At 44.6% G+C, this 228,296-nt stretch overlaps 10 protein-coding genes across 13 annotated transcripts; 6 read left to right on the top strand and 4 right to left on the bottom strand.

Annotated features, from left to right (window-relative positions):
- The first annotated feature begins 27,846 nt into the window (after positions 1-27,846).
- CCND2 (cyclin D2) lies at positions 27,847-61,256 on the top strand. Of its 2 annotated transcripts, none has more exons than XM_077310849.1 (5): positions 27,847-28,294; positions 30,625-30,840; positions 40,495-40,654; positions 50,389-50,537; positions 55,543-61,256. In XM_077310849.1, the coding sequence occupies exons 1-5, from the start codon at positions 27,854-27,856 to the stop codon at positions 55,690-55,692; spliced, it is 1,116 nt and encodes a 371-aa protein (XP_077166964.1). In that variant the 5' UTR covers positions 27,847-27,853; the 3' UTR covers positions 55,693-61,256. The 2 variants fall into 2 exon arrangements, with proteins under 2 accessions (XP_077166964.1, XP_077166965.1); XM_077310850.1 differs by lacking the exon at positions 27,847-28,294 and adding an exon at positions 28,532-28,672.
- Positions 61,257-64,973: 3,717 nt separating this feature from the next.
- On the top strand, positions 64,974-77,190 carry TIGAR (TP53 induced glycolysis regulatory phosphatase). The gene is made up of 6 exons (XM_077309964.1): positions 64,974-65,254; positions 68,303-68,340; positions 71,172-71,293; positions 73,367-73,444; positions 73,877-73,987; positions 74,589-77,190. Exons 1-6 carry the CDS (start codon positions 65,223-65,225, stop codon positions 75,027-75,029), a joined length of 822 nt encoding a protein of 273 aa, XP_077166079.1. The 5' UTR covers positions 64,974-65,222; the 3' UTR covers positions 75,030-77,190.
- A 1,480-nt stretch (positions 77,191-78,670) lies between these two features.
- FGF23 (fibroblast growth factor 23) lies at positions 78,671-86,647 on the bottom strand. Its single transcript, XM_077309965.1, has 3 exons — positions 86,334-86,647; positions 82,823-82,926; positions 78,671-81,159 (listed from the first exon to the last, which is right to left on the bottom strand). Exons 1-3 carry the CDS (start codon positions 86,554-86,556, stop codon positions 80,767-80,769), a joined length of 720 nt encoding a protein of 239 aa, XP_077166080.1. The 5' UTR covers positions 86,557-86,647; the 3' UTR covers positions 78,671-80,766.
- Positions 86,648-100,467: 13,820 nt separating this feature from the next.
- On the bottom strand, positions 100,468-120,779 carry FGF6 (fibroblast growth factor 6). Of its 2 annotated transcripts, XR_013226571.1 has the most exons (4): positions 120,218-120,779; positions 118,270-118,373; positions 107,240-107,477; positions 100,468-100,823 (listed from the first exon to the last, which is right to left on the bottom strand). XR_013226571.1 is itself a non-coding variant. In XM_077310329.1 (3 exons), exons 1-3 carry the CDS (start codon positions 120,555-120,557, stop codon positions 107,301-107,303), a joined length of 621 nt encoding a protein of 206 aa, XP_077166444.1. In that variant the 5' UTR covers positions 120,558-120,779; the 3' UTR covers positions 101,636-107,300. The 2 variants fall into 2 exon arrangements, 1 of the variants encoding a protein (XP_077166444.1); XM_077310329.1 differs by lacking the exon at positions 100,468-100,823 and having other exon boundaries at positions 101,636-107,477.
- Positions 120,780-136,913: 16,134 nt separating this feature from the next.
- On the bottom strand, positions 136,914-153,782 carry FERRY3 (FERRY endosomal RAB5 effector complex subunit 3). Its single transcript, XM_077309680.1, has 14 exons — positions 153,459-153,782; positions 153,141-153,337; positions 152,373-152,518; positions 150,221-150,402; positions 149,404-149,503; positions 149,209-149,327; positions 147,810-147,916; positions 147,066-147,263; positions 146,789-146,917; positions 146,022-146,096; positions 144,494-144,696; positions 140,768-140,825; positions 140,353-140,420; positions 136,914-138,545 (listed from the first exon to the last, which is right to left on the bottom strand). The coding sequence occupies exons 2-14, from the start codon at positions 153,316-153,318 to the stop codon at positions 138,453-138,455; spliced, it is 1,656 nt and encodes a 551-aa protein (XP_077165795.1). The 5' UTR covers positions 153,319-153,337; positions 153,459-153,782; the 3' UTR covers positions 136,914-138,452.
- Positions 153,783-153,919: 137 nt separating this feature from the next.
- RAD51AP1 (RAD51 associated protein 1) lies at positions 153,920-161,770 on the top strand. Of its 2 annotated transcripts, none has more exons than XM_077309683.1 (8): positions 153,920-154,094; positions 155,211-155,263; positions 156,229-156,370; positions 156,845-156,954; positions 157,734-157,871; positions 159,006-159,161; positions 159,639-159,755; positions 160,758-161,770. In XM_077309683.1, exons 1-8 carry the CDS (start codon positions 154,084-154,086, stop codon positions 160,880-160,882), a joined length of 852 nt encoding a protein of 283 aa, XP_077165798.1. In that variant the 5' UTR covers positions 153,920-154,083; the 3' UTR covers positions 160,883-161,770. The 2 variants fall into 2 exon arrangements, with proteins under 2 accessions (XP_077165798.1, XP_077165797.1); XM_077309682.1 differs by having other exon boundaries at positions 157,731-157,871.
- Positions 161,771-163,640: 1,870 nt separating this feature from the next.
- On the top strand, positions 163,641-183,933 carry LOC143823485 (uncharacterized). The gene is made up of 10 exons (XM_077309859.1): positions 163,641-164,107; positions 166,035-166,137; positions 167,268-167,352; positions 168,412-168,503; positions 168,665-168,802; positions 177,160-177,231; positions 178,284-178,427; positions 180,490-180,613; positions 181,455-181,639; positions 183,742-183,933. The coding sequence occupies exons 1-10, from the start codon at positions 163,797-163,799 to the stop codon at positions 183,931-183,933; spliced, it is 1,446 nt and encodes a 481-aa protein (XP_077165974.1). The 5' UTR covers positions 163,641-163,796.
- On the top strand, positions 180,494-195,436 carry DYRK4 (dual specificity tyrosine phosphorylation regulated kinase 4). Its single transcript, XM_077310542.1, has 11 exons — positions 180,494-180,613; positions 181,476-181,639; positions 183,742-183,878; positions 184,810-184,950; positions 187,130-187,268; positions 187,429-187,516; positions 188,479-188,651; positions 190,532-190,592; positions 191,269-191,398; positions 192,528-192,709; positions 194,767-195,436. The coding sequence occupies exons 4-11, from the start codon at positions 184,895-184,897 to the stop codon at positions 195,021-195,023; spliced, it is 1,086 nt and encodes a 361-aa protein (XP_077166657.1). The 5' UTR covers positions 180,494-180,613; positions 181,476-181,639; positions 183,742-183,878; positions 184,810-184,894; the 3' UTR covers positions 195,024-195,436.
- Positions 195,437-198,162: 2,726 nt separating this feature from the next.
- On the bottom strand, positions 198,163-208,861 carry AKAP3 (A-kinase anchoring protein 3). Its single transcript, XM_077310500.1, has 5 exons — positions 208,727-208,861; positions 207,098-207,206; positions 204,399-204,491; positions 200,989-203,094; positions 198,163-198,477 (listed from the first exon to the last, which is right to left on the bottom strand). Exons 2-5 carry the CDS (start codon positions 207,098-207,100, stop codon positions 198,322-198,324), a joined length of 2,358 nt encoding a protein of 785 aa, XP_077166615.1. The 5' UTR covers positions 207,101-207,206; positions 208,727-208,861; the 3' UTR covers positions 198,163-198,321.
- Positions 208,862-210,512: 1,651 nt separating this feature from the next.
- NDUFA9 (NADH:ubiquinone oxidoreductase subunit A9) lies at positions 210,513-222,533 on the top strand. The gene is made up of 11 exons (XM_077309668.1): positions 210,513-210,686; positions 213,121-213,285; positions 213,724-213,821; positions 214,260-214,351; positions 215,123-215,264; positions 218,026-218,128; positions 218,569-218,636; positions 218,747-218,823; positions 219,905-220,000; positions 221,044-221,110; positions 222,263-222,533. The coding sequence occupies exons 1-11, from the start codon at positions 210,626-210,628 to the stop codon at positions 222,434-222,436; spliced, it is 1,143 nt and encodes a 380-aa protein (XP_077165783.1). The 5' UTR covers positions 210,513-210,625; the 3' UTR covers positions 222,437-222,533.
- Positions 222,534-228,296: the final 5,763 nt, after the last annotated feature.

The raw sequence follows: 228,296 nt of genomic DNA, 5'->3' as shown, positions 1-228,296 counted from the left end.
TAATGAGTTTAGGCTGCTGGAGTGTTACTGTTAGAACATCGGTCAGCAAAATACCTCTGGCACAAGGGGCGTAACGGAAATGATAGGATGCAAACTGGAGCTTATGATTTTGCCCTTTGTCTCTGAACTCCAACATATTATGAGAATTGCATAACCAAGAACATTTTAAAATACGACAGCATAAACGGGTTGCATTTTACGACAGTTTTTATTACTAAATGCAGAATCCCCCTGGTGTCCCCACTTTCCTCCAGCTTGATGCCCTATGACTTTGTTTCTCTACATTCACAAAAGTCAGTGATTCTTAGGGGCAAGCAGATTTGTCCCATGTCAGCTATGTGCCATTCTTTAGTTACTCTTTGTTCAACATTAAATGTTCATTACTTAGGCAAACGTCACTAAAACTGGAAGATTTAGCCCGAATTTTTGACACAATTTAAAGTTATGTTTCACTTGCACAGATAGCAAATGTTACCAACTAGCAAACAGGACATAATAGTAATAATAGTTAGGGATATTAGCCTATAGGTGGGATCTGGGGATCCCCTGGAATTACAGCTCATCTCCAGTCTACAGAGAGAACTGTTGTTCTCTACAGAAAATAGATGCTTTGGAAGGTGGACTTTATGGCCTAGTGCCCCACTGAGAACCTTGTCCTCCCCAGTCTTTATCTCCAAATTTCCAGGAGTTCCTCAACATGGAATTGGTAACCCTCCTGGTAATCTCCCCTGTACCATGACTCCTGCACAACTCCTGCAGAAATTCAGCTCCCCCTTGAAATCTGTCAAGATTATGGTCCTCATTATGGTCCTCTTGGAAATATCAGAGAAAACTGTCTAGATTTTTGTCAATTGCAGTTCAACTACGCTTTGCAAATGGGTTTGTCGGAACAGGTAAACGAATTCTGCTAGCAGCCGGTCACTAAAATGGGTCTGCAAAGACAAGAAAGAAACATTAGCCACCAGTTACTAAAACGGAATACAAAGGCAGTTTTAAAACCCCCACTGAGTCAGATGGTTGGTCTCATTAGGGTCTCAGGCAGAGATTTTTCACACCACTGTCAGCTTTTACGACGGTGGGGAAAGGTGACGCTTCCCAGATCCTGGCAATCCACTGCTCTGCACTGCTTCTCTGAGGGAAAGTGGATCTGTTCTTGAAACCGTTTATGTTAATGATGGCTATTCTTTCCAGCGCCTGTCCCTTTCCCCCTGCATCATGGAGACCCTGGCCAGTTCTAGGCACTCCATACCTGCTCTGCAGGGACCCAAGAACAGCGGTGTGGGACCAAATGCAGTGCCCCCTGCAGCTCCAGCCTTACTCCACGGCTGTGATAGCATCCACATCCGCTCCTTGGGTGTGTAAAGGAAATCCTAACAGTCTAGTTAAATATGACGAGGAGGAATTAGGCGAGGAGGAAAATATTGTTGTCAGTGGAAGAGGTAGAGGTAGAGCATTTTTAGCTGTGTCACTCACTAGGTAATGGCTAATCTGGCATATGGGCTACACAGAAGAAGAAGAAGAAGAAGAAGAAGAAGAAGAAGAAGAAGAAGAAGAAGAAGAAGAAGAAGAAGAAGAAGAAGAAGAAGAAGAAGAAGAAGAAGAATTGGTTCTTATATGCTGCTTTTCTCTACCAGAAAGAGACTCAAAGCGGCTTACATTTGCCTTCCCTTTCCTCTCCCCACAACAGCCACCCTGTGAGGGAGGTGAAGCTGAGAGAGCCCTGATATAATTGCTTGGTCAGAACAGCTTTCTCAGTGCCATGGCGAGCCCAAGGTTACCCAGCTGGTTGCATGTGGAGGAGTGCAGAATGGAACCCGGCATGCCAGATTAGAAGTCCACACTCCTAGCCACCACACCAAAACTGGCTCTCGGCAATGATGAACCCTTCTGGAGTCTAGCAGCAGCTGGATCCTTGCAAATGCCAGGGGGATGTTTTATACAGGCTGCTGGGGGGGGGGGGGGGATTATCTTTGTTCTGAAATGTTGTGTCCAGCAGGGGGCACCATAGGGACAGAAGTGACCTCCTTGGAATGCTATCCGAAATATGCGCCACTGATTGCTAAAAGCTGTCCAGCATTAATTTTAAGATGCCTTGGTTTGAATGCCCAGCTCTGGCCTACTAGTTTTTACATATGCCCAGCTCTGCCTACTAGTTATTTCCTGATGCTTCTTCCAGTGACTATACAGAAGTCGACAGAGAAAGAACCTCTGGGAATGCTACAAAATCCGTAGATTCAGAGGGGTAGCTGTGTTCGTCTCAAGCCATAGAAAAAGGTTTGAGTCCAGTGGCACCTTTAAGACTAACAAAGCTTAATTCTGAGTAGAAGCTTTTGTGGGCATGTCGTGGAAACGTTTACGAATGAGATGATAGAAACAATGTGAATGGAGTCAAGTAAAAGATGTTTGAGAGTTGTCGATTATAAGAGTACAGTGGTCAGAGCATACAGAGTATGTTCATCCTTTTCAGTTGGTATTCTTCCGTCAATAAAAAGGTCAGATTACCTGTTTGGATGATCTCTTCCAATATGTAGAAGGCCATTTATGTTTGTGCATTTGGATACTTCTCCGTCAGTGGTATTGTCAGGAAGATTTTATGGTATTCCATACTCGAATAGACTCTGTGGATGTAGAATCATAGAATCATAGAGTTGGAAGGGACCTCATGGGTCATCTAGTACAGCACTATGCAGGACATTCACAACCCTATCGCTCATCCACTGTCACCTGCCACCCCCTTGAGCCTTCACAGAATCAGCGTCTCCGTCAGATGGCTATCCAGCCTCTGTTTAAAAATTTCCAAAAATATGGTATTTACTAAATTAACTCAATTGTTTTATTTTGATTGCCCTGAATTTTCAGATTTGGGAGCCAAACTCATTTTCACATTGCTTAAGGAGGGCTCTGTTCTTCTGGAAGCAAAGTCTTTCTGATTACTAAGAGATGAACATAAACAAGTAACTTTTCATGCGGCTAAGAGAGCCAGCTTGGTGTAGTGGTTACTGGAAGCCTCTAATCTTGAGAACTGGGTTTATTTCCCCTTTCCCCCTCATGCAGCCAACTGGGTGACCTTGGGCTAGTCACAGTTCTCTCAGAACTTGTTCAGCCCATCTACCTCACAAGGTGTGCTGCCCTAGCCGGGCACATGCAGGGTTAGTGCAAGGGCAAGCATGGTTATCTGTTGTGGGGAGAAGATAGGTAGGCAATTGTAAGTGCCTTTGAGACACATGAGGCTTGTTGAGTGACCTTGGGCTAGTCACAGTTCTCTCAGAGCTCTCTCAACCCCACCTGCCTCACAGGGTGTCTGTTGTGGGGAGAAGAAGGGCAGGTGATTATAAGCCGTTTTGAGACTCCTTTGCGTAGTAAAAAGCAGAATATGAACAACTCAGTTCTAAATTTTTGACAGCTGTAGTAAAATCACACTGGAATTCTGGTAGCCACTTAAGTTTCTCTTTTAGTGTGCAATGACTTTTTATCATGTAAGTAGTAATATTTTAAACCTTTATAATGTAAATAGTAATTAAGAAGAATGGGGGGGCTGCTTCAAGATGGAACTTACTTGGGTAGAGGAAGAAATGTATATCCTGGTTTGGCCCTTTCTTCCTCTTTTTGCAAATGTTTAAAGCCTTTTAAAGGCGGGTTTTAATGGAGTTCTCTGAATATTGTTCAGCATTGCTTTAAGACCACTGTAATATTGTTCTTGCTTGGATCATTGCGGAAAGCATCAAAGAGGACCACCAAATAAATTTAGGTCCCCGTGCCGGAGGTCCGCTGAAGTTGACGTCATTCCTTCAAGTGATCATCATGCACCATGCATTAAAAAGACAGAAAGAAGGAAGCTGGCTGAGTATCTTCCTTGTCATCTCCCAGGAATTAGAGCTAGCTTTCATGTGAACTTCAGCTGGTTGCTAATGCTATCCGAATGGAATGTCAGTGATGCTACATATTTAGCTATTTATGACACTTAGAACCAACCCGTGACTCCGGACTAAAGCAAATAATGTGAGTTAGAACGGGCCATTTCTAGGAAGAACAAGAAACCTTTGAAAGAAAGCTGTCACATTTAAAGCCCCGGTGGTACATTTTTAAAAACCTTTGATCAAAATGTGGATCATATAGAACAGCCAAACTGTGGCTCTCCAGATGTCCATGGACTACAATTCCCATGAGCCCCTGCCCCTGGAGAGCCACAGTTTGGCCACCCCTGAAGATCTGCCACTAGGCATTCGCTTGTGAGACAATAACCCAGCCTTGTTAAGCCCCCTCTTCGTTAATTTATTTTACTTTGTTTATTTATGATTCAATTTATTGCCTGCGACTCCCACATAGTGGCTTGTGGCGGGTCACAATAGTCTGTCACAGTAAACCCCAATAAAATCCCATATAAAAAAGAGAAAATGATAGTATTTGGTAGGGGTGGATTGGCCGTTTTGGCAACTGGGAATGACCCAGTGGCTGCGTCTCATCAGCCCCATCGCAGAACCAAATGACATTTGCTATGCCTGGGTCTGTCTTGTAAGGCGGCCCTGTGGTGTCTCATGTGTGGCCTCTACCACTTGCCAGGTCTGGAAGGGAGTGAAGGAGGACTGGTCTAGTTTGGCTTCCCAGTCTGCCGCTTATATTAGGAGAATATAGAGATGCCAGTCCCCAGGTGGGACCTGGGGTTCTACAGCTTATCTCCAGGCAACAGAAAACTCCATAAATGATCGATCGATTGATTGGCTGGTTCCCGCATCTTACTTCCATGGAAGGGGCATGTCACCACTTCTGGGGCTCCTTGTAGCCTGAAAAATGTTCCAGGTGTTCCTCCACGGTCAAAAGGTTAAAAGACTGGTCTAAAGCATGTAAAAATAAAATAAATTTCTTCTTTTCCTTCTGACCATATCGCTTCGCAATGGCTAAAGAATTTCTTGCTGCATTTTCTGGTAGGTAATTGCAGTGCCTTTTCTTTTTCACGCTGCAAATAAATGGCCAAAATGCATGGGGATTTCCCCCCAACTCCTTTTCACGGCTGGAAAATGAATGGCTGGGAGCTTTAATGAAAGGATAATCTTTAGCATTCCTTTTGGAAGCTACTGCCGCCTCTTGGATTTGCATAAGCATTTTCTGCACATAATAATGGCATGCAAGCTCTCTGATCTCGTTATTCATTAGAAAATTAATGATACCTCTCTCCACTGTGAAAAGTAGACCGTCGCCTCAAAGAGGGGGTGGAAACCGGCTAGCTTTACCACGTGGTGGCCGTTTTCAATTTAGGAGCCTAGAGGGGGAAAGTATTCTTTTAAGCAGATGAAAGAGTGAGTGGCATCAAACAGATATTTCTCTTGATGCCAGGAAACGAGGTTCTTTCTAACACGAGAAGGTGGGATATGAGCAGAGTGAATAGGAAGACAATGGGCCAGTTAGAATTGAGGAGTCCTGCCCCATGGTGGAAGGAGTGTTAGAACTTTTTTCTGCAGTGCCAGAAGGCCGATAGTTTCTTTTTGCCGAAATTGTAAAGCCTCTTCTTAATTCCTGTCTAATAATAAATAATAGCCTGAGGTCTTTGTTGTTTTTTTTAAGGCGAATTATTGGGGGAAGGGGGATGGAGTGATTAAATTGCACTAACTCTTGCTGAAAGAGCTCTATCTGGCTAGTTAGTGGTTAATATCTTGACTCTGCCATAAAATTCACTGGGGCCAGTTACTAACCTACCTCATGGGGTGGTTGTTAGGACAAAATGTAGACTGCCCCAAATTCTTGATAAGATAGCAGACGGATGGACTGGGCAAGAAGAATTGATAAGTAGCCTCCAACTTTTCTTGCAGAGATCAGGGCTGATTCTGCACTGGGCTTTTGAACCTCAGTCATCTAGGCTTAATAAAACCAATCTGCACCTGACCATGTGGCCACTATGATGTTGTTCACGTTTGTTTCCCCACGCTGTACTGTTCAGGAGCCACCATGGAGTCAGTTCATTTATCCCTCAGCATATCTGAGAGTGGATTTCTCCGCTTAATTAGAGAAATGCACACCCAAAGCTCACTCTTCTGTGAACATATGGGTGCCTCTTTTAAATTTTATCTCCCATCCCGACCATACCTCCAGCACTGACGTTGTATCGTGGTCTCTCCTAATTGATCAGTGGGCTTTCATTTTGGAAGTGTAAGAAAAACTGTTTCCACTTCCAGGTTCTCCAATTTACTGTGAGGTTTTCCAGCCTTCCTTTTTTCCAGGAATTGCAGAATAGACATTTCTTTTGCGTTATCAGCCCACTATAACTCTGCTGAGGGTCAGGGCAGAGTGTTACTATCATAAGTGAAGCATGTCATCCTTTCTGTAGCTGCTTCTTCTACCCTTTTCCTACACGTCATGGGTTTCACGTGAGACTTGAGAAATGCTCCCAAAGGAATGTGAAATCCCCCCTCCCCTTTCCCTTCCATCGTGGCAATTTCCACCCCTCAAAAAAAATAATTAAGGGAACTCTGCACAATTGGATCCCTTTTTGGAAAAAAGGAATCTATGGAGGCATTAGTTCTTTGCAATTACAAACTATACCCCCGTATTCACTGGCCAACGAGCGTCATTGACCACGCAACAATGTCAGCTGCCCTGAAAACTGGTTTTTCTGGCTTCTCGGCAATGCCCACTTTTTTCAAATTCGAGTGCAAAAGATAGAGCTTCAGTGATCACATTTTCAAACTGGAAATAATGAAATTTGCAGATCTGGAACAAGATCTGAGTTAGGATCAATCAGCACTTCTAGTGTTATCAAGTACCCATCAGTATTCTACATGCTGGCAGGAGAAAGAATTTTAAAAAATAGTTGTTGGGTGGGTGATGCCATGATGGCATTTCTGAGAATAACCCAGAAGTTATATCAGTGCTCTCTGGGAATCCCAGAAAAGTCTGCAGTTTACCATACAGTTTTTGGAGATTCCTAGAGAGGCATGTCATCACTTCCAGGTTTTCCTGGAAGTGATATCATGCCACTAGGGACAGGCAATCACCCATGACCCCACCCCCTTAGTCTTCTGCTAGTTGCCAGGCTGGGCCTGAACTGACAACCTTCCATGTACCTGAGATGGCCATAGACAAAATGTTTTGATTAAAAAATATGCTTACTGCAAAGTTAGTGTGCCTACTTTTATTCAAAAGATTCTTGTTTTGTGATTTTGACACAATGACCTGCACTGGATTTTAGTAGATTTAATAGTGAAGACTCACCTTATTCCACTAGATGCTTTTTCTCCTTAAACCTATAACACAGAACTGCATAATTATAAGATTTTTACATATTTTTGAGAAACATTAACATTATTAAAAAACAGGAGTAGTGATTGAAGAGATTAAACATCAAGATTTAATCTTCCTTCCTTCCTTCCTTCCTTCCTTCCTTCCTTCCTTCCTTCCTTCCTTCCTTCCTTCCTTTCTAGCTGTATTCGTGAAGCTTTATTGACATGACATTCTATGATACAACCAAATAGTAAACAACATAGTTGAGCAGAACAAAGTTTGAATCCAGTGGCACTTTAAGACCAATAGAGTTTTATTGAAGTATAAACTTTCATGGGCATGTACATGGGCATGATGTATGTAAAGGGGTAAAATAAGTTGAAGGATGATTTTAAGTAATGTGTATATATGTCAGTTTACTTGCAAAATTCTTTTATTTTCTGGGAGATGAGAGAAATCAGGGCTCTGGCACAGCTCGTAGAGAGTGGACTCCATAGCATTATGCTTCACTGAGGACCCTCCCCAAATCCCCACCCCCTCCCAAATTCAGCCCAAACAGGAATGATTCTTGTTGAGGGTTACTGTCCCCTGCCTTTCATTTCATTTCATTTCACCAGTGACACCTTTGATCTGCCCATAGCCTTTATCTAAAGACAGACCTTTGCAAAGGGAAGAAAATATTGCAAAAAGAAAAATCTTATGTGCATAATTTTAAAAAATCAGTGAAAGCCAGCATTTTAAAGACTTGTCCCATCGTGGCTATTAAGCAAATGTGCCATAATAGCTGAACTGGCAAGGATTATTTTTTTTTTCATTTAAAGAAAAGGAAAGGCCTTTTGTGGGAATTTATAAAGTAGTAAAGCCCTGCAGTTTTATGATTCAGGACAACAGGCAACAGCTGGAGAGGGCCGGTCAGCTCCAGAGCAGCTCAAAAGAGGCTTCCTGTGCCAGCTGCAATTGCAAAGGATGAACAACAAATGCAATAATTGATTAAAAACTGGCAGCTCAAAAGGAAGAAGGAATTAGCCAGACAGATTAGGAGCTCTGCAGTAAAACAATGGCATGGGGGAAGGCCAGGAAGATCGACTTAGAACCCGAGATGTACATGGACGATGTATGCTGTTTGTAAATTGCAAGACTCATGGAAACCATAGGGGGTCCATAATAAAAGGAGCACCCTCTCCCAATCCTTTAGCTTTTTCAGACCCAGGAATGTGGTTTTAACTCAACCTGAAACACAGGACTCATTTCTCCTTCTCACACTGGAATGACCAGATGCAAACGTGGACAGAAGTCTTGTGGCTTCCGGATTCTATAGAAGAGAGTGATTCAAATGTGGAATTCATGGTCAGAGGATATAGTGATGGCCACAGGAACAATTAGCTTTAAAAAGGGATTTAATAGATTCATGGAGGATAGGTGTATGAGTGGCTACTAGCCGTGGTGACTAGAGGGAATCTTCACCTTCAGAGACGTTAAACCTCTGAATCCCAGACCCAGGAGGCAACATTTGGGGAAGGCTTCTGCCTCCACACCCTTCCATTGGCCCTCCAGAAGAACTGGTTGGCCACTGTGTGAGACAGAATGCTGGACTAGAAAGACCAGTGGCCTGATCCAGCAGGTCTTATGTTATGTTCCTAAGGGGAAAATCTGAGAAGTCAGGGTGATGAGAGCTTGAGAGATGAGGTTTCCAGGTGGTGGTGGCGGAGGAAACATTCCAAGGGTAGCTCTTTACTATGACATATCAGCCCTTTCTCATCCAACTGTTTCCACTTGAGAGCCAGTTTGGTGGGGATGCCAATCCCCAGGTGGGACTTGGGGTTCTCTTGGTTTTACAGCTCATCCCCAGGTGACAGAGATCAGTTCCCTTGGAGAAAATGGCTGCTTTGGAAGGTGGACTCCATAGCATTATGCTCCACTGAGGTCCCTCACTCCAAATCCCGCCTACTCCCAGCTCCACCCACCAAGTCTCCAGGCATCCCTACAACATGGTGTCAGAGTAGGGTGGTGGAGACCCTAATGCCATGGGAGTTAGCTGGATGACCTCGGGTCAGTCACAAAATCTTGGCCTAACCTACGTCACAAGGTTGTTATGAGGATAAAAATGGAGGCAAGAAGAACGATGTAAACTGCTTTGGATTCCAACTGGAGAGAAGGGCGGGATATCAATAAACGAAAGACGCTACGCTCAAGCAAGAAAAATCTGCTAAGGGCCCCTGGCCCCAAGATCAAACTGACCTCAACTAGAGCCAGGGCCTTTTCAGCTGTGGCCCCAGCATGGTAGGGTGCTCTGCCAGAGGACATCGGAGCCCCGCCTGACCCCCACCAAGCTGAGACATTTTAGTTCTGAATGATCCCCTCCCTCCCAGCCCTGTAGAAAGACAATGCAACAGTTTATTTTAATATTCCGTATTTATTATTATGAAGATGAAACTCAAATACTTTGACCACCTCATGGAGAAGAGCCTAATGCTGGGAGCGATTGAGGGCAAATGAAGAAGGGGACGACAGAGAATGAGGTGGCTGGATGGAGTCACTGAAGCAGTAGGTGCAAACTTAAATGGACTCCGGGGAATGGTAGAGGACAGGAAGGCCTGGAGGATCATTGTCCATGGGGTCGCGATGGGTCGGACACGACTTCGCACATAACAGCAACAATTTATTATTAATTTATGATTTTAAGATTGTAATGTCATTGTATCAATTTGAATCAATCTTCAGTTGTATACAGGGATTATATCTGGATTACAAAATGTAATCCACCCTGAGTTCCCAAAGACAGGGCAGACTATAAATCCCATAAACAAACAAATAAATAAAAAACCACCATGGATCTGCTTCTGCATGAGCATTCACCACGGACGTGCACCCAAGGGACCCTGCTTGCTCTCAACCGTAAGTAGACTAGGGTGCGACCGGCATTTCCTTCTGGGTTGGCTTGGCTTGGACCCGGCTGGCAGCAGCATATGGGACCAGGTGGGGATGGGTGTACCTTGCTTGGGGCAACACAATTCCTTGAACTGGCCCTGCCTGACATACAGATTGTATCAGGTGTTCTCAGAACACGTGCCAGGAAAAAACAGCTGGCGTGTACATTTCTTAACTGCTCGATATCTCTGGTCTGAATCTGAAGTCTTCAGAAATCCTGGTGAGATGGAAACAGAATAAAAAGGATATTCAGCAGAATGGGAGGGACCCATAAGGGGTGTTGGGGCTAGGGTGGTTACATGGCTGAACTGGGAAGGAACTTGGATGCAGCAGTCAATGTTAGATATGTGTAAATTAATGTGAGTACAATTATCTTTTTTCTTCCGCAAAGGAAATCAGCAGTCCTCTTTTGGTGTCCTTGAGGACTACGAAGAAAATGCAAAATAAGCAAGCATTTATGTATTTATTCCGTTTGTACCCTGCCTTTCTCTCCAGGGCATTTTACGTCATGCCCCTCCAAACCACGCAATGAGGTGGGTTAGGCTGAGAGTGCAGGACTGGCTTGAAACCACCCTGTATATTTGCATGGCAGAAGAAGGATTTGAACTTGTGTCCCAGATCCTAGTCTGTCACTCTAACCCAGCATGGGGTAGTGGTTAGGACTGCGGACTTCTAATCTGATGAGCCAGGTTTTATTTCCCGCTCCCCCATATTCAACCAGCTGGGTGACCTTGGGCTCTCCACAGCACTGATAAAGCTGACCAAGCAGTAGTATTAGGGCTCTCTCAGCTTCACCTCCCTCACAGGGTCTCTGTTGTGGGGAGAGGAAAGGGAAGGCGACTGTAAGCCGCTTGGAGACTCCTTCGGGTAGGGAAAAGTGGCATATAAGAACCAACTCTTCTTCCTCTTCTTCAGTAATATCAGGGCTCTCTCAGCCTCACCCACCTCACAGGGTGTCTGTTGTGGGGAGAGGAAAAGGAAGGTGACTGTAAGCCGCTTTGAGACTCCCTCGGGTAGAAAAAAGCGGCATATAAGAACTACGTCCTCCTCCTCCTCCTCCTCCTTCTTCCTCAACCAGGGTTTCATGAAACTCTGGGATTTCTTGATGGCCGGGAATGGTTTCTTAAATAGGTGGGAGTTAACTAATTATTTTTAAAATTTGTTATGCATTTATCTGGTGATATAACTATATAGGGTCATGTCAACCTGTGTCGCCCTTCCCAAAATGGCCAATGATGGGCCTGGAGGAGGTGGGAAGGGGAAGGGCCCCAGGTGGGCATGTACACTGCTATGCTTCCCAGTCATATTCTGCACAAATCATGCCACTTTCAGGCAGAGAGTTTTACACATTAAATCTCAATTAATAGGACAGGACATCTTCCCCCTCCAGGCCGTTGTTGACAATCCATGCAAAGTTAAACCCGTGTAACAAGGGATTTTTTGACAAAGTGTCCAGGATCCTTCCAAAGGTTTATGACTACCAAGACCTTATATATGAGGAAACCATTCACTCAGCATTGCCTGCCATCAAGCAAAGGGTCACATATGGATGTCTCTGATTACCAAACACGTGAGTGGGGTCTACACATGCAGCAAAGAGTGGTTGGAATGAGGTGAAAGATGCAGAAAAATGCATGCATTTGCTACCCCCAAGAGAATACCTTTCGGCAATAGAAAACCAGCTCTTCAAGAAGAACATTTCAAAAGATTCCTTGCTCTTTCAGTTTTCTATTTGCAAGGCATTTTAATATGAGAGTGTTACAACTGTCCTTTCCCTTCCTACTGTGTTCTAAAGTATAACAGTCCATGACCTTGTTTTGCTACATCAGAGGCCACTAATCTTTTTAGGCCTGTGGGCATCTTTGGTATAATGACTCAGCATGGTGCGTGCAGACACAAAATGGCTGCCTCAGGAGGCACAGCCAGTCACAAAATGGCCACCAAAGCTTACATGCAGACGCACAGTTCCTTGTGAAGCAACGTCAGCTGCAGTCAAAACAACATTTAAAAAAAAATGCATGGCCGATCAGAAATCTTGCTGGGTAAAAGGCTGAATTGACCCAGCCCACGTTCTAAAAACACTTGTTGGGCACCCACGAGCACCCATGTGTTGGGGACCTCTGTGCTATGTGCACAGACTCGTCCTCAGCAACTGAATGCAAGGCCTCCCGTCAAATGCAGGGCGTTTGGAGAGAGTGCGCAGATATAATCTGGGCTGACTCATTCAGACACGTGAGGCATTGCTTGACCTTTTCAATTAATAAGAGGCATGCGTGGATGAACCCCAAGCATGCAGCATTCATGTGCAGAGGCATGCACATCTATGCAAGGGCCAGATCTGAGCATCTGGATACGCTCACATTCCACTCCCAAGTGCCTTTTCAATGAAGGGTATTCACACATTCGTTTTGTGATGCCCAAGTGTCTGCCTAGCAGCCTTCGAGAGTCGCCTCCTCAAAGCTTTTGGCACAACAGTCTTCCTCCTTCCGGTCCCATTCGTTTCCTCCTTATTGTTTTCGTCTGTTCAGATGATGACACACCAGACAGAGATGTGCTCTGTTGATATACAATATAAAGACGATTGCAGCTGTTCCTGGAAAAGAATGTGAGGAGGCATCTGCCCCCTGCTGCTGCCCTCCCCCCCCCCCAGCTTGGCATCACAGAGATCTGGCAGGTGATCCCTTGCCTTCTTTCTTTCTTGCATCATTCTGCCCTTGCAAGGGATACTCAGGGGTAATGGATGCTTTCCCTCTGTGGGTATGCATCTGCAGTCTGCAGCTTGGTGCAAAAATTCTCTGTGTGTGTGTGCATGTGTGTCTGTGCACACAAGAGATAGAACAAGAGAGAATATGGAAGACAGAGAGAGGGAGGATGTGAGCTCATTCATGAAGCATCCAAACTCTGGGGCGCCCTGTTCATTTAATCCGGGCGTCCTCCTGCATACCCGCCCCCTTCTTCCGAGAGGGCGGAAAGAAAGAAAAATGCCTTCCAATTGGCTTTTAAGTCATGAGATAATATACTTCAAGGCGGTCTCAGACAGGAAAGGAAATGAACTTGGCTAGACGGCAACTTGCAGAGAGGAGGGGAAAAGAGGGGAACCAAAGGTGGGTTTCGCTTTGCAAAGTCCATTCCCTCATCTGATCTCATCTCATCTCATCTCAATATATTTGGCACCAATTAATACAACAAAGAGCTATTCCTTTCTCACTTAGGCGCATCACGGGGAGGTGATGCGACTCAGCTAAATTAACAGCTGGGGAGGGGGTTGTTATAAACAGGGTGGTGTGAACTTCTTGGAGGAGGAGGAGGGAAACACAGGCTTTTTGTAATCAATAAAATGTACCCAGGCAATCCAAAGGGTTGTGCTGAGAAAATCTGGATTCTCTGGCCGGTAACAATTCGGCAAATGTGTTCTGGTTTTCTTTGGCAGGAGGACCTGACTGGGGCACTTTTGCCTGCACAACTGGAGATTGTGCTGAGCTGCCCCTTAGGGTTTGGAGATTTCAGCCAGCGATTCCCACACATTTTTCCAGTGTATATCTGCAGCCTCTAAGCGCCTAGACGAGATTCTCAGGAAAGGAGGTTTTGCCTGCAAGATCACATTCCACATTCCGGCGAAATCAAAGGTTGCTCACAAATGGGCAGTCATAAAATCACTTCTGCTTGTAAATCAAAAGTGCATTCAAAACATAGCACTCTCCAAGTGATGAAATGCTCCAATCACAAAAAGGCACATTTTACATGCAAATAAAGCTGCTGCTATCATCACAAAGAAGCAAGGCAGCCAAAGTTGGGTCCTACGAATCCATTTGGCTGCTGAGAGAACTGGCCTTTGGTGAGAGGGGCCTTGGGGTGTTCGTCTGGATCACGGTTAGTCAAACTGTGGCCCTCCAGATGTCCATGGACTACAATTCCCATGAGCCCCTGCCAGCAAACGCTGGCAGGGGCTCATGGGAACTGCAGTCCATGGACATCTGGAGGGCCGCAGTTTGACTACCCCTGCTCTGGATGCATCTGCAGATGTCCCTTGGTCCTCTGGTATAGCCCCAGCAATTTCTTCCCTTTTGTGCAAGTCTCTCAATTCTCTTACTCTCTGAATGATTTCAGTGCGCTTATTGATCATCATTATTACTACTTCTCCTTTTTCACCGAGGGGCAAGGTGGATTCTGTAGTGTAAATGCAATCAACAGGACAACACATCCAATAAATAAGGCAGTCAGAGCAGGATACTCCCTCAGCTACACGTAATACGTACTATTTGTGGCAATATAGCCCACAGTCCTGTTCCTATTATTAAAACTCCTTCCTGAACCATTCTGGAATACTTTAATCCTATTACCTTTACAGGAATGGTATCCTGGACAATCTATAGGTGGTTTTACACATTTATTTGTTTGTTTGTTCGATTTATACACTGCCGTTCCCAGGCCATCTGGCTCGGGGTGGTTTAAATTATTTTTAAAAAATAATTTTTAAAAATGCCATAAAACCCACAAAACTGAGTCTCCCAGCTGCCCCCTCAACATAACCTGACCCTAAAAACTTAATGGGCCCCCTTTGGCCTGGTGCCTCAGGGCAGATGCTCGGGAAAGAGGCCTTGTAGATCTTCCTTGCCCTGGCCTCAACCAAATGCCGGGTGGAAGAGCTCCATCTTGCAGGCCTGTGGAAATAGACCGCTCCATCAGGGCCCTTAGCTCTTGTAGGGGGTCATTCTATCAGGGAGGGGCCAGGACCAAAAAGGCCCTGGTTGAGGCCAGGCAAACTTCATGTGGGCCAGAGATAATCAATTTATTCAGACTTGTTGGCAACCCCAGTGAATAACATATATTATGCTGTGGTGACACCTTCCTGATACTTTCTGTTTCACTTCTACAAGTCAGTGTGGGTATGTGCATGCATGTTTGTATGTGTGGAGTCAACCTAAATGATAGCTCTGATAGGTTTATAGCAGCCTTTCTCAACTTTTTTTTTACTGTTGAGAAATCCCTGAAACATTCTTCAGGCTTCAAACAAACAGACAACAAACAAACAAACCCAGAAGTGGCACAACATAATTTGAAGAAGACAATCATGTCTTATACAATGTGTAGGACAGAGAATAATTTCCATTTCACCCCTGTCATTATAACTTTAAAGGTATTATCTATCAAGCACAATGATTCCTTTTTCTGTTGGGATATAATTGTATTCATCATTTAAGTTTTAAATTTTAAGTTTCAAACTTCATAACTAATCTATTTTGATTACACTGGTTTCATCATTACTACATATTCAACATTACATTTTTGTCACTTCTACATATTTATTAGAACCTTTAATAGATAAGTAGTATATCACAGTGTAAAAGAAAGTCTATTATATATCTCATATAGCGAACTCACTTATGTCTGGGATATTCCATTTGGAACAGATTCTCATTGTACTTCTGTTTAATTGCCATATATCTGTATATATTTTCTCATTTTGTGTTCTGCTAGCATAGTGCACATACTACACAATTCATCTTTATTCAGATTCTATAGATCTGTCTCTCAAATAGGATATTATTTATTTATTTGGATTTTTATACTGCCCATTCTTTACAGCTCTTTAATTATTCTTTAATTATTAATGCATGTCCAGCATGTTTATTTCCCCATGCCCATATTTCCATTTTGCTGAGTAAATATTTCTGTCCACCCTGGCCATATCTTTGAATAACTCTTCTAAAAGTTTTGGTCATTTGTTAGAGAGGACACCTAATAACATGGGTGATTTTCTTTTCAAGCCAGTTGCAAGTTGACTTTGATTCCATGTGGGAAATACTCGAATCATTATTTTGTTGCAGCAGTGATCTATGTCTCTTTTCAACATCCTTCTGTGTATCCACACTACCTTCTATTTTTTCCCCAACCCCCTTTCCCCCTCCTTTCATGGCACTCTCTCTCTCTCTTATAATGGAGATTAACAATCGTGCATTATTTTAAAATGCTTGTACTGTGATAGTGTGCTAATGTGTTATTTTAAAGACAACCATTCAACTTTTGACGATTTTTACTATTCTTTGCAGTTTTGATTATTTCCCTGTAAACTCTGAGCAGCGCCCACCATCCCTTCACTTGCAGTATGCCAATGACATCAATGCTTGCTAATATTCCCTACTATGTGTCCAAAAAGTTCCTATTTTATTGCCAGTTTGCTCATTTCTTCATCAGCACGCACAATTTAATATACCGCCTCCCTTCCCTGCCTTTGGTTTTAGTAATCCTATTCACCCAGGGCTACCTTTGCTTTCCTCTTTTACATTTCCTGATCCACAGCTCCACTGCTGGACTATTATCTGATTTCCAATATCTTGCAAAGTTAATTCTAGCTGCTGTCATCACATGAAAAATATTTCTGAATCCTTTCGGAAACATGCCTTCCAATGTCACTGTCGTTGTACACGATACCAAGAGACAGACGGTATGGGTGATAATATGGAATCAATAAAGCAGTCTGCTAAAATGTCTGAAAGCAGGAAGGTCTCCATCAAAGCTACCAGCAAAAAAAAAAAAAAGCACCTCGATATCTTCTCAAAGAGAACACACACACACACAAGGAATTTTATTGTCTGCAATGCTGGCAACATTTGGACCGTCCCAAAGACCTTGTCCATTTATCAGCTTCGCTTAAAAACCTTTTGTTCACAAGCTTGCTTCTGTGTGAACGGGGGAAAATAATTCAGCTGTATCTGGTATCAGCTTGCAGCTGTTCAGTGACAGAAAACCTCAAAGGCTGTGGGATGGGAACATGGGAAAATCCAGCCCAACTCAGGAGGAGGACACAGCAAGCAACAGCTGGGCGGCAGAAAAGTGTCTGTTTCTGAAATGGGGAGGGGGGAAGATCGGGACACAAATATCTATAGTTACTGTGAGTTTCAGAAAAATTGTCCCCCAGGCCCCTCCTAATTGTGATTTGGCTGAAAAACAAGATTGCTTCCTCTGTGTCCTTGGGTAGAGTGGAGGGATCAGAGGCTTGGGAGAGGGGGAATGCATGGCCAAACTGTAGCAAACGCTGAAATGTTAAGATGTTTTTGGGGATCCTTGTTCAAGATGTATTTGGGGATCCTTGTTCCCGTTCTTTGGAGATGAACCTACCTGGGTTATTCAGACAGTGTCCCAGATGTTCCAGACTAGAACCCTGAGGCTCCTCAGAGGACATGAGAAGATCATTAATGGAAGAAAAGGTTCCGAGAAAGACTACAAGCTGTTCACCATTTTCCTCTTCCAACTCATAAAAGAGGACAGCAAACCTTCATAGACCAACTATGGTTGGATCCAGGGTTACATTTAGACTTTGCCCTTTTGCCCTTCTTTACCACAGCCCTCATTCCACACGGCTTTTGTCCCCGCAGGCCCCACATCATGCAACACCGTTTCGCTCTGTTTTGTTGGAACTCAAAGGTGAGCCTTTGTCACCAATTGAAAAACTGACTAGATTACACCTGTTGTTATCTCTTATAAACTGAGTGAATATAGGAGCCAGCTGGATCAGGCCACTGGTTCATCTGGTCCGTACTGTTGCACACGGCAGCTCGAACAATTGCCCTGGAAGGCCAACAAACAGGCCACATAGGCTGAGGCCCTCTCATGATGTTGATCTGCTGCCTCTGTAGATGGAAGCCCCCTTCAGTCACCATAGCAAGTAGCCATAGATAGACCTCTCCTCCATCACTCTGTCTAACCCCATTTTAAAGGTATTTTTGTGGCCATTGCCGCCTCCAATGGTAATGAATTTCCGAAGACATTCGCAAAATCCTCTGCAACACCTGACAGCTTCCTGAGAGGAATTCCTCACTATACAAAGGGTTTCCTACAGGGAAAAATTTGAAAATCACTGCTCCCATGGGCCCATTATGCACGGAGTGGAAGGTCTGCATTCGGGGTGGAATGGCGGCTAAAATCACCAATTATGCACGCTGCAGGCGGCAACCGGGTGCAGAGTCAACGTATGCCTATGAAAAAGCCGTGTTAGCGAGATGCGGAAGGAAGTGGAGCTTCCCAGGACCAGGATGTAACCAGAAGCGGCTCCGGAGTAGCCATGTGCATAATCGGATACTCTGGGTTTTGCCGCCGTTGTGTTCCGTCCCGTGCGTAAGCCGTTTGCTTCGCTTCGCTTCTTCCTCCTCCGTGTTCTCCATGCCACCATTTCAGCGGCCGTGCATAACAGGCCATGGTGTCTATCTGCAGAAACCATCCCATTTTCTGGTACCGGTACTCAGCATATCATCTTCTCCACATTACAGTTTAAACTCTTGTTTTTAAGACTTCAGACTTCTGCCCTCTACTCCTGGCTGACTAGAAATTAAATCTCCGAGTGGAGGAAGTAGAAGTTGGACTCATTTTGCTACTGTGTCTGTGACCTCAGGGAAAGGATCCTTAGGAGAGACATTTTAGGTTCATAGCAGTAGTACAGGTTTCATGTTGAAGCCTCATAGGCCATAGCCATAACTGTGAACATCCAGCTGCATGTCTCATCGACAAGGTATTAAAATATGAAATTAAAGCACTTAAAATAAAAGTAGGATTTAAAATTAGGTTAAAATTAAATACAGACAGTTAATGGAAGTCATCGGTAACACTGGAGACAACCCTTTTCCTGATAATTACCGAAGAGAACATTACATTATTTTAGACTTGCAGCAGCTCAGAACTGGATCTCAGGGAGGTGTTCACACCTTTGGAAATCCAAGGTTACAGTCTGGAGAAGGCTAGCAGGGCAGATAAGTAGGGAGACAAGATTTTCTGGAATGTACCAACCCTATGACCATAGGGAGAATGAGGGTCAAGGGTAGGAGGGTGTTAGGCTGAGGAGGGGAAAATGTTTTATTAGGAAAACCCATTCTTCAGATGGAGAACCAATATCCTTAAGTATGTTGAACAGGTATCTGGGAGACCCAGGTTTGAATCTCCACTTGAACCATGGAAGCTTATTGGGCAACCTTGGACCAGTCATACTAGAGGAAAATGATGTAAACTTAATGAGAAAAGGTGGGATATAAGTGAATTCAATAAATCCAGAAATGATAAATAAATTCCACTGGGTCTGGGGCAGCAAAAGTGGTTTGTGTTATTAGCGTGGAGCTAACACTGTAGAGAGACACATCTGCGATGAACATTTTTGGCTACCAGCGCTGAAGGCTGAAGAATTCAACAATGTCTGGAAGGGGGGGAAGCCTTGCAATTCCTTTATGCTGGGGATAAGCAAATGCTGGAAAAGAAATACCTAAAAAATATTGAGGATAAAATTCTCAAATGCAAGAGAAAGATGCATTTCTGTCTCTAGGGGGCACTGCAGATGTAACAAGAGAAGGAACAACGTTTCAGTTTCCTTTTTGTTTCTGGGCCTCAGGGGACCTTGTAGCTCCGTTTGTAACACAAAATAAAAAAATTAAAGTCAATTTGAGTTATTATTTTCTGAACAAGCTGTACTACTAATATATCAGAAATGATGCTTTTAATGCCAAACCAAGTTATACACCCTTCGTTTCATGTTCCCAAGCTAACATTCAATCTGTGAAGAGTACTAAAGTTGCATGTTTCCAATTTTTCTGAAAATATTAAGAATAAACATTTTAAGAAGGGCCCTCTCCCATGGCTTCAAAATTTCTGGAAATTTCATCTCTAGGCAGGACCACCTCTGAAAGGCACCATTGCAAAATCCAAAGTGTGTTCCTGACACACCAGGATCAAAGCCAGGTGCAGCTACCTGTTTCCTCCTTACCATCTCGAAGAAGACCCAACCTGTGTCTTTTTTGAAACTTTCAGTTGGTCTCAGCTAAGGTGAGCTAACATCCCTGGATTATTTGCTACTGCTAGACTGGTAGGCTAGTGTGCTTAATAAACCAGTTTGATTGATGAATTGGAGAGGAGGGACACCAGTGCCCGAACGGGATACCAGGCAGCGCAGGAGAAGAGTCAGGAGTGGAGGATACCAACAGGGTAGAGTAGTACAGTCTTGCAGTTTTGGGGGGAAATGTAGGTTATTTATTCATTATTATTTATTTGCTTATTAGATCGGGGTTGCGGGGTTACTGCTTTTAACCGACCTCTCTTTTGGAATTCCGCTCTTCCATTTCTTTTGGATGTGCAATTCAATGCAGCGAATGAAGGGGGTTCTGACTTGCAAAACCGTGTGATGCAACGACCTTCTGTTGTGAGCCTTCTGCCAAAGAGCATTTCACTTCCTCAGGACGTAGCGACAATTAAAGTTTTGCTGGCCATCCACCAGGTCCATTCACTAGCCAAAAGTCCAACTGGAACTCTTTGAGCAGCAGGGCTTGGGGGGCAACCACAGTGCCCCCTCCCCAGCCCTTCCAAGGGCAGCTGTTTAGCCCATGAGCGAAACAGGATGTGGGACAGGCACGCTTTGACAGAATTCTGTTTCATTTCCTTCTGAGTAATCACATTTAAGACGATGGGGTAGGAACGAAATGTACTTTTTGAGCAATGCACCTCCACCCTTTCTGTTCAATGAGCACGCTCTCTCTCTCTCTCTCTCTCAGCAGTTCAGTGACTAAAATAGTAACTTGGAGTAGAAAGGGGGTTTTGCCTCTCGTTTTACTGAAGTGTGAGTATGAGGGGTTTTTTCCCTCCGTTCCCCTGCCATCTCGCCATAGTTTCTTTATGACCCGCCTGTCACCGTTTCATTTCCAGTGGTTAATGATGCAACCCACTTCCCTTCTGGGCCACTTTCTGGAAATACCACTGAAAGCACGGGGGCTGGGAATAAACAAAACCCAGGACTGGACTGGTTGTTTGGAATTTTTCTAACACCACGTTGTTGTTTTTTAAGCTAGAAAAACACCCACCAGGCAGACGGGATGGTTCAGTTGGCAACGGTTGGGTCCTCCAGAGAGGGTTGCCAGCTCTGGTTTGGGAATGGAGATGCCAGTCCCAAGGTGGGACCCAGGGATGCTCTGGTTTTATAGCTCATAAATACAGGGGCCAATTCTCCTGGAGAACATGGCTGCTTGGGAGGGTGAATAGAGTGGAGGAGAATAATATCCTCCATAGCATTCTACTCCACTGAAGTCCCTCCCTGCCCCAGGTCCTGCCCACTCCTGGCTCCACCCCCAGGAATTTCCCAACTCTGAGCTGGCAACACTAGCTGAGAAATACCTGGAAATTCTGGGGGTGGAGCCTGGGGGTGGAGCGAGGAGGGACCTTGAAAGCTTTTAATGCCCTACAGTCTACCCTTCACAGCTACCATTTACTCCAGGGGAACTCCTCTCTGTCGTCTGGAGACTAGATTCCAATGGGTAGCCGTGTTGGTCTGAAGTAGCACAATAGCACCTTTAAAGGTAAAGGTATCCCCTGTGCAAGCACGGGGTCATGTGTGACCCTTGGGGTGACGCCCTCTATCGTTTTCATGGCAGACTCAATACGGGGTGGTTTGCCAGTCCCTTCCCCAGTCATTACCGTTTACCACCCAGCAAGCTGGGTACTCATTTTACCGACCTTGGAAGGATGGAAGGCTGAGTCAACCTTGAGCTGGCTGCTGGGATCGAACTCCCAGCCTCATGGGCAGAGCTTCAGACTGCATATCTGCTGCCTTACCACTCTGCCCACAAGAGGCTCTTAGCACCTTTAAGACCAACAAAGATTTATTCAAGGCATGAGCTTTCGAGTGCAAGCACTCTTCCTGAGACTATGAACTTCCATCATGGAGATTAATTATAATACTGAAAGATCTCCAGGTACCAGTGGAAGGTGACAGCCTGACACCCACACAAGTTAAGTTCCACACTCTTTGCAAGTGGTGCAAATGTCTTGAGTCATGGCTGAGGAAACATTTTGCTCAGTGCTACAGGGCTGTTTCATCGTGCGCACCCCAAAACGTACCCGTTTGTCTTTTATTTGCTTTCTTGGCATGGTTTTTAAAGTTGATTTTTTAAACGTCTTTTTAGCTGCTTGATGCCTTCAGGGCTCTCTCACCAGCCGGAAAGGCAGGATGAACAAAATATTATAGAGAGGTAAAACAAATGCATCCTTATTTATCTCTTTTTGCAGTGTAGATTATGCCCCACATTCAAGGACACATTCCAGTGGTACTCCCTTTCACTAGTTTGGTGTATTTCTAAAGTTCTAAGATTTCAGAGTCTTGATTTTAAGGGGAGAGATCATAGACCGGCAATACTGTGCGACATGTTCAAATTTGAGCTTAGGAATGGGTATCACGCAGACTCCACCCTCCAAAGCTGCCATTTTCTCCTGAGGAGCTGCACGGTGTGGTCTCCAGAGACAAGTTGAAATCCACAGACAACACCTGGAGGTTGGCAATGGCCAGAGGAAGCAGCTTTTCCAATGGCAGCAGAGGAAGGGAAGGGGATGAGGAGAATGCACTGCCAGCAACCTAACTTGGTTGCCAGATTCATGAGAACACTAATTCTGCTGGGCTTATGATTCTTTTGGAAGCCCAGGGCTCGCCTGTGGAAACTGTGTGCATGCGTGTATGCGTGTAGAGGCGTGCTCCTCCCTAAGGATTTAGTAAAATCCCCCAAATTGCAACAAGACGCGCCGAACTGCCCAGCAACTCAGGAGGGTACATGCTGGCATCACACCTCAAGTAACCCATTGTTTAACTCAAGGGGAAAGGAGAGGGGGGTTATTAGCATGCAGCCGGGTGGCCACTGCCCCCTAGTGCCGGGAGCTGGAATACCACCCCAGCAGGCACAGAAAAGGAATACGAAATGCGGGGGGGGGGGGGGGGAGAAAGGGAAAGTGGTTTTGCTGCTTTTATGGAGCAGAAGTTAAGACGGGGAGGGTGGTTGGAATTTCTACTTGTTTTGCTGTCAGGGCAAATGCCTTTATTCTCTTCTATTTAAGCGACTCTACAGGAAACATCTGATAAGATCAAAAGCGAAGCTCCTCTTGCTGGGGAGGCGGGGGGTGGCAATGCAAGCGCAGGACGGCGCGGCCCCGCTTCTCCCTTGCCCGACGATCTGCCCGGTAACAAGGAACGCGCAGCAGCAAACCTCCTCGATCTATTGGCTATGCAAATCGACCAAGGGACACCCACCACCGCCCCCCCCGCCGCCTTTTCAAGTGCTCTTGCGCCCCCCCCCCCGTTCCCCGCCTTGCAAATTTCGCAGAGGGAGGGAGGACTCCGGAAAGGCAAAGGGCCCCCCCGCCCCCGTGCAGGCCTCCGCCCTTCTCTGCAGGAAGCCAAGCGCGCTTGTATGGAAACGTGGTCTTGCAATTCCGGGGGCTTTACTTCCGAGGAGTTATGCAGAGTGAGCCCCCCCCCTCCCCCCCTCCCCGTGAGCCACTGGCACGACTGCTCTGCAAGACGCTGCCAAGGGGAGCGCCTAGGGGCGAGCCGGGGAAAAGAAGCTGCCCCCTCCTCCCATGCATGCTCAGGGAGGCTTACTCGCCAGTAAACCGTCCCAGGTCTCCGTCGGGGCGAGCAAATCGTCCGCTTCCTCCCAAATCGGGGGGACGGGGGCCATTAATTGCACTACTCAGTAAGTAAGCCCCGCTATATTCAACGGGATTTACTCCCGGGTAAGGTCGTACCTTAGGCTACGCTCATTTACGCCAAGCCATTAAGTGGCGGCTGACTCTTGAATCTCAGCGCACGGGCCTGAGCGCGGCCTCGGGGCCATTCTGAGGATGACCATTACCGGCAGGGTTATGATTATTATATTTCTCTGTCGCTCTTTATAGGAGGCGAAAAGCCGCCTCGAGCGCGTCCGGCTCCGCTCTGCAGCGGGGAGGCTTTCAAATGGGGCGCGCGCGCCAAGCGCCCGGGCAAGGCGACGAGTGCAGCGGCGCGTCCCGCGTGCAAAGTGGCGGGGGTCGCGCGGGGTGGGGAGAGAGAGAGAGAGAGAGCGGAAATGGCGCTTCCCCTGCTCAATAATAATTCCTAGAAAGTGCGACCCAGAAGCCCGGCGTGCACCGCCGCCTGTCAATCACGCGCAACCTCGAGGGAAAGGCGGGGCGACGCATTCTCCTCGAGGCCAGCCTGAGGGGGGAGGAGGGGGGGCGCTCTCTGGCTCGGGCCTCTCTTTTTTTCTTGGGCTCCCCTCCAATGGTGCTGCCCCCCAGGGGTTCGCCTCGAAGCAGCCTAACCAGGCCCCAGGCCCAGAGGGGGAAGGAGTTCACAGGGAGCCCTCTCAACCGAAAGTCCCCAAAGGCGGTGCGGGACACCAGAAAGTGCAGCAAGGCCTATAAAAGGGGCCATCAAGGTGTAATAAAGTAGAAATCGAAAGTCCACTGAAATCTATTCAAGGCGATGGTGCCGTCCTGCTGCCTCATCATTTCCTGCTGGTTTAGTTCAAAGTCCCTCTAGAAAGGCTGCATCCGAAAGGTCTTTAGGGATTCAGATGTTCTCAGCTCCTGCAGAAGAGAGTTCCAAAGAAGTTTTTTTTGGGGGGGCAACATCTGAAAAAGCCCAGGAGACAATTGTCTGTCATTTCCGGAGTTGCTAATGCTGGTAACCGGCTGAGCTTTGGTGGCACATCACCTCCGCCTGGCACACACACCCTCCCCCCCTCCAAGCAGTCATTGGGCGGGCTTGTCCAGATAACCCATCTTGGACATGTTCTTCCAAGTCAAATACAGCAGGGGTGGTCAACCTGTGGTCCTCCAGATGTCCACGGACTACAATACCCATGAGCCCCTGCCAGCAATGCTGGCATGGGCTCATGGGTATTGTAGTCCGCGGACATCTGGAGGACCACAGTTTGACTACTCCTGAAATACAGTTTTCCTGTGGGAAATGAGGACATCAAAATACACATTTATGAAAGTGGCTTATTCTGGGACAGAATCGTGTCCAATGTGGTCTACTCTGGTTGGTTCTCTTAAGAGCTGTTCTCTCTGAGCTCTCCCTTCCTCCCAGCCAGTGATTCTCTGAAAAGGGGTGTCAGGAACTGAAGATGCTCCTTCCTAAATGCATGCTTGTTCTCTGGATCCCAATCTTTATTGTTTCTCTATTTATTTGTGTAAGTCACGTGGCAGGAAAGGAGCCAGAGTTAAAAGTCCATGTTCTACTCCACTACGATCGCCTTTGTATCAGAAGCCCAATGGTAGCAAAAACAAATAAATGAAATCAGTAAACACATGAAGCCACATACAGGCAGTTTTGCTTTCACTTTAATTGAGGTGACATGACATTTCCAGTGGATTTTGCTGGTGGTTCAGAAGCCCCTTGTCAGGGCTGCAAAAAGATGCGGTGGCGGAAAGAACAAAGGGAAAAACCAGGGAAGAAACCCAACACACCTCCATAAAAGATACTCAAATGTTTTGCACTTCTCTAGTGATTTAGTGGGAGAAATTATGCAACCACAAGACTAGCTATATAATTAAGCTTAGTCTGTTTCCTAGTGGTGTTGTAGCCAAGGTTTTTATTTATCTCTTTAAAGCCAAGCAATCCAGGTAGGGTTGCCATCCCCCAGGAGGGGGCTGGAAATCTGGAATTACAATTAATCTCCAGGTGGCAGATCAAGTCCCCTCAAGAAAATGGCTGCTCTGGAAGGTGGGGTCTATGGCATTATACCCCACTAAGCTCTCACCGTCCCGGAAGTAAACTCCCTAGGTTCCACCCTCAAAATCTCCATAAATTTTCCTACCTGGAGTTGGCAACCTTACCTCTAGGCAACACAAGGAGACAGTTGCTCATTGAACATGGGGTCTTCTATGGGTGGTTTCCATGTTATCAAACATGCAAGAAGCCAGTGGGAATGCTCCCCAGATGAGCATGCCCAGAATTGCAGGCAGAATCTCTTGACTGGATTGTGGACCTGGTTAAAAATCAAACAATACATGAACAGTCCAGTGGCACACGGCAGCAATTGGGTGCCCTTCTCCATGCTCTGGTTTCAGAGTAAATCTCACTGACCTTGGTTTTACTTCTAAGAAAATGTGCCCCTATCAGATCTGGCTGTGTACAATATGTTTACCCCAAAGTGAGTCTCGTTGAGATCAGTTTCATCCTCTTGGAACTTCTGCACAGTCCTGTGGGAACTGGGGTTGACTCACTGAATGTTCTTGCCCACCCAAATACCCCAACTGGGCAAATCTTATTTCCAGAGATGATGCTCCCTTGAACAAAAAAGTCTGTGTAGGATGTAGAGTGGAGAGTCCAGAGTTCATCTCGCAGGGATGGAAGGCCCTGCAGAGTGATGTTTTGAGGGACGCAAAGAGAAGGAAAAAGGGTAATTTGGGCCATCTGGCGATTTGGGAAGCAAAACAAGAGGGCCACTTTCAGGAGGTGAGATTTGGCCCAGGGGCCGCCAGGTACTGACTCCCAACTGTGGCCCACTCCAATCAAAAGTGTGTTTTTTTCATAATTTCGGACTGCTGATGATTTCCCATTTGCTGTGGTATGAAAAAATGCCTGCAGTCTCGTTCACTGGGCTCAGAAGCCATGTACCGCTGAATGCCCTGCGTGCTTGACGCACACTTCCATGCATGGGCACTCAAAAGTAAAAACCACCGGTTCAGCAGAGCTCAACAGGTGAAGAACTGCAGCCTCAGTTGGAAAGCTTGGCAAAACAAGTTGCCAAGAAAGCATGCACCGGATCAAGGGGAAAGTATGTTGACTTGGAAGCAAAGCGCATTGGTCTCATTACTTCTGGAAAATTATGAAGAAGACTCCAGCCTTGCTGGGCAATGTCCCATTGATCACAGATGGGGCTTGTGTGTGTTAAGAGGTGGTGTAGTGACTGTGAGCCACTCTCATTGGGAGAACTGGGTTTGATTCTCTCACTGTTACCCATGCAGCCAGCTGGGGTAACCTTGAGCCAGTCATAGTTCTAAGAGCTGTTCTCTCAGAGCTCTCTCTTCCCCATCTGCCTCACAGGATGTTTGTTGTAGGAAGAGGAAGGGAAAGGGCTTTGCAAGCTGCTTTGGGACTCCTTTGGTGGTGAAAAGCGGGGTATAAAAAACCAGCGCTGCTGCTTCTTCTGTGCCACTGAGGGCTGTAGCATCCTTGTTTGCACCAATCCATTCCATGTTGGCTCTTTTTTCCTGTTGCTGACAACTTTTCCTAGCATTATTGTCCTTTCCAGTGACTCTTCTCATAATGTGACCAAAGTATGGGAGCCTCAGTTTAGTCATTTTAGCTTCTAGGGAGAGACCAGGCTTGATTTGATCTGGAACCCACTTATTTGTCTTTTTGGAGTTTCACAGTATCCATTATACTCTCCTCCAACATTTCAAATTAACCAACTTGGTTCCTGTCAGTGTTCATTGGCCAATTTCCACACCCATACATAGGCATGGGGGATACTTTGGTATGAATTATCTTGATCTTGGTTGCGGGCGAAACATTAATTCTGAATAAAAGTGGACTGCCCCCATTTGAGAGGGGTTATTCCTGTACTGCAAAGTTATTCTAAGTGCCAAGTGGCAGCCAATTCAGGGCGTCTCCCAGGTGAGTTTTCAAGTCCTAGGTGTGGCTGCCCTTGGTCTTCTCATCCACAGCCGACTCTGTTTAGCTTCTGAGATCTGGCCTGGGCTATCTTGTCCCATCCAGGTCAGAGCAGCGTCTTCTCAATGGGGAATAGCCGGGAGGTAGAGGTGAATGTACTATACCGTGCAGGGGGTTGGACTAGATGACCCTTGGGAACCCTTCCGGTTCGGTGTTTGCTTCTAAGGCCGTGGGTTCCAAAGAGCGGGGGATTGCGCAGTTCGTATTGGCTCTCTGATGTGGTGCCGGGTCAGAGCAAGACGGCCCAGTGCGTGCATGGCTTGGGCGGCCTTTATGGCAAGCTGCGGAATCGAAAAGAGCCAGAAAGGGAAGAAGGGCTTGAAGAGGAGGAGGAGGAGGAAGCGGGTGGCAGGCGCTTGGGCGACGCTTTCTCCTCCTCTTCCCTCCCTCCGCGCTTTTCCCCTCCCACTTTCCTCCTCCCCAACTTTTCCACCATCCCGGAAAAAAAAGGAGGCGCCGGAGGTCGTGGCATCGCTCTCCCTCCTCGGCGGAGCCATGGAGCTGCTCTGCTACGAGGGGGCCGCGGCCGCCACGAGGCGCGCCGCGCCGGACCCCAAGCTGGTGCGCGACGAGCGGGTTTTGCGCAACTTGCTGGCCGTCGAGGAGCGCTACCTGCCCAGCTGCGCCTACTTCAAGTGCGTGCAGAAGGACATCCAGCCCTTCATGCGGAGGATGGTGGCCACTTGGATGCTGGAGGTGGGTGGCCGGATTGGGGGAGGGGGCAGGCGGCCTCGAGGACCGGCCTGGCGCCGGGCAAAGGGTCTCCGGGATTCCGGGCGTGCACGCAACAGGCGGGCGGCCGGGCTTCCCGGGGAAGGCAGGCAGGAAGAGTCCGCCGGGGTGGCCGCGTGCCTGCCTGCCTGCTTACTCGGAAGCAAGCCTCGCTGAACACAGCGGGTTTGCTCGCAGGTAAAGGTGCAGCGTCCCTGCGCGGACCGGGGCGGGGGAGGGGGGAGGCAAGCGTCCGGGGCAATTGCCTCGTGCTCGGCGCCTCTCCTCGGAAGTAAGCGCGGCTGAGTGCACCGCGGGTCGGGCTCCGGCTGACTTGGAAGTCACCTCTTTTGCACTTCGGAGGTAAGGGGAGGGGGAGGTGGTGGTGGTGGGGGGGGTCATTGCAGACACCCGTGCCCTTGGGACGCATTCAGGCGCGTGGATCTCTCCCCGGGGCCAGCCGAAACCTTCCGGGGAAAGAGAGTAAATTTCCCTTTTTCAGACCGGGGGGGGAGGAGGGGGGGCAGGCAGGGGCGGCTGGAGGGACGTCCACGCCATCGCTTCCGACCGACCCCCCCCCTCCCTCCCCGGGCCCTCTCTGCCTCTCTCTCTGCTTCAGTCTGTGGAATGCCCTTCCGGGGCTGCGTGTTGGGGTGCCGAAGGGGGTGGCTGCAGGAGAAGCTTCCGAGGCGGAGGGGGCTTTCCGATCGCGGGACTGGGAAGCCCCCCCCCTTCCGATAAATGCATGCATGCCCCAAGTTTGCATACCCCTTCCCCTCCCGCCAAGTTTGCTCAAGCAGTTTAGTGCCCACGTATGCAAAGTCCCGAACGGGACGTATTTCTTCCTCCCCCCCCCCTCCCCATGCTGCGTGAGGCTCTTGGCTCGGGAAGACGTCACTACCCCTGGCCCCGCCGGGCTTGACTCCCTCCCTGGATTCCACCCCCCCCCCCCCAATTCTCTGAAAATCGGGCTGCAATTCCAGGGAACTTTCTTCTTGTATGGCAAAGCTTCCCGGTAGGGAATAAGGCCGAGCCCCAGGTTCTCCACTTTGGTGGCCTCTTGTTTTCTGGGGGTGCGGGTGGGGGGGGGCACTGCAACCTCTTTTTACTGTCATCGAGAAGCCCACCCTCTCTTCTTAATATTCACGTGGAATAGGGGCCTCTCCTCTATTAGCCTGATTTTTAATTAATTTTTAAAACCACAGTCCCCCTTCTCCCTGGCCCAGGGAGTTTGGCTGTGGTGCGGAAGGATAACTCCATTCCTCCAGAGTGCTGTTTCTCCCAAACTGGAACCCCAAGGAGCTGTTAACATGTTGGGATCTTTGGCATTTGGGATGAAATAAAAATTCAGAAATGGACGAGGATGCCTCGTCTTGCAAATCTTGAGTGCCTAGGTTAAAGGAAACCTCTCTTTCTCTACCCCCCCCCCCCCCCGCTGGGGTTTCACCTCCCTTATTCATTTTGCAGCATGCAACCGAAGAAATGAGAGATCACTGACAGTTTCCCGGGCTCTGTCCTTCCCCCAAATCTACCTTTCATGTCCCCCACCCTTATTTAACTACCAAGACCTCTTTCCTAAACTGCTCCTAGAGGTCACACACCTTCTTTCCCCTCTCCCTGTGGGAGCATTGAAAGCGCACCTTGTTATTCTTGGAGAGTCATTTTAATTTCAAAGGAGAATTGACTTAAAGATCTGGCCTTGCTGCCTCTTTAAATGAAGGTGAGCCCATGCAGACTCATGCAGAGGTGCTGCGGGGAGAATGATATAGGGGAGAATGATATAGCTATAGGGGAGAATGATATAGTGGTGTTTCCACACTGGGAGTGATTGAATGGAGCCATCAAAGTATGGGGGTGGAACTACTTGCCTTCAGCTGAGGCAGAGTTAGAATAAGGCCGAGCCAGAACAGGGACTCATACAGGGGTCCATTGGTTATCTTCCTCTGTGGATGGTGCCTGGGAGGATTGAGGTATTTCTCAGAGCGCACATGGTGCCATCTTTAAAGAGAATTGCATGCTTCTGTCCATTGAAGCAGACATGTTGAAAAAGGTTTAACTTGGCTATGTAGCTCTTCAGAAGATCCTTTTGAGTCACTTTCACATCTTAGCAGTGTTGTTCTGTGCAGGTGCTGGCAGTGGCTCATGGGAATTGTAGTCCACGGACATCTGGAGAGCCACAGTTTGGCCATCCCTGCTCTAGTTTAAGTCCATTGAAATCAGTGGATTTAGACCAGAGAAACTCTGGGCAGGATAATTTTTGTCTTGCTTCCCAGTGGGTCTGTTCCCCCTTTCCTCACCGACTCATTCTCCTGCAGGTCTGTGAAGAACAGAAGTGCGAGGAAGAGGTGTTCCCCTTGGCCATGAATTATCTGGACAGGTTTCTAGCTGTGGTTCCCACCCGCAAGTGCCACCTGCAACTTTTGGGTGCTGTGTGCATGTTCCTAGCCTCCAAGCTGAAAGAGACCATTCCCCTCACGGCGGAGAAACTTTGCATATATACAGACAATTCCATCAGACCTCAAGAGCTCTTGGTAAGACACCCTACACACAGACACACACCCCTTCCATCTTCTTACTTTTGCTGGACATCTTTCTACACTCCCCTGTGTGAATGCATTTTATTTATTTTATATCCTCTGTGTTTTGTGAGGAAGGCTGCCAGCACGGTTGAAATGCATATCTATTCCCAGCTTTATAAGAAGTCTTAACGTCACATTTCTTGTTGATGGGCTGATTGCCCAAGTTTTGGAGCGTTCGGATGGGAAACATTTTCAGACGCAAATAGACCGGTTGGAATTTTGCGTTGAAGAGGGCCCATGTGCTTTCAAACCTAACTTTCTAAGCCCTGCTCTTTCTCTAAAAGGTGCTTTCTTGTCGGTGTTTGACTGCCATCTAGCGTTAGAAATGCACAACTTCTGGTGACTTCACCTTTGAACCTTCGCCAGCTTTCTCTCTCCCCCCCTCTTGTTTGCAGATAACTTTTTTTTTCTTTAAAGGAACTGCCTCCAAGACAGAACAGCTAAAATGCCAACTTTTTATTGGTCATATTAAAGCTATGTGTGGAGTAAAACAACTTATTCATGTGCAGACTCAAACAGCTTATTCATGTGCTAACTCCTGTGTGTGTGAAGTCCTGCCAAGTCACTCCTGACTTATGATGACCCTGGCAGGGATGGCCAAACTGTGGCTCTCCAGATGTCCATGGACTACAATTCCCATGAGCCCTTGTCAGCAGAATGCTTATGGGAATTGTAGTCCATGGACATCTGGAGAGCCACAGTTTGGGCATCCCTGGATTTTCAGGGCAAGAGATGTTCAGAAGTGGTTTGCCGTTGCCTTCCTTTGCCGCTGCCTGGACTTCCTCGGTGATCTCTTGAGAACCAACCCCACACTTCCTTGGTGGTCTCCCATCCATGTACTAATTGGGGCTGACCTTGCTTAGGTTTCTGAAATCTGTTGAGATCAGGCCAGCCCGGGCCATTCCTGTGACTGCATAATCATATCACCCAATATATAAGCAGTGTGTGAAGTATGCCCCTTAAACCTGAGACATTGTGGCATCTAAATTTGCAGATGTTTCACTTTGGCTCTATATTTTGTTTGGAGGCCATGGCTTTTGATCGCCCAAGACTGGAGGAAAGCCTTCCTGGTTTCAAGAGCTATTGACAGTATTACAGTAACGATGGCTTAGGCCTGCAAAGCACAAGGGCCAGTTTATACTTGCAATACATGTGCAATAAAGCTTATCCTGGACTTGCATCACTTTCAAGTTATGGGTGGGGATTGCATGATAAAAAAAAGCTTCCTGAACGTTGAAAAACCACCCTATCTTCCTTCAGCCTAGCCTTGCCCCTTCTGTGTTTGAGGAGACCCTTCCCCATGGACTCAGAAGCTTAGGAAAGCATTAAGGTTTGCTGAGGAGGGTATCGACTGACCCCAGTGTGGTCCCTGTCCTGACCTAGGTGGGCTAGGCTAGTCCGATCTCATCAAACACTGGAAGCTAAGCAGGGGCAGCCCTGGTTAATGCACCAATGGGAGGGCATCAAGCAAGTCCAGGGTTGCTGTCCAGAGTCCGGCAACAGCAAACCACTTCTAGACGTCTGCTCTGAGAACCTTGCGGGGTTGTCATAAGTCAGTTGCGATTTGACAGCCCTTTCCTTACGCAGGACGTTTCCTGGCACTGTCCACACCCACGTTGCTGTGAAAACGAGACACTGTTATCTCATCGGGCAGTTGGTTATGATGAAAACCCTGATGCTTCGTTATTCAGAAAGTTAAGAGGTTTGAGTTTTATGCTTTGGCCATTGACTGGACTAAGAACTACCAGAACTTCAGCTTTCTGGAAAGAAGTCGTGTTGTATTTCCGACAAGCTGAATAAATTCTGTCTGAGGTGCAGTTTCCTGTTTTGGAATGTTAATGATATACACGAGTTTAGAAAGTGTGAATGGATTGTGCTTCCTATTTTTGTGTGCGCGGCTTGTATCTGAAGTAGGGTCGCTTCCCTCCTCCAACGGAGAGATGGCTGTGGTTCTTGTGGTGGTGAGGCATCTTCCTGGAGAAGAGGTACACAGACTTCTGCTTGATTGATTAATTATTTGGATTTATCCCCACCACTCCCAAAGCCCAAAGCTCATGGTGGTTTGCAATAAAAGAATAAAACAGTACAGTACAATCTGATGATATAATACAACCCCGTAAACAAAACAACAGTGATCCTTGACGGTGGGAAAACAAATCTAAAAACCTACCTTGATGGGTCCCCAATAGCCACCATCATTCTCGGGAGAAGGATCTGCCCAGTTAACCCAGTTATGTAACAAATATATAATTTTTAAAACACTTATCAGATGATCAGGTGATATGACCATAAATGGTCACGTTGATGCCCTCCCACACCAAATGGCCAATGATGGGCCTGGAAGGGGAGAGACCTGGGGGGGGGGGCATGTATACAGCTCTGCTTCCCAACCACATTCTGCACCCTCATGCACTTCTGGGTTTTCTTGAAGCCTGAAGAATGTTTCAGAGGCTTCTCAATAGTAAAAAAGTTGAGAAAGGCTGGTTTAACTTGTCAGGTTATATTCAAGTGGGTAGCCATGTTGGTCTGAAGCAGCAGAACCAAGTTTGAGTCCAGGGGCGCCGTAAAGGCCAGTGAAGTTTGATTCAAGATATTATTGGTTTTAAAGGTGCTTAGCTTCAGTTCTGCTTTCAGATTTCTGGTTCGCTTCAGATTTCTATAATCCAAATCCTAATGCATTGTTTATTGGATGTCCTGTCCTCTTGATTTGTAGATTATTCTTTCTAATTCCTTTGTACCCCAGCTTACTTCATTCTCCTCTCCCCATTTTCTCTTCACAACCACCTTGTCAAGTAGGTTGGGCCAAGAGAGAGAGGGTGGTACCCCACTCATGGTCCCCCACTCAACTTCAGTGGGACGAGTGGGGATTCTGACCTGGCTCTCCCAGATTCTAGTCCAACTACTTAACTGCATTTAACTACTACACCCACACTACCCCAGCTCTCTCTGGATTCACTGAGTTTCAGTGAGAGAGACAAAATCTAAGTAACATAGGTAGGAAAGTAAATAAAAGAAATACTAGTAATAGTTCACACTCCTGTAGTCAATTGTGTTTGCTGTCATGGATCTTCATTTCTGGCCTTTCTCTGTACCGAGAAAAAGTAAGATTCACTTCTCAGCAGGGACACTTTCCAAAAATCCTTTCCCCCTTCAGACTGAAATGATGGATAGGCCTGCATAGGTAAGCTAATAAGGATGGCTGTGAGCCAGTGACTCGGGGCAATTTGTATGCAGAGTTGCTTTTACAGGTGTGCTTTACTGGAACTCTTTTCTGTCATTCTGCCGATGCTCTCCTCAGCGGTATTCTGGTCCTGAGGTAAGACCCTTCTAGAAAAAGGAGCGTTGCCTAATGGAGCACACATGAAACTGCCTTATACTGAATCAGACCATCAATCCATCAGAGTCAGTATTGCCTACTCAGACTGGTAGCTGCTCTCCAGAGTCTCCTGCGGAGGTCATTCCCTTCACCTACTGCCTGATCCTTGAATTGATGATGCTGGGGATTGAGCCTGGGACCTTCTCCATTCTAAGCAGATGCTCTGCCCCCGAGCCATGGCCCCTCTGCTCAACAAAACACATATTGAAAGGGGGAAGAATTGCACACACCTGCGGTCTGAGTCCTGCTTATCTGAGAGATCGCCATTCTATACCCCCCGAAGCAAGCTTTGCTCTACGAATACCAACCAGTTGGTGGTCCCTGGCTCCAAAGAGATATGCCTGGCCTCAACCAGGGCCAGGATGTTCTCTGTCCTGGTTCCTAACTGGTGGAATGAGATCCCGGAGCACATCTGGGTCTTGCCATATCTGGCACAGTTCCATAGGGCCTGCCAGGCCTTTGGTTGGGGCCAAAGTTAACATCTTTACCTAATGGCCCCACCTATTTATCCACTTATTTATCTATGCAAGAAGCCCTGGACCATCGCCTGGCCTTTAAGAGAATGTCAGTAGAATACTCTGAATATGAGTTGCTGCTGCTGAGATTGAAGCCTGTATTTGTTAATCAAATTAATTTTAAACCTAAATCCTATGCCATTTAAAATATTTTATTTTTATATAATAATAATTATTATTATTGTGCACCACCCTGAACCGGTCTACTGGGAGGATGGTATAAAAATCAAATAAATAATTAAAAAAAACCAACCTTGTGTACACTGGTATATAGAACATGGAAGGATGCCATCTTTTAACACAATGGGGCTTGCTTTTTGATACCGCTTTGAAGAGTGGTGCAACAGCCCAAGGTTTTCACGTTCAAACAGTCTAATAGAGATGTTTTCAGATTTTGTAGTGAAACACAAGAAAGAGGATTCCCAAGTACTGCATACCCATGTGAATGAAAAACGGCACCATGTTTTTGCCCTGCCAAAGGGAACTGCTGAACATCTTGTATTTACTAGTGTCTTATTTTTATAAATATGCCATTAGATGCCAGTGACTGTGTTCAGTCTGTGGAGCCCTCTTTAACTCAGGACTGAAATTCTTGGGACATTGTGAAGGAGAATGCCATGTTACTTCATCCACAAGTGTTTATCTGTTGACTGGAGACTTTTTTTTAAGCCCCTCAAATGCTGCAGGTTCAGCAAGAAGAAAGCAAATCTAGGAAGCAGCAGAGATTTGGAATGGAATTTGTCATCAAAAAGTTGAGTTGGGCATCAACTGATAACAAAATCATGTGTTTTGTAAATGACCACTACTGAAAGCAATACACCAGGGGTGCAGTGTTGGTGGTTCAAGGAAGACCACCTTGGAAATGTCTACCAACAGGCAATGCCAGCTTTGGAATGGAGCTGTGGCAAAGAACTCACTCAAAGAACATGCAACCAAGAGCATCCTCTGCTAAATCCCTTTGGGCCCTGATTTGGATAGCCCAGGCAAATCCAACGCTGTCAGATCTCAGAAGCTAAGTAGGGTATACCTTGGCTAATATTTGGATGGGAAACCTCCAAATATATGGGTGGTAGTTCATCCAAGGAACATGAGGGGGGTCATGACATGGAGGCAGGCAATGGCAGATCGCCTCCCAAGGTCCCTTGCCTGGCTGCCAGCAAATCCTTGGATCTCCTGGCTCTACTACACATGCTGTACAATAAATAATATGTGTAATGGGTGGCTGTCGAAGCCATAACAGAATTCCTGGCGTATCTTCATCTCCAAAACTGAAAGCACTTCTGAATTTTCAGGAGTTCCTTCTTTTGTCCAAAGCAGAAGGTATTTCTCAAGTTGTTAACATGGAATCAAAATCATCATTAGATATTTGGCACAGATGTACTTTATAGGAACTATGCCTAAATATTAAGTGGCCTATTGCATCTCTTTGCCACACCACAACAAAAAACACCCCAGGCCCAATTCTGCTTTTAAGACAGGCCCCACAGTTTCATTTGCTGCGTTGAAAGGTAGTAATGGTCATGCTGCCTGAAGAGCACCTCCTAAAGCAGGGGTAGTCAACCTGTGGTCCTCCAGATGTTCATGGACTACAATTCCCATGAGCCCCTGCCAGCAAACGCTGGCAGGGGATCATGGGAATTGTAGTCCATGAACATCTGGAGGACCACAGGTTGACTATCCCTGTCCTAAAGGATGTGGCCAACAGAAGGACAAGAAGTGAGAATATATATATATATAAAGTCCCATGGAGGTAAAGGCTTGTTTTTACAACTAAAGTGATTTCCAAAATCAGAGGGAATTGTTAATTAAATTTGAAAGCAGACATTATTAAAACAATGCAGTGGAAAGTACAGTCAAGTCACACCTGTCTAAGGTTTTCAAGGCAAAAAACATTCAGTGGTGTTTTTCTGTTTTCTATCAACAAATGTTATCGACAAGTATATCATGACCCTGGTATTGGTCTTCCACAGAAATACTAGGGGCTCATGGGAATTGTAGTCCATGGACATCTGGAGGACCTCAGGTTGACTACCCCTGCTCTAGAGAACAAAACATGAAGATGATCTGTTTGAATCAGTAGAAGTACAATGTGTAGAAAGCTGCAGAGCATTTAGTGTTCTGATTAGACATCTATACAGGCTAACAGGCACTGACCAATATGCTAGGAGTTGATATGGGGGATGATGGGCAGTCATATCCTAGATGAAGCTATGCACATGTGGCGCTGATAGAGGAGAGGGAGAGCATTATGCAAGGGTATTGTTTCTTTTCAGAATAAAAGAGAAACGAGTAGAATGGTGGAACAGAATACATCCCTCGGCCAGGAAAACTTCCTGCCTTGGGAAAGCTAGGCTGTTAGTTTGAAGGGATTTTATCACTTAGCTTCCTCCTTGACATGTTATATCCTTCCATGTACAGTCTTACATGGGGGAGGGGGGGAGAGCTCTCTGGCTATACATAAAAGTCATAATTGTTGTAGGAGATTGTACAAGTTCAGTAGCCACAGCACTCCTGCTTCCCCAAATGTCTGCAGAAAGCCTGAAGCACATATGTCTTTGTTAGGCTATGTCTAGAGATATAACATTTCTGGGAAGCTGTGGGTAACATCCCCCTCCCCAAATCTTGTTATTTCTTGGGAGGGGATGGAAATTTTGCTTAAACTTGCAATGTTTGCAATAGTTATCGCTTCTAAACTTATTTTTATAATTGCATAAGGTGCATCATTTATAACTTAGCGTGTAAAATTGAACCATTTGGCGCATTTAAAGAATTCTAAAAATGCTGTCTTAGCATATGCATTGTGATTTTTGCCGTCTGAGAACTATAGGAAATAATAAAATTGGAAAATGGAAAACAGATTTTGTAGTGAAGGAAATCCATTGTGTTTGGCCAGAAACTGCTTAAACAGGACTAGCAGTATACTGAGTATTGTGTTAAACATTACAGTACCGTATGTGGATCTTATCTGTTGTATAGCATACTGTGAACAATGTTAGTTGTATTTAACGTACACAACTTTGAAAATATTTGTGGGTCTAACCTTCTTCAACTTCTTTACCATTGAGAAACCCCTGAATCATTCTTCAGGCTTCTAGAAACGCTAGAAGTGGCGTGATCATGCAAAATATGGTTGGGAAGCATGGCTGTTTACACACACACACCTGGAGCCCCTCCCTAGTTTATGCTTAAGGCAAATCTGAACAAAATGGAAGGATGATTACCCCCCTTCACCTCCTTCCTTAATTGGAGGCATCTGTGTCTAAAATTCATCTTTTAAAGGGGAAGGGGTTGTGTCTCTATGGTAGAGCATCTGCTTGGCCTGCAGAAGGTCCCGGGTCTCTAGCATCTTCAGGTTAAAAAAAAAAAAAGATCAGGTAAGAGGTGATATGAAAAACCTCTACCTGAGATCCTGGGGAGCAGCTGCCAGTTTGGTACAAGGCAGTTTTGTGTTTTCAAAAACACCGAAGGGGCTGCAATCTGCCTATTTGCTAGCTCCTCCTTCTATTAGGTGAGATGGTGCCAGGTATGAAACAGGTTCTTGGGGGCAGTGAAGCTGTGACCTCTCCTCCCTTTGATAATATAAAAACCAGCAGTTTAATTGAGCACTGAAAAGCTTGCTCAAGTCATTTGTGATGTCTTTAGTAACATCCTAAAAGAATTTACTACGTTTGGATTTGTCTCTTGTCTTTGCCTACTTTTCCCCCTGGTGGAACAATATGGCAACTTGCAATTTTTTGTTTCGTTTTGGAAGTAAGCTGAATGTGCTTATCTAGTAGATGAGTGCTAGAGCTGGACCAAGAAGATATTTGGACAGCTGTTGAAAGGACTTTGCTGGGGGGGGGGGTGTAACCACTAGGTAATATTGCCAAGTACCTAATGGACTGCCTAAAAACATGTGGCTTTGCTATTGATGGACCACCACATTTTCCTTCGGTTTCTTGTCTTTTCCTTACAAGGAATCTTTTTGTTTCAGTCAGGGGTAGGAACAGATAGGAATAACATTTTGTGCATTCAGATGTAGGGTGGCTCTCACACATCAGTCATATTAATTATTTTTATATCATGTCCTTTTCTAGTCAGTTCAGAGCTGGTAACAACAGGCTTAAAACAATAACTACCAAACTAAATTACATTCTAATGCCTTGAAACTGATGCTGTGGATTGAATGTTGTACACTTCCCTAATAATTGAAGAAATAATTATATATATACAACAGCATTAATACATTTAAGTTAAGCTTTAAAATTAATTTAAAAGATGCCACCTCTCCCAATTTACAAATTTTACTTAGGGAGCTAGTCGGTGTTGAATTGATTTCTTTGGCTGGATGAGTTCTCAAACTGTTTAAAGAGGAGGGCTGTTTTCAGAGCTGCATGCCTTGCAGTGTTTTGTGTCCTCCCAGGAAACACAGCAGTGGTGGGCGTGTTTTTTAAAAAAAATACATGGAACGTAATCTCACCTTCCTGCAAAATAATTTTTAAAGTGCCCTGATCTACCCTGCGGCGTCATGAAACACTGTGAAGCCGACTGGAGTGTTTTTTGCCCACTCTGGGCCATCACAGGGCTGGGAGGAGCAGGGCCTAGAAGGCCTGCAGTGTGACAGGCCCTGTAGGCCCCCACAGTGGCTAAGGGAATGCAGATTCTCCCACATTCCTTTAGCCTGAGGCAACTGAGGGCCAGATCTGGGGAAGGCCCAGTAGGGGGGCTGCCCAGCAGTTGCTTCATGTGGAAGTGGGGACTAATGCCCTCTTGGCTTTTTCCGTCCGTGTGGAATCGGCCAACGTCATTTTCAAAAATATTTCTCTGACACATACACGCACAAACACACAAATGAAGCAGTAAAGCAGCACCACACATTAAAAAAACAGTAAAAGCAGCAATCATCAGAAGCCAATAAAAGCAACACAATCATCAAAAATGACCAAAGCAGAATAGGAGATGAAAACCATCCATTAGCAGAACAAATTCAACAACTGCTAGAGCCCTCTGGGTTTATTGTTGGTGAGATATTTATACAAGCTTAACAGTGAAGAGTAAAAAGGAATTCCCTGCTGCAGGAAATCCAAGGCCTAATGGTCACCACTCCAAAAGCCTTGTCTGGCATGCCCAGCAACTTCACTTTGGTCTGCACGTGGCACAGGGCAGTAGGAGTCAAACTTGGGTCTTTGGCAGGCTCTGGAAGATGAAGGTAGTCCTGTTGCTGCTATTATCACAAGCCACATGGGGCTTTAAAGGGTAACTCTGGCACTTTGGCTTGCAGACAAACGGGCAGCTGGTGTAATTGATGGACTAATGGGGAGATATGATCTCTCTGGCGGGTTTCATTTAATGTCTTTGCGACATATTGCTCTGGTTGGATCATTTTCAAAGGTAGCCCTGCTTAAAGCGTGTCACGATAATAGGCCTCTAAGTGTACGTTTTTAGAGAAAGACCACAATGACCTTGGCACGATCACAGTGCAGGCCAACCCTTCTGGGTGGGCATTCTGTGCCACTTACAAAGAAATGAATTTTTGGCAGGCGCTTCTAGTCCTCATTATTTTCAGCAGAGGCTGACATTTTTTCAATTAACAGGAATAAAATCAGCAACTTCAAAGCGTCGGAGCATATTGAAAAGAGACCATTCAAGACAAATTGAAGTAGCAAAGATAGGCTTGTCTTCTTGAAAGACACTTTTTAAATATATATATATATATTCCTTTTGCCTCTCTTTCAGGATTGGGAGCTGGTGGTCTTGGGGAAATTGAAGTGGAATCTTGCTGCAATCACCCCCCATGACTTTATCGAACACATCCTGCGGAAGCTGCCTTTCCCTCGAGACAAGCTGCTTTTGATCCAGAAGCATGCACAAACTTTTATTGCTCTGTGTGCTACAGGTATGTCAACAAAAACATCCCCTCGATTGGTTTATGTCCAGAGAATCTTTAGTTAGGAATTTAACTGATTGTTGTAGTCAATCGATATTTATTTACGGTCATTCAGACCAAAATTCAAATACATGCAATTAAAAACCAAGTCAATTTAAAAAGAGAAAAAAACAGTAATGGTATTATAAGCCATTTCATAAGCCATTTAATCCGTGGTTTTCATAAGCCATTTCAACAGTTGACAGAGGTGCAAGAATGTCTGGAAAATTCTTTGAGTCAAGGGAATTGTAACCCAGGAATTGTGCAAGGCCCTGATTCAGGCCAGAGCCAGAAAACGGGTTTAGTGCAGAGGGTCCCCAACCTTTTTGATTCTGTGAACATCCTTGGAATTCTGACACAGAAGAGTGGGCATAACCACAAAGTGGCCGCCATAGGCAGTAGAGCCACAAACACAACACTAGTGGCAATGGCCACTATAATGTTATTTTAATCTGCATTTGCCAATCTTCACTGGCAGATCAGAAGCTCTGGTGCGAGAGCTCCAGTTGGCCTCAACTGCTTTCTAAAAACACTTGGAGGCTGACATGGACTTCTCATGATGTAGTTTTGCTGGTTGAGACCCAACATACACCCAGGCACTGTACCACTGTTTGCAGAGGAAGGGCAGGGGGAAAGTCTTTTGCTGTTGTGTCTCTTTCTAGAGCTAATTACATGTGGGTTTCAGTTGGTGGAAATCGTATCAGCGATGGGAGGATGGATTGAACTACAACCACAGTGTGAATTAGGAATCATATGCAGGGCTGCTGTTTCTAGTTTTAAAAATGTTGAAAAGAGGAGTTTGTGGACCTTCCAGCCGTCTCAGCTGGCTTGCCTTTTAGGCATTTGCAGAGATTCCGCACAGAATCCTATTTTGTAGACAACATGGCTCTTCTGTTTTCACTACTTCATGTTTTACGCAGGGAAGTGTTTCACAAAATGAGTTAAGTTTTGATTTTTCAGTGATTTTTCTTTTTGAGACAATTCTTTAAATTGGAGCTTATTGGACAGTGAATAATCTGCTTCTGGGACCAGTCTGTCCTGTTTGTGGTTGAGCACAATATAGATGTGGAGGGAGTTATGGATGGATTTGTATGATTTTATGATAAAGAAAGGCTTACCCTGTTCCAAGTGTGCAGTGAAGCATCAAGCAATGTTTCCTGTAAAGGATGTTGCCTTTTCCCCTACCCACGGGGAAGATGAAGGAGTAAGGTCAGCCTTTCAATGCACCTGAACATCTCATTTAGCATCCTGTCTTATATACTATAGATCTATTTTGTGCATCTATAGCTCTTTACTCATCTATCTCTGTCTTCAGTATGCATGATAAAATCAGAGTCCAGTAGCACCTTAAAGGTAGGTAAAGGTAAAGGTATCCCCTGTGCAAGCACCGAGTCATGTCTGACCCTTGGGGTGACGCCCTGTAGCGTTTTCATGGCAGACTCAATACGGGGTGGTTTGCCAGTGCCTTCCCCAGTCATTACCGTTTACCCCCCAGCTAGCTGGGTACTCATTTTATCGACCTCGGAAGGATGGAAGGCTGAGTCAACCTTGAGCTGGCTGCTGGGATTGAACTCCCAGCCTTATGGGCAAAGCTTTCAGACGGCTGCCTTACCACTCTGCGCCACAAGAGGCCCCTGAGTTGTAGCACCTTAAAGACCAACAAAGATTTATTCAAGGCGTGAGCTTTCGAGTGGATGCACTCTTCGTCAGATTAGTGCTTGCACTCGAAAGCTCACACCTTGAATAAATCTTTGTCGGTCTTAAAGGTGCTACTTCAGACCAATACGGCTACCCATTTGAACCTTCCAGTATGCACGTTTAGTCAATATCATCACCAGTCAATCAACAGCATCAATTCAATAAAGATTATAAAATCTGAGGTGTGATTTGGAAGAGAACTCTTGGAGAACGTTCACCCACCTGCTGGATGCTCTGGTTACAACTCCATCTTAAAAGTGCTGAAAGGGAAGGGGTTTCTTTTACGTATCTGTGCATGTGAGATTTATGTCTTGCTAGAGGGATGTACAAACTGACTAGGATTACTGAACAGTCCCATTGGCAGAAGTCAATCCAGAAATGTGAATGTTGATAAATCTGTAACTAGTAAAGGGTCTCCTAGTGGTGGCAGTGAATAAGTCTGCCCAGGTTCACTTGTTAGGTCGAACCCCTAACATTTGGGGGGACAGCCCAGGATTCTCAAGATGGAGGATGTAGTGGCTGGTGTTGAGAGGAGGGTGATCTGTAAGAAGATCATAGATTATTGAAGACAGCAGTTGGCACTCATGTATCCCAAAAAGCTTCCCCCTGAATGGATAAGACAAGTTTAGCAAGACAAGGAAGCAGAATTTGGTGGAAGGACAAGAGGAGGTGGTGAGATCAATTTTCAGAAACTAAAAATACCATCCTAAAATCTGGAGTCCAGTTGTGAGCCTCTCACATGCTACGTACCTGTATGTGTTGTTTGAGGACACACATGTATAATGGATCTCTGTCTGTATGGGGGAGGCCCCTTCTTGCCCTTTACACTGGGCAAGCTGTCTCACTCCTGTCTTAACAGGGCTGTAGATGTTACCACTTGCCAAGGAAGAAGAAATCAGGGGAAGAAGTATGCTTCTTTCGGGAGCTTGAAAACAGAACCGCAAAGCTGTCGAGTAAATGCAGAAATGGCTGGAATGTGGCAGAATAATAAGAGATGGGTTTATATGAGGAGAGATAGGAGTATGTTGCAGTACAAAATACCGAGAAGTGCACAAATATGTGTAGCTATTCCCAGTGTCCACAAAGGGTTTCTGTATTATGAACTGTAATTCAAGGGGAGTGACAAATCAACTGTTGGTTCATATTGTTCAAACTGGTTCAAAAGCCAGCTTGGCGTTGTAGATGTGTGGACTTCTAATCTGGGAAGCTGGGTTTGATTCCCCACTCCTCCACAAGCAGCCAGCTGGGTGAACCTTGGGCTCGCCACAGCGCTGATAAAGCTGTTCTAACCGAGCAGTAGTATCAGGGCTCTCTGAGCCTCACCTCCCTCACAGGGTGTCTGTTGCGGGGAGAGGAAAGGGAAGGCAAATGTAAGCCGCTTTGAGCCTCCTTCGGGTAGAGAAAAGCGTCATATAAGAATCAACTCCTGCTGCTGCTTCTCCTTCTTTGAGCATCTAACAGTGCTTTAACCTTAAATGGTTCTGATTACTTACCCCAGCTATGATGAGCGCCATACAGTTTGTGCATCTTGATTTGTATAGTTCCCAGTTCCCTAAATCTTCCTGCTGGAGGGGGATGTGTGAATTTGATCGGCATTTGCACATATTTTCTCCCAAAGTACCTGCAGGAGTCTCCACACCCATGTTACTTATAGCGGTGGGTGGGAGGTATGGGGTTGTATATGGGGTAATGATGATTACCAGTGCTGTATTTTATTTAGTTATTGATTCATACCTCACTTCTTTCCAGCAGAGACCTAGAGAAGCTTACAGCCATGTTAGGTAGTGGTTAGAGCAGGGGTAGTCAAATTGTAGCCCCCAGACGTCCATGGACTACAATTCCCATGAGCCTCTAGCAGCAAATCCTGGCAGGGGCTCATGGGAATTGTAGTCCATGGACATCTGGAGGGTTTGACTAACCCTAGGTTAGAGTGTCATACTAAGATCTGGGTGACACAGTCAAATGTGCTCCGCCTAATCTAGCTCACAGGGTTGTTGTGGGGGTGAACTGGAGGTGAGGAGAATATTATAGGTCGATATGGATCCCCATCAGGCACAAGGCGATGTGTAAATGAAATTAAATAAATAAAATAGTGACTGTTATTGTACATAGGAAGGATGATAAACAAGCAATATATCTCTTTTTAACTGGCAGAGTAGCTAAAATTTATGCAAAATCATTTAAAACGTAGACTGGAAGATGGGCTCAAGAAACCCATATTTTTGCAGATGTACAAGCTGGCTTTTCATCCACAGATGAGGTTCTTGTTGGATGCACTAATCTGAGGAAAGGAATTAAGGCTGTACGCAGGGTCTATCACAGGAGGGCTATTTGGCTTGGAATTCATTTTCCCCCAGTGTTTGTGGGAAGATGTAGTAGATTTAGCCTGTGGAGCTTTTGTATTTGTGAATAGTTTTTTGATTGATGCTTCTTTTTGGATAAATAACAGAAAACTGATTTTCTGCTTTCCAGTAACTCTCTCTGTAACTGAAAAATACTTTTGCACTATAGTACACCCCCAAAAGTTCCTTTTTTTGGTTACTATAGTAGTATATGTTATTACATGCATATAGTGACATGATAACTTTGCAGATTAGGATATTCTGCAATTTGATTATTCTTGGTTTATAAATGTGCTATCTTTTTGTAAAGAAAAATCAAGTTCAACTCATTACTTTTTGATTTTTATTACTATGATATGCATTACGTGGTGGTGGTGATACACTATTAAGTAGTTGATTGTTCTTTTCCTATTATTTCAGCTGTACAAACAAAAATAGATGACTCTGGGGCTGCTTGTAAGATTTGTAATTATTATTATTTGAATAAAACCAATATATACTTTGTTTGAAAGTACTGCCGTTGTCTGTTTCTTTCCCTTTGCCATTCCCTTCTCCCACCTGCTACTGTTATTGAATACTGTGGAGAAAAACAATAAAACTGTTTTTGATCTGGTTTCATAACTAGTCCCAAAAGCTGAGTAGAATTTGAAAAACCCGGCTATTTTCTGGCTTTCCCCTTCCCCCGCCCCCCCCTTCCAAGTGCCTCTTGTTCACAGATCTGCTGGTTGCCAACTTCGAAACACTGCCTGAATTCATCCTTACCTCTACGCTTTGCCTCTCTTTAGATCTGTATTCATTGCTTAATTGCTTCCTGTCCCCTTAATAGTTTCCCTTCGGCAATGGCCTTCTGAATTTTAAAAAAGCCAGGAGGCTGCATCCAAGCGATCCTGTCACTTGAAATGGCCACGCTTCCTTCCTTTGGAGCGTCTGTCTGTTTCCAAATTGAAAAGGCCGCTCTGGTAGCTCCAGTAATTCTGATTTAATTACCTTCTGTCTTGGCGTCCTATCTTTTCCAGGGCTCCAGTTTATCAATGCAGTTGAAATTTCTTGTTTTTCTTGCTATTGTGTCCAGAGCTCATTTTTTTGCTGCATTTGTTTCAACCTTTCCACCTGGACCTCAGTGGATCGTGTGTCCTTTGCAGCATGGGAGGCAAGGCCGTCTTCCTAGTGAAGACTCCATCCACTGGAGCCGGGGCTGCCAAACTGTGACTCTCCATGGACTGCGATTCCAAGCTGAGTATAGATTAGGATCTGATTTGGCTACGGATTCAGCTTTTATTTAGCGATATTCTGCTATATCAGTCAGCTGTCCATTTTGCTCCCACTCCTTCCAAATTGAGGGTAACTAAACAGAGGAGTTTAAATGGCTAGCATCCATTCCACCCTTAGTGTACAGGTGCACTTATCTTGCTGTAAGGCTGGAAGGACTGCAAGCCATTTCAGGAGTCTCTTTTGTTTCCTTCCGTTTTGATGGGGGGGGGATAGCAAAAGGAAATGCTGAAATGGCTGCCAGCCATTTCAACCTCATAGCTTGATGGTTCTGCCTGTCGGCTGTGAGGTTTAAATGGATGGCAGTCATTCAGGCATATGCACAGACAGACTTTAAATGGCTGCAGGAGGGAGTGAAACTGAATCAGCTTGGAGTCAGCCCCCACAATGGAAACTAACAACTCTGCCCCACCTGGGCTGGGGATACCTCCCTTCGTACCTCAGTTTAAACTGAACTGGAAGAGGAACCAGCCCTGGCTCAGCCCAGGTAGCACATGTTGACAGCTGTACCCTACCTGGGCTGGGGCTGCATCTCTTGGCAGCTCAGTTTAAACTGAGATGTAATAGGAGAAAATACAACCCCCCCCCCCCCTTGGATCTATTGGTGTTTGGGCCCAAGGGGTTTTCGGGAATACTGAAAATTTTTTGGTTCAATAGACCCAAATAGAGAGAGAAAAAACATTTGGGTATGTGTGTACACCCCTAATCCTGGCTAAGAGATCTGAACATTGTGGCCAGTGGTCCTTCTCATAGCATTCCCAATCTGAATCTGTCCTTTTGCAAGAATTTCAAATATTTCGGTAAACTCTTTGAGGCGTTGTGTTTTTGTTCATTTTCCTGGCTCATGCAAAAGAGCTTGACTTCTTTTTTGGAGAAATGGATGGATTTGGGCCTGGTACATAGAAGAGGTAAAGGACAGAGGGTTTGTAATTAACAGCTAGCTTTGTGGGGAAGTCCTGGCTTTGAACTGCAGGGGAGAATGGAATGTCCTTGGTGGTGGCTCCCGTATCCTTCTGCAAGATGGTGCTTAATGTTTGTTTGTTGGGATCTTTTTAAAAAATCTTGACAGATTGTTCACACTAGTATGCTCGAACATGGAATATGATAATCGCAGCTTTTCTCCCCTTGGATGCTGCCCCCCCCCCCGTCTTTTCTGTTCCGTCTCCTAGGTGGCCCCAATTGTGCTGTGGTCTTCTGTCATTTCAATGAACCCTTTCCACGTGAATAAGGTCCAGAACGATGGCTGGGGTTGGGGGGGTTCCATGCACACGCTATGGCTGCGCCGCCCCTTGCTCCTTTTGTGGGCACGTCAAGTGAAATTTATATTGGCAGGAAGGTCACTGCTACAGTTCTCAATAGCTCGCGATGAGGTGATAGCGTGACACAATAGACCCACACTCGCCACATGCCTCAACAGTTGTGGTACTTAATTAATGTGCTAAACAGAGGGAGGGCAGTGATAAAAAAAAACAAAATCCCTGCCTGTTGCACAACAAAAAACTGAGGGCATGTGTAGTTGTTGTTGTTGTTTTTTAATTGGCGGGTTTATGAAGCCCGTTTATAGAGCGAGGTGAGGCAAGAGCTTAGGGGTGAGGAAGGGCTTTCTTGCACATTCTGCTTTAGCCACTCCGGGCCTTTTGCCATGTTGAAAAATCTGTCTCATTTACATTATGAATGACATTAAAGGGAGCTAACGAGGTTATTGGGCACAGGAGCCTCCTCATGTGATCCCCCGTGGAAAGAGGACCTACAGCGACGCTCTTGGCAGGGCCACTGTGGGTCTTTATTTTCATGGTTTTCGGGAGGGCAGCCTCTGGGAGGACAGAACTTGCCCAGTGTTAAATCAACCGCCAGAACAAAAAAAAAGAAAAAGAACGTTCTTCCAGGCAATACGGACAAAACCCCGGGACGGAGGGACGCTCGGATTAGAGGTTTGAATTCGGCACATCGAGGCTAGCTGATGCCAGGCACACAGGAGAGTTTGTGGCAGATTGCTGGGTGTGTGGTGACCTTGGCAATGGCTGTGATTGGCACAGCAAGGGAGAAGAAGGTAGCGTTCTGTGCCAAGGGACTGAGGCAAAAGGTGTTGTGCTGAAGTCTCTGCTTTCCCGCTTCTGAAAAGTGAATTGATTTAAGGAAACTGGGATCTGGGACCTGTTAGCGGGATGTATTTCTGTAGGCCTCGGAGGCTGGAACCTACCCTTTGTACTTGGCTTGAAAGGTTGCGTTTGTGTGATCAGTCAAGAGTTGAAAGTCGAGTTGAATACCTTGGGACGCTTTCCAGTTACTCAGATGTTTCATTATTGAAGTTCAGATAAAATATACACTCCAGACTAGGAGAGGTACCATCCCTTGGCAGCCTGGCTAATGAACAGGCGAGAAACCTCTAAAAAGGAGGAGGTAGGCATTCCTTAAGGACCGTCAGGCTTGGCCAAGGGAAGGGGGCCTGCAGGGTATGGTGCAATAAATGTAAATGGCTGAAACAAACCAAGGGCAAATTTGAAAATCCTATTGCTACAGATGTTGAGATGAGCAATGAGAATTCCTTGAAAGACATTAGAAGCAGGAAGCCAGCCAGAAAGAGAACAAAGAAAGTGAAAGGATTGCTAATGGAAAATAAAGACATGGCAGAGCATCTGAGTGAATTTCATGTGGAAGAGCTAACAGTGTCCGAATAGCTATTTGAGGGCAAGAATGTCTTAAAGAGTCCAGTCGAGATGACATTCTAAGGAAAATTAGCAACTTAAAATAAATCACAAGTTACAAGATTTGGGTGGCCTACCCCTGAAGGCACTTAAGAAAGAATAGAAATTTTTGAGCTCCTAATTAAAATATGCATTGTGCCACTAAAGTGTGCCTCCTTATCAGAAGATTTAAAAGTAATCAATGTAATTCTGACTTTTGTAAGGGGTGATCCAGGAAATCAGGCACTGGTTAAACTGATAGAAACCACAATTAAAGGTAGAAACACATGCTAAAAAAAATTATTCTAAAGTAACAGCCTCTGCAAAGGGAGATTCTGTCTCAAAAACCTTCCATTGTTTAAAACAAATGTAACTCCTGTATCCAGGAATCCCAGGAAAAGCACACCGTTCTAATGTAGATTTGATCCCAAATCTGTCTACAGGGCCCAACAATGCAGGGTTTTGCAAAGGCTCTAGAATGGTTTCCTGAATAGGTGTCAGTTAATAATTTATATTTAAAAAAATGAAAATCAGATTGTTGCACATTATGTGGAAACACACTCCATCTTCCTGCTGTCCTGGGTGTGTCTCAAGCTGCACCATAGTACCAGGGCCATTGGGGGTTGCCGCGTTGTGTCACATCTGCAGCAGCATCTCCCAGACAGGCCCCAGCCTCCGGACCACTTCTGGGAAACCTGCAAGGGGACTGTGGCCAAAACAGAAGTGCCTGCTGTAAACACGACCAGATTTTCCCAGTGGTGCCCAGTCTGCCGCCCTCACCAGAGTCCAGGAGGGCAGCGCGTACGGTGGGTCCGGGACAGAGTAGGTGCCAGGGCTCCCTCCTCTGAAGATGCTAACCTTCAATCCTCAACTGATATACTAGGTGGTTAGGCCCATCTATTGCAAAGGAATTTTCTTCTAAGTAAGCAGGCGTAGGTGTGTTCAAGCTACAGCCTCAAAACATGTTTTGATAAACATTTTATTTGCTCCTTGATCAGAGAGCAGGGTTTGAACAGCTGGCCCCTCATGAATATATGTGTTTTTGAATTTTTGTTTTAGGAGGGAGTCAGTTACATGATTCCTTGGCAATGTTTGCAGGGTTGTGTGTTTTTTGTTTTTTGTTTCTTTAAATCACGGCTGCTTGCCTTGGTACCCACCTGCTCCGGTGTGTGTTGGCCGGTGCTGTATGTCTTCACCACATTCTGTTTCAATTTGAGCCGCTGAAAAGCAGTAATAATGTTAACGCCATTTGCGAGTGGAGCTTTAGTGTGGAATAGGGAATAGAAGCCTGTCAGTTCTGCAGTTAAGTAATGTTGTTTGTTTCTCTGCCCTGCATATTCATCCTCAAACAGTGGTATTCACTCCGTCGCTCATGGAGAGGCATATTTTGCAGTTGACCACCAGTGGAAAAGGCCTCTCTCGCATAAGGCCTGCACTTTGTGGAGTCTTGAAGCTTACCCATTGTTCTGAATGCAACTTTTTCAAGGTGAAACATGGGGGAGCCACATTGGGGAGTGGTGCTCTGAAGAGCCAGAGGTAGCTACCAGGTGTCACTGTTAAACATGAGGCAGGTGCCACCTTGGGGAAAGAGCCACAGGTGTCACTTTTACAAGTCAAAGGGTGACATAGAATTGCCATAACCCAGCTGTGACTTGATGTTTTTTTTAAATTTTACTTAGGTTTGTAATAACCGTTGGGTCTCTTCCTACAGATTTTAACTTTGCCATGTATCCGCCATCCATGATAGCGACAGGGAGCGTGGGAGCAGCTGTCTGTGGCCTGCAGTTGGACGAGGGAGAAAGCTCGCTCTCTGGTGACGTCTTAACAGAACTCTTGGCCAGAATCACGAATACAGAAGTGGTGAGTGTCTCTAGAATCTTTGATGTACATTTATTGAGGTTCCTCTCCCAAGCAGTTTTTGGCATGATGGACATCATAAAGGGATGTCCAGTTAACATCTGCTGGGGAAATGCTATGAGTACAAGCGTCGTAAAGCCAGCTTGGTGTGGCAGGTTAAGAGTGGTGACTTCTAATCTGGAGACCCAGGTTTGATTCCCCACTCCGCCACTTGTAGTTAGCTAGGTGACCTTGGGCCAAACACAGTCCTGTTAGAGCTGTTCTCTTAGAGGAGTTCTGTCAGAGCTCTCTCAGCCCCACCTACCTCACAAAGTACAGAAGCTCTGGGATAGGGAAGATTTAAGGGAGTTTTCCTCTTTTAATCAGACATTTGAGGAAGCCTCCTTCTGTATTCTGAAGCCAAGCTGGAGTTAAAACTTTTGTGAGCAGAAGGTATTAATTCACCTCACCACCGAGGTTGCTCAGCTCTCTATTTTCCTCATTCCCCTTGCTTAATATGCATAGGCAATTTGCTCCAGTGTGTGCTCTCCCCACTCAAATGACCCAGAAATTGCAGACCCAAAGTCTGGCCAAGAGTGTGGCTTGGCGGGAAAATTGTTGGCTAGATCTTCACTTGCTTGTCTAGGTGGAATGACAGAGTAAATGTTTGTAGGGGATTTGCAAAGGAGCTATCTCCCCCCCCCCCCCCCCCCGATTCAGAGTTCCTGGTTTCCTAGGTATCCTACAAAATCATTAATTTCTCCTTGATTTCGACAGACAAGGACTTGAGGGGGGGAAAGGAGAAAGCTTTTTTCTTTATTGAGCAAAGAGCACATGGAAATGGGCCATTGTCACAGTTCTGTTTTTTCCTGAGTTCATAGAAGGGAAGTGGAGATAAAATTTGTGACAGAATCCCTCCGGTAAATTGGCCGTCAGTATTTGGCCAAGTGTTCCTCAGCACCTGTAACTAGATAATATTAGGAATCAGAGCTAGGAAAGACTAGGGGCCTGAGATTTTAGACTATGCCCCATTAGTCATGAATTGCCCTCCAGGTCTATTTTGGGATGGGAAAATAGTGCGGGGCGGGAGGGGGAGATCCCTGTCTCGAAGCACTGATCCAAATGGAACCCCCGTGCACTTGCTAAAGTACAGAACATCAGAATGGACCCGGGGATGTCCCTGGAGAACACAGTGTTAATCAGGGGTTTAGTCATTGAGTGAGGAACAGAATCAAATCCATTCCTGCTGTCATCTCCCTTATCCAAAATAGATTATTCAAAGCAGAATACTTCCCAATGACAGTGGTTTAGACAGGATCAAAGCAGGCCTTTGCGTTTTTCTCTGAAAGGAAGTAAACGTTGGAAATCCCCTAACCAGAGGTTTCTCACAGTGCAGTCCTGACCAGAGTTGCTCCTATCTCGGTGCTCTAAACTCCAATGGCCTTACACTGGCATAACTCTAGATAATTTTGCCTTGTGAGAGTCCTCTAGTTTCAGTACTTAGGAGTTCCTTTCCTCAAAGGTAATTTGGATTTCTTCCCCTGCCTGCAGCATCCAGACCAGTTCATCCTTCTTCTCTAGAACATTCTGAAAAGGGAATGGGTCAGTACATAGAATGCCTCCATCTGACTGTGCTTCGGTCTGAGACCCAATTTGGTGGCCTCTAATCTGGAAAACTGGGTTTAATTCCCCGCTTCTCCACATGCAGTGGGCTGGGTGACCTTGGGCCAGTCACAGTTCTCTCAGAGCTCTCTCAGCCTCTCCTACCTCACAGGGTTGCTGTTGTGAGGAGAGGAAGGGGAGGCATTTATAAGCCATTTTGAGACTCCTTTGGGTTGTGACGAACATGGCACAAAAAACAAGCTCTTCTTCAATCTCCCCCAAATATAGAGAATTGCTTCTTTGGAGGGGTAAATTGAAATTAAGAAGCCGCTTGTGAAGTAACGGCCAAACACACCCTCTTGTTCCCTGATCTCCAACGCAGTTGCCCGAGAGTGCCACTGACTAGCTTTTAAATAAAAAATACAACGATGATCCGAATCACGAATCCTTCTCCTCGCGCCAAGTTTAGTGTGCCAGCACACCAGTATAGAGGAGTGCCAAGAGACGTAAGCAGACTCCTTTGTCCTCCATTTTGTTTCTGAATTTTCTATAAGATGAAAGGGGGTCTTCACACAAATTCAAAGAGAGCTAAAAACGCTGCCACATTCTAGATTATATATTACCATCAAGCCTCGCTATAAAATTACAGAACGGCTGTGAGGAATGGCAGACGAACATTGGGCCAGTGTTCTGTCTATGAGGCATTCATTTGACCTTCAGTGTTTGCAGACGGGTTTTGGAACTTCGGGACAGGGCCTGCCGTATCCTCTCCTGCCACGTTTGCTGCAAGCTGCATTTTGTGTATGCGAGGAAGCAACACGACAGAATAGGATCCTGGAGAGAGGAAGAATGAGATAGCTTCCTCTGTTGTCTCTGGTCTGAGTTGGCAGCTGCTGGCTCTCATTCAGCTTTTCATTTGCCACTGAGTGGTGTGGGTGTGTGGCGGACAATGAAGAGATGCAGTTAACACTGCAGGGCAATTGTGGGGTTCCGACGGAATCATTTATAAGTTAAGAAAGGGAAAGGGGGGTATATGTTGCTGGGAGAGCAAGCTGGCATTTGGAGGAAGTGCACATCCCTCCCACCCTATTAAGGGAAGAACCCCCCCCAATCTTGGTACTAAATTGTCATTAATTAGTATATTGCCCCCACCTGAGCTACAATGGGTGCGTGAGCAGTTCACGCTGAGGAGCAACTGATAACTTGTCTCAGATATTCTCAACATAACTGTGTGTAACAGTTGAGCACCTTGAAATGAACTCAAAATGGAGTGCAGACGTCACATAGAATATTCATGCCTGGTGTATAATTCAACATTCTTTTAATGAGTTCTGTGAGCCAGGCCTGTTCAATATATTGACCATTTTCAAACCACCTTTGTACTCCATTTTAGGAATGGGTTGCTAATGGAGTTTTTCCTGTCATTTCAGTTAGATCTATGTTAGCAACCAGCTACTAGTGATTTATTTACCTACTATTCATGCAGATTTGCTTCTGCTAGGCTCGCAAATGTGGTTGTGCCACTTTTGAGGGAAAACTGCTTTCCTCCATTTTCCATCCTTTCGTTGTGCTTCTCAATCGCTTTGGTGTGCTGTTTAAAATGTCCATAGCCCTTTCTACAGTGTTACCTTCTCCCCTGTCCTTTTTTGCCATGCAATCTATCACAGATTTTTTTAACATTCTAAGCTCAGCGCTATAGCACTTCAGTGCTCTAGTGGCACCAATGGAGTCAAGGTATTTCAGTGGTGGCGCTATAGCACTAATGTGCTATTTTGGTTTAGTGCTATAAGGCTAAAAAAAAACCCTTCAAACCCTCCAAAAAAGCAACCCCACAAGAGCTTGACTTGAACTTGGCCAGCGGCTGCCTTAATTTGATAAAATGTATTTTGTTTAGGGGATTTTTATACAGCTGCTCCAGGGAACCTACCTGAACCCAGTATTTTCAGAAAGCATCCAAAGAATACAAAACAAGCCATTGAAGAGCTTAAAACAGTATGATCTTTAGTCTAAAAAGCTCACTCTGAAATGATTTTGAAAGATCAATCAATCTCTTAGTTAAAAGCCTGGGTGAAGAAAAACATTTTGGTCTGGCACCTACAACAAAGCAACCTAACTGCCAGGTGAGAGCGTTCCAAAGGCATGTTGCTTTCATGGAAAACACCCTTTCTGTAGTCACCACCCTCCTTACCACTGAAAGTGGGGGAAACAATGAGCAGGGCTTCTGAGGCAGGTCTCGGCATGGGTGGAGGAGGAAATGCCAGTCTTCTCCCATGCTGATAATGGCTGGGAGCGAGTCAAGACCCTACAGCATCTCAGCACCCTCCTTGTGCTGGCCTGAACTGACTCACCGGTAGAGAGTTGCCAGCTCTAGGAAATATCTGGACAATTTGGGGATGAAGCCTGAGGAGGGCAGGGTTTGGGGAGGGGAGGGGAGGGATTTCAGTAGATATAGAGCGCAGCTTACAAAGTGGCCATTTTCTCCAGGTGAAGAGATACCTTTCACCTGGAGATGAGTTATAGTAATAAGAAATCTACAGCCATCACCTAGAGGTTGGTAACCCTACTTGAGTGACGTGGCCAGAGAACTGTGCCAGTTTTTCAGTTTGGAATAATAATTGGTCATAACTTTATAATAAGTAGGTAAAAACCCAGCTGTCAGTTTGCTGGGAGGCTGAGTAAGCCCACCTGGGTAGGCAAAAATGGCATCTAATGTGGCTGACCCACTGGATGCTGCTAGGAGAGGAGAGAATGGGGCACACACAACCCTCCCCAGGTTGTTTGCACAATGGACTCTGCTTTCATTCATTATACAGCAGCAGGTAGAGCCTACTTGAGCACTGAGTTGGGACATGAGAAACTGAGCCCTTGAGAGCCAACTTGGTGTAGTGGTTAGGAGTGCGGACTTCTAATCCGAGGAGCTGGGTTTGATTCCCCGCTCCTCCCCCTCATGCAGCCAGCTCCGTGACGATGGGCTGATAAAGCTGTTCTGACTGAGCAGTAATATCAGGGCTCTCTCAGCCTCATCTCCCTCATAGGGTGTCTGTTCTGGGGAGAGGAAAGGGAAGGCGATTGGAAGCCCCTTTGAGACTCCTTCGGGTAGAGAAAAGAGGCATATAAGAACCAACTCTTCTTCTAATTCTTAACTCCCCAAAGATGCTAATAATCACTCTTGCTCTAGACTGGCTCTTCAGAGGAGCTGGTCTAGAACAGTGGTGGCCAAACTGTGGCTTTCCAGGTATCCATGAACTACAATTACCATGAACCCCTGCCAGCATTGAGTTCATGGATACCTGGAGAGCCACAGTTTCGCCACCCCTGCATTAATTAATTACACAATAAATGTACAATGTGTACAATAAATGTCATTTTGTCTGTGGAAATGTTGCACGCTGTTGCGATACAACGCAGTTTGTTTTCTCTTTCCTAGGACTGTCTGAAAGCATGTCAAGAACAGATTGAGTCAGTTCTAGTAAGCAATCTTCAGGAAGGCTCACAGCACCCGGGTGATGCTTCAAAGACCATGGATGACCTAGATCAATCCAGCACTCCCACGGATGTGAGGGACATCAACCTGTGAAGACATCGCCATGGAAAGTTGCATTCCACCAGTCCAATTTTTTTTGCGGGGGTGTTAAATCTTCTCTCTCTCACACAGGCATATTTGTATTAAAGAAATGTTCCCACAGAATGTATTTGAAACTTTTTAGAACTTAAAAAAAAAAAAAGCACCAAAGGCAAAATCCATTGGGAAATTCCCCTGCACAAGCCCCACTGAAATCAGGCTTGTGTTTTTAGTGGGCTTCTGCAAGGAAACATCTCGCCGACTGTGGTCCACCGTGATGGATTTTATGTGTGTGTTGTGTGTGTATGCGTGTATAATATATATATAGCATTCAATGCCTATGATGTACAACAGAAGGGAATTCCACGACAATATTATAGTTGCTGTTTTGATTATGTACTGGTGGCAAGAGAAGCTTCTAAAAGCATTCCAGTAGCTAGCTAGAGTTAAGCCTGCACTTTGCAGGAACAAAATAGAGAATACTTAAAAAAAAAAAAATTATGAGCGCTTTATGACCTAGTGCATACCCTCCTTCCTTTTTCACTTTCAAGCAAGGAATAACGTGAATTATTTTTAATGGCTTGCTTGGATTGCAAAATCAGTAGATCTAAAATGGGGAAGCAGGATGTATGTGTGAGTGGGAAAAGAAAATCGGGGGGAAAGACTCCTGAAGCAGTTTATGTTTTGGGGGTACAAAAGGTATTTAGGGTGTGGGGCATGCGTGCTCCTTGTGGAAGCACGTACTCATTTTGACGCGGTACAGACAGAATTTGGCCTTGATTTATCTGTCGCCTTGATTGATGTTTTGTTGGCTTTTGTTCTTGGTTGGTAGGTTGTACCTAAGGAAGTTGTGTCGTTTTTTGCAGGCAGATTGGCAGGGCTTTCCCTCTTTGTCTCTCCCCCCCCCCAATACACATAGCCTTATATGGAAACGAATATATCTGATACTTTTAAACACAGCAGTCTCTTTGGCAGAAGTGTGAGATTCCTTATTCAGCTGTGGACCAAGCTAAAATAATTAACTTTCAAGTTGCAACTGAGAAGGAAACGGTTTTGCATAAGTCTTCTTTTACCATTCTCACTTGCTGCAACAGGGTGTGGGCAGGAGACCTTCCCATGGGATGTTGCCTTTGTTGTGAGCCCATCTAGTTAGCTATTCTGCCATGCTTTAGTGTACAGTGCTTTGAGTGGTCCGTGTAATGCGCTTTATGAGTAGTAATACTGCTTATAATAGGGGTCCTTGCTGCTTGGCAAAGCACAGTACGTATTTTGCCGCACACATAAACTGTTGGTTGATTGATGGCCAAATAGGTAGAGCGGGGTCGGGCTCTGTAAGATGGTGCTGAAAGCTACCCTGGGTTAGGCTGGTAGTTCCTGTGGGCTCACAGTATGAGGCAGAAAAAGGCGTCGCTTTAAAATGACTAAGCAAATGAGTAGAGATATGAAGTTTTGAAGCCACGGGGGAACATATCCCTCCCCCTCCTCCACGGAAAAAGGAAATTTGGGGGGAAATTGGAATAAATGCAAGCCCTGCTTTCCAAGCAACCCCAAACTAGCATAACAATATAAAGTGCATTGCTTACAACTTCAGGATGTGCCGTTTTTTTGTAAGCAAAATTGCGACTATAGCTCAAACTAAAAACAAAAAAACAAATTGTTGTACCCACGCTACTGAAGTACATGTACATTAGTTTTCACCATCTAGGACAGAAATGTTGGAAGCAACGCAGTGGGATACTAAGTTAGCTTTGCATTGGGGAAAGCATTAGACTCTTCAGTGATATATATCCTGTCACACACATTGGCTTGAAGCCAGCTTCAGAAAGGTCATGCTGTGGATCATGGGACCTGCATGGACAAAAGCCATGTGGGACTCGAGCTGTAATAATAAGAGCAACTGGCTGAGATTGAGCAGAGTAGTGGATTGGATCCTATCCATAGCCTATTAATTGTGGACAAGGTTAAACAAATATATCCTTGAATAATACTGTACATGTCTACAACTTGCAAAAGAATGATCTTCTGCTGCTGGTGTCTTGAGTGAGTAAAAACTGGTCTCAGAAAGCATCTCACTAGTTCCAAAAGAGTGTTCCAGAGGGGATTTGTTAAGTGCTCTCCAAAATTTCCAATACTTCCATTGAAAAATTGAAAAAAAGTCAGGAGAGAGGGAAAATGTGCCCCCATGCATCTCTCCCCGCACCCCTTGGCCAAGGCCTTCACATCTCTACTAAACAGACTAACAACTTGCGCTCCAGGACCCTGATCCAGCTGTAGTTGTGGGTCACCAATTTCACAACACTGCTGATAGCTCCAATGGAAGAGGTGGATCTTCATATAAGCATCAAAAGATGTATTCTTGGATGAACGTGTGGAAGCTCATACCGTGCTTGCTCAAAAGACATCTTCCGAATTAATAGATCCCTTGCAGCGTTAGACATAAGGGTGTAGCTATTTTGGTTTTATCCAATACATATACATGTATACATTTGCATGCAAATTGTTTTGTACAAGAACTTACTTTGTTTTACATCCTGCCAGTTTTCTCTTTAAAAAATCCTTTGGTTTATTTTGAACTTTGAGAAAGTCAAAAAAAGAGGTTGCAGGCTTTTATGGCCTTTCCTCATTTTTTGATACAACGTTCTGCCATGTTAAAAGGGGATGCTGTTTGATCTCTTTCCCCCTATTCTACTTCTCCCCAGTCTCCCTGTAAAAAGGTATTTCTGTATGTTTTTAAAGCTTTTGCAGTCCACAGTTAGCATTATTATAAACCATTTCATTCGAAAAGCACTTTGAAAACCTATTCCTAAGGGAGAAAAAAAAAATGAAATGGCTTATGACATGCGCTGAGCAAAACAAGCCACAAACCTCTAAAATTATGTGTGTATATATCTCTCCTCCTTTGGTATCTTGTGTTCCCAGTGAGTTGTGAAGTTGCTTGAATTTCCAGACACTTGCTTTGGGTGACGTTCCCATCCCAACATTCCAAATGGAAGTCATGACACGGCAAACCCGAAGTCACAGTAAGAGCTTAATATTGGCTGTGAGCTGACCTATGAACAGTGAAAGACAATTGCTCCTGCAAAACACACACAGGCAGCAAACATCAAGTGGCGCGATTTTTATCCTTTGTGTTTTATTATTATTATAATATTATTATTATTATACTACTACAAGAGTGTATTCAATGTACTTGAATTTTTAGTTTCCTGCTCCATCTGTTTTTTTTTTTTTTTAAAAAGCTTTTAGTTTGGCAAAAGAGATGAGACGAGTGAAATATTTTATGTCTCCTTGCACAATTATATTAACAGTTTTTTGAATATACAGTGTGAAGCTGTTGGATGAATTGTGAACCGTTGCATTTTTAAAGGTAAAATGCTCTGCAAGAGAATGCACGATAACTCTGAAGAGTCTTTAGCGAATGGACTCTTGCCACGTTCTTGGCTAAAGGGTAAGAAAAATGGTGTAAGAATCTAAGGGGGGATTGTTTTGCGCTGCTAAAAAGCTACGATTTGTTTAATTCTTCACATTAACAGTACTTAGCTGTATTGTTTCACTGAGTGTGCTGCTATTTTATAAACATTTTTATAATATATTACTGCTTAAATTTTCAAATCCTGAAGTAAGTGGTTAAGTGGAGATATGCTGAGTTTCTTTGATTTTACTGGAAAATGCCTGCACAGTTTCTCCCTCCTCATACAGTGTGTTGTTGTTTATTTTAATTTCTTATCACTTCCTGCTCTATTTTACCTCAGGTTTACTGGACAACAAACTGGTTCCCGTTTTCACATTACCTCACAACGTTACAGTTTTCCACAGAGAGCCACACAGAACAGTTAATGGAAAAGGCATCTGTGGCGGATGTTTTCCCAAAGGAAAGCGCTCTGGCTTCAGCTGCGAATGGGGAACATTTCTTTTTGTCATTTGGCTCCCTCGTGGACTTTGGTATCCTGACCATAGTGGAAAAAAATGCAGTGATATCGAGAATCTGGAAGAGGAATTAGTCTGGAGAGGTTTTATGGTGAATTGCAGTTTCAGGATAATAAAGAGCCAGTATAAGAAGGTCCAGTTGTGTAACTCTAAATACACAGAAGAAAGTTAAGAGTCCAGCGGCACCTTTAAGACCAACAAAGTTTTATTCAAGGTGTAAGCTTTTGTGTGCACACACACTTCCTCAGATACAACTTTGATCGTCTTAAAGGTGCCATTGGACTCTTAATTTCCAAATAGCCATCCAGTTTGACATAACTAACATATCAATTCAGAATCCATTTCTGTATCTTAACTACTGCTTCTTGGGTGCCTTGTAACCTTTCCTTATTGCAGTCCTTTGACCAAAGGTCTTGAGCAAAGTCAAAACAGATTTAACATAAACATTAAAATGCAGCATGGCAAATTAAGACCCATCCTTGTTATGTCATGGAGAAACCCCAAGTGCTAGAAACTGTTATTTCTTAAGTGGTGTCTGTTAACAAAAACGAGATCATGTGGGTTTCGACAGTCAATTGATATTTACTCAGGATAGGTGTAATCCAGAGGTCCTGAGTAGTGCCCATTGATTGCAACATAAAGGCAAAGTGGAATTGCGTTTCAGGAACTGGAACATACTTGGTCTCACAAGAAGCAATATACACAGGGGCACTTTGTTGCAGTTGTGCTAGTGCCCTGGCATAAATATCACTAAGATTTCTGATAACTATTTAGCATTTCCCGTTCTGTAAAGCATCTTTCAGAAGCTTTTTAGTCCTACGAAAATATTTGCCTTTCATTCGTGCTCCTCATTCTAGCATCCCATCTACCCTTCCAATATACCTTACGTTGGAAGATTTCATGTTCTTTTTCTAAAGAGCCACATTTGGCTCCGGAGTTACGAATTGCAGATGCCTGACTTAGGGGGTCATGTTTTAAATTACCCTCTTTTTGCATACCTGTAGTCATTTCTATTGAAGAGGGCCAATCACCCCTGCCTAAGCCCCATCAAAATGAATGAGAACTGACTAAAAACTCTTTTAATTAAGATACCGTCCTACCCCATTGAAATTAATTGCACCTGAGCAGTAGTAGACAGAGGATCGTACCCTTGATGGAAAACAAAACTCTTCCTTAAAGTAACTGAGCAAAGCCAGATTTCCAACTACCACCTTGAATACTGTATTTTTTTCCACTGTAGTTACCATTTACCTCAGAAATCACTGTCAGTTGCACAATCTCTGTTCTCAACTTTTTTTCCAATTTTGCTTTAACAAAATGTGATGCCATATCAGTTCAATGTTATTCTCACAAACGTGCTATGTTTAATGGGTATGAACTTTTTTTTTTATATGGTCAGGGTATGCTAGCAGATGTATATAAACATGACCGGGTGTATAAAAATGTATTTAGCAAGTATGTGAGACTCTTGTTTGGTTTTTGATGGGTAAGAACACTGTAGTCTCTTCTGATTACCTTCCAAAAGGTCTTATCTGTTAAGTCTTCTATGTTAATAATCAGGTGTTTTGACTAGTTACGAGAAGGTTGATACGCAATGTGTTTTTTGGCAGGATTAGATATATCGTATGGACATTAAACTCACCTTGGCCCAATCAGTCTGGTTTTTCTTTTTTTAAAATTCATGTTTGTGTGCTTTTTTGTCAGGAAGCATCTAAAAAAAAAGCATCTAAAAAAAAAAATCACCTAAAAATCACAGTCACTATATAAAAATATAATAAATAGAAAAGAAGAAAATGGAGGCAGGGCATTAGACCTGCAATCAAAACTGAGCATTCATCTGCTATTTTATTTACTTGTTCCATTGATTAATTTCTAGGCTACTTTTGTCACAGGAACTCAAGGTGTATTATTACATAGTGTAAGCCAATGCATTCAACAGGATGTGATAGGAGTTGGATTATAAAAATCTGAAACAAAGCATGCAGTATTAGGAAAGATGTATTACACAATGCAGGAAATGGTATCACATGTTGAAAACAATGCAGTGAGATCCAGATCATACATATCACAAACACATAAAATACCCTATATGTAGTGGTACTTGGGGCCAAGCCCGTTGCATTCAGGAACACAACAGGTGCTAGATTGGGGTGGCGGGGGGGGGGGCTAGGGTGGAAGAACTCTTTAGACGGCCTCCCCCTCCCCCCAGGACCTGGAAAGGCTGCAGGCAGATGGCAGGGGGACCTCTTTGTGCAGCAGGGATCTGTAGCCTCCAAGCCTCGGAGGGAAGTGGAAGGAGGAGGGGTGGTCAGGGGTGGGGAATGGAGGGTGATTGGTTGATTGCTGGACAGACAGGCAAGCCGTTTGGAGGAGGAAGCACTTGGGTGGGACAGCTGCCCTGAGTGGATGTTAAGGGCAGCCATGAGACACGTTCCTCCTTACCAGAAATATATTATGTGGAACAGATAGTTCACAGTCCTGCCTCTTTATAAAAACCTTCCCGAACCATGTTGTAGGATTGCCTCATTGTCTTAGTAAAAAACTCAACAATACATAATAGCCATTTCAGCCAATTGGATGACATATTTTCAATAGCTGTTCTGGAACAATATCAAAGAATTAGTTTGAAACTTATCAGGGTAAACACAAGATATGAATTAGAAAATTTCTGGGTTGAATCTTCCCCTTGGTCATTTGCTCAAGCTTCTGGATACACTATAGGGAGACCCTACCTTACAAGATTAAAGTTGAGTGGAGGAAGTTTTACACAGACTTTTTACCTTAGACTGTTGTACTGTTTCACCGATTACGCACTGGGAACTTCACTGCTCCAGCTCCCGTGCAGGAGCACAGATAGCGGGTGGATGAAGTGCACCAGGCCAAATGTTCCCCCCTGTGGGTGCAGGAAGAGGTGGGACAACCTGCCACGACTAAAACTCCAGCCTTCAGCCTGGCATGAAACCTCCAGTACGTAAACGGTCTTTGAGAACTTTATGGAAAAGCTACTTACAATGTAGATCATTTATTTGATTTCATTTGTACCCCGCGTTTCTCCCCATTGGGGACCTAAAGTGACTTGCATCTTTCTCCTCCATTTTATCCTCTCAGCAATTCGGTGAGGTAGGTTAGGCTGAGTGACTCGCCTAAGGACACCAAACAAGTTTCCACAGCATGGATGGGGATTCAAACCTGGATCTCTCAGATGCTAGGATGACACTCTTAACCTCAACACCACCGTGGCTCTTGTGGTCATGATCACATTTTTTGCAACCCCAGAAGAGGCCTCTAAGAAAGGGGAGTCAGGGTCCTGAGGCTTTCAGTGTGAGTAAAGCAGACCATGTAGGGCAATGCATATATCCCTCAACTCCCTTCAGTTTACACATGTGCTTTGCAAACTTTCCTTGCGAGTGCTCAAACAAAATGTTCTTGTGTTACGTAAGTTCTTGCAGAAAAAGAGGCCTTGCTCTCCTTTTAGCAAGGGGGAAAGGGAAGGCAGGATGGGTGTGCTGATGATAACGGGACAGACTAACCATTTTCAGACCAAAGGTTATCCTGTAATGGGACTAGACTGGTCCTATGGGTGACATTTCACAGCTGCTGCCTTCATGGAACTTGGCACCAATCCCCTCCAGGCTATGAAGGGTTTCAGAGGTAAGAACCAGCACTTTGAATTGAGCCTGGGATACTGAAATTTACTTGCACACCATGTTGCCCTAACCTCAGGCACAGAACTATCAGGAAGGTCGCGTTAGATACAAAGTGAGATAAATTTTACTCGGGCAAAAATCTGGGAGACCTCGATTCATCTTGCCTTGGAAGTTCACAGGGTGGCCGTGGGTCACTTGCTTGTGAGGATAAAATCGAGGAAGTAAACGTAAACCACTCCCATGGGGGAGAAAAGATACAGATAGCTAAATGTGTGTGTGTGTGTGAAGTGCCACCAAGTTACAGCTGACTTCAGGTGATCCCAGCAAGGGGCTTTCAAGGCAAGTGAGACAGGTGGACTGCCATTGCCTGCCTTTACAGAGCTTTCACCATTGGCCTTTCTGGGCCCCAATCCTGCTTTGCTTCTGAGTCGCAATGAAATTGGGCTATGCCCTGTTGTCTTGCCTATGTACATAAGAAACAAAGATAACCTTGGAGGTTGGTATGTTTGAAGTGAAAAATCAGGTGGTGTAGAACAGACTGGAAGAAAGAAATGGTGTTCCCCTTAGAAATCTGCCAAATAAATGTGCCAACCTATATCTATGTTCTGAAATCTGCTGTTACGTACAAATGTTCACTAACTAGACAACCAGTTTTAATACAGTAAGGCTTTTCCTAGCCTGTATTCTTCAGACTGTATGGGAGCTGCATATTTTAATGTTCCTTAATGGAAGTGAAAAAATTTGCACCCTAGATAGCAGCATCCAACTTTGAGAAAGTACAGGGTTTCAGGCCAAGTTGCAGTTCATGTTTCTCTTCCGCTCCATCCCAGAAGGTGGCAGCAAAGTAGTTATTTCACAGCTGCAATTTTCATTTTCTTTTGTAGATTTAAGAACATAGGAAAAGCCCTGCTGGATCAGACCAATCTGCGTAATTTTATGAACTTCTGTCATGTCCCCCTCTTTTAAGTACTTATCTAAACTTAAAAGTTCCAGATTCTTCAGCCTTTTTCCACAAGGTGTTAGCCACCTTGGTTGCCCTCTGTACTTTTAACAGCTCTTTTATTATTATTAGCATTATTATTTGTTACATTTATATACTGCCCTCTCCTAAGGCTCAGGGGGTTCAGAGCTGGAAACCCTATATATGGAAATTTTCTTGGTGGCTCAATCTAGTGGTACATAGAGCCGCTGTAATGCTCAGTTCATTAGAAAAAACACACAATCTAGAGACCTTTAGCTATTGTGGGGATATTTTGACCCTAGATTGTAATTCACATGGCTCCTATTAGTAATCTTAGTCACTTTTATTATGGTTTGAATTTCTGTCTTCAGTTATTAAATTCAAACTGACTGATGTATTTTATCTATGCTTATTTTGCTAATCTGCTTTATGCCAATAAAAGTATTGTGTTTGTTTAAATTAGTAATCTGTTGCCAAAGTCCCTCGTTCTCCAGCAGTCCTGGGAAGGAGAGAGGGTAACTGGCCTGAGGTCACCATAGGCAACCCGTAGATGTCAACCTCCTGGTGGCGCCGGGAGATCTCCCGGAATTAAATGATCGTCAGACTACAAATCAGTTCCCCTGAAGGAAAAGGGTGTTTTGGAGCCTGGGCTTCATGGTTTCACTTCTCCGCTAAACGTCCTCCACTCCCTAAAAACCCGACCACCCCGAGAGTCCAGTGATTCCAGTTTTGAAGCAGCAACCCTACGACCGCCCCATTTTCTTCTCCCCACAAAAGAACACGGAGAACGCAGCATCAAAAATAACCGGAAGTCTCATCTCCGGACATGGGAACTGTGCCTCTAGATACCGAACGCTCCCTACGCGGAGTGAGGGAGAGAAGGGACGCTGCGATTGGTAGACGCGTGAGTGACGCACGCTCGAGGGCGCGGAAAGCCGGCGGCGAGGCGTCGTGCGGGCAAAGGGGCGGAGCTTATATCACAGGGCCGGGGCTGAGAGACAAGGGTGACCATGGTCACATTCGGGTTGACCGTTGTCCGGCAGTAAGTACCGCGGCCCGCCCCTGCTCTGTCCAGCCCTCCCTCCCGCGTTTCCTCTGCCCGGCCTTCGCAGCCGGCCCCACTGCACGGGGGAGGGTCGCCCCCGAGTTCTCTCAGATCCGCACGGTGGGCGGGGCCAGCTCCTAGAGAGCTGCCGGTCGTTGACGGCCCGCGCGTGACGTCATACGCAGCCCGCGCGAGGCGAATTGAGGCGTGGGGTGGCGCACGTGGGTGTGCTTCAGTCGTTTCCGGCTTGTATGAATGAATGAATGCCTACTAAGGCTTCCTTTCTTTAGCAGCCTTGCTCGGGTATTGCAGGCTTCCTTCCTTGAGTTACTCCAACTTCTGTCGGGTTTTCCTCTTTTCTTGCTGCCTTCCACTTTTCCTAGCGTCATTGTCAGTGACTTTTCTTATACTGTGGCCAAAGTAGGATAAATAGCCTTCGTTTGGTCATTTCCGCTGCTTCTAGGCCGAGTTCAGTTTGAGAGTTTGATTCGATCTTGAACTTTTTGGCTCGCCGTGGTATCTGTAAAGGTATCCCCTGTGTAAGCAACAAGTCATGCCTGACCCTTGGGGTGATGCCCTCTAGCGTTTTCATGGCAGACTCAATACGGGTGGTTTGCCAGTGCCTTCCCCAGTCATTACCATTTACCCCCCAGGAAGCTGGGTACTCATTTTACTGACCTCGGAAGGATGGAAGGCTAAGTCAACCTTGAGCTGGCTCCCAGCTTCATGGGCAGAGCTTCAGACTGCATGTCTGCTGCCTTACGACTTTGCGCCACAAGAGGCTCTGTAGTATCTGCAGAGCTCCTCTAAGCACCACATTTCAAAAGAATCAGCTTTCTTTAGCTGCCCAGGGTTCATACCCATACATAATAACAGGGCAATGCCTTGAATTAATTTGATGTAGGTCACCACATCAGAGAATAAAGTGTACCGAAGTTTTTGGGAATCACTGGAAAAGCCTCTCAGCATAAATATTCAATCTAAGTAATTGAAATGCTTAAGAAATTCTCATTAGCTTGAAACATAAAATCTAAAGTCCGTGCATATACTGAATTTACTATATTGAGTTTTCAATTTTTACTACTGATTTCACCTGACCTTTCCCCTGTATGTTGAATAAAATACTTCATTAATTTGGAATATAATTTTTTTTCAGGTGCTATTAAACTAAATCCTGCCTCAGTTTTCTGGGATGATCAAATGGCCAAAATATTATACTGTGACAGGGTGGAACAGCCTGGGTTCTTTGGCAAAGAGGAAAACACATTACTAGGGTGGCTCAGTCAGTAAAGGGAAAAATAAATTTAGGGAACATCTTACCTCTGAGTGGGAAATAGACAGGACTGTCATATCTGGATGTCACCATATATCTGTCACCATATATCTGAGTATCTTCCAAAAGTTTCTTTTTGCAAATTGTTAGGCAGTATAAATAATATATTCTTGACTTCTAGAGGGAATTTAAACTTTCATATATTCTGCATTTCTACATGTATTTCCTTTTTGCTTTTTTTTTTACATGTCCATCACATCTGAGATAAAGTTCTGTTTGTCTCAGCATAATCAAAATTTTCCTTTGTAGTTCTTGTTCACATTCTCTATAGAATCATAGAATCATAGAACCATAGAGTTGGAAGGGGCCATGCAGGCCATCTAGTCCAACCCCCTGCTCAACGCAGGATCAGCCCAAAGCATCCTAAAGCATCCAAGAAAAGTGTGTATCCAAGCTTTGCTTGAAGACTCCTTAGGCAGCCTATTCCACTGCTGAACTACTCTGACTGTGAAATTTTTTTTCCTGATATCTAGCCTATATCGTTGTACTTGTAGTTTAAACCCATTACTGCATGTCCTCTCCTCTGCAGCCAATTAAAGCCTTCGGTCTTATGTATCATTTGAAGAACATTTTGTACCAGTTTTCTCTTAGTACTTGACTGGCTGCAAATTTGATATCTTTTCCCCATAGTAATCCCCATGATGCATATATATCTGTTGTTTAAGGCAGTGGTCCCCAACCTGCGGGCCGTGGCCTGGCGCCGGGCCGCGGCTCCCTCTCCCCGCCCCCCCCGCAGTAAAAAACGTCCCAGGCCGCAAGCGTGCGGCCCGGGAAGCTACTTACTGCGGGAGGGCGGGGAGAGGGAATCAGGGCCGGGCCGCGCCCGTGCAGGCCGCGCCCGTGGCCCGCGCGGGCGCGGCCCCTGCGGGCGCAGCCCAATGCCCTGCCGGTCCCCAGCCTAATAAAGGTTGGGGACCACTGGTTTAAGGTTCTGCACCCATTTAATGATACATGTTTTCATTTATTCTGTTTCTAGGTAGTGTAGTAACTTATGTCCATCATAATAAATGCTCTTTTTGTTTTGTAATCAGCTGTTTGATAATATAACAACCATTGAATATTCCTCCATCCCTAATGTCTTGCCATGACTTGATTGTTTCCTGATAATTTATCGTGGTATTGTATATCAGAAAATCATTTTTGTTTCTGGTATTCTTATTGTGCTAGGCCTCTTTTGAGAAATAAGTGGAGAATTAGGATTCTAGCATATAAACCGTATTCTCAACAGTTCATCTCTGATTATATGGCTTTTCTCTTGTGCAATAATTGTTTTAATTGATATCTTAATTCATAAATAATAATGTCAGTCCTTGTCTAGATCTGCTGATTCAAGTTTTACTACTCTTTGTCTTGGGTCTTTAATCCAGTCAGCAATTGAAACTTAACCTGCTGCTTGATAGTATAATCTTTAACTGTTAACCCTCCTCAGTTTTTTCTCATCATGTAATATTTTAAAACTGACTCTTGGTTTATTACCATTCCAAATAATGTCTCTGTGATTTTTTTTAGTGTTCTTTCTTCTATATGTTTGGGTGACATTTAAAACAAAACATTTCATTTTGACAGTACATTAATTCTTCCCAGCCAGGAGATTTTTAATTTTTTCCATCTGGATAAATCTGTTTTCACCCTCCCCAACCCTCCACTATGTGCATGTTGTGTCTGTCTTTTATAAAGGATTTTTCTTCTCTGAAGTATTTTGTCTCTTTCAGTGGAGAAACAAGATACAATAAAGAGAAGATACTGCAAGGTTTGTGCCTTTTCCGCCGCAACTCTTTATTCATTGCTAATAAATCACAGTGGCTTTTAGCCTTATATCTTAACTCACGTTATTAAATATTGAATTTGCTCCTAGCCTGGTCTTGTCAAAACATTATTTAGTAAAAATTGGCATAGAGTTCTAGCAACCCTGGTTTTAATCCAGCAGAGTACATGTATAAGAAGAAGAGTTGGTTCTCATATGCCACTTTTCTCTACCCGAAGGAGTCTCAAAGCGTCTTACAGTTGCCTTCCCTTTCCTCTCCCACAACAGACACCCTGTGAGGAAGGTGAGGCTGAGAGAGCATTGATATTACTGCTTAGTCAGAACAGCTTTTTCAGTGCTGTGGCGAGCCCAAGATCACCCAGCTGGCTGCACGTGGGGAGCATGGAATCGAACCCAGCTCACCAGATTAGAAGTCCGCACTCCTAACCACTACACCAGGCTTTTTTCTCACAGCAGTAGCCTACTGCAAAGTCATTTTCTTGAGCTGCCGATAAGTTTGTGAAGTTATTAAATCTGTGGGTTCAGAGAGACCAGGATGCTAGAAGTTCATTTCAGCTCTTTATTGTTACCCCAGCATTACACGAACCAAAAGTGAACCAAGGAAACCCACAAACAACCCCAAATAATATACAAAAGCCATACAATAGATCTTCCCACCAATTTGTGCCATTGGTCAGTTTCACTTTAAACTGACTGGATCCAGTAGATGGGACTTAGCCGCACATTGGTCAGTTCCATTGGAGGCTCATGGTCCTGCCTCGGACCTCAAGCTTGGTCCTCGCAGAACTACAGACACAACAGAGGGGACTTAGTAATAACTTGGTTTAATCAACTCTATACTTTGGGGGCTAGATTTTTAAAATGGAGCAAACTCATGCACAATAAGTATTCATATAGGATTGTCAACTGTGGGTTGAGAAATTCCTGGAGATCTGGGGGTGGAACCTGGAGAAGATGGGGACTGAGGAGATGAGGAACCTCAGTAGGGTATAATGCCATTAAGTCCACTCCCCCCCCCCCCAAAAAAAAACAATAAGCTGGCATTTCCTCCAGAGCTATTGTTCCTGTAGTTTGGAGATCAGCTGTAATCGCAGGAAACATTCAGGTCCCACCTGAAGGCTGGCAACCCTGTATTTGTAAACGATAGCCTGCCAAGTTAACATATGCACATGGAACTGCATATCTGTATGAATTTAAACCTAGGACACTGGACTTTTTTTTCTTTTGTGACTACAAATGAAGAAGTTCCACACATTCTGAGGAAAGTGTGTGTGTGTGTGTCACACACAATAATTTTTTTTTAAATTGAGCTCTATGTGGTACATAATTAGACATCAGGTCTAAATTTATTTTAAGAACGTCATATGTGTTATGTCTAACGCACAAGTGTAGCATATGGTATGTTTTTGGATTTTTATAGTAATGACTCAAACAGTCATTGCAAATATACACAGTGCTGGAAGCAGAGCAACAAACTGTTGCTTAGAGTACCACACGTTTTGAGCCAGTTGAAAAAATACAAATAAGAATTTGAAAAGAGAAGACATCATATAGGAAAGTTTTGGTTACCAATAGCCTCTAGTCCTCTGTAAACAAGATGAAAACATGCAGTGCCTGTTTTAACATATATGGCTGTGGGTGTTAGTTTGGAAGTGGAAAGTGCTGCCAAGTTGCAGCTGTCTTAAGTTGACCCCATGTGGCTTTCTTATCAAGAAATGGTTTGCCATTACCTGCCTTTTCACAGCAACCCTGCCACTTTGTCAGTGATCTCCCATCCAGTTAATAACCAGGGCCAACCTTGCTTAGCTTCTGCAATCCGACAAGATCAAGCTCGCTTGGGCCATCTTGGTCTGGTTTGCACATGGGAAAAACTATCCCTCTTTCTAAATGCTTCTCAGTTCTGGTCTAACCATACAGCAGAATGAGGTGGTGGAATGGAATGGACCACTTCAGAATTTGGGGTGGATTATATTTCCCCTCCCCCTGCTTTGTGAATATGGTAAACAAGCATACCATGCAGAAGGCATGGCTTTCTTTTTGCTGTTTTACTTTTAAAGGAGGGAGGGAACTCCCAGCCTGTGAGTGCCCCTCCCCTGCAGTCTGAATGGTGGGAAGTATAGTGCTCAAGAGGCTTATTAGAACAACAGAAACAAACCCAAGGCTGGTCCATGCCTCCAAGGAGTTTGCAGTCTGAGTCCAGACTGAGAGAAACCAGCCAAATTCATTACCGTATGTTTGCATGGTGTTTCACATGGATATATATACAAACCCAAAGACTCTAAGAAAGGATTTTTGCTTGCTAAGAGAGCCACAATAATTCCCGTGAAGGAGCCCAATCCATGCACTCATTCACCTAGTGCTCTTGTGGAAACTGAATCTTAGCAGCTATTGACCAGAGAGGTTGGGGTGGGGCTGTGACTCATGGCAGAGCATCTTCCTGACATGCAGAAAGTCCCATGTTCAATCCCCAGCATCTCAAGTTAAAACGATCAGGTAGAAGGTGATATAAAAGACCTGTGCCTGAGACCCGGACAAGCCATTACCAATCAAAATAATATGATTTTGGCACAGAGAGATTCCTATCTTGCCGTGTCCTGCTTCTGAAGATGCCAGCCACAGTTACCGGTGAAAAGTCAGGGACTAAAGCTACAAGATCATGGCCACACAGCCTGGAAAACTCACAACAACCGGTTGACTCTGGCTGTGAAAGCCTTTGACAATTCAATGCTGACTTTGATGGACCATGAACCTGATTCAGTATAAGGCAGTTTCATGTGTGTCTGCATTCAATTTCCCCTATATTCTGGTTCTTGCAGGACAGGGCATAGATGAACCTCTCTCTGAGACAGGCTTCCGACAAGCCAGTGCTGCTGGTGTGTTTCTGAGCAGTGTCAAGTTTACTCATGTGTTCTCGAGTGACCTGCTTCGGGCAAAGCAGGTGAGCGATTTCATGGTGTAAATAAAATTAAAAAGAGAGATCTGATGTTCTAAGCATTTGTTTTTATCGGAATTGTGCACCAGTGGTGGTAACTGTGGAGGACGAAGATACTGAGGGTTTCTTTTCTGAGAGCAAATAATAGACGAATGGATGTTGTTCGTGTAAGGGATGAAAATTTACCTCCCTTGCAAAGCAGTCCTTGGCAGAGTTACTCCAGTCTGAATCCATTGGAAACCATAGATTTTGACTAGAGTACCTCTGCATAGGATAGCTAGATTTGAGTCCAGGAGCACCTTAGAGTTCAACAAGATGCTTGAGGTATAAGCTTTCAAGAGTCAGTGCACCCCTTGCAAAGCAACACTGTAAAGCAAGGGTGGCCAAACTGCATCTCTCCAGTTGCATGTGCTGGCAGGAGTTCATGGGAACATCCAGAGAACCACAGTTTGGTCACCCCTGCTGTAAAGCTTTATACCCTGAAAATCATGTCAGTCTTTGAGGTGCTACTGGCCTTGAATCTAGCTCTTCCGCTGCAGACCAACACGGCTACCCTCCTGAAACTGTCTGCATTGGATTGTGGTGTAACCTTGAAAAGGTAGGTTAGTACATGAGCAGAAGCCATTATGAGGGATATTTGGCTGACCACTTTTAAGAAGGGCAGAGGGGCTTGGCTGTGTCATTAGCCATATTTAGGGAAGGATAATAACTGGTGTATATGAATCTGAAGGACCTTCATGAATGTAAATGTGTATTTCTGTGCAGGAATCAAAAGAGTAAAGCCAAGGCTAGAGTTACCAGTATCCGGGCAGGGCCTGCAGTTCTGGAATTACATCTGATTTCCTGAGATCAGTTTCCCCGGAGGAAATGACTGCTTTGGAAGGCTGCTATGGTATGCCGTAGAATCTAGGAGAAACGGAAGTCCTAGAAGGACATCACATCTTTTCTGAGATCCCTCCCTGCCCCAATCTCTGCCCTCCCTGGGAGTCACTCTCAAATATCTAGGGCACATCCCAAGCTGGAGATGTCAGTGCTGCTCAAGACAGTTTGATTTCTGATGTGGTGCTGTTTAACACGTTCTTGTCATGTCAGTGAGCTTATCCAGGAGAAGTGTGTGGCAGATTGGACTATAGAATCATAGAATCACAGAGTTGGAAGGGGCCATACAGGCCATCTAGTCCAACCCCCTGCTCAACGCAGGATCAGCCCTAAGCATCCTAAAGCATCCAAGAAAAGTGTGTATCCAACCTTTGCTTGAAGACTGCCACTATATGGCAACATGATGAAAATCTCTCACAGTGGAACCCTAAACAGAATTGTACAGAATTGTAACTCTGCCTAGGATTGCATTGCTGCTCTTCCACTTTTAATGGTGGCAAAATCAGTGCTTGAAACAGCCTCCTGGCTGTGACTCAGGGTAAGATTTCTTCTGCTACACCAGTGAAACTCATTAGCACCATTACCCTGTGTAGCACCCAGCCTATGTTTCAAGAAAGTAGACAAGGCCCTTGCCCAGTGGGAACTGTCATGGACCGTTGGTTCCCACCCTGAAACAGGTGCTCTTGGAAGAATGGAAAAGCTGTGAGCCTCCCCAAGGCTCAGGCCTCAAGCTTTGGTTGACAGTAACTGCAAACTCTGTGGCCATGATGGGAGTATCATTGTGCTGAGCACTAAATATTATTTCTATGAGTTTCCCAGCTCAAGATGGGATGGTTTTTCTCCTCTCCTGGCCATGGATCCCGTTCATGGTCGTTCCTAAGAAACATCTATGGAAAAAAAGGTTTGCATAGGCCGCAGCATTCTGTGCATGGAATGAGGGCGAGTGCCATCTATTAACACGCTTACGATTGTTCTTTGGTGACTGGGGTCTCCTACAAAGTGGCCTAGGGGGAAACTCCGAGTGCCATCCAGAGCAGGCCATTCTAGTCACTGGGATTAGAAAACTGTAACTCCGATTAGGGTAGCACTGTTATTGTCTTTCCCAGTGTAAAAAAAGTTAGTAAAGATGTTTCGCAAGCTCTGCCCATTTAATACATTAAAACAATTGATGCCACATGGCTTGTTTGCTTAATGTTTCAGACAGCAGCCTCAATTCTGAGAAAGAGTCAGTTTAGCAAAGAGACTGCTGTAAAATATGATGCAAGACTTCGAGAGCGGGTAAGTTCAGAAAATGTTTCTGATGCGTCACCATTTTTCTGCGGAATCACAAATTCCAATTTACAGATTGCAGATTTCCTGAGGTTTTTCAATTCTTCAGTGCGCATGTGGAAGTTCCAGTAAGATTTCCGTTGCCCCTGTCAGGGAAATACAGGAAATGTTTTTGGCGCATCACCATTTTTCTGCAGAATTACAAATCTCAATTTACGGCTTGCAAAACCCCTGTGGTTTGTCAATTCTTCAGTGTGTGTGTGGAGATTCCAGTAAGATTTCCCCTGCCCCTGTTCACTACCATGTCAGGGGAAGTATTCATTTATTTAGTTAAAACATTTCTATGCCACTTTTCCACCCAACTCAGGATCCAAAAGGTGTGTCTTTGCAGGCACTGTGTCTCCTTCAGAGCTCCCAATGTACCATTATTTTTTTAAACAGAAGTATGGAGTGGCAGAAGGGAAGCCGCTGAGTGACCTCAGGACCATGGCAAAAGCTGCTGGGGAGCAATGCCCGTCCTTTACACCTCCTGGAGGGGAAACCCTAGAAGAAGTACGGTATTACTTTGCTTCATAAGTTGTCCATAAGTTGTTGTTGTTGTTATTACCACCACCATCATTAATGAAAGATACAGGCCATGGCACCTGGTGAAGACATATAGGCAAAAAGACTTGTCTTTCCCCCAAGGAGTCTACAATTTTCTTCATAATGGGGACAAACAAAGGAAGAGTGAGAAGGAAACAACAAACGTTACAAGGGATGAATATGAGATGAATATGAGGAAATGAAATGGGGGATGAGGTCTGTCTGTTTAAACTGAATGCACCTCAGCATATGTGGGCTTGGCAGAAGGATTTGGAGGGGCCACCAGATAACAGATATAAGAGGCCACAAAGGAGGAACGGATGGAACCATGCGGGGGACCAGGAGACTTTGAGGATGTTGAGCATAGTATTATTGGCGGAGTGAAAATTACAGGTGGGGATGGAGCAGGACGCTAGGACCAGGAGAGTCAGTGAGTCAAGCCCATGGAGAGCTTCAAAGGAGTTTGTGCTGTATAGAGAAGCCAGGGAAGCATTGAGGACAATCTAATGTGAGTCTATTGGGCAATGGTTTCACAGCCTCATAATGTTGTCGTTCCATTTCATTTTAGGTAAAGGCACGCAGCGAGGATTTTTTTGCAGATCTTTGTAATCTTATTGTGAGGGAAGCATGTCAGGACAAAGCTACTGAAAGGAGAGCCGGAAATGACACCGAAAGAACAGGAAGCTCTAGTACCTTTCTTCCAAACCATCATGGGAGCCCGGGATTTCATTTCAGTTCCATGGGAGCTACTGAAGAGTTGGTTGCCAATGTACTGGTTGTGAGTCATGGGGCATACATGAGGAACTGGCTGAGTTATTTTGTTTCAGACCTACAATGTATTTTACCAGCCTCTTTGACAAAGACTGAGCTCTCTTCTGTGAGTCCCAATACTGGAATTAGTCAGTTCATTGTAAAACTTGAGAACAGAGAGAACGTTAAGCCTAAACTCCAGTGCATTTGTCTGAACAGAGATGATCATTTAGGTGATATGGCAGCTGAAAAAAATTAGCTCTGAAACACTTTAAAAAAGGCAAACGTATTAATGCAATGAGTATAAGCATATTTTACATTATTTGAGTTGCATGGGCTGTAAGAAAAGGGGAAAAACAGAATGAATTCATATTCTGTTGCAACAGTTAGCTTTTTAGGCGGCCCATACAATATTTGCAGAAGTATTTGCTCATCGTATACTCCCATGCATGACTGAAAATGCGTGTGCTTTTTAATAAGCACTGCAGTATTAAGCACAGATCATATATGTGGTGCCCGTGTGTGTTATAAGTCTCTGTGTCTTAGCACTTTATTAAATAAATGTAAAAGTCAGCCTTTCAAAGAGGAAAGGCGAGTCAGCCATCTCAGGCAGTGGGTTTGGAGCATCTTCTCAAGTCAGCTGTAGAAGGCAGATCTGACCCACTGAGCACTTTCCATTGGGATGCTCATATGGATAGGGTTTGCACAGGAGAATTTAGGGACAGGACGTGGGATTTGGGATGCCAAACTATCTTAGTCCCATGCAGCTTTTTCATTTCTGCGGAGTAGCTGTATGGATATATGCCTCCCCCTCCCAATTCTCTGCGGTTGCCTCCTCCTAATCTGGCTTCTGGCATTTATATGCAGAAGAGAGAGCATGACAAAGCAGGGAGCTAAGCCACCTTTCCCATTCAGCTCTCCTCCCTTCTTACCTCATGAAAATAATAATTTAAAACAGCTGAATGAGAATATCTTCAAATCTTAGCAGCTTTTCTCTCTGTTGTGACTCTGTTTCTCACCCTTGAGATACTCCTGAGTGCATACAGTGTCCTTGCTGGAACCGGGCCGCTCAGTGGTATAGTTTAGTTTGGTACCTGTAAGAATCAAGGTGGCATGTCAGTTGTTGGGGCTAGCATCTGATCAAGTGTGTAGAAGATAACTTTTTATGGATTCTGCAAGGTATATGGAAGTTCTGAAATCAAATGAGCCCTCTCCATCTGTCTGCTAATCTAACTGCAGCCCATTTGCAAAAGAAGGTGTTTGGGGGGATTGGGGATAGTGTCATGGGTCAGCCAGGGCTTACTGAGAGTGAGGATTCCTCAAAGGAGGACGGGCACTGGGTATCCAGTCGAGACTCAACAGAAGCCATAATAATATAGGAACAGTACTTTGTAGTCCATACTGGTACTCAATTATGTATAAGTTCCATATTCATAATGTCTTCTTAGAGGCAGAGTGGGAGGATAAAGTGACTCCAGAGCAAGCCAAGCTAAACAGTTTAGTGTCTCCATATACACAGGGGCCATGGCATTGACAACAGGACTCAACTCACCCATTGCTTCCTCCTGCAGACAGGGAGGGAACGAAGTGGCTGATGTTTAATGTCGCAGAAACCTGCACAGGAATTTTAAAACTTGCTCTTGAAGGAGAGCTGTCAAGAGCTGAGGAGCTAACACTTTCTGGTTAAGGGTCAGAGCGAAGTGACCACTGAAGCACTGGTGATATTGATGAAGCTTGACTTGTTTTGGCCGCTGGTGACCCTCTAGGGCAGCAGCTTCCCCCAGAAATTTCCCTATAAGTTAAATGGCCATTCAGCTCCTGTTCATTCTCCTTTTTGAGGTCAGGGAAATGGGGCAAACTGGGGCTCTGTGTGTGATCATCCATCAGCATGGGCCACCCTTCTGACACGTTGCACCGTCTGCAGGGCAGAGCCAAGTAGCGCATCAAATAAGAGCCTAGGAGGGTTGTGAGTAAGGCTTGTAGCTGGGTAACTAAAACTTTTGCTCCATACCTCAGTTTTTCCAGACAACGATGAAGGTATTGATTTATCTATTTAACTACCTCTTGGCAGTGCAGAGAGGATGAAACTTTACGAAGCACTTTGATGCTCTGACGAGCACGGTTATCTGTCCTCCAAATGTATAATGTAAAATTTGCATGTAACCAAAAATATGATTGTCCTTCAAAAAATTCCCTCCTATGTCTGCAGCGGCCTCAGGACTCCCTATGTATATTCATGCAAAATCTGTGAGCTTTTGTTTCTTGAGTGCATGTTGTGATTTCCCTCCTCCCCCTCACCATTATGTTCCTCTGAGAGATTGATGCTCTCTGCAGTTATGTAGATGCAGAGCTGCTAGTGTCTGCCGATAGTTTTTATTTGTTGAGATGTTTTTTTCAGAAAATAAAGGCATTCAACTCTGCTTACTGACCCAGCATTACCTTTGATTTTCTTTCATGCGATTGCTTTCAGAACACTTAAAAAGAACCTGAACGGAAAGGGAACCAGAGTGTTAATGCTTAATGTTGCAGAAAGCTGTACAGAATTTTTTTAACTGGCTCTTGAAGGAGAGCTGTCAAGAGCTGGGGGGGGGGGCACATGGTTGGGATTGACACTAGATGATGTGGTAAACAGTCTACATCACCCAAATGCAGCAGGCTAGAACTCTACAAGGCATGTTGATGTAAGAGTCCTGTAAAGAGACCAATGGGAAATATTGTTCACCGAGAATACTAGGAGAAATAAGGTAAATAGGTTTATACACAAGTGATAGAAGCCTGCAAGCAAAGATTAGGAAGCTCGATTGCTTGGTGCTAAAGGTTCAATATTTCAGAAACCTGGTGGAATGTGAAAATCCATGGAAGGTATAAACTCCATAGAAGAGACTGGGAAGAGCATGGTGGTCAAAAATCTGACAGAACACTTCCATATCTTTAAGCAGAAACAACAGAATTACTCTTTAGTGTCTTCTTGCAAGCCATACTATACACCCCTATATTCCCCCCCCCATGTGTGCAAGGTTAAATACGAGGCATTTCTTTTGATGCAATTTCAAAAGCCAGTTTAATAATGCAAGCTTGTCTGCTGCACCTTTCCCTATTCCTTCTATAATTGCACTAGAAATTATATAGCAAACATTCTCCGTTGCTGCAGCGGTTGGTCTATTCCTTGTCCATGCCGAGCTGTGCTGAGTACGTTTTCCTTTTTGTCATGCAATGCTAGTTCCAAGCCAGGAAGTCAGATAAGCTAGAAAACGTAAGAGGATTAAACTCCTTCACCGAATCACTGGAGGTGGAGATCCCCAGATCTAAAAAGTAGTACTGGGGATGTCCTATTAAACTCCACCAGAACTCTAAGAGCAATCTTAAGATTGAAAAAGAAAACCGGGAGACGGAATGATGGGTGGTGTCAGCTACTCATATGTTGGTTTGTTAGATGCACATCACTATCATAACGAGGAGACAGGATTCTTACAAATCTTGTGAGAGCGTCTTCAGAAAGCTACATTGCAATCCTTCTGGCTCTTGATTTCCTCACAGCAGACAGCTTAGACCAGAGGTCAACCTGTGGTCCTCCAGATGTCCATGGACTACAATTCCCATGAGCCCCTCCCAGCAAATGCTGGCAGGGGCTCATGGGAATTGTAGTCCATGGACATCTGGAGGACCACAGGTTGACTACCCCTGGCTTAGACGATACTTGGGCACAGGAAGTCAAAAACCACAGTAAAAGGCTTTTTTTCTTTTTTACTGAGAAAAATGAAATGTTTATTTAGATATTCAATTAAAAAAGGAAATTCAAGGGATGCATCATCATAAATACTCATAAATACGTCTGCAATAAGTGTAAATCATTCAAATAAATAAATAAATACGGCAATATAAAAATGCATTAACCCTGTTTCTTATTAGCAAGTGATGCCCCCCTTTTGAACACTTCATTCTAAAACACCCACATTTTTAGTTGCTTCATCTTTTTAAAAAATGACATTTCCCCAGAGAAAACAATTTTACATTTTCCAGTAGTGCAGTCCTGTACATATAGTAGGCAATTTACCAGCCACCATGGGCTAAGTAGGAAAGGTAGGCTTAAAAAAAAAATACAGCAAAAATAAAATTGTCCTAAGCAGAAATCAATCATGGAACTCTAAATCACTGAAATCCAATTGTCTACCCCCAAAGACGGCCCATGTTGACTGGCATGGATCCCAGGAGCAGTCTGGCCAAACTGGACCAGTTGGCTACCCATGAGAGCTAGCCCTCTGAAGAGTTTAGTGCAGCTGAAAGCAAACTGGAAGACAGAAATGTTTACAGTATGCCACAGAAAAATCTGAAGCTTTGAGGATCTTATTTGAGTGGAAAGGTGACATAGAAATGTGTTAAATAAATAAAATTTTAAAATAATGTGTAGTGTTATTTCATTGCAGTGGAGCTTGAACATGAAAATGCTGGTGCTCACCAAAGTAAAAGTCGAACCCCAGCATGATTTTTCCAGCATCATTTTCACTGCCTGCAGAAGATGAGTTTGTACTCCCAAGTCAGCATGTACTCCCATCTCAAGGCAAGGGATGGGTGAAACCCTTCTTCCTGCCAAGTTAGCTTTCCATCTGTGGGACCCTTATTAAAAATAAGGCTATGAATAGTCTGCTCTCTGAAGTGGTCCAAGTCCTTCAGAGATATTTCACAGGATTCTGCCAATCTCGGAGGTCGGCTCTTCTGATCGATGCCAGCAGAATGATGCCCATTTGTGGTGAGGCTTTTTGCTATATTGTATATAAGGATATGAATTTATTTGATTTTTATACCACCCTCCCGTACCGCTCAGTGCAAACTAATAACCTCTAGTACTGACTTACAGCTCGTAAGGATAGAGGGGTTTAATATTCTGGACACGCAGGGCCATAGGAGGAGACCCATGAGCCTGAGTGTATTTTGTATTCAAGCACTGTAGCTCTTACCCTTCTCCCACCCTCAAGTATTGCTAAAATCCCTTTTGCCAAGCTCCATGTGTGTGTATTATCTACTTTGATCTTTGGTGGGGGGAGGAGCCCAGAGTTGGGACACACCCCAAAGTTGGTTGCACCTGTAGCACCATTACTTTTTTGTGTGTGTTGTCAGCTAAGGTTTTTGTCTAAGAAGCAGAGAAAGAGGAGGGGAAAGTCTAGTTAAAGAAAGACAGGATTTGAACAACATCAACAGGCACAGAGCCTGACTGGACACTGCAGCTTGGTGTAGCGGTTAGGAGTGCGGACTTCCAATCTGGCGAGCCGGGTTTGAATCTGCGCTTCCCTACATGCAGCCAGCTGGGTGACTTTGGGCTCACCACAGCACTGAGAAAACTGCTCTGACTGAGCAGGAATATCAGAGCTCTCTCAGCCTCACCTCCCTCACAGGGTTTCTGTTTTGGGGAGAGGAAAGGGAAGGCGAATTTAAGCCACTTTGAGACTCCCTCGGGTAAAGAAAAGTGGCATATAAGAATCAACTCTTCTTCAGTAGACTCAGGGCTCTCTCAGCCTCACCTCCCTCACAAGGTGTCTGTTGTGGAGAGAGGAATGGGAAGGAGATTGTAAGCTGTTTTGATACTCCTTCGGGTAGAGAAATGTGGCATATAATAACCAACTCTTCTTCTTGGGGAAGACACGCTAATGTAATCTCAGAAGCTATTCTTCCTGCCCAGGGTTCACTACCAAAATGATGTGGCTGACCACCTTAGAACATCAGGCCTCCTTTCATCCAGTGTAAGGAAGACCAAATTTAAAAAGAAAATAAAAGCGCCCAATAGCAATTCAGGGTAGGGCTTGCAAGTGAGTGCATGGACGCATCATTAAATTTTTTTTTTTTTTTAAGTTGAAGTCCTATCCTGAATAGGTTGCTTGAAAAAAACACACATTTTCGGGCTCTATAGCAGTTCAACAGGGACTTTCAAAATAGTTGTTCAGGTTATGTTCTGGGTCAAAGCAGCAATGAAGGTGCTGCCCAGACGTGGCTCCCGTTCTGATTTAACCATGGAGGTTATTTCTGTGGATGATCGCACGAAGCGGGTCTATGTTGTTGTCCCCAGCAGAATGGCGTGGCAGGGGTGGTTGCACGCTGGGCTTTTGCAGCTTCTGTGAATCTCTCAGGCTGTTCGGTGCTTGGATGATGCTGCCAAAGGGATCTGTGTTGGCATCTCTTGTAAACCTGCGTGGTCCCGGCGTGTTGAACTGGAGTAAAGGAATCTCATTCCGTCGGGACAGGAATTGGGAGAAGGGTGGTGGGTTCATACCAGGGAACAGAGGTTGCTTTGCTTTGCCCAGGCTGACTAGGAAGTGGTGTTTTGGAGACTGGTAGACGTCGTAACCATTTTCCAGGGCCCAATGTTTAAAAGTGCAGTCTTCGTAACTGAAGTAGGGCTGAAGAAAACAATCAGGACAATATTAAAACGAGAGCTGCAATGTGTGTATTTAGAAAAGACATGCATTCTCAGTGGGTTTGAGCTCAAATCAAGCCTGGAGCTAAAATGACCAAAATGAGGCGATCAGACTTTGGTCACATTCTGAGAAGATAAGACTCACTGGAAAAAGCAATAATGCTAGGAAAAGTTGAAAATAGCAGAAAAAGAGGAGGACCTGACAGGAGATGGAATGACTCAATCAAGGAGGCCATGGCCTTCAGTCTGCAAAACCTGAGCATGGCTGTACATGATAGGGATAGGGATTCTGTGATAATGGATTTCAAAATGTTGCATTTCAGGATAACATAAACACATCAAGCCGCTCTGTACTGAGTCCTTCAGTGTAGCTATTCAGACTGGCAGCGTCTCTCTCGTCAGGGTCTTAGGCAAAGGTCTTTCGTATCGCCTAATACTCTATGCTTTTAACTCTTAATGCCTGGGATGGAAGTTGGAATCTTACGTGTGACGCATAAGCTCTACGGCTGAGCTTCTGCTGATAACAACTAAGAACTGTTAGGCAATGATATCTCAGCATTGTTCAACCATCGACATGAAATGGCAACAGCATTTGACATGCAACAGAAGACATGCCATCCTAAGCAGAGTTACATCCATGACTTTATCTTTGCTTAGGGCGCCAGTCAGCCTTTCCCAATACCCCTATCTCTCTTCTTTCAACTACACAAGAGTCAGTGCTTCTTTCTCAATAACACACACAAACCAATCCTTGGGGGTGGGGGAACTGCCAAATGCTATCGGTAAATTTATTGGAGGACAATGAGAAATCAGCAAAAAATAATGCAATTTTCCTTCCTGTTGTGAAAGAGGAGGAGGAGGACCAGGCAGTAGGGATGGGCATGACCAGCTCACGAACTAAAGTTTGTGGTGAATTTTGGCCATTTTGTAGATTGTGAAGTGAAGTTCGTGGCAGGTCAACTGGCAAGAACTTTCAAGCTTTTTATGGAGTTTGTGAATGGATACCTTTCCAGACAGATTGTGTACGCTCAATCTAAAGGTTTACTGAACTTCAAAGCAACAGGGGGGTCAAACTAGTCTTGTTGATTTCAAGAGGGTTTGCCCATGTTCCTTTGTATTCCCTTCTCATTTTCTTGCACAGACCTTGCAAAATCCCACCCCTTCTTTGGATTTATTGTGACTCTGTGCTTTGAGACTGGTCCTTTTAAGCTTGCAATGCCAATGGCATTGGGTTTTACTGGACATTCTGCATATTGTAATTGATTCTACTGGTCTTGCAAAATCCCCCTCTGCCACTTGAATTTATTATGACTCTGACACCAACTGGCACTAGGTTCTGCTGGGTATTCTTTACACTGAACTGGTTGTGCTGAACTTTCAGATCCTCTTGCTTGGATCAAACCTAAATCCCTAGTACTATGGCAGAGTGGGGGAGTTGCAGCCTTCTTCACCTCCTCTATGGCACAGCTCTGTGGGTCATGGTGAAGCATTGGCAGAAGAAAGATGGAGGCTTGCATAAGATACTCTAAGCCTTGATCAAAACTATTCCAGTCAGTGTCACTTCCTTGGCAAAGAACCATAACTTAGGTCACTGGGATAAGGATAATTTTGCATACCCAATTAAAGTATGCACGAGGAAGACTTACCGATCCAAAGATATCCCCATTGAGGTCCATGCAGAGATAGCGCCCACTTTTCACTCCACTTATCACAACAAAGCCTGCCCCTTCAGATTTGATGGCTAGGGCACCTGGATAAGGGAAACCAAGTAGACAAATATTAGGGTATCTTTCCACACTTTAAATGAGACATGGCCAACAGCATCCCATAGGTCACTCCTAGCATTTTTGCTAGCCCTCCCTAAAGTTCATTCAAACATGAGGTTGGATCCCAACCAAATATTCCAGTGGTGAAAATCAAATTTTCCTGCCTTCCCCACTGTAGTTTACAAATCTCCATGAAATGCTGCTCCAAGGTGATAGGGGACCAGCCTGGATCCAACCCACAAAGCTGAGTTAGATGCTTCATCCATCAAGATGCGTACTGACTATCTATCTCAGAGGTGGTCAAACTGCGGCCCTCCAGATGTCCATGGACTACAATTCCCATGTGCCCCTGCCAGCGAATGCTGGCAGGGGCTCATGGGAATTGTAGTCCATGGACATCTGGAGGGCCGCAGTTTGACAACCCCTGAATCTGGCTGTGGCTTTCTTGCACATCTGCTTTCAGGCCCAGATCAGAATGTTGGTTATGACCTTTAAAATCCTAAATGACATGGGGCAGGATATTCAAAAGGCAATTGCTTCCATAGATCCCTATCGCCCCGATAGATCTGCCCTCTAAAACGAGGTAGATGGCTTTGAGGGGTAGGGCCTTTTCAACAGTGGCACCTCGGCTTTGATTTTATTTCAATAGTTTGACCAGCAAAGATAGGGCTGCTAGCTTAAAGCACTCCCTTTGTCTCTTGGTTTGATTCTTGTCTTCTTGAAGTATAAGTGATTTTATATGCTGGATGCTCTTAATGATAGTTTAAAAATCTATTTGTGCTTTGAGGTTGCTTTGATTGTAAGCCGCTTTGAGGCTATATCCGTTGATGTTGAATGTTTCATTATTCCTTATTATATTTTAGATATATCACTGGACCGTTGTCATTCGCGTGATTTTTAAAAATGTTAAGTGTGGGGAAACAAAGAAAAAGAAGGCTGCATCCAAACCACTGACTGAATGGCTCATTAAACAGAAATGTGTGTGATCCTGGGGATTACACGTCCTTCTCCTTCCCCTTCCCTTAACCAAGGTTAAACCCTCCTGGTGGGTGAAAGGAAAAGGGATTCCGATTTAAATTGTAGGGCTGCATTTGTGCCTAGTCGGGAACTGGAGTGAGATTTAGGCTACTATTCTTTCACTTGCTCCGATTGAGAAAGGTAGTTTGAACACCTTTTTATTTAACTGTCCGAAGAAGAAGAAGAATAGTTGGTTCTTATATGTTGTTATTCTCTACCTGAAGGAGTCTCAAAGCGGCTTATAATCCCCTTCCCTTTCCTCTCCCCACAACAGACACCCTGTGAGGGAGGTGAGGCTGAGAGAGCCCTGATATTACTGAAGAAGAAGAGTTGGTTCTTATATGCCGCTTTTCTCTACTCAAAGGAGTCTCAAAGCAGCTTACAGTCGCCTTCCCTTTCCTCTCTCCACAACAGACACCCTGTGAAGTGGGTGAGGCTGAGAGAGCCCTGATATTACTGCTTGGTCAGAACAGCTTTATCAGTGCCATGGCAAGCCCAAGGTCACCCAGCTGGCGGCATGTGGGAGAGTGGGGAATCCAACCCCACTGGGTTTGGATGGGTGGAAGTGGGGAGGCTCATAGAGTGTTTTTTTGCCACCAGTATTACAGTTTTGTATGTTTTCTATATGAGTTTTAAATTCTATTGTAAACCGCCACGAGCCAGCAGGGTCCGGGAGTGGCAGTTAATAAACAAACAAACAACCCAATAAATAATAACCCTAACTTTGTTGAATGAATTAGGACTTACTTCCAAGTAGACCTGCTTCGGGTTGCTCCCTAAATACCACAACCCCCCAAACAGCCCCAATTAAATCCTAACTATGAGCAAACAGTTTCTAAAAAGCTAGTTGTGGGGGAGAGAAAACTAAGTTTTCCCCCACGAGTTCTAAATCTGTTTAGTCTGGACCAGGATCCATTATTTTGGGTGGGACTTCTTTCCAGGTAATCCAATTTGTGCAATGATTCTTAAATGATCAAATGAGCTTTGCTTGTTCTTCTTCATTTATTGCCTTTTGGGCACAGCACAGAAAGAACATTTAGCACCCTAGCAAATCAGACCAAGGGTCATGTAGACAGTATTTGCCTTCAAGCAACTAGATTTGTCCTGGAAGTCCAGATACAGAGTGTCCTACCTCCGTTATTCACAGGTATATTTTTTCTGAAAGAGACTTTCAGTTCATTCCTCATTGCCAGTAACTATCGTCTGCCCATATCGTATGCCCATATTTAAATATATTACTTTTGTTCCATAAAAGCATTTGATTCAAGAAAAATAACAAATTAACAGGTCCAATCCTCTTTAAAAGCTATCTAAAGTGCTCCTCAGATAATAAGGATGCACTGGGGTGGGAATCTTTGCTACACTGTGCACACATATGTGCTCTGTGCAGAATTCCTGACAGAGCCACATGTGCAAAGAGCTGTAAGCAAGAGGCTGTCTGCAAACCTTTGAATGTATGAATGAGTGAGTGAATGAGTGAATGAGAAACCAGTGGCCACCCACTATGTTCATTAGAAGAAGAGTTGGTTCTTATATGCTGCTTTTCTCTACTAGAAGGAGTCTCAAAGCGGCTTACAGTCGCCTTCCCTTTCCTCTCCCCACAACAGACACCCTGTGAGGCAGGTGAGGCAAAGAGCCCTGATATTGCGGAAGAAGAAGAGTTGGTTCTTATATGCTGCTTTTCTCTACCCAAAGGAGTCTCAAAGTGGCCTTTCCCTTCTTCTCCCCACAACAGACACCCTGTGAGGTGGGTGAAGCTGAGAGAGCCCTGATATCACTGCTCAGTCAGAACAGCTTTATCAGCACTGTGGCGAGCCCAAGTTCACCCAGTTGGCTGCATGTGGGGGAGCGTGGAATCAAGCCCCGCTCGCCGGATTAGAAGTCGGCACTGCTAACCACTACATCAGTCCTCTGGAAAGGGCTTGAGCCAAAGAGCACCACGCAAAACGGTGATGGTGAATTCCATAACTCTGTTATGCATTTTGATAATTGTAGAAGCATTTTCTTTTCCCTGGGCTGACTCTACTGTCAGCTGTATGGGTAGATCCAAAGTTCTAGCGTTATGAGAGCAGAGGGACTAAAAATGTGCTCTAACGTTCCTCCTTTGCTACTGACCTGGACAGCCCAGCCCAGCCTGATATCCTCATATCTCGGAAGCTAAGCAGGGTCTCCCTGCTCAGTAACTGGATGGAAGGCCACCAAGGAAAGCCATGGTTTCCTATGCAGAAGTAGGCCATGGCAAACCCCTCTGAATGCCTCCTGCCGTGAAAACCCTACTGGATCGCCATAAGTCAGTTGTGATGGCGGCAAAAGAACAAAATTTTAAAAGTCCCCCCATGCTGTAAAGTTCTCCACCTGCTCCCCAGTTACTTACTATAAACAGTTTGGTGAGGACTCCCATCCACGTGGCCGTTGGAGTGAATCTGCAGGTGGAAACTGTTCCTGGCTGAGGACGTGTACAGGTGCAGCAGGCTGTCTGTGTTTCCCCAGTTGGGGCTGAGCAGCGGGGAGGCGTTGGGAAAAGCAGTGATTCCCTCCCAGCTGCACGCTGCCAGCAGCACGAACTCCAGGAAGCCGCACAGAGAGGCCCGGGCCATGGTTCCCTTTCCTTAGTGGCTGAGGCAGGACCTTGAAACTTGACACTGTCTCTTTCCCCCCTCCCTCTGTAGCTCCCTTGTCTTTGGAGTCCGAATCCTCAGATGGGTTCCCTACAATTTTTGCTGCGGCTTTTTAAAGGGCAGCTGTGTGACATCACGTAAGGGGGGGGGGAGAGACACATCCTTTTGTTTCATGATGGCAATATTTTAGGAATGTCCTGAGACCTCAACAGCCCAGGGGATGCACGTAGGTTTCTCAGGGAGGTGTGTGCGGTTTCCAAAGTCAGCTTTGGGACACTAATAACATGTTCAAATGTTATCTGAAAGGAAAAAAAGAAAGCTCTGACATCAGAATGCTTCCCACTGGCTGGATCAGGATTAGACCGGTCTCTTGCAGTGGCGTGCCATCCGAGGTCTCCCTCCCAAAAATACATCACTGTTTCCGACAGAAGGCCTGATCCTCAGGGGTCCCAGCCCAGCAAGGTCCAGGTTGGTCTGGGCTATAAAGAACAGGCACCAGCTCACCCAGTAGGTGCCCCTAAATGGCTTCTTCTACTGGTCCCCCAGTCCTTCTCGGTACTGAGCCAGGTCCCTCAAGGTCTGGAGATCAAGTGGTCCACTTAGCAGCTTGAGAGGCAAGGTCTGTCTCTTTATGGAAACTAACCAGTCCTGGACCAGTGCCATAATTAAGCCCCACTTTCAGCCATACTCTGTCCAAGCCTGGACTCTTGATGGTTCTTAAATCTTCATTTGAAGAGCCTCTTGTGGCGCAGAGTGGTAAGGCAGCCGCCTGAAAGCTTTGCCCATGAGGCTGGGAGTTCAATCCCAGCAGCCGGCTCAAGGTTGACTCAGCCTTCCATCCTTCCGAGGTCGGTAAAATGAGTACCCAGCTTGCTGGGGGGTAAACGGTAATGACTGGGGAAGGCACTGGCAAACCACCCCGTATTGAGCCTGCCATGAAAACGCTGGAGGGCGTCACCCCAAGGGTCAGACATGACTCAATGCTTGCACAGGGGATACCTTTACCTTTACCTTTAAATCTTCATTTGAGGCCTCCCTTCTGCTGGTATGGCCAGGCTTTTAAGACAAGCTGTCAGACTTCATGCAATGGCTCTGGGTAGGGCTGCCAACTTCAGGTTGGAAAATTCCTGGAGATTTTGGGAATGGGGAGGAGAGGGGTTGGAGAGGGAAGGGAGCTCAGTGAGGCATAATGCTTCCCTCCTCTTCCCTCCTGTGTGTGGATCAGCTGTAATTCCAAATTTCAAGGCTTTGCCTGGAGGTTGGTAACTTGCGCCCTTCTGTAGTCCCTCCTGCTAACCCTAGCTCTGGATTACCAACACTTTGTGCCCCCAGACTGGTGGGACCGTTTCATGATATGCTCAATATTCAGACCTTGCGTAAGGTTTTGTCTATTTCTACAGTGGTTGTGTAGGCCTACACAACCCATCCTGGTTTCTCCTGCCCAGTCATTGCCTGTCCCGGGGCCTCCTCTCCCCCACTACTTCCTATGGGGAAATATGAGCATCCGGTTTGTGGTGTCTGTCTCCTCTGTAAAGTGTACTCACTGTGGAGGTGGGTAAACGATCAGTCCTAAGGCTAGAGAGATGCAGCGGGCAGGATGACTTCCAAACCTTCCTTAAGGCGAAGAGCAGCAAGGCAGGGATCTGCTTAGACTTTACAAGGGCTGGATCCCTAAGTACCAACCAGCCTCTTGCAACCAGCATATTCCAGAAGTCACACCCATTCCTGGGAAGAGAGGGAGTTGCACTGAGGGCCTAAGCATGTCTCTTAAAGAGGCAGGTTCCATATACTACACCATTCACTGGAGAAGGAAGAGAAGAGAAGAGCTGTTTTTTTTTTTTGTATCTTGTTTTTTTACTACCCAAAGGCGTCTCAAAACAGCTTACAATCACCTATCCTTCCTCTCCCCACAACAGGCGCCCCATGAGGTAGATGGGGCTGAGAGAGCTCTGAGAGAATGGTGCCCAAGGTCACCCAGCTGGCTGCATGTGGAGGAGGAGTGGGGAATCAAACCCAGTTCTCCAGATTGCTCTTATCCACTACATTGCTCTTATCCACTACACCAGTGGTTCTCAACCTTTCCAATGCTGTGACCCTTTAGTACAGTTCCTCATGTTGTGGTGACCCCCAACCATAAAATGATGCCAGTGTTCTTTCACAGAAATTAAACCAAAACTGACCAATGGCTTGAAGATCCCTTGTTCATGACTGTGTATAAATTGGTTTTTATCCCCGGGTTTTCTCAGTTCAGTTCTGCCTCTTGTCCCGCTATGCCGATCTTGCTCTTTCCTGCTGCTTCAGACAGACAAATGGTCTATCTTGATCTACACCGCAAGGCTGTTGTGTGGATGGCACACCCCCCCCCCCGGCCAAGCTGCTTGCTCTGCCGCAACCCCTGTGAAAGGGTTGTTCGACCCCCAAAAGGGTCCTGATCCCCAAGATGAGAACCACTGCACTACACCAAGCTGGAGCATCCATGGAATTCAAGAGTGAAGGATATGCTTTTGGATATTAAGTAATCAAACCCTATATCCCAAATGCCCCATTTACTATCATCTTTGTTATAATGAGTCCTACTTAAAAATGAACAGCAGTTGGTAATATGTGGAAATCTTATTACTGTTATTAATTATCTGTTATATACCAGCTATGTACCAGAAGGCAAAGTTAGCCATAGGGAAGGCAACAAAGGAAAAGGATGATATTCCATGTGGGGATGAAGAATATGTGTTATTCTGCATGGTAGAAAGTAGCACTGCTGAAAATGTAACTGACAAGGTTGTTTACCCCCAGCCAGCAGAGCAGCATACAGATATTGCCACCGAATCAGTCAGTACTCTATTGGCAGGTTTCAAAGGGCAGTGTTCTTCATACCTGTCCAGATATCACAAGGAAACTGCAGGGGTGTTAGTCCCTCTTTAATTAAGCACTGAACTTCTGAACAGGAAACCCAGAAGTGAAACCTGTGATTTTCAAAATGGTGGTAAAAATACTGAACTCTTTACCAGCATTGTCGTAAAGAAACACTGACAGGATGTACAGTCAGTACATTTACTACACTAAAGACATCAATGCTTCATTTATCATTAAAAGCTAAATGGGAAGGCTACTGAAGCAAGAAATGCCTTTCCGATGAGAGGAGAAGGAAGTTAATATGCTGTACATCATAATTTTTACTGGGAGGAAAATGCTTGAAAAACAAAAAAAGAGGAAAAAAGACTTTAAAAGCAACCTGTATAGCCAGAGTTTGACAGAACAGGCTTTAAGCAAATTTACTTTAGGCTTGCAACTTAAGCAAACATGGCTCAGTAAAGATGCCCTGGCAGCAGTCCCCTGGCAGATACTGTGTCCAAAATATCTGTGCTAGTGAAGCCTGGGAAGGTTAGTGCCACCCCTGCCCCAGAGAGAGGCAAGGGATGTCTCCTACTCACTCGTGACAGTGTTTGTGCTACCTCATGTTGTTTATATATAAGAACCAACTCTTCTTCTCCTCCTTCTCCTTCTCCTTCTCCTTCTCCTTCTCCTTCTCCTTCTCCTTCTCCTTCTCCTTCTCCTTCTCCTCCTCCTCCTCCTCCTCCTCCTCCTTCTTCTTCTTCTTCTAAATACTCTTGAGTTAGCTGGGGCTCGAACAGGGAAGATCACGTAAGTTTGTCCGCCTCCAAGTGGAGCCTGAGGATCTCCTGGAATTATAGCTCATCTCCAGACCACAGAGAGGACTGAGAAAATGGATTCTTTGGAGGATGGACTCCGTGGCATTGTACCTAGGGATGCCAATTCCCAGGTGGGATCTGGGATCCCCTGGAATCATAGCCTATCTCCAGGCAACAGAGATCAGTTTCCCTGGAGAAAATGGCTGCTTTGGAGGGTGGACTCCATAGAATTATATTCCACCGAGGTCCCTCCTCATCTCAAATCCCGTCCTCTCCTGACTCTACCTCCAAAGTCTCCAGGTATCTCCTAACCCGGAGCCAGCAACCTTAATCATCCTTCAGTGAGGTCCTTGGCCTTCCCAGGCTCCAGCTCCAAATCTCCAAGAGTTTCCCAACCTGGATCTGACAACATTGAATGGAAGAAGGCTCTGTGCATCTGATGAAGAACATCAACAACTTTATTTTTATAGCCCACCCTTCCCAGCTGGCTCAGGGCAGGTAACAACCAAAAGTATACAATGTAATTTACATAGTTAAAACAAATTTCTATATAAATTTACATTAACATGAATTTAAATGTATACAGCGGCTAGGGGGACACCTGGCAACCCTACTGGTTCATGAAGAAAGCCTGCGGAATACCACCTGTGGCTGGACTGGATCACAGTGGCTGAATTCCCGCCCGTGATGCAGCTGTTAAAGAGTAGCTGGCAACCTCATGGCAGTGGGATGTGTTTAATTAAAGGCTGCTCTCTAAATACGTTAGGTGGTGGATAATTTCTATTGGATGGATTGATGTTTTTGCAGATTTGATTTCTCAAGAAAGGAGGCAGGCATTTCCTGGCCTCAATGTTTTCTAGCCTTGATTGTTCAATTGTTTATGAAGCACCTCACAAGAACTCATGTGGGGATACATTTTATTAGTCACCACAGAGCCATTTTATTTGGCTGCAATAGAGTGACATGGCTTCTACCTCCAAGCTTCTTGGAATGAGGGGGGGGGAATGAAGGAAGAACACATTTTACTCCCCTGCCCTTTGTGACATCTGGACCCCCCGGGGCCTACAATTGTCCAGTTCTATAATAGACTGACACTGCCGGGAATGAGAAGTTGAGAAATATGGGTCTGGTTAGGGATTGTTATGCCTGCCAACTTGCAATTTAAATTGGGATAACTGGATTGTATTTCTATTGTATTTTATCGTCAAGAGAACATCTTGTTATTTTATGTTTTTGTCTTGTTGTGAACCGTCACAAGCTGGCTGGTCCGGGAGCTGTATCATTACATACAAATTTAATAAATAAATAAATAAATAAATAGATAAATAAATAGATAGATAGATAGATAGATAGATAAATAAATAAATAAATAAATAAATAAATAAAATGTATTTCTGCTGCAGTGGAGAGAGAACCTCAGCAAGGGAAACAAAAACCCAACATGAAATACAGATAAGAACCAAGAGGGTTAGGGTTGAAATCAGTGTTAGAAAATAGAAACAGTATTATTTGAACTCAAATGTTTAAAAACCATAAAAGAATATCTATTTAGCACACATAAAACATCTAATAGAGCCTCTTGTGGCGCAGACTGGTAAGGCAGCCGTCTGAAAGCTCTGCCCGTGAGGCTGGGAGTTCGATCCCAGCAGCCGGCTCAAGGTTGACTCAGCCTTCCATCCTTCCGAGGTCGGTAAAATGAGTACCCAGCTTGCTGGGGGGTAAATGGTGATGACTGGGGAAGGCACTGGCAAACCACCCCGTATTGAGTCTGCCATGAAAACGCTAGAGGGCGTCACCCCAAGGGTCAGACATGACTCGGTGCTTGCACAGGGGATACCTTTACCTTTAAAACATCTAAGTGTGTACACCAATAAGTTTGACCTTGACTTGTCTCTTTCCTTCTCAGGTGTCTAGGGAGCTGTTCCTCAGTGGTAGGAACTTCGCCAAAGTTGTACCAGAGGTGCTGAAACTCTTCTATTCTGAATGCAACTCAGATGTTCCAGTATCTGAACTTTTAATGTCTGGAGCTTAGGCCCACATATAATAGGTTACATTTGACATATATATGATCACTTTAGCATTACAGTTCATTTTCATTGGATGACTCCTGAAAGGCATTTCTCTTGCAAGAATAATCACAGGCTGCACATTTTAAACAAGTCAGTGGGACGTGTTTGCAGGCAGGCCTTCATAAGACTGTGGCCTACTTTTGTCCCCAGGTTCTGATAGCTCTGGGCAGGGAGATGGACTCTTGTTTACACAGGTGCACTTCTAGAACAGCATGGCAGATGTCACAGGACCTGAGCAACATGTACACAGGTGGACCTGGGATCAAACCCTGGCACAGCGAAGCAACAGCAAATAATCAGAACAGGGTAAAAAACATCCAGACCAGTTATAGCTTTTATTTACCCTGACATACATTGGCAAGAATATGAGCCTCTTGTGACGCAGAGTGGTAAGGCAGCAGAAATGCAGTCTGAAAGCTCTGTCCATGAGGCTGGGAGTTTGATCCCAGCAGCCGGCTCAAGGTTGACTCAGCCTTCCATCCTTCCGGGGTTGGTAAAATGAGTACCCAGTTTGCTGGGGGGTAAACGGTCATGACTGGGGAAGGCACTGGCAAACCACCCCGTATTGAGTCTGCCATGAAAACGCTAGAGGGCATCACCCCAAGGGTCAGACATGACTCGGTGCTTGCACAGGGGATACCTTTACCTTTACCTTTACATTGGCAAGAACTCCCTTGACTCCTGGTGCCTACTTTCTCAGGCCTCTATTTGTGGGCACCTGCTGGGTAAAATGTTCACACAGATCTCAGGTTCATTCCTCACACATTGGATAAAGCACTTCCAATGCAATTTCGAAGCAGCTTTTCTTGTTTCGCACAGGAAAATTCAAATGCAAGAGCACATTATGCAATGTGTGTGGTAATATCTGAGCATGAAAGTGTCGGTGACCATGGAGAAAAGCTGTGATTATTGTCTCTTTGTGAATAATATTTGCATGCATATTCAGACAAGGGTTGCAGCGGGAGGGAGGGAGCACCCAATAACCCTGCCTCCCAGCAGAAGAAGATGTCAACTGGAAATAAGTAACAGAACAGATGTGAAGCTGAACTTTTGATTTCTTAGGAGTCCTTGAGGATAAGCAGGGGTGGGTAAGCAATGGGGAAACCCCCCTTTCCCCAGTACTGTTCTGCTCCAGCATTGAATATGCATGATGGGGCATTTGTATAGGACAGGGGTAGTCAAACTGTGGCCCTCCAGATGTCCATGGGCTACGATTCCCATGAGCCCCTGCCAGTGTTCGCTGGCAGGGAATCATGGGAATTGTAGTCCATGGACATCTGGAGGGCCACAGTTGGACTACCCCTGGTATAGGATATTGATTTGTGTTCATTTAAAACATTTCTATCCTGCCTTTTCACTCAAGTAGGGTCCCAAGAGTGACAAACATCAAAACATTTCAACCTCCAAACATTGGTGAAATAAATTATATAAAATATTTCAACAACAACAAGAAGCAGGTTTATTTTTATAGCCCGCCCTTCCTAGATAACTCAGGCTGGGTGACAACACGGTTTAAAACAATCAGTCGCATAATAAAATTGAAACATTAAAACATTTTTCACAATTACAGCAGCCCCTGGCTAATTTGAACTGGGAGGGAGGGTTCAAGAGAGGGCAGGTTTTCCTCTGCTTGGGAAGTGAGGCCAGCACCTTTGGATGGTCAGTTATCTTAGGAAGATGGCTAACCGCCCTGAGCCTCAGGGGAGGGCGGTATATAAATTCAAGAAGGACGTAGATAAAAGAAGGATGTAGATAAAATTGAAAGGGTACAGAGGAGAGCGACGAGGATGATCTGGGGCCAAGGGACCAAGCCCTATGAAGATAGGTTGAGGGCCTTGGGAATGTTCAGCCTGGAGAAAAGGAGGTTGAGAGGGGACATGATAGCCCTCTTTAAGTATTTGAAAGGTTGTCACTTGGAGGAGGGCAGGATGCTGTTCCCATTGGCTGCAGAGGAAAGGTAACACAGTAATGGGTTTAAACTACAAGTACAACGATATAGGCTAGATACCAGATTAAAAATTTTCACAGGCAGAGTAGTTCAGCAGTGGAATAGGCTGCCTAAGGAGGTGGTGAGCTCCCCCTCACTGGCAGTCTTCAAGCAAAGGTTGGATACACACTTTTTTTGGATGCTTTAGGATGCTTTGGGCTGATCCTGTGTTGAGCAGGGGGTTGGACTAGATGGCCTGTATGGCCCCTTCCAACTCTATGGTTCTATGATTCTATGATTCTATAAATAAATTAAAAAACCCTAAATGTCAAGTTAATGGAATCTTTATCTTTCTTGATGCCCCTCAAAACTTTACAAAAAAAAAATCTTCACTCCCCTCTTTTGGATATTGGAAGAAATGACTGAACTGTTTTTATTAGGAGATTTTCAAGCCAAACCGAACATAAATGCAGCCCCATTTGTCAGCTTTGTTGTAATCGCGGGCTTTGGGAAGTTCATGTGTTGGTGAGCCGGACTAAGGAGCACAGTTTCTCTAGCAGTGATATTCTAGGAATAATTATAGTCCATCACCAGAATACACTGTGGCTCCTTTGTACGTATGTGCTTCTGGCCACAGATCTTAATCCTTGCGGTGTGTTGAAACACACATCCTGCAGTGACCATATTTGGGGTGGCCTGTCTTTGTCACACAACCTACACACAGCAAACATCCTGGTTTACCTCACCTACGTGAAGCAAACCAAGTCAACAAACCTGTGCGGGCAATTTCTGAGCCTCGGCTGCCAAATACGTTATCTGCCCTCTTGGCTCTCTACACATTTCTCTTTGTAGTGTACTTTTTATCTAGTAAAATTCCTTGAATGCTATTTGCAGCATTGGGGGTGGGGGGGGGGAATCATGCTTTGGGGATGAACTCAGTCAGGCAGAGAGACCACTATATTGCTGGGAAAAATTCTGAAACTCCCCCCTCCTGGCCGCCACCAGCTTAATACAGGATACACATGTTTCCTGAATGGTATTAATAGCTGAATGTCAGCTAGGAAACCCCTTTTTCACACATACGTGCTAGATCCATAGATTCTGGAAAATCTATCAACTGGCATCAAAATTCTCAAAAAAATCTAAAAACGTTTCCTGCAAAAGTTCTTGTCATTCCATTACAAATTAATGTGGCTGACAAAGAGAACCCTACAAGCAAACATGGTGGCTAGGGCAGACAGATCACAGATGGACCAGGACAGCACAATATCCCCGGAAAGAGGTCCCCCCTCCTGTTGCTTTTTATTGACAGAAACCAAGGTTTGAATGCTGGCAATAATGTTGTTGCCTAGCAACCACCACAGGAATTCCTGAGACCTCAGCCTAGAGCTGTTTTTTAAAGGCACAGGTACTGCTTTTATTGACTGATAGTTCGTGTTCTTTAATTTGAGGTTGGCCCAATTTCTTGGGAATGGCTGGTGTACCTTTACAGGATCTCGCTGTTCCAAGCAACACTGTATTCTGGAGCTGAACTGATATTATTTTTTCAATGTCCAGAAAGTCAAAGTGTTACTGCTTATTCATCTTCTTTTCTTCATCATCATCATCTCAGATTTTCCTGCAAGCACAAGGCTATTCTCAGGTTTCTACAAAGACCTGTCTTGACTGTTTACGGCCCCAATCTCTGGATTTAAATATTCACAGATGGGGCTATTTTGAGAATTAGATATATTGATGTGAACAAGAAACAATCTACTATAAACAATACAGAATGTGAAATACAAAATAAGACAAAGCAGTAAAATCAGGTAATAATTGCAATAAATATGGTGAGTGGACTGTTCTGTTAAAAAAGGTGCCATGCTGTCCATTCTCCTTTCTCAAAACATTTTCTTGAACATTATGGTTGTACATATCCTGTAGAATGACAGAAGGAGGTCTGTAAATCATCAGGGCCTCCTCGGGCAGGCCATGCCACAAGCTGGGAGCTGCCAAATTTTACCCATTTGCAGGATGTCACGCTTAGAAGAGTTTCCTTGAACGAGCGAAGCTGCTATCCAAGGAGCATAGCTGGAGGTGATCCCGTGGCTCTGTGGGTCCAAGGCCATTCAGGGCTTTGTGGACGGCAACCGTTCATCTTGAAATGAACTCAATAACTGATTAGTAACCAATAGAGTGTCTGCAGAATGGGTGTGACAGGAGATAAAAGGTTTTACACTACTCCTTCAGTACCACAGTCTTGATCCAAATTACTCCCCCCACCTGTTTTTTACTAGAAGTAAACTGTGGGATATCCAATCACCTTTTCCCCGCATAAACATTTATTAACGCAGCTTTGACACTTGAGCAGTAAATTTTTGCTTTCTATCTACTGTATCTATAGAAGAATGAAATGTATCCTGGCTCATTTGGACATTCCCACCAAACAAGATTAGCGTTTTACTTAAGGCTTCCGGTTGTGTATACCAAAACAGGAAAGTGTGCACCTTTTCCTATTCACATCATTTGGGGACTGCACAGAGTGGGAAGATAGTTATGGGAGGTGGGAGCATCAAACGTGTAAGGGCTAACAAAGGCTAGAGAGAATGAGGCGGACAGCTGGAACCTATTGGAAGTGCAAGAGCTCTTTGTGGAAACGATGTAGACTGATAGACCTTTGATTTTACCTCCGTTTTCTTTGCCTTGGCCTGGATGGTTCAGCCTAGACCAGTCTTATCAGTTTAAAGCTAAGAGGGGTTGGCCCAGATTAGTACTTGGATAGGAGACCATCAAGGAAGCCTGGGGTTGCTGTGATGAAGAAGAGTTGGTTCTTATATGCCACTTTTCTCTACCCGAAGGAGTCTCAAAGTGGCTTACATTCGCCTTCCCTTCCTCTCCCCACAACAGACACCCTGTGGGGTGGGTGAGTCTGAGAGAGCCCTGATATTATTGAAGAAGAAGAAGAGTTGGTTCTTATATGCCACTTTTCTCTACCCAAAGTAGTCTCAAAGTGGCTTACATTCACCTTCCCTTCCTCTCCCCACAACAGACACCCTGTGAGGTAAGTGAGGCTGAGAGAGCTCTGCATTCTCACATTGCAGCTTCCCTGTGAAGTTCATTTGAAGGGAACCAGCTATGATAATGATAAACAGTCACCATTTGTCTTGGGGGTTTTGGAGCTAGAATTTTAAAACACAAATGTTGTGATTCTGGTATCTGTGTAAGAAAATATATATATACATGGTTCCTCTATGGAGCAGTGCAGCTGTTTTTCATGGTGGTCAGCTAGGGCATGGGGCTCCCCACTAGGGTCACTGCCCATTGGCTGTGAGTATGCCTTCAGCTCTTTATGGTGCCATGATGTCAACTTGTACCAGCAGCTTGACTCTACTGTTCTGGGACTCTCCTTTGGATCTAGCTTATGCATCTGGCTGCAAAATGCAAAATATCGTTTCTCTGCAGGCAAACCTGCTTCATTTGCTGCCCTAACAGCCTGTAGAGCAGGGGTAGTCAAATTGTGGCCCTCCAGATGTCCATGGACTACAATTCCCAGGAGCCCCTGCCAGCGAATGCTGGCAGGGGCTTCTGGGAATTGTAGTCTATGGACATCTGGAGGGCCGCAGTTTGACTACCCCTGATGTAGAGTAACACAGAGACATCTTTTCCCATCCCCAATTACACCGCTGCATTTGTTTTGCAGGTCTGCCGCTCTTCCAGGGATGCCTGTCTTCACCTGTCAAGCGATGCCCAGCACACTTTTAATGCTGCGTAGGTAGCTATTTTATTTATTTGGCTGTTAGGGTAAGAGAGCTAGTGTGGTGTCATGGTTAGAGTCAGATTTGTCTCCTTGTACTATAGGACTAGCAGAAGAAAGACACTTCCCCCTATCTTTTTATACTATCAACCTGCCCTTGATGTTTATTTTTTAAAGTAGTTTTCTCTGGTTGTGCAGCTTTCTGTGTTCCGGTAGTTCTTCCTCCTGATGTTTTGCCTTCTTCTGTGTTAGAAGCAAAAACTGCCAGAATACGGCCCCACAACCCAAGAAAATGGCAGAAGCCAGCTTAATCCAGCTGTGGAAACCTTTGACAATACGCTTATTTTTTAATCTTTAAAGATTAGTGTCACCACAAGAGGGCAGGGCACCAATGAAAGCAACAGAGCCACCCAGAAGGAAACTAAATTCTGCACATTTTGTAGGGATCTCATTTTCAAGGACATGCCGGGCTCGTGTTGACTGTGGGTTAGGCTGAATGAATGTATCGAGGAGGGAATCCCTGCACCCAACTATTGTGTGCAAACCCATTATGAATTTAGGCATTACACTAGGCTGGCCATATTTCCTTGGGACAAAAAATATTCTGTATTCATGAAAGTTTTATAAACATGTTGGGCTGACTATTATTGTTCAGTAACAGGACCCATACAAAAATTTAGGTAGACATAGCAGAGTTTGTTGGATATAGGTTTCTCACCAAGATTGTATCATGAATATTTCTCCGATGAAGCAATCTTACGGAGCAAATTTTGGCCTTTCAACGCCTTATCATAAAATGTCTCACACTCTATAACACAATTTTGTCTTACGACTCAAATTGCCTTCCTTGTCTAGACGGCAAGACAAAACCAAAAACTACAGCAAGTATACACCTTTTATTATAAAGGGGACAAAACTGACATTTTTATTAAAACGAGGGGATCTCCATGAAATGTGAAAAACAAGGATACACTTCCATTCCAAAGGGTATGGTCAGCCTACAAAGAAGGTCAAGTGAACATACAGAAATCAAATTCAGGTGCAGAGCCATGTTGGTTAGAAGTCACAAAACAATGTCAGAGTCCAGTGGCACCTTTAAGACGATATAAGCTTTCGTGTGCACACACACACTGCACACGGAATAAAACTTCGTGGTCTTAACGGTGCTACTGGACTCTGACTTTGTACAGAAATCAGTCGGAGACCACTGAAGCCGATCCACATATATATTCCACGCAGCGTGTTATCTAGCTCTGCAGGACCTGCAAGACGGAGCTCTTCCACCAGGCATTCGGTTGAGGCCAGAGCAAGGATGATCTTGGGGTCCTTCCCTTAGGGAGATATTCAGTCATACATCTATATCTCCACTATCTTCCTCAAGGCCTGGGGTCCGGCAGGGGGGGGGGTAGGTTTGTTGGGATGGTTATAGTTATTGAGGGATTTACTGTTGCTGCCATTCTAGGTCATTCTATTGTTAGAATTAATGTTTTATTGTATTCTATTGTTTTCTCATTGAAAACCTCCATAAACCAGCTAGTCCAGGCGGTCAACGAATTAAATTAATAAATAAACAAATAGGGCAAAAACAAATCCACTTGAGAGACAGATGTGAGCAGCGAGGCAGCCTAATCAGCAGATGTTGCCGGAGGATTCATGATGACGAGCCTGAAGCAGAGTGGTCGCTTCTTAATCCTGGCTGAGCTCCCGGAAGACTTAAGGGCCCTGACAGAGCTAGTGCAGTTCCACAGGGCTTGCAAGATGGAGCGAGCTCTTCCACCAAGCGCATGGTGGAGGCCAGGGTAGGAAGATCTGTTGGGTCCCTCCTCCAAGCATCTGCCCTGAGGCTTTGGGCCGGGATGGGTCTGTCGATTCAACTATGCATTTTAGGGGGATTAGTTTTGGAAATTGATATTATTATCAGTTTATTATGTCTTGAGCTGACTGGCCCGAGACTGGCAGTAGATGACAGACAGACAGACAGACAGACAGACAGACAGACAGACAGACAGACAGATAGATAGATAGATAGATAGATAGGCAGGCAGGCAGGCAGGCAGACAGGCGGGTAGGTAGGTGGGTGGGTAGGTGGGTGGGTGGGTTGGGTAGACGATAATGGATGGATAGATGGGTGGGTGGGTGGATGGAGGGTGGTTGGTTGGATGGAAGGATGGACGGACGGACAGACAAACAGACAGACAGATAATTTACATCTCAGTACAGATCTCAGACTAAGGAAGAGCAGGAAACCCGTATAGAAGATTCTCTTAGCTAATAGCTATGTTCTCTGTTAATATTTCGGAGCATCTCTCTGTGTTGCTACATATGTGTTGAATTGGACCATTAGTCAATTGAAATTAGTGCTGTCTACTCAGGCTTGCAGTGGCCCTCCTGGGCTTCATCACCTACTGCCTGGTCCTTTCGACTGAACCTGGGGTTTTCTGCATGCCAAGCAGATGTTCTACCCCTGAGCCACAGCCCCTCCCTCCAACAAGAGACATTAGCTTTACTGAAAACAACACCACTGCAATAAGCATGAAACAAATTTTTAATAGGGAGCTGGAGTGCTACAAGAAAGATAAAAAAATGATTTATTTTTTAAATCAATACATCAAAATTCTTGTGCACAGCACATACGTATAAAAAAATAAAGGCAATTACACTGTACAGGCACGTGGTTGAATTTGTTTCCTACATTTGTTTCTTACAAATGTACAATTTCCATAGTTAAGTCCATATTGAGTCAGAATATGAGGTATATTTTAGCTGTAAGAAAGAATCAACAGAGAGAAGGTAACATTGGGTTGTCCACTGTAAATTACTGGAACAGTTAATAGCGCATTTTCTGGGGCAGCTCCTTTGATTAAGATCTAGATAGTGAAAATTAAGGAACAATTTCAGTCCTCTTTAGCGAGATGGCAACCATACTTGAAGCTGTTGGACCAACAGGGCTGGGTCACTCACAGCTATTAGAGGTATGGGTGATGGTGGGTGATTCCTCTCCATCCCTGCCCTGAATAGCCCAGGCAAACCTGATCCTGTCAGATCTCAGAACATAAGCAGGGCTGACCCTAATTAATATTTGGGTGGGAGACCTCTTGGGTGGTAATTCCTCCAAGGAACACTAGATGTCATGATGCAGAGCCAGGAAATGGCAAACCACCTTCAATATCCCTTGCCTGGCTGCCAGACAATCTTCGGTTCCACTTGGATTGCCACACCATACGATAAATAAATAAATCCCTTTCTGGACATGTGTTGACACTCGTGGGATCAAGCTGGTTGACAAAATCATTTTGACTGGTCTCTGTGGACCATGCCACCTCAACTTGTGACCTCTAATGATGCAGAGTACAAGTCACAGTGAGTTGTCCACTGTAAATTACTGGAACAGTCATTGTGTCTCTGACACACTCAAATAGTTGGTTATCTTAGATCTATAGCTGCTGCTAGCCTGTGCCCTACCTCTTGCATTTAACATGAAGAAGAAGAAGAGTTGGTTCTGATATGCCGCTTTTCTCTACCCGAAGGAGTCTCAAAGCGGCTTACATTCGCCTTCCCTTTCCTCTCCCCACAACAGACACCCTGTGAGGTGGGTGAGGCTGAGAGAGCCTGAGAGAGCCCTGAGATTACTGCTCAGTCAGAACAACTTTATCAGTGCTGTGGCGAGCCCAAGGCTGGCTGCATGTGGGGGAGCATGGAATCAAACCCGGCTTGCCAGATTAGAAGTCTGCACCCCTAACCACTACGTCAAGCTGGTTCTCTCAGACATGAGACATGAAATTGCATTCTTTGGCTCCTTGTTTGCACTTCATGCTACTGGCTACTGCTTGCAATGGTAAATAGCCAGCTTTAGGCTGATCCTTGACTTTCTAGACCTTTGGTAGGTGAGTTCTCTATTATTTACTATCACTTGGTGGGGACAGAGGAGCTCAGAGGAATAAAAAAAAAACAGAACATCTGTACTGAGTAAGACTAAAGAGTTCAGACGGAGTGCAGAGTAGAGAATAAAAAGATGAACCATCAATGTCAGGAAAACAAGAGTCAAAAAGAGACTTTGACAGGGTTGGTGGCATTTTCTCGTGTGCCCCCTCCCAAATCAAGCAAGTAAAGAGAAGGAAAACTGCAAAGGAAAATCTGGAGAATGAGACTAAGCAGAACTGACTTTTGGATAAAGGGGGGGCTTGGGCAAGTCACCCTCAGTGGGCATGCAGAATCTTCTCATTCTACCTCATACCTTCATGGGAGCCTTTGTATAGTACCACTGGGTATTCTGCCAGCTCTAACAAATGCCCAAACTACACCGTCTTTCTATAGATAGGCTCTGAGTAAGAGTTTATTTCAGATATTTTCATCCTGCTTCAAGTTAAATCAACATAGGAATATTTACATAGGGGAAAAATCATGGTTTCCTCTGGAAATCTGACTCTGAAGCACATTCTGAAGTGTCCAGATTGAGGCATACCTATGTGAAGAGTTTAGAACAATAGTACAATGGAACAGTTCAGGAGGTAGCTTCTATAAGGGACTGCACAGCACCCAAATTCAAAGTTTATTGTAAGTATCACATCCATTTTTATACAATGTCCTCGACTTTGTAGCCTCTTTTCTTTGTTAGGGTATGTCATGCCTTAGACCAGGAGTAGGCAAACTGTGGCCCTCCAGGTGTCCATGGACTACAATCCCCATGAGCCCCTGCCAGAAAATGCTTCTACGCACCCGGAACATACATTTCAACTTTGCAAATGCTGGCAGGGGCTCATGGGAATTGTAGTCCATGGACATCTGGAGGGCCACAGTTTGCCTACCTCTGCCTTAGACCAACTTGTATGGGCTATAGATGACATTAACAATAGAAGTAATAGTTTAGCTTCCATTCTAGCAATCTAGCTGATATCACCTGTATGCTATCAGAGATTCTCTGTGGTGTCCTAGCTTTGCTGTAGCATGATTTTTTTTTTGCAGGGGGGGGAAATGCCCCCTTTCTGGTTGCCTATATAAACCCAACTGCATATTTCCAAGTTGTAACTGAGGAAGGGGAGAATCCCAGTTTGCTAATACTTAGCCTGCAAGTAGCAATGCGTTAGCAATGTGTCATCAAAGTGACAAAACCGTCCGAATAATATTAAAATTGCATTCTTAATTTAATCTAGCATTTCTCGTACAATTGGACTGGCTTGTGCTGATGTAACTGAGGCTCACTCTGGAAATAATACATCTACATGGGCTCGAGGTATAAATAGATCAATGAAATTGTGTCAGCATTTCAAGCATCTCGTGTCCTGTCCCTTAATTATTATTTCTCGCAGGGAGAGGGGAGCAGATCAGATGTTCACCTGCTGTAGCTGCCAAGGACTCAGCTGCTTCTTCGACTTCTGCCAGCTGAGTATCTGCTCGCAAGAGGTTGAGCTGTGTTATGCTTCTACGCCCCTGGAACATACATTTCAACTTTGCAAACTTCCCTCCCCAAAGACTACCATTTTAAATGGTTGCTTCCCTAACCTACCAACATAACATCCTTTTCCCTTCTATATAACCACTGAACAAAGTTTGCTTTCAACCTTTTCCCTATTTGGAGTATTTTAATGTTTTGCAACATGAACCTTAGGACAGCCATGATTGTGCAGAATATGGTTAGGAAGCATAGCTGTGTACATGTCCATCCGGGGGCCTCTCCCCTACCCTCCCCCCTCCAGGTCATCATGGGCCATTTGAGCCCGGGGGGGGGGGCACATTGACATTACCATATATGCTCATGTCACTTCATAAATGTTTAAAAAAAATTTTAAATACGTTATAAATTAATTAAACTTCCGGGAAACCCTTTCAGGGCTATCAAGAAACCTCAGGGTTTCACTGGTAATTCTGGGAAATCTCCAGGCCTTTACGGTACTTGGCAATAGTGATTATATCCTAATATGACTTGGGGGTCTAGGTGCCCTTTAAAAATATGGAGAAAATTCGTTCACAGATCTAGTGCTATGGTTGTCAACCTCCACTATTGTACCTGATTGTCCAGATGAACCCTGGAGAAAATGGGTGCGTTGGAAGCTGGACTCGATGACATCATATCCTGCTGAAATCCATCCCTGCCCCAAATCCTGCCCACTCCCAGCTCCACCCCAGAGTCTCCAAATATTTCCCAGTCCAGATCTGGTATCCCTATCTAGTACCACACCTACTTTGCCATGTATAATCTACCTCCCAGGTAGAATCATAGAGTCATCGAATCATAGAGTTGGAAGGGGCCATTCAGGCCATCTACTCCAACCCCCTGCTCTATGCAGGATCAGCCCTAAACATCCTAAAGCAGGTAGGATTGCTAAGCTTTACATTATGAAGGTAGGACTCTTGCCAGCAGCCCTAGTTGCCCACCATGGGTGGTGGGAGAAAAATAAAAATGGTGGTGTTGACTGCCACTCCATCACTTCCTGTGGCAACCAGAAGGGACATACGTTGGACCTAGGAATTGCCAGAAACTCTGTAGTTTCTCCAGGAAGTGACATAGAGACCCAGTCAATGTACATGTCCCCCCAGATGCCCACCCCCAATCCTCCAGTCAGTTGCAGGTTCAGCTGAACAGATTGTTTTGAGGATGAAACAAATACATTTGTCTGAATTCCTTGTAGATAGGGTAGCATAAGAGTAAGTCTATTTTTTTTTAAATGGCATGTGTCTGAGAGAACTCTAGTTGCTATACGAGTGCTGGAAGAATTACAGTATAACATGGGATATAATACATAATTGCCTTGGACATATAGCTCAGCTGCAACCTAGCAATGAACATGCCCGTGGTCTGACATCATCGCATATGGGGTTACAAATTTAGGAGAGCGCCTCCCCCATGCAAGCATCTCAAGACTTCTGGTCGCAGATATCTATAGTATCTATTGGCAGGGTCTCTTAAAATAATCTTTAAAGGCAGGGAGAATGTGGCATGACTGGTATTCTGAGGAAAGGTTATATAAACAGATGAGTGAAGTTAAGTGTTCTTTATATGTGTATTCTTAGGTGGGAGTTTGGGGCCCAGGGTAGGCCAAGAGCCTGCAATATATTTCTTTAGAAACCAACGTTTGGAAGTTACAAGTTCCACTGAATGACATTAACAGCACGGTTTTCTCCTGGGATTTATTTTTAAAAACCCACACGGTGTGTATTAGGCATTAAACTGAAGAGTGTAGAATGCACAGCTTTTGGGGGGGGTGCTGGGGGTATTGTGGGGGATATTCTCAGGGCACGTAGAGCAGCAGGGAGTCCTCAAGAGGGTGGGCTCAAGGTGCACCTTAAAATATACTCCCACATACTCTGCAACATGCAAAGATTCTCCAATGAAGAAGCAATGTGGAAGGGGGTAGAAAGTAGACTTGACCATCCAAATTAGTTTCATATGTTTTAACAGTTACATACTGCGGACTAAAATTCCAGTTCATGGTATGAATAACTAAGGTTGTCAGGCCACATCTGGCAACTGCTGAGACCATGGAGGAGGGATATGGGGGGGGGGGACATCACGTAAGCAATGACATCTCTCCTCGAGGAAGACCAGAAGAGGCACTGTGTCTCTCTGGGAATTCCTAGAATTTTAAAATGGTAAACGTTGTGCCTGTAGTTCTGCCTAAAACCAAACTTGAGATCCGAGGCAGGATTGCAAGCCTGCGCTGTAACTGACCAAGGCGCAGCTAGATCCCTTCTGCTGGATCCAGTCAGTTTAGAGTGAAACTGACCATTCGTGCGTACTAGCTGGAAGATCTATTGTGGAGCTTTTGTATATTAGTTGGGGTTGGATGTGGGTTTCTTTGGTTTAGTTTTGGCTCTTGTACTGTCATGCTGGGGTCACAATAAAGAGCTGAAATTAAGTCCCTGGGTCCTAGGTATAGTCTGCACGGGGCTTTTTACCTACTACCAGGTCAAATAAATCCCTCCCGTCTACACTGAATACAATTTCCATTTTGATTCTGGGCACTTTAAAATTTCCCTCTGCAACATGCATGATCGATCCGGAGTGACCCTACCTTTCCCCCACAATATCCAGAAGTGGATATAACCCTTGATATTTTGAAAAATTGCCATCAGCAAGTGTGCAGATTTCTGCAATAGTGAATTAACTTTCTCCTTCTCCATGCCTCGTAGCAAAGCAGTCTTCCCTAATTGGCCAGTTCAAAGACTTCCCGGTTCCCGGTTGCAAGGCTTTCCTTAAAGTGACTGTGCTCCAGAAACCCTAACCTCTCAGCAGAGATTTGCCTCCTGGATTTATTCCCCCCTCCTCTGCTGTCTCCAATCCTCCCCCCCCCCTTCAAGAAAAGAAAGAGACTTCTGTTGTGCTTGGCTCCCCTCCTTGCTCTGAGCTTTCCCAATCAAGTTCAGAACACTTTCTGTTTAAATTGCGGGGGTGGGGGGGTAGAGGAAGACCCAAGTTCAAATCGATCTGAATTCAGCAGGATACACAACAGAAAAAACAAAGTAAGTGCAGAATCAGCCCAGGTCTCTGAACCCACGGATCCAGAACTGGCAACAAGGATGGGATCGTGAAGCTAGGTGTGCAGCCCTGGTGAGCGATCACTGAAATCACTGCTGTGAAGCCCTGCCTTCTGGGGAGGGTCAAGCCAGCTGAAATTGCTCCTCCTGTTTGGGTAGACTCCTAGAGGACCATGACATCAGAAGTGATCTAATGACGTTGCTCTCCACACTGCACTGTCAAGGTGCTCTTTTCAGAGCTTCCCTACATCAGTGGGCTTCAGACTTTTCAGATCAGGGACCCAACTGAGCTACAAACGTATTACAGGAAGTCGTGTGACATCAGAGCCATAGAACAGGAAGAGGAACATTTCTGAAACTCTCTGAACTTTTCCATCCACACAATTTTGACCTCCTCAATGTACCCCGTGGAACATCTGCTGGCTGCACTGCAGAGCTGACTTGCAGCCTAGGGTTGCCATCTCTGGGTTGGAGTAAGCCTGGAGATTCTGGGGGTGAGCCTGAGGAGGGACCTCAGCAGGGCATCATGATGCAGCCACAAATGGAACTGATGGTCCACAAAGCATTATAAGGAGGAAAAGGCCACACAGAGGTTTAGAGTACACCCCCTTCTTTCTTCTCACCCCTACTGAGATGCACAAGCCTGCCAGGGAGTCCCAATGAATAGTTTTCTGGGGGGTAATCTGCAAAGTACATTCTGTCTTGAAAGCATAGCGATGAAGGTGGCGGACCAGTACCTGATTGCATGATCTGTTCAAATTTTCATTCAGATATACATATATTCACGGAAGTATGAAGATCAATACGTTACCTGGGAGATTATTCACATGTGCAAAATGAAACAGTACTTTTAACACTCCTCACTCTCACTTTCAGAGTCTGGGCAAAAAGTGTGTGACTGTCTGAGCCGGAGAGACTTTGCATCCTCGCTTGACTTTCCCGTATTTGCTGAGGGCTATGTAAGAGCCTCTGTAAGCGTATGACTCATAGGCGTTGTAGTTATTGGGAAGCAGAGTTTCTCTGAATTTGCATTCGTCTTGAAAAGTCGCCTGAGCAGGGAGAAGACAGAAAGACGGTGAGATTGCAACAGAGCTGGATTTGATCAGAGGTAGCGTCACTGTATAAAAATATCATCTTCTGAGGAAGAAATACCACCACATTAAGGGAATCAACGCTTTCCTTTAGCTTTACAGCTGAACAGCCAGTTCTTCCTGGAATATACACCCCTGCATCTACTCCCAGATGCCCCTGAGAAGGAGTGATTCATTCTTTCCTTTTAATTTACAAAATTTATATCGTGCCTCACGAGGGACACCAAGGCGGTCAACAAATTAAAACATACGTCGTAAAAATCACATTTTAAAATCATTAAAACCAACAGAAAATATGCACATCATGAAAACCAGAGCTGAACCAGATACAAAGACATGAAAACAATAATTAAAACATCGGGCAGGAAGGAAGGATCATTGAGGGAATGTCAAACAAAACAAAAGTCTTTGCCTACTGGCAGAAGATGGCAATTGAAGGGGACAGATCTCCCCATGTGGGACTGGGCAGGCATGAAGGGCAGTTGGTGGCAGTTGTGCTGTGCTGCAAAGACCACCATGACAGCTACAATTGTCAGGTGTTGGGGAGGGTATATATATACAAAGGTATAGTATTCCTAGAGCCTTTTGTGGCGCAGAGTGGTAAGGCAGCTGACATGCTGTCTGAAGCTCTGACCATGAGGCTGGGAGTTCGATCCCAGCAGCCCGCTCAAGGTTGACTCAGCCTTCCATCCTTCCGAGGTCGGTAAAATGAGTACCCAGCTTGCTTGCTGGGGGGTAAACGGTAATGACTGGGGAAGGCACTGGCAAACCACCCCGTATTGAGTCTGCCATGAAAACGCTAGAGGGCGTCACCCCAAGGGTCAGACATGACTCGGTGCTTGCACAGGGGATACCTTTACCTTTATAGTATTCCTAATTAGATTAAAGTTTTTGAAATATAATTTTTGCTTTGTCACCTATGTCACCAACAGAAAGATCCAAACTGCATAAGTAGGCTGGAGATTTAGTTATTATGACTTGCTATATATGTGTGAGAAATTGATGTATGGGAGTAATTTATATTATGTATCTGATAATGTTTACACCTCTTTTCTCCTTATGATTCCATGTGTTCTATCTTCAAATTCTGATTGTGTGTAATTTATAACTGATTGAAATGGCTTATGGTCGATCAATAAACTGAATCCTGAATACACTATTATTTACTTTAGTTGTTTGGTCTTATCAATCAAAAAACAGCTTATGGTCGATCAATAAACTGAATCCTGAATACACTATTATTTACTTTAGTTGTTTGGTCTTATCAATCAAAACACATATGTCAGCATAAAAGCAATGACTTATATTATGAAAAGGAGAATTTTTTTTGCTAAAGTTAAAAGGTAACGTCAGACTTTTTTTCTTCTGAGAAACAATCTGGTAATTTGATGGTCAAAATATTTAAATAGGTTCAGATCTAGAGTAGTTACACATCTTTACCATGTGGATCTCATTACTGATAACATTCCAGGAAATCCAGAAACAGTTTAATCATTGTGTCGTGCCATGGTACATGCCAGTGAGCTTCTTGGGGTCTATTTGGCTACTCAACAAAACAGTGAGCCAATCTTGGCTTTTCCCCACCTCATGGGAACAGGAAGTGCTTCCCAAAACCTAGAAGGCATCACCTTTGTGTTTTTCATAGAAAACCGATTCAGGAGTACGCTTTACTTGCAACTGCTCAATATTTTGTGATTGGCCTCGGCATCCTATGGGCCCACTCATGTCTCAGAATTCCAGAAGTGACCATAGGCTCAACAAGCCTCAATGATTTAGTGGGCAGAGGCTCAAAATTATTTTGACATTTGCAGAAAGGGCAATGATTTTTTTTGATATGAATTAAGTTTTAGATTGTAATATAATATTTCTCATCCCTATATTCTTTAGTTATCAGAAGATTTTTAAAACTTCATAGCAAAGAGTTATATTTTTACCACTGCCCTACATGAGCGATGTTCTTCGAGGACAAATCTATTTTTGGCAGCTGACCGTGTAGTCCTACCCACAGTTCCACCCTCAGCATTAATGAGCTTAGAAGGATGTAAGGCACTCACGGAAAATTAGTGGGGAGAATTTTGGAAGCCAAGACTGATTCATTCAATAGCAAATGCAGGTTAAAGTTAAATCTAATCAGAATGAATAAACAAATAGTAAAATAATAAAAATTGTACCCTGCTATTCCCTGGTCAGTTTAGAGCAGCTGACGGCAAACTTTAAAACAATCATACAAATTGAGCATTGAAGACATGTCAACATTAAAAAACTATCTCCTCTTAATTATTTGAACCTTTCTGAGGGTTGTTCAGAACTTGGAGGGATTTTTATTGATGGGTAGGCTCTCAGGCATGGAGGTCAGCATCAATTATGTTCTTTCCTGACCTCAACTTTAGGCCTGGCGGAACAGCACCATCTTGTAGCCCCTGTGGAATTGTTGCAGAAGAAGAAGAGTTGGTTCTTATATGCTGCTTTTCTCGACCAGAAAGAATATCAATGAGGCCTTCCCTTTCCTCAATTGCCTACAGTCTCCGTCCCTTAACTCTCTCCACAACAGACACCCAGTGAGGTTGGTGGAGCTGGTAGAGATCTGATATTACTATCAGGGCTGTGATGAGCCAAAGGACACCCAGCTGGCTGTGTGTGGAGGAGCGGGGAATCAAACCCACCTTGCCAGATTAGAAGTTGGCGCTCCTAACTGGACCCCAGAGGGCTCTGATCTATTTAGGCAGAGTGTTCTACTAGGCTGAGTCAAGGCCAGTTTTATTTATTTGGAGCCAGGGTACCTGAGCATATTTTGATTGTTTGAACTTAGCACACTTTGGGAGGTGGCATGAGATCATCTCCCCAGGCCCCGGCATGGATTGTATCCAACTAGTTTTCCTGCTAGTTAAAAATGGAGGGGTCTTCTTTGAGCATCCAAAAATACTATGCAGTCGGTCATGACACCTGCGTGTACAATTGTTATGTGGGATGGAAGTTGTAGTAAGGAAGAGAGTTGGGTGAGATTGAATGATCCAGTTGACTATTTGGGATAAAAAGGCAGGGAAATCACCCTTTCCCTTAGAAACAAGGGAAGAAAATGGGGCAGATTTTAAAGTGGGTGGTCTGCAAACATCTGAAGGACAATTTGTTGATCTGGGGAAGTCAGCATGGATTTGTCTCCAACCAGTTCCTTTTTTGACTGAGTGATGGGTTTATTAGATCGTGGAAACTCCGTGGATGTTGTTTACCTGGATTTCAGTAAGGTTTTTGACACAGTTCCTCATGATGTTCTAATGAGTAAACTAGAGGATTGTAGAATGGATTTTCGGATGATTAGGTGAATATGGAATAGGCTAGAAAACCACACCCAAAGAATGGTTGTCAATGGGATTTCATCAGATTGGAGGGAGATGAGCAGTGGGGTGCCACAGTACTTGGTACCGGGTCTGGTAATTTTTGACAGTTTAATGATCTGGAGGAAGGGGTGGAGGGACTCACTAAATTTGCAGATGACACCAAATTAGGAGGAGTAGAAAACATTCCAGAAAATAGAGATAGATTTCAACGAGATCTGAACATGCCGGAAAAGTGGGCAAATGTGAACAAGATGCAATTAAATAAGAAGTGCAGAATCCTACATCTGGGTCACAAAAAATGAGAAGCGTGCATACTGGATGGGAGATACACTTCTGGGAAGAAGTGTCTGAATGAGATCTTGGCATACGTGTAAGCTAAATATGAGCAAACAGTGTGAAGCGGCAATGAAGAAGGTGAATGCAGTCTTGGGGTGTATCAACAGAGGCATCACATCAAAATTACAAGATGTCATTGTCCCTCTATATACTACATTGGTCGGACTGTACCTGGAATACTGTGTGCAGTTCTAGAGGCTTCACTTCAAAAAGGACATGGACAAAATTGAGAGGGTTTGGAGGAGAATGACCAAGATGATCCAGGACTTGGGCACCAAACCTTATAAGGAAAGGCTGAGGGACTTGGGAATGTTCAGTCTGGAGGAGGTTGAGTGGGAGCATGATTGCTGTATTTGAGGAGGGCCAGGAGGAGTTCATGTTGGCAGCAGAGGATAGGACCTGCAGTAATGACTTTAAACTACATGTAGAATGATACCAGTTAGATATCAGGAAAAAGATTTTTCACAGTCACAATAGTTCAGCAGTGGTATCAGCTGCTTAAGGAGGAGGTAAGCTCCCCCTCACTTGAAGTCTTCAAGCAGTGGCTGGACATGTACTTATCCTGGATGCTTTAGGCTGATCCTGCTTTGAGCATGGGACTGGACTATATTATTTATTTATTTTTATTAATCTATTTATATATCACCCCTCTCGGACTTGCCGTCTTGGGACAGTAAATAACAACTTAGGTCACATTAGAGTAAAAACAGCTCATTTCAATTTACAATAAAATCAAACCAATACACTTTAAAATCACACTCAAACCACTATCAGCACCAACAGTTATTACTGGGGTAGATGGTAAATTAACAAGACTGACCTAGCCTATCAAATGATGAACTATCCAAAACAAAACATAACAAAAGAGCCCTGGAAACAATAATAATCTTGACAGGCTGTTAACAAATAGATTTCAAGAACAGAACAAAGAGGTGTTGGTAGTATCCAAGAATTATTATAGCCATCTGCTATTGTAGCAATATGTATGATATTTATATATCCCAAGTTTAAATGAAATTCTATAAAGGAAGAAGAAATACATCGTTATTTAAAAGTTAAATATTAATAAAGAAGTTGGGATATGAATTTTAATTATTAACTATTTTATTAAAATATTTACACCCTACCTTTCCTTGTGGTTCAAGGTGGCTCAGCAGCATGCTATAATGTATTTGTACATATTTTACTACAATATTTACAAAGTGTCAGGAATGAGACTGTTAATAATTATATTCTTCCAGACACCAGGAATACTATGGCCGTGGTGGTAATACTGAAATTAAAGTAAAATCCTTCTTCTGTTAGCTCTCATAGATTGATCCCACTGTTAAATAACAATTATAAAAACATAATTTCAGTCTTAGCTGACAGATTAAAGAAAGTATTATATATATATATATATATATATATATATATATATATATATATATATATATATATATATATATATATATATATATATATATATATATATATATATATATATATATATATATATATATATCAATGTAGATCAATATAGTTTATTAATGAGCATCTTGTGGAGCAGGCTGTCTGAAGCTCTGACCATGAGGCTGGGAGTTCAAGCCCAGCAGCCGGCTCAAGGTCGACTCAGCCTTCCATCCTTCCGAGGTTGGTAAAATGAGTACCCAGCTTGATGGGGGGTGAAATGGTAATGACTGGGGAAGGAAATTGCAAAACCACCCAGTACTGAGTCTGCCAAGAAAATGCTAGAGGGCGTCACCCCAAGGAACAGACATGATTCGGCGCTTGCACAGGGAATACCCTTACCTTTATAGTTTATTAACTGATAGGCAGTGAAAATACAGTATTAGAAGAGTTACAGTGAAAATTTATTATACAAGGACTAGTAGAGACACTAATCATGTTCTCAAGTCTCAGAAGGCTTTTGAGTATATAGTACCTTAATGAACATGGAAGTCTTCCAAAACATCCAGGACATGGGATATATAGGTATGACATTTTTTTTAGTAGAAAACATTTCTTCACGTATGAACATAAAAAACAACTGATTGGTGGCCATTGATGTAAATTAGAGAATAAATCCAGAGGATTTTCTGTTACAGACAGAACTAATTTAAGGACATTTACAGTACTGTTCTAAAAAAAATTGCACCCTTCTAAGCCCACTCACTTCAATGGATATAAAAGGGTATATATAGGCATAGGATCTCACTAGGTCTCCAGCAATAAGAAATAGTTATGGATATATAAAATGGTATTTGAACTTAATTGTGATGAATAAGTAAATTGTGGGCAAGGTGGAAGAATACCAGTGACTTTTGATCTGGAATTATAGAAGTAATTTTTGATGTGTTCTCTGGAGGTAAAACTGTTTGAAAAGTATGAATTGATGTTATATTATACCAGCTACTCTCCATACAATAACAAACACCTCTGACAGAAATGTAGGGATAACTTCAACGGATCCATTGTTCTAGTGGCATTACTTTTCTCTGTGTAAGCATCTTTCCCGTGACACAAGAAACTCCCTAAGCCTCTTGCATTGGGGGAAAGCTCCTTCTGCTGGAGGAAAGTCTTCTTAGGCTTCTACTTGTGGAACACAGATCCATCTGATCCAACCCATAATTCATTTTTCATATGTGATGGACATACAAAAGTACAATGAAATAATATAATAGATGTATCCTACCACTCTGATCAGCAAAGTCTGAAGCATTCTTCCAACCTAAGGAGACTTCTTCCAACTTAAGTGGAGGAAGAGTCACAATAATAATAATAATAATAATAATAATAATAATAATAATAATAATAATAATAATAGTAATAGTAATAGTAATAGTAGTAGTAGTAGTAGTAGTAGTAGTAGTAGTAGTAGTAGTAGTAGTAGTAATAGATCCTGCGATGGTTTCATTGACCTACTAAAAACGTAAAGCATGCAAGGTTGTAAAATATATATGACTGTCTAGCTAGGAGAACATTTCACATCTTTGAAAAACAAATGGGAAAATAAGCGAAATGGATATGGTGCCTTGTTCAAAGAAGGGAACAACACAAATGGTTTGTTCAAACTTGGTCATCATTAATTGTGTACTGGAAAAGTAAGGCAGTTGCATCTTCTGATATGTCTTATTTATTCATTTAGTTCTGACAACATTGTTAGATTTATTCATACATCTGCGATGCTCTTTGTAGGATGGATTACACCGAAATGCATTCTTTTTTTTAATTTTGAAAATTCTCAAAACAAATGAAAGAAACTAGTTGATAACATTGCATCACTTTCTAATGTTAGACAAATATGTAATATGCAAGGTGGTTGAGAGGAGAGCTAAACATGGCCCTCGTGCAAAGCATGCAGATCATTAAGAACAGGGAATACAAGACCCTTCCCAGTGTCTCTAAGCCTAGGATAATGTTGCATCTTGCAAAGTGAAATGGAAAAGTAAAGCTCTGTACTTCAGAACAACATCAGGATATATAATAAGCTTCAAATCTGCCTGTGTCTCTGACACTGAGTGATCCAAGTGATTGTTGGCAAAAGCTACACAAGGTTTGTATGCACAGTGTAGTATACTTGTCTGTTACCTGCTGATGTGGATGCAAAGCAAAATTCATGTAAGGACTATATGTAGAGGGACAAACGATTTTCAGTGGCTCTGTGTGGGCAAATTAATCGGTTTGTAATATGGGGCACAAGTAGGCTTGCTAGTCCTGCTTTTCCACCAGGAGGCCTCTTGCTGGCAAGCTCTATTACGCCATGGTAGGAATTAAAAACAAAACAGGGACAGTGTTGATGTTGCTACATCACTTCTGGGTACAACCCGGAGGTATGAAAGGCTAGCTCTATGAACTGCCAGAAGCTCTATGGTAAAACTGTAGAGTTCCTGGTCATTCCTAGAGCTACCCTTCATCACTTCCGGGTTGTATCCAGAGGTGATGTAGTGAAATCTAAGTCACCAGTGTTATGCCCCTTCATGTCCCCAGCCCCAGCCTTCCCACATTTTCAGGTGAAAGGCAGGGGACAAATTACTTTTTACACCAGGCAAGCAATGATGGGTGAAAGAGCTGGATGGATGAACTTTTTATTATTCAAAAATGAAGATTTAGAGCAGGGGTAGTCAAACTGCTGGCAGGGGGCTCCTGGGAATTGTAGTCCATGGACATCTGGAGGGCCGCAGTTTGACTACCCCTGATTTAGAGTGTGTGACAGAGAGACAGGTAGCATGAACTCTGTCTTTGCGATTAGCAGGAAAAGCCCCAGCTAATAGATGCTTTAGGAGCAAGTCTAAGCAGGGCTACTCAGAAATAAATGCCATGTTATCCAATGGGCTTCCTCCAAGCAAAGAAGGCCTTAATAGAATCAGATCTGCATACCTGCAAAACCACCTCTCATATTATATTCCACCGTGACAGCTGCACTCGTTTGAGCAAAGCTTTCTGAAGATGCCCCCTGACAAACAGGTCAAATCAACAACTATGTACAATCTCTGTGGTGGCTCCCACATTATGTTACAGCCTGCCCTTATACTTCTATCAGTTTGCAGAATGCGCCCAACAGATTTGTTCAGGAGAGCATTGTTCAGAAGAAGCAAAGCCGTGGCATAATAGATCAGCTCAGGAGGTGACTTCTATTTGATAAAACCTTTTCCTGTATTGTTTTGTTGACTTAAACAACTATTCTTCAATTTCCATCCCTACTGCACTTACAAAAAATCTTTGCTATTAGGTTGAATGCCTTTCTGGTTAGATTGAATTGTTTTATATAAGAGATAAATTCCCCCGAAATCTAGTGGTTCTTTGCCATTGTTTGCTTCTGCTACTTTACTATTATTAGTTTGCTGATTGAATTTTTAAAATTCCTACTTGGAATCTGCCTGGAATCCCAGTGAGAAAGGTGGACTATAAATAATTCTAATGAAATAATAGTAAGAACTATGACATTTTATGATGGAACCTGGGCTACTGTGAGCAAAGACCCAACTCAGCCCAACTCACTGCATAGGGCTATTGTGAAAACAGACAATCTCTAAATTGTTATTCATTTTGTACACTGAAAAAATATTCTAAACATGATTAATGATGTTAATAAGGATTATTTACTAATTAAACATATTGTTAAGTAGATTCAGGTGGGTTGGTCTGAAGTAACAAAACAAGGCTGGAGTCCAGGGGCACCTTTAAAACCAACAATGTTTAATTCTGGGTACATGCGTTCATGTGCATGCATACTTCTTCAGATGTGTATCTGAAGAAGTGTGCTTGCACACAAGAGTTTATACCCGGAATTAAACTGTTCTGAAGAGTTGCCATTGGACTGAAACTTTTTAATTCATCTATTTTTCAAGTGATAGCTGCAAGGGAGGGTGGTATGTAAATATAAGAAAATATAATAAATAAATAAATGTGTAGGCAATACATTGTTAAAAGTCGGGTTTAATCAAAACCGAAGTCTTGATAATTTTTTCTGAGAAGATTTTCCATTACTTATTGCAACTAAACACTGAATCTAAACTAACTTTTTTTTTATAAAGGCAAGTGTGTCATCATTCTATTTCAGATCCTTAGAATTTAATCCATTGTCAAAAGTAGCTGCCATCTTTCCCATCAACTAAAGCTTAAGTAACATAGACTGTTTACGCACTGGAAACTTCACTGCCCCAGCTCTCGTGCAGGAGCACAAATTGGGGGCGGATGAAGTGCACCAGTTCAAATGCTCCCCTGTGTGGGGGCAGGAAGAGGTGGGGCAATCTGCCATGACTAAAACTCCAGCCTGCAGCCTGGTCTGAAACCTCCAGTGCATAAACAGTCTAAGTATCAATTGAGTTAACTAAGAAACAACTAAAGAGGGGGAAAGGGGGGACCACTAGTACATCCAGTTTAATTTTGTTTGAGATAGTGTTGATTCAACTATTGTTGTTCAGAGTGTGTTTGTGTGTGTGTTTTTGTTGTCCTCCCTTTGTCCACCCCATGCCTTTTCAAGTGCTAAATCAGCCCCCCACCCCCATGGCTGTTATGGCTCTTGAAAAGAAGAAGAGCTGGTTCTTATATGCCGCTTTTCTCTACCCAAAGGAGTCTTAAAGTGGCTTACAATAGCCTTTCCTTGTCCTCTCCCCACAACAGACACCCTGTGAGGTAAGTGAGGCTGAGGAGAGCTCTGATATTAATGCTCGTTCAGAACAACTTTATCAGTGCTGTGGCCAGCCCAAGGTCACCCAGCTGGCTGCATGTGGAGGAGCGGGGAATCAAACCTGGCTTGCCAGATTAGAAGTCTGCACCAAACAGGTGTGTTTGTTTGTGTGTTTGGGAAAGATTGCCCAGTGCTGCTGGAGCACGGGCCTCTTGGTGCAATAGTTAAAGGGCTAAAATGTCCTGAAAAATGTCATTGGCATACACAGCCATTTATTGTACAGGGTTCAATTGATGTGCATACATATGTGAACCAGGCTCAAGACAATGAAATTCTATCTTAAATATGTGATCTACACCAGTGGTCCCCAACCTTTTTATCACTGGGGACCACTCAACGCTGGGGACCACTCACCACCTTTTACTGAGGCCCGGTGGGGGGGTCGTTTACTCCTCTACTCTCAACCACTGCCCTAACACTCTCTGATCGCTATGGTAATGTTTAAACATCCCTTCAAAATAAGATACAGACACGCCACAACAATGAACATAAGGAACATTTTATTATCATGGAAATTTTAACTCATGACAATGACAAATCAATGGGAACCCTGAGCTTGTTGATGGGAGACCATGACACCCAAAGTGTGTTGTAAAGGGCCGGGGGGGATGAAGTAAAGGGCCGGGGGGGGGGGGAGAGAAGGCGTCCTTCGGGGCCCACCTCCAATTAATCGAAGGACCACATGTGGTACGGGGCCCACAGGTTGGGGATCGCTAATCTACACTACCCATCTCTGATGTGCAGCAGAGGAACTGGGATCCACTCATCTGGGAACAATTCTATCTGGATTGCCCATTAGTCTAGGCTTCTATTAGCCTAGGCTGCAAATGTCTTACAGGAGAAAAAGTACCCAGATACCATACATTTTATGGACCAATTTCTAAAGTCCAGCCTTCATCATACTCACAGTGCCATATAATCTTCCTTTCTGGTTCATTGCGATAAAAAGAGTACTTCTCACACCAAAGAGACTAACCACACCTCGCTCTACTGTTGAGATTTCCAGTAGACCTAAAGAAGTAGAAAAATGCAGCATCTGAGTATCATGCATTTCATAGATGCCCCACGCCTCAATTGCAAACATAAGGATAGAAACCTTTGTAAAAAGCTGTATAGAATTTAGCAGTGCAACCTTTATGCAACATTGATTTTTAAATATATATATAATAATTAGAAACTGTGCTAAAATTATGTTAGAAGTAAAACATCAACAGTGCAGCTACCTACCAATTACTAGCCCTTTGGCCGATTATATTTAATAGATGATTTTATTTATTTATTTATTTATACATTTGATTTACAGCAGTAGTTCCCAACCTTTTTATCCCCGGGGACTGGTCAACACTTGACAATTTTACTGAGGCCGGGGGTGGGGGTAGTCTTTTGCCGAGTGACATCACTGCCACTGCCTGAGCCCCTGCTCCACTTGCTTTCCCACCAGCGCCCCTGACTTCCTGCCGCCCGCAGCAGCTGTGCAGTGCCACGCCGAGGGGGAGCCCCACACATGGTGGCCACCAGAGAGCACCAAAGGTGAGCCGGCGGCAGAGTGGCAGGGCAGCCCCCGAGGCAGCAGCCGGGGAGGAGGATTAAGAGGAGTCATAGCCCGGTACCGACTGATCTATGGACCGGTACCGGTCCATGGACTGGAGGTTGGGGACCACTGATTTACAGGACTGCCCATCCCACAGTGGGCTCAGAGTGGCTAACAACAAGGAACACGAATAAAAATAAAATAGTTATGTGTACAATCCACCAAAGTTCATCCCCCTCATATGTCCTACTGACATTTTAGGACTAGAAATGGCATCTCTGAACTGTAGTAGCAACTTTCAGATTACCGAACAAGTAAAGGGCTTTTATTGTCGGAGCATTTCAACAGCAGCATTAATAACGGTCCTAGGCTTTCAAAGTTACATCTATAGAAAGCAAGGTCTATTTATTTCATCCCTGTTCAAGAATTCTTAAGATATTTCCTTCTGGCGTCCTTTTGTCTTTTAGACACTTATTGCATGGATGTTATACCAGCCTAGCATGGGTCCCCAGTCATCCCCAGTGATGATCTTTGCTTCGCAACTGGCACCCCCAATCTTTCAGCAGGCTTTCCTTTGCCGATATGTTGGCTAGATGGATTTTGCTGCTCTTTACTGCAGCAAACATTTCCACCCTCCCCCTAGTCATTTGTGTCCATGTTTTCTGTGCCAGCATACTCTCTCTGCAACACGCCGTCATAAGGTCATAACTCGTAGTACGGTACAACACACCCCTCCTAAGAACGTCTTTGCATACTTAGCAAGCTCTTGGTGGCTTGCAATGCACCGAAGGCAAATTAAACTTCAGAATAACCCCACAATCTGCAAAAGATTAAATCGCCACAGTCACACTAGCCTCTCTCTGAGTGTGCAAAATAATCACATTTTTGTTATAGATACAGCTATATATTTCAAAGCCTTCCTTTTGTGTCATGCATTCAAATGAACAAATAACCATGCTTGCTTCGCAATTTCTCAGCGTAAGTGAGCTTTTTTTGCAAACAGGGGTTCAACATCATAAACATGCCAGTTGCAAAGTAGAACAAGCCTTAGCGAAAGGACTCCAACCTGCAAGGGAAAGAAATATTGCCTTTCGGAGGTTGCCAGGTTGAACCAAGTAAAAATAAGCTGGTAGCTAATTTTGTCCAAGTATTTAGGACGTGTTTCAGCCGGGAGGTTTCGGGTGCTGATTGATCTTAGAGAATTTTAAAAGCCGACAGATGGATCTTCTACTAATAATACCAAGCAAGAAGCCTTTGGGTTCTAGGAAGGGTAATGACTACACCAGACATCAATCACACCATTTCATATTGTTATGCAACTCACTGTATTGGTTTTCAGCATGAATGCCACTTATCCTTCCATCTGGAAATATCTGGAGGTGAAACCCAATGCCTACATTGCAGTAAAGCTTCCGCTGCCGCTTGATTCCTAGCAAATAGTCAGTTTCCCAGTTGACTTCAGATCTCTCTCCTGACATCCCGGCGAGGGACCTGGACAAGAGGGACTCCCACCCTCTCTCCAGCAGGGTGCCATTTGTTCTGCTCGCCACTGGGTACGACGAGACGATCTCGGCCAGGAAACCCAGGAGAACAAAAGCAGGGAACGTCAAGTGGACGCTCGCTTCGCAGGACATAGTGATGAGTTGTCTTTGCGCGATGGCCATCAGGTTCACCTCTCGGGCACGTGGTCAGAATTAATGGCCCTAAAAATACCGCCCTTCTTGTTTTTCTCCCTTCGGCATGGCGGCAGTGGCTTATTTTTGGAAAGCAGAGGAAGATTTTGGACATGAAACCAAAGCCCAAGAGCAGTTGGGACAGGAAGGGAGGCAGAGCAACAGAGCTGGAGCTGTTGGGGACCATGTTTTGAATGCCTCCTGCTCTCCGGTGGGCAGCCCACTTGCCTTTGATTGACCGATCTTTATATTTCAAAGGCCGTCCCTCCCTGCTGCATCACTCTGACATCAACAGCCTGCTCAAGGTATCCTTGCCAGGATTGTAACTCTAGTCCATGCCCCTCCCTGGCCCTCGGAGATTTGACATATGCTCTTATCCAAGGATGAAGTTCCATTGGATAATGGCCGTGACTCTCGAATGCAAAGGGGCTCGAGCCGTTGAGCTGTGCTCTATTTCGAGAAGAAGGTGTAAAAATGGGGGCCGCCCTCACCGGCAGGCTATGAAAGCTTTGCCAACTTCACTTAGCGCTGGGCTGGACACCCCGGCTCAGCGACGGAATTTGAACGGGGGCCGTATTTCAGTCACGAAGGAACTGAAGGGTGAGAAATGTACTGACTTAAGGCAGGACACAGGCAAAGGGCTCTTTAATCTCATCTTCACTGGTCAGGGCAGCAGTGGCAGAGCCATGGAAGATGCCAGCAGCTCCTTCTGAGATGTAGACAAAGGGCCCTTTTCAATACCTTCTGCTTTCTTTGAAGAGCTATGGAGGCTTTGGCAGGACAGTCCCCTTGGAATGGAACCCATTCTCTTACTCCAAGGCAAGAGGTTACCTCAGGAGTTTACAAGAATGTTCGTTTGCCTCCAAACCCATGGCATCTACTTGTGAAGATGGTTCTGTGCCAAAAGCCAAAATAATAGAGGGGGAGAAGATGAGGCTTAGTAATAAGTCTGTAGGTTTGGCAAGACACAGACTCCAAGTTCTTTGGAAACAACAACTCTTCATTCAATCCACTCCATCTCCAACACCAAACAGAGAAATAGGCACACACACACACAACTTATATACATTTCAGGCAGCCCACCAAGAGATCTGATTGGCCTTTAATGGAGGAACCTGATTGGCCCTTAAAAGGGCCCCCAGATTGGTCCATTATTAAGGTCTAGCTAGATGGAGATTGTATGGCCTTCAAGCCATGGTTTGCATCCTGTGCAGAATGTCCACAGACATAACACTTAGCAAAACAATACCTCAGGAATTTACTTAACCTGGGCCTAGTCTGCACACAATAGATAATGCATTTTCAATGCACTTTCGAAGTAGATTTTCCTGTTCTGCACAGGAAAAGCCAGCTGCCAAAGCACATTGAAAGTGTATTATCCTACATGTGCAGACTAGGCTCTGATCTGAAAACAAGAAAAACTAACTCTACGCGCCAGAGTTAGTTGCAAGATTTCAGGGGGATTTCAGAGAGTGCTTCCCCTTCCAGGAGTGCTACCTCCAGGTTGGGACATTTTCGGAGATTTGTGGGTGGAGCTTGGGAAGGGCTGAGTTTGGGGAGGGGAGCTGGGTTTGGTGCCAAGGAATCCATCCTCCAAAGCAGCCATTTTCTCCAGGAGAACTGATCTCTGTAATCTGGACATTAGTGGTAATTCCAGGAGAATGCCAAGTCTGTCCTGGAAGATGACAACCCATCCACTTATTAGATTTAATCTACTCCTCATGATGTTGACCTGATAAGAATTTTAAAAAGAAAAATACCTGCTGAGGGCTCCATTAATGGAATCTCCAGCTTTATGAGGCTATCATAAGTCTGGAGATGCTCCTCCAAATATGAGGCGGTTAAATTTTAAATTCCTGAATTTATCCATTCAAATTTCATTCAAGAGCTAAGTGCTTGTGCAGGCCCTGTTTCTATCTACCACAGAGGAACTTTGTCCGATGGTGCGTCATCTGATTAATTCCTTTTGTGTGTATGTGTATTTGCAAATAGAAAACCACAATTTCATTTCTGGCATTGATAGTATTTCATCCAATCCCATGACAGGAAAACTACAATCTTTATACAAACTTGGTTTGGAGTAAACCCCACAGAACACAGTGGCACTTGCTCCTGAGTAAACATGCCTAGTGAGAGGCTTCCATGCAACTGGAGGAATGACAACAATGTAAAGTGGAAAAGCACAATCCTGAATTCCTTTGTTAATGGAGCATCCAAGAAGAGCTCTGGTTTTCAATGTAGGAGGGGGACACCCTCCGTGTGGGCCATATCAAAACCCAAAGGATATTACCCAGTTTTACTTGCAGCAGTCTGTAAAATGCCATGCATTTTCTTTGGGAGTTGTATTTCATGTTTTGCTAGTGATTTCTGAAATGTTTCAAATATCTGCATGTTTAAAAAAATCTACCATTTGTATCAGAGTGTACTTTGAGGTTGGAGAAGGGAATCTGTCTACAATACGGATATCCCAAAAGATCCAGGGAAAATCAAACTCCCATTTTTTTTGTCAATTTAACTCTCAATCCTCTTTTACGTTCCTAATCATTTCTTTCAGAGTCAATCATATGCATTTGTGTTCTCCCTGGGAGCTTTTGGACAATGATTGGAAACGACATCAGGGAACCCACGACCTTATATATCTGTCTGAGAAAGCAGATGTGACATCAGCATGTTGGTGATGTTTTAGATGCCCCCGAAAACTGCATGTTAAGTACCGCAGAGTTTGCAGGGATAGTCAGAGGATCACTGGCATCACCTCCAGATTTTCAAGTGGAGGTGATGTCATGCGTTGTCAGATGTTATTTCTGTTTCCAAAACATTGCCAGATGTCATTGCCAGATGTTATTTCTGGTTTCTCCTTCTACACTAAGGAGCAATGGAGGAAGGGAGAGTCCAACCAACAGAGAACTCCTGCTATGAATGACCACCTAGCATCGCTGGCTGGGCCTGCAACAACCAGTTGTGTTCTGTTTTAGCCTCCTTGGGATATGTCTGACCGACTCTAGGTTGATCTGCTCCTTACCTTATTGTAGAGGTACTGTAATGCAAATACATGGCTCATCTACCTCCTCCAGGTGAGAGTACCTGTCTTGTGGGCCAGAACAAGTGCCATCATGACTGTCATGCTCCAGCCTATGTTTCCCAGCCCGTTTCAGTTGGCAACAAATTAAAATGTTTAATTGGAAAATGCACCATCTCCTACCTGAGTTAAAAATCCTGTCTAAAAAAATAAGCAAACCTGTGCCTGGACACTTGACAAGTACTCTGGTTACTGGCTGGGTGCAATAAATCACTCAGACATTACTGGAATTGGCTATTGGGATACAATAGATCCCTGATCTGCTGCCAAGATGTGGGGCCCTCTCCTTTAAGACCCTCTGCCCAAATCAGGGACGTGAGGCTTGGGGGAGTATGCTGTGGGCAAAAGCTTGCTCTCTCACAGAATATCACCAATCCCAGACCAAGAGTTCCCTGCAATATACATGGAGACCCTGGCTGTTCCAGTCGTGTAAGTTCTTTTTCACAAACCAGGGTACACTCCCAAATAACCACTACCTTCTTAAAATGAAGAAAATTTATTTTTAAAAAATATGAATATCAGTACATGTTCAAGTTTCCAAAGCACACGGAAAATAAAAACATCCAAAAAACTTAAACTATACTTCCTAGATCAGCCTTTCCCAACTTTTTTACCATGGAGAAACCCCTGAAACATTTTTCAGGCTTCAAGAAACCCCAGAAATGATGTGATGGTGCAGAATATGGCTGGGAAGCATGCCTGGGCCCCTCCCCTTCCCACCCCTCCCGACCCATCATTGGCCAATTTGGGAGGGGAGTCAACATAACCATACATGGTCATATCACATGATAAATGTTTCATAACTGTTTAAAAAAAAATAACTCCCACTCATTTGGGAAACCTTTCCAGGGCTGTCAAGAAAACCCAGGGTTTTATGAAACCCTGGTTGATAAAGCATGTCCAAGATCAAGATGCCTGTAAAGGTAAAGGTAAAGGCATCCCCTGTGCAAGCACCGGGTCATGTCTAACCCTTGGAGTGATGCCCTCTATCGTTTTCATGGCAGACTCAATACGGGGTGGTTTGCCAGTGCCTTCCCCAGTCATTACCGCTTACCCCCCAGCAAGCTGGGTACTCATTTTACCGACCTCAGAAGGATGGAAGGCTGAGTCGATCTTGAGCCGGCTGCTGGGATCGAACTCCCAGCCTCATGGTCAGAGCTTCAGACAGCATGTCAGCTGCCTTACCACCCTGCACCACAAAAGGCTCTAGGAATACTATACCTTTGTATATATATACCTTCCCCAACCCCTGACTATTGTAGCTGTCATGGTGGTCTTTGCAGCACAGCGCCACTGCGCCACAAAAGGCTCATTTGCGCCACAAGAGGCTCATAAGATGCTTGTAGCAGTAGGTTATTCCCATTGAAATTTAATGTGATCAGAGCTGAGATCTTTGTACATTAAAAATCAACGAATCTGTGGTCATGTAGTCAGAGCTGAAATTTGTCATTTGTCTTGGATCACTCTCTGTGCCGAACCTAGTTTTCAAAATGCTTGGTCTAATTCAGCAATACAAAAGAGAACTAAACTGCGAGGGGGACCCTGTATTCCGGGCAAAGCCAAGTTGGTGGGACTCCCTTTCTTCCAAGCCCCGGAGCAAAGGCATCTGTTTGTGACAGCTCTTAACATATGCAGGATCCAGATCAGATTTCGAAAGTATTCTGAAAACCAGTAATAGACCCCAACACTGACAGGAGGTTAAATATAAAACATAAGCAATTTGTTCTATTAAAGAAGCCGAGAGTCTTATTTTTGTCAAATGATGTTATGCGAGCGTGTTGTAAATCAACGGAAAGGTCTTAGGAGCTGCAGGATCCCAATTCCCACTTTGTTTCTTTTTCTTAAGCTTAATTATAAACAATAATTATTAGTACCAATGAAGGCTGTTAGCCAATGAAAAATTTGTAATGGATTAATCACCTGTTTCAATAAATGGCAGGCACAGCTCGTATGCATGCAACTCTTATGTGTATACACAGCTGCACGTGAAGTTGAAGATGGAGAAATGAGGGGCTATTTTTCTGTTCTGACTGGCTTTCACCCCTGAAAATGTGTTGGCCTGGGCTGTGGGCTTCAGTTGTCAACTTCCAGTTGAAGCCTGGATTTTCCTGGAATCCCCAGATTACAGAGAAGTTTCCCTGGAGATAATGGCTGCTTTGGAGGTTGGAGTCACATCATGCTAAACTCCCTCCTTTATCTAAAACTCCAATTTCCTGCAGGCACAGACAAATAGCACGCCTAAATTGGTCTGCTATGGTACCAGTGTGCAGTACAGTACTACTGGTTGAGTGTAAGCTAAGGTGACCAGATTTTAACATTGGTAAAGCGGGACACCATTCACCAAGGGAGGGGGGTTGGGTTCTTGATTAAAAATTTGGTCTATATGGAGCAACAAAAAGTTTCAGAGAATGCGTAGAACGCAAAAATAGTATTGTAAGATATATATTTTAATTTCAACATAAGTACAATTTGCCTCCAAAAGTGGGACAATCTGGTCACCTTAGTGTAAGCCATGACTTCTTCAGGTAGCAAAATGTTCCAGCTCTTCAAGAACTACTGGTTGTCACCCCTGGTGAAGAGCAGGAGGGATTCTGAAAACTGCCTTAATACCATTGTAGACTCTTGCGCTGCTTCTTGCTGTTTTTATACTTTGGCTTGTTCAGTTTGTTCCTGTGAGCATCTTCGAGTGGGTTTTGGAAGGATGGTATAAAAAGGCCTTCTAATTAAGGGCTACCTAATTCTTTCCCGGCACCTTCCAGATCATGCAGTTGTGCCCCTGGGTGATGGATTAAAAAAGAAAGGAAAAACAGACAGCCAATCTGGTATCATGCTTAGAGTTCTAGAATTCTGGTATCATGCTTAGAGTTCTAGGTTAGTTCAGTCTAACTTGCCTCACAAGCTCAAGTGGATTCAAATGGGTACTGTATTGGCCTGAAGCAGCACAACAAAACAAAATCAGAGTCCAGCAGCACCTTTAAGACCAACAAAGATTTATTCAAGGCGTGAGCTTTCGAGTGCAAGTCTGAGGAAGAGTGCTTGCACTCGAAAGCTCACGCGTTAAATAAATCTTTGTTGGTCTTAAAGGTGTCACTGGACTCTGATTTTCTTTTGTTAAGCTCAAGTGAGTAGCTGTGTTGGTTGGAAGCAGCCAAGTTAAGATCCACAAAGTTTCATTCAAGGTGTGAGCTTTCGTGAGCATACATTTCCTCAGGTACAATGAAATGGGAGTTACCGGTCCATACTTATAGGTAGAGTGTGAACGGTAAATTAACATACAGCAAAATGAAATGTTCAACGGATTCCAGAATCAAACTGGGATAACAAGCTTAGTTTATAAAACGACCTTTCATTTCGGATAAGTTCCAGGGAAAAACATGGTAAAGGAACGAAATATGTCAAAAATGTCTGCCCATAACTTTCCCGTTTTGGCATGTTCATTTTCCTTCAAGGTATCTGAAGAAGAGTGCTTGTACACAAAAGCTCATACCTTGAATAAAACTTGGCTGGTCTTAAGGGAGCCAACTGGACTCTAAAATTTGTTCTGCTGCTTCAGACCAACACGGTGACCCACCTGAATCTGTTTTTCCCTGGAAACGAACCCAAACATATGAGAACTTTATAAACTAAGCTTGTTATTCCTGTTCAGTTCTGGAATCTGTTTAACATTTTCACTTTGCTCTATGTTGACTGCTCACACTTGATTTATAAGTATGGACTGGGTAACTAACTGCCATTTCATTTTATCAGAGGAAGTGTGCATGCACATGAAAGCTTATAATTGAATAAGACTTTGTAGGTCTTAAAGGTGCCACTGGACTCACATTTATTTTGTCTCACAGGGTTGTTGTCAGGATTAAATGGAGGAGGGTGGAATCAGAATGCAATGCAATGAAATCTGGATGATTAATCAAATAAAATCAATAATCTATTGGTACCCTTAACTAGATTACTAAGGATTACTGATCCTTAGGATTTAAAACTGGACACTGGTAGTAGCAGAAGTGGAAATCCTAGAAGGGTACCTGAGAACTTTATTTGGTTTTGAAGGTGTCCCTGTAATATTGCTTGACAAAATACCAATGCAGGAAAAGCAGGCACTGAAAACACTGTACATATGTTCACAACAGATATAGAATTTAACTGAACATGGGAGAGCTTTCAGTATGTGTGAAAATGAGCATGAAACAAGGTCTTCCAAGTCATTTCTGTCCAGCCCTCGTTTTTCAAGAAAAAATACTTTCTCTGCCTTGGGTAGCAGGTTCCACGATGCCTTCGGTGTCCATAGATCTGGCTTTGATTGCTGATTCACACTGGGTGCCTTTGCGCACTGGGTGCAAGGCACAGCTGGGGCTAGAGGCCCCTAAATAGAGGAGTCCCATTCATAGCTGCTGTTCTAATGATGTTATGCAGTTATTCCGAGCATCTCCTGTGCAGAATGCCTATTCCACGTGGGATTAGAGAATAGCTTCTGTCTGATCCACATTAGACGGTGGTATGGAGCAAGGTCAAGGAAAGCACGCAAGGGAGCATCGAAAATTCCCTTTTGGAACAGACGAGCAGCGGCCATATGCTCACAGCTGGAATGTGCATGGAACTCCTTTCTGCGGAGTCTCCATGCTGACCTTTGGCTACATTCTCATAGCGTCCGCAAAATGGTTGCTCCTAAGCAAACTGGCATCTCCAGATGCAATGCTCAGCTGTCCAAGCCACGCTTCCTCCTTCTTCTTTGTGAATCACAGTGATCAAAAGCATTAAAAAGAATGGTTTTAATGAACAATAAAAGTGTGGGTCACCCTGCAAAGCTGCCTTAGGGTAGTTTCCAAAAGTGTCACACACAAATAATACTTAAGCCATGGTATTCACTGGCATGCATTTCAGGGGTGCCCTGCCAGGGCTCTGGAGAAATCTGTGCCATGTTGGCTGGCCCGATTGGATAGGTCTTGCCCCACCCTGATTCTTACAGGGCTTGTCAAATGAATTTTTATTATATTCAATTCTCTATTCATTTCTGATATTTTTTTTCCATGTCACCCAATTAGCATCACATTCTTGGGAACTGTAGTTCTCAAGGAAGGATAAAAGGTAAAGGTAAAGGTATCCCCTGTACAAGCACCGAGTCATGTCTGACCCTTGGGGTGACGCCCTCTAGCGTTTTCATGGCAGACTCAATACGGGGTGGTTTGCCAGTGCCTTCCCCAGTCATTACCGTTTACCCCCCAGCAAGCTGGGTACTCATTTTACCAACCTCGGAAGGATGGAAGGCTGAGTCAACCTTGAGCCGGCTGCTGGGATTGAACCCCCAGCCCCATGGGCAAAGCTTTCAGACAGCTGCCTTACCACTCTGCGCCACAAGAGGCTCATCAAGGAAGGATACCCTAAGCCAAATTTAAGGCAGACTGGAGAAAGAACTCCTCTTTTGGTGAAGGGGTTGGATAGCCAGCGTGGTGTAGTGGTTAAGAGCAGCGGCTTCTAATCTGGTGAGCTGAGTTTGATTCCCCGCTCCTCAACATGCAGCTAGCTGGGTGACCTTGGGCTTGCCACAGCACTGATATTGTTGTTCTGACCAAGCAGTCCTGTCAGAGCTCTCTCAGGCCCACCTCCCTCACAGGGTGTCTGTTGTGGGGAGAGGAAGGGAAGGCAAATGTAAATCGCTTTGAGACTCCTTCGGACAGTGAAAATTGGGTATAAAACCTTCTTCTATCCCATCAGGTTTAATTCATCCCCATTCACTCAACAACTAATGGTTCGGATTGAATGGTTTTTCAAGATGTATGTTTACTGCATCTATTTTTAACCTGTTAGCTGTTTCGATGGAAAGCTTATAAATTTAAAAGTAAAAAAAAAAACAGACAAAGCCCATAACATTGCAATAAGATAATATGCACCCTACAATTACAACTGATGACTACCCAAAGGAGTCTCAAAGTGGCTTACAAATATCTTTCATCTCCCCACAACAGGTACCCTAGGCCAGGGGTAGTCAACCTGTGGTCCTCCAGATGTTCATGGACTACAATTCCCATGAGCCCCTGCCAGCATTTGCTGGCAGGGGCTCATGGGAATTGTAGTCCATGAACATCTGGAGGACCACAGGTTGACTACTCCTGCCCTAGGATGTGGGGCTGAGAGAGCTCTGATGGAATTGTCACTGGCCCAAGGTCCCTCAGATGGCTGCATGTGGAGGAGCGGGGAATCAAACCTGGTTCTTCACATTAGAGGCCACCACTCTTAACCACTACCCCAAGCTGGCAGAAACAATGCCCTGTCAGTCACTCCTCCAAGGGATCGGATTCCATTAAAACTTGACAGTCACTGAACCAGAACAGCCATACCAAACTGAAGATCTCATAATACACAAAATGGCACGGATCCAGCATGAAACGAAATTAACAGGTTTTTAAAACAATGTTAACTTTTCATGTAAACCTTTAGACAGCACTGCATCTAAGACCCAACAGGAATTATGTGAAAGTAGAAACAGATGCAAAATTAATATAATTAGGGCCTTTGCTTTTATCACGCCTTGCCCCAATCTGCAACTCATTCTGACGGCTACATTCTGTGAAATTATTTGTTTTACACTTCTGTTCCATGACTTGGATTTTAATCTATCTATCAGTTTTCTCTACATGGAGTAACCCAACTCTAACAATGTCATAAATCACATGGAGAATGGATCATCGCATGGATTACTTTCCTGTAGATCATGAAAGACTTTCAGGGCTAGATCCTGCTGGCTGGCTGCACAGCCCTGAAGATGAAAAAGAGTTGCTTTTCTCTACCCGAAGGAGTCTCAAAGTGGCTTACAAAGACCTTTCCCTTCCTCTCCCCACAACAGACACCCTGTGAGGTGGGGGGGGGGGGGTGCTGCTGAAAGAGCAATAAGAGAACTAGTCCAAGAGAACTATAACTAACCCAGATGGTTGCATTTGGGGACTCAAACCCAATTCTCCAGGTTAGTTTGCTGCTCTTAACCACTACACCATGCTGGTGTTTGGAAAGCCCAGACACACTGGATTCTCTCTTGCATTATATGTGAATGTCCCAATATATCTTTCAGCATCTGAAAAGATGTTTGAAGGCCTTGGCACTACCCCATGGCTTCAGTGTTATGCAGCTGCCGGATGCTGGCTCTTCACCCAATCCAGGCTGTTAGTGATTCTACAGAGGGCCAAGCTTGAGGTCTGAGGTAGGATAGGTGTGGGCAATGTAACTGACCAATGAGCTGCTAGATCCCCATCTCAGGATCCAGTCTGTTTAAACCAAAACTGACCAATAGTGAGCACCAGTGGGAAGATCCATTGTTTGTGTATTGGGGCTCTTGTGGGGTTTCTCGGTTCAGTTCCAAACAGAATTAGTTTTGTGCTCCCTTTGGCAGCACATATACTAAAATTAAGAGCTTCTTGTGGCACAGGGTGGTAAGGCAGCCGACATGCTGTCTGAAGCTCTGACCATGAGGCTGGGAGTTCGATCCCAGCAGCTGGCTCAAGGCTGACTTAGCCTTCCATCCTTCCGAGGTCGGTAAAATGAGTACCCAGCTTGCTGGGGGGTAAACGGTAATGACTGGGGAAGGCACTGGCAAACCACCCCGTATTGAGTCTGCCATGAAAACGCTAGAGGGCGTCACTCCAAGGGTCAGACATGACTCGGTGCTTGCACAGGGGATACCTTTACCTTTTACCTTTATACTAAAATTGGAACGATACAGAGAAGATTAGAATTAGCTTCCAAACAAGATTCTCTGTGCAAGAAGGGACAGGAGCAAAGCGAGGTATGCATAGAAACAAGCCAAGAAGCCAGGCTGCATTAAAACAGCCAGGTGGCCTCTTCCTATGAGAATGATGATTGTTCTGTGGAGTCTCCTACTGTAATTTTTAAAAATAATGTTGTTAAAAAGGCACTGGAGCCAGTGATCCCCCCCCCCCCAATTGAACTGAAAGGAGGTAGTGGCTGGAGGGGGGCAGAGGAAGGAAATACAGCCAACCAAAAGTATGGGAGATCTCAGTGACCCCAACATGGTGAAAACTCTAATTTAAAAACTGTAAGCTGATACTGTGGTTAAATAGAGGTGTTAACCATTCATCTCTCTAAGAGGTTTTGACTTGAAAGAGTGCAGAAGGAAGGTATTAAAAGGGGTATTTGAAGCCCCAGAGGAATTGTTACTGGTAGACATTACAGACCCTAGATCCGGTCCTATAAATACCAGGACAATAACTCCCCAGGGGTGTGCTACCAGAGAACAGCTTTAAGAAATAATTAAATCTTCAATGGTTCCTGTGAGTCCAAAATACCTCACTGTTGCTGCATCCCTGTACAACTCATGGCTCGGGGCTTCCAGTCCTCTCTTTCAGCTTCTTGGCATTGGGGTGTGGGTAGCACTCATCATCCCTTCCAAGACCGGATCTGGTTATCAAGCCCTAATTTAAAGTGAGGGGCCTACACCTGGATTGCTTTTTGTGTTCTGTGCTTTGGAACTGGAGTTCAATTCTGGGGATGCCGGGCACTTGCAGAGTTTTTGCTGTTAATGGCAGCATCAAGGAAGCCCTTTGGTCTCAGTGTCCCTTGACAGAGTTGGCCAATCGAAAGAAGAAAAGGCAGAAATGCAAGCAAACAGGGGTAGAAGTACAGCTGCCTCTCTGCTCCAGCTATAGAATCATAGAGTTGGAAGGGGCCACGCAGGCCATCTAGTCCAACCCCTGCTCAACGCAGGATCAGCCCTAAGCATCCTAAAGCATCCAAGAAAAGCGTGTATCCAACCTTTGCTTGAAGACTGCCAGTGAGGGGGAGCTCACCACCTCCTTAGGCAGCCTATTCCACTGCTGAACTACTCTGTGAAAATTTTTTCCTGATATCTAGCCTATATCATTGTACTTGTAGTTTAAACCCATTACTGCTATAGCAGAATTACCTGCCTGTTCAAGTAATTATTCATGCAGAGTCCCAAAGGGCAGGACTCATAGAATCATAGAGTTGGAAGGGACCTCCAGGGTTATCTAGCCTAACCCCCTGCACAATGCAGGAACTCACAACTACCTGCCTACCTCTAGTGAACCCAATTTCATGCCCAAGTGATCCAAATGAGCCTGAACTGACCTGGAGGGAATTCACCTACCATCCCACAGTGGCGATCAGCAATTCCCTGGGTATGCAAGGAAGGGCCTTTTTACACTTTGCTTGTGTTTTTATACTTACAGGCAAAACAATAAAAGCACCGTACACTGCCCATTCAGGGATTTTAAAAATGTACAGTATCTAACAAGAGCTTGGGACAAATTCTCCTTTTAAAACAAGAAATCAAAATTCATTGTCAAATACATCTTTAGAGAAATAACTCAGTTTGGGGTTTGATGTAGCCCCTATAATAGATTAGTAAAGAACTCCCCCCCCCCACATACACACACAAACAGAAAGAGGTTGGCCACAAAATTCACAAATCAGCCTGTCATAAGCAACCCTCTTTTAAAAAAAAAAACTCTGGCTATTTCCAAGGCTATATTTTTATCTGCAGCTCGAATCACTGACAGGAAGGATTCATAAATAGAGCGCAGCAAATCTTTGGGCCAGTAAAAAGGGCAGGTCTTTCGCTCAGGGTATACTTGCCACCGGATTGAAAGTGGTCTTCTTAAATTTATGGGCTGCAAGGAAGGACGGGCGGCCTCCAGGGACAGGGGAGAACTGGCACAAAACTGAGGAAAACACATCCAAGGGGAAAAAAAAAACCCTTCAGACCGCGGTTGAACCACAAGCTGGTCAGCTGTAGCAGCCCACATCCTTTTGTACAGCTGGTCAAAGGTTGAGGGAAAAACATGTGTCATTGATCCCCTTGCAATTTGCGCTCCTGTTTCCGCAGCAAAGGCTGTGACAGCCGTGGCTCAGAGAGAGAAAGAGAATCTGGGCCAGTTCCAATTCCGTGTGTTCAGGGCGTTTTTTTCCATAGGGAAGGGGGCTGGAGCCATGGCTCCAGAGAACTTGCATTTGAACACAGTGTGCAAGGGGCCACGGGAGTGTTCCAGGAGGCATAGGAGGCAGCCAGGCAGGAAAAGCAAGAGCGATGTGAAGGAGCAGGAGGACTTGGGATTGCTGGACGTAGGGGAGTAGTCATAGGGGCAGAGGGGTAGTTAGATACTAGAGCAGGGGTAGTCAAACTACGGCCCTCCAGATGTCCATGGACTACAATTCCCAGGAGCCCCTGCCAGCGAATGCTGGCAGGGGCTCCTGGGAATTGTAGTCCATGGAAATCTGGAGGGCCGCAGTTTGACTACCCTTGTACTAGAGTATAATGCAGCCTCTCAACTTTTTTTTACTGTTGAGAAACCCCTGACAAATTCATCAGGCTTTGAGAAACCCCAGAAGTGGTGAGATGGTCCAGAAGGTGGTTGGGAATTGTTGGAATTGGGAACCAAGCTCTGGCACCCCTTGTTGGAAGTGGACCAGTCTTCAGCTTCCACTTATCAGAATCTCTGCTACCAGTTTTGCTGAATTTCTTCACACTTATGGGGTGGAGGAACAAAACACAAAAAGAGGGAGCTGCCTTGCCCCACTGTGTAAGATTCCACCTTTAGCACAGGTTGAGAGAGTGCAGTGCAAAGTATTACCTTAAATCCAGAAAGGAAACTTTAAGGAAACGCTGGAACACGATTAGGATTTAAAAGTAAAATTAAAGTTTACTTTCTCATATTCACACAAGCATATATACTGCTTACTAATCTGGTCTCTCATCAGATTAGGGTCATGGAGTTTAAGAAGTTACAGCAGTTCAGTTCTTACATGCTGCCACAACAGAACCATTGCATTGCAGAGTAAACTGCAATGGAGACAAAGTGATGTGACTCTGAATCAGTGCATCTGTCTCTCTCAATCAGTGAAGCAAAAAGACACACAGCATACAGGTCCAGGTCCTCTTTGTCTGAAGAGGAAGTGGGCGGTCCCATTTGGAACAAAGGCCCCCCTGAGCTTCTCAGAGGCCAAGTTAACTTAAACTGGTTTCCAAGTAGATTCTGCAATTCCTGAGCTGCAGCCAGGTGGCTCTCCTGACCATGTGACCAGGATCTTGCAGTGTACAAGGGCCAGCCCTTCGGAGTAGGCCTTGGACCAAATAACTCGCTGATTGCATTTCAACAGGAAGGGTACACAACCACTCCTCAGTCGTGGATGGGTCACCATACCAAGTAGGTTTGTTCTTGTGGGTGACCATGTTGAAAAGGTTGGGAATCAATGATTAAGACGAAGCAGACCAATTCCTTCAGGTGACTGCAGATTGGTCTTCTTCTCTCGAAGAATTGCACTGTAGAGATGACAGTTCTCAACAGGAAACTGTTTCACCAGCCACTAAACTAGGGGTAGATAAACTACTAAACAAGGGACGTTTGCTTCCTTCCCACCTCCTCCAGGCCCATTATAGGCCATTTGGGGAGAGTTTTGTTTTTACATGACCATATATAGTCGTCACCCAATAAATGTTTAACACATTTAAACAATATATTTAAAAACTAACTCTCGGCCATTAGGGAAACCCTTCCAGGGCCATCACAAAACCCAGGTATAATGGTTTAGGTGTAGCAACGCAAGGAAGAGTTTAGCACTGATTCCGAGGTAAATTTCTATCCCATCTCTCACCCCAATAGGGACCCAAAATGACTTGCGCTATTCTTCTCTCCTCTGTTTTATCCTCACACAAACTCCATGAGGTAGGTTAGGCTGAGAGCGTGTGATCTGCTCTAGATCACCCAGCAAGTTTTCATGGCACGAGTAGGGATTCGAACCCAGATTTTTAGCCTAACACCTTAAACCACATAGCACTATGCCAATGTGGTTACTGAAACACGACCAGATGTGGTCTTAGTGATTCTGGGGGCCTAGGCTGGCCCCAGAACCACCAGTGCTTCCCACCACCCCCTCCACTGGGTCCAAACATGAAGTGGTCTCTCCCCAAGCAAGGATGGCTTGGGTGAACAGGAACAGGAGGTTTGGGAGCCTGCTCTTCAGGGGAAAGAGCTGTGGCTGGTGGTGGTCCCACCTATAAGAGGGGTGACTGAACAGCTGCCCTGGTTGCTCATTAGCAAAGAGCATAATTGAAGAAGTGTCAGGAGATAGTACGAATGAGAAAATTGGTGAATGCAGCTGGTTCTTGGAAGAAGGGAACAGAGCCAGATATAAGCCAGAGCTCCAAAACTTTTTCTCACACTTTCATGTCTCGTGTAGTTATATCTGTACGCCCTATTAGAGATATATTATTGACCTTCAAAGGAATGTTGTCTCAGACAAAGAGAAAAGCCCCTTTGCCTTCTGAGTCATTTTATCCTTTGTCTCGGCCAACTTTTTACAATCCAGACAGGATTCTCTCAAATGGCTTTTGCTCTGTAAATTGCAGTGTTTGGTTGCTGTTTTGTCTACATGAGCTGGTCCTGTGGTAACTAAAGATACAAGCCGTGTTCAGGCAGGGATGAGAGAGGGTTGACCAAGGAGTTGTGCACACTGAAGCTCTGTACTATGTCTGTGTGTGGATGTTTTGTTAAACTGGGTTTCCTGAACGGGCGGGAGTTAATTAGTTTGTAATGCATTTTTAAAATTTATTAAACATTTATCAGGTGATATTACCTGGCCCACCCTCCAAAATGGCCATTGTTGGGCCTGGAGGTGATGGGAACCACTGATTCTACCACTGCCTGTCGGACATTTTATGTGTTTGTTGCATATATTACACTGTCGGCATTTCCTTGCTTCCTACTAATAGAGTACAATTTTCTCTCCATTATTTAGCTAACATCACACTGTTGTTCATTCAGATTTTGGGCATCCCAGTACATTGCTCATTAGTTGTTTCCTCATATTGATTACACCCACATTGTGGTTATTACTTTCATGGGGGCAGCCATGTCTGTCTGCAGTGGAAGAGTCCAGTAGCACCATAAAGACCAAAGATTTCCAGGATATAAAGCTGGAGAGTTAAATGCCCCTTCGAAACCCTGACTCTTGAACGCTTAAATCCTGGAAATCTTGTTGGCTTTCGAGGTACCACTGGTCTTGAATTTATTCTTATTAGATGTCTCTTCCTATGAACTGTTAATGTCCGACAGCTGTTTAATTAATATTGAGCCTCAGTGAGAAAGGCGATTTAATTACAGTTAATTAATCACAGTTAATTAATTAATTAATGGGCAGTATAGTAATCTAAATAAATAAAATAAATAAATAATAAATACAGTTAATTAAAACTGATGTCTCTTTAATGCATTTGCCTAATCCATTGAATTCTGGCAGACAGCCAAGACGAAGAGGAAGATAATATTTATTGAATATTAATCATTGCAGTTATTCCTTTCTTCCAAATAAATTGGAACAATTACAAACAAAAAAGAGGTTACATCTTTGATAGCCAACCACTCAAACATTTCTAGCTTGGATAATTCCATTCAACCAGCCTTCTTTTGCGCAAGGCAAGGAGAAAGGCGGGTGGCCGACACCCTTACATGCCTATTCCTGGTTCAGCTGCCCTGACTTCCTCCCCAAAGCTGAAATGCAATTTTTAAGAGAGCATTTTTGAATCTTTTGCTCTGCATGGATGTTTTGGAAATCCAGTCAAAACGAATTAAACAAATCCAATAACAAAAGGGAACAGGCCAAGTCAAGCTGCTGATTCCTGCTGAAGGCGAAATTCAGCTCTGGAAATAGCCCAAGAATGAAGCCATTGATAAATCTGAGATCCTCATCACCGAACTTTATTGGAGCAAAAATTAACCAGTTCGAGGCACAAATTTAGAATAACAAGCGCATATCATTTTCTGTGTTGTCTCTATAAGCTAAGCCGGCTTCACATTCTCCTACTCAGGTCATTTTATCAAAGTTGTATTGAAGTATTTCACCATTCTAAGACTTCTTTACCCATCACATGATTCATACTTAACTAAACAAGAAAGTGTGTCTAATTTACCAACAGCAAAATACCCAACTGGGTAATATTCCTTCAATCTCAGGGCTAGTGCCAATGAATCCACCGGGGCGATGTCTCCATAAGAGCCAACCCACAGTCATACATATATGGAAAGAAGGTATATTGCACTCTCTGGATTCACTTCTAAATAAGGTCACAATTAATGTTATGTTAGGCATGTGGCTGCCAACAGAAATGGCAGCTATGTGTCTAACTCCCATCTCCTCCTTTGCAATGCTGAGAACAATTAACCTGGGCCTTATCCCAGGGCTAACGCATGTCCCCATTTCTACCACATGCTGAAATTGCTTGAAATATTGTGGAAGTATACCTGTGTGGGAGAAATTAGACACAAGGCTGCCATTTCCAACAGTAGACATGTGTGTATTTTCCACCCTAAATGTGTTTGGGACAGCAGCATGAGTACTTGGGTCAAACAAGCATTTTAGGAGCGTCCATTTCTACCCAGCACGTTTGGGGTTTCATCAAGAGGAGTTACTAGGCAAGGACTTTTCATGACATTAAAGCAGCAAGAAAACCAAAATGTCTCATGAAACACGAAACAGCAGTAGAAAAAATGCGGGTCAACTGATCCAATCTAGAAATAGATGCTAGTTTTTTCTTAGTGACAATTCAACAGGGCAATAACTTTCCGACAGCAATTCTTCCCAGCAGGTCCTCCAAAACGGCAGTCAGTGACGTGGGAGGAGCTAAAAGAGGGACATTGGCAACAACCTGTCACCATGCACAGATGCACACAAGCCCTCCCTGTGTAAAAAAAGACGCCTTCCATCCTAACTTCTGGCAGCGTCTTACACAAATAACAATGTTCGGGTTTTCACTAACAACAATTCCTCTCTGGAACCCTCAAGGAGATTCAGTGTTTGGATGTCAAAGTAAGCGTAGAAGAGACCCGGAAAATCTGTGGCAGCATGTTACTCAGCTGGTAAAACATTTCTTCTGAAATACTCTGCAAAAAGGAAGGGGAAAAAAAGAACAAGTGTTTTGTGTAAATCCATTTAGACAACAGCACATCCATTCAGAACCACCCTATAGAACTGGTGCTCTAATACCACTGGCTTACAGCCTTTCCTGTCTTGTGACTCATTGGAGGCTGCATCGAAGAACCAGAGGCTGCCCACGATAGAAACAAACAAAAAAAAGAGTTGGTTCTTAATATGCCACTTTTCTGTACCCGAAGGAACCTGAAAGCGGCTTACAATCACCTCCACTTTCCTCTCCCCACCACAGACACCCTGTGAGAGAGGTGAGGCTGAGAGAGCCCTGATATCCCTGCTCGTTCAGAACAGCTTTCTCAGTACTGTGACAAGCCCAAGGTCACCCAGCTGGCTGCATGTGGGGGAGCAGGGAATCAAACCTTGCTCGCCAGATTAGAAGTCCGCACTCCTAACCACTACACCAAGCTGGCCCCTCTTCCCAAGGAAGTGATTTACAAGTTCACAGGTATTCTATTATTTATTTATCAGATTTTTTAACCATCCTTATCGGCTTGGTTTAAAGCGTTATAGATGCAATCACAATTAAAATCATTAAAGCAATTTAAAACAATTAAACGAATATTCATCATTTGTGGCAAGGCATTGAAAAACTGCAGTTGCATTACTGGGAATAAACCGTGCTAATGTGACTAACTAAAAGAGTCTGGGGAGAAGAAATCCTTAGTGACTGTTTTGAAAATTCTGTCTTGCGTCCCACCAGGTGAGAGCCACTGCTCTGTTCCCAGGACGGGGCATCTCTGGCATAGGGGCTGAACAGCAGCATGCCAAGGCTGATTCTCCACTCCCTGGACCAAGGCTCTAGCACAGGGGTAGTCAACCTGTGGTCCTCCAGATGTCCAGCAAACGCTGGCAGGGACTAATGGGAATTGTAGTCCATGGACATCTGGAAGACCACAGGTTGACTACCCCTGCTCTAGCAGATCACTGGAGCTCTTCTGACTCTCAGTGTCCCTGGCCTCATCCAGCCCTCGAGAGCCAGTCTGGGGTAGTGGTTAAGAGCAGTGGACTCTTATCTGGAGAGCTAAGTTTGAGCTCCCACTCCTCCACATGCAGCCAGTTGGGATGACCTTGGACCAGTCAGTTTGCTTAGAGCTGTTCTCTTAGAGCAGTTCCCTCAGAACTCTCTCAGCCCCATCAACCCCACAGGGTGTCTGTTGTGGGGAGAGGAAGAGAAAGTTGTTGGTAAGCCTCTTTGGGTATAAAAAACCAGCTCTTCTTCTCTTCCTCCTTCCTTCCTTTGGTTTGCTGGCACACCAACCTCTTCACAAGTAGATGTTGTGAAGGGTTTGCCTCTGCTGTATCGGTTATTAACATCATTAAGAAAGGGAGAGCTGGAAATGTTTACTACTCAACGAAGTCATGGCTTACCATCATCAAGAAAGGAGCAGGTTATCCATATGGACTGATAGCCATTTATTGGCACATTATACTTTTAGCCTGCTCCTTCTCCAAGAAAGTTCACATAACACCCCAATCAATTGCTGGGGTAGGCTGAGTTTCATGGCTGTGCAGGAATTTGAACCCAGCTTGTGCTGACCCAAGTTGTAAGTATTATCCACTACACTCTACCTATCTGCTTTTCTAAAAAAAGAGAATATCTACTCATGGGATGAATTCAGTACGTGCCTTCAGGATCAATGAACTGTCTAAAACTAAAAGCTGGGATTTACAAGATTGCAACCACCATATATGCAGGACAAGCAGCACCATTTCTAGTCTGGATGACACTGGGCAAAAATTGTCTATAGGTTATCTTACCTGTGGCACCAGGAATTGTACGGTTCGAGAAATTCCCCCATCCCAAGAAGCCATTTCCATCATGAATCCTAGAAGACAAAACCCACTTTACTCAAGATGGGCAGCTGGGTTACTCTTCCCTACTGCTACAGACAGACTTAGTGCCCAGTAGCCCCTTAAGGACTAACAACATTTATGGCAGGGCGTGAGATTTTGTGAGTCACTGCTCAATTCTTCAGTTATCTTCAATCTGATTTGAGTCCCAACTGGAGGGCAGGGGAGGACTGGCCATTTAACTTACAAGGGCGTTTCCTGGTGTATTTCCTTATGAAGTTAATTTACTGTATTTCTGTACCATTCTTCGTCAACCATCAGACTTTGTACTGAGACATTACAATTTTTCAACAACACAGAATAGAGGGATGGATACACTAACCTTTGACACACTTAAATACCAGCTCAGCCCTCTTCAAACACCAAGATATTGTCATTTCCTTTAAAAAGAAAGGGAGGGAAAGAAAAAATGAAGAAAAAGCAGAACAAGAGATGCAGCGAGGAAATTCAAATTAATGAACCATTAATGAAATATCTTGCTCTTTGGGATATGGTTATTTCCTCCAGTTACTGCAGTATTCTACTATAATCTCTTTTCAGTCACTCATCTAATCCATCCCCCACAACCAATTCTTGATCTATTCAACCCCCTTTCAAACTTTATTATTTATTTATTATTATTTATTATTCAATTTATTAACTGCCACTGCCAAAAGCCTCATGGCGGTTTACAAAAATCCAACTAAAACCCCATTAAAATGGACAATCACAACCTCATAACACAACAGCAAAAACATGGCGGAACCCTCTACGAGAGGGAGGAGAAAGGAGAGGTCCCAAAATAAATGCTATCTCCCCATCAGTCTTCAAATTTGTTGAGACATTTGTTCCGAAAATTCAGTCCACGACTCTCAAACTAAGTACAAACCCCTTTGGGGACTGTGAATCAATACCTTCTAATCCATGGCCTGATTAGCAATTCAGCAAATCTGTAAGTCTCTATTTCATAAAAGTATAACCACAGAACATCTCCTAACCTGGAAACATTTAAGATCAATTTTCTCATGATGCAAATCCTCAGTGTCTGTTTACTTCCCCCCTCAAGGTTACGTAATACGTGAATCAGAAAGAGCAGTGTCGGATAACAGAATACAGATACAGGTCTCCCCAACCCCCCCCCCCCCAGGTTCAGCGGAAGAAATAGTGGATCTCCATTGTAATTTATCTGCCCACACACCCTCTTGCGCACATGCAAGGTGGGCGTTTTGCTGGTGATTTTGATCTGTGCCTTGGCCAAGATGAAAACCAGACTCTAAAAAGGAAGGCCCTGTTGCTCTGAGGGCAAATTAGCAGCAGAGTTGGCAGGCACTGAAGTCAGCAGCTGGGGCCATAAAAGGACCATCTGAAGGAAACAGGATGTGATACCTGGTAGAGGACCATTTTGGATCAGAATAGGCGTTCTTGTCATTCTGAGTAGCCCTTGGACAAAAATAACACTTCGACGACAACAACAAAAAATTAAAACCACAAAGCGGCTCTGCTCGGGAGCAACTTTATGTTCTGAGGGATTCGCTCCTTTAATTAGACCGGAAGTGAATTATTTCCTCACGAGCTGATTCATACACAATCGCATGGAGAGGAAAGTGGTGGCCGGGGGAAGAAACACGAGACACGTCACGGCCATAAGAAGTTTCCATGGATTTAATTTCACATTCAGTTGCAGGCCACCTAGCATTAAGAAATCTAGCATATGTGGGTTGGGAACCAGCTCTAAGTGTGGCCTATCACACACCCTTCTCCTTTGCCAGTTCCGAGCTGATTGGGATAACAACTTAATTGAGAGGGCTAGCAACTACCGTGTGAAGGTAGTTTTTACCCGAGAACACGCTCAGCTCGTCAAGTGAGCAGGCTCTATCTTACTTTTGACTGGCATTATTCCCTTGCGTCAGGAACCTAGAAGGCTGAGCAGCTAAAACGTAGAACAAATTACATCTGTTACAAACTGCGCAGTAGTCACAGATTTAAAACATATGTAGAATGTAGATAAAAATAAAGAGGCGGTGGGTGCATCCACCGAGCATGCTTCAACAAAAGTTGCACATGCAATAACTAAAACCAAAATACTGGTTACCATAATAATGATCACCAGAGAGCCAGCTTGGTGTAGTGGTTAGGAGTGTGGACTTCTAATCTGCTGAGCCGGGTTCTTTCTACCTCGGGCTTCTGTAGGATCCTTGCTCTGGAGAGTCTTTGAGCAACTCGCCACTGGGGAAAAAAGGGGCTGGAGGACAGATTGCCCCTTAGAGGTGTCAGAGCCTGAGCCACAGACGAGGCAGGACCCACACAAAGGATGCTGCAGTTTGGAGAGAGAACTGCGGGGGGGGGGGGGCAGGATATGCCTCTGCCATCAAAGGCTAAGTGGCCAGGCTGCTCTCCTGGTGCACCTGCCCCTTGAAGGCTCTTCTTGCAGATCTTCAGCTCACAGAACTTCTGGAAACTGAGCAGAGGAAGCTCCAGTCACCAGGACTAAGGCTGCTTAGTTACCAAAGTTACCAACAAGACAGTGGAGTGCAGCCCAGATCTTTTTATCCTCTGTATTTTCTGAGTTTTCATACTTGTCTAAGGAGTAAGGTCACTGGTGCAACGAGGTGGGGGGGGTGGTATCTGCCAGAGCATCCACAGAATGTCCGTTTCGTCTTTTGGAGGGATGCAGTATTTTATTGGCCCACATTAAATTATTGTGTTGTTTAGAACCACTGTTGGATTGTTATTCTTGTATATTGACCACTGTTGGCTCATTCCATGTATCCCATGATTTTGTATGTAAACCGCCCTGAGCCATATGGAAGGGTGGTACAGAAATCAAATAAACAAACAAACAAACAAACAAAAACTCCTGTTAGACAGATGCTGCCGTCATTTGCTATACAGAGTTTTTTGCCAAAAAAATCACACTGAGATTTAGGCTGCTGAAAGCCCCCTTGTGAGAAAATGGTGGAACTGCCTTTTGGCTTGAAAGACACCACAGCTGGCATTTCAGCAGAGAGCTGCAGCATTCCAATGGCTTTAATAAAGGTGGCTCTCCATAGACCTTGAAAGACCAACAGGACTGTCCTGAGGAAAGCTGCATCCTTCTATGCCCACTGGTCAGAATTATCACTTCCTAGCCCAACTGTATAGAACATCCTCTGTTTGTGTGTGCGTTTTGTTGCTCTTATTTCACCCAGCTCACTATTAGATGTGGCTGATTTTCAAGCTGTCTGTCTTTGGAGAACACATCAGCTCATTTACCGTGGCACTCCGTTGCAGGATATTGGGATCATGATCTAAGGGCACACTTATTTCACACAGAATTCTGTTGGGCTTCCTCTTTGCACATGAATAGAGAAAGTGCTTGGCTCTAGGATCACTCAAAATGCTGGATGCAAATAACACTGGGCCGGAACGCAACGTTAGGCATGAACCGAATATGGAAGAGTAAGAATATCAGCCTTAATACAAAGTGCTGGCTAGTCAACACTATTGTCTTACCCATAACAACCTATGGATATGAAAGCTGAACCCTGAAGAAGGAAGACAGGAGGAGAATAGATGCGTTCGAATTATGGTGTTGGAGACGAATGCTGCAAATACCATGGACAGCCAAAGTTACCAACAAGACAGTTTTAGAGAGGAGCAAACCAACTATGCCATTCAAAGGCAAGATATTATGACTAAAGCTCACTTACTTTGGACACATCATGCGATCAAAGCCGATACAGGGATGACCATGAACCAACTGAAAGCAGCGGTCATTGACAGAGACGAATGGAGAAAACTTTCCTATAGAATTGCCGACGGTCGGACATGACTGAATGGATAACATCATCATCACAGAAAGTGCACCCTAAAATGGATCCCCCCCACACCCCAATTCTTCCCGTGGTCATATTTTTCAGGGATCAAAGTAAAGTTGATCTGCCGTTATTGATCATCTTCTTGAGGAACTCTAAGGAATGGCAGGGACTCCCCATCTGGAAACCACTGATGGAGCCTGACAAACCTGGAGACTTCACAATGTTTTAAAGAGAGAAAGGAGAAGCGTGGTCACAGACGATAAACTGCTTACCTCGGACATGTCGTGCACCAGCAGAAGAGGAATGCTGACAGTGGTGATGTCGTGAGTGCAACACACTTTGAGGATGTTTCGAAGGCCCATAATTGCGGGATCCCGGGCTGTGATGTTCCCCGATCGCACGTTATCATCCACGCAGAGGTGAAAAGCAACGTGGATTTCAGAGAGGTTTGAGTGACGGGTGATGTAGAACTCCCCTGAGGGAATAAGGACGGGACAGCTGGTTGCATCCAAGTGTCAACTCACAATGCAGCAAGACAAGACAAGCCAAAATGTCTCAGCAGTAAGATTGAATTCAGATGAGACCGGAAATGTGTTCTTTCATATAAATTAGCTATTGGCTTTATTCCAATGTTATCGAAACATACAAAAGCTACTCTGACACACAACACACGCTATCTGTGAGGAGGCCCTTGGACCAGCACAAAAATATGGAGTGGACAAAGTGCAGTACTACCCTCACATATCCTTTGTGGACTGGGATGAGTGTGAGCCAGCCTAGGCAGCCGAGGACCCCAAAATGACTAGGAGCACTTGTACACAGATTCTGCTGCTATACAGGAGAAGGAAAGGCTGGACATAGGGGTAGATCCAGCTTGGTGTAGTGGCTAGGAGCGTAGATTTCTAATCTAGCAAGCCGGGTTTGATTCCCCGCTCCCCCACATGCAGCCAGCTGGGTGACCTTGGGCTCGCCAGAGCATTGATAAAGCTGCTCTGACCGAGCAGTGAAATCAGGGCTCTCTCAACCTCACCCACCTCACAGGGTGTCTGTGGTGGGGAGAGGAAAGGGAAGGCCTTTGAGACTCCTTTGGGTAGAGAAAAGTGGCATATAAGAACCAGCTCTTCTTCTTCTTGAAAGAGGATAGGTTTGTACAGGGCTCTGCCACAGGAGAGAGGGAGCCTACAGCAACAGTAGAAACCACCCATCAGTGGCAGAAAGTCACCTCCAATGATGATACCCCAGTGGCCAACCTGAGGTGAAGAACTGCTCCCGTGAACACTTGTGTGTGCAGTGTAATAGTTTAGCTGTGTGCAAACAACATTCGGCTGCAACTCTTTGCCCACTTGTGGTCTCCCTTTCCACAGCAGAGAAGCCAAGATCTCACTTAAGTTTCTAACTCTATCATCATGTCGTTCACACAAGCTGCATCTCCTGTTACCAGGGCTGGGTGCTTGAGTTCAAGTTGGACACTGATGGCTCACAGAAACGGACTTGTAGAGTGCTGTCAGGGTTTGATCAAAATAATCTGTAAAAACAAGTCCACTATCCTGCTCCTAGACAAAATAATGTATAGCAGACGACGTTTGGAACACATGACTCGTCGGCATTAACAGATGGACAAGCTCCTGGATTGTTATCTGAACTTCTATGGTGAACTTCTTGGACAAAGCTCAAGCTCTGCCCCCAGTTGTCATCTCCTGTAGTACACGGGGCATCGATCAGATTAGAAAAAAACATTAAGAGTGCTTTTGAGAGAGACAGCTAGCAGAACAGACTGCATGGCCAGACTGTGCTACTTACCAGGCAAAATATTTGATTGGTTTTGTTCCAAGTTTTTAGACTTATCATCGTTACCACTGTTTCGGTTTGCTGCATCTGTAGGCAATAAAAATTCTGAAAATGTCATGGATAAGTACATGCTTTTCAGTTATTATGGAGCTTAAAAATAGCAATATTTCTAGATATTTCCAAATCCCAATACTGGTATCAGATTCAAGATTTTTTGGGGGAATCCCGCATTTTTCGGCTCCATTATACATTATGGAGACCATTATAGTCAATGGTCCCCCATAGAGTATACTGGGGGATCTATCTGGGGGTATCCGGCGGTGCTATTTTGAGTCAGAGATGCCAAATTTGCAGCATAGCTGCTGGTGTCTCTCCTCAGAAGAACCCCAACTTTCCAAAAGATTGGACCAGCAGGTCTAATTCTATGGCCTCCTAAAGAAGATGCCACCATCCCTGATTGTTTCCAATGGAGGAAGAAAAAAGGTGCTTAAAGGGATTGTGGTCTTTTTAAATGCCTTCTCCTAGCTACCAGTTGACCCCGGAATGGATTTCGGGGACTGCAATATCTTTCGGGGACTGCAAAATGGACTGCAATATCTTTAAATGCTCTTTAACTGTTACAAAAATCTCTGGGCTCCTCTACTGGCAAGCACCACTGATGTCTTTGGCTTCATCCCTTCCAGTCTGAAGACTGCACATTATTTTTTATTCTACCGTCAAATTGCACATTCATTTACGTTTTAAGGTGGGTGATTACTTTAAGGAGGGTGATTACTGACCGTGCCGTCTCTTGGATTTACTGCTGCGTTGTGCTCGTGCGTAAAGGACAACTTGCTGGACAACTTCGAGTTGCTCCTGAATCCCTGCAAAATGAAAGTCTGTACACTCCTGGCAAACAGTTGCAAAATCTGAAACAAATTTTAAAAAATTGGTTGTTCTCAATGAGACAGAAAAACCTACATTTTGGCTTATTACGTATTACTTAATACTGCAGATTGGCTCTCCTGTGATTCCAACCACATGATAGCAACTCCCTTTCTAACCAAGAGACCTCACCTCTTTTAATTCCACTGTATGAACTGATGCGATTATCCACTAAGAGGACCAGGCCACAAAGAGAAGTGGAGTAAAGTGACAAGGCTGTCTGAAGCCGGTGCAGTTTGACGCCGCTTCGATGATTCCGCTTGTGCTTGCAGAAGTCCAGCATATCTGCCCTTAGTAATCTCAGGTTGTGCATGGTTTTCAGTTGCGCTCCTGGGGGAGATAAGGAAGACAGTCAGACCAAAAAGAGCTGAAAACAATTCACTTGGGATCTTATTTCCCGTCCTCCTCTTCCCATTGGTGTGTATCTTGCCTCAGTTCCTTTGAAAATACTTTACCTGGACTCTCAAGAAGATTTGTAATCTATATCAGAGGGGAGTCAAAATAATCCATCTTTACCACTACGATTTCATCCATGCTAACATAAGGTGGCTTGTATCCAGTCATCTGGATTCTTTCTGTATCTCCCACTCTCCCCACAGCCCATCTCATCACAGAAAAGATGACTCCTGGGGTTGTGGCCAAAAAAAGGCACAAAACAGAGTCACAATGTGGGCAGGGAAGGGGTGAAATCAGTTCATCTTCATTATCTTCACTAGTGAGATTGGTTTTGGTCTATTAGGCAAGTGGGGCCAAGAAACAAGAATACCGCAAGGAGTCACCAGATATCCTTTGGAGAAATGATGGAATACATGAAATGGGTTTGTGGCAAAAGGTTTTCCCTGTGATGAGAAGCCAGGGGCCCAGGATTTTACTTACCCAAATGAATTGTAAAGCTTTCTTCCAGCTGTCTGTGGTCTTCAAAAAGTCTTCCGTTCCCTTCTACAGATTCCCTCCATTGATTGGGCTGAACTTTTATTTCATCACTAAGACCGATACAGAAATTAAGTGAAAACAGGTTATTTATTTATAATTAAATTTCTATACAGCCCCTCTCAGGATTACTGGCTTGGGGCAGTTTATGTCATTTAATAAACAATGATGAATAGACCAGTAACCTGAAAAAAACAGTGAAAAATTACTGCAAACTCAACCAAACATTTTAGCTTCTGCGCCTCCCTACCCATTCCATTCAGGGGTGGGTTATTCTTAGGGAGGGCCCATTCAGATGGTATCTTTCTGTGTTTTTAATTTATATTAATTGAGAACGGAGGTTTCTAACATGATAGCTTGAATTGTGGGGGTTGGGGGGAAGTAAAACAAAGGACTACCTGGGTGCTTGATCTAATTTAGCAGATCTATGTCTGGACCTACTAGACATATGACTAAATAACATGGTTGAGGTCACAGTCCTAGCCCAAAACTGGTGAGAGTTGACGGAATCTGTAACTCTTAAGGATGCACTCTTTAACTAAATGGTTAAGGAATAGGGTGGATTCTTGCCTAGGGGAACCAGGTTCATAGATAGATCCATCATCCGCCATTAGCCATGGTAACAAAAGGAACCCTCCATGTTCAGAATCTGGGACAACACAGATAACTTCATCTCCCAGCGCCAGGCTTTCCCATTGTATGATCAGGTATGGGTACGTGTTTTAGGCCTCAGAGACATTTCAGGGATAACCCTGCACCCCTCATCTGCAACACAGGCTGCATTGCAGAATCTAAGTGTTCCCTTACTCCATCTGACGAAATAACATCCATAGGCTATGCAGATTTGAGGCAAGGGAAGGAGAGATGGATACTGTTTCATCACTGATTCATATTAAAACCATTTTAAAACAAAATAAAACAACTTAAGATTTAACATTTTCACTTCATGCACTGTCCCTATTGTCTCTTCAGTCATTCTGTCTGGCACCATGATGGAGTGGACTCCACAGGTGTGTGTGTGTGTGGGGGGGGGGGGGAACCAGAGTAGAAGGAAAAGAAAAAAAGCTAGCCAAAAAGCCACCTCTGCTTGGGAGCACACAGCTAGGGAACCAACAATGCATGCTTAGAAAAAAACAAGATGCAGTAGGTCCCTGAAAAATGTGACCTGCTCCTGGGAGAGAAACAACTGGGGTAGCATCCTACCTACATTTATGTCTCATTTTCCCTTCCCCAATTATTGGCATTCAAAGGGAAAATCCAGACTTTGCTACACCAACTGCATTTAGTTAAAAGAGTAGTTCTAACAATCCGCAGTGCTGTCTTCATTATAAAAATATCAGACTACCTGATAGAGCTGTTCGGATTCTTTAAGTCCTCGTGAAGTTTCACCACCCACTCCTGATACTCCTGTTTCTGGATGGCTGTGGTTTGTTTCAGTTCATTATTCCACTTGTTCTCCAAAACCTAAAAGCAGATTCCAACTCATAATGTCAACTTCAAAGAAACTAACTGGTTGTTCTAATCAGGAGCCTTGATTTACCTGCTGGGAATCAAAGTGCTGGGCAGCCAGCATGTTCACATCTTGATCTGTTAAGGACTTCCCCAGTTCCTGCATCACTGTGTCCATTTCAGCCCCTTGCCTAGAAACAAAGACCTTGCACTCAGTCAGAAATAAGCAAATCTCCTGAAGGTAATTGCCATTAATCTGAATTTTATTCTAACAGCAAACCTGCTTTCCAGAAAGAAATTCATATCAAATTGTATATTCCACAGCTATGGAATTAACTTCTGCAGCAGAATAATAATAATTTTAAACACACAACTTTGCAAAGGCATGAATCAAGTTCACATATCTTCTTGTTCTACCTGTTGAAGAGTAATTTGCCCTCGATGCATTATTTGCAAACAATATAATTTTAAAAAAATCAAAATGAACCATACTAGGAGTGCAGTATAAAAATTTAATAAATAATTATTTTATTTTTAGATTTAGATTTCTATACTGCCCTTCCCTATGGCTCTGGGCAGTATAGTTATGATAATGTTAGTAATAATAATAATTTAATAAATAAAAGAACTGACACACCAGAATTCACTCTGGAAACACAAAATGGTTTAACATTACTTCTGGGGAACAATACCCCAAATCTCTCACACATGACAAAGAACTGCTGCCAAAAATGTTTTTTAATGGCATAGAAATCGGGGGGGGGGGGGAATCAAGAACAGGCTAATATGAAAATGTATGCTGTTGACGCCTAAATACACTAGTAAGTTTTGTAAAACGGGTATCAGCTTACTGTTCTTTGGTATTATATTAGGCTATAAAAGGAAATTCTTAAACATTTTAGGAATACCTTTCTCGTAATTTTTTCAGTTCCACATCTCTTTCACTGATTAACTCTGATATGCTAACAAAATAGTTGTGTTCCAGGTTCAAGAGGGTTTCAGAGGCAGGAGAGTGGATCAAATCATGATAGACATCTGCAAAGTCTTCATCCCAGCTGGGATCTTCAGGCCTTGCATGTTCCAGTGTTGCCTGAAGGAGAAGGAAATTTATGAGAATGGATCCACACTCATGCAGAGATACAGGCTTTCCCCCTTTGGATCACCAACCTTTCCATATATACCTTGATGCTCATACTAATTTAATCATACTAGCTTAGATACGGACTACTGTTTCCTTTGATGCAAGGAATTCCACTTGCAAAATGTGATTCCTTCCCTCTCTCAGGGTCCCTAGGCCTCAGAAACAGGACTGGGGGCATGTTGGTATCCCATTGAACCACAGAGGTAAGAAAAAATCATGCTTTGCAAGTGGAAGTCTTTGTGCCAGCAGAACTGCTAGTCAGGATCCAATCCCCTTTGTTTTTGAAAGCTTACAACAATATAGATCTTCTTGCATTCTGGGTTTGTTTATTTTGCAGCTGTTTCTGGCTTTGCAGCATTTTGCTTCCCTTTTTCCATTGCTGTCTCGCTTTTGCAATGCCTTCCCATTGCAATCCCACATGGGCAAGTGGACAGTACTAAAAAAGGACGCTCTGCACCTATCATTCAAAAAACTGTTCTGTGGGTACAATCATGAATAGCCATCAGTCTTAAGTGTTCCATTTTTACCTCTTCCCCTTATGGGAGGAAGTTAAGAAGAGATCCTGTATTTATCTGCACAGAGACTCTACCTTTTATTCATTACTTTCTTCACACAATAAGAACCAGGTACTGGCATGATGAGAACAAGGGGTGAAGGGAACGTTCAAGCCCAGTTGCTGCTCTCAGTTTCATCCTGGATAAAAGCTAAGAAGGCAAGTAATGACTGAACACAAGTATGATTTTAAACAAAAGCATGACAATTCTTATTTCTGAAGACCAGGGGTAGTCAAACTGCGGCCCTCCAGATGTCCATGGACTACAATTCCCAGGAGCCCCTGCCAGCGAATGCTGGCAGGGGCTCCTGGGAATTGTAGTGCATGGACATCTGGAGGGTCGCAGTTTGACTACCCCTGCTGAAGACCATCTACCAAACAGCACAATTAACGGAATTAAAATATGTCTTTTTGAAAATTAACCTAATTTCAGAACATTCCTTGAAGCCTTAACATAAGCCCAACCATGTTTTCTTCTACTGTGTGCATTCCGTTAAGTGGTATTTGATTAACCTCCAGCTTTGATATTCTGAAATTGAGTTTGCCAGTTTTGTTCCTCATTCTCAGAAGGCTTAGTGCAACTGGAAACTAGCTCTACCTTGTACAACCTTGTCTAAATCCAGCCTCCAGGACCTCCTGTGTGACATCGCTGTATGAAACATGACTCCCTACAAGCTGTTCCCAGCCTCCTTTGCCATTTCCCAGACCTACTTTTCCATTTGGGTTCTTCCCTCTTGGTTTGTGGCCTGCTCTGCTCATGTCACTATACATGAGCTCCTGTGCTTCCTCAGACCTCTTCCCTGGCTTCAGCTGACCTAAGACTGAGGGTTTTTTTTTTGTAGAACCTGGAATGTTAATTCCTTTGTTTTTCTGCTATGTTCAACAAACTAGACAGATTCTTTTTACAAGTCCAGTACCGTGCCAGAATGGTTTGCTGATTTTTTAAAATCCTCATGAGTGCCCTGGGGGTCAGGACAGGGTGGCATATTATTCCCAAGCAACTTAGGCTGCATTTCTGATCATACATCACTGAATACGGTACTACTGCTGTGCTGTAATAAACATTTGCAAACTGCATCCTCCAGCATTGCAGAGAACTGAACTGTAAAATTAGGGCAGAAAAACATAGGGCTTTTGCCTCAGGAGGTGAATGAAAATGAATTCCAATATCAATATCCAAGTTACAGGGATTCAAATGTAACCCTGCAAAGTGTGACATTTCCTTTCAGCTCCAGGTGAAAGTGACAAAAAGCTCAAGGAAAGTACTTCTGTAGTCATCATACTAAATTTTTAAAAGTCCACTTTGGACACCATTCCAGGCTGTTTGCAAACCACTCTTCAGTTAGCATTAAGGGATGTTTCCTACCTCAGTATATGCTCTGGCCCAGGAGTTTGTCAGGTGGTGCAAATCAACTTTGCCAGACTTCACAGCCTCCAGAGCTGCTTCTGCTTCTTTGTCATAATCTTGTATGGATTCTTCCTCAATGTATTTATTAAGAGATTCTTTTAAATCTGTTACAATGTGGAAAAGCAACAACAATTTGAGTAGTAGCCACCATGTCTAACTGAGTTTTTAACCTTGCATTCAATGTCAACACGAATTGAACTGGGCTGTAAGTCCACTTATTCAAATTTACTACCAAGTCATTCATCCAGAACCACTGCATTAATTTATTCAGATACCAATTAGTCCAAGTCATATCAAGCCTTGCCTACTGTGTAAAAAGTATTTTGCTACAGCACATTAATAAACACACAGGCAATGTACGGTAAATGAGATCTCCATTTAAATCCTACAGTGGCAGTTTCCAATTTAAAAATAATTCTAGTCCTTAAGGCCAGAAAAAGTGTTGAAAATATAAGAACATACAAAATAGGCTGCTACAAATTTATCCAAACTTGAGGGCAAAGTCAATTGAAATGTTAGCGCTAATTCAAAGTCAACAAGGATAAAGTGGCCTATATGTCACAGGCAACAGAATTAATGCCTTGACATTATAAAAAAGATGATGATCTATCTGTATTCTTCCAAATGCAAGTTAACTGCAGTATTTCACATTTAGCCTTGCACACCAGCAGCTGCTGACACAAAGATAAACACATCAGCCATGCTATTTGGACAAAAAACCCTTACCATCTTCAATGAAGCATGGCAAATCATGAAGGAGCATCAGGCGCCCATGCAGGTGGTTAGCATTTTCTTGTACTGGGAATTTCAGTGGGACAGTGAGGACAAAATGTTGGCTTCCAGCAGTGAACTGATACACGAATTCCCTCTCTTTAGTACCCGGTTGTTCTTGGTTGTCCTTCATCTTCAAGGCTTCCTGTGTTCTACACACAAGGTAGAAAGTTATGATCAAGTGAAAATGGATCTCCCAACCTGGAACAGGCAGAAACCAAAAAGAAGGCAGATATCGATTGATCACCAAAGAGCTCAGCGGAAAGTTCTTACCCTCACTGGCCTCACCATACAAAATGTGAGTCCAATGGCTCAAACGCCCGGTCTAACCCTCTTGTTCCGGATATCACGCAAGCTTCCAGACTGCACAGAACCCTTCGCCCAACTCCCTGAAGCCTCCTTTCACTACCGGCCGATGCCTGCCTGACCTCGAACGCAGGACCTCCTCCTCAGCGGCCCCTTCCCCGCATAACGGTTCGGACAACCACGTCCATTTGTTTACTTCCGCTTTCTCAGACGCCACTTCCGGTACCCGGGGGCCGGAAGCGTCCTCCCCGAAGGTGAGCGCGTACGAGGGCTGGGAGAGGCGAAGGGGTTCTTTTCTGACGTCACCCGCGGCGTTTCCTGCTCCTGCCCCTCAAAAACGAACAAAGCTTCCGCCGTTCGCCGGCCCGCCCAAGACTCACGACGCTGCGCCTCGATTGGGCAAGCGGCCTGCGGCCCGCCCACTTTCTTGAGGTCTTATTGCTGAGCGTGCGCAGTGCGCATTAGTATTAGTTCTTCGCTGGGCGAGTACCCAGAGCCTGAGCTCTGCGCATGCGTTCTTTAAACGTACGACCTGCCTGAAGTCAGTCTGCGCGGGAGTTACAAACTGACAGCTGGTTGAGAGAGGCCGGGCATGGCGCGGAGGTGGGTGCAGTTCGCCTCCCCTCCCTTTCGTGGAGACGCTTCTTGAGCATGTGCAGAGTTCATGTGAAGATGCGTCCTTGAGCATGTGCAGAGTTGGTTCCTTCCAAGGCCAAAAGGGTTTGTGTATTGTAAAAATGGGGGCTAAAGTGCGTCAGCCCTGTGACCTGGATAGGCTTCTCTGGTCAGATCTTAGGAGCTAAGCAGGGTCGACCCAGGGGATAACCAAGGGATGCCAGGGTCGTGTTAGGGAGGCAAGCAGACTGCCTCTGGGCATCCATTCCCTTGGGAACCCCGGGAGTGGGCCACACAGGAAGGGCTGGCAACAAAAATAAAGGTGTTGCTATTACTATTATTATTATTGTTATTCATCTTTGACTTGATGGCCCTTTTTACACTCTTTTTACACAGTGCCATATTCCTGAGCAGGGTTCTTTCTTCACAAGGCACAAAAAGTGTGGCGTTTGCTTGAGCAGGGCTTGAAAAGTATTGTGTTCTAGACTGAGTGCATACAGAGTTGTTTCTTCAAAGCAGGGAGAAAATGCCCTCCCCTCCCAAAAGACACACACACACACAAAAGATGCTTTTTTTTGCGGGGGGGGGGGTGTTTGGTAGATGAGCCAGGAATCCAGCATTGCCAGAGGACTGAACAGCTTTAGAAAAGTGAAGCTGCTTGAGTGTTTGGCAAGGTCACTGGTGTTTGCTTATATTATGAAATCTGCAGAGCATTTCAGAAAGGAGAGCCAGCCTCTGAATGCCAGTGCTAGGATGTAGTATCAGAACAAGGCTTCACCCTCTATTCCTTGTTTCTTTGGTCCTCCAGGGCAACTATTTCAGCTGCTGTGTGGAAACAGGAGGCTGGACTAGAGGGACCATTGGTCTGATCCAGCAGGCAGTTCTTAAGATCTTAGCAACTGATGAATGCATCTTTTGTTATACAATGTTTTCCTGATCTTGTGTTTTTCCAAAAGTATACTGATTCCAAACTTGTACTACTTTTGATTTTAGGCTTTGTTACCTATTTAATAACTTAATTTGCTTTGACTATTTCGATAAAAAATATTTTAAACAATGCCTGGACCCTGAAAGAAGACCCTTCTTTTTTTGTGTTCCTCCCAGAAGCAAAAAAGCAGTAGATTATTCTCAGTTTGGAGATGCTGATGATGATGATGGTAAGTTCTCTCTTTGTGCCATTGACGAGGCCCTCTGTGATGTGAGGGGTCAGGTGCCCAGTTTTAAAATGTCGCATGTTCCATGAAGAAGATGTTCTTAGCTGACCTTGGCTCAAGGGCAGTGGATCATTGCCCATCTGCTTCCTGCTTCTCTTCTAATGGCTCCATTGATAATATCTGTTGAAAAAGAGTGGGTTTTTATACCCCATTTTTCACTGCCTGAAGGAGTCTCAATGCAGCTTACAATCTCCTTCCCTTCTCCTCACAACAGAAATTGTGTGAGGTAGGTGAGGCTGAGACAGCTCTGACAGGTGAGGGCAGCTCTAATATGTGTGACTAGCCCATGGTCACCCAGCTGGATGAGTGAGGAATCAAATCTAATTGTCCATTATACCAAGCTGGCTCTCTGGAGTATTTTATTTATTGATGACTAGATTTCTTTTCTGCCCTTTCCTGAAGGCTCAGGGTAGATTAAAGCAATGAAACAGTTGGATATTAAAATACATAAGGACATTCCTTATCTAGTAAAAACTCCCCTTTTCTGCTTAGCTTAATTATAGTAAGAGCCAGGGGGGTGTAATGGTTAGGAGCAATGGCTTCTAATCTGACGACTCTGGTTTGATTCCCTGCTCCTCCACATGCAGCCAGTTGGGTGACCTTGGGCTCGTCATAGCCCTGATAGTGCTGTTCTGACTGAGCATAACATCAGGGCTTTCTCAGCCCCACCTAACTCACAGGGTATCCGTTGTGGTGAGGGGAAGGGAAAGTAATTGTAAGCCACCTTTGGGCAGTAAAAAGTGGGGTATAAAAACGAACTCTTCTTCTACTGGATTATGATTTAAAAAACTGAAGCACTAGATTATTTCACATGCCACATTCTGTGTATATATGGGATTCATGGTGGATGAGGGAACTAGTATTGTATTGATATGAAACACTATTAAAGTATTTTTTTTAAAAAACAGATGAAGATTTTGCAAGTATAGGTGCACCATCAAACAAAAAGTCGAAGAGGGTACGCTCTGAGACAAAGAAGGAGAAAAAGGAACCACAAAATAAACTCCTCAGAGGGGAGACTGAGTTGCAGAAAAGAGCAGTAAACAAAAGGTAAGATGAAGAAAGGGGGACAAGCCCCTGTTTTGCAAGACATTAAAAATCACTGTCCTTTCTCGTACAATAAAATCAGAGTCCAGTAGCACCTTTAAGACCAATAAAGATTTATTCAGGGCATGAGCTTTCGCTTCATCAACACGGCTACCCATTTGAATTTGTCCTTTTCCGTGTTTAAAATAATTGAGTGGGAATGTAGAGCAGCGATTTTTAAAAAAAAGATCTGGCAGCACATATAAAGCTGTCTTGCTTGTGGCTAAAAATTAGGAGTCAACCCTCAGATCAGTCCACCTTTGGAAAATGTTCCTATTCTGCCTTAACTGTAATTAAACCATTTGTTGTTAATATTGCTTAAGATCTTGAAGTCAGGGTAAATGTGGTTCCATTATGTTCATTAGCTTTTTGCATTTCTTCAGGGCTGCAGAAGTGTATTGAGAATATGTTCCTAAATTATTGTATGAACTATTTCAGGGTTCCCTTGGATGACAAGCTTTATCACAGAGACTTGGAAGTTGCCCTAGCATTGTCAGTGAGTGAACCAGCTTCAGGTGCCTGCAAAATAAAAGATTCACAGGAACAAGGTTAGTAGTTTTCGTGCAATAGGAATTACAGTTGTCTGTGCTCCTTTTAATGGTGTTTCTTGTCGGGGACTGTTTTGTTCCTTATCCTGCACCTACGTGCAGATTGCATGTTACCTTAAGCATGAGGCAGGTGCTGTCATTTCCTCAACTTTCCCCTGATAATGTTTGGGTAAAGATACATCACGACATTGTGTCATGCAGCATTGTCTTTACATGTTATTGAAGAAGTATGGGAGGTAGTAGCCATTCCTGATGATGTAGTTCAGAATTTAATATAATGGACCCTGATCTGTTTATATATCACTCTTCTCTTACAACAACTCTGCAAGGTAGGCTAGTCTGAGCGTGTAACTAGTACAAGGCAGGGTGGGAGATTCAAACTTAGCCCAATACCCTAACCATAAGACAGAGATTTTGAAACAGCATTTTTACCTATTCAACTCTTTTCTCTCTGAAGTTTTATTAATACATTGGTTGATATCAGAGGGCATGGTAGAAGAAGTAGCAGCACAGTTTCCATATCTTAAAATATCCATAGAATAGGAAAAGGCAAGTCATTGTTCTGTTTGAAGAATAGCTGGCCTGATCAACTAACGGAATTACTGCTGGGTGGTGGAACCACAATCTTTATGGTTTTCACAAGTGGTATTGACTGAACTGGTGGAAGCTGAGTCAATTGTTTGGGAAGGTTGCAACAAAGCATAAACCTAGGGTGTTTTTTTCCCATTTCCTCTATGGTATCCAATGTGTGCTAATCAAAATGCTCAATTTTACAGGCCTGCATGAAAGTGCAAATGAAGGTGACCTAACTGTAAAGAATTTTGGACAGGGAACAGCAGCATCTCAGCAGAAGGTACTGCCTGAAAGCCAAGATAGTGCAAATTCCGCTCACAGTTATGAGCCAGAGTCAGATGCAGGTAAGCATTTCCATTCATGTTGTTTTCATAATATACATTCTGAATGTTTAACCAGGTTATTCAAGGAAAGTATTAATTCTTAAATGCCTTGCCTTCAGCTCCCTTTTACCAAATTGCAGTTATTTGTCATTTTTTTCTTTATTATATTTTATTTACTTCATTTATAACCCCCAATCCTTTCTCCCCAATGGGAACTTAAAGTGGTTTACAGCATTCTATCCTTCATGTTATCCTCACAACAGCAATCTTGTGAAGTAGGTTAGGTTGAGAGTGTGGCTGATCCAAAGTCAACTTGCAAGTTACTGACTTAAAAATCATGGGAAATGATGGGAAACAAACAAACAAAAAAAGCCTTAGTAGGAAACAGCTAACAAATTCTTCAGGCACTGTTGGGAAGTTAACATGAAAAGAAATGAAAGCTGCACCAAAGAAAAATGTACAGTATTCTCTTTTGTTTTCAAATTGTTTTCACATTGGTAATCTGAATCTTAAGATGACAATTACACATCATTCTCTGATTAAGGGATGTAAGAGAACCAGTTTGGTGTAGTGATCAAGCGCAGTGGCTTATAATTTGGAGAGCGGGGTTTCATTGCCCACTCTTCCACATGCAACTAGTTGGGTGACCTTGGGCTAGTCACAGTCCTGTTAGAGCTGTTCTCACAGAGCAGTTTCTCAGAGCTCTTTCAGCCCCACCTAACTCACAGGGCGTCTGTTGTAGGGAGAGGAAGGGAAGGCAATTGTAAGCTGCTTTGAGGCTCCTGGTAATGAAAAGCAGGGTATAAATACCAACTGTTCTTCATTTTAATCAATGAAGTAGATTAAGTAGAATCAAGTAGATTTTTTTTTTCTACTGATCATATTTGCCTTGGAGTCAACTCATTCCCCCTTTATCCATCTGCATTTGGCTCTTCCCATATGTGTCCATGACCTTTCCAAAACTGTGTTCACAACTGCAAACTGGTTCCTATACATTTGGAATAAAGAATCAGGGTAACCGTGCCAGACTTCCACTCATTCCAACATTTTTTCTAACTTCTAGATCTTACCACTACTGATCCTAATGGTGTCACCATGCACCTGTCTATGCTTGCCCATTTTCACCACTCATCTGTATATTACCTGTGGTTTCAGCTGAAGAATCAGAAGCTAATTCCAGCTTTAGTGAAGACGGTCATGATGAATTTCCTGTGAAGAAGGCAACTACAGAAAATGGGAAGGGTGGGGAAAAGTTAAATACTAAAAACGGAAAAGCAAAGACAACTTTCAAATTGAAAAAGTGTTCTGAGGGTAAGCAAGTTTCATATCTTCTTGAACCTCTAGTATAGCATTAAGATTTCTCCGTGTGGTTTTCAAAGAGTTCTGTTATTATGGTCTGTGCTTACTTCCACAGGTCCTAAGATTTTCGTTTAATACTGATGTTAGTTCCGCAGTTTAGTATTTGTAGAAATGTGTCCAGTGTTAGTGATGCTTAGATGCGATCCAGTGAAATTTGGAGGTGAATTTTAATTTTGAGGTGTTAAGATTTTGCCGTCAAGGGGATTAGAGTTTTAAATTCATACCGAAATAAAGCATCAGCTGGTAGGTTCATTGATAGAAAGATGAGAGAAATTATTTTACTTTGCCTTTAAACCATCTAATTCATTTTCCGTTTCAAAAAGTAACTTTTGAACTAAATACAGAATCCATTTTGCTGCGAATCCATGGAAGGCGAGGGGGAAATAAAAATCAAAGGTTATTTCTTGTTGCCTCTAACCATTTTGCTAGCTCAAGCAAATCCTGAGTCATCTTCAAAGAGAGCCCCAAGTTCTTCAGAATCAGTGGGAAAGCCTTTAAAAACATCAGGCTCTGTAGCACTCAAGAGGCCCAGTTGGACACCACCAGGTATGTTTTATGCATGATAAGAAAACAAACTCTCCTACCCATGCCATTTCTAGCATGAACAGAATAGGTTGGCTACAATCTGTTTTCAGCTGGTGATAAAAGAGAAGGAAGTAATCTTAGCTGAACACCGAGAAAGGTTCAGCTGAGGATCATGGGACCTGGCTGGATTTAAAGCCACATGGACTGAAGGCTGAAGTAAGGAGGGGGATTGGACAAGTCTGATTGAAAGCTGGCTGGATCCAACCTGATAATGCTGAAGGCTGTCTTGATCAGATCTTCCTTTTATCTTAGAAAATCTTTTGTGTTTAGAACTAGAGTGTTAAGAACACATGTTACCCCACAAATGCTGGTTTTTGTCTCCTTTGGTTGAGATTTGAGCATTTATATGTTTCATTCTAAAGCAGCCTATAGAGATATGCCTTGTGTTAAGTTTGGGCACCGGGAAAAAGCTCCATGCCTTGCACCAGTGGTCACCTTTTTATCACCGGGGACCACTCAATGCCTTTTACTGAGGCCCGGTGGAGGGGGGGGTAGTTTACTCCTCTACTCTCAACCACTGCCCTAACGCTCTCTGGTTGCTATGGTAATGTTTAAACATCCCTTCAAAATAAGATACAGACACGCCACAACAATGAACATAAGGAACATTTTATTTTCACTCATGAAAGTATTCACTATTTTAACTCATGACAATGACAGATCAATGGGAACCCTGAGCTTGTTTCTCTGCAATGAGATACTCCCATCTGGGAGTGATGGGAGACAATGACACCCAAAGTTGTAAAGGGCCGGGGGGGATGAAGTAAAGTGCCCGGGGGGGGGGAGAAGGCGTCCTTCGGGGCCCACCTCCAATTAGTCGAAGGACCACATGTGGTCCGCGGCCCACAGGTTGGGGATCGCTACCTTGCACAATACTTCAGCTCCAGGAACAGAACTGATGAATGAAAGATTGTCTAAACAGCCTGGAATTTTTCTTACACACATCTTCACCTATCTCTTCAGCGGCATCTGGAAGCAGTAATAGCCCTCCGGGAGGAGTCGTGCAATCACCCACTCAGAGTCTCAGGCTTGGCCTTTCCAGGTTGGCAAGAGTGAAGCCCTTGCACCCCAGCATTGCCAGCATCTGAATGACCCCGTGATGATTTTAGATGTTGCAAACTCAAACAACTGGTGAAACTATGGGATATTCCTAATTTTTAAAACACAAGAAATTAGAAATTAGGCCATCAACTGGCAGTTCAGGACTGGGAGTTGCATTTTAAGAGGTTTGTAAGACGTGAGCTGATGACAACACTTAGAATCTTGTGTAATATTTCAAATCTTACGTTGCAATCCCTCTTTAACCACTGAAAATGGGGAGGGCGGTATATAAATCTAAATAAATAAATAAATAAATAAATAAAATTTCACATTATTGGCATATTTGCTCCTTGTGGGTGGGTGGGTGGTGACTGAGCGACTGCCAGCGGGCCAGAATAGATCCTTCAAGACTAGTCATATCCATCTACAGATATGGGTTGGATCCAGAGTAGTACCAGTGGATCGCTATTGATGGAAGCAAACTTTCCTGTGTCTCAAAATTCTGTTCTTGATCAACAGTTGACCCTCAAGAGCAGCTTTGGTGACAAAAGTATGGATTTACAGAAAAGGGGGGGGGGATTGGTATAAAAAAAAACACAAATACTTCCTCCAGTGACAGAAGGACCGTCCAGCAGATAAAGATGACACTTGGATTCAGTCATGGTTTTAAAATGTCAAAAGGGCTTAATATGATTTTTAAACATCACAAGGGCTCAACAAAGCTTATTTGATATTTAATGAAAAGCGGTCTTCAGTTTCCAATCTGCTAATTTTCTGTTGTCATGTAACAGGAGTACATACCATCAAGTCTGTTTTCCTCGGTGTGATTCTCCTCAGATCTTGACAATGTGCATTTATTGATGAATGTGTATTATGTATCACGGTGACTTTTATGAAATAAAAGTGACTTTCCTGAAATAAATTTTTAAAAGAAATGGCACAAAGCTTTGCTACTTTCTTAAGATCAAAGGCTTTGGTGTTTGGATGCTCAAAGTGGATCTTGTTTAAGTGAACCAGCTTAGGTTGAATCTCTGAGGGAAAGTACCCTAACTGCCATACGTAAAACAAAGCCCCAAAGCTATTCATTGCAACCCAGACATTATTACTTTTTGTCATAAAGCAGTTCCCTGTGAGGGAGGTGAGTGTTCCATTAAAGGCTGAGCAAGGCCACCTTCCCAGCACCAGATGTAGAGCATTCAATATTTAAGAACCTAATAAATGAAGACATAATACACATGCTTTGTTCATGCATTCAGGCTGAGCAAAAGTACAAAGAGGTGAAAACCCTTTCCATATACTTGGCTTTTATCCACAATGATGTTTACATAGGACAAGCTAGTTTTATTTTACTTTAGTTCTCATTGCTGGGATTTCTCCCCATTGTCCATCACCAGGTGGGCAAGGTGGAGTCACTAGTTCAGAGGTTCCCAATGAGGTGCTCAATCAGACTTGCCACCCTCCAGAGGGGTTGCTGGACTTCTGGGCCTCTTCTGCATGATGGATAAGCTGATGCAAACTCACTAAATACATCGTTGTTTTTCTGATCTCTGCACAGAAGAGTTAATTTACTCCCCAAAACTGATTTTGCTCTGCATGGTGAACTGCCTCTTCGGTGCTTTTAAGCATCTTTTAAGCAACACGTGACTTTGCACTGCAAAAAATTATTCTAAAGCATCTTTTGAACAGAACTCCTTCCTGAAATGTCAAAGATTTACTACTATTAAACCCGCCTCCCGTGGCAGCTATTTTGTGGTTGTCGGCCCACCACCATGTGTCAGAACTCCAAAGGTGCTTACAGGCTCTAAAACATTAGGGACTTCCCCCTTCCCACCCTAGGCAAAGGTTTTGACCTTCATGGCTTGTACCTTCCTGGTCAGAAGCTAGAAAATGCAAGAGCTTCTTAGTGCTCAGAGAATTCATAGGGCCATTCCGCATGATTGTAATATAGGGATAGTCTTACATTTTGTTTTCGCCACTAAAACTGCGTTCCGCATGACGTCGTAAGCAATCTGCAACTCTAGCGCCAAAATCGCTTTGTTGTAGTGATTTTCGGGGAATCGGGAAAAGTGGATTCACCCTCAGAAAATCGTGACACTCTTGCCAACAACCTGCAACACTTGCGAAAAAGACATGTGCGTTCTCAATGTAGCGGTTGAAACAAAGTCCCTCCCCCTGGCTCTCTCCTCCAAATTTCCAGCCGAGATTCCACTATTTAAAATAGCGTTTCCGCTTTGTGGAAACAATTGGAAACATTGGTCCTTGTGCGGAATGGCCCATAATCTTCACTTGGGAGAATCCATCACCTCTGAGGCCAGTCAGCCTCTCCTGCCTCAAGAGCAAGGCTTTGCAATCTACCAATTTGGCTCTTAGTAATTTCTGCCCCCTTAGGTGTGATATTCTAGTATTGTGAGGAGGTGGTAATCAATTGGTTTTCCTTCAGCCAGAGCCATTGACTTATGTAAGAGCTTGGAGCAGGTTGGCTCATCCCCTTGGCTCTAAGTTTTGCAGCTGGGTTTCAACAAAGGAGTGGAGTGTAGTCACAATTACTGAGGTATTGGGGTAAATTCTTGGACGGGGGACACTCCCACAAAAGGATCGAGCAGAGCTGAGTCCGCTGCTCAGGCAGGCGACCCCGTAGATGGCAACTTGGTTCTTCTGTGAAGTTCAATCGACAGGTTTCCGGACATTCCAACCTCACCTGTGTGACACTGTTGCATCATAGATGCCATCCTCAGGAAAGTTCCACTGGCCCATCATGTACCCACAGTGTCCCATCATTGTGCCTGGGTGCTGTAAATACTGAAAAACAGATTAAAATTGGCCAAGACCCAAATATTGCGATAGGATGCTACTGCTGTGACCTGTTCACGTCTCAGCTTGGTTGCCTTCAGCAGATGGCGTGTTGATGCCTCAGCAGAGCTTATTGTTCTTGTGATGGACTCTTCTTGAGGGCTGTGGGAAATGCCACAAAAGAAGAAACATTCACTCGCTGAGCAAAACAAACAGAAGGCTGGTGCAGAGCACAAGCTGGAGACGGGCGATTATCAAGACCGGATCGCCTGCACAGGTGCTGCAAGACCCCTTGCTTGTCCTTCACCATGCAATCCTGGGCCTCCGGGCCTCCCTGGGGCTTCTGCTGTGGAAACAGGTGATTCACTAGAAATTTCATGGAAGACATTTCTGTCTGTGTTAAGATCCATGGAGGAATGTTCAGCAAACAAGATGAGCACCTTGGCTCCACAGCTAATAACATCTCAACCAGTTCTATTGAGGTAGGGAAATTGTCAATCATTCATTATAGATTGTGGCAAAAGAATGTAGCTCAGGGAAGGCTCCCCCCCCCTCCCCATGAGATGCAGGCTGGCGCTCCCATTAAGGGTTATCAGCCATTAGGAGGGCCCTGTTGGTCTCCATCCGGGTTCCTGGAATTCTCTCTGGAGAAAGCATGCTCATTTAGCCAGGGGAGTCAGCCATCATATGTTGGTTTTATCAAGTCTGGCAGCTCCTGCTATGTTTAATTATTTTAAGCCTAGTCATGGCTAAATATTGCTGGGTGCTTCCACACATGCTAAATAATGCAGTTTCAATCTGTTTCGGTGACTGTTTGCAAGTGTTTTTTTGCCATTTCACCCAACTCAAGTCCAGTTGCAAAGTGGATTGAAAGTATGTCATTCAAAGAGGTGTGGTGGTTAAGAGTGGCAGCTTCTAAGCTGGAGAACCAGGTTTGATTCTCCTCCCCATGCAGCCAGCTGGGTGACCTTGGGCCTCTCACAGTTCTCTCAGGGCTATCTCAGCCCCACCTACCTCGTTGGATGCCATGGGAAGAGGAAGAGAAGGCAATTTGTAGTGAAAAGCGGGATATAAAACCCAACTCTTCTTTTTTATTGTTCAATTACTGTAAAGTCTGTGGATTTAGGGGTGGACATGGACACTAGAAGTGATTTGAGCTCTTTATTGTGATCCCAGCAGGGTGCAAAAAGAACTGAAACTGAACCAAGACCCCCTCCCCCCCAAAAAAAACAACAACAAATTATATACCATATTTGCCGGCGTATAAGACGACTGGACATATAAGACGACCCCCCAACATTTCCACTGAAAATACAGTACTATGGGCCACTATTGGGCAGCTATGTCTATCCCAACTGAAGTGCACCCGGTGTATAGGACGACCCCCCCCCCCACTTGGAGGCATGTTTTTCAGGGGGGAAAGTAGTCTTATACGCCAGCAAATACTGTACATAAGCAAAAATGGATCTTCCCACCAGTACATGCTATTAGTCAGTTTCAGTTTAAACTGACTGAATCTGGCAGAGGGGATCTAGCTGTGCATTTCTCAATTACATTGTAAACTACGATCCTGACTTGGCCCTCAAGCTCAGTCCTGGGCTTGACACAAGTACTTTTACAGTTGTTGGACAAAGAGTCAGATAAAATGAAATAAACTATCCCCATTTGTTTGTTTTTTTACACTACAAATAGACTGGAAAGCCTTAAAACTCAAAGTGACATAGACGAAGAATCTCATGTTTTTCATTCATTCTGGTAATTCAGAAGATCACAGCATTTTGAATGCCTGGAAAGGATATAAGGAATAAGGGGAAGTGTGTGAGCATCAAAAATGACAAACCCATAAGCTCTGAAGTCTCTCTGATTAACCTTGCTTGAGTTGTCTCCATCCTATTGAGAACATCCGTGGGTGATTCTACTTGTGTGCAAATGTTTTAGATCTCTCATTACAGACTTTGTAAGCCGCCCTGAGCCCTCAGGGAAGAGCGGCATATACATTAGATAGATAAATAAATTATAAAACATAATAATAATAATGGTGCTTTTCCGATTCTTGTGCCAAAAAGATTGTCTACCCTGCATTAGATGTTTTTGCTTTCCAAATTTCCCCCCGTCAAAGCCCTGTTGCAGGTATGTCGATACAGGACTACAGTAATGCCTCATTCTTTTTCCTTATGATTTTGGTAGCCCTTAGGCATGTATGTACAATGTTCCTGCCACTCTCTCCAGGGACACATGTACTTAGCATGTTATGACCAAACCATGTCTTGAGCCACTTTACTGATAATCCCCCCCCCCTCCCGCATCGTAAAAGGCAGAATGGCCCAAATAATTTCCCATGTGTACATTGATTTTGTGACCAGTTTGTAACCTCTCCTCCATGCATTTTTCTCCATTCTAATTATTTAGGAAAAAAATTGCCATCAAACCTGAAAAAATAAAAAAAGGCAGGTCAAGCGCTCTCCCGGTTATACTGAAACCTGGTGAAAAACCAAACGCAACACTCCAAAAGGTGAGCAAAAGTTATTTTAAGGCAGGGATCATGTTTGTCATTTTCCTACTTGTCGTTCAGGATATGATGGTGATGGGGACTGTGGTTTCTCAAAAACCCGAATAGGTTTTTTAAAAGTTAATTTCCAGTCGAGGGGGTGTTTAGTCCGTCCCCTGCTTTAGGCGAAGCAGAGCAGAGTCAGACAACGAGAGTCTTGCCCTCTTCCCAATCTTGATGAAATGAAGTTATTTCAGCTTGCCAAGGGATGATTTGGTTAAATGCCAAATTAGTCCTGAATAAAATAGAGGTAATCCTGGGCTCAAGGCTTGCTGAGGACTTGGCTGGTCCTGTTTGTTACAGCTGAAACAACACCAGACACTTGGTCCAGTGCAGAAACAAGACAGAAGCAGAGTGGCAATAAATGTGCATAGATTCCATCTTACATGATTTGCTTATGAAAGATGTTAGGAATTCTGTTGGCAGACCACCACCCACTTTGTGCCTGATGGACTTCCTGATTTGAGCTCATGAAGCTTTAGTATTGGAAACTGGCTCAGGAGGAGAGGAAAGGGTAGGTGATTCTAAACCACATTGAGACTCCTCCGAGTAGTAAAAAGTATACATTCTCTCCTCCTCCTCGCTACCGGGCTCAAATCTTAGCTTAACTAGACATGAAAAATCCTGCTCTTCTACTACAGACCAACTGAAACTATAGATATATTCCTTCAGTTTGGTGAGAGCCAGTTTGGTGTATTGGTTAGGAGTGCAGACTTCTAATCTGGCGAGCCGGGTTTGGTTCCCCGCTCCTCCTCATGCATCCAGCTGGGTGACCTTGGGCTCGCCACGGCACTGATAAAGCTGTTTTGACCGAGCAGGAATAGCAGGGCTCTCTCAGCCTCACCCACCTCACAGGGTGTCTGTTGTGGGGAGAGGAAAGAGATGGTGACTGTAAGCTGCTTTGAGACTCCTTCGGGTAGGGAAAAGCAGCATATAAGAAGCAACTATTCTTCTTCTTCTTCCCTGCAATGGTGATTTGGAAAACGCTTCTCTGAAACACTCACTGTACTTTAAAAAAAACTTGGTGATGTTCCCCAGTTCCATTTATCAGCAGCATCCTGTGCTTCTCTCCTTCCTCTGGTTATTGTCCACAGGAAAGGGAACCGAGTGCTGTCGTTCACAGCTCAAAGCAAGATGGAGAGAAAACTAGAACTGGCTCAGATCAACCGGATTCCTGCAGTAAGCAAAGTGTTCATAATATACGCCTCTTTCCCTTCATGACTATAGGGAACTTTTGTAAAATTAACTTCAGTGGCTCCTAGCCATTGTGACTAAAGAGAACCTCCATGTTCAAAGTTGGTAAACCTCTGAATACAGGTGCTAAGAGATATCCATCTCTTTTTATCCTCCTTGATCTATCTAAGTCTTTAAGACCGATTATGCACTGGAGGTTTCATGCTGGGCTGCAGGCTGGGGTTTTAGTCGTGGCAGGTTGCCCCACCTCTTCCTGCACCCACATGGGGGAGCATTTGGCCTGGTGCACCTCATCTGCCCCCCATTTGTGCTCCTGATAGGGGGGTGGGGCAGTGAAGTTCCCAGTGCATAAACGGTCTAACTGAGCATTTTGTTAGAGCATTAAAGAAATAGGGTGGCTTCAGTCTCCTTTCTTCTATCAGATTCGGCATGGGGAAGGACCTCAGTGGAGTATAAAGCTTTGGAGTCCACCCTCCAAAGCTGCCATTTCCTACAGGGGCATTGATCTCTTTAGTCTGTGGATTAGCTATAATTTCAGGAGATCCCCAGGTCCCACCTGGGGACCGGCATCCATAAAGAACATCTGTGGAGTTTATATAAGATCTGAGGGAGGGGTTCTTCCTTGGGCCTCCTTACAAGCCCTACCCCATGCAGAGCCCACAGAACTGGGTTTGAAACCAGTTTTTGAGGTCATAAAAGAGGCAACAAGGACCAGTGTGAGTGAGAGAAGCCAATCCCGCTGAGGAAGAGTGCTTGCACTCAACAGCTCATGCTTTGAATAAATCTGGACTTGCAATTCCTCTGTGGTTTGCACTGAGAGGTTTGCTGGTTCTGAGTACCGAACTTTCCATTAGATGCTGTAGCTAATTCTTCCTTGAGTTTATCTGACCCGCTTTTTAAAAGTTCAAAGCCATCTATGAATAAACTGGTACAGGCACAAGTTATTCCCACCTTTGGGGGATGTCTTGATAGCTAAACTGGTCTCAAACTGGCAGAAGTTTGTTTGTGTGCAAATATACCTTCGGCCTCTCTTCTTCCAAACAGGAAAATCTCCTAAAGGAGATGTAAGTCATCCAGCCAGCAAAACGAAGGGAGATCAGATTGCCAGTGAAACAAGCTACACTCAACTTCCTTTGGTAAGCAAACCTGTTATGGCTATCCATATCTATTGCATCCCAGCAAAGGGATTTTTCAGTACTTTCCTTCATAGGCATAAAATCTCACTGATTTCGACTGTTTAATGTCATAAGCAAAACCTGAGTGGAGATTTCATGAAATTTTGGCTTGCTCTTTGCAGTCTCTCCCTGAGCCCAAACCTGTAGTCCAAAGACAGCGTGAAGTACCGCCTTTCATTCCTCAAGAAAACACAGGCTTGACACACAAGTTCAAGAAAGGCAACTTGGGCCTGACAAATCTCAAAGACTGGCATCAGCAGGTGAGAGAAGCAGTAAGCCTTTTTGGGTGAGCCCTCTGTATGAGCAAAGTACTGATTGGATAGGGAAGGCCCAAATAACAGTCTGTGGCCACAGGGTTTCTTACTTGCTCCCCAAAAGCATGGGGATGCACCCATAGCAATTCAACAGGGTCACTACCTGAGGCCACTCACCACCTGTCTCCCCCACCTGGGAGTGGTAAATGCTATTTCCCTTCCCATTCTCCTGTAAGGCTGCCAGTTCCCACATGACAACCACTGGGGGTTGAGCGGACTTACCTGGAGAAAGAGAAAGGCCCAGGCCTCTGGCTGGAGTTGGACAGGAAGTGGTGTCATCACACCTGTGACATCCAGACAACACTCTGGTATTTGGGCAAAACTCTATCCACCTGATCTCCTTTAAAAGCTGTTGATTCTTGTGTCCATCACTATATTCTTTGGCAGCAAATTCCACATTTTAATCACTCTGTTCAAAGTAGTATTTCCTTTCGTCCGCCTTGAACCTACTGCCCACTTGGATGCCCTCAAGCTCTAGTGTTTTAGGAGAGGGAGAAAAGTTTCTCTATGTCAAATCTCTCCACTCCATGCCTAATTTCATGTCCCCCTCTTGGTTGTCTCTTTTCTAAACTGAAACTCTTTAGCCTTTCCTCGTACGGAAGCTGCTCCAATTCCCTAATACTGTACACAGTATTCCAAATGAGACTGCAACATAGATCTGTACAGGACCATTAGAATATTGGCTGTTTTAACCACTTTCCTAATAATCCCCGAAACAGAGTTTGCCCTCTACACTGCTGCAGCACACTGGGTGGGCACTTTCATTGAACTATCTGTTATGACCCCAAGAACGTTTTTCCATCTCATGACTTTTCTGCACACACAGTGTACTTTCGATTATCGCCGAATTCAAGTCAGTATGGCTATGCTTCAAATCCTATGCCTGCATTCCAACCTTTTTTCTCTCTCCGATTTTCTCTTGGGAATTGCGGAGTATATGTTCTTACATATCAATGGGAAAAAACAAATAGCGTAGCAGCACTGAAATTGATTTTGCATGTGTAGATGGTTGGTTTCTCAGTTTCACACTGGGTGTGTCTTTGTGTAATAGAAATTAGAGATTCTTCATGCTGCATTTACTCTCTGGCAACCATATTAGCAGAACAGTTATGGTTCTCCCACTTCATCGGTGGGTTCTCCCCCTTCATCTCCCCCTTCATCCACAATTGCTTGCTTTGTCCATCTTAGCAATTTCTGTGGTTTGCTTTAAGAAGAGGAATGAGTCTATCGATACTACTGTTTTTCAGTGAGCTTGGATCACTGGGGGGGAAATAGTGACAGGGAAAGTTTAAAATGTTTGTGTGTGTGTGTATGAGTACCAAAAGAAAATAAAAATTGCTCTCAGATTTCCTGTGTTATCTGGTGGGTAAAGATCAATAACTTTACCCACCAGTATTTCTGCTTCACCAACAGGCACAAAGTACTTCAGTTATTTCAGCAACCTTATCTACCAATTACCTCTTTGTAAGCAAGATTTGAAAAATGGATGGTGGTTGCATGCTGGGCACCACAAGTGCAGCACATACCAGGCTGCTGGCTTGTTAGGGTGGAGTCTGGGGAGAACAGGATTTGAGGAGATATAGGTAAAGGTATCCCCTGTGCAAGCACTGGGTCATGTCTGACCCTTGGGGTGGCGCCCTCTAGCGTTTTCATGGCAGACTCAATACGGGGTGGTTTGCCAGTGCCTTCCCCAGTCATTACCGTTTACCTCCCAGCAAGCTGGGTACTCATTTTACCGACCTCGGAAGGATAGAAGGCTGAGTCAACCTTGAGCCGGCTGCTGGGATCGAACTCCCAACCTCATGGGCAGAGCTTTCAGGCTGCATGTCTGCTGCCTTACCACTCTGCGCCACAAGAAGCTCTCTGAGGAGATATAGTAGGCTTTTAACTGACCTCAGATCAATAGATGAACCCTTGCTCTTAAGATGGACCTTTAAGAACTGTACTATGCCAACTGTGGCATCCCAGAAGCGGGCCTACATCTAATAAAACATTCGGAGAAATCTGACGGGACTGTAGCTGCAATTAGCTAGTATTTCACACATCAAGAGCTCTTTTCGTTGCTGTTCAGTAGAAAAACAGGTAGGGAAGAGGGGATGGAACAGTATTGGCTTCACCAATAGCCAATTACAGGAGCTAAATTTTGTCACTGCATCAATAAGATGGTCCAGCTTGGTGAGGACTGAGTTCGGCAGGCTATGGTGCTCACTGTCCTAGCTATCAGGCAAGAAAAATCATCAGCCTCCTCAGCTCCCACTTTTCCCACCCTGTGAACACCTGAGGAAGACCAACCTGAGATGGTCCTACTCTCCTGCCTCAATGCAGTGTCATTAGGAACAGCATCAGCCAAGGGTGACTCTGTTTCAGGGGTTCCTTCCAGTAAAGACTTGTTAGGGGCGGGAACTCAGGGGAATCAGGCAGAATTCAAAAGTCATGAATTCTACTTGGTTTGGTGTTCCGAAAGTGTGTAAATTCATTTTCTTGGTCACTCCTCCGAGTAAGAAGGAATCCACAGAATAGTTCAAGGCGAGCTGAGCACAAGTGAATATATTGACTTATCATTTCAGTCACTCTCAAGATCATTGCAAAAAAATCTGGCCACACCCTGACTCTTCAAAAACCCACAGTACAGTGCTTCAAACAGTAGATGACTCTGCATTGGCAGATGACTCAGTATTCTTTGCGAATGTACATGCAGAAAGGTTTCCCCAGGTGATAGGTAGCTGCTGATGCAATATCTCTGTTATAACTAGAGATACCCACAGCAGGGAAATACCTCTGGACTGTGCCAGGTATCCAGGTTCAGAACTTGTGTGGTGAAGTGGTTCAAACTCTAATCTGGAAACCAGGTTTGCTTCTACACTCTTCCACGTGAAGCCAGCTGGGTTACCTTGGATCAGTCATAGTTCTTAGAGCTTTCTCAGCTCCCCCCTCCCCATCCCATAGGGTATCTGTTTTGGGGAGAGGAAGGGAAGGTGACTGTAAGCTGCTTTGAGACTCCTTTGAATAGTATAAAGTGGGGTATAAGAACCAACTCTTTTTCTTCTAAAGGGGGGGGGGGAGCAGAACTGAGTCAGGTAGACCAAACAACTCCAGCCTAGCAATGCAAGATTCCTTTTCTCCTTACACCATGTCGTAGCTTCCAACAATTACACAAGCTTGCCAGTAACTTTAGTATTCCTATTAGGGAAGGGACCAGTGGCTTTAATGGCAGAAAAACAGGTGCAGGGAGGCGGATTCTATTGACAGCACCCAAGAAATAAATCATAGCAATGCTTTGCTGAGAGCAAATGCCCAAAGATTAGTACAACTAATTTGTTTATTGTTCTCAAGTCAATGCCCTGGTTTCCACTTGCCTGCACATTCCAGTCCGTGATGATAAGTAGCCACCAAAGAGTGGGAGGCTGAGTCAGGAAACCTTTGGATCTTTACAGATTAGGAAAGACTGCAGTTCTCTTCTTGAAGGCTTCAAGCCAGCTGTACTTTATCAAAATTTCATGCTTAGAGGAAAATAAATACCTTAAAACCACAATAAAGGCCGGAGTGGTGCACCAAGGTGTCTATTAAGGGCGCCATCTTGGCCCTTCCTCTACGATATTTAGTCTTGTTTTCCAGGAGAAGCTGTTGGGTGGCAATGGAAGAGATTTGGACAGGGCCAAATACAGCAGGAAATTAATGCTCCATGATGGGAACTACAGAATGTTATGGCCTTAAAGCAGCCATGGGTGAGATAAGTATCAAGGGCACTGTGCCAGGGAAGATGGGATTAATAGCTCCATTTTTAGCTTATTCTGAAAGATACTAGGATGCACATCCTGTTGGAACTGGTAAGAAACTTCTAGAAGTTGGTTGGCTTATAAGGAAATTGGTGATTATTTGCCCCAATCATTTCTTTGAAGCCCCACATGAAAATATCTTTCCACAACAAGGGATGCTGACTGCAGCCCTGCTGTTGGAATAATGTGATCAACAGGTTGGGAAAGTCCTGGAGATATTGAGGTGCAGAGCCTGGGGAGAACAGAGTTTCTTACTTTTGGGGAAGGGTGATGGCATAATGCCATAGAATTTACCATCTGAAGTGGTCATTTCTTCCAGGAGAACTGTGAGATCTCCTAGTGGCACTGGGAAGTTAACAACCCTCTGTGGGACCTCCACCTTTACACCTTTGAAATGGCTTCATTAGGAGAGGAGAAATTTAACAAGGGAGACAGGGCTGCAAACTGAACCTTGGCCATAAATCTTCCCTGACTGAAGCGATTTTCATCAGGGGAACAGGACTTCCTTGCCATTCTTTGCCAGCTAAATTCCTAAACACCTCCTGAAATTTCACTCCTTGAATATAGGAGACCTTAGGAACAGGATGGGGGAACCGGTGGTCTGCAGGAGAAGGAGCTAATCAGGAAAGATTGCACCACACTATTGCTTCCCCCAACCCCCTTGCAGCACCAAGTAAACAAGTACTTTTGTTGAGATCTCAGAAATGCATCTGACTGTGAGTTGGGTCTTCTGTCTGTGACCCAACATGTATCAGTGGTACTGTGTAATTTGGCCCTTAGTCCCAATTCTACTGTTCCTGACAGGGAGGGATGCCTCTTTCCTTCCTCTCCTTTCTTTTTTTCAGAACTGTTCACTTTGTTCCTCAAGGGACAGCTTTACAGAAAGGAGCCTGGCTGATGAATTGTGTTGTGTTACCGATTAATTCCCCAAAGAATTTAGCACGTCAGCAAATGGGCTCATGTCACACGTAGCTTTGTTGCCGCCGCGGTCTTAAGGGTGTATCAAAATCAGAATTTTAATGCCTCTGTAAAAGAATGACCAGAGACCTTGTGCTTGTAGTATTTGTAGTGGCAATCCCCTTTTTGATGCCTGCGGATTAGACAAAGAGTGGTGTTGGATTTGACTTTTCAGAGTGAACATTTTAATGGAGACAGGTCTAAAACATGGAGCTCTATCATTATGGGGGGTGAGAGTCGCACCCAAAACTGTTGTGATCTCAGTTTCTTCAGCACCTGTTGCTTGCCTATGAGAAGGAACCGAAGGATTCAGCCAAAGGTAACTCTCGTGGGAATTTCAGCATTTTTCTCCCCTGCAAAATGTGTGCGTGGGCTTTGGTTAATAAGGATGTCCTTTCCCTGCATGGGATAGTTGCCAGGCTGAAGCAAATGTGAGCCAACACATTCTGTATCCAATGAGTTCTGCATTAATTGTTTGAGGAACTTAGGAAATCTCTTTGAGTGGCTTATGCAAGCTTAGGCAAAAGAAATGTGTAAGCAGATGTTTCTTTAAAACACCTGGAAAACATTCTTGTAGGCAGTGAGAACTTTGAAAAAATTATTTGCTGATGTCTAAAGGGTAGGATTGTCACTTCTGGGTTGGAAAATGCCTGGAAATGTCAGAGGTGGTGGCTAGAGAGGGAGGGGTTGGCAAAGTGGGGGGACCTCAGTGGGGTGAAATAAGGCCTTAGGGCAGAGTTTGGAGAATAGTGCTATAGATTCCAACTTGCAAAATGGCCATATAGACACAGGGGCATATCCCAAATTTCCTGATTTCTGTCACCTGGATTTTTGTCCAGGTTTCTGTCACTGGGAGATCAGTTGTAATAGTGGGAGATCTCCAGCCGCCACCTGGAGATTGGCAACTTTTCTAATGGGCAACTATCACCTGCATCTGCAAACTAGAATACAACTTTAAACAATGCCGTTCTCTGGCCCTGGAGTTAAATAACTTAGAGACTTGGTGTAAAGAATTGTTTCAGTGAAGCATATTGGGCTGGATCCCTTAGATCCATTCCTCTATTGGTCAGGCTTTCCCTTTTTGATCCCCCTGCGTCAGAGGAAGGCTTCTTAAACTGGAGCAAAATGCCACCTTTAGCCCATAAATACCAAGGGGATCCTAAACTTTTTCAGAATACTTTGTTAGACAGAAGGACTGCCTAAAAGTTCACCAGGATACTTTAAACTGGATGAACACTGTTTTCATCCCCTATATCTGTTATGCCGAATCACATTAAATGAAACTACTTAGCACTAGCTTTTCGGAAAGGTCCAAGAGGTCTTCTGCTTCTGTCTTTCCTTGAGGGCCTGAAGCACAGTGAGAGATGCAAAATTTACCATCTCCCAGATTATTTGTATGCACTAGAAGGAAACTAAATGTCTCAGTTTCCCCTCAAATTATTTTGTAATGCTATAGAAAATTAAAAGGCAGGAGGGGAGGGAGAGATAAACCTTTGGGATATCTGGGATAGCAGGTAGTGTGCAAAGGGTTAAATTTATCATCATAACTTGCCTCTTGCTGACTGATCCTTATGGATCCTTGAATGTTACGCCGTTCTTCCTCTACTTGATGCCATGAAAGAGCAGCCGTGTTTCCCCCACACTAAATGTTTTCTGGGGGTATCTGCAGTGCTAAAGACCTCCTGACTCATTCGGAGAGAAGAGCTGGTAATGTTAAAAAATAATGGCTGATTACAAAGGAAATCCAAACTTGGTTTAGTCCCTGGTCATGTTTCAGACTTCATGTGACTAAAGCTTTATTTAGCCAAATGTGACTTGAACACTTGCTGAATGTCTTGTCTATATGATTGGAAACAAATATGTCTTACAGCCCTTGACTCAGGTCTGGGACAAGTTAGATCAAAGGCCGATCTGAGCAAGATAGCCAGTATGTAGCTGCCACTAAAAAGTATGCATCTTTGTATATGCCCGGCCACTTGAGATAATTCCCGAAAGTGCCTGATAAGTTTTATCGTATATTGTCACTTAGTCAAATCAAGGGTTACATCTCATGCAGAGGCATTGTTTGCCTTGTCAAGAAGATTATCGAGATTATGCTTTCACACACAGTCCACTTCCAATGCACTTTGTAACTGGATTTCACAGTGTGAAACTACAAAATCCATTTGAAAATGATCACTTAAGTGCATTGAAAGTACATTATTCAGCATGTGGGAAATACCAGAGAGAGAGAGAGAGATGGAAAGACTGAGACACTGAGATACTTTTGAGGTTCATCTGCTCCCTCTAGAACAGGGCTGCTAAAACGCATCACCATATCACAGACGTGTACTTGTGTACTTTTCATTGGCTAGAGAGACTGGGTTTGCTAGGAACGACAGGACCCAAGAGACTGTAGGTCTAAAACAATAAATTATTCCCAGAGCAAGAACCTGAGGTTGCTGACTGCTGTTTGTTCTTGGGCAACCATGAGCTGTGGATACTTAAGAGGAAAAATTAACTAGGTGAATGTGAAAAAGATAGAGTGGTGTGGTAGAAGGCCACCACTATAACTACCATGGATTTAAATTTCTGATAAGGTGACAACAGATGGTAACTGGCTATACTACTAAGAAGCATACACAGTTCAGAAGTTTATACAATTAGGTGGTTCAGAGGTGTACAGTTCATGTGTCCTTTTGTATAATAAAAAGGTGAGCGGAGCATGCTTCTTAGCAGGACAAAAGACTCACACAGCAAAGACATCTGGATGGTTCCATCCAAGAGTTTGCCTCCAATTTGCCACTTATGCCATTCCTGAGGGTTCCCTTTTCCCAGGAGCAGTGTTTTGGGGGAGTCAATGGGCTGCAATGGGAGGAGGAAGGGAACAAAGTTCAGTTCTTCTAATGAAAGACACTTCAGTGCATGGAAAATTGTGGGCCAAACTTGAAATTTATAGAGCTGGGTCCCAACTTGGTTTCCCACAGCAGTTGCAGGGAATGGCTTTTTGAAAAAATAAAGGAGAACTCGTTTGGACTTCTCTGGTGTGAGGAAAGTCTTCTGACTTAACCCGAGCCATCTCCCTCATGTTGAAATGGTGCCAGGGAGAGTTATTTCCCCATTTTTGCCAATCCATGTGGAGTATTCTGTGCACATGGAGAGGCAATATCTGGGAAATAGCTCCCCACAATGCCATTCTGGAATGGGAGGAAGGAAGGAAGGAGAACTAGAAGAAGGAAGTAAGGGAGGAAGGGAAAGACAGAAAGATAAGGAAGGAAGGAAGGAAGGAAGGAAGGAAGGAAGGAAGGAAGGAAGGAAGGAAGGAAGGAAGGAAGGAAGGAACACTTTGCCCCTCCCCCCATCAAGACTGATCTTTGTTTTAGGATTAGGGTTGATGCTGTCCGGCATGTCACAACTGTCATCTTTTAAAACAATAACCCCTTTGCTTTTTTGTCCATACTTTCTTAAGCCTATGAGCAGGATCCTTCTCCTTGTTTTAGGTAGGGATTCTAGGCACAGCAGCTGGCTTAGCAGTAATAACCAAACAACAATTGCTTTTATTGAGCTTAATCATGATACTGTGTTTTCCAGTCAAATCAAGCAGAGTCTCAGCTGCCATCCCGGGAGAGCAACCGTGTGGGACCAAATAAAGTTTTCCGTCAGGTACTTGAACTGTGAATTCCTTTGAAAGAAGGTTCTACCAGGTTCCAAGAGCCACCCAGTTACTGAAAAATGGTCCCAGTCTCAGCTGGCCTACTGTTTAGGTGGGGTGGGGTGGCCTGGAACAGGTGGCCAGTCTTAGAATACCATAAAAGGACAATACAATATCAGTCACTGAGTTGGGTTTTGTTTAGCCATATTTGTACTGCTGGGAACTGTTGGGTTTCCTGTTTCAGGCAGTAAAGTAGTCAGAGCTATCTTGGGTGCTCAGGTTGTCTTCTTCTCATTGGACATGATTTTTTTTTTTGTATCCAGTACTTCTCATCCACCCTGGTGCCTGGTAGTCTTTTCAAAAACCTAAAATCCTCCCATCAGCTAGCTATTAATGGTCATTTAGGCCAAACTGTAAAATGCATAAATAATTTAAAAGTTGCTAAAATATGTGAACAATAAAACAAATAAAACAAAGACCATAAAATCGCATCTCTCTGTGTGACTGAACAGTTAGTGGTCTGAGAAGGGGAGTAAGTGGACTGAATCCAGCCCTGTTTTCCTCTTTCCAAAAAGCCTGTTGGAACATGATAGCTTTTTTTAAAAAAGCAGATACAAATGGGTAGCCGTGTTGGTCTGAAGTAGCACAATTAAATCAGACCCCAGTAGCACCTTTAAGACCAACAAAGATTTATTCAAGGTGTGAGCTTTCAAGTGCAAGCACACAGCTCATGCATTAGGTTTTGGGTTTGGAGTTAAGGAAGGGGAAAACTTCTCATCCAGCTAGGAATGTGAGTGTAGAAGCTTTCTCCTGCATGCACTTCGTATCTAGCTAGATTGGGGTGAAGATATCTGTGTATGGGAGCATTTACCAGAACCATGCAGCCAGTTCCATATGCCCAAATGGGCTCATTCTTGAATCAGAGCCTCCAGTTAGCTGTTTTTTTTTTTGCAACCGGATAGAGTTCAGAAGTTCTGCAGATTAGAGTTCACCGCTTTTAACCGCTACATAATGCTGGCTCCAAGTGGTTGGTTGTTGTACTAATTTTCGTTTTTCCCTTTAGAAATTAAACAGCTGTGTTAGCGCACTCCCTCACCTGGAATGCCAAGCCAGATCTAACTTAGTTTCCAGTGCTGTCAAGCCCCAGCCACAAGATGGTACCCTGCCACAGATCGCTACCAAGAACGTGCAGAACACGTCGCATCAGGTAAATGGGCAAAAAGAAAGAAAGAAAGAAATTCTTGCCATGTTTGTTTCCTACAGTGTGATCAGCATCAAGAATCTGGTGCACGTTAACAGATAAGAGCTGCAGAGGGAGGAGGCAGATGGATTTTTACTTTTATCTGCGAATATGGCATTCGGCTGATTTCCTTTGTTGACAAGTAAAAGAAATCCCATTTGCTATGAATGTAACAGAAGAAGAAACTTCATGACACAAACATTTACAATACTTTCAGAAGACAGCTGTGCTGGCTAGCAGTAGAACAGTTAGATTCGAATCCAGGAGCACCTAAGAGACCAACAGGCGATTCAGGGTATAAGCCAGCTTTTCTCAACTTTTTGACCATTGAGAAACCCCTGAAACATTCTTCAGGCTTCGAGAAACCCCAGAAGTGGTGGGATCATGCAGAGTATGGTTCAAAAGCATCGCTGTGTACACACCCACCTGGGGTCCCTCCCCTTCCCACCCCCTCCAAGCCTATCACTGGCCATTGGGGGGGGGGTCAACAGGACCATATTTGGTCATATCACCCAATAAACGTTCAACACATTTTAAAAAAATATATTAAAAATTAATTAACTCCCACCCATTCGAGAAACCCTTCCAGGGCCATCGAGAAAGCTTGAAAATATGACAAAACAGAGCCTGTTTTATGAGGAGGATGCTACATAGTGGGGTCTTCTGGTACATGAGATAGGAGTGCCTAAGAGAGGAGAAGGGAGGGAAAGGACTTGAGTCTCTACTCCACACAAACAATTTGATTTGCTGGTTGTGCTTCAGTATAATCCGGGTCCAATGTTGGGAAGCGGCTTTTGTTTCTTTCATTATTTATTCAGTTACTCTGTAGCCCTCCTTTCCCGCTGAAGCTCGAGGATGGTTCTGTGATGATTTGTGTGCTGGCAGGGGCTCATGGGAATTGTAGTCCATGGACGTCTGGAGTGCCATGGTTTGGCTGGCTGCCCCTGCCATAGACCCATCTTCCTCCAGCAGAGGCCCTTTCACTGGCAGGACCAGCCAGATGTCTTGCATCCTAGGACTTTGCTAGTGGAATGAAGTCGCAGAACCAAACACTGTCTATGAAAGTCTGCTTTTTGCTTTGTGCTTTAGAGCAGGTGAGGCAGGAGATGGGAAAGGAGGTGGGCGGGCTAATTCTCTCTGTTGTCCGGCCTGTCTAACGTAGAAGTAGTATTTATTTGTACATAGGCCTTTACAAAATTTAAGAAACAAGTTTATAAACAGTACAATAGAATAAAACCATAGAAAACATAAAATTGGAAACCATGGGACTATGAAACAGCATGCAAAAGTACAGAAATGCAAGCGTGTTATGAGCCTGCCTTAACAATGACAGTGTTGCCCCTCATTTTCCTTGCAGCCAAAGCAAATAATGAGGTCTTATATGTAACAGTCAACATGATCAGGACAGAGATGATCTTTTCAGTGACAGAGTGGAGGTTAGAACCACATAAGATCTCATCAAGGAATTTGCCCCTGGGTTGGGTATGAAGTTGAACAGTCAAATATGTAATGGGGTAAATCCTCCAGAGCTTTCACACCACGAATACAAAAATGCTGATTTTTTGGTATATAGCTATAATGACCAGCCAAGACCTCCATGGGTATCTTTTTGAAACAAAGTGATGTGAAAGCTGCTCTGAGATTATGGCTCGGAATCTTAATGAAATAAGAGGATCCATGATGGTCATGTTTAAACAGCTTGAACCGTGATGCTGACTTTGCCAAATTTGTGGTCTATCTATCTGGGCATCACTTTGAAGATCCAATCTCTATGTTGGGAGTTAGTGGCTAAGGGATTTAAGAGGTCATCGGGGATGGAGCAGAGCACAAGAAGACCATTGATAAGGCTATGCCATGCTTAGATAACATGATATGAAAAGACTGATGACTACATTTGCTTGAGTTGCTCAACCTTTGGTTTTTCTACAGTTTTAGAATTGCCAAGTGGACTCGGGCACTAAGAAGAGGTAGACCGGTTTCTGCCTAATTTGTGTTTCTTTCTGTGTGTGCCTGTGTTTTTTTTATTTAGCAGGAAAACAGAGTTCAAGGCCAGCCGTTCGGTCCAACTTTGCCTGAAAGCAGCAGTCGGGTGCTGTCCAGCAAGGCAGAGCTAGAAAAAGTGCAGAATCTCAAGCTGCCTCTGACTGCAACAGGTATAGCCCAGGCTCTGGGAAGTGGAAGTAATGCTGTAGCACCCTACTTTGCTTATAAGGGCTCTAAGGAAGGACTACAGCAGGGGTAGTCAGCCTGTGGTCCTCCAGATGGCCATAGACTACAATTCCCATGAGCCCCTGTCAGTGTTTGCCAGCAGGGGCTCTTGGGAATTGTAGCCCATGAACATCTGGAGGACCACAGGTTGACTACCCCTGGACTGCAGGGCTCTGTATACAGGGGTGGCCAAACCGTGGCTCTCCAGAAGTCCATGGACTACAGTTACCATGAGCCTCTGCCAGCATGGCCAGTTGGCAGGGGCTCATGGTGATCGTAGTCCATGGACATCTGGAGAGCCACAGTTTAGTGGCCCCTGAATGAGCTCAGCACGGAAGCTCCATTGCCACTGCGATTCTGAGCAACAGCAGCCTCTGTCCCCCCATGGAAAACCCATAGCCTCCTTTCTACCAGGGTTGGCAGGTTTCCCCCACCTCCAGCCACAGGCAGGGGACGAGGGGTAGGGTTGCCAGATCCAGGTTGGGAAACCACTGGTGATTTGGGGGTGGAGCCTGGAGAGGAAGTGGGATAGAAGAGAGTCCACCCTCCCAAGCAGCCATTTTCTCCAGAGGAACTGATCTCTGTAGTCTGGGGATGAGCTGTCATTCCAGGGGATCCTCAGACCCCCACCTGGAGGCTATTCCTAGCCCATGGGGATAACATTGGCTAGTCTGACCCTTTAAAGAGATGACATGAGCCTTGCAAGTGTGATAGAGGGGGGTGTAACATCCTGTCTTCAGATTGATTCATGTTGCCCCAGTAGCCAATCGCGTTGATATTCAATAGTCGTCTCCTTCTCCAAACCAGAAGCCTTGAAACATTTTAAAAACCAGCTAACTCTGTACGAACAACGAGAAATTAAAGAATACAGAGAGCTGTGGTATCTTGGACTGGGAGCTAAAAAAGTCGAAGGATACGCGGATACAGAGAACAACAATTCCTACGACGATGATCATGGCTCTTACAAAAAAGTAAGTGGCAGCAATTGTGGTTGGTTTGTTGTCATTGTTATTTATAGAATCACAGAATCGTAGAGTTGGAAGGGGCCCTAAAGGCCATCTAGTCCAACCCCCTGCTCAATGCAGGACCAGCCTAAAGCATTCGGGATAAGTACTTGTCCAGCCACTGCTTGAACTCATCACCTCCTTAGGCAGCCGATTCCACTGCTGAACTACTCTGACTGTGAAAGTTTTTATTCCTGATATCTGGTTGGTACCAGCCTACAAGGAGTGCGCAGGTGTGTGAAATGCCATCAAATTGCTTCCAGTTTATGGTGTCCCTATGAACGAATGACCTCCCCAACACACTATAATTAACTTGGAATCAGGAGCCTATTATTATAATTTTAGCATATTTTGATTTTTAGGCTGCCCCTCCCTGCGTGTAGGCTCTGGGCAGTCTATGGTACAATTTTAATATAACATAAATAAAACCCATTAAAATGTTACAGTTTAACATTTCCTCTTGTTATACCCTTCCCCTCGCTTCCCTGATAATCTTATTAGTTTTTTAGTCTTCTGGTGGGAGATCTTTCTATGCAGGGGATCATCCAGCTGTAAAGTTGCAGTAGGCAGGTGGGAAGTGAAGGTGGAGGGAGGTCCACAGTTGCTCTAGTGTTATCCTGGCCTCAACCATAGGCCGGGTGGAAGAGTGCCATTTTGCAGCCCCTGCAGAACTTCACCAGCTTCGTCATGACCTGGATCTTTGCCGGTAGCTCATTCCGTCAGGCAGGAGCCAGGACCAAGTGTTTGGGCAAGGAACATTTGCGGACTTCTTCCATGCTGCTGGCAGGGTGGCCGGAGCTCAGTCCCTGTAGTGACAGATTCAGGAGGTAACATCTGTTGCCTTGTGTGCTGCTGAGAGTTGGGTGCAAGCTGGACACTTTCGGGATCTCTGCAGACTTTTCACAGTACAGCACCCGAGCTTGGAACAGGCCTGACCAACTTGTGGCCCACCCAGCTGACTGAAACCCACCAGCCATGTTTTGTGGCCTACTTAATAAATCTGCAAAAAAGAGAAGTTCAGGGAGTACCTGCCAGCGTACAATACGTACCTGGTGCACTGTATTTGGTTTACTGGGGCTCAACCAGATATAGAAAGATGGGGACCCAATAAATCCCCCCGCTGTGAAAACCTTCAGTCCAAGTTTTAAAAGTCAGAAGTTAAATAAAGTCAAGATACTGGTTGAGCAGAGATTCCAAATGAGTGGAGAGGAGGGGGTGGGGTGGGGTGGAGAGTGGTTGGAGAATCGAGCGATGAGTCAGGAGCCTGGATCCAGCCATGTTCTACTGAGGGTCAGCCCTCTGAAACAAAAGACTTAAGTCCATTTCAGTTTTCTTAAGGGGAAGGTGGCCATTTATACTGATTTCCCTCTCCCATATCAGGCTCCCTCAATTATACTGTTTCTGAAAGGCCGCAGAATCCCAGAAACAACATTTCAGGTGAGCTCAGTGGACTGCAATGGGAGGGGGAAATGGCTGAAGTTTCTGGCTCTTCTTGTGAAAACCTATATGCACTTAAGCTTTCCTTACTGCATGGCTGGATACAGGCCAAGGAACGTATATTGTGTTGAGTGCATATCTCTGTCTCTATATTTATTTGTGGAGATCTAAATCTATAGATTGGGGCCACTCAGACACTCAACAGATTTTCTTGCAAACTTGGGGGGCCCTCCTCAGGTTTAGATTCTCCCCAAAACAAAAAAAAAGTGTTTGCTCAGATACAGATCATGCACTGACCTTTGATCAGAACTGGCAGAGGTGAAGCCGGGAGGCGCTCTGGGCTTGGCTGCAGTGGCAGTGGATTCTTAGGCACCACTGCTGCCAGGCTGAAATGTGGGTGGTAGGGCCTGGAGCTGCATTGGGCTCAGTTATGGAAGAGAAATATGGTTTCTCCCTTCCCCTTGAGTCTTGCAGTCCCCCCACTTCTCTCTGTCTCTGTCTCTGTCTCTGTCTCTGTCTCTGTCTCTGTCTCTGTCTCTGTCTCTGTCTCTGTCTCTGTCTCTGTCTCTGTCTCTGTCTCTGTCTCTCTCATGACTGGCAGACGTATAAGATCTTTGTTCCCTCTTGTTTAGGTTCTAGGTGACCACATTGCATACAGGTATGAAATACTGGCTGTCATTGGCAAAGGATCCTTTGGGCATGTCGTGAAATGTTTGGATCACAAGACGGGTGAAAAAGTGGCCGTGAAAATAATAAGGAACAAAAAGAGGTATGCCATTGCAATTTTTTTTGAACAAGTCAAAATCTTGGAGGACCAAAGTTGAAAGGACCAACAAGGCCTCTATGGTGGTTTAGCTATCTGTTGGACATATTTGATTATTTTAACAGTATGTTTCTAAAGCAAATTTTAATGTATTTATTTATATTTATTATTTAAACTTTTATTCTGCGCTTTCTCGCTGACTCAGGGCAGATCACAGCCTAATTAAAATCACATGAAATTCTGAAATACAATATAAAATCTCATTTGAATTAGAATTTTCAGATACAAGAATTCTAATGTTTGTTAAGGAATGCATTAGAAGATGGAAAGGCATCATGGGTTGTAATCTATGTTTATGTATCTGTTCTTATTTTCTCTTTTTTAATGCAAACTTCAATTAAAGCTGGTTTACCAGCACCAGATACAATAATTCTAATGTTATCCATAAAAATTCCTGTATTGGGTTTGGGGGCAGTATGACGTAGACTTCCCAAGAGAGTATAGTTTGGTAGACCAAGAAGTCCATGAGATCAGAAGTTAATTATTGGGCCTCAACCATATAATAGCAACCATATCAACTCTTTGTATATCAGGAGCTCCTGGAAGAACTGCAGGCACTACAAGAGGGGTGGCCAACCTGTGGTTTCTCAGATATTCATGGACTACAATTACCATGAGCCATGCCAACTTGCCATGCTAGCAGGGGCTCATGGGAATTTTAGTCCATGAACATCTGGAGAGCCACAGTTTGCATATGGTTCCAGCCTAATTCTGTATTAGCAGCATGGGATTTCCTTCCTCTCCCATTGCACCTCTGAATCTTTTTCTTCTTCAAGCCATTCATTGTGTTCTGTGCCCCAGCAGCAATAAGATGCATAGGAAGGATCTAGTTTCTTGCATGAGCTTGTGTAACTTTGCCTCCATGCCTTCGATTTAGATTTCATAACCAGGCCTTGGTGGAGGTCAGCATTCTTGACACCCTTCGCCAGAAGGATGAGGACAATACGCACAATGTAGTCCACATGAAAGACTATTTTTACTTCCGTAATCACTTCTGCATTTCCTTTGAATTGTTAGGGTAAGACACGTTTTTCTTATGTGTATAGTAACGTTGAGTAGGGTCTTTTTATCCATGTTTGTGTGTGTGTGTCCTTTGAACTTTGTCAAAAATTCTTACTACCTCCCAGTAAGGTAGGGCAGTACTGATATTCTCCTGTTGGAGGGGGACAATGAAAGGGCCGCAGTGGGGATAACACATGTTCCCCATACAAAATCTGGGACATCTCTCTCTACATTGGAACCTTGATTTGGTTCATTGTGTGGGCAGCGTCACAATGGCTCATTGGATCATGTATTGTTGGATGGAGGAGGGGGCAGTCTTCATCTGGCTACTCTTTTCCTCGGTCTGTGTAAAGCCTCTGTGTGTGTCACTTTCCCCCAACAAAACTTGGTTTGTGAGGTCATACAAGGCAGCTGAGGGGAGAAGGCAAAGAAAGGCCAATTCCCCAAAGCAGATGTCCCTAGGGAAACAATACAAGGTATGCAGAGATCCTGCTTGGTGTAGTGTTAAGAACGGTGGCCTCTAATCTGGACAACTGGATTTGATTCCTCACTCCTCCTTCCCACACAGCCTTCTGGGTGACCTTGGGCCATTCAGGTTCTCTCAGAATTCTCTCAGCCCCACCTATCTCACATGGTATCTTTTGTTAGGAGAGGAAAGGTAGACAACTGTAACTCCGTTTGAGACAAATGAAACTTGCAGACTGGCTGTGCGCCAGTGATGGTTCTCTCAGAGTTCTCTCAGCCCCACCTGCCTCACAGGGTGTCTGTTGTGGGGAGAGGAGGGGTAGGCGATTGTAAGCCGATTTGAGATTCCTTTGGGTAGTCTAAAAACTAGTTCTTATTCACACCCCCCCCCCCAGCCCAATCTTATATTGGAAGACATGAGTCTTGTTTGTTCCACTTTTTCTAGTACTGACTGCTTGAATAATATTGTGTCTCCTCTTGGACCTCAAACAGATGCTCCTTCCTCGTTCGATATCTTGCATGTCTTTTTTAATTTCTTTTTAAAATGAGAAGTGCCCCGGATTGAATCATGGTTTTCTATATATAAATCATGAGCTTGACCAATGGATTATGGGGCCTGCCCATCTCAAACCTGATTGTTCAGGTCTCTTTAGCTGCAATACAGAATAAATGCTGTTAAAGATAGGAACAGAAAACTGTTGATGTTTCAGCAGTTCGCTGTCTTTTCCCAGTGTTCTTCAGGGCAGCAGTGGGAATGAAAAGAAGCCATCAAATTTTCTTCCCTGTAAAAACTGTTCCCTCCCTCCTCTTCCCTTTGCTTCACTCAGCACTGTTCTAGCAGCTGCCTTATGCCAACTGTATAATGGTTATTTTTAATTGCATCAGATTTCATTGTTGAACTCATAAGCTTCTGAGTATCACATTGTGTCTGCCCAACTAATGAAATCAGAAGAGAACATGAAGAACCAAAGGATTCTGTTTTGCTCTTCTTCCGGCTCTTCTGCATTTTGGTCTTAGCACTGTTTCCAGTTTCTAATGAAGGAAAACAAGCCGCAAGTGACTCCCGTGGGGGGTTGATCTAAAACGATTCTATGATCACATGATTTCACCCTGGTACTTAACAGACTTCTGAGGCTAGAACAGGAGGAAACTCTGGAATCGATCTTATTCTTTTCATTCTGAAAATGTGACCTGAACTTGTGTCCGGCCTCTGACAAAAGGGGATCACAAGGGACTGGAGCTAAGGGCAGACTTGGACAATTGCTTCAAAGATGATCTTGCCAAGAGCTCCGACAGATTCAGGAGTATAGGCCTGTTGGTCTGAAGCAGCAGAACAAAGTGCAGTGGCCCCTTTAAGACCAATCAAGTTTTATTCAAGATACCAGCTTTCGTGTGCATGCCCATGATATCTGGCAAATGAGGCATGCACATGAAACCTTGAAAAAAAGGTGGTTGGTCTTAAAGGTGCCACTGCATTCAAATTTTGTTCCATTAAAGATAGTGACTTTAACACAGAACCTCTCCTGTGGAAAGAAGTTCCACAGGAGGGGAAAATTTGTCTCATACTTGGTGTCCTAGCTCTCTTTTTGAGATTAAAAAAAAATATTGAAGAACCAACGCATCTCAGAACAGGTATATCCAATTTAATTTCAGTTCTAATAAGTGAGTGGACTTCAGCGTAGACAGTGCACAATATAAAATGTAAACATTCTCATTCTCTCACCCCACAGTATAAATTTGTATGAATTAATCAAGAAAAATAATTTCCAAGGCTTCACCTTGAGTCTGATTCGCCGGTTCACGCAATGTATATTAAGATGTTTACAATTGTTGTATACGGAGAAAATTATCCACTGTGATCTAAAACCTGTAAGTACGGCCTTTTCTACACTGGCATTTACTCTGTGACTGGGTGGTTAAATCTTGGTGATGAGCAAAGAACCTTTTAAAATCTCCTAATCTGATTATGTCCCTCCATTATGTCCCTTTGTTTGCTAATCTGTGGTTCTCTTTTCTCTTTCTCCTTTAGGAGAATATACTTATAAATCAACCGCAAACAGGGCAAATTTCGTTTAAAGTTATCGACTTTGGCTCAAGCTGCTATGAGCACCAAAGAGGTTTGCAGAAAAGTCAAGTAGATGTAATTTCCTTCCTTAGATTTCTTAACTTTTCTGCTGTTTTAGTATGTACATAAATGCATATGTGCAGATGTCATAAGAGCATGCCATTAGAATGTAACTGGAGCATTGCTGGATCAGTCCAAAGATCTGCCTAGTTTTTCTTTTTAACAAAAGCCAGCCAGGTTGCCTCCAATGCAGGCTGTGAAGGTGATGGGCATTCCCTTCTGTATGACCTCAGCTGTTTGTGGCCCATAGGTATACTATCGCTGAACATGGAGGGTTCTATTCAGTTGCCGTGGGTAATACTGCTTGAAGGACCTGTCCTCCACGAATTTTTCTAATCTGCTCTTAAAACAATTCTCTAACTTTCTAAGAGACTTGACCAACTTTTAAGTTTACTGTATGCTTTTGGGACCCACATGCTAAAGTAACTGCTTAACCCCCCTCCCCATGATAATAAGCAAGACATTCATATTGATATTTGGGTAATTATGAGAGTCAGCTTGGTGTTGTAGTTAAGAGCAGTGGCCTCTAACCTGGAGAACTGGGTTTGATTCCCCTCTCCTCCACATGCAGCTAGCTGGGTGACCTTGGTCCAGTCAGTTCTGTTAGAGCTCTCTCGGCCCCCCTTACCTCACAGGGAGTCTGTTGTGGGGAGAAGAAGGGAAAGGGGTTTGCAAACCGCTTTGGGATTCCTTTGGGTAGTGAAAAGCCGGGTATAAAAACAGTTATTTTTCTTCTTTGTCTTCTGAATTCCTTGGAACACACAGCTGACTTGTAAGATGGAAGTGGAGAAAAATGAGAGAGCTCTGCTATTAGCAAAGGTTAAATTCTGATGCACCAGACTAAATAACATGCATTGCATTTCTCTCGTGCTGCGCCATTCTGTCCATCACTGCATCTTGGTTGCTGTTGTCCCCCTGGGGTTCTCACCCTTCCTTTGTTTCCCCCCCCCCCAGTATACACATATGTCCAGAGTCGGTTTTATCGCTCCCCGGAAGTGATTCTTGGTCACCCCTACGCAACTGCCATTGACATGTGGAGCTTGGGTTGCATCATGGCTGAGCTGTACACGGGATACCCACTCTTCCCTGGGGAGAATGAAGGGGAGCAACTTGCCTGCATCATGGAGGTAGTTTGGGCTCCGAAAACTGAGCAGGGGCACCTAGAACTGGAAATGTAATTCCTTTTATTTGCAGAATTGAATTCCCATCTTTCTGCCATCATCAGGACTGCCGGGGGGAGGGGGGGCTAACAAATTAAAAACACACATAATAAAATGTGTCTTAAAAACCATTAAAGCTAAACAAAAACACATTACTAAAACAATTTAAACCAAAGCTAACATACATATACAAAGGGCTAGATGGGTCTCCATGGAAGGGAGTTTCAGAGCTCTGGTGCCACAACCCAGAAAGCCCCTTTTACACCACCTAATCTCAGAAGGTGAGGGTACCTGAAAAGGCTTCTGAAGATGACCTTAGCAGTCAATAGGTTTCATAGGGGAGTCAGTAATCCTTCTAGTATTCAAATTTCAAGCCACAAAGAGCTTTAAAAGTTAACACTGGGCTCCTTGAATCGTCTCTGGAAACAGACTGGGAGCCAGTGTCAATGGGACAAGACTGGAGTGATATGGTCCTTATGAAATCCTGCCCTCTCCCCAGAGGGGTGGCTACGTTCTGTAAAGGAGAAAAGGCTGACCATAGGTTTGTAGAATCATGGAAGGGGCCATGCAGGCCATCTAGCCCAACCCCCTGCTCAATGCAGGATCAGCCTAAAGCATCCATCAGAACGATCTGTCCAGGTTGGCGCTCATCTAATTGTTTTTCTCCCCTGGTTCTCTGTCTAAGGCAGGGGTAGTCAACCTATGGTCCTCCAGATGTTCGTGGACTACAATTACCATGAGCCCTGCCAGCAAACGCTGGCAGGGGCTCATTGGAATTGTAGTCCATGAACATCTGGAAGACCACAGGTTGACTACCCCTGGTCTAAGGAACTCAAATGACTGCTTGGGGAATGCACCACAGGGGCACTATGATCTCCCAATCATCTAAAACGTAGGGAGGTTACTGACATCTCCTCCTCAACCCACACTGCTATCAGCAATGCCACAGGGTCTTGGCTTGAGACCGTTTTGGATTTGGCCCAGATTGATTCAACCCAAGCCCAAAACACCCTTTCTTCTCTCGGATTCAACTGAATCCAAAGTGATTCAGCCCTGTTAAAGTCAATGGCTCTATTAAAGTCAGTGGAATATTTCCCCTTTCTGTTTGTTGCGCGGTCTGGTGGGGCGGTGTTTTGAGGCAGAGGCACCAAATCTGCCACGTTAGCTGTGGAAGCTTCTCTTCAAAGGTACCCATGGTTTTCAAAAAGATTGGAGCAGGGGGTCCAATTCTGTGGGTACCCAAAGAGAGTACCCCCATCTGAGCTCCATTGTTTTCCAATGGTGAGACAAGAACAGAGACTCTTTCCCCCCTCGCCCTTGGAAATAATAGACACTTCCTCAGATACAGAGAAATGGAAGTTACCAGTCCAAACATACAGGTGAGCTGCAAATCAACAAGCAGCATAATGAAGATTCCAGGACCCAACAGCACTAACCAGCTTAGTTTATAAAGGTGTTTTGGTTCCGTTCTGGGGAAAACACAGTGAAGGAAACAAATAGACTGGAGATGAATGGTTAGATGTATCCTTAATTGTGAGAGTCTGGGACTTGTTTGGGCCCTGAATCTGTTAAACACCTTCATTATACTGTCTGCTAATTTACTGCTTCCCCTCTACCTATATGTATGGACTGGCAATTGCCATTTCATTGTACCTGAGGAAGTGTGTGGCCACAGGAGGCCACTGGACTCAAAATTTGTTCTTATTTTGACAATTTAAACCAATGATGCACCCAGACAAAGTGAGTTCCACAAGGATAACAAAACCGTTAATTTGTTACATATTTGATTTACCAAGAAGTTCTTCTAGCTGACTTTTTTTTTTTTTTTGGTGGTGTGTGTGCTAAAGGTACTGGGCCTTCCTCCGAACGATTTCATTCAGACAGCATCAAGACGACGGACATTCTTTGGTAAGGACTCATGATCAGCAGACAGACAAAATGACCATCCTAACGGTGGGCGGGCTTTCTAGAGGAAGGGAGTCCCTGTGCTTTTAAGAACGCCTGGTGGCAATGCTAGCACTAGGGATGCCAGCCTCCAGGTAGGACCTGGGGATCCCCTGAAATTATAGAGGGGCCATGATATTCCTAGCACTAGCCTCAACCTGGTGGAAGAATTCCATTTTGCAGGCCCTGCAGATCTGTGACATCTCCATCAGGGTCCTCAGCTCTCCTTGGGAGCTCATTCCACCAGGTTGGGGCCAGGACTGAAAAGGCCCTGGCCCTGGTCGAGGCCAGACATGCTTCCTTAGGGCCAGAGACCTCCAATAGATTCACAACCACAGAGCAAAGTGCTCTGTGGGGGGCATAAGCAGGCAGGCGGTCCCTCAGGCAGGGCCCAAGATGCGGATGGTCTTGAAGGTTAAAACCAAACCTCAACTTGATTGGGCCATAACTGGCAACAAATGCAGCTGCCTCAGCACAGGCTGGATATGTGTCTAGCTACATGGCCATTCTCTGAGAGTACAGGTTGGCCATCCTGTAAATATTAATTCTTTAGATCCAAATCTTGTTCAGCAAGTTCCTCATCCGTGGATAACACAAACATAGGTTTACCATTTTACCATTTTGCTCTTCTGTCTTGAAGATTCCAACGGTGCTCCAAAGAATGTAACCAATAGCAGGGGGAAAGTACGAAACCCACATTCGAAGGATCTGAGTACTGTGTTGAAAACCTATGATGCTTCTTTTCTGGACTTCCTGAAAAAATGTCTGGTGTAAGGTGGCTTTTACTACTTTTCCTAAGCATACGTGCAGGATTTTAAATCCTCAAGGTTTTGTCCTGATGTATCTGCTAATGTGTAAATTAATAGTTACTGTAGCAATTTTTTAGATTAACCCCCTGTAAAGGATGGGTTCTTCACAGAGTTCTTCGCTCTGCAGGTGCTAATCTGCTTGAAGCCCCTGGCCCCAGAGAAGCATGCCTGGTCTCGACCTGGACCAGGGCCTTTTTGGTCCTGGCCCCAACCTGGTGGAATGAGCTCCTGGAAATCTAAATTCCACAGGGCCTGTAAAACAGAGCTCTTCTGCCAGGTCTTTGGTTGAGGCTGGGGTTAGGAACAACTGGGATAAAACAGATACCTCTTTATTTAAATCTCATATCAGGTACCGAACTGGAGGCATTCCAAAGGGAAAATAGAACGAGGCGAGCTACAAAATGATGCATGAGATCTGGAGAGATTTCCAGCTTGGTGTAGTGGTTAAGAGCAGCAGCCTCATATCTGGAGAACTGGGTTTGAATCCCCACTCCTTCTCTACATGAGGCCTACTGGATGACCTTGGGTCAGTCAAGGTTCTCTCACCAACCTCACGGGGTGCCTATTGTGGGGAGAGGAAAGGAAGGTGATTTTATATTTTGGGACTCCTTTGGGTAGTGAAAATTGGGGTACAAAACAACGGTTTTTAAAGGTGAGCTATGAAATGCAGTGTTGAAAATCCTGTAAATGTAAAAGCAACGGGCAGTGATTTCTCCCCCAGTGATATAATGATCAGCCATGAATATACCTTTGTATATACCCCTTTTTCTATATGTGTGCAAATGAATCACCTACATCAGGGGTAGTCAAACTGCGGCCCTCCAAATATCCATGGACTACAATTCCCAGGAGCCCCTGCCAGCGAATGCTGGCAGGGGCTCCTGGGAATTGTAGTCCATGGACATCTGGAGGGCCGCAGTTTGACTACTCCTGACCTACATGGTAGTTGATGTGGGGTAGAGAACAGGAAGTCAAGAAATCCCTCCCATTTTCAATATGGAGACTGCGCAGACTAGCCCTGAGTTGTTCTTCTCCCCCCTCTGCCACAGTCAAGAATGTCCTCATAATGTCCTCTATGTTTGGCGTGAAGGTGGAAGCCTGCCTTGCGTATGACTCCGGAAGAAGCCACGCACCATGCCTGGATGCAGGACCCGTGGTTACACAAGCCAAAGCCAAAGCCCAAGATGGCTCCCAAGTCCAGTGAAGGATCCTTCGTTGCCTCTGAGAAGAAAAAGGAGGCCTTTCATAAAAACGCACAGTCAGAAAGAGGCGGTATTGTGATTTCCGGTCTTTGATTTTTTGAGAAAAGAATGCATTTGTCTTGCTTGCTTGTTTTCTTTAAACACGACTGTTTGCGAGGTGCGTAAACCACAGAAGCCGTGGAATATAGTACTGGCAGCATACTGGATCTTTTCCCCTTTCTTAAAGGAAGGAAGTTTCCAGTCCTGATGGAAACTGAAGATGTGCTTGAGGCTAGATGACTTCCTGAGTAGGACTGGCCATGGTTAGAGAAAAGGGGGGTGGAGTGTGGTTCACCAGTAAGCATATTTATCACTCCTCTCCTTGGGTGCTGCTCTGGGAGTCACCCACTGTTGGTTCTGTGGGTTCAAAGATCAGGGTATAGTCTGCACTTACATTTTTTCCCACCGTAAATCTTGCCGAATTCTTGTCACTTTGAACCCGTATCTACAGCCTTCCTTTTTTTCCGATTTTAAATATGTCGCCCTTCTGCGTTTGCATTATCCCAATTTTCAGCGTCCTTCCTGCTTGATTAGGGGAGAGGGATTGGGTAAAGCTCCAGCCAGCATTGAAGGAGTACAAGGCTGGAGAGTGCTTTATTTCCTGCCTTTTGACTAGTCCCGAGTCTACAGTCATAGCAAGCCAGGCGAGGGGCAAGTGGAGCACGAGGCTGCTTGTTTATCTTTCTTTTCCTGCAGGAGTGGTGGGTGGTGAGGGGGAGGGAGGCAGCAGCCTCACAGAGAATGAGGAGGGGAAGGTAAATCCAAGAGGCAAATCCCTACTGAGAAAAGTGTGGGTTTTTGGAGCACAGTCACTTTTAAAACAAATCCCAAAATGAGCGCAAAAACAAGTCTTGCGAGTGAATGGCAACCAGGAACCAGGCAGTCTTTGAACTGACACCCTGACCAATCAGCTACATACTTCTTTGCTACATCACTGTTGGAGGCACCGGGGAGGAAGTTAATCTGGCAAAATGCAGAGATCTACACTTAATACTGGGGCTCTCAAATGTAGCAAGTTATATCCGCTCCTGGATATCATGCGGGAAAGGTAGTGTCACCACGAATCAATGGAAAAATTTAAAGTGCTAAATATCAAAATGGAAACCAAATAATGTTTAGATGACTTTCTTTAATTCGGAGTCACCGTTCTTTATCGTGACCCCAGCACGACAGTACAAGTACTAAACCAAAGAAATCCACAATCAACCCAAGCTTATATACAAAAGCCTCACAATAGATCTTCCTACCTGTGCATGCTATTGGTCAGTTTCACTTTAGATTGACTGGATCCGGCGCATGGGACTTAACTCTGCATTGGTCAATTACAGTGCAGGCTCAAACCTGGCCCTCAGCAGAACTACAGACACAACACCTAGTTCACATGTTCCTCCTGCCCAGACTAGGCAACAGACAGCCACTGTTGTGTGAATGTTGTCATTGGTGGCATGGTATGCCCTGAGGGGAGAAAACGCATCTGGCTTTGTGAATCAGAAATCTTAGACAGAAATGCCTAGAGCATCTTTTTCCAACTTTTTGACCATGGAGGAGCCTCTGAATTTTTCAGGTTTTGAGGAGTTCTGGAAGTAATGTCAGCTGGCCACGCCACCCAGCCACACCCCCAAAAGTGACATGTCACTGGAAGTGACATCAACTCCATGTTAATAGGCAGGCTCAAAGAGGACTGGGGGGGGGAGACAGGAGGTGGTTTAAGGTGGGCGAATGCATGCCGCCTCCCAGGCACAGAACCACAAGAGAACTCACGCTTGAGAGGGATGATGGGGGGAGCAACAGAAATGGCCGGTTTCCTAGCTTGTGACCATTAAGGTAGGAGGAGAAAGGTTATGGTCCCCCTCTGGAGCTCCCATGGACTCCCAGGTGTCCATGGACCCCTGGTTGGGAATACGTGTCCTAGAGCAATCCTGGGTGTAAACAGCACGGAGCTTTTATTCCAATCCCAGGTCGATTCAGTCCCTGCCATCTACACAGACTGTGATTTCCGTTTTGGTTTTGTCCGATTTAAATTTTCCTTCTGCAGCAAGAAGGATTGTTTTGAATCTGGGCTTTATCTATTTGTTTTCCTTTCTGCAGATGAAATCTGGCACCACCCCTCGGGAGAAGTCAAATCTGAACCCCCTGAAAAGCTGCCGATTGCCAACCAAAAACCCTCTACCATCATTTCGTCCCAAGAAACGAACAACGAGGAGAGCCACGATGCAAACCAGCAGGACACTCCCAACAAAGAGCAAGAAGCACCCGCCGATAAAGCTGTAAAGAGAGACCACAGGACTGAGAAGGTCATGCACAAAAGTACCAGCATCTTGCCGCCCATTTGGTACAAGCAGTGACTTGGCCCTCTTTCCACCCCTTGGTGGTATCTTTTGTTTATAGGTAACTGTTTTGCTCTTCAAGAACAGAAATTGAATGTATAACACTCTGCATGTGGTCTGTGCACACTTCTTGCCGTTGTTACAAGGTTGTTGTGGAATGAGACTGACTGGAATGGAATGAAGTGTTTCATACAGTTGGGATGGGACAGCCTGTTGCTACCTGAGCTTGCCTGAGCTTTGACTGGAAGAAAGGAAAACTTCTTCATGTACAAAACAAGGATTGGCAAAGCGAGACTGACGCCTGGCCTCCAAAACATTTATTGTAGCTTCTGGGCTGTTTCCATCCGTATAATTTCTTTTACAAACTGGCACTCACGGTTTCAGGACCCCTAAAACCTCAGAAATATTAAAATCAAATTATAAGAAATCCACATTCGTGTCTTCCGAATCTCATTTCTTAAACATGCATGCATGTGCCTTAATGCTGCTTGTGTTTCTATTGAGGTGATAAAACCAAGCGTAAAAGTTACACGTCTCAACTGTGCTGTTTTAACTGTAATCAGTCATTCATATAAATAGCGGGAGACAGCCAAGATCTGCACCTCACACACAAAACTGCACCATTTTTCCCCCAAGAATGGAGGCAGAAACTGCCAAAATAATCTGACTACATTACCGAGTTTATCCCTATTAATACGTCATTTACGGGGGAAGGGACCACACTGTTAATTTTAGACACGTAGACTCTTCCTGAGAGCCTCTTGTGGTGCACAGTGGTAAGGCAGCGATATGCTGTCTGAAGCTGTCTGGCCATGAGGTTGGGAGTTCGATCCCAGCAGCCGGCTCAAGGTTGACTCAGCCTTCCATCCTTCCGAGGTTGGTAAAATGAGTACCCAGCTTGCTTGGGGGTAAACGGTAATGACTGGGGAAGGCACTGGCAAACCACCCCGTATTGAGTCTGCCATGAAAACGCTAGAGGGCGTCACCCCAAGGGTCAGACATGACTCGGTGCTTGCACAGGGGATACCTTTACCTTTTAGACTCTTCCTGAGAGAAAAATGATTTTATAATTATGTAGTCAGAATCCTTTTAATTATCAAAATGCTGATTCAAGCCTTCTGCCACTCAGACTGTACTGAAAGTTCCTGACTGGGAACTCTGTTCCTATGGGCCTGGAGGACTAATTGCATCAGGTTTGTATAGCATGTGAAAAGAGGTACTCTGACCTCTGTCCATCTTTGACCTCTGACACATCATTTTTCCAACCTGAAAGGGCCTTGGGGATGCTACTTGCCCATCTGGGGGCCCCACAGACATTGCTGGAACAAACAGTGCCCACTGTGGGCATTTCAAGTTGGGAAAATGGTATGGAAGGGACGGTCTAAGGACCTTTTCCTTGCCTGCTTTGGTTCTGATCCATGCTATGCTCCCTCATACCTGAGAATTGGGTTCTCAGCTGCTTTTGAAGGAAAGTCCAGTTAACAGCCAAGCATCCTAAATGCTTTCCATGCTTCTTTCAAGGAGCTCAAGGTGGGGTGGGTGGAGCTATCCAAATTTGTCCTTACAACAATCTTTTGAAGAAGCCTAAGCAGAGCAAGGACAACAGCTACAGGGATACCCAGTGAGCCTCGTGGGTGAGATTTACTCCTGGATAGTGTAGTTGTGGGAGGGGAATGGCTTCTTCCAAAATTCACAGTTTAAATATCGCCATTGAGAGATTCCTCTTTCATTTCTCTTTGACGAGAAATAGATGTATTCTTTTGAAACTTCAACCCTTGCAGGTGTTAGTGTTAAACAGCACAAGATGGAGGTCCAGCAGGAAGACAGGAAAGTCTGAGGAACAAGAGTTGGTTCTTATATGCCACTTTCCTTTCCAGAAGGAGTCACAAAGCGCCTTACAGTCGCCTTCCCTTTCCTCTCCCCACAACAGACACCCTGTGAGGTGGGTGAGGCTGAGAGAGCCCTGATATCACTGCTCAGTCAGAACAGTTTTATCAGTGCTGTGGCGAGCCCAAGGTCACCCAGCCTGCTGCATGTGGAGGAGTGAAGAATCGATTCCAGCTTGCCAGAAGTAGGCACTCCTAACCACCAAGCTGGGAATAAGACCGTGCCTGCTTCTGAGCATCCATACAGTGAAATCCAGAAACCTTGCAGGCCCTTCCTTTCTTTCCCCTCATCTCTTGGAATTTCTCTTTGATCAAAACTGATTCAAAACAGATTCCAAGTTTCTAAAATGAAGGAAACATATTGTTAAGTTTCAGGGAGAAATTGTGTTAAGAATGAAGAGAAAATGCCCTTAACAATTCAAGCCCAAGGTGTGAGGCCTTGGAAAATGAAAGTGTTGAGAAAAATAGAAAAAAAGGAAGGACATGATAGGGGCTTGTAGAATTATGCATGAGGTGGGGAAATGTAGAGAGGGATTCTTTTCTCCCCCCATAATACTAGAACTCAGCCCCCCCCTGAAATTAATGGGCCCCTTAGTGAAGTTCATTTACTGCTAATGAAGTACACTAGCACAGATGATTTTGAAAGGATTCAATCGATTCATGGAAGAGAGATCCAGGAACGGCTAATAGTCCTGCTGGCCAAGAGGACCGCCTATATTTACTGGCAGCAAATCTGAATAGTGGGCAACATCAGAGGAAAGCCTTTGCACCTGGTTTGTTGACGCTCCAGGCATCTGGTTGGCTACCTTGTGAAATAGGATGGTTTAGATGGACCTCTGAGTAGATGCAGCAAGGGCCTTCTTAGGTTCATTCACAATCCTCTCCAAGGGGACCTCCTGGTTCCTGTCGTATATTTGTACGCTGTGTCTTCAGTGATGAACAAGATGCCCCAAGCCATGCAGTTGAAGTCTGATAAATGGCTGAAGGTAAGCCATGCATAAAAACTATAGCCAGTAAGGGGACTTGTACCATTTCCGCACAGGAGCAAACCCCGCATTGGTGTTTTAAAAAACCCTAAGAATGCCAAACTTTCTGCACAAAATTATGCCTCCCACAGGAGTAGATCCAAATTGTTTGTTTCTCTTCTTAATAAAACCATTTTATTACTTAAGCATCCTGATTGCATATTTAAACTGTCAACACTCACCACCTTCAAAAATTCACCGGAAAGGCTGAGAAACGACTGGTCGACCAACATTTTTAAGTATTTCCTTCTTTTTATTCATATGACTGCTCAGCAGGGGAGGGGGTCGGGTTCACTAAAACTCATAATATCATCTCTGACAAATGAGCGCTGTGGTCATTAAGACGGAGGGGACTGTGGGTGAAGCAGGAGAAGCCCCGCCATCAGAAGACAGAGGCCACGTTGCTCACAGATGCTGAAGCAGCCAGTCCAGTACGGGCAACCTCATCAAGTTGCCCAAGGCCTCCCCCAGCTGCCGTTCCTTCTCGTACTTCAGCACGGCTTGCATGACTTCCCCGACACTGTAGCCCCGTTCCACCGCTAAGGAGGACAGTTGTTGAAGCTGTGGCACAGGGAAAGAGAAAGCCAGGAGGATTGTGAAATATGATCCAGAGAAAACAACTGGCCCATTTGGGGCCACCTACCAAGCCTCTCCCATTTTCAGCCTCTTTCAAACACACGCCTAGCTCTAGAATCACTAGGGTTCTGTCTCCTAACACTAGGGTTGCCAGCTCTGAGTTGGGAACTTTCTCAAGATTGTGGGGTGTAATGCAGGGGTAGTCAACCTGTGGTCCTCCAGATGTTCCATGGATTACAATTCCCACGAGCCCCTGCCAGCGTTTACTGGCAGGGGCTCATGGGAATTGTAGTCCATGGACATCTGGAGGACCACAGGTTGACTACCCCTGCCATAGAGTCAGTCCTCCAAAGAAGCCATTTTCTCCAGGGGAACCAGTCTCTGTAGCCTGGGGATCAATTGTAATTCTGGGAGATCTCCAGCCACTACTTGGAGCGGCCTTTCTCAACTTTTTTACCATTGAGAAACCCCTGAAACATTCTTCAGGTTTTGAGAAACCTCATAAGTGGCGCAATTGTGCAGAATATGGTTGGGAAGCAGAGCTGTGGACACGTCCAAGTGGGACCACTGCTCTCCCCATCCCCATCATTGGCCATTTTGGGAAAGGGGGGGGCATGTCGACATGAACATATATGGCCATATCACGATGAATGTTTAACAATTTTTTTAAAATATAAAAAATTAACTCCCACCCATTCCAGAAACCCTTCCAGGGACATCAAAAAACCTCAGGGTTTCACGGAACCTTGGTTGAGAAAGCCTGACTTCGGGACTGCAGGCAGAATGTGGCCAACCAGTGAGAAGGTTAAACAATAATGGGTCCGTGCAAGGCAAAAATGTAAACAAGAACTTTTATAGCTTCTGTTTGGATACAAGCAAACCACATTAATACTAAAACTCCTTTGTTCTCTTTAGAGAGCATTTGAGCATTACGCTGATCCTGCATTGAGCAGACGGCTGGACTAGATGGCTTATGTGGCCCCTTCCAACAGGTTCTATGTCTTTTTGCGGCTCGATAGATACTATCTGAAAATCTTTAACTCTCCAGATGAAGTGAAAATAAATTTACTGGAAATAGTTTGAGAACCAAGGAGATTTCATTCCCTAGTAATGATATATTTTGTTTGTATTCAATCGGAAGCTACAACATTTCTTGTTTAGACTTTTGCCTCACACGGACTCATTATGGTTTAACTACCAGGAGACTGGCAACTCTAATGAGAGCTGAAACCAAAAAAGAGGTAGATCGCACATCGCCTTTGTTCCAACAAATTGCAAGTTGCATTCCACACAAAGCCTTGCATTTTTGGAGGAATATCCTTAAGTAAATCAAATAAAGAAAATCCTAAGTGTTGAAGGCCCTCTGTGAAATACCTCCCTACTGCTCACCTCCCTTCCTGTCCCCTCCCAACTCTCCAGTTTGGTGTTGATGCCATTGGCTGCTATCCCCTATGGTTTCCAGTGCCTGGCCAACTACTCCCTAAGCAAGCAGTGGCCTCAGCAAGTAGTTGGGGCCTCGGGAGGAAAAGGGGAAACAAAGGGAGGTAGCTGGCATTGTTGCTTCTGGCAGCCGCAATGGCTTGCCCAGCCAGGCAAACCAACAGGTGGGCAAGTGGTGGCAAAAGACAGGTGATATGCATGCAAGGAGACACAATTCTGGGGTTGATCAAATGGGTGATTGGCAGCTTGAAGCAGCAGCAACCAATACTTCTCCTTTCTCCCTGGGGAGAAGCAACATGATGTCATGGAGAGACCGAGGCCTGGAGGGGTCCAGTGTTTGCCACTGCCTAATGGGAGAGGCGTGAGCAGATACTACAGGCATCAACCTATAATATGGGCAATTTGTTGGGTTTTTGCAGCACTTCTCCCAGCAATGATCACTAGAGGATATCACTTACCCTATCTTTTCTCTCTCCCCAAATACACTACCCTTTTAATAAACAAGTGACTCAGTGTTTTGTGCCATTTCTAGATGGATTTATGTTAAATTAAAAAAAAGAGTTTACTATTGTAAGCTGCCTTCGGCGATTCTCTAAAGAGAGATATTTTCCAAGTAAACAAAATAAATACCCATGAAAGCTGATCAACCATTAACTCATCTGTTATATCACAGAAATACGAAAGGTCAGAATTGGAATGTTTATCACGGGGAATCTTGGAATTTTGAGGAATGGGAGAACACCATCCCAAAGTAGATATCTCAAAAAGGTGGAGTCAAATGGCACACCATCCTCCTCATGGCTCCTGAGATGGAGGAAAGCCCAAAGGAGGAATGGAACCACACACTGACTAAGGACAGATGAAGCACTCATTAGTCCTCCTGACCCTCCAGTGGAAACCCGTTCTTTTCAATGAGGGCAGCCAATAACAAACCCTGCCTTACAATGGATCTATTTGTTTTCTGAAAAGCTCAGTGGGCACCATACTGCGGAAGCCTGTTTATCGAAACACTATCCTGTTCTGCTACCTTCCATGAGCCAGTTTTTCATTGCTTACCTTATTCAGTGTGTCTTCATCGTCATCCATGAAATACAATACAGGCACATTTAACTGTGAGGCCGCAACCCACTGAAGAATGGCTTGGAGCTGTTTGTGGTGCACGTTCTCAGGAGCATTCTGATTAGTCACGACCACTTTGCGACCACATGGATTGTCTTCGCCCGAGCCAACCCGGCTTTCCCCAGTCTCAGAGCCCCTGAAATACACTGTATCGCCAGGATCTTCTTCGTCTCCTACATCTTCCAGACCTGCCTCAGGATTGCTGTATTTGGCTATCATGAGACACAGCTTCGTTACTGTATCCACCAGGTGGTCAATAAAGGGACCACTGCCTCCTTCCTTCCTGTCAACGTCAAACTGATCCAGAATCATTTTGGTGAGCCCGGAGATGGCATCTTCGTAAGAATGGTCTGTTTCCGAGAGGCCGGAAGGCCCTGCTCCCTCGAGGTATTTGTAGGCATTCCTGCTTGCTTCTTCTGCCATCACACTCCCCTCGTTCCCTCCTAGTTTGCTGACCGTCTCATTGATGAGCTTCTGGATCAGCATCACTATCACACTGGACATATCGTTTTCAGGATTCGGTTCTGAATGTTCGTCGTCGCTTTGCTTGGTCGGGTCATACAGTCTTGCCGAAATTGGGGGAGAGCCACCACCACCTTTATCGTGGGACAGAAAGCCAAATGTCCCAGCTGCCCTGCTGGTCTTACCACCTTCTCCTTCCTTCATGGCATTCTCCTGCTGTACCAGATGGTATTGTATCAGGAGCAATGCCGTCACAATCAGGTCTCTTGCCCAAGAGTCCGTGGCGGGATCCTGGCTGTCCATATTCCAGAGGGCACCCCCCGTGGCCTTGGATGACTGAGAAATGGATCCTCCGGGGTCTTTAGTTTTCTGCCACTTGGTGAGGCCCTCCTTCAGGATATGGTTTCCTACCGTTTCCGCACAAGTCATTTCTTTTTCTTTATGCGTCGCTGTTTTTGCAGCAGAAAACCTCATGTTCTGCATCTTCCCGTCAGCCCCTGCCCCTGTCTTGACACTGGCAAAAGCCATGCTTTGGGAGCGGGCCTTATCGCCCGCCTGCTTTTGCACAATCAAAGCGTTGTGCAAGCGATTCAGCATGGCTTGGACGATCTCAGACACCTTTTGGCTTCCTTGGCTGAAGAGGCTCCGCTTCACGGCCGAAACGAAGTCGGAGTCAGTCATGAGGGTCCCTGTGACATCGTGTAAGTTTTTCATGCAGGAGTCTATCAGGTCCGAGACCACCTCCTTGGAATGCTTCAGCAGAACCTTCTTCAGGACGGCGCAAGCTATGTTGGAGTCGTTCACTTTTACTTTCATTGTCTTCATGACGGAGACCATCATGTCCGAAACAACATTGTTGGCATAGACCAGTATGCCTTTGCTCAGGGAGTTGGTATACTCATCGGTGCCAAACCGTTTCCGGTGGTTGCAGCCTTTGGGCCTGTCCCTGAACGGTTCGCTTCTGTTTGGCATTTCTGTAGTCTCTTCTTTGTAATACATGGTCTTCTGCTTCATCTTGGGGCTCCCTTCAGATTTGCACTCACCCATCTTGGACGGTTTGTGCTTCTCTTCTGCGCCTGTCCCGACAGACCTGTGGCTGTGATCCCCAGCAGCCGTAAACGCGGTCTTGTGGGCATGTGCATGGCCATCGGCGTTCTCGTTCATTTCCTTGCGCGCCATGGCTATGGCAAGGTTGGAAAGCCTATTGCAATAATAAGAGACTTCATCGGGGTCAGGATTCAAATTTGGCGAGGCAGAGCTGTCGCTTTCCTCGTCCTTCGCCTCCTTTTGAGAAGCGGCTTTCATGGCCATGTGGAAGTTGGGGGATCCCCGGTTGGAGCTGACGTTCACGCTGAACTCCTCATCGCACACGCTGTAGCCGCCGGGAGAATGCACATTGCGCTGCGGCATGGCTTGCCTCGCAGTTGCCGCCGAGTCTTTTGTCACGGCGCCACCTGCGTTGTTACTGGCGTTCAGCACATTCTGGATCCCCACTGCGCACTTTTCCAGATCTTTTCGGAGACAGCTCAAGACTTTGAGTGGATCGGAGGCTGTTTGTTGGAAAAGTTTGGCAGAGTCAGTCTGAAGATGGGAAGAAAACACAATTTTTCGATGGCTCACCACTCAGCACCACGGGTAGGTACATTTAGCACAAAAAAACCATCACCCCCCCCCAACAAAACAATGTCTGTCCTCTTTCAGAGATGGGAAAACATTAATTGTCATAAGCGTCACACTTAAGCATGCTCAGAAGAATGATGGGAATTTAGTCCATGGACATCTGGAGGACCACAGGTTGACTACCCCTGGTGTAGTATTTGCTGGATTGCACCATTTCAGACGGTAGCCTAGAGGGGATTGCTCAGATCTAGCAATGTGCAAGCTGCAAGGGAGTTCTGCAAGGGAGAGGGGAAGCTTCCAATCCCCCCCACACACTCTTTTGCTAGTCCATCCAAGGGGATGTGGAACCAATGAAAATGGATGAAAATCTCCCTACACACCCTCTCTGCTGGTGAAGGGAAACCAGAAGCTCCTTCTGTTGGCAGAGCAATTAACGCATTAAGGTGCACAACCTGATTAAAGAGTAGACAAATGTTTATTCAGGAATGACCACACTTGATAGTGCAGAGTAGGGACAGAGGTAAGTTCCTAAATACATCTCCAGCTGAGAGAGAGAAAGAAAGAAAACGAATTGTGGTTTTTGAGAAGAGTAGCAATCTGGAGACAGACAAGGAATGACACTTAACAAGAGAGAAGGTCCTGACCTCACTGTCCTATCTTAATAGTCTTCTTGCTGCCCCCTGCAGGCTCTTCTTCATTGTACACAGGACACTGCCCATTCTAACACCTTCTCCCCCCCCCCTTTGCAGCCCTGAATGAACAAGCACTTTTTAAGTTGAGTTCCCCTAGTGTACATCAGACTGTGGGTTTGGACATGAACCCATGACCCTGCACTTCTCTGTGTATCCTGTAGTTTTTCCCCAACTGATGTCTAATCCTGGTTTGCTATGGCCTGCCTCAGGGTCATGGGCCTGGTATTTCTTGGAGGTCTTGCTAGCCAGGGCCAACCCTGCTTGGCTTCCAGTATCTGATGATACCGGCTGGCTGGGCCATCCAGGGCAGGGCAGAGCCTCTTCTAGCTCTGCTGAGATTCTTTTATCTAGAGCAGGAACCTCGGCCATTCTGCATACTGAGTGGTGGACCTGCCTGACCTTGTGTGAAGTATGTGAGCTGAGGGATCTCCCCACTTCATGTGTAGGCAGTGCATGGGGAATATCAGGGAATGCAGAGAAAGGGCTTCAACCCTTTCCTTTTACACCCAAAATAAAGCAGCAAACCTTCTTACATAAAGGATCATGCTAGAAACATGGTTTAAGACTTCTTACCGTCCAAGTCTGCTCCTCCTCGTCACTGGGGGTATAGCGATCGACTTTGCACAGTCCAATTGGGCTCTGTAACCAGTCAATGCTATCTGTCGTCTGGGATGACAAGAAACAATAACCAGAGTGAAACTCACAGACAGAGCCATTTTTAACATAACGGTGTCATTCTGAACATACCTACTCCTTTTCCACCATCGAGGAAATGGAGATTTGCAAGGTTTCCCGAGTACTGATATGACCACAAGCACAACTGAATTCCCACTGCAATTATGCAACAGCACAAAAGTGTTCCTGGACAAAGAACCTAAGCTTTTCTGTGTGGTGTGTGTTTTAAGCAATGCATGCTTCTAGTCATGGATGCAGTGATAGGCTTGAAAGTCAATGCAAAGCCTGCTGAGAGCTAAGAATCTTCTAGACAGATCAAGGGGGTCCTGAATAAGGGCCCATTCTGCACACATAAGATAATGCACTTTCAATGTGTTTTGGCAGCTGGATTTTCCGGTGCAGAACAGGAAAATCTACTTCTAAAGTGCACTGAAAGTACATTATTTATTGTGTGCAGAATAGGCCAAGGTTTCAGAGCCCTTACTCCTTGTGAGCAGCAAAACTAGAACAAATGTGGAATCCTAAGAATGTTTCTTGAGGCTAAGTGCAACTGAATGAACCAAAATAGGGTTCTGAGTTGATTTGCAAAGGAAGACACGGTAGATTAGGCAAAATTCTAAAGAATTATGAGGCAAAGAATGTAAAAAGGGAACAGACATTACAAAAAGTTGCCATTCTTTAAATATATTCAAGAATTCCCTCCCCCCCCCCCCCAGGCTTCTCTTCCAGACCAGAAGCAAACCAATGACTCCTTTCAGGCACAACCCAGTTGCCTTGGGCCCCAGCCCCACTGGGGAAAAATGGAAAGTGTATAAGTGCACAGTCCTTCCATTCACGCCACATGTCTTGTGCAAGCAAAAGGACTCTGCTCAAAGGAAATGATGGAGGCATCCTCCCACAGCCTGTTTGGTTTTCGATTTTCTGCCCATCCCAAGAAGGAAGAAACCCCAAGCTGTCAAAAGGCTTCTTGATGGCTGCCTGCTAAAAGAACAAAGCCACCGCACTGATGCTAAATATGTTGTGGTTTTTAATGTTTCTCTCAAGCTTCTAATCTTGCCTACTCTTTCCTCCAATAAACGGCAGATAATTCTAAAAAATAGTTAGGGAAAATCTCCTTCCTTCTGCCAAAAAGCAATTCTTCTGGGGTTGACACCCTGGTATTCCCATCCTTCGCATTTGTTTAGAAAAATGAAATGTGGCTTCTCCTGAGATCTGCTTGTGTGAAAGCAATACAATACAACAGCAATACAATGCAATCATCAAAATAACAATCCCCTCTCCAAATTATCAGTGCTAAAACAAAAACAGCAGGAAACAACATTCAGCAGGCAGTAGGGATGCCAGTCCCCAGCTGGGACCTGAGGATCCCCTGGAATTATAGTTCATCTCCACACTAAAGAGATAAGTTCCCCTGGATAAAATGGCTGCTTTGGAGAAGCATTCTATTCCAGTGAGATCCTTCCCTCCCCCAAGTCCCACCCACACCTGGCTCCACCACAAATCTATCCATATATTTTCCAGCCCAGAGCTGGCAAGCCAAGCAGCCTCAAAGCTCTCAAAGTGACCTCAAGTTAGAAGCAGACCATCAAAATAGCGAGGAACAAGGGAACACTTGAGTTAGAAGCTTCAGTAAAAAGAGATGCTTTCTTTGGTGCCTAAAAGACTGTAGGGTAGGCATCAGGCAAGTCGCTAAGGGGAGAGAAGCCATTCCCATGTCAAGGTGCCACCACTGAAAAATCCCTGTTCCACTTCTTCAGGTGGGGGCACAGATAATAGGGCTTGGAAAAGAGGGCAAACATACTTAAAAAAAACTCTTGGTTTTCTGCTTGTAAAGAAAACTCGTAGAAGGAAGTCATATCACAGGGGTTGCAGCCCCATCTCTTTCAACATAAGTTTACTCTAAACCAGTCCCTAAGGAAGGATTTTAAGCTCACGTTAGGCACACAGAACGGGTGCTAAATCCTCCCCCAGTTAACGTCTATATTCCCCCAATCTTGGAGGCTACTGAGGGATATTTAAACTGGGAAGAGGTGACACATCATATTGCAACCCTCAAAAGTGACCATCCACGGGCTGAATTAGCCCTTATTGGGAATTTCAATGCTAGACTAGGAGCCAAGTACCTAACAAATCCAAATCCAATAGGAATCGATATTAGATGTCTTGGGGACAGATTGCAGAGAGGTGTATTTTGCACCTGTCACCTGCACACCTCTTTAAAATTGGAACCTTGGCTTCATCCCTGGGTTTCTATTTCTTTGGGGCAAGCCTGCCTTTCCAAGAGATGGTCTGCTGACTTCCCACCTAGTTTCTTGGCTGTTTTGCAGAGTTCTCCTCGTTGTGTGTAGACCACACAACCATCTGTGGGAATGCTAATCCCAGTGAGCTGAATACACACACACACACACACACACACACAACTTGTGCTCACATCCAGGAGCCACCGAGAACATCACCACAGCATGGCAGACCGAATGGTGTCCAAAACCAGATCCTCTTCTGCAGGGAATGACATGATTCCCGGTGGATAGGGTTCTTTAGATGTCTCTCTTAAATATTTTTACAAATGATTTCAACAGCAAAACATAGAATCTCACCATTCTTTACGACTCATTTGGTAAGCCCAAGGGACGTCTCTGAAAAGTTGTAACTGACGCTCACAACTTCCAGGAATGTCTTCCATAGGCTGCCATATAGAATCAGAATCTACAAAACAGGAGCAAAACGTGTTGCTTGCGGAGGCAGCTCGTTGCCCAGTTGCTGCTTTGACCCCCATCTACGGATGCCCCTTTGGTCCACAAGGGGCTAGAAAATTATCCTTTCCCAAACACACTAGAATGAAATGCTCTTCAGCCACTCCCATTTTGTTCCTGGCAGGGTTAACGCAGAAACACTTCCCAAAGGATTGTGCTCTTTCCTTTATTTAATTTCTATCCCCGCCATGCCTCCCAATGGGGAGCCAGGGTTGCCACACCAGGCTGGGAAATGTTTATAGATCTTGGCAGTGGAGCTTGGAAGGAACTCAATAGGGTATCAGGCCAGACTCCACCCTCCAAAGCAGTCATTTCTTCCAGGGGAACTGATTCCATAGTCTGGAGATCAGTTGTCATTTTGGGAAATCTCCAGGCCCACATGTAGGCTGGCTATCCTAATGGGGACTCCAATTGGCTTATGCTCTTCTGTTTTATCTTCATAACAACCCTGTGCGGTAGGTTACGCCAAGTGTGTATGACTGGCCCAAAGCTACCCAGAGAGCTTCCAAAAAAGTGTGGGGCTCTGAACGGATTCTGCAGCCTAGTCAGATACTACACTACACGGACTCTTCCACTATCGACCAAATTGCTCAGCAATGCACAGATGGGATGGCATAAGGGAGGCAGTCACTTCTAATGCATAATATATCCCAGAAGTAAAATAAACACCAGTGGAAACAAGCCATCGGAATAAAGGTTAAAAGACAATGAAAATTGGTGCTTGCGTTGGTCCATAGTAAAACCCCCAAACAAAAAGACCTGTAATATTTTTATGAAGAGCAACCAAAATCTTGCTGACAGTGTCAATTCATTCATCTCAGAATAACGTTAACAAATTCAGGGCTTTCCATGGATGAAAATCTATTGTGTTTCAAGATGGGTTGCATCTGCACCTGGACACTTCATGTTTCACAAGGCAGGAGTACCACCAGGTCAGGGCAGGACTGTGTATCTTGCTTAGGGTGGCCAAATACCTTGTCCTTGCCCTGCGCTGTGGTTTCTATGTTTCACTAGACATTTGGTTGAGGCTGGGTTGGGAAAGATCTTCCCCCTCCCTGGTGCTCCGTTGACCTACTCCATCATCCCTGATACAGAAAACAGTCAGTTGGAGGCTTGGTGGGGGTTGCAGAGAGGCATCTTTTGGGGTGGTTGGGGAGGGTGGGAAGGGGTTCTAAATTATTGTTCTATTGTTTTACTGTATATTGTTGCTAATGTGGGCCACCACAAGCTAGCTGACCTAGGAGCGGTGCTATAAAATTTTAATTAATAAATCAAATCAATAAATAATGGATATAATTTATAACCGCTCTGAGCCATAATGAAGGGCGGTATAAAAATTTAATAAACAAACACACAAAAGATCCCTTCCTTTCTCTTTGTTCCTGTCCAAGATGGTCTCCTTCTTAAGGAGGATCGGACCCTTTCCACCTTTAGCTCGTCATAAAACGCGTCCGCTCGAATACCATTGCCTACCTCTACACCATCAAATCAAGGGTCCACCAGGATCCCTCTCCTCCAAAAAAGCAGAATATTTAAACCCAAAACAGCCACAGTGTTCTTTGAAGGATCCCAGCACTGTCTCCCCTCTCATCCTCCTCCTGCCAGAATGTAAAATGATGTCACAATGGACCTGGAGACAGCGGTGTTTCCACGGCGATGGTTAGCACCACAAAGAGGAAGCCTAGGCTACAGGCCTGGGCTGAAATCTGCTGCCCTGGAAAGCTTCTTGGGGCTTTTCTGAGGATTTGGGGTCAGGTTCTACTCTAAGTAGACAAACAGGGCATTTACTTTGGAGCAACCAAGCAGTGCCACACGGGTTTTGAAGCTATATTATATTAGTCAAACACAACCAAGCTAAATTATCTCCTCTCTGACAAGAACCATCAGACGATGTGCCAGGTAGCTAGGATCTGTGCTCCGGATTGTACACTCAGAAACTCTACACATGGCAATTGAAGTTATGATGGATAAAATTTTATAATCTGGATTTTTTATTCTTTTGCATAAAATTTTATTAATCTTAAAATGGTTTATATGCACATGTTTGATATTTGGATTGTATATTTTATACTTTGAACCTCAAATGTTATTGTGTATTGTTTTGGTATTGGTAGAGGACCATAATAAATGATTGGCTGACTCTAAACTAGTCCATTTCTATTTATTAGTCTATACAGCTTGTAAACTCTTAGACAAAATAAAATTATGTATATCAAATACAACTTTTAAAACAGAATAAAACCAAGATCCCTAAGGAATTTAAATCCCAACTCATTGGACAAATCAAACAGCTCAAGTGTATTATAATAGAACAGAGAAAAATAAATTTGAAGACAGCAATCAACCTGTATTTAAATATTTTGAGTGTTTCCAAAATGCACTTGGAAATTACCAAAGAATAAATGGGACACAAAAATGACAGCAAAGCCCACAGTGTCCCGAAACTAGTGGGAAAACATAAATTGTCTTCAGCAGCATCTGCACATTAATGCACCTAAACAGGGTGCAGAATTCTTTTTTCATGCAGCAACAGCAGCAAGACTTATCATCGCCTCCATCTGGAAACAGCAGGCACCTCATATGGACTCATGGTGCATAAAACTCAAGAGAACTAGCAGCAATGGCTAAATTAACAGACTTGGTCAACCATAGACTGTCAGAATTTCAAAAACATTGGGACGAATATCTAAAGTATCTCTAAACTTTCTTCAACCATTTGAAAAATAGAAAAAAAATTATTAAAAAAAATATAAGCTTTCCTTGTCTGACAAAGTGTGCATGTACACAAAAACTTATACCTTGAATAAAACTTTGTTGGCCTTAAAGGTGCCAGTGGCCTCAAACTTTGTTCTGCAAAGGAAGAAGCCACCTGGAACAAAATAGTACAAAGGAACCCATCTGCAACATGGGTGGACGGAGATGGGTAAGGGAAAGTTTCTGGTTTTATAGGTGTTTTACTGATTACTGATGTCTGGTTGATGCTTGGTTTTCTGCTGTGAACCGCCCCGAGCCTGCTTGCAGGGAGAGGCGGTATACAAAGCCAAGGAATAAATAAGTCTTCCACCTGCCATAACTCTCGTGCTTACTTGGGGCTGCCACTAATGAACCCCAGGGGCGACTTTAATGCGCATAGCGGCTCCCCTCGCTCTTTGTTTACAGCCACACTGCTTCCAGTCCTAACCCCGCCCCTTCCCGCCTCTGGGCGGAGCTGCCGACTCTCCTTGAGAAGAAAAAGGACTCTTCCGTGACTCCGCCCATCACCTTTCCCGCGCATGCGTACTATATGTTTCAGTTTTTTTCCCCAGGAGAGATTTTTGTCCTCTGTCGGCACTCGTAGCCCGTGACACTTTTGGATGTAGAGGTTGGGACAAGATGGCGGCCTCTGTGCGCTGTTATAGGGTCCCCTGCCGACTCCTGCTGTTGCCCAGAGCTGGTAGGACCAGTTGGGCTTGCCGTCTTTCCCTGGGTTAGGCTGCGGGGAGGATCGTGCCCGGCGCTTGGGAAGCGAGGCGGGGGGCGCCGTGTGCCGTGGAGTCGGAGCGCGCAGGGAGTGGGGAAGGTCGCCGAGGCTTGTTCCCTGGATCTCTCGCATGCCTGGAGTAGCCTCCAGCGGGCATTTTCTAAAATTCTCGAGATCGGTCACGATGCTTCGTCGTGCGACAGTTAAGCGATCAGCAGGTGCCAGCCTCCAGGTGGGGCCTGGGGATCCTCCGGAATTGCAGCTCCTCTCCATGCGGCAGAGATCAGTTCCCCTGGTATTCCCCTCTTCAAATACACGATGGTTAAAGTACGTTGGTTAAATAAGGGATAGTCAACCTGTGGTCCTCCAGATGTCCATGGACTACAATTCCCATGAGCTTCTGCCAGCGTTTGCTGGCAGGGGCTTATGGGAATTGTAGTCCATGAACATCTGGAGGACCTCAGGTTGACTACCCCTGGGTTAAATGATTCAAAAGTTCTAATTGCCTAGCAAGACCCATTCGTGATATGATATTTTCCCCAACTGGTATAACTTCCACGTTGGGCAATGAGAAAGATGACCAGGGTTTGCCTGGGGATGCCAGTCGCAGGGGGGACCTGAGGATCTCCTAATACGCCAGATGACAGAGATCAATTCCCTGGAAAAAAACAGCTGCTCTAGAGCAGGAGTAGTCAACCTGTGGTCCTCCAGATGTTCATGGACTACAATTCCCACGAGCCCCTGCCAGTGTTTGCTGGCAGGGGCTCATGGGAATTGTAGTCCATGAACATCTGGAGGACCACAGGTTGACTACCCCTGTCTAGAGGATGGACTCTGTAGCATTGTACTCCCCTGAAGTCTCTCCATGCACATTCCCAGTTCCACCGCCAAAGTCTCCAGGTATGACCCGTGTAGTATCTTGCAAGGTGGCCAAAAGGACAAGCTTTGTTTGCCATAGTTGTGTGAAACACAGCTTGCCATGCAAGGAAAAGAGTGAAATTGCTGTGCCTGCCCATTACAATGTTGTCTCCCCTTAAAAGAATTAGCAGCTCTACTGCTCTCCTTGGCTTTGGGGTATCCCAGCAAATCCTGGCTGTTTTCATCAGGGAAGTTAAAAGGAGCTAGGGGCAAGCCACTAGCATTGGGGCGCTGCAGTAGCTGCTTTGGCTAGGATTGCTATACTCCAGGTGGGGCCTGGAATTCTCCTGGAATTCCAATTGATCTCCAGACTATGTGTATCAGTTCCCCTGGTGTGAAACGCAGCTTCAGAGGCTGGATTGTATGGTATCGCATCTGTACTTTACTCCCTCCCTTCCTCATACTTCACTTTTCCCAGCCACTACCCCATAATCTCTAGGAATCTCCTATGTCAGGGTTGGCATCCAAGCTCATACTCTGTGGGATAATAACTGGCAACTTGAAGTGATACCCACTCTTTGTTGCCAGTGAAGGACTGTGTCAGGTTGCTCCTACGGTGTTGGCAGAGCTGGTGGAACTGGCTCTGCTTGCTCCTGGTTGCCAGGAACCCCACTGGTTTTTTTTCAAATATAGAATGTATTTATTTTAGTAATATTATTCTGTTGCATGTGAAAGTAAAGCACAAGAAAATCTAGTTCATCCATCATACTTAGCTTAAGAGTGTTCAGACTTAGAAATGCACTGGTATCCACAAACTGTTGTAGGGAATGGTCTGCATCTTTTTTTTTTCATAAGCCAGTGACAAAATCCAGTCTTCTTGCAATTTGAGTTGTAAAAGATGCTTCAGAGTCCTTAATTATTCTATGAGAAGGATCTAGGATTGATTATTCCAGCCTCTGAAGTTTTCAACAAATTCCAGAGATTGACTAGCACTAGCCATCTTGACATTAACCTCCTGAAGACTCTTTGTAAATTCATCTTGATCTATTGACTGCTTAGGGTAGACTATGAATTCTGTGCCCTTGTCAATGCTTTGAACTCTACCAGGAAGAGGTCAGAACATGATTAGTGGATTACTGAAGTCTTCCCTATTCTGAATCAGATAGAAAACACAGTCTCTGATGGGTCTGATGGATGGATGATTACAGCTGCTTCCTCCCCTATTGTTAGGCAGGGCTCCTGGCTTGCATTCCATCATGGAGTCATCCATTAGGACAGCCAAAGCCTGTGTAAGGATTTCTTGGGTCCATGTAATGTTTGGCCACCAGGCCCTTGGGCTAGCTTTGGGAAACTATGCTAGTCAACATTTACCACTTTAGCTGTTGAGTAGCTATTTTGAGCAATATTAAATGCCTAGTGTATTCTTTTTCTTACCTAAGGGAACCTCCTAAGATTGTTTTGGGGATGAAATGGGATTGGTCCCCTGAATCCCTTGGATAATCATGTGGCAGCAACCCATTTCTCAGTGTCCTGTTTTCTTGTGTTTCAGGCAGTGGCATTTCTGCATCAACATCTCCTCTTCTACAGCAGCAGCGTGAAGTTCATTACTCCGTGATTCCTCATGGCAAGAGTGGGCGTTCATCTGTCAGTGGCATTGTGGCCACAGTCTTTGGGGCCACAGGATTCCTGGGTCGATATGTCGTTGGACGCCTGGGTAATGTTTGGGGGCTTGGCAAAAATGAATAAATCTGAAATATGGTGGTTTCTGTTGAGATTTAGAGTAACTTACAGCAGGTTTCCAAAACCTCGTCCAGAACAGGTTTCCAAAACCTCGTCCAGAACCAATCCATGGTTCACACTTACTGCTTTGTTCCAACAGGGGTTGGAAGAGGATGAAGTGATAAATCAGTGCCTGGGCCTCAGTTGGCCAAGATGGGGAGGTATATTTGGATTTGTAGGAGCCCAACCCATTGCTGTACAACAAAAAAATGAAATAATGCCTGTCATGCCGAGTGGAACTTGTGAATGTAAAAAATGCTCACTGTAAAAAAAATTGCATGGTCACCTCTTGTGAGAACTAGATACTCTTCCTCACAGTCTTATATTGCAGCTCTACTTAAAAAAAAAAAAACACCTTTTCTGAACATTTTAGGGCGGATTGGCTCCCAGGTTATCATTCCTTATCGCTGTGATCCGTATGACACGATATACTTACGGCCCATGGGTGATCTTGGACAGCTTCTGTTCATGGTAGGTTTTCTGGTGTTTGGTGGTGGAAAGTGCTGTCAACTCACAGCTGACTTATGACCCTTTGGCTCAACCACTGGGATGTGGACCGGAAATCCCTAGTCTTTTTTTTTTTTTTAGAGAGAAATACTTGGTGTGTCCATTTTTGCAGTGCTGGTGGATTCAAAGGCAAAAGAAGGCTCAGTTGTATTCTATTTGGATAACATGCATCAAAAAGTAGTCTTTCGTGTAGACCTGATGTCATCTCTGCATATGTAGAAGGGATAGTACTTCGTCATATAGAATGTGAATGTCATATAGGAATTGTTGCTATGGCTTATTTGCTGACGCCATAAACACAAACTGGCTTGAAGTAACAAACGGTTTTGTAAAATCATTGTCGGTGTCTGTATGTTTTTTGCGTCCTTTAATTTCTCATGTGGTTTGTGCTGTGGTCACCAGGAATGGGATGCACGTGACCAAGATTCTACCCGAAGAGCCCTTGAACACAGCAACGTTGTCATCAACCTTGTTGGCAGAGAATGGGAAACGAGGTATCTGTCTTCGTTCTCTTAGATATGCTGGGATGGCCTTCACATTGATAAAGGAGAAACTGAGGTCCCATGAAAAGGGCTTTTCAGTAGCGGGGATAAGGCTTTAGTACATCACTAGTCTTGCTATTTAAAGAAAAAATTCACACTTCGCATATTTTTGTGACTTTCCCCCATCTTTCCCTCTCTTAACCCATTAGCTCTCCCCCCCTCCCCCCCCCCCCGTGTGAGAGTGTGAGATTCCAGGGTCAAATAGCCTTAAGATGAAGAGAGGAGCTTGCGGTTCTTACAGTTTCCATGCTGGAGGGAATTTGCAGGTGGAGCACCCGCTTTAGTTTCCTTATTATCGTTAAGGGCAATCCCCCCCTCCCCCCAAGATTAAATAAAAGAAATAATACAAAAAGTTACTAATTGAATCAATGAAAACCTGTAAACAATGGTACAATACAGAAAAATAATAGAAAAAGAATTTAAGAGTTCAAGATCATCCTTGTCACTCTCCTCTGCACCCTCTCGATTTTGTCCATGTCCTTTTTGAAGGCAGGAGAGTCTTCCTATCCCCATACAATGTTCATTTGGCTGACGCTTTGAGGCTGGCTTAGCAAAGTTAATTAGGGCCGACCTAATGAAAGCAGCCGAGATCTGTTCTGCTGCCTCCCACTGTTACCCTGCATTGGTGTGGATGTCTGTTACACTGCACTGGCGTGGATGTCATATGATGTTTTTCAGTGATTTCTGGTGTACCTGTAATCATTCCCCCCACCCTTCTTTCAGAAACTTCAGTTTTGAAGACGTCTTCGTTAACATCCCCAGGGATATTGCCAGGCTTTCCCGAGAAGCTGGTGTAGAAAAACTCATCCACGTGTCTCACCTGAATGCAGACTTGAGTAGCCCTTCCAAATATCTCCGGAATAAAGTAGGTGACGGAGTCCTGTTTTCAGGTGTTGCTGCTTTGCAGCTTCTTTCCAGGATATCAGGACAGAATCTTAGTCTTGTGTCCTTTTGTTTTCTCTGCCCCGGCTTTAATAAATAATTATTTAAATTTTTATATTGTTTTAAAGCTCAACTTTTGCGTTCCCGGCTTGAATATAAAATGCCAAGATCACAGGACTGTCACACCCAACCTTCTCCTTTCCCAACAGGTTGCTTGGCATGCTGGAGTGAGATAGGGCCATGTCCCTGTTTTGAGGTTTGAAGGAGGCATTTGCGGGTGAACGTGCATGGTAATTGTGCCTCGGTAGCAGTGTCCCGTTAAAACTTCTTTACAGCGTGTTTTTAAGCGTGTGGGTCCCCTTTTGCAGGCACGGCCTAAGAAATAGGTGGGGAGTGTATGAGTTTCTTTTTCTGGATAGGATAATGATAATGATGAAAAAACACTAACCAAACTTTTGAAGGTAGTTTTTCCTGTCACTGTTTCCTGTTTTTGGCACATCATTGAGTAGCATGGTGATAGCTTCTTGTGAACCAGAGATACGCTGGTAGCTGATACAGCTTTATATACTCTGGTTTCTCTTCAGATCGCATAAATCTTTCGCCTTTTACTAAGGATACAGCTTTATTCTGAAGTACTTGTAAGCCTCCCCCCCCCCCCCCCGTCATATCCTGAGGATGGAAACAGCTCTCTTTTCCCACCTCCTGGTGTCCTTGCTCTCTGTTGCCCTATTGGTTTGTTTTCTGGCTGTCTTTTTCTTGCATATTTATCAGAAGAGAATCCCCAGTGGAACGACTCTTTCACCTTGTCCATGATCAAAGACACATTCAAGGATATGCATGTTCTGTTCGGGAGTGGGGGGAAGCATCCTAATCAAGAAGTATTAGGCATTCTTGAGTAAGCTACATGTGTTGTGTGCCATTCTACCAACTCAAACGTTTTCAAATGTGGAACTGTTTGGTAAAGGAGAAAGGGCTAGGACTTTAACCATTAGGGCTGGATACAAAAGCTGTCATGTTCAGAATGTTGGATTTTTTTTCCAGATACAGAATTCTACATGGATAGTGCTTCCTGATCTACAGTGTCTACTGGCCCCAGATGAGACTCACTCAAAATGAGTGAGCTCATGACCAAAGACAGCTTTAAACATCTGGAAGTCTTCAGTCCTTTTCTGCCCAATACATGGACATCAGACAAGAAATATATAAAACATTTCACCTTCTGTCTATAAATCACGGCTTAAATAACATCTAGGAAGGACCCAAATATCTAAAAGGCCCTCTCCACCCAATACGTTTTTGTATACCAGTGTTTCTTAGTCTGTGGGTCAGGACCCAAAAAATGGGTCACAAACCTCTGAACGTAGATTGTCGGCCAGCCGTCTGTAACAGCTGACCCCGGAAACTGCATCATCCATGTCATCCATTCGTTGCTGCTTGTTCCTTTACTGCGTATATATGTTGATCAAGTAAGGCATGTCCTGATGTAGGTTTCGTAGAATCTTTGGGGGGATTGGAGAGTGAAGGAGAAGGAGAGGGTGGTCACAGGTTGGGACTTCCATACTCAAAGGTTGTGTGCATCAGGATGTCACTTGCTTGTGGCACCCTGTGGCAACAGTGGCATCCTTTCTGTAATGTTTGTTGGTTTCACAAAAACATCTGGTAGCCAGGGTCATAATTTGCCAAAGAATTACCCTTGGGGGTCATCATACCCCCATGGAAAGGTTGGGAACCAGTGTTGTGCAGCAGTTACAATCTTCAGGCACCTCCTGGCTGCACCTTCAGTCAAAGTAGCCAGCTTAATATCAACCAGGGCCTTTTTCATCATAGCTCTCACTTTGTGGAATGGGCTCCCTGTAGATGTTACTAGCTCTAATGTTTAATTAAATAGACATGCAGCTTGTTATGTGAGAAAGTGGGAAGAAGAAGAGATTTTTTTTAATACGCCACTTTTCACTACCTGAAGGAGTCCCAAAGCAGCTTACAAACCCAAAGACCTTCCTCTCCCCACAGCAGACACCCTGTTCTTTAAGAGAACTGTGCCTTGCACAACTGGCTGCATATGGAGGAGTGAAGAATCAAACCCAGTTCTCCAGATTAGAGTTCACTGCTCTTTAACCACTATGCCATGCTAGCTCCCAGTCACTACACCACGCGGGCTGGAGAAGAAGGCAAATTATGGGTATAAGTGATAGCTAATGGAGATTTCCCCTATAATTATTTTTACAATTTAACCTTCTTCCCACGGCATGTATAAAATTATGAAAAACGTTTGAAACAGGTTAGGATTTGGAAGCAATAATTAGAAAAGACTATTAAAACCTAAAGTCCTGACGAATTGAAAACGAATATATCTTCCATATCTTCAGGTTGGCTTATAGATCCCCCCCCCCCAAAAAAAGGAAGCTTGATTTGAACTAGTATATATCATTGATGATTCAGTATATATCACTGATGATTCAGTATGTACTTAACTATAGGCCCCTTTTTTTGCATGCTTTTTGATAGCCTTGATCTTCAGATTCTGTTCTAAAAGGCCCCGGCGTGGTCTCCTTTTGCGGGTGTGTTACCTTCTGTTATTAGATGCGGTTAGTCCTAGTGTAGGGTGGAATATTGTGTAGCAGTTTGTGGAGTGATAAAATCAAGAAACAAGCTGCTTGTTAGCTGTATGTGTAGAGGATAAGGTGAAACATCATCTGGCAAAATATTAACACTACGTTCGTTTTCTATCTATGCCGTCATCACAGGCCCTTGGAGAAAAGGTCGTGCGGGAAGAATTTCCTGATGCGATCATCTTGAAGCCTTCTGAAATGTTTGGAAGAGAGGATTGTTTTTTCAACCACTATGCAAGTATGCACTTAAGCTTCATTATTTATTAATTAAATGTATTTGGGTCAACATGCCAAAAATCTAGCCATTTCTGGCCATTCTGCAGGGTTTTCCCCTCCTTTCTGCCGGATATAGGCATTTCCTGCTTTCTGAGCAGGCTCTTTTATTGACTTGCTTTTTAAAACACAGTTGATTCTCAAGTCGATGTTTTAAGGCAGGGGTAGTCAAACTGCGGCCCTCCAGATGTCCACGGACTACAATTCCCATGAGCCCCTGCCAGCAGATGCTGGCAGGGGCTCATGGGAATTGTAGTCCATGGACATCTGGTGGGCTGCAGTTTGACTACCCCTGTTTTAAGGGGTGGTTGTGTGTTTTGCTGAAAGCATCCCTCCATGCAGTTTTTCTTTGATCCTTGATAGACACCTTTGCATTCTCCGAGTAACTTATCCATCTCTCTCTAGACATGCGCTGGTTTTTCGGTGTGCCACTCATTTCCTTTGGCAAGAAAACAGTGAAACAGCCTATCTATGTAGGTATTTAGGCAAAAATGTCTGTTCTAGAGGGTGTGAATTTAAAAAAAAAAAAAAACAAACCTTACAGTTTATACTATTGTTTATTCTTGAACTTTTTAACCCACAGGTGGTTGATGTAGCCAAGGCAATAATGAACGCCATTAAGGAACCTGATGCTAAAGGCAAAAGTTATGCATTGACTGGGTAGGTTAGTCTTTTAACCATAAGCCACAAAACCCTCTCGGTCTGGTGTCTCTGATCAATACTGCAGTATTACAGTGCTACAGATTGTGTGTGTGTGTGTGTGAGGGAGAGAGGAATAGACCTTTTGGTCTTCAGCTTCCTGTGCACCTTTGATTCTTTCCATGCTCACTTGAGGGTTACAAGCTTTCACCATTGCACATTTACAGTAACCATCCTTATAGCAGGCCCACTTTGCTGCTCCTGAAGCATTGAGTTTTCATGCCACAGGTACTCTTCACTTTGCAATTGGAGGCATTTTCTATCCATCATCAAGAACTTGTGTGACTGGGATATAGAAGAAGAAGAGTTGGTTCTTCTATGCTGCTTTTCTCTACCCGAAGGAGCCTCAAAGCAGCTTGCATTCGCCTTCCCTTTCCTCTCCCCACAACAGACACCCTGTGGGGTGGGTGAGGCCGAGAGAGCCCTGATATTACTGCTCGGTCAGAACAGCTTTATCAGTGCTGCACAACCCCAAGGTCACCCAGTTGGTTGCATGTGGAGGAGTGGGGAATCAAACCCGGCTCGCCAGATTAGAAGTCTGCACTCCTAACCACTAGACTGAGCAAGTACTGTGGCATGAATATGCTTTAATTGTGTTCTGGTTTCCATTTGTCTCTCAAAATCTCTTCCTAAAGAGGAGATCACAGAATCACAGAATCATAAAGTTGGAAGGGGCCATACAGGCCATCTAGTCCAACCCCCTGCTCAATGCAGGATCAGCCCAAAGCATCCTAAAGTGTGTATCCAACCTTTGCTTGAAGACTGCCAGTGAGGGGGAGCTCACCACCTCCTTAGGCAGCCTATTCCACTGCTGAACTACTCTGACTGTGAAATTTTTTTCCTGATATCTAGCCTATATCGTTGTACGGCCAGATCATGTATACGGCCAGATCATGTATGATTTCCCCCTTTTAAAATGGAGTTCACATGTACCTTCCTAAGCTTCTTACCCATATTGCAGCCGTGCATTCCCATTATTCAGTATGCAGGCTGCAGGAGACACAGCTTGACTGAACTAATACTTTGCCTTTCCCCCCTGCAGCCCACATAGATATTTACTTTATGATCTGGTGGCTTATCTTTATGCGGTTCTTCACAGAAATTTCCTCCCATATCCACTGCCTCGGCCTCTATATCAGTAAGTATAGTCACTCTCTCTTTCTTTTGTCAGTCAAATCAATCATAGGACCTTGATTCAGATGCTACAGTTACATGGTACAGTCAGAACTAGGGTAAGAGGTCTTTAAATTTCACTGTAATTGGAGCATCTGGAACACGAGTAACATATCATTGCCATTTTAATATACTTAGATACCCATACCTTGCTTTTCTTTCCAGGTGGGACCTCTCATGTTCTCTGCCATGTTCGCTCTCCCTGAGACATGTTCTCAGAACATGTCCTGAGAACGTGTGATGCGTGGTATATAAATTGAATCAGTCAATCAATGTAACATGGGCTATATCCTAACTGTGAGGATGGCCCTTTGTAAGCGGGGATGCGTTTCTAAAGCTGAGTCTTTATTCGGGTCCTAAACAAGAACGGATGAGCCTCTTGTGGCGCAGAGTGGTAAGGCAGCCGCCTGAAAGCTTTGCCCATAAGGCTGGGAGTTCAATCCCAGCAGCCGGCTCAAGGTTGACTCAGCCTTCCATCCTTCCGAGGTCGGTAAAATGAGTACCCAGCTTGCTGGGGGGTAAACGGTCATGACTGGGGAAGGCACTGGCAAACCACCCCGTATTGAGTCTGCCATGAAAACGCTAGAGGGCGTCACCCCAAGGGTCAGACATGACTCGGTGCTTGCACAGGGGATACCTTTACCTTTACCTTTAAACAAGAACGGTAGCAAAAGAAAGTTTGTGAAAGAATTTTGCCCTCTCTGTCTAACCTGTTTTGAGAAAAGGACCTCCTGCAGATCCCCCCTCTCGCCCCCAGGCAAGGACACTGTGAGATCCTGTTGCTAGCCTCCGCTTTCCTTCATCTTGCTTGATGCTGCAGCCTGATGGTCCTGCAATCACAGAAGAGTTGGAAGGGGCCATACAGGCCATCTAGTCCAGCCCCCTGCTCAACGCAGGATCAGCCCAAAGCATCCTAAAGTCCCCTCTGCACTTCCCCTGCTTCTCAAGGGAGGGAGTCATCAAAGCTCTTAATTGTGATTGGTCTCCTTTTACTGCTTTGGATTACAGCTTATGTGCCAGATTCTTCGAGATAAACCCCTTTGAACCATGGACAAGCAGAGACAAAGTGGATCGGGTAGGTGTTGGTCCGCAGTTGATGATTCACACATGTTCTTTCTGACTGGTCAAGGCTGAAAAAACTGATGTGTTTTAGCACCCCTGAGTATTAATGCCATAGAGTTCCTGCTTTATTTAGGATGGCCTGGGCAGCTTCAAATACCTCAGCTTAAAGTAGACTTATTAGAGGGGCGATGGAGTTTATCTTGCACCGTTTTGGTGCCAGATGTTTGACATGGTCACCACTGGGGAAAAAAACCCCGGGTTTGTTCTACCAGTGTGACTTTATGATCCTATGTACAGGGCGCGCGTGCTCTGGCTTGGGTGCTCTTGGGAGATGGGAGTCTTCCCTCACTTCCTCCAGCATTGTAGTACCGTCACAAGGTACTTTTCGGCACGCAAGTTTTCATGACCTGTTTTGCTATGATGATTTTGGAAAGATGGCAGCAAAGCTGTGGGGGCCCCAATGTGGGTGAGAAAGTCCGGATCGTCCTGCCTACCCATTCAATCTAGTGCTGATTTGCCTGGGATGAAATCCCAGGGGTTCACTGTGCATTTATTCCCGAGAGAGTACCAAAGGCTAATGGAAGCGGGAAGCCAAACCACTCTGCCTAAAAACAAAAAATGTCAAGGAAGCTTGCAAAGATTTTCAATATTTCTTTACTTAGTTAAATAAGCAATAGTCGGGGGCACCTTCAGAATAGTTTTGATGGGGTAGGACTGACGTCGCCCTTAATTAAAGTGCTTTGAGTTGCAAAGCGATGTCAGATGAGCTTCCATAGATAGATGGATAGATGGATAGATGGATAGATGGATGGATGGATGGATAGATGGATAGATGGATAGATAGATAATCTTTAATCTCCTGTATCTTTCCAAGAGCCTCTTGTGGCGCAGAGTGGTAAGGCAGCCGTCTGAAAGCTTTGCCCATGAGGCTGGGAGTTCAATCCCAGCAGCCGGCTCAAGGTTGACTCAGCCTTCCATCCTTCCGAGGTCGGTAAAATGAGTACCTAGCTTGCTGGGGGGTAAACGGTAATGACTGGGGAAGGCACTGGCAAACCACCCCGTATTGAGTCTGCCATGAAAACGCTGGAGGGCGTCACCCCAAGGGTCAGACATGACTCGGTGCTTGCACAGGAGATACCTTTACCTTTACCTTTTATCTTTCCAGTTCCATACCACAGACATGAGGTTCCCTGATCTCCCTGGCTTAGAGGACCTGGGCATCCCCGCCACTCCTGTAGAGCAGAAAGCCATAGAAGTCCTTCGCCGTCATCGCACGTTCCGCTGGCTGGAAGCTGAGATCGAGGAAGCAAAACCAGCCAAGCCTGTTACCAACATGTAGCCGTTGACTTCTGCGGCTTGGCCGCCTGGACTTAACATGGGGCTTGTTTGTTTGAGAATCTGTACATAACAGAAGTTGAAATCCACCCTGAAACCTTCCTTGTGTACTGTTTGCTTTAGGATTTTCAAAATGACAGAGAGAGGCTGTGGCTTGTTTGTTCTTAAACTGTGACAGGGTTCCTGTCCAAGGTGAATTTCCACTGTCCTCGCATGCTGTTAAGATTTTGATTTGCCTTGCGTTTTCAGTTTTTTAATTATCACTTAGAATTTGGGGAGATGTCCAAGGAGGTTGGCTGCCCACACTGTGTCAGCGCACGGTGGGATAGGCAGCAACCACATGACTTGCCCAGATTCACTGAGCAGCCTTTTATAGCTGAGCCCGAATCTCCCCACCCCAAGCCAAACTCTTGGGCCAGGTTTCAGCACGGTCACTTTCTCCCATTAGAAGTCACGGCACCATTACCAGTAGAGTGCAGAATTGCTCCATTTCCCCCCATCCTCATCTTTAGAGCCTTCCCAGCAATGTGGAGCACACCAGAACCAAGTCCTTAGGTGCCGTACGGCTGTTAACACAAATCGTGATATGGACACCCTTCATCCTAGAGATTCTAGGCCAGGAGTGGGTTGGGTCCTGATAAATGTCTCTGCTGATGGAGTGAGGTGTGGGGGTTCCAGTTTTCATTGATTTCCCTTCTCTTGCTGCAGACTTCCAACTCCCCCTTCATGCTGTCCTGCAGGGGGAGCATTTCCTCACCCTCCATTCCTGGCCCCAAACCAGTTGTTTGTTATGGCAGAAGGGCTTGTTTTACTGCTGCATAAGTAGATGGTGCCTTAGAGGGAGTTTTTATTTATGTAACACTAAGGAGTTTGCAGATTTGGGGCATTGTGGGGTAGGGCGTGGCTTACAAGCAGGTCACAGCTTACAGGCCAGTTCTGCAAGGGGCAGGAGGGTTGATGCGGCAATGTCTTAACCATGAGTGTTCCTGTTTTCTTGAGTTTGAGAACCCTCTTACTCCTAAGATTGGAAAGCCAAGAGCTAGAAAAATAAACATAATTAGCTATGTAGGGAAGGGAAAAATTTGTTAAGTGTGTGTGTGTGTGGGGTGGGTGGGTGGTATGAATGGGGTATAGAAGTTGATCTGGGTCATTCACAATGCATAGTGGAGGGCTTTTTGCCCTTTAACACAGTCCGCTTGCACAGTCTGTTGTGGGGAGAGGAAAGGGAAGGCGACTCTAAGCCATTTTGAGACTCCTTCAGGTAGTGAAAAGCAGCATATAAGTACCAACTCTTCTTCTCCTCCTCCTCCTCCTCCTGTCATTAGATTGCACCCACTTTTGTGACAGCTTTTTTTTTTTTTTGGTTACGACACCCCTTCTTTTCTTCAAATTCCAAAGGGCCCATGGACTCAACAAGGCTGGGAACCCCACTGTCCTGTCACGTGGCTGCTGTATGCTAGCCTCTGAGCATGAGCAGAATTAAAATAAAACATTTCCAAACAGTTATAAAGTTTAGGGTATGTTTGGCGCAAGATATCCTCTTGTCACATGGGGAACATACAAAAAATAAGAGCCCGTAAGTGTAGTGTTTAGAGCAGGGGTGGCCAGACTGGCTTTCCGGATGTTCACGGACTACAATTCCCGTGAGCCCCTGCCATGGGCATCCAGAAAGCCACAGTTTGGCCATCCTGGTTTAGAGCATTGGACCCACATCTAGAAGAGCAGGACTGAACCTCCCTGAAATCTTACTGGGTGACCTTGGGCCAGCCTCACATTCTCAGCCTTGTGCGTCTCACATACTTGTCATGAGGACAAAGCGGAGGGGAATTGCATAAGCTGTTTTGGGTTCCCACTGGGAGAAGGGGGAGGGTATCAATGAGTCTTGGGCCACAAGAATGTCTGCCTGGAGGCCACTATGATTCTGAGCACTCAATGGGAAGCTGTAGTCTGCTCCACAAATCTAAAGTAGGTGTAATGGGTTGGGGGGAATGAGACTCATTGATTACACAGAGAAAGGAAGGAAGGACATAGGCAAAGTGCTGTGGGTTTTGAGGAGTGCAACATGGATGATCAGGGACCTAGAAACTAAGTCTGGTAGTGAAAGGCTGAAAGAATGTGCCACATGCAGTTCAAAACAATTGAGACAGGATAGCATAAGGGGGCAGGAGTGTGGCTGGCCTCATAGCTGCCAATCACATTCAATTGTAAGATAGTTATACATTTTCTCACCGCCACATGGTCACTGTAGTTTGCTCTTGTAAGTTCTGAGCATCTGCCAATATGATGAGCCTCACCAACTGCTGAAGCAAGGCCGATTTCTCTGATGGAAGGCGTGCATGTAAGGACCAGGGGGAGATATGACCCAAGCCAGTTGCAAAGGTGTGTTTGCAACGGCCAGCCAACCAGCTACCATGCTGAGTGTCCCTGTTGGGCAAACACACAAACCCTTTGAAATGCTTCTCACTTTGAATTGGGAACATTCGTATGAGGTGTTCACCAAGCCAGGGTAAGGTCAGTGCCTGAATCACAATTTTGTGGGACGCTGAATCACCTCAAGAAAGAAGTGGAACATGAATCATGGGGAGGTTAAGACAATTCAAGGTGCGCATATTTTATTCATGCTCCTGTTGCCTTAAGTGAACCAAGGAGAGAAAGGTGATCCTGCCGATGGAAGCCACATTCTGTCAATGTCTTGTGTGGCAGATTTTGACCTTCAGAGTTTTATTTTTTTAAATAAGCAGATGTTATTTTTAGCCTCTTGGTGCTTTCTTTAGAATGGATTTGAACTCCCTGTTTAAAAAAGGGGGAACATCAGCTGGGTGGCTGGGAAGCAACCAAGTTTGATAAAGAGGAAAAATAAGGCATACCCATGCCCAGGACACCCCAGCCTGCCGTGTTCTCCTTTGCTTGTGACAACACTTGGATGTGCAGAAATCAGAAGGTAAAACTTAACAGTGTTAAGGTGAACATGGTGGGTGCCATTGTCTGCACCTCAGGTAATACCCAGATGGAAGCCAAGTTGAAAGCCATAGCTCAGGTGAGTCTGAACAAGACGAAATTTTCCACCGGTATGACAATGTCTTCATTGTACTTCAGTTATATCCTGACTTTCTTCCCAGAGAGGCAATAGTGCTCTCATCTCCCCCATTCTCTCCTCATAACAACCTTGTGAGGTAGGTTAGACTGAGAGTGTGTGACTGGCCCATGGTCACCCGGTAAACTTGCACGGCAGAACAGGGATTTGGACTTGGGTCTCCCAGATTCTAGTCTCTGACCGCTGCAGTACACTTTCTTTTAATCCCCCTCCCTGGTCAAGCTTACAGCAAGACTGATTCCAAAACCTAGGAAGCCCGTTTCTCTGTTGGCTGGGAATGCTCTTCAGTGTGGTGTGGTGATTAGGAGTGGCAGACTATTCTGGAGAACCGGGTTGGATTCCCCATTCCTTCACGAAACCAGCTCTTCCTGCCTCTCAGAGCAGCACGCATCGTTCGCCCTTTATTTAACCTTCATAACCAATGTGTGAGGTTTGTGAAGGTGAGAGGGAGGGGATTTCATGACTCAATGTGGATTTGAATTGGGGTGTTCTCCCAGATCCTAGTCCCACCTGTGGGCAAATGCGAGATACATTTCCAAGATTTCATGATCCCGCAAATGTGTTGAACGTCTTTCTTAGATTCTGACTGCATCTCAGCTCCTTTATCTTCTCCTTCTATTTTACAACAAGGAAATGGCTTTCAGTTTAATCTTGTATGTTCCCCTGATCTCCATTGCTGATAACCTGTAACGTTTCAGCACCCACTGATAAAAACGAATAACTTGTACACTGGTCTCTGAACCTTTCCTTAGGACAAAGTAAGTTCCTGTGCTCTTACAGTGCATCCTCAGACAACCTGTTTCTTGACATTAACATGTAGGGTTGCCAGCCTCCAGGTTGTTGCTGAAGATCTCTAGGAATTACAACTCCTCTCCAGGCAACAGAGATAGGTTTCCTCTGGAGAAAAGGGCTGCTTTGGGAAGTGGACACACTATAGCATTGTGCCCCATTGAAGTCCCTCTCCTCTCCAAACCATACTAGTTTCTTTTCATTTCTTTTCACAACTGGGAAAGTGCCAGCGATTAATTACTAACATGGACAGTTTTATTTCTCTAATGTTTTTGTGACCTACAACTGAACTCAATAGGACTGATTAGCTGTTTTAGCAAAGAATTGTCATATGGCATCATATGACGTCTGATTAGCAGAGAGCCCAAGTGATAACTAATATGTGAAAACATTATGAAGGATCACAATCACTGAGGACGTTTGGGGAAATGGGATATAATTTACCTAGGAACCCGTTTTGGTTGTGACTAATTTACTTTTGCCTTATATCTGTACACTTATGATCCTTGTCCTATTTTGTCTGAGGAAGAGTGTGCACTCGAAAGCTCACAGCTTGAATAAATCTTTGTTGGTCTTAAAGGTGCTATTGGACTCAATTTTTGTCATATCCTCCCCAGGCACTCTTCCACCCCCAGTCTCCAGAATTACCGTCCCACCGCTGGCAACCCTAATTACATGTCAGGAAACATTTCTAAATAATAAATGTGAGAACTACAGTGTAAGGTCCAAACCAGGGTTGACCCATGTATCAGGTCACCCACGTTTTCAGAAAAGTTTATCAGGATGTTTTAGTCAAGGCATTTATCACCAAGGCACAGGCTGGCTATAGCAAGGGTAGTCAACCTGTGGTCCTCCAGATGTCCATGGACAACAATTCCCATGAGTCCCTGCCAGCCATTTCTATGCCAGCATGAAGCATCCATGTGCTGCGTAGAGTCAATATAAACAGGGGTCATCGAGCCAATCCAGTCATGAGCTTGCTTTATGTGTAACTGAGGAAGTTCAAGCAAAGTATATTCACCTGACAGACTTGTGTTTCTGTCTAGAAAGTTCTCAGCAAGCTTAATCTCCGTACAGGGGAATGTAGCCTCATCTAGGACAAGGGAGTCCACGGATCTTAACTGCCCTGCTACCACCTGAAAGCACCCCGGCTGTGAGGTTTTATCGATTGCTCCCATTAAGCGGACTTCGTTGAAGGAAAATATCTTTCGTGAAGAAAAAAATGATTTAAAAAAAAGTTTTGGATTAAAGTTCATGACAAATTGCAAACTGTGTTTAAGTGTAAGTTTGTACTAGACCCCAAATACATGTTGTTAAGCATTATACCAGTGGTCCCCAACCCCCAGTCCGGGGACCGGTGTCAGTCCGTGGATCAGTGGGTACTGGGCCACAGCTCCTCCTCATCCTCCTCCCCGGCTGCTGCCTTGGGGGGCTGCCCTGCCACTCTGCCACTGGCTCACCTTTGGTGCTCTCCAGCAGCCTCCATGGCTGGGGCTCCCCCTCAGTGTGGCACTGCGCACCTGCTGTTGGCAGCACCCCCCAGTGGGCACTGGCAGGAAAGCAAGTGGAGCAGGGGCTCAGGCTGCAGTGGCGACGTCCCACGGCAAAAGACTACCCCCCCCCCCGGGCCTCAGCAAAATTGTCAAGCATTGACTGGTCCTCGGTGACAAAAAGGTTGGGGACCGCTGCATTATACCCAGAGGCATGTCCAAACAGGATGCTGAATTCTTCGTCCATGTAACAACAGTGGCAAGACTTATCCCCTCCGCTGGCTGGAAGCAGCAGTAGGCTCTCCACAGGGACTCATGGAGCACGGAACTTTTAGTATTAGCGGTAAAGGCTAAATTAATAGAAGACTTTCGAAAACACTGGGATGAATATTCGAAACATCTGTAAAACTCCTTATTCCTGTAACTCTTTGTAACTTTTCCAACCTACTGCTAATTAAAAAAAAATTATTACAAAAGAAAAATAAAATATC

This window comes from Paroedura picta, chromosome 14, assembly GCF_049243985.1.
Source record: "Paroedura picta isolate Pp20150507F chromosome 14, Ppicta_v3.0, whole genome shotgun sequence".
Lineage (NCBI taxonomy): Eukaryota > Metazoa > Chordata > Lepidosauria > Squamata > Gekkonidae > Paroedura > Paroedura picta.
This window is presented reverse-complemented; position numbering and strand designations above follow the sequence as displayed.

What these genes read in the sequence shown, in the direction of transcription:
- NDUFA9 (XM_077309668.1), top strand. Translation starts at nt 210,626, where the DNA reads ATGGCGGCCTCTGTGCGCTGTTATAGGGTCCCCTGCCGACTCCTGCTG. An exon ending in ATATGTCGTTGGACGCCTGG is followed by an intron (nt 213,286 to 213,723) that starts GTAATGTTTGGG and finishes TGAACATTTTAG; the next exon opens with GGCGGATTGGCTCCCAGGTT. An exon ending in CTGCCTCGGCCTCTATATCA is followed by an intron (nt 220,001 to 221,043) that starts GTAAGTATAGTC and finishes TTTGGATTACAG; the next exon opens with CTTATGTGCCAGATTCTTCG.
- DYRK4 (XM_077310542.1), top strand. Translation starts at nt 184,895, where the DNA reads ATGAAAGACTATTTTTACTTCCGTAATCACTTCTGCATTTCCTTTGAA. An exon ending in CTGCTATGAGCACCAAAGAG is followed by an intron (nt 187,517 to 188,478) that starts GTTTGCAGAAAA and finishes CCCCCCCCCCAG; the next exon opens with TATACACATATGTCCAGAGT. An exon ending in AAGACGACGGACATTCTTTG is followed by an intron (nt 190,593 to 191,268) that starts GTAAGGACTCAT and finishes TCTGTCTTGAAG; the next exon opens with ATTCCAACGGTGCTCCAAAG.
- FGF6 (XM_077310329.1), bottom strand. Translation starts at nt 120,557, where the DNA reads ATGGCCATCGCGCAAAGACAACTCATCACTATGTCCTGCGAAGCGAGC. An exon ending in TCATGCTGAAAACCAATACA is followed by an intron (nt 118,374 to 120,217) that starts GTGAGTTGCATA and finishes CTACTTCTTTAG; the next exon opens with GTCTACTGGAAATCTCAACA. An exon ending in AAGGAAGATTATATGGCACT is followed by an intron (nt 107,478 to 118,269) that starts GTGAGTATGATG and finishes CTCCCTGCTCAG; the next exon opens with GCGACTTTTCAAGACGAATG.
- TIGAR (XM_077309964.1), top strand. Translation starts at nt 65,223, where the DNA reads ATGGTCACATTCGGGTTGACCGTTGTCCGGCA. An exon ending in TAAAGAGAAGATACTGCAAG is followed by an intron (nt 68,341 to 71,171) that starts GTTTGTGCCTTT and finishes TGGTTCTTGCAG; the next exon opens with GACAGGGCATAGATGAACCT. An exon ending in GAGGGGAAACCCTAGAAGAA is followed by an intron (nt 73,988 to 74,588) that starts GTACGGTATTAC and finishes ATTTCATTTTAG; the next exon opens with GTAAAGGCACGCAGCGAGGA.
- LOC143823485 (XM_077309859.1), top strand. Translation starts at nt 163,797, where the DNA reads ATGCCACAAAAGAAGAAACATTCACTCGCTGAGCAAAACAAACAGAAG. An exon ending in TCAAAGACTGGCATCAGCAG is followed by an intron (nt 168,803 to 177,159) that starts GTGAGAGAAGCA and finishes TGTGTTTTCCAG; the next exon opens with TCAAATCAAGCAGAGTCTCA. An exon ending in GCTGCCTCTGACTGCAACAG is followed by an intron (nt 180,614 to 181,454) that starts GTATAGCCCAGG and finishes GATATTCAATAG; the next exon opens with TCGTCTCCTTCTCCAAACCA.
- CCND2 (XM_077310849.1), top strand. Translation starts at nt 27,854, where the DNA reads ATGGCTTGGGCGGCCTTTATGGCAAGCTGCGGAATCGAAAAGAGCCAG. An exon ending in TGGCCACTTGGATGCTGGAG is followed by an intron (nt 28,295 to 30,624) that starts GTGGGTGGCCGG and finishes ATTCTCCTGCAG; the next exon opens with GTCTGTGAAGAACAGAAGTG. An exon ending in TATTGCTCTGTGTGCTACAG is followed by an intron (nt 40,655 to 50,388) that starts GTATGTCAACAA and finishes CTCTTCCTACAG; the next exon opens with ATTTTAACTTTGCCATGTAT.
- AKAP3 (XM_077310500.1), bottom strand. An exon ending in AGGAGGAGCAGACTTGGACG is followed by an intron (nt 203,095 to 204,398) that starts GTAAGAAGTCTT and finishes TCCCATCTTCAG; the next exon opens with ACTGACTCTGCCAAACTTTT. An exon ending in ATGAAGACACACTGAATAAG is followed by an intron (nt 198,478 to 200,988) that starts GTAAGCAATGAA and finishes CCTGTGCCACAG; the next exon opens with CTTCAACAACTGTCCTCCTT.
- FGF23 (XM_077309965.1), bottom strand. Translation starts at nt 86,556, where the DNA reads ATGGCCCGGGCCTCTCTGTGCGGCTTCCTGGAGTTCGTGCTGCTGGCA. An exon ending in TCCTCACCAAACTGTTTATA is followed by an intron (nt 82,927 to 86,333) that starts GTAAGTAACTGG and finishes TCCCTTATCCAG; the next exon opens with GTGCCCTAGCCATCAAATCT. An exon ending in ATGGGGATATCTTTGGATCG is followed by an intron (nt 81,160 to 82,822) that starts GTAAGTCTTCCT and finishes TGTTTTCTTCAG; the next exon opens with CCCTACTTCAGTTACGAAGA.
- FERRY3 (XM_077309680.1), bottom strand. Translation starts at nt 153,318, where the DNA reads ATGAAGGACAACCAAGAACAACCGGGTACTAAAGAGAGGGAATTCGTG. An exon ending in AATCCGAACAGCTCTATCAG is followed by an intron (nt 147,917 to 149,208) that starts GTAGTCTGATAT and finishes TATCGGTCTTAG; the next exon opens with TGATGAAATAAAAGTTCAGC. An exon ending in ATACAGTGGAATTAAAAGAG is followed by an intron (nt 146,918 to 147,065) that starts GTGAGGTCTCTT and finishes AATTTGTTTCAG; the next exon opens with ATTTTGCAACTGTTTGCCAG.
- RAD51AP1 (XM_077309682.1), top strand. An exon ending in AGATGCTGATGATGATGATG is followed by an intron (nt 155,264 to 156,228) that starts GTAAGTTCTCTC and finishes TTTAAAAAACAG; the next exon opens with ATGAAGATTTTGCAAGTATA. An exon ending in GCCCAGTTGGACACCACCAG is followed by an intron (nt 159,756 to 160,757) that starts GTATGTTTTATG and finishes CTATCTCTTCAG; the next exon opens with CGGCATCTGGAAGCAGTAAT.